The following is a 244,250-nucleotide window of genomic DNA, read 5'->3' on the forward strand; positions in this document are numbered from 1 at the left end:
GGGGCTTTCTCTCGCTCCCTGCTATCTTGATCCCAACAATGGTCATTGTTGCTCCGGGCAACTATTTTTACTGTGGGTGTTAAAGGATCTCCTGGCTAAAGTGCCACTATTCTTCGAAAATCTGAAGATTCCTCCTGCACCTTTTGGCTTATTTTTTTCAGTTAACTTTTATCTCCATTGACTGTGCCATCCCGCGGTTCTCTTATACGAGCTGGGAAACTTCAAAATCTGCCAAAAATCACAAGAGAATTCTCTAGGCAACAGTATGGAAAAAGTTGTAAATATTTATTGAATGTGATTTATTTGAAATAAACATTTCTGCCTCAAAAAGGTACCCAAGTGTTGAGCACCCAAGGAGTATTTTATGTAGACCCTCCACCGTTAAATCGAATTGCTCACACTTAGAGAAAAATAAAGTCCAAAAGCTTCACTTAGAAAAACAGACCCCAACACTGTCTTCTTTGCATCTTTCCGAGCATCTGCTTCGTAAGTGTTTTGTATTCTCTTTTGATTATATTCCATATGACATCTTGGGCGAAACTCACATGTCATCGTTTGTCATTTGAGCAAGCCTCCAAGTTATGACTTAGTTCACAGAGTGGTGTTTAGTTCTTAAGGAAATCAGATTGGATTAAAATGAAGTGAGAAGGCATGTTTAAAAAGAATTTGATATGTGCATTTGATACGCCCTTTCTCATTGGGTTGAGTTTTTCATAGGAATTCATAAGTTGGGATAAGGGTGATTCTAACTGCGTTTTTAGGGTAGTTCCCGGTCTAGTTGCAATGGCACCAAATGTGACCCCATGATGTGGGTATGCTTGTCTGGACAGCAAATCTTCCTTCCTCCCACTTGCCATGTAACCGGCTTAGCTCTTGTGGTTTCATGGCACTGTCCCTGTTCCAGGGGTACAGAGCGACCCAGACCTGATCAGTCAGAGTACCCCATATCTGTCAAATACACAGAATGGTTCAGGGATTCTCACATGACCCAGCCAATCAGAGAGAGTCTTTCCAGGGACATTTATTTGGAGTCATGAGGAAACAGACTCACTGTTCATCTGTGATTATGAGCCATGGAAGCAATCAATGATAAAACCCAAATGAGCAGCAGAATTGAGAGGTGGAAAACACCAGTGTCCTGATGATGTTGTTTGAACCTCCACATACCCCGGAAGTAGTTTGCCCCCCCCCCCTTAGAATTTCCAGTTTCAAAATCCAATACACTCTCCATTTTTGCTGGAGCAGGTTTGAGTTGGGTCTCTGTCACTCGCCAGCATAAAATGAAAACATCCCCCACGACCTCCTCAACCACTTAGGCACTTGATCTCCAAACAGAAGAACTTCTCAAGATTTAGTCTCTAAGACTGTAACATAAAGCTGGGAAGGCCCAGGATGCTCAACTAGAACACAAAGCCCCAGGTTAAGTTCTGCATTTGAAGACGCTGCCTGAGTATCCTTGTCCTTGAGCTGCATGCTTACTCCCTCTTATTTCAGTTCTCCCAGATTTTGTTTAAGAAATGTTTTAATGTTTATTTATTTTTGAGAGAGAGAGAGAGAGAGAGAGAGAGAGAGAGAGAGACAGAGCATGAGCAGGGGAGGGGCAGAGAGGGAGACACAGAATCCGAAGCAGGCTCCAGGCTTCTGAGCTATATCAGCACAGAGCCCCACACAGGGTTGGAACCCACGAACTGGGAGATCATGACCTGAGCTGAAGTCAGGCGCTTTATGGACTGAGCCACCCAGGCACCCCTAGAGTTAGTCTTAATAATCTTTACTGTTCTTGTTAGGACTATTGCCAGATACTTTATTTCTGTCACTGTTGTAAAGGAGACCTTTTTCCATAATGACACCCAATCACTTATCATTGAATCAAAAGGAAGCGGGTTTTTTTTTTTTTTTGAAGATTACCCTGAATACTGCCACTTTGTTGAATTTTCTTACCAAACCAAACAGGTTTTCCACTGAATCTTGTTAGGGCTCTAGTTCGATTATCATCATTCGCAGCCAATATGATTATCTAGAATCTTCTTTCTCATTAGTAATGCTTCTTATTTCTCCTGCATGCTCAGTATTAGAGGTTATAACAATTGCTTGGCTCATTTTTTTAAAGCGCATGACTCTTAATTAGCAAAACAGAATGTCCATACTCAAGCTTTGTGCCAGAGAACATGACTTTGACCTGGTTACTGTTTAACTCTTATCCAAACAATCCAGAGAAATGGTGCTTAGGGTGGGTAGTTTGAAGGACGTGAATCGATTCTCTGGTAGTTTAGATTTTGTTCCTGGATCAAATTAGATTGTCCGAGAGCCTCACATTTGCTCCGCATTGTATCGGCCCCTCAGAATTGTGCTTTGTCTTCCTCCCTTGATTTATATCAGGAATAGTATAAAACCACCTGAAAAATCTACCACGATTATTTTCAAGGGTTTTCTTTAGGTCATTGTCCATGCCATCACGTAGTAACCTAAATATATAGAAAGACGCAGGATAGGGGCGCCTGGCTGGCTCAGTCGGTAGAGTATGCGACTCTTGACCTTGGGGTCGTGACTTTGAGCCCCATGTTGGGTGTACAGACTACTTAAATAAAGAAAACTTTAAAAAAAGATTTTTTTTTAAAGAGACCTATGATTAAAAAAAAAAAAAAATTCAATACTACAGTCCCAGAAATGGCTGTTGGCGTAACTCACTAATGTTAGATTTGGGAGTCCTTGGTCCTCCAAACTACACGGTCTAAAGTGCTGTGGGGCTAAGTTGTACAAATGGGGCTCTGGTAGCAGAGGGATTGGGTTAATTCACAAATGTCTTAGCAGATAAAGTTATATATGGAAAACAGGAACACATCGGAGAGAAATAAGTCAGAGGAAGGTCTCTCTACCAGAGGAAAAGAACAGATACAATGGATCATTAGCAGAAGTCCATTTATATGAAAATCAAAAGCTGCATACTTGTACACCCTGAATCCCAAATCCTCTCATTGGAAAGTGGTTTGTGATCATAGCTTTGGCTTTTAGGAGAGATTAGTACCAGAAATAACTATATGAGAATTGTTTCTGAATTTATGACACAAAATGTTGTCGAGAACGTCATCCAGAAGTTCCCAGACGAAAGTGTTCATGCAAGAATTTCATTATGGGAAATCTTTGACTCCTTTTTCAAGTTCCAATGTTTTCTCCTTCAGGGCGCTGACATCTGGGTATCCCTGAGTTTCCCTTTCCTCACCCCTCCACGTGGCTAAGAGGCTCAGGACAAAATTTCCCACTCAAACAGAACGAGCCTTCAGATGACATCTTACCCATCTTCCTGGTTTTAATTTCCTTACTAATTTGCTTTATCATTAAAGCTTTTTGTAGGTCATCCCAAATGTTTTTGGAAAAAAGGCCAAGTATGCATGGCATTTTGTTTCTATTGTTAGGGGTTTGTTTTTCAGGGCTCAGAGGAGTCTACTAGGTTGAGATACTAAGGGGGAGTGACTGGGGCAGCCCCCTCCTACAGTCAACTTAAGATAGGGATTGCCACCACAACTGCGTAAAGGAAGCCACCCAGGTTCCTCGCCAGAGGACCGGAGAATGCATGCCCCACCTAGGGGAGGTAATGCCACTCAGCCTCTAAGAGGAGGTTGGTTTCTTGAGGTGATGCAAACCCAGATTGCCAGGTTTTACAATTTTTCAGGAAAAGCTAGAATTCAAGATTTTAAAGGGAATTCTGGTTTTTGAAATGTTGACAACTAGTTCAAATTCTTTAAAACACTTTGGACCCGCAGAAGACAGGATAGGATGGTGGCCGATGAGGAATAAGGGGAAAAAAGAGGAGTTGTTCCTTGGTGGGTAGAAGTTTTGGTTATACAGGATGGATAAGTTCTAGAGATTTTCTGTACAACATCGTGCCTACAGTTAACAACACAGTATCGTGCATTTAAAAATGTGTTAAGAGGCTACTGGGGCACCTCGGTGGCTCAGTTGGTTAAGCGTCAGACTTCAGCTCAGGTCACGATCTCACGGTTCGTGGGTTTGAGCCCCGTGTCTGGCTCTGTGCTGACAGCTCAGAGCCTGGAGCCTGCTTCGGATTCTGTGTCTCCCTCTCTCTCTGACCCTCCCCCGTTCATGCTCTGTCTCTCTCTGTCTCAAAAATAAATAAACGTTAAAAAAAATTTTTTTTTAATTTGTTAAGAGGTTAGACCTCATATTATGTGCTCTTACCATCACCACCACCACAACAAAAAAGACGACATACAAGGAAACCTCTGGAGGCGATGGGTATGTTTATTATCTTGATTGTGGTAATATCATAAGTCCATGAATATGTCCAAACTCATCAAATCGTATACATTAAATATTTGCTAGTATAGGTGTGCGTATCCCATACAGATTTTTCTTTTGTAAACACAAAACTCTGGACCAAGCCACCATCTGTGACCCAGACCTGGGCCTTTGGGCTCTGAGACATCTGGGAGCAGGTTTTAGAAACCCAGTTACCAGGAGACAAAGTAAGAAATCTGCCACCGGGGAGCTGATGTCATAATGGCACTGAGGATCACCCTGACTTTGACCTGAGTAATAAAGCGCTCGGTCTGAGAAACCAGAAGCTTTGGGCTCTGTCGAGGTTTTTGTGGGCGCGATTAGTAGTAAAAGGCCTGCACTCGAGATCTGGGAAGCTGGCTTTGAGCTTGGCTGTGCCAGCCACGAATCCCACGCGGGGTGGGTGAAGCCATGGGATTTCCAGAGCCCTCCAGAGCACTCCCTGCACCCAGAGGAGGTTAGGCATGATCTGTGGATCTTTCAAATTCTGTATTTCCCAAAGTCTCCTATCAGAAACCCCAAAAGATATGTGAGCATGAGAAAAGTAGTCTCCACTCACCTTTCAATCATGTACTTGTACCGAAGAACTGTCTAAATTTCCACTGTTGCCCCAAACACCAAATGAGCTGGATTTCCAAGGGTGAGTTCCCAAACAAATCACAATACAAAAATACAAGACAGGTGGACTCCCAATCTCCACCAAAGGAAACTTTACTATCACCCTTTCCTACCAATGAAGACATGGTCACAGTAGGCTTCAGTGCCTTACCACTTTTCGAAAAGGTGGAGTTAATACTTAATAATTTATGAGCAGGGGGCCATTCAGACACACACTTTTGTTACGCCTCACCTTTTTTGGTAAATAAAAAAGCAATCACAAACTATCACGAGCCGACTGTCTACAATGCTTTCAGAATCCACAGTTACTTTAACTCTGCAATGATCGCTTCGAGTTTTTCTGTAACGGCGCCGCAAAATTCGCCCACCTTTTCTTCTTTCTTATAAAACTGAAAGGTTGGGATGCACATGATCTCAAGGTCCTTCACCAGCTCATCACACTCATCAGCATCCACTTCCAGGAACACCACGTCCTCGTACTTGACAGACAAGGAATGGAAAAGGGGCTTGATGGTCCTGCAGGGCCCACACCACGTGGCTGAGAAGTCCACGGCCACCAGCCTCTCCCCAGCCTCCTTGAGCGCCAACTCGAAGTCCTCCTTGCTTAGGATCATCTTCACCAAGTCCACTTCCAGAAGCTCCATTGACCCTGATGCCTTCAGGACGTCTCCTTCTATGGGCGGGATGGCTTCTTTTGAGGACTTGGGGATATCACCTTCCTTAGGCTGGATGCTGTCTTCTGAGCACTTGGTGTCACCCTCTCTGGGCAGGATGTTTTCTTCGGAGGACTTGGGGTTGGGGATGTGTTTGGACAGGGTAGATTTCACTAATAGCTTGGGGCTGTTGATCTGTTTAGACAGGAAAGGTTTTGCTGAGAACTTAGGGGTGTTGGCCTGTTTGGGCAGAATGGATTTTGCTAAGAACTTGAGACTGTTGCCCTGCTTAGGCAGGATGGTTTTGGCCAGGGACATGGGGATGTTATCCTGCTTGGGTGGGATGTTTTTTTCTAAGGAAGTAGACATTCCATCCTCCTGCAGCAGGGTGGTTTTTTCTGAGGAACTGGGGGTGTCACCGTGCTTGGGTGCAATAATTTTTTCTGAAGAATTGGAGCTATCAGCCTGCTTGGGTGGGATCCTTTCTTCTGAGGGATTGGGGGTATCACTCTCCTTGGGTAGAATGACTTTTCCTGAAAAATTTGGGGTGTCAGTCTGCTTGGGTGGGATGGTTTTTGCTGGGGAATTGGGGGTACCAGCCTGTTTGGGTGGGATGCTTTTTGCTGGGGAATTGGGGATATCAGCCTGTTTGGGTTGGGTGATTTTGGTTGGGAAATTGAGGGCATTGCCATGCTTGGGCAGGATCATTTTCGCTGAAGAATTGGGGATACTGCCATGCTTGGGTTGGATGATTTTTGCTGAAAACCTGGGGGTGTCAACCTGCTTGGGTGAGATGGATTTTGCTGAGAAACTTGGGATGTTAGCCTGTTTGGGTGGAATGGGTTTTGCTAAGGGATTGGAGATGCCAGCTTGCTTGAGCGGGATAATTTTTTCTGGAGAATTGGGGGTATCAGCCTGCCTGGGCAGGATCATTTTTGCTAAAGAATTGGGGATACTGCCCCGCTCGCGAGGGATGATTTTTGCTGAAAAACTGGGGGTGCCAGCCTGCTTGGGTTGCATGGTCATTGCTGAGAAATTGAAGATGTTACCGCCCTGTGCTGGTGGGAATATGACCTTGAGCTGTGGACCTTTGGATTGCTTTGCAGGCATGTGTTGTATGTTGTCGGCCTCCGAAGCCGAGGCCTTCTCCTGGATGTGTGCTGTGTCCAAGAATTCTGGGACCAGGGGAGTCACGTGGCTGGACAGGCCCTGTAATAATGGACTTTCTGAACAAAAAAGTAAATAAGTAAAAATGCAAAAGAAGAAACAACAACAAAAATTCTTATCACGTACTCCAGGGAAGACCAATGCCATGGTTAGAGCCCACAAATGTAGTTTTGTGAATGACGCATCACTCTGAAAAATCACATTCAACAGAAGGCCAAGCGGCACGTGATTACGCGTATCGTTTGGTAGAGTTGTTTTTTTTTTTTAAACTACAACTTTTCTCTGCTTTAATACTGCTGTCTGCTCCTTGAGCATGTAGGTCCCTAAGGTGACCTCCCCCCCCGCCCCCGCACCCCTACCTCCCCCTCCCGCCTTACCATTAGCGTCACCTTGATCGGCTTCTTGTTTCTCTGGACTCATGTTCGGATCTTCCGGGGTTCCAGCTCTATCACTTTCCACTTCCTGTTCCTTGTCCATATCCACTCAGACTTCACACGTGCCTCAGAGTGGAGACGAGGCTGTACCCTCCAACTTTCTCCAGCCTCTCCTGCCTGACATCATAATATGAGTAACGACTTGCATTCGGGTGGTACTCACGGCTGGCTTTCCTTCTTTGTACTCAGAGCAGTAGTATTCGAGAGTCTCGTGACAGCCTTGGTTATGGTGGCCGTGCCGTGTGTTAGGCTGTGCCCGGTGCCTGATGTGCATTCATAGGCATTATTTCCTATAACACAACAAACCACTGAGGTAAGTACCATTATGATCCCCGCCTTACAAACAAGAATATTGAGCCCTGGAGAAGTTATGTAACTTGCTCAAGGTCACAAAGCCAGGAGATGGGCGGGTTCCAAGCCTGCTCCCCGAACGCTACGCCGAACTGTGCCGTTTGCCAAATCCCTGCCCAGCATGGTAACTCGAAACCACCTTTCCTACAACCTTCCTCTAGGACTCTCCGGCTCCAGCTGTCCCTTTCTGACTCACCCGCTCTAACCATCTAAGTGTTTCCTCCTAATCACGTTACCCTCCTCTGCAAAGTCCTGCCTGACCGTCAGGTGTTCGATTTGACTATTTGGAAGGGAGTAGATTATGACGCAGAGAAATTCCCTGAGAAGAGGTGAAAACGTCACACCTTCCATCCCAATAGATGGGGAGCCAAGAGAACAGGTACATAGATGTGTTCAGAGGGAAGCTGACAGCAGAGGAATATTTGCCTGGGCTCCGTTGGGGAGGCCAGGAAATACCCACATTCACATGGACTGCTCATCGACATGGCAGCGTGGGTCACTAGCAGAGGGTGTGACTGGATTCTTGGGCCTGGCGCAGGCTCCTGACCCCACAGCCTGCTGTACCCATGCCAGGGATCTGGAAATCCTGCACAGCCAGTGCCGGGGACGCGAGCGTCCCGCGAAGACCGGCAGACCTATAGGGGCCTCGAGGAAGAAGCGAGAAGCCACTATGAAGGGGGATTTGTCATGAGAGGGCAACGACTGGGGTGACAGGTTCAACCAGTGGGTGAGAGCACGGTGCCCCAACCCCTAGATGGGCCCGGTGGTCCTCAGCAGTCCTTAGTCGAGGCAGCAGGCCAGACTAGCCACTTTACAAGCCGAATCGGAGCCAGAGGGCTGGGCCACAACTGGGCTGCACGGCCCTGTGCACCCAGATATTGTGGAGAAAGGGGAGGAATTGGAAAGACTGAGCTGCTACCAGAATGAGAAAGCGTGCATCAGGCTGAAAGTCCACAAGCAGGCAGATTGAATTCCTGCCCCTCCCTCCTCGAATCCCCATCGAGACAAGGCTCATGGAGGAAGGAGATCCACTGCAGGAAATTTTTAAAGCCATAGTATATTTGCACATCTTCATGAAAGTGAGGAGATCTGTGACCATGGTACATTCATACTTGGGGACCTGAGCTGTGTTTTAGGTTTGGCAGAGCTGTTCGAATTATTTCTCCTCTTCAGTCTGAAATTCAGATGGATTCCAAGCAACCGGAAATATCAACGCCTCTGAATCATTTTCATTCAACTTGTCATAAAATGTATCTTTTTCCCTTAAAATGTATTTTCTCCGTTAGCACAAGCTGGCCCCCAAATTGCTCCTGAACCCTTATGTCAGTGGTGGTTCTGTGAGGGAAACAATAAATCAGCTATTCTAGGCATAGAAAGATTTATCTAATTATAACGTAGCTGGAAAGGCTGCCTTTGGGCTAGATATCCTGGAATAATTCCTAGAAAAATGAGCAGGGCTTCAGACCTGGCCTGTCAGGGGGTGCGACCTTCATGATATCAGGAAGGCAGGAATCAGAAAGTTGCCACTAAAATGGCTGACTTCAAGAACTTTCTGTTCCAGCTGCCAACCAAGGGTGAGAGAGCCACCGCTCCAACTCCCTCTCAACTCAAAACTAGGGCTGAACTAGAAAGCTAGGGCAGAGGGAGGACAAAGTTGCAAGATGATGGCTTCCTTCGCATGCGGGTCCATCTACTGGTGGAATCGGTTTTGAATCCAGAACCCTAGGGGAGGCCAAAAAATGTGGTCTTCAGATTTCCAGCCTCTACAGTGCAGGCAGCCACACTAGAAGTTGGAATAAACACTGCATGGAAATTCATTTCTACCCCACGCTCGCAATGACGACACGACAGTCTAGTTTTTACACACTAGGCTGGCACAACTTTTTGGTTTTATAATTACAAAAATAATACATATTCATGATACAAACGTGAGGAAACACACGAATAAAAAAATAAGATTGGCACTCAAAGTGCCAATCTTCAAGGATCACCGTTATCAATACTGTGATGTATATTCTTGTCTTTCTTGGATTTATACTACCGTAATCCTTTTCATGGAAGAATATATTTTGAATCCTCTCTTTTGGATTTTGAACCTCCAGAACAGTGAGACATACATTTCTGTTGTTTAAGCCACCCAGTCAGTGGTATAACAGCCCTAGCAAACTAATATGGCAGCCATAGACATGGGCATGGCTGTGTCATAATAAAACTTTATTTACAAAAACAGGCAGGTGGCCAAAGGACATAGCTGGCCAATCCCCGCCCTATATAATCATTTTTAATGATTGACTAATGTTCTTTTTAAAGGATGAACTACAATTTACTTAAATCATTTCATATTGATGGATATAAAGGTTGTTTTTATTATTTGCCGGTGTAAGCAATACAACAATAAGGATTTATAGATAAACGTGTTCACATATTCTTAATTATTTTCTTAGAATACAATTCTAGAGGGGCACCTGGGTGGCTCAGTCAGTTAAACGTCCGACTTCAGCTCAGGTCATGATCTCATCGTTCATGGGTTCGAGTCCCATACTCGGGGTGGGGATTATGCTCCATCTCCTTGAGGGAGGGGTATCTACATAATTTTATTTGGAATTTCTCTGTTTGGGAGGTTTGTCTCTCCCATCCTCCATTTATTTGTTCCATTCATTTATTTACGTTAGTGTCGACTCATGGACATTTGTTTTATACCTTGGGTTATAATCCACGACTATGAACTTTATTTGTTGCTCACATCCTCTCAGCTTTGACCACTGAGAACTCTTTCAGTTGGCTCCCGTGTCCTTTTGATTTACACACACCTGTAGTTTTGTTTGTTGAGCATGTCCTTGCCTTCTGGAACTACAAGATGCTCCAGGCTCATTCTATAGATTCACTGCCATATCCCTAGAATCGTCCATTTCTTTAATGAGCCCTGCTTCCTTTTATTGCAGAATGGTGTTTAGAAAACAAAATCTGAGCTGGGTGTGCTTGTTGATACTGGGTGCCATTGCCTTTAGACTCAGTGAGCATAACTAGGAACTGGATATAGATGTAACTAACCTGTGCACACACACACCTTTATTGCTATTTCTATGTCAGTATCTGTATTAAGCGAACTATGAGTTCATATTGATGTCCTTGACTTTAATTCAGTACCACATGGTTCATTGTAGCCTTTCCCCCAAGCTTGTCTGTAAACTTCTATTCCAAAAGTGACTTGGTCCCCACTGTCTGCCACTCATTTATTTATTTGTCCAATTCCAGTAGACACATATAATGGTTTCAGAATGGTTAACCTGTCCCTCCATGGTAAACAGCTTCATCACCTAGAACACAGCGCTTTTGTACGGTTCCTTTTGTCTTTATAGGCTTATCGTTTCTAGTCATTTCCAAAGTTACTTAGGTCGGCCTCTTCCCCCCCACCCCCACCCCTTCAATGAAATTATGCCATACATTTGTAGTAGGTATTTTCTTTTGTCACATTCTGCATTTCATTCTGGGATCCCCTACCCTCTGGACTGAATTTTTTTCCAAATTTGCATACATTAAGGTTCACTCTGTGCATTGGAGTCCTCTATGTTTGACAAATGAGTGTTATTATTATTCATCACTACAGGACCATACAAAATAGTTTCCCTGCCCTAAAAAAAAATCTGTGCTTCACCTAGTCAACCCTCACCCTCTTGCAAATTCATGGCAGCCACTGATTTGTCTCTGTAGCCTTGCTTTTTCTAGGATGTCACATAAATGGGATCATATAATTTGTAGCCTTCTCAGATTGACTTCTTTCGCTTAGCAATATGTATTTAAGATCCCCCATGCTGATTTTTGTGTCAATGGTTTGTTTCTTTCGACCACTGAACAGATAATAAAGCATTTTAACTAAACTATAGGAGGCAGATCTAAGACAAGAATTTGAGCACAGGTATTTATTTGGGACATGATCCCAGGAGACATTGGTAGGGCAGTGGGGAGGGAATCAAGCCAGCTGTCACTGTGCGCACTAGGGGTCACTCCCACTGGGGACTGGGGGAGAGTACAAAGCATACCTCAAGCGATCCTTCCTTCCTTCCTTTTGGGTGCTCTTTCCGGGGGCATCAAGTCTGGCATTTGTGCTTGCCCGTGCACTTGCTCTACCTGTTCCCTGCAGGGGCACCTGAGCCACCCGAGAGAGATGCAGGTGTTTGCAGTAAGTAGTCATTTGAGAATAGGGATGAGAGCTAACAGGCTGTGCATGGAGCAGGGCATCCTGTTCAGCTGGAAGGCGACGCTGCACAAAGCAGCTGTAACTGAGGAGTAGACAGAAGGGAGTAGGGAGAGAAGGTTTCCATCTTCGGTGGGGTGCACACTGTCTTCTCTGGGCATCTAGAGCTCCAGAAAATGAGCCCAAAATAGGGTCAAGGGCTGGCACTCAGAAAGAATCAGCTGGATGTCATTGCCATGTGCCTTTGGTGGCAACCGTGATACGAGGCAGTCTTGCAATTGCTTTCTGGAGCCACTGCCACCTTGGCAGAGACCCAAGGGTCTCAGGGGCCTGGGTTCAGATGGCCAGAGGGGGCTAGAGCAGGATGGGGGAGGGAAAGGATGAATAAGCATGTGAAACGGGGAGCACAGTGAAGAGACCCAGAAGCCCCCCATAGAAGAAAGAGCTCCATGGCCAGAGAAATGCTATTGGGACTATTCTGGGGATCCAAGTGCATGCACAGGTGTGCGTGTGTGTGTGTGTACCCACCATAGTGAAAACACCAATTAATACAACTTCATAATATTTTATAATACACTGGCAGATATTATTCAGTTCCACATTTGTTGAGTATTTACGTAGGACGCAAATGAGGCTATCCACCAGGGATAAAGAAACGAGCAGACCCCGGGGGCTACCTCCTTAGGGCATTTGTTGTAATGAGGAAAGCAGACACCACAAAATGGGGTTTCTATTCCAAAACGTAAGCAAGACCATTTATTCAGATATACATGTATATGCATCTGTATGTATTAATATATGTAAATATATAAAATAAAGAGAAAACTTGGCTTTGAAGGCCCTGCCTAACACCCACTATACTAATTGCTTTGAGCAGGTAAAGGGAGAGGAGAAATGGGTTTGAGAAAAAGATCAAAACGGACTTCAGCTTTGTCTATTATATTCAATTTCATTTTGCTTAATTAAATATGTGTGTGCCTGTAAATCACAAATGCTTCGAAATCAAATGTTAATATTTGTTAATTCTATATGGTGGGCACTCATACGTGGGTTTGTTGCATTAATCTTTGAGATGTTCTGTAAGACTTCACGTAAAAGAGGCGGGACACCAGCTGGGAGTTATTGCATGTCCCGATGCGGGGCAGTAAGGGCCACCATGGGCCGTGAGGATGACATCTTTCATGCAGGTGGCTCATGCTGCAGTGACATGTCAGCTCCTTAAGAACAGGCACCTCTGAAGGGATTTAACTAGAAGGTTCAACTACAGTTTTATGTGGTTCTAATCATATAGTTGTTAACTGATAGAGACTATTACTTCAATAGAGGCGTGTTCATTCACAGAGAGTCACTCTGTATTAAGAATTATTTTGTAATCAGATCAAAACAGCATGTTTATTGTATGCCTGGTGCTAAAATAGAAGAATGCTTGGGGAACCTGGGTGGCTCAGTCGGTTGAGCATGTGACTTCGGCTCAGATCACGGTCTCGCAGTTCATGGGTTCGAGCCCCGCATCCAGCTCACTGCCATTAGTGAGCCCGCTTTGGATCCTCTGTCTTCCTCTCCCTCTGCTCCTCCCCCACTCATGCTCTCTCTCTTAAAAATAAATAAACATTAAAGAAAAAATATGTATATATATAAACAAGAATGCTTATCGTCATAAAAGCCTTCATTTCAGTACTGGTTGCTCTAAGCAAAAAGGGATCTACGTCTTACATTTCCATCCTATTTTTTGTCGTCGATGTGACCGCTCTTTAAGTATTTTTCCCTAAAGAGATCAGAAAGCAATCAGTTGGACAAGTCATTACACAGAGCTGGATTCGGTGTCTCTTGAATTTTACCAGGCTCACCCACGATATCCTATTACCTTTAGAACATCCCCCAAATCTGAAAGAAGTTGTTGTGGGCTCATGTAAAATAAATAAAGCCATAAATCCATTTAAACACCTATTAGAAAATTGGTTTTTACCTGGTTTCTCAGTGTCATAATAGCAAACATTGGGAAAACTCCTAAGACATTCTAAGCGTTTGTGTGGATTGGTAAATTGCTTACTATTCCTTCTATTTTTCTAGAGTATCCAAAATTTCAAGAATGGACATTTTTTAATGGGAAAGAACTTAATTTCTTAAAGACCAAGCAAATGCTCTTCTTTTCTACCTCCAAATGACTGGGCATACAGAGGATTTGTCATGAACCATCAGTATTTTACCTAAGGTGGATCTTATGCCTTTGTACCTGGCTCTCTGAGTTCAGTACCCCATTCATTCCCCATCAGTTCTAGACACAATGCTATCTATGTTTTGTTCAAGGAAGAGTGGATTATTGGCTTTACTCAGCCCCTTTGTTCTGGTATTTAACACTCAACACTTTTATGGTTGGAGAGACTTTTTGCATAACGTTGAAAGCTCTCCTGTGTGAGTATTTACTAAAAAACTCTGGAGATGCTTTGGTAAGATTCAGGTTAGTTGTCAGTTTGATGGTGTTTTAATACCCATAGGCTTCTCAGAGACTTTAAACATGCACATGACCCCAGCTCATCACTCCTAGGGCAGGGGCTTTGCTCTGTTATACATGGTTCCTTGGATCTCACGATACCCACCTTCTAAAGGAAGCCAGACAAGCAAGCCAGTGGAATGGCACCCTCAGCAGAGCAGAGCAAAACAATGGCTCCCATTGAACATGTCTCAGCACATTAATTGTGGTTTTGGCGCTCAGGGCCCCGGGAAGGGCCCAAGCTCACTCTCACCATTAAGTGAGTGTGGTATTCCGTGGGCTCTTACTGAATGGATGGAGAAAGACATGAATGGGTTACAAGATGGATAATAAGAAACGATCAAAGGTTTACATTAAAACCGTTAACTTAAAATACACTTTTGCTCAAATTATCTTTATTAGCATCTGGCAGACCACCATCTCTAGCTTGGCTTCTGAAGAGAGTAACAGGAAAGTGGCCAAGGAAATTCTCCCCGTAAGACTTTTCCAACCCATCCATACCAGGAACAAAATCAGAACACTGCAAGTAAGTGAAATGAAAAACTGAAATGTCACCCCCCGACACATCGTCCTGGCCACCCATCCCTTCCTGTCAGCACCACACATTTAGTGAAGTGATGTCACATGGCAGAAATCCATAGATCCCGCCTAATCCAAGTGTAAGATAAGATAAGAGAGATTGCCTTGGCATCTTCGGTTGGTGGCCTGGTTTGCAATGCAGCAGGCACTCAAGAAAAACTTGCCTGTGAGTTTCCCTTCCTTCCCGACCCTCTGAGGTAATACCTGATTAACTTCCTGACCTTCAGCTACAGCACTGAGTGTGGAGAATTAAGATGATAAGTTAATACCAGACTCCATGTTTAGCGCAAAAAGCGTACTACCCCAGGGGCACCTGGGTGGCTCAGCCGGTTGAGCGTCCGACTTCGGCTCAGGTCATGATCTGGGCTATTACTCCCCCGGGGGAAGAGGTGAGAAAGCTCCCTGAAACCAAGTGGTGCACTGCCAGGAGAGAGGAGCAAACAGAGATGGCCTTTTTGGCAGGGAAAGAGGGGCCGTGCCACCATGCGGTGAAGGTGGGCAGGAGAGGGCCCCGGCCCATGCTGGGCAGAGACAGGGGCTGGGCCCAGATGAGAGGGGGTATTTCAGCACGTGTCACGGAGTTGGAATGTTACTGGATCTGCACTAGGGCGTCGCACAAAGGTGTGAGGAAATGCCACGATCTGATCTGTACTTTAGCAGTTTCACGGGCAGCATATGCCGCAGACTTGAGGGCCAAGGACAGAATTCAGAGATCTGTTAAGAAGCCATCGCAAGAGCTGAGAGAGAATATATCAAAAGCCGACACTCGGAGAGGGGAAAGAGAGCTAAAAGGCTCAAGAAATTCCAGAAATAGAATTTCGATGGTTTGGCACATGCCTAGGAGAAGCTGACACGGACTCTCACGTTTGAGGCCTGAGCCACCGAGAGACTGTGGCGCAGGAAGCGGACAGGGGACCAGGTGGAGGAGGCTGTGCGTGCCCAACGGGGCATCAGGACACCACGCGGGCACCCATCGGGCAGCTGGGAATCGAATTCTGCTTGATCTCCGGAAAGAAGCCAGACCAGACTACGACTCAGAAGCCAAACACCTGGACGCAGTAGTTGCAATCCTAAAATTGGATGAAATCATAAAAAAGGGGGACACATGGGGTGGAATCAGGAGGACGAGTTCGCAGAAGGGACCTGCAAGGGAATCTTGGCCAAAGAAGGGGCGAACCGCCGGAGGGGAGGTCAACAGCCTCGAGTTCCTACAGGGATGCAGGGAGAGTGAGGAGACAGAGGTCAGCAGTGGGGCCAGGAGGTAGGTCGTCCCTCCATAACCTTTGAAAGGGCAGAATTCCGAATCCCAAATTCCAAATTCGGGTGAGGAGTGAATAATAGAAGATCGAGATTCTCTTTTTAAGGATTTCATTAATGCAAGGCAAGAGTAGCTTGGGGGGGGGGGGGGCAGAAAGAAAATGGATGACAGCTGATCAACCCTAGAGAAGGTTTATGGGTAGATGTAAGTTGACCAGAGGTGGGAAATCGTGCAGGCGGGCTTTAAGACAGAAGAAGAAAAGAAAAAAAAAAAAAAAAAAAAAGCATGGGACATGCTTTAGAAGTGAGTCGGGATCTTTTTCCAAGGGATGAGGAAAAGAGAGAGAATAGGTACAAATGGAGAGAAAATGCGAGGTGAAGGAGAGCAGAGGAAGCCTGGCCACTCTCGGGTCGTCCAGGCCCCCTTGGGGACACCATTTTGCGCCAGCTTCTCAGGCGCATATTCAGGGCAACATCAGAGTCGCGGGGCCTTGATGCAAAAGTCATTTCAAAAGGCCAGTTAAGAACTTCAGTCAGGGCTGAGCAAATGGTGTCAATATCGAGGTCAGGGATACAGAAAAGATAAATCGAGCTGCCTGAGAGGTGGGGTCAAGGAGAGCCACACCTGCAGTTCGGGATCAGATAATAGTTCCCTGAAACTAGCAAATCTCACTAATGGAGTGTTTCAGCTCTGGTGGCCTGAGCTGGTTAACCCTGAGCTCCCCAGCCTGCACTCCCTCCCGAGGTGCAAGGATGAGAGTGTGGGCCTCCGCAGGGATGGATGTCACCCAGCCTACTGACTAGAAAACTGAGAGCCAGGAAGGGCTCCATGCTCCTTCCATACAGATGAGAATAACTGTGCATGCTTCTCAGATTTGTAAGTTTATTTATTTTTGAGAAGGGGGGGGTCAGGGAGGGAGGAGAGGAAGAGCATGCACCAGCAGGGGAGGGGCAGAGAGAGAGGGGGCGGGGGGGGGGCAGGGGAGAATCCTAAGCAGGCTCCACACTGTCAGCACAGAGCCCGACGCAGGGCTCGATCACACGAACTGTGAGATCACGACCTGAGCAGAAACCCAGAGTCAGACACTCAACGCGCTGAGCCACCCAGGCGCCCCTCAGATTGGTTTTAAGGCTGAAAGGAGATACAACTTGAAAGTATTTCGTTTAGGAGAAGGATTCAATGAGTGTAGATTTCCTTTCCTTCAATCCTTGTTTTTGTGTTTTAATTTTTTAATGTTTTATTTTTATTTTTGAGAGAGAGAGAGAGAGATTGCAAACAGGGGAGGCACAGAGAGAGACGGAGACAAGGAATCTGAAGCAGGCACCTGGCTCTGAGCTGTCAGCACTGAGCCCGACACAGGGCTCGAACCCACAAACCGTGAGATCGTGACCTGAGCCAAAGGTCATCGTGACCTGATACTTAACTGACTGAGCCACCCAGGCGCCCCTTCTTTCAATCTTTTGTATTTATGGTACTTACAATGACAGCAAAGAAAGGAGAAAATAGAAGGTGGCCAAAAGCTCCAGTTATAAAGAATTAAGTCCTGGGCATATGACACGGTAACCATCGTTTATAATACTGTATCATATATTCGAAAGTTGCTAAGCGAATAGATCTTCAAAGTTCTCATTTTTTCTTGTGAAAAACAATTTGTACCATGTGTGGTGATGGCTGTTAAGTAGAGTTATTATGGCGGTCATTCTGCAATGTATACAAACATTGAATCATTACATCCTATCCCAGGAACTAATGCCAGATGTCAATTTTACCTCAAAAAGTATTCTTTTTCATTTTTTTTATTAAAATTTTTTTTTAACGTTTATTTATTTTTGAGACAGAGACAGAGCATGAATGGGGAGGGTCAGAGAGAGAGGGAGACACAGAATCTGAAACAGGCTCCAGGCTCTGAGCTGTCAGCACAGAGCCCGACGCGGGGCTCGAACTCACAGACCGCGAGATCATGACCTGAGCCGAAGTCGGCCGCTTAACCGACTGAGCCACCCAGGCGCCCCTCGTTTTTTAAAATTAAAACACGAGAAAAGACGAACCGTAGCTAACGTTTGACTTCTGTGTCTCTTACTGGTCTATGGTCTTGGGCAATTTAGTTACCCTCCTGTGCCTCAGTTTCCTCATGTGTAGAATGGAGGTGATAACAGAAATGGAAGAACGATAAAGAGGGTTGTAAAAATAAAAAGAGGCAATGGGATGTAAAACGCCGAGGACCATATCTGGCACATGGCAAGTCGCTATATCCATGTTAGCTGTTACTGGTTTTGAGCATTTGGTGCTGGGATGGTAAGAAGTGCTTTCTGTACAATGAAACCCCTGCAGCCCTGCGAGTGGAGACGGCAGCTGCCTGGGAGCTGCCAGATAGGAAGGCCTCTCACACGCGCTCTCACCGAATCCTCGTGACGCACCCAAGAGTCAGGTACGAAGGGCTCTCCGTACCTTACGTGACACCTGTGCCCAGGTGTTGGCAGGATTCCGAATTTTGTTTGGATTTTTTATAAAAATCCTGGGGCGCCTGGGTGGCTCTGTCGGTTGGGCATCCGACTCCGGTTCAGGTCATGATCTCGCGGTCGGTGAGTTCGAGCCCCACGTCGGGCTCTGTGCTGACAGCTCAGAGCCTGGAGCCCGTTTCAGATTCTGTGTCTCCCTCTCTCTCTGACCTTCCCCCATTCATGCTCTGTCTCTCTGTCTCAAAAAAAATGAATAAACGTTTAAAAAAAATTAAAAATCCAGCGGAGTCAGGGATGGAATCCTCTAAGCAACCAGTAGTATTTCTGCAACTAAAGGTGTAGATATGCACCCCTGGTTGGATAAATACTCAACGACAAATGGCATCTCATCAGTTCGGATCTAGTTCTACTCCAGATGAGTCCGTACCAAACTTAGAAAAAAAACCTCTCCGCTCGTGAAGCTCTTTGGACTCCAGAATTGTGGACAAGTGTGCATAGGAATTATTTTCTGCATCTTGCGTACGAGGAAGCCGGGGCTCAGCGACATTAATCTGCTAAACATCCCACTGCCAGCACACAGAGCTGGGGGTCGGACTCGGGGGACTAGACCTCTTGATCTTAATCTCCACACCACATGGCTCCAGGGAAAGGAACAAACATAAGAAAATGGCAACTTCACAAATCCAGGGCAGAGGTCGAAGCCAATGGCAATAATCATGGCTACCAGGCGTCTGGGCTAAGTGCCTTACACAACAATTTCACTTAGTGTTGACACCGAATCCGTGATGTGGACACTATCCCCGTTTTTCAGGTGAAAACTGAGGCTCAGAGAAACCAAGTAACTTGTTCAGGATCTTATGATGAGTAAGGGGTGGGCTGATTCCGAGCCCCGGTTCCTACCCCTGTGGTCACCATGCTTTCCCCAGTCAAGCCTCCCTGTCTGCCTTCAACAGAATGTCTTCTTCTCATTCCTGCCATTCTTGGTTTTCTCGTCCTTTCCTTTATGTCGGTTTCCTCCTTCATAAGCTTGGAAATTGTATACATCTGAATGGACTCATTCAGCACCGGCTCATGGTAGCCCTCAACAAATACTTGTTGGATAAATGGATGGATGGATGGATGGATGGATGACTTTAGCAAGACAGCTGTGATGAGGTACTTACCCAGGAACTCCTGAATTTTCTGTCCCACCTCCCCAACACCCACCTTCCATCTTGCTAGAGGCTGGACCAGAATGACCTTGTGTCCCAATGTGCCTGAGACTATCCAACTTAATCCTGTTGTACCAGCTTGATATTGACAGCATCCCCTTCACTCTCAATAAAGTCTGCAATAAAACAGAGGATTTTGGAACTCAAAAGGGAAAGGCTTGAGAAAGCTAGTGTAAAGTTATGGCCTGCTTCCCCCCACCCCTACACCCCCTGGGCTATGGGAAGGGAGCAGCGGAGAAGCTGAGATAGCTTACATGCAGACACAATCTGGGTGAGGTGGGCCCAGCACCAGCTTCCCACTGGCCTCCCAGAAAGAGGACTGAGAACTGTGCCCCCCACCCAGGCAGTCATCGGGGTCCCCAGCAATAGAGGAGGAATGCTGGCAAAGCCCACCTGACACAGTCCAGGCTGCTGCCCTACCAATCTCTGAGGACCCCAGGGGAGCTCATGCTCTCATCCAAAATCTTCCCAGGACCTTTAAGCGGGGTGCAGAAGCAGACTGGAGGGGGCCAGGTGCACAAGACAAGGGAGACAGAGAAAGACCTCTGTGTTGGCCAGACAGTGAGACCCAGAAACACTACAGCAGCCCCCCGGGAGCTTAGATGCATCCTTACCACACCACGTCACCCACCCTTGGGAGCACGTGAGGGTTAAATCGTGACAGTGCGCTTAAACCCACAGTGACGGAAGCCAGAGTTTACGGGGTAAAACTAGCTGGATGATCATATCCAGCTTTCCACATTAGACAGAACAGGGGCTCAAGGTAGAAATGAAGTTATTATGGAAAAAGCAAGAGTACATTTTCATGCCTCTGACTCTTGTAGCCGGTAACGCTGATTTTTAACACTGTAATTTTTAAGGGTTACGGTATTCTATTTTGTGGTTACAATTTATTCGATTTCCTATCATAGGACATTTGCATCATTCCAAGTTTTCATTATTAATAAACGATACTGGGACAAACACTAGTGAATAAATCTGCACTAACCAGCTAGTACATCGTGAGGTCCCTTGAGCAGTGGATGGAGAGGTCCACCCGGTGAGGAAATGGGGCCTCCTGCCTCCCTCCTATTAGGGAATCGGTGAGGGCTTCAGATGCTGCAGCCCCAGCCAACATCTCAAATTCACCTGTTAAAGACCCTGCACCTAGAACCACCCAGCTAAGCCGTTCCCAAATCCTGCCCACGGAAACTGTAAGAAACAGGTGTTTATAGTTGGGGCACCTGGGCGGCTCAGTTGGTTAAGTGTCCGACTCTTGGTTTTGGCTCAGGTCACCATCTCACAGTTCGTGAGGTCGAGCCCCACGTTGGGCTGCCCACTGACAGCGTGGAGCCTGCTTGGGATTCTCTCTCTCTCCCTCTCTCTCTCTCTGCCTCTCCCCAGTTTGCACTCTCTCTCAAAATAAATAAATAAACTTAAAAAAATAGGTGTTTATTGTTTTAAGACGCTAAGTTTTGGATGAATATGTTATGCATTAATAGGTAACGTATGTGTGTGTTATATATATAATACATACATATACACATATATATGCATATATATATACACACACAAACACAAGTACATGTACTGAAATTAATTCCTACAAATAGAAGAACAGGATTAGTGGGTCATAGGATGTAGTCTTTTCAAATGTCTCAGATACACATTGTCAAAATACTTTGTAGAAGACTTATCGATTTATGCTCTGACCAGCATGAGAGTGCCCGTCTCTAGTACACCTGCCCATGCTTGGTATTATCTGTCTAGTGGTGTCTCAATAAACACCGGAATAGAGAAGGTAGCTTCACATACGTGCAAGAAGCCAGTGGAACGTCATGTTGCTGCACTGTCTTAAAACTTCAGGGAAGACGCTCCTGGAGACAGATGCTCATTAAGTTAGGATGACTCCCTCCTCTTCTAACCAGCAAGCCTTGCTCTTGGGATGATGCTTGTCTGAGCAGGAAATGTTTAAAGACTACTTACAGTAGCCCCAGGCCGTACTCGGCTAAGGATAGCTCTAGACTTTTTGCCCTCGTTCTCCAGAACCCATAAATAACCAGAGTTGTTCTGTAGAAACGTAAAAGGTGCCTCAGTGCACAACTCCTCAGACCGTGCGCTCTATTAAGTAAACCCCGAAGGTGGGACACAGCGAAAGTGAGGGAGCAAGGAGAGAAGGGAATCTCCGTGTAGAATGTTACCGACACAGAAGGCCAAAATTTGGCGGCTAAATCCAGCAATCCATCGGATTGTTCTAAAACGTTTCCCCAAACTGCCATGAATAGGCAACGACTTCCTAGCCAATGCGAAAGAAAGACTCTTCTTCCTGACACAATTGGAACACCAGGTCTCTTGGTGATGGCGGTTTTTGTTTGGTTTCTTGTTTGATGATATTTTGAAGGCAGCTTTCGAAGCACGCGCCTTGGGGAAACTTGAATGCTGAGAAAGCGGGGCACTACTTTCCTCCCTCTTCACACTCCGTTCCAGGTCCATCCACGAATCGAACAAAGCTTTGCCTGGAAGGCACCGGATGTACAGGTGTGCAAAAAAAAAAAGTCCGCGTGTCTGGCGGGCAGGCGGGGGTAGCCGAGACAGTGGAAGGGGGGGCATACGTAAGCCTCAGAAAACGTCCTGAGAACATGAAGTTGGCAAGGACACTTAGGAATTCTTTCCAGCCTGTTTACAAAGTCAACCTAATCCTTCTTTGCTTCTTGGCTCCATAGCCTTTCCCTTTGAAAAAAATTAACACGGCAAAATGCACTGATAAAGCACATACCTTGAAATTACCAGACGCTATCATTTTGTCATATTGGCTTCAGAGTTTTCGATCATGAAGCAGATAAAAATTACTGCTCGTTTATTGCCCATCCGTTCCCTTCCCTGATGCTGTTTGCTTGCCTGCCTCCCCAGAGGTAAGCATGATAGAGAAATCGGTGTTTTTCCTTCCAGTGCCTCCTTTACACACACACACACATTCACAAACAACATATTGTTTTTGTGTCAATTTAGATGCTTGTGTACTTCTTCAGCTTGCTTTATTGACTCATTCAGGCCACAGCTCTGTTGCTCAGGCTGTGCACTGCATAGCTCCTGAAGGTCCTTCATACAGGCCACGGTGAGAGTGTTTCCCTTGGGAGTGTGCAGTACGTAGCCCCACACTCCACATCCTGGGTTTTTTTTTAATTTTTTTTTTTTAATTTTTTTTTTTTCAACGTTTATTTATTTTTGGGACAGAGAGAGACAGAGCATGAACGGGGGAGGGGCAGAGAGAGAGGGAGACACAGAATTGGAAACAGGCTCCAGGCTCTGAGCCGTCAGCCCAGAGCCTGACACGGGGCTCGAACTCCCGGACCGCGAGATCGTGACCTGGCTGAAGTCGGACGCTTAACCGACTGCGCCACCCAGGCGCCCCTTAATTTTTTTTAATGTTTCTATTTTATTTTTGAGAGACAGACATGTTTGTGAGTGGGGGAGGGGCAGAGAGAGAGGGAGACAACAGAATCCGAACCAGGCTCCAGGCTCTGAGCTGTCGGCACAGAGCCCGACGCGGGGCTCGAACTCACGACCCGTGAGATCACGACCTGAGCCGAAGTCAGATGCTTAACCGGCTGAGCCACCCAGGTGCCCCTCCACAATCCTGTTTTGAGATACATATTGATGTGTGAGAGGTCCTGCATTCATTTTCATTACCCTGTAGTTTTCATCGTGTGACCGTGCCACATTTTATTACTGATTTCCTTAGGGGAAGACACTTTGCTGTTGCAAACAGCGCCAGCCAACACCCTTCTACACGTCCTCGTGTGCACAGGTACGCAAATGTCTCCGGGGAATCGCCTTTCTCTATTCCGAGGTGACTGTGGTTTAAAGAAAACTACCCTGCTGGGCATTAGAAGACAAAGACAGAGCCGGTAAAACTTACAATATTTATTAGTATGAATCAGTGTGTGTTAAACTCAAAATAACAGATACAGTTGGGCGATGTTGAGGGCAATGGCTTACTATAGAATACAAGGTGGAGAGACCCTAATCGTCTGCCGCAGTGTCTTCTATATGTGAGAACTGGGTCCAGCCCAGACAGAAGCCCTTTATAAAAACACGAGAAAAAGGAACGGTTTACACGGCAGAGCACTAACACTGGATCACTGGGTCTGCTTTCAACGATGGCGGTTGAAAGAGCGCCCTGGACACCAAATGGGTCTGAATACAGCTCCGAGCCCTTTCGCTTACAAGCTGGCTTGTAATTCAGCCCGCTGTGAGCCCTGCAGAGCAAGGTGGCGTCCCGCCAGAGGGGCTCAGCTTCAGCCACCATACGCTGCACTCCTTGATCTGAAAGGAAAGATTTCTGTCATCCAACCCTCCCTCAGAAAATGAGTTCAGGGCTCATTGGGGGCACAGCCCTTTCGTTGGCTAGAAGTTAGTTTTAGGCCTTCAACCCTCTCTCGTCTGCAAGGTAACGTCCCATTCGGCACCCTGATGTACCATTTCAACCATAAAATGGCAAGTCAATTATGTACCTACATAAAACGTTTGCATGACTCCAGCGCCATCGTGGGGGATCCCATGGGGAAAGAACCCCCGTGAGAACCCGTGCCTACACGGTACAACACATAGGCACGAGCCAGGCCCAGCCGGTGAAATGGATTACGTGTCGGTGGTAACAAATACAAAAATCATATTTACACATATACACGCCCGTGAAAGGAAAGAAAACGGAAGGAGAAAAGCAAAGTTTGGAAAATTATGTGAAGGGTTTCCATCACGTGAAACTTCTTGACGTTTTGGGCCTTTACGTAATATCACGTGGTTATAATTCAACTATCAGAACAGCCAGAACGTGATCGCGAGGCCAAAGAAAGAAAGTCGGAAAGCTTCGTTGTGGACAAAGCGCGAGCGTCTGTCTTCAGAGAAGACTCTGTGTTTGCATGAATGCTTGTGCCCAAGTGCCGTGTACTCTCTTCACCAACCGCTCGGAGTACTGATTATGTATCTATTGCCATCTGACTGGCCTGAATAGTTAAGGCGGTACAGAAAGGTAAAGGAGTGGTTCACACCCTCGATGTGCTTCTGGAAGAAAACCCTGGGCTCATACGTGGGTTGCTCGCTCGCTGCATGTGATTAACATCAGCTATTTTCATGCAAGCTGCAACCGCCGAAGGCCCAGACCAAGGCTGTGAACCCCACCGGGAGGTGTTAGCACCTTAGCTGGGCCACCAGAACAGCTGTCTAGAGACAGACCCAGGTTCTCAGGGACCGCTGGATGAGGAAAGGCTCCACGACAAGCCCGCGTGCCACCTGGAAAGGGGTCGTTCCATCTGCAGCCCCAGTTGTTTAACTTTCAAAAGGGGCGCGACAGTCACTCGGAATTGACGATGTGGAGAAAACTCTAAAAAGCCCAGCAGGGGCCCTGCTGAGACATCCCAGTGCCACTTGCTAGCAGTTTTTGAGGTGCCTGTCTGGGAGAGCTAAGAGGCCCTCTTGAACCAAAAGTAAGTTTCTCCAGCCTGCATATCCTAAGATGGTCACGCTACTTTTTGCCATCGGGGTGTGACAGTTGACGCTATCCGACTGACAGCATATTCTTGAGTTAAAAACAAAACAGAACACCTCAGTCTGCGATTCCCGCCTGTTTTCTTGATTGCAGTCCTCATAAATTAGCGTCAGCTTGGCCGCGGTCTCTCAGCGACTCTCGCTTTTTGTTGGCGGTGATCTCAGCACCTCTAACCTGTCTAGAGCAGGGTGGGCACAGCCATGACAGGACTCGGAAGCAGCAGCTCGCACTGGGTTCCTGGGAGTTTGAGGTCTTCTGTCCGCTCACAATCTCTCTCCTGGCTTTTACATTATAGGTTTTCTACTGAAGTTTGCTGGGTCTTGAATGTTCCTACCAAAAGAGGGAACCAGCCAGCCCTGTCACCAGGCTGCCTGATTACCCCCACGCAAGGCATGGATCCAAACATCCTTTAAGAATTTCCCTCCAATATAAGCCCTAATAGGAAGCCAAGGGCTTCTTGATCCCAGATATTGATGGACGTCCGAATGGTAATAAGATTTGGATTTCCAATGGAAATAGCTTTTCTTCCTTTCCATGCCTTCTCTCCCTTTCCTTCCATCGGATTCAGGCATCTTTAAGTAATTGAGCAGACAGGGCATCTAGAAGGGAAGGTTTTATGAAAGCCTACTGTCAGCTAATTAGCATTCCAGGGTGTGACCTCCGGGTAGCCCTAGCGCCCACCTGCCCAAGCCTGGCGTCTTCTAGAACGCTTTCTCCAATTCTGTAATGGCAGGGGTCTAGAATCTTAAGGTGCTGGTGCTCCCTCTGGCTGGCTTTCCTGTAACCTATTAATTGATATTATTCGGGGTGTGCCCTAAGACCTAGACTCGAACATCCCCTGGTTAATTTGCCCCCTAGATATGACGCCGTGACATACTGTCTTAGTAAAATCATAGTCTGTGCGTTAACCTTCCCTAAGAGGGTAGGCGTTTATTACTGCGGAGACGATCATACCAGACAGTGTCTGGAAAAATATTTATATCCTACATCTGTCACCGCTTACACGGTAACTACTTAAATGATTCTTTCAAACTAGGCCTCCCACTCCCAAAATTGCATGTGATATCTTAGTCAGATTTGGTGTGTTTATATATGACTGAAGGAAAACGGGCACCAAGTAAAAGAGATGTAGACAACAGTTTCTAATGCATCTTTCTCCACTTTCATCATGGCTCAAGTCTGTAGCTTGAGTGATGGGCCAATTACACTCCATTGAAAGGTAAATTAAATTAAATGAAATGAAATTAAATGAACCTTTCAGTGAAGGCTGGTCAGGAAACAGAGGCAATGGCACTGAAGAACTTAATGAAATGGGGCTGGGGAGCACAGGAAATCAGAATGGATCACCACTTTGGACTCTCACACACATTAAGCCGATGTGGCTGCTGTACAAATTTAAGAATATTTTAAGGTTTTTAACAACAACAACAACAACAATACCAAATCAGTTGTACTTGTGACCTAACACCTGTTCCCTCCCGTTTGCATTTCATGCACCAAAGGCCATTTTGTGGCAGTGTGGCAGATTTTTCTAGAAGCCTTTCCCAGGGACAGTTCCTGCCCCACCACTGCAGGTCTTCTAGGATGCCAAGCCAGCATCCCACTTCTGCCTATGTGGGGTGCCAGGCTGCCGAGAATGGGAGGTCGGCTCTGGCTTCTTCAAGTACTGTGGACCATGGCCCACGGGTCAGCAGCACCGCCGGCTGGCTTGCGTGGCTGGCTTCCCAAGTTTGATGGCTCCATTGTTTCCATTTTCATGGGGGTCCAAGGGTGGGATCTGACGACCTGGAACAAAGAGGAGGCCAGGGTTGAGTTTCTTCACTCTAGTCGGTACCACATACGCATTGCGACCCTGCTTCAACACCTCCCCTTAGTGTTTGGGTTGTACAGGGAGTAGAGGGGTCCGGGCTCTTTTCCCTCCCTCCCTCCCTCCCTCCCTCCTTGCCTCCTTGTTCTGCTGCATGAAGTTGGACTCCTGTCTAGGAAGTTGAGGAAAAACAGAAGCAGCCTCCTGAGAATGTGGATTTCCCTGGATCTGGAACCCCGTGCTCACCCAGCCACCTTCTCCACACCAGCAAGGGCCCACTGCTTCCTCTCCAGCCCTCCCACGGGTCTGTCCTACCGGAATGAGCTCCTGCATGGCAGCAAGGCTTCCACAGTAACTGTGAGGGCTCATCTTTTCTGCTTCTTCAAGTAGAACCCGACTGGGAATTGTAATCTTCCTAAGAATATCATCTGTTAACACCTAGCTCCCCATCCTGCATCCTGCCGTGTGCAAATAAGCTTATTCTTACTTAATGTAATTTTAAGAAGTGTCCTAGAGTCTCTGCAAAGAAACACAACGTAAAGATTAAAAAGGCGATCGTGGAGGATGGGGAGGTGGTAGCGAAAGGGTATGTGGTTTCTTTTGGGGATGATAAAGATAGTCTCTTTTTTTAATGTTTAATTATTCTTGAGAGAGAGAGTGTGCACGCTCGCGCGTGAGTGGGGGAGGGGCGGGGGAGGCGGGGACAGAGGATCTGAAGTAGGGCTCCACCCTGACAATGGACAGCCCAACGCAGGGCCCGAAATCAAGAACCAAACCGCGAGATCCTGACCTGAGCAGAAGTCAGCCGCTTAACCGACTGAGCCACTCAGGCCCCCCGAGATGATAAAGATGTGCCAAAACTGACTGTGCTCTTAGATGAACATCTCCGTGAATATGCTAACAGCTACTGAATTGTACACTTCGAACTGATGAAAATGTATAGTATGTGAGTTTTAGGTCAATAAAGCGGCCTCTACAAAAGGCGACAGGATCCGGAAATAAAATTTGTTTAGAACCTCGCAGTTTGCAAAGATGTTCACAGACACTGTCTTCACTTAATCCTGGGAGGTCGGCGTGATGGCTGTTAGTATCATTGTTTTACCAAGCTTCAGACATCTCCGGTTACATGCTGAAAGGCACATCCACAGCAAGCGGCGCGTGTGGCTCTTTAATTATAACCTACATCTTGATTTTCTGATGGGTCCCGAAGCCCGTGTCCTTCTAACTGCCCCGCGTTAGCCCTCCGTGCTACATTCCTAGGCCCCGTAAAAAGTAAAGCTTGTTCAGATGAGCTCATCAGCATATCAGTTCACTAAATAATCAGGGATTAGAAATGGAAGGGAAATCAGTTCCAAAGACAAAGTCCTTCAGTGCCAGTGGATGTTACCTGCGGACTATAAAGAGTCAAACTGCCTGGAAGAGGCAGAAAGAGTCGATGACAAAGATATTGATGTATTGCGCAGATCGGGTGATATGGCCACTCATCAAAGCCCAAGCAGAGAGGTTAAGGTCATTGGCAGTTGGCCCAAATCCGAAATCAATGGTAGAACTCTTCATCTCACTATGAAGCGGATGAGAAGATCCCAATAACTTCTGAAGCTACTACTCCAGTCAGTTCCCGGACAGCCGACCAAACTATGCAGAGCTATTGCACACGGGTCTCCAAACAGCTCAGTCCTGATCCAGAAGCAACTGAGAATGTCAGTACGTACTCTTCTCCTTTGGACACGCTGTGGTGTTTTTTTGTTTTTTTAATTAGTCATAATTAAAAGGAAGTAAACAAAATGCTCCTTCTAGTTTGTCAATCTTAAGCGATAGAGGGGAAAGTTCCCAACGACTACCCATAGCCTGATTTGTTTAGGTCAGATCTTGCCAATCAAGCGTTACTTCCTCCCCAAGAGGAAGCGCTGTGTTTGGGAGGAATGATGGTGCCCAGTTATATCATTATTTAAATGTGTAAGATTTCAGGTGCCTCCTGGATGTGTTCGGTGCTGCAACAGGGGCTTTTGCTTTTGCATCTGGAACGCTTGGGGCCAAGATTATAACTCTGATTGGTGGAAGCCGTTGCCCTAGTTAACTAAGACAAGTACCATTCGCTGATTACTATTTTTGACAATATCAGAATCAACATCCTATGCCAACATCAACTTCAGGGTATTCTTCGGTTGTTACCTCTAAAGTCAGCAAAGTAGAATTACGCTATTAGCCCTCTCATCTTTGACTTTTTCCACATGCCTCATGCTGTAAGTTTGCGTAAGGTTTTTCCTATGAAATGCACCCCAAATACAAAAGAACCTTATGCATACAATACACATTGAAGTCACAAAGGTAGAGTGAAAATCTAGAGACAAAGGGCATATGGAAGGCACAATGGGAACGAATGTCCGGGCAACCCATCCCCATCTGCCTTGCTCTGTCCTTCCTCCTCCCTCTTTCCTGCCTCCCACTTCTCTCCTCCACGGGCAGTAACCACGACAACGTTTAGAATACAAGGTTCAGGAGACCCACATCATGCCTCAAGCAGACTCCTTTGTTTTAAACTGTTAGCAGTGTTTTCGAATCAGTTGTTCAGCCTGGCTTCGTAGAGGCACCGGGTCCCATGTATCTTCAGAATATGCAAAATCTCACTGATTGGAACAAAGTATTTCTCAAAGACAGAGTTAGACTTCATTCTTCTCCTCTGATAAAAAGAGTGCTGAGATCTGAGAGGTGGTGTCGCGGTTACGTGAACTCGGACAAGCTAGTTAGTGTTTTCAAGACTTCCTTTCCTCGCCTATAAAAAGAATGTGAGACAGTAACTTGACAGCTGCTGTCCATATCCCTCCATGGCCACTACCAATGTGGGAGGAACTAACGGCAATAAACGGGGCCTGGGTGCCCCTCGGGTGGAGTCTGCATGGGGAGCAGGGCTCAGGTACTAGGAGCGGGACCCGTCCTGCTCTCCTACAAAACACAACCTGGGACGGGGCCACCCATCCCCGCTTCAAACAGTGAGAAGAAAGGAAATGCTTCCATTTTAGGGCAGAGGTTGAGGAAAGCTGAGTCATAACGACGAGGCAAGCACCTTAAAAAGAGAAGGAAGCCAATAGTGCTGTGAAAACACAAGAGCTCCGATCTTGTGATCTGAGTTATTTGGAACTTACTGAAAGGTGAAATGCACTTAGACAAAGGAATGGCTCTGGAAAACGGCCAAGGCATTTTGTACCAAGGTGATCACACAACTGAATCGGTATTAATTACATGGGCATAGAATAGGACAAATATATTAGAGACACAAACATCTGAAAAGGCCCTGAGCATCATCCTCTGTGGGTTTCCACTCTTATAAAAATGTCCTTTGAGTACACGATCTCCGTAATGGGTCATCCTTGAGCAGAAATCCCAGGCCAGGGTGTTTATTTTAACAAGGTTCAGATTGTGTAAGATTCTGCTTGGGAAAAGTTCAAGGGCCGTTTTTTTTGTTTTGGTTTGGTTTTTGGGTTTTTTTTTTTTTTTTGTCTTTTTTGAAATTCAGTTTTCCCGAAAGTTGACAGCCCAGAGGAAAAACAGGTTTTATAAACGGTTCCTCAGGAATGCGATACGTGAAAAAACAAATTGCAAGCCTATAAATGTGATCATGGCTCTGGACTGGGGACCGTAAACGCTTTCACACACAACAAAAATAAGACAGCGTGCTTGGCTACAGCTGTCCTTCCTTCTTGGGTGCAGGACGGGCCATTCCCTGCACGAGCCTGGAGGCCTCCCCGGTTAATTCTGCTGTTCACATTCTTCTCCCCTTTCATCGCAGTTTAGGATTTACTTGGCTCGGCCATTTTCTGTTGAGTGTGAGAGGTGCTGCCATAATTGCTCTCTAACTTCCATTTCCTGATCCTGATTTTCCGAATCATCCTGATTAGTAAACTGACCAACAGGACTTGAAAGTAGTTAGCCTTGATAATGGCCTTCAAGCCTCTCCATTTAGAGAGGGGCGTCTCTATGGAACACTGCCCTTACAGTGGGGACAGGGGGGACACTCATGCCACTTGAGTCGTTCAAAACTGCCCTTTAACTGCTGTAAAGAAGATAATCTTGGAATTACCAGATGACCTTGAATGTCAGAGTCTAGACCCAAGAAATGAGCTAACATTCTATATAGGATCAGAATGACTCAGGAGACACAGAGTGAGTTTCGCCAGGAGGCTTGCAGGAAGTCCAGGTCAAAGATGAGGACAGCCTTGACCTTGGTGACATTAAGAGAAGTAGAGGAGCACCTGGCTGGCTTAGTTGGAGGCGTGTGGGACTCTCGATCCCAGGGTTGTGAGTTCAAGCCCTACATTGTGGGTAGAGGTTAAAGATTAATAAACAAATAAATATTAGAAAGAGAAGTAGGAAACAAGGATGGACGGGACTGCAGGAAGATACTTGGGAGGATGTGACAATTGACTGGCAGTAGGGTGGCGAGAGGGATAGAGAAAAGCAAAGATGGGGCCCCTGGGTGGTTCAGTAGGTTAAGCTGTGCTTGCAGCTCAGAGCCTGGAGCCTGCTTTGGATTCTGTGTCTCTCTCTCTCTCTGTCTCTCTCCCTCTGCCCCTCTTCTGCTCTGTCTCTCTCTCAAAAAATAAATAAACATTAAAACAAAAAAAAAAAAAAGAGAAAATCAAAGATAAATGTCTAGGCTGCTGAAGGAATGGTGACATTCACAGAGAGGGAAGAGGGGGAGGTCACCACTGGCTGTTAGACCAAGATGCCAGTTATCTTCACAACGGGGAGGCCTAAGTTACTCGAAAATCATTAGGCTTCCTTACCATTCAAGGGCATCTTTCCCTTTTATTTTTCTTTTGAAATTAATAGACTCCATTGATTGAATAGTTTTAGGTTTACAGAAAAAGTTGAGCATATCGTACAGAAAGCTCCTAAGACTCCTCCCCCTCATTCCCAACTTTCCCCCTTTTAACGACTTGTACAACTGGGGAACATTTATTACGAGTGACGAACCACCATTGATTATTACGAACTAAAGTCCACAGGTTACATTAGGGCTCATTTGGGGCTCATTTTATCAACATCCTCTGGGTTTTGATAAATGCATAATGGTAGGCATTCACCGTGACACATAGAATAGTTTCACTGCCCTAAAAATCCTCTGTGCTCCACTATTCATCCCTCCCGCCTTCCCTCCGTGAGCCTGTGGTGACCATTGATCTTTCTACTGTCCCTATAGGTTTGCCTTTTCCAGAATGTCACGTAGTTGGAATCCTATAGTATGTAACCTTTTCTGATTGGCTTCTTATCACTAAGTAAGACGCATTTATTCATGCACATCTTTCTATGGCCTGATAGCTCATTTCTTATTACTGAAGGATTATTCCATTGAATAGGATACGTCCCCTCAATTTTTTTATTTTAACACTTAAAACATGACACAAAAACACAAGCCACAAGGGGTGCCTGGGTGGCCCAGTCAGTTAAACATCCAACTCTTGACTTTGGCTCAGGTTGTGATCTCACAGTTTGTGAGTTTGAGCCCCACATCAGGTTCTGTGCTGACGGGGCAGAGTGTGCTTGGGATTCTCTCTCTCTTTCTCTTTTTCTCTCTCTCTCTACCCTTCCCCTGTGTGCATGCTCTCTCAATCTCAAAATAAATAAGTAAATAAACAAACTTAAAAAAAAAAAACACACCACAAGCCACAAGGGAAAAATCTAACAAATCAGACTTCATCAAAATTAAAAACTTCTGCTCTTCCAAAGACATTCTCAAGAAAATGAAAAGGTAAGCCACAATCTGAGAGACGATATTTGAAAAAACAAATATCTGATAACACGTATCCAAAATATACAAATAATCTTTAAAACTCAACAGTAAGAGGGATGCCTGGGTGACTCAGTCGTTTGAGTGTCTGACTTCAGCTCAGGTCATGATCTTACGGCTTGTGAGTTTGAGCCCCGCGTCGGGCTCTGTGCTGACAGCTCGCAGCCTGGAGCCTGCTTGGGATTCTGTGTCTCATTCTCTCTCTGCCCCTCCCCCACTTGTGCTCTGTCTCTCTCTGTCTCTCAAAAATAAGTAAATGTAAAAAAAAAAAAACCTAAAAAATTAAAAAAAAACCCTCAACAATAAGAAAGCAAACAACTCAATACAAAACAGGCAAAATTTAAACCAACACTTCACCAAAGAAGACACAAGGATTGCAAATAAGCACATAAGAAAGCACTCAATGTTGTTAGTCATTAAGAAGATGGGCATTGAAACCACAAGGAGAGGGGCGCCTGGGTGGCTCAGTTGGTTGAGTGTCTGACTTAGGCTCAGGTCATGATCTCGCAGTTTGTGAGTTCAAGCCCCACATGGGGCTCTGTGCTGACAGCTCAGGGCCTGGAGCCGGCTTCGGATTCTGTGTCTCCCTCTTTCTCTCTGCCCCTCCCCGTGCACATGCATGCATGCTCTCGCTCTCAAAAATAAATAAATAAACTTAAACAAACAACGACAAAAAGAAATTGCATGATTCCCTCATGGAGAGGCAATCTCTTGCGCAAGAGGCTTAAAATACATAGCAACTGATCACTCTGTGTGAAATTTATTTGCATCCTGATCCAGACAAACTGTAAAATGCAAACAAAGAAACCATTTAGGGCAAACATGAGCCATATTTGGCGATATTAATATGATAACGGTATTGTGATTACTAATGTAATAATGAAATTGTTATGTAAAAAAAGTTACATTCTGAAAATATTTACAGGTGAAATCTGGAATTTCCTTCAAAATAATTCAGGTGGAGGAGAGTGAGGGGGAATGTGGGGGTAGAGATGAAATCAGCTTGGTTATGAGTGCATGCTGGTTCACTATGGTATTTGGTTTACTGATGTATATTTAACAAATTTTCCAAAATAAAGCCCGATTTAAAAACAATTTTTTTAACATTTTTATTTATTTTTGAGAGAGAGACAGAGCACGAGTAGGGGAGGGGCAGAGAGAGAGGGAGACACAGAATCCGATGCAGGCTCCAGGCTCTGAGCTGTCAGCACAGAGCCCAACCTCAGGGCTCGAATCCACCAACCATGAGATCATGAGATCACGACCTGAGCCGAAGTCGGACTTACTTAACCAACTGAGCCACCCAGGTGCCCCAAAAGCGAAAGAGAGAGAGAGAGAGAGAGAGGAAGAGCACATGAGCAGGGGAGGGGCAGAAAGGGGGGGGGGGAGGAGAGAGAGAGAGAGAGAGAGAGAGAGAGAGAGAGAGAGAGACAACGCAAAGCAGGCTCCACGCTGCCAGCACAGAGCTGGAACCCACAAACTGGGAGATCATGACCTAAGTGGAAACCAAGAGCCAGCCGCTTAACCAACTGAGCCACCCAGGCGCCCCAAGTCTGATTTTATTTTTGGTTTTGTTCCTGTTCCCTGGAATCTCACCACCATGAAACAACCACTATTCACATTTTAAGCCTACGTATGTATCCCTCCACCTGTTGCCCAGGATACATTGTTTACTTACTATATACACTACATGGTTCAGACTTTATAAAATCAAGATATTATACGAACCAGTCTGTAACTTCTGTTTCACATTCAGCAATTTCTCTTTTCATGTCAGGAATACAGATATACATCATCATCTTACATCACTAGTTTATACTGGTGTATCGTGGTTGGCTTGTTGTTGTTTTTTTTAAACGATTTCCCACCTTTGGGACGGTTAAGTCATTTCTTGTTTTTCACCATTATGAATAATGTTATCCTAAACTGCCATAGGCAATGAGCAGTGAGGCGGACTAGAAGTTGCAGGCATGTTTCCGGAGGCCCTGTCAGCCTTCTAACACCGGCTGCTTGCTTAGTAGCTCTGTGACCTAGAGCAGGTTACAGACCTCTCCAAGCCTTAAGGTCCGCGTGTGTAACACAGGGATGGCAACAGCGGCCTATTCCACAGGACAAATGGTGTACTGATGAGTTAATATACATGTAAGCAATTTCAACAATGGGACAGAATGCGAACTTGCTAGGTGTTAGACATTACTGCTACATTTTGCACCCCTGATCAGTGTCTGCTTCGGAATCATCAGGATAAAAGATAACGCATGTTCAGGGCTTTTGATACCCCCATGTGTCCATATTCTGAAAACGACATTATTTCACAGACATCCCCTATTATTGCGGTCCCTAAATTAACTTTTTGGATGTAAGAAAGTAGACAGGAGATGTAGGTCTTTGTCCTTTCCTGCGACTTAATGGCCAAACTTACCTTCATTGGACAGCTTGCTACAGTACTATGAAATTTGCAAATGCTTTGTTTTGTTTTTAAATTTCTTTCTCCTGCTCCAAACAAAAAGTAACTACTGGAGAATTTCAAAAATCCAGAGCACTTAAAATAGCTAACACTCCGTGCAAAGAATGATCACAGAACAAAACCTGATCACTGCCCACAAGTCTCAACTTCCTGCCTGTCGAATGAACACTCTATTCTGATTTCTCCAAACCAATATGCTTGTACCTCTAATTATATTCACTTGTAAAAATATTTCTCACCTCGTTCTCAATCTGCTAACCAACCAACAAAAAACCTAGTTTGATGTCCACAATGTCTCCAGATGTGATTTTCAGAAGAAAGCCTTGTGTTCTCTTGTCCATTCAAATTAACCAGAACAAAAGCACAGCTGTCTGGCCGAGGTCCCACCCCCAAACAGACCTTCTTCTGGTGAGCCTGCAGCCCCACCTCTTTTTGCCCTCAGGGAGAGTTAAAAACACCACCACCAATAACAAAATGGTATTGGAGTTGAAATGATTAAAATCCACAAACCAAAACTTGTGTTTCTCACACTCCAGAATCCAGTCGGCCAAGCTTGCAACAGATGCAGCCCCAAGAGAACCTGCTCATTGGCTGGCCGTCCTCATTCCAGGATCGGGGACCCAGGGAGCACGGAGCACACGGCTCTCTCCCTCGGCCTCCCAGCCCGGCCTGTTGCCCGTGTTACTGGCTCCACTTCTGAAAAATTTTTGAAATTCGCGTCCACGCCCCTCCCGGTCCCAGCCTCCTCTCTCCAGTGTGACTGCAGCGGCACCCTAATCGGGGAGCCATTTCCAACCTTCCTCCCCCTGTCCACTCCCCAAGGGTGATCGTTCAGCGTGTACTGGGTATGCCACACCCCCCTTAAAATCCTCGAGAGCCTTCCAGAATATCACCTCCTTCTTCCCAATGCAACGCCCGAGCAAGGACCTGGCTCCGTCTCCACCCTCCCCACCCGGGGGTGCCGGAGCTCGCCACCTGCCGTCCTGCGGCCTCCTTTCTGCTAAATGCAGCCCACCGCTTCTGGCCTCAGGAACTCAGCTCACGGTGCTCACTCGACTTGAGGCTCCTCCTGAGCTCTTTGCCCAAGTGGACTCCCCCCATTTTCCAGGTCCTGCTTCAAATCATTTCCCTGGGAAGATCTCCCCCACCGATCTCAAGTCCCCACCTGCCACTATTCCTGCAATCCTTGTTCTTTGGCTTCAAAGCATTTATTACAACGTGTCGTCATATACCCATTTGGCTCTCTGCCGACAGGTGTCATCCAACCTTAAGTCCCCGTAGAAGACTGACTGTGTTTCACTTGATCTGGTGACCACGCTGAATTACTACCTCCGGGAACATCATGAGGCGGGGAGGAAGATCCGAATTCAAAAAACCGAATTTGGCACTATCCTGTCTACGCGCCTTAGCTTCACGGGGAACACGACAGAGCAAGACCTGCTCGCGGAGAACTTGCACGAGGTGCACACCATGTTCTTTTAACGCGCTCACTGAATTTAACCACTTAAAAGTGTTCAAGTGTCAGAACGACGGGGGAAACCGGAGGTAACCTCAGGAGCCACCCACGAGAGTTGGGGCAGGTGAAGACTTTGTGAAGGAAAAAGACATGAACCGGACCTTCGAGGAATTAAGGTTTGCAGGAAGGAGAAGAGAAGCATCGCATTGATGGCCGGAGAAAGCTAGTGGATGGAAGAGGAGATCAAGGCAAGGCCCGGAGCTCTGGATCCTGCCTTTCAGGATTACAGAGTCAGGCAGAGAGTAGTTGGCCAGAAGCGTTGGGTTTTCATTTGTGACACTGTAATGAGTAAACGGCAACAAGAATATTCTTTGTGCTTTCACACACCAACCGGCACACTCAAAGGTGCCACAATTTTCTCGGCCAAGAAGAATTATGTCTTAACTCAAAGAGGAAAACTGATGTTCAAATTAAAGGCATGAGACCTCAAGAAAGGAACAGAAATAGCTCTGGGGAGAAATGCATGGAAGGGAATGAGCCATATGCAGTGGGGCAAAGGAGATCCAAAAACGTCATCGAGGAGAGGGTCCCTGGAGGAATGCCAGTCAGAGCACAGTGTGGGGACAGACTGTGTGCCAATCCCGCCCCCCCCCCCAAATAAAACAGGACAGCACCTTTACAGGCTCCTTTATAGGGTAGCTTTAGCCTTTGAAAACAGATAATATTTCGTGAAACAATTTCCTGTTAGTAAATACATTAACTCCTGCTCAGAAAACACAGTGGTCTCCTTTCTGCTTTATGAACACCCTGGGAACACAGAAGAGGAACGTTGGTCTCTTCGCCCAAGTCGATACGAATTAATTTTGCTTAAACACACCTTCTTAAAGGGCTTTTACTCTCACCACTTTTACCGTATCCTTTCTCCCAGGCACGTTTGTCTCTGGAACACTGCTTTGAGGAGCATACAAGTCAGCAATACCCCATTCTATTTTGAGCACAGGAGGATCACATGTAACACAAGTAGGAGCAGGAGAGAAAACATAAATGCAAAGTCGGCCGCAGTGTATTTAGTTGTACCTGGTACTGCATTTCAAGTCAACCTGTAATTAGGCTACAACACCCTGTTGTGAAGAAATTCACCCGAAGGAGTGAAGACGCCCCAGCGCTTACAGCACCTACCTACGAGGTCTTGCTGTGGGCCGAGTATCTAGAAGCTTCTTTGCTAAGGCAATTTTTTTTTTCTTTTTTGAGAGAGCGGGCGAGCAGGGGAGGGGCAAACGGGGGAGAGAGAGAGTAAGAGAGAGAGAGAGAAAGAATCTCAAACAGGTTCCGCAGCCCTCGTAGAGCCCAACGCAGGGCTTGATCTCACGACCCTGGGATCACAACCCAATCAAGAGTCAAAGGCTTAACTGACTGAGGAACCCAGGTGCTCTGTAAGGCAGTGTTAACCAAAGTATAATGAAACAGAAGCAAGAACTTGTTTCTTTGACCTGGAAGACGAAGTGATACAGCTGTTCTACGGCTTATACAGGAATTAATTATTGGAAGCCATCATTACCCACTGCTTTAAGCAAAACATTTGCTTTTTCTTAAATGAAGCGGACCACCAAGATCTTGGGAATTCCTTACTCAAAGTCCCCATCACCTTGAGCCATAAAGTCCTCCTAGGGGTGAACAGGTGTCTACTGGCTGGACCGCCCAAAAAAATATCTTTCAAGTGGAGATGTTAACACTTTCGGCTTAGGCTTATTTTCTTCCTTGCAGTTCTTATTTTGCTCTTCGTTTTAATAACGATCTGTGTAAGCCTCAGGAAGTCTCCCAGCTCATGAAGAATCCTTAAGCTGACTCTCAGGTATGCAGAGCGCTGTGTTTCCTTCACTGGGCACTGCTGGCCACACCATCTGCCTTCCAGGGCTAAAGCTGGGGGAAGGGCTCTAGAACATATAAGGAGCTGCACAAAGGGAAGGGGTCAATGTCATCGGGAGCTCTCTAGCATCACTAAGCAAAACCTTTAGCCCAAACAAAGTGCTGAATGGTCGCACCACTTGCCTAACACACCAGAAAAGCCAGACGCCGCCAGAAAAGAATGAGTTTGATCCGAGGGAAAATGAGGTTAATGGAATGACTTCAAGCCAAACTCTCTTAAGAGGCCGCCCAGCATTCCACAGCTACAGAGGACAGCTGAGCATTCCATCTATGGCCCATTTTCAGGACGGAGCAGGAGTCTGGGGATCCAGGGTTTCCAACATAAAATTACAGCCTACCACCCTCAAGTTCAACCACTAAGGTCAATGCACTTGGATTGACGCTATTTTGTTGAGAGGGTGAAATAACAGCGGGCGAACGAATCCTTCCGAAGGAGGACGGGAGGGAAGGTGACGTGGACCCCCATGAACACGTGAGGCTGGGCCGTGTAGGCCTTAGCTGTGCGTTCTTGCGCATTTCCGTATCATGTAGGTAACCCCAGTCAGAGTTCCCCATCTCCAGTGAATTCTCCATCAAGCCAAGAGAAACAAACACAATAATCCCTGCTGTGGGTTCTCAGAGCCTAAAGTAAGGAACCAAAACCAGTTAAAAGGAAATCAAATCTGTTCTGGGAAATGAAGGCCCCTCGGACGTTGAGAGCACCGCCAACTATGACCTCAGGCAGAAGAGAGATCAAACCGTCAGTTTCCCCTCTGGAATTCCCTTCTGGAATTGTCTGGGGCCAGATAAGATCTTTGGGAACAACTGCCAACTGTTCAGGGGTTCAACTTTTCATGAGGCGGGGACCCTGGGCCTCTGCACCTCAGTAAACATGGACGCCTCTGCAAAGTCCCCGATTATGCTCTGGAGGCATCTCAGGACAGTTTCTCAAGACAGCTGTCAGCAGGTAGCTCTCTGAGGGGACCCAGCGCAGACATCTTTACCAAAGAAGCTGTGAAGGGGAAATCTGGCCATCAGCTGGGAAACAGCTCTGAAATAAAGCTTACATATGGGGAACCAGCATAAAGGAAGAGAATTATAATGTGACCCTGAACAGGAGACAAAGAAGAGAGCGGACCTTCCACTAACTGATCAGAAATGAGAGAAACCTTTACAAAATCGACTGTCTGCCCAGTCCCCAATTTCTGGTTTTGAGGGGTGGAGACTCAGTTTTTGTTGATGACCCCCAGGCAAAAGAAATCACTAACTTATTTTTGGGTTTTTTGTTTTGTTTATTTTGTTTGCTAGAGTCCTTCCGTTTAATGCACGACGTTAGTCTTCTATACCTTATCGCTACTTATTTTATTTCTCTTCCCCTCAACATACGAACATAAAATGCTATCACATACACAACCTTTTTTAAGTTTATTTATTTTAAGACAGAGAGAGAGAGAGAAGAGAGAACCAGCAGGGGAGGGGCAGAGAGACAGGGAGACAGAAGACCTGAAGGGGGCTCTGCACTGACAGAAGAGAGCCGGATGTGGGGCTCGAACCCACGAACCGCGAGATCACGACCTGAGCCTAAGTTGGACGGCAACTGACGGAGCCACCCAGGTGCCCCATACTCAACCGTTTAATTAAAATGACTTATTTTGCAACAGAGGTACTTCGTTTTGATTCACAAAACACAGAATCAACAGGTCAAAGCACAGAGCTATAGAAATTCAGAATCGGGAGGCACATATAGGTCCAGACTCACGAGTACAGACTGAGACTTTTATGTCCGCGGCGTCAGACAAATTCACACCGAGGGAAAGCCTGAGTGCAGCCCTCTGTGATTTTATGCTTTGACTCCCAGAAGCATACAAATGCAGGCAAAGCTGAAAATGCAATTCAGGTACTTACTGATTCCTTGAAAGAGCTCTTCGATATTAATAGCATTTTTTGCACTTGTTTCAACCACGACAGCACCTATGGATTCGGCATATTCCTTAGCGTCCTTCAGGGGAACTTCCCTGGAAAAGAGGTCACACCCGGACAGAAATGAATGCTCATTTGTAAAATATAAATAACCCAACAGACCAACAAAAAGCTCACGTGGAAACAGCTCCTTTACTGTCCTGCAGGATGACTCGATTGCTCAGCAAGTATCGAAAACCTAGCATGGGGAGAACACTTTAAAATCTGGTCTCTGGCATCCCTGGAGGTTAAGATGTGCATGTATAAAATGCTGTCTCTGGTCACAGAGGGGAAGAATTCTAGATCATTAGAAAAACTCGTTATGAGGATGGCAGCATATATTCCAGCTTTCGGAGTTAGGGCTGATTGCAATTCTTTTCCCGTAAAAATGACTCATTATATATTTTCAAAATTTTGTGCATGCGTGTGCATGGTCCTGCACACACACATGCTTTTGTAGAATTTTTGCATGTTGTCTTTCACAAATCAGAGAGAGTATGTGACATGATTTGAAGGTCTGGTAATGGATGTGGTCATAGCTACAATGCAATATGACATAACCGGACTTTCACCCTTAAGAGGCTGTTCCTGCAAAGGACGTGAACTCTATATTTAAATGAATAATCCAGAAAGACATTTATTGATCTATTTTTAACGTGCAGATGCCGTGGCGGATCTGAAGGTTAAAAAGACACCGGTCCTATTCTCTAGAAGTTTAGTCATTTATTCAACAGGTATTTATTGCGCGGCTATTATATACCAGTCTCTCTGGTAGGTGCTAGAGAAAACAGTAATCCCCATCTTCCAGAACCTACCTGAGAGCAAAGACAAACATCCAGAGTTACTCTAACCCACAACACGGTAACATCTGCAATATGGGGATAATAAGGATGCAATAAAGCACTTCAGCATCATCGGAAGTGTACAGAAATACAGGAAGTACAGGAGTACAGGAAGTGATGCATTTCGATCGATGGAATCTGGGAAGATGAGTGGAGTGCGGCCAAGAAGGGCGTAGAACATGAATAAGAATTTGTGATGCCACCACCTGAAAAAGGCCCCAAGGCAGGGGAGTACCTCATCCCCCGATACTGTTAAAAATCAATTCTGCACCCAGCTCTGCCTTGGATGGAAAGGGTGGATTTGCAAGTGAATGGTCTCAATGGAGAGGAGGCCCTGAGATGGAAGGGGGTGGCCAGGAGGAACCACAGCAGATGGGCTAGAAGACACCCACACCTGGCTCATGCCCAGCTGCCACTGGAGGACAGGAGGGCAACAGGGTCAGCACCACATTCTAGGGGAAAACGGTACACAAAATAGGCTACAGTGGGGAGTGAGGAGAAGAATTTGGAAGCCCCTCTCATACTGTGGCCGAGAGAAAATACAATGCTGGACTAGATGGATGGCTACAGAAAAGAAGAAACGTGGACAGAAAATCAAAACTGGGAGCAGGGTGACGAGACTGTATCCCTCTCCCACCTCCTTCCCGTTGCTTCACCCCTCCAAATGCCTCCTGAATGGTTTTAACTGGCTTATAAAGTTACTGGGGAAATCGTCCTTGGCATTTAAATTCTTTGCGGACCCCAAATCATATGAGAGGAGGGCTTTTCGGGTTCCAGCTGGAGAAGGGCCCAAGGAGTCAGCCGTGGTAAAGGCAGCTGCCCTTGGATTCCAAACCAGAGAAAAAAAGCCTCTTGAGTCATGTCCTTTGGAATCTGTTCTTCCATAATCTTTCTTACCAAAGACCCACTGGGAAAAACCATGCTCCTGAATCTATACTCTCTATTGTTTTCAACATACAAGCCCCAGGCTGCTCACTAAGATTGAAGGGGGAAAAAAAAAGAAACTTGAGTTCTTTGATGGCAATGAATTTGACATTTAAAACATTCCAGAAAAGGGCTCTTCTGCCTTCAGGTTGGCATGTTACCCTAGTTTTCATTTCTTTCTGGCAGTCTTTATCAAACCACAAATAGAAGGGTGGGGCTCATCTCTGCCCAAATGTGGTTTCAGGTAAGACAAGCCATGTCCTGCTAATGTCTACCTGGGGTACGGGTGATTCTGGCCAGCAAGGAAGCTTTGGAGACCCCTTAAGTGAGAGCAGATTACCAATACAGTTAAATGCTTCCTTAGCCCCCCTTTCCTGAGTCCCTTTGCGAGGGAAAGAGGAATAGCATAGTTTTTGCCAGGATTAAGGCAAGTGGCTATAACACACAATCCAAAATATCCGTCCTGAGCATAAGAGTAAAAGCTCACATGGGCTGATTATCTCACAGTCTACAACACCGGACCTTGAAATGGAGAGATAAGAAAAGTGTGTGCTCACATTCTTCCATGTTTAGAAATGGTCTCATGAAATAAATGATTCTTCCAAAGGGACACAGTGAACCAGGGGTGGAGGCAGGGTCTAATCGAAGACCCTCTGGCTCTGCCCACTTGGCTCCCATCAGGCCTTGAGCAACATAACCACCCAACGGGCACCCGTGTTCCTGAGGCCATTCTTTCCATCACTATAGACAAAGAATATGTGAGGTTCAAAAGATCCTCACGCTGTAATACACTGGAGTCAAGGGTGGAAGCAAGGAAAGGGCATAGCCCATCCTAAAGAAGAGGTTCTTACTCTGAGGCTGGAGGGCCAGCGAAAGTCCTTCTAACAATGAACCGAGACCAGAAGGACCAACCACTCTTGGGTCTGTCAAAATATATTTCCTCTACAGTGATATAAAAAGAAATACGTATGTGCTCCTTCTTGCTTCTTGGCACAGAGTTCCCGAAACCAGGAAGTTTCCTATGTGGCAGGCGTGTCTTCTGTTATTCACAAAGGCCCCCCCTTATGCCACACCTGAGTTTCTTATAGGAAGGGGCCCCTAGGGAGCTTCAGATGGGGGCTGGCTGCCAAAAAGATCCAACCCCACGATTAGAGGGTTGAAACTCTCAGCGCCGCTCTCCAACCCTGGGGAGGGGAGAACTGGAGACGGATTCAATCCTGACTAAATAATAAAGCCTCAGGGGAAACTCGCGAACACAGGCTCGGAGAGGTTTGAGTTGGTTGGTGAACACGTTGAGGTGCTGGGATGGTGACAACCCATACCCGGCTCTATTCTTCCCTTCCATTTGCCTGGTCCTGAGTTGTATCCTTTATAGGAACATCGTAATCCTAAGTCTCATGCTCCAGACTGAGAACTCTGTTCTAGTGAGTTATCAAAACCGAGGTGGAGGGGACATGGGAACCTTCAAACTGGTAGTCTGCTGGGCAGAAGTGGGGTTAACTTCTTAACCAAGGCTTGCATCTGGTGTGGGAAGTGGACGGGTGGGGGCAGTCCTGTGGGACTGAGTCCTTCGTTTGCGGGATCTGTGCTAACTCCAGGGGGTTACCGTCAGAAGGGAACTGAATGGCAGGACACCCAGCTGGTGTCGGCAAATGGTGCTTGGAACAAACAGGTATAGCTACGGTCTGAAGAAGAACCTTACAACCGTGAGGATTTCCTTCCTCAGAGACTCTTGCAGGCTCTTAAAAGAGCAACCAACTGGGAACGCCTCCAGCTGCAGTTCAGCAGAGGCCCATTGCACGACCCTCAAGGCTGGAAGGCTGCCATCACTGGCCCGCGATAACGATTACAGGGGACTGTGGCATCTAGTGGCTTTTGTTCATTCTTTGCGGCAACTACTTATCAAGCATCTGCCATATGCTGGGCATCGTGCTAGGCATTGGAACAGGTGAACGGAGACTAATTAATTTGCCCAACCCAAGGTTTCAACAGAGCTAGTCAATTTTGATGGAAAAGACTGTTTTTTCGACTTTCTAGACCAACCCGTGTACAGAATTGCGGACTCCTAGAAATCACCCACGAGAGTTATTGCACAGCAGCCAGGAAGTGTAGACTGGGAGTCCTCCCTGGGTGCCCCTCCCACCGCTGCTCCTTCGCCCTCTTTTCAGAGCTGATGGTTTTCTGCCTACCTTATATGTCAGCATCACATCACCCGGGGTTTCTTTCTTGACCATCTGCGGTCCTACCCCCACTGGAGAGCAGCCACAGGCAGGCCAAGTAGTCAGGATAGAGGTTAGGATGCAAAACCAGGCCTGGTTCCCTCTGGAGCCCGTGGGAGACATGCAGGGCAGAGAAAGTGGGAAAGCTGGCGACCATGGGGGAGGCTACTGTCCAGTTACCAGGAAAACACTAAATTCAAGGCACTGTCAGAAGACACGAGAGTCAGGGTCAGAACCAAGAACTGAGTGATGAGGAGAGACAGCAATACTGGCCAGGCTTAGGGGTAGAAACACACAAAAGGGGAGTCTTTCTCTAACCCATTTTGTATTTGAACGCGGTCCACACCAGCAACCTGTCACGTGTCTCGGGCCACAGCACTCAGAGGCTCTCCGTGGCGGGGGGGGGGGGGGGGGGGGGGTCAGGAAACAGCATTCTTGTGGGCTCCAGAGTTTCAACAGTCTGTGCTGCCCCACCAGGGTCCTTGTTTTGTTGTTCGTGATGTAACCTGGCAACATGGCAGCTGACTCATTTTCATTTCAGAGGTATTTAATTCTCCATGGTCCTCCTCCTTTGACGGCACAGACACAGGAAGGCACGTACCCCCAGGAGTTCCTGCAGCCCTAACCGGAGAGGGAGGGGGATCAAACCAGCAGGCTAAAGGCAGAGTAATGCTCTATCCCCACTAGGGGTTCATTGGGAAGGTTCAGTTCCATGGGTTCCCCCTGAAAGTCAATGGATCCAGGCGACTTCCACTGAGCCTCCACGCCTGTGTCTCCCCCACCCCACACACCTGTGCCTCCCCTGCCCCAGGTCTTATGCCCCTCATTTCACCAGATGGGGCGAATGCTCTATAGCCATTCTACATGTTAAGAAATTTGATCTTGGGGCGCCTGGGTGGCTCGGTCGGTTAAGTGTCCGACTTCGGCTCAGGTCATGATCTCGCGGTCCGTGAGTTTGAGCCCCGCATCGGGCTCTGTGCTGACCGCTCAGAGCCTGCGGCCTGTTTCAGATTCTGTGTCTCCCTGTCTCTCTGCCCCTCCCCTGTTCATGCTCTGTCTCTCTCTGTCTCAAAAATAAATAAACGGGGGTGCCTGGGTGGCTCAGTCTGTTAAGCGGCCGACTCCGGCTCAGGTCACGATCTCACACTCCGTGAGTTTGAGCCCCGCGTCGAGCTCTGTGCTGACCGCTCAGAGCCTGGAACCTGTTTCAGATTCTGTGTCTCCCTCTCTCTCTGACCCTCCCCCATTCATGCTCTGTCTCTCTCTGTCTCAAAAATAAATAAACATTAAAAAAAATAAATTTAAAATAAATAAATAAACGTTGAAAAAAATTTAAAAAAAAAAAGAAATTTGATCTTATAAAGTGCCCAACACAATACCCGGCACATAGTAAGTACTGTATCAACATTTCATTAACAAATCGTGACAAAGCTCCATCAGCAAGGATGGTGACACGGCACCAGTTTCTTAGAGAATGCCACCAAAAGGATCGAGGAAATGATGCAAGTGGAGGAAACAAGTAAACACGAGGCTCTAAGTACTTCAGAGCTTGAAAGTCCTTCATGGGTTTATCTGAGTCAACCCCTGTATTTTACGACACAGGAAGGCCTCCAGGCCCGTCATCACTGTTCCACAGAAGAATGGGTGAATACAGGCTAGATCAGCCAACTCATAAGATACATTAAGTTTGATAAATTACCCCAAGATTAAGTTGTAAACATATTTTGTAAACATAAATCCAACACACTGGAAGCCCTTTCTGCATGAAAAAAATCTGACATTAATTCTAAGGAACCTGTATTCAAAGACAGCGAGCAACTTTTCGTAAGCCATGAATGTTTCTTGTTCTGTGACGTTCTTGTACATGTTTTCCAACCACTTTGGTTTGGATGGTTTGGATTTTTTTATTTATTTATTCATAAGTGCTCTTTGCATATGAAGAAACCTAGCCCTTTGTAATATATTTTCCACATTTCTTCAGCTTATCACTTGTGTTTAGATCTCTGCCACACAGTAGTTTTTATATAGTCAGATTTATTGATCATTTTCCTCTATGGTTTCTGAGTTTTGTATCATGATTAAACAGTTCATTACAATTTCAAGATTATTTTTAACAGTCATCTGCTTTCTCTAACTTTTATGGTTTTGTTATTTTACACTTAAATCCTTGTTCCAGGGGTGCCTGGGTGGCTCAGTCAGTTAAGCGTCTGACTTTGGCCCAGGTCATGATCTCACAGTTTTGTGAGTTCAAGCCTCGCGTCGGGCTCTGTGCTGACAGCTCAGAGCCTAGAGCCTGCTTCGGATTCTGTGTCTCCCTCTCTCTCTGCCCCTCCCCTGCTTGTGCTCTCTCTCTCGCTCTCTCTCAAAAGTAAATAATTATTTTTTAAAAAACCCTTGCTCCATTTTGAATTTATTTTTTTCTCGTTTCCCCTGATGACTAGCTAATTATTCCAAAACCATTAAATGATTTATCTCTTTTTATATTTACTTAAATATCATCTTTGTCACATACTGAATCTATGTATTTCACCCTATTTCTTGATTCTCTACTCTGTTCATTGATTTTCTGTCCAATTCTGTGACAATGTTATATTGTTTTATTATCGAATCATTAAAATAGATATCAACATCTGCTGGGATTAGTCCCTCCAATACTATTTTTACTGTTTATTTTTTCTAGATGAATTTTAGGATCATTTTGTAAAACTTCTTGAATGTTGTTTTGGTAATTTGAGTGGAATCCCAGTAAATTCATGGTTTAATTTAGAGCAAACTGACATTTTTACAGTATGAGTTTTCCTATCCGAGGAAAAAGTACACATTGTCATTTATTTAAATGTTTTATGTCCAACATAGACTGTTAAGTTTTATCTATAGAGTTCTTGTTCAATTTTTTGCTAAATTCATTCCTAGGATTTAAAATACTTCCAAATTTTAAAAACTACACACACACCAGAAAAGTTTATTTCTAGTTATTTGACATTTGTATTGCTAGCATAAAGAGAGTTTTGGGGCGCCTGGGTGGCGCAATTGGTTAAGCGTCCGACTTCAGCCAGGTCACGATCTCGCGGTCCGTGAGTTCGAGCCCCGCGTCAGGCTCTGGGCTGATGGCTCGGAGCCTGGAGCCTGTTTCCGATTCTGTGTCTCCCTCTCTCTCTGCCCCTCCCCCGTTCATGCTCTGTCTCTCTCTGTCCCAAAAATAAATAAACGTTGAAAAAAAAAAAAAATTTAAAAAAAAAAATAAAAAAAAAAGAGAGTTTTAATGTCAAATTGATTTTCTAATTGGTTATTATTTGTACATAGGTGAAGAATAATTATGAGGTAGACAATCATGGTTTTCCTAATCCGGCTAGCAATTCAGAAACTTCCTATGAAAACAAGGATCACATGATTCATATATCAGATTGGCCAAGCTGTAACAGTTTAATATCTGCAGTGTTAGAGCAGAGAGAGAGAGAGAGAGAGAGAATGTGATGCTCATGCACTGTTGGCAGGCTGGCCATGTGATCTCAAAGAGCTCATGGAAGGTTAAATGCAGAAAAACCATATCCTCTAAGAAGTTTCCAGGTAGCTTAGAGCAGGTGCAGAAAACTCCTCATTTTCTTGGAAAATTAAACACATTAAAACAACAACAACAACAACAACACCCTTGATGCTACAAGCAAAGAGACAAAATGAGAATAAACACCCAAGATTCCTATAGTCTGTCACGTGCAATTCGGCCTTCTCTAGATCTCCCCAGAGGACATCTGTGAATCTTTCAGGGCCTTGTTTCTCAGGTGTGTTTTACAGACCGCCCATCTCGGTGATTATTTGGGGATCATTAGAAATGAACACCTCCCTGCCTCGGACCTACTGAACCAGAAGGTCTATTAGGCAAGTCCCAGAAATAAGCATTTGAGCAACTTTCCAACAGCTTCTTATGCATTCTATAGCTTGAGAACAACTCTTTTAGGGGGTGGACTATAAAATACTGAGTTTGGTATTTCTGCTGTCTATCCAATTCATAACCTGACACTCTTAAGTTACACGTTTGGAAATCTGTACTAAGATGACTATACCAGGACATAATCAAATAAAAATGTTCAGACACTATTTTATAGGTGATACAATAAAAGAATAGTGGCCTCGTGAGCTCTTCCCCAAAGAAACTTTCTGGTGGTTCAGGTGGGTTCTAGAGTATATGTTCCATTTCTAAACTATCAGAACAGCCATAACCAAGCGTTTCATATTCTGCCGAATTCCCGGAATAAAGCCATGAACATTTCACTTAAAAAGGTTTGCCCTAGGGGCGCCTGGGTGGCTCAGTCAGTTGAGCGTCTGACTTCGGCTCAGGTCGTGATCTCACAGTCCGTGGGTTCGAGCCCCACGTCGGGCTCTGTGCTGACAGCTCAGAGCCTGGAGCCCATTTCGGATTCTGTGTCTCCCTCTCTCTCTGCCCCTCCCCCACTCTTTGTCTCACTCTGTCTCTCAAAATTAAATTAAAAAAAAAAAAAAAAAGGTTTGCCCCATATTGTTCCTCTCTCCCCCCGCCGCAGCCCCCTTCCAAGGTCAAGCTTAAGAGACCCATGAGTAAGTAGTGGGGCAGCAGTAAGCAGGACACAGTTGTTCAATGTCTGGTGGAATTCTTTTTTGTCAAAGCCATCCCACGTGTTTTAGGTATCCTCGCCAAAAGCAGCGGGAATCATTCACAACATTCCATCAGAATCCAGCAGAGAAGGGCTGCTGTCTGAGAAGGCTGCTGTGTGCCACGAGATGGTCTCAGCCCTCCCCATGCCCTCAAGCAGCCACTGAAATGAATAAACAGGGCATGTTAGGTCACATTAGCACATACTTTCTCTAAATATGCAAGATATCTGTGTCACACGTAGACGAGGCAACCATTTTAGCAATAATCAACGCGGCAATAATTAAAGCAGTTTAAAACGCCAGTTCTTCTAGACAACCAGATTGGTTCCCCTGTGAAGTGCAACTAAAACCAAAATGAACTTGCTTTTAAAAAACGAAGACTAATTGCCACCTTCCCAGTAAATGCCTGACTGGACAGTAACACTTCATAGCGACCTAAGTGCTTACAGTTAAGCACTTGACATGTGTACCCTGGAAAGAATTTCTGTTCCCATGGGGCCTTGCTTCCTTATTAATGTGTATCCATAACTGCTATTCACCTGGGGCCAAATTCCTGGTGTCAAGTTCAAACAAGCAGTGTCAGGTTCTCGTCACAGACTTAAATGGATTGTTTCTCATGGAAAATGTCAGAGTGAGAACTGAATGAGAGCTGAGCAGAAAACATGGGTTTCTCTAGGGAGATCCGGCCATTCCTTTGCTTCTTAACATCCCTTTCTCCAGACAGAAATTTAGGCTAGTCCTGGGAAGCCAAAGAGAACCACAGGAAAAGTCTCTAGCTCCAAACCCTCTGAGCAGAATATGATCAGCTGCCATTTTCCCTCGGTAGTTTGCAAATTATTCTCCCTCACGGATTTCTACTTGAACTTTTTTCAAGAACACTCGTTCTGGAGAGGACTATCAGGTTTAAAGCGGGGCTCTACACCATCTTAGGCACAGGACCCGAGACAAGCACCTTAACCTTTGTGCCTCAGTTTCCTTATTGACAAGGAGGGAGAAGGAGAGTGACTCTTTCACTGGATTATGAAGATTAACACGAATTATTTATAATAGTGTGTGTGGCACAGAGTAAGAATTCAATTCCTGCTAACAATGATGATGGTGATAATGACCCTGTTTTCAGTCCACTGCCTAAGTAAACAGTACATAAACAGAAGTAAATATTGTGCCATTTGAAAGAAGTCATTGAGATGCTATAATTCTTAATGGAAGTGACATTTTGAAACTCTGAAACTTTGCGCAGCATGTAAAGGAAAAAGGAAAAAAAGATTATTGTGTCTTCTTTTTTTTTTTAATTTTTTAAAAGTTTGTTTTTGAGAGGGAGAGAGAGAGACAGAGAGGGTGAGTGGGGGAGGGGCAGAGAGAGAGGGAGACACAGGATCCAAGCAGGCTCTGAGCTGTCAGCACACAGCCAGATGAGGGGCTCGAACACACGAACCGTGAGATCATGACCTGAGCTGAAGTCGGCGCTTAACCAACTAAGACACCCAGGCGCCCCAGATTATTGTATCTTCTAAGAAAATATCCAGGAACAAAAAGCTTACCTCTTTGTTTAATAATATATCTGTTAATAACTTTAGAAAACATCCTTCCCCTGCTCGCTAAAGAAGGTTAGAATCAGCCATGTGGTCCTGAATTAGGGTCCAGAAGCATCAATAGGAACTTATGTTTATCTTACTATAGATGCAGATGGACAGATACAGAAATAATTAGAGTTGACTTTTATACAACATGATTGGAAGTACACGGGTCCACTTATATGTGGATTTTTGGGTAAATACGGTATAGTACTTATGAATGTATTTTCTCTTATGATTTTCTTAATAACATTTTCTCTTCTCTAGCTTGCTTTATTGTAAGAATACATACATAATACATAAATAAAATATGTGTTAATCACCTCTTTATTTGGTTCTTAAGGCTTACGGTTAACATCAGGCTATTAGGAGTTGAATCTTTGGAAAGTCAAAGTTATACGCAGGTTTTCAGGTGAATGGGGGGCTGGTGCCCCTGACCCACACATTGTTCAAGGATCAGATATGTGTGTACACTCAAGTTAGTCTGTATGCATGCATTTCCTAGCTCTGCTCACTGAAAGGTCCTAGAACCAATGACACCCAGTGGCAACAAGCCAAGGCAGCCCAGATCTTGGTTTGCAAATACCATTCTTCGATACAAGGAACCAAAGCTCCTTGGAGAAATGGCTAATTCTAGGGCTGAAGCCTAAAATATGCAAGATGCGCCGATAATATCTTGTTGTGTCAGAAAGTAAGGAAGTGCTCAAAAACCAAAAGGATGAGCGTATGTTAAAGGGACACAGAAGCCAACAGGAAGAGCTCCCAGTGGCCAAAGCTGGAAGAATTTGAGCCACAGATTAAATAACACAGCACTGCATTATAACCTAAAGCATCAAATAAATACCTATGAGTCCGTGCTGATATAAATAAATGATTGAATAAATCAGTTAAGTGGGTAGAGGTGACAAGTTTCACCTGCAGAAGAATTCCAAGCGATGTACGTGGATATTCCTTTCCCAAGGAGTGGGGCGTAATCCCTACCCCTTGCGTGTGAGCTTAGACTTTCTTCCAAAGAGTATAGTAAGGCAAGCGGATGGGTAACTTTACAGTGAAGAAACCTGACAACCAACACCTCAGCTTGGGTGACCAAGGTCAACAACACCAGTAGAAAGTGGTAAGTGGTAAGTAATGAAAATAGCACTTTACCACTGTGGTGTTTCTCCCCCAAGCCCCTAACCCCAGTCTAATCAGGAGAACAGCATCAGACAAACCCCAATGGAGAGATAGTCTCTAAAATACCTGACCAGGACTATTCAAAACTACCAAGGGCATCAAAAACAAAGGAAGTCTGAAAACCCGTCACAGCCCAGAGGAGCCCAAAGACACATGACAATTAAATGTATTATGATATTCTGGATGGAATCCCAGAACCAGAAAAAAGAAAAAAAAAAAAAAGATATTAGGGAAAAGCTAATGAAATCTGAGTAAAGCATGAACTTTAATTAATAATGAAGTATCAATCGCAGTTCCTTAGTTGTGACAAATGCACTGTAGTATAACGATAGGGGCAGCAGGGATGTGGGGCGTATGGGAACTCTCTGTACTACCTTTTTAACTTTTCTATAAATACAAAACTATCCCCAAATTAAAATTTTTTTTAATTAGCCATAAAAACAAACACACACACCCAACACACACCTCACCACATGGAGATTTAGGTCCTACCGCTCCCCTAACTGCCACCAGACTGCCACATATCTCCTTCCAAACCAACCTCATGAGATCCTCTCCGGGGCCAACTATGACTATTGAGTGATTATAGACCATTTATCAAGGCTTATAATAAAGCTGTAAGAATTCAGTCAGCACGGTATTGGCATACAGATGGATAAATAGGCCAACGGAACAGAATAAAGAGCCCCCGAAACAGCCCCATTCAGGCGTGACACATGACCTATGAGTGATATGGCATGCACATCAGTGGGAAAAAGTAGGCACTTTACTTACAACAAATACAGCTAACCAATGAATACAGCTTACAACTAGGAAAACTCCGGCAGCATACACAAAGATCAATTCCAAGTGATTTAAAGACAGGTAGGGACATAAAACTAAGGTTTCTGTTTTTGTTTTTTTTTTTTTTAAAGATCATCAATATAGGAATGTCTTCACGATCTCAGGGGTGGGGAAAGATATCTTAAATAAGACTCTTCCCTCAGGCAAAACACAAAAACAAAACAATAACAAAGGAAAAACATTGATAATTTCTATTACACAGGAATTGAAGCCCTCTGATAATGCAAAGCCAAAATAAAGAGTGGAAAGCTAAAACATAAATTTGAAGAAGCTATTTCAACACATACCTATGTGAAGGGAATAGCATCCTATATATAATATATACACATATGTATATACATGTATATACATATTGTATATGTATATACATATATATGTATATATATATTAAATCCCTTGAATAAACAAGATTAGGATAAAGAACAGAAAACAGAAAAGTGGCAAAGACTTGAATAGGCTCTTCACGTAAGAGGAAACTTGAATGGCCACTAAACATGTAAAAAGACGCCAACTTCTTTATTGGTAACTGGGGAAATGCAAACTGAAATTGCTCTCAGATGTCATTCCATGCCTCAACATCTTATGGCACCAAGACCTGGAAAGGACACAGAGCAACAGGAGGGCTCATGCACCACTAGTCCCCACTTTGGAAGACACTGGCATTACCCAGGAAAACTGAGCATGTGCACACCCTGCGACCAGGCACACTCTTACACAGCAGAATCTAGAGAAGTGCTTAAACATGGCACTATGAGATGTAGACGACTATCCAGGGACTCCTGGGTGGCTCAGTTGGTTAAGTGTCTGACTTTGGCTCAGGTCATGATCTCGTGGTTCACGAATGAGTTTGAGCCCCACATCGGGCTCTGTGCTGACAGCTTGCTCAGAGTCTGGAGCCTGCTTTGGATTCCGTGTCTCCCTCTCTCTCTGCCGCTACCCGGCTCATGCTCTGTCTTTCTCTCTCTCTCTCTCTCAAAAATGAATAAGCATTAAAAAAAAAAAACAAACCAAAGAATATCCAAGAAGTCATATTCACAGTAACACCACCACAGAAATAACACAAATATCCCTCAACTGTAGGATGGATAAATGGTGTCATACTCATAAACTAGAATAGCATACAGTGATGAAAATGTACCAAATCCAGCTAACATTCTTTGGGATGAATCTCCCGGGCATATTCACAGCAAGACGCAAGTCGTCACACAATACATACGGTGAGATTCCAGTTCAAAAACCAGAAAACCCAAATCTGTTACTACATGAGTGGTAAAGCATAGAGAAAACAAAGAAATGATTATCCCAAAAGTCAGGGTTACTTCTAGAGGGAGAGAAGGATATATGGTTGGGGAGGAAAGCTTACTCATAGTTACATGGCTGTTCATTTTATTCTTTAAAATTCCCATTTTCTTTAAATATACATCAATGTTTTACATATTCTTCATTAAGAATATTACTGAAAAAGAGAAAAATCCCAGATGTTCTCACTCAGCTCTCTGGGGAGCTCAGCCTTCAGTTCCTTCCCTCCTGCTTCCAGACCAGCATCAAATGCAGGCCCAGCCACCTGCACAGCATCGGAAAGAGGTACAAACAAGGAAAGGCTCATCTCGGAGCACAAAACACACAATTTAACAGCACAGATTCTGCTCATCTCATGTAAAGAAAACACTGTGTGCATTTTAATGCTGGTCATGATGTTTCCAGACCTTTTGGTGGCTTTTGATGTTCACTGGCTTTTGTGCTTTTAGGATCTGAATAAGCTGGATTTTTATTATCCAGCATCTCAAGTTGTGTTTCTTGGTTAATATAATTTTAAACAAACTCCTATGCTCACTGTGGACCCACTATCAAGACTGGAACGAGTTTTGGAGTCACATATAAGAATTAAAAGCAACGTATATATTCTTAGCAAAACATATTTATTTCCAAATCTATTTTTATCTGCTAAAGAGCTCAAGTTTATCCAAAAATTTGAAACAACCAATGCCTTGGCAATTCCGGAAATGGTTGATGTACTCGTGGGAAAGTCTAAAGGGGTATGAGGCTGGCAAACAGGTTTCATCTCTTTAACTGGTGGTAACCACAGGAAGCATTGTGTTAAGGAGCCCGGGGCCGCAACGGGATCAGGAGAAGATAGTGCCATGACCGACGGGCAACGGTGCCATGGGTACGAGAGATGGGCAAGGAGGAGGCAGAAGCGCCAGCACATCAAGCTCAAACCTCTCACTCTGCATACGTTTACACTGTGCATAAACTGTCCCCTCAGTATCCACCTGCCTTCCACCATTCCCCAGGCTAACGATCAGGTAGGTATTCTTCATGATCTCTCCCCCATAACACGTGCCAAACTCCCTCCCACCTCCACGCCCCTGGCCATTGTCTTCCCTTCCTGGAATTTCCTCCTCCTTGACTGATCCTTAACAGTGCAGTGGCATACTTCGTCGGTAAGCCTTTCCAAATCACTCCAGATGACCACAGACCCTCCTTTTCCTGAATTCTTTTGTCTGTTCTGCACCATAACATTTGGAGCTTTATTGAATGCAGTCTTGGGTGCCTGGGTGGCTCAGTCGGTTGAGCGTCCGACTTCGGCTCAGGTCATGATCTCACAGCTCATGAGTTCGAGCCCCGCGTCGGGCTCTGTGCTGACAGCTCGGATCCCGGAGCCTGCTTCGGATTCCGTGTCTGCCTCTCTCTCTGCCCCAACCCACTCACTCATATTCTGTCTCCGTCTCTCTCAAAAATAAACATTAAAAAAATTAAAAAAAAATAAATGTAGTTTTGTATTGCTTGTTAGGTATTTTCCTCCCATGTGTACTACTCTTGGCTTTCCAAAGAGAAGTTAACAAGGAAAATACTTTCTTCTCCTTTTTTGTACTTCCCATAGAACTTTGCTGCACACAAAAAGCTACCAAAAATTATTTGTTAATCAAATGATTAAAAACTGATAGGACAAATTTCCTTCCTCCTAACACCCCCTAGTTTCACTTCTACTTCAGATGTTCTTTTCTTGGAGCACAACCTCTTCACTTCAGGAAGACTCTTGACTCAATGGGAGCGTCTCCACCAATCTCTCTTGGTGTTGCTCTTACAGATACCAGAGCTCAGAGACTATGGTTCCAAGAAGGGCAAGAGGACACTCAGTCCCTGATTATCTCCTGGGAGGACCTTTGGGTAGAAGAGCCATTCCCAGGTCTTTCAGAGCCCACCACCCTTGAGTAGAAGGTCTCTCCCGATCTCCAACCCCTTGTTTCTATCATCACTTTGGTTGGGTAACTTCCTACTGCTACCATTTGCAAGATAAGATATATTAAGCCTGAAGGGCCCTCTCCTGTCAACACGTCTCCTCCATGATCCCTCCTTCACCCTTTCTGATTTGTTCATAGCCTCAACGTACTGGTGAGGTGTGGGATTCCAAGGTAAAGCCAGTGGGAGACCCCTGAGCTTGAAGGATTGGTCAAATTAGAATCCATCAAAAGAAACCAAATGTCTAAATGATCAAGAAAGGAAAGGAGAGTTCTAATATGTGGCAGTCCAAGGGGGTTCACATACAAGGTCATGAGTTCAAAATCAGGGAAAGAAGACCGAGCAAAAGAAACAGGCCTGGGATCTACTACAAGGTAGGGGTAGGACGGAAGTAATTTCTCACAGGAAAGTACTTATTTTGATGGCTACAGGTCAAGGCTTGGTTATAAAGCTGACAGGGAAACGTGAAGGGGGTAATTCTGGCTTAGGGGTCAGGGGTAGAATAAGATAACCTCTTCTTCCTCTGAAGACTTGGAGGATCTCGCCCCCATTGCCAACTAGGAAGATGGTTCCTGAGATACCTGAAGCCCCTCTTGTGAAAGTGCCATAGTCAGGTGACCCTAATCATTTGCCCAAGCTGAAGTCAACCAACTATAGGCTGGATATGAAGAAGACCCACCATCCAGGAGGCGGCTGGGTACAAGGTGCTGACCTAAGCAGGAGCCTGATGTTAATTAGATGGAGACAAACCCAATCATCTCTCTTCTTCTGGTGACTCTCAGTGTGAGATGCCAAAGAGAGGGGGCCAGAGAACTGGCCGTGCTTCTAAAGGGATGACAGGATGATGGGTCAGGGGTGCTGGATCCTGAAAGGTGAAGAACCACTGTTTCCATTCTCCCTGAGGTCTGGAGAGTGGGAGGGAGGCAGGTGTGGCCTGTACAGGCTGGACATGTGCCCAGCTAGTTCTAGGACTTCCTCATTCCCCCCTGTCATCAACCCTATCACCTAAGGCAATGCTTTTCCAAGGATGGTCCTTGGACCACTTGTAAAAGAACCACTTTACAAAATGCATATATCCCCAGCCTTCTGATTATTGGATCAGAATCTCAGGAGCTGGATTCTGGAATCTGAATTTTTAACAGGTGCCCTCTATGATTCTTACGTTTGTGGAACTTTCAAAACTACTGAAGCAAGGTGACCTCTTTCTCTTTTTCCTTTCAAGACTCGTCTGCTCCAATTCTCTGCCAGGCCCAGGACAGGGCCATGCAGTCTCTTGTGGGCTCCCCAGACTTCCTGAGAAGGTTTCTTTTCTAGCTAGACCCCAGGCCAAATCTGCCCTCCTTCGAGCCACCTGGAATTAGCCCCATGCATCACTTGTTCAAAAACCCAGTGACCCACCACGACGTGGCACTCATGTCAGCGTTTCCTGCCACCCATGTGAGGCAAATTGCACAGCTCACTCTCTCTGCTCTGAGCTGCCCCTGTCCTTCTAGTTCGTGGGCCTCTCAGGTCGTGCATAATCAATTCAGCTGAGGTTCTCTTATTTTCTTGCAATTCTGTATTTCCCTAGAGTGTCCCCAACTTTGCAATCCCTACCTCAGCACGACCAGATGGTAGGGCCCAGGGGGTAAGGAGATGGGGCCTTGTTTCTTGGGCCCCATCAGGAACCGTATACTCTCCTGTGATCAGAGCTGTGATGAGAGCTTTTCTCCAAGGCACATGTTCACTGCAGGAAAGAAAAGTGACAACCAGCACTTACTGCATGGGCGGTCATACATACAGCATGGCCAATTCCAGTTTGCCTCCTTGCCTCAAAGAGGATGCATATGACTCCAATTTCACAGTAACCTGAGCACAAGGACATTTTGTCTAGAATTCATCAAGATATTCAGGAAAATCTCACAAAGGTCAGGAGCCTAATAAAACAAGCTAGAAGGCCTGAATTCACTTGACCAGATGCTTCTGAATGCCTTTCACTCTGGGTAGTGTGGTCAGACCTTTATATCGTCTTCTGGAACACACAAGAATTCAAACCACAGTGACTGGATGGTCGGGTACCTCCTCCGTGAAGCACTTCTGTTCACAAACGTCTCAAGTGGGCTAAGTCAAATTCACAGCGTTAATTCCTTTTAAATTCCACTACGCTCTCAAAACACGCCAGTGTTACCTCTTCTTCTGGACTCACAAGCTTACACAACCAAAGTCTGTTAGAGGACCCCGGCTCCACCTATATACACGCTCATACACGCATGTCAAATCTACGCACGGTCCCTCTCCAACCCCCCAGTGAAAAATAAAATAGAGCCTTCTGGCAATTACAGAAAGGCAAAGTGTTTTAGGATTAGCATAAAAGAAGGTCAAGCTCTAAATAAGGTCTGGAGTATAGAGAATTGGCTAACTCCCCAGAAAAATCATACCAGCAGGCACAATCTGGAGCAGCCAGACGGGCTGACCAAGAACCTGATTCCACTGCCATGGAAAAGTGTCAACAGCAGATGCCCAGTAGGCCCTATCATTTACCAGACTATTCCTGTCCAGTGGGAGGCAGTTTACATTCTGAGCAAGGACTCCCTGCTTTCCTAAATGGGAGTTTTAATACAGTTAATCTGTTTTTCTTTTGCACCCTACGTGTGTTGGGGATGGTTGAATTCATCATTTAACCCAATGTGCTTATGAAACTTCAGTCCACCATATATAATATATACGATATGCATATATGTGGTGTGTGTGTATATATGTACACAAATCTACGTATATACCACTGCTCCAATATTTACTTATTATTTCTAACTAAATCAATCTTTTGTTCATTAATTTTTTTTGAGATAATTATAGATCCACCCTGCAGTTATAAGAAACAGATTCCTTGTACACTTTGTCCAGGTTCAAATTGTAACATTTTGCAAAACTATAGTATAATATCACGAATAGGATACTGATATTAATACACTCTTATTCAGAATTTCCCAGTTTTATTGGTACTCATTTGTGTGCGTTAAGCTCTATACAATTTTTTTTAACTTTTTATGTTTATTTTTGAGACACAGACAGACACAGAGAGAGAGAGAGAGAGAGGGAGCATTAGTGAGGGAAGGGCAGAAAGAGAGGGAGACACAGAATCCAAAGCAGGCTCCAGGCCCCGATGCTGTCAGCACAGAACCCGATGCAGGGCTCGAACCTACGAATCGTGAGATCATGACCTGAGCCGAAGTTGGATGCTTAACCGACTGAGCCACCCAGGAGCCCCATAAGCTCTACACAATTTTAACCCCTGTGTAGGTTCACGTGTCCACCACTGCAGAGAAGAACACTAAATGGTTCCAACATCACAAGGATCTCCCGTGTTGTCCTTTTATAGCCACGCCCACTTTCCTCCCCATCCCCTGCCCACCAAAGCCCCTGGCAACCACTAATATGTCTTCTTTTTTTTTTTTAACTTTATTTATTCATTTTGAGAAAGACAGAGACAGTGCAAGTGGGGGAGGCAGAGGGAAAGGAAGAGAGAGAATCCCAGCAGGTGCCCCACTGTCCGTGCAGAGCTCCAGGCGCAGCTCGAACTCACAAAACTAACTGCAACCAAGAGACAAGATGTTTCACCGACCGAGCCGCCCAGGCGCCCCTGCTAATATGTCCTCTATTTCAAAAATGTTCTCCTCTCAAAATCTCATATAAATGAAGTAATACACTATAAAACCTCTGAGATCAGCTTTATTCACTCAGCATCATTTCTCTGGAGGTTCATCCAAGTTGCCTGTACTTTGTTCCTTTTCACTGCCGCATACGATCCCATGGCACGGAAGTACCACATTGTGCTGAGTCATTCACCTTTCAAAGAATATCTGGGCTGATTCCAGTGTCGGGCCATCATTAAAAAAAAAAAAAAAAAAGCTTCGGTGAATCCTCACGTGTGGGTTTTGTGTGAATGTAAATTTTCATTTGTCTGGAATAAGTGCCCAAAGTATGATTGCTGGGCATATGTAATTGCATATTTAGTCTTAAAGGAAACTGCCAAACTGTTTTTCCAGAACGACTGTGCCATTTTACGGGCACCCCAGCAGCACAGGAGTGCTCCAGTGTTTCCCTGTCCTTGCCAGCATTGGGTCTTATCACTTTTATTCTGCCAATTCCGACAGGTCTGCCGATGATGCCGAGCACCTTTTCAGGCCCGTGCTGACCATCTTGATATTCTCTCGGGTGGGACGGACTCTCCCCATTTTCAAATTAGGGTTTTTAACTGTTAAGTCTCAGTGCTAATCCTTTGTCAGATACAGTTTGCAGATAATTTTTCCCAGTCTGCAGCTTGCTTTTCATCCTCTTCACGGGAGCTTTCGCGGAACAAGTGTTTTTGTTTTGTTTTGTTTTTTTAATGTTTATTTATTTTTGAGACAGAGAGAGAGACAGAGCACGAGCAGAGACAGGGAGACACAGAATCCAAAGCAGACTCCAGGCTCTGAGCTGTCAGCACAAGAGCCCGACGCGGGGCTCGAACTCACAGACCGCGAGATCATGACCTGAGCTGAAGTCGGATGCTCAACCGACTGAGCCACTCAGGCGCCCCCTACGGAACAAATGTTTTTATTTTGATGAGGTCCCATCTACCAACTTTTCCTGACATGGAGGGTACTTTTGCTGTCAAGTCTCACAACTTTTTACCGAGTTCCAGATCCTCAAGATGTTCTCTTGGCAACTTTTCTAAAAGTTTTCTAGTTTGACTTTCTACATGAAACTCTAGGATTCATTTCAGAGTAATTGTTACATATGGTGTGAGGTTGGCTTGCACGTTCCCCTCCACTATGGCTATCCAATTATTCCAGCACTGTTTATTGAAAAAGCTATCCTTCCTCCATTGAATTACTTTCGCATCTTTGTCAACGATCAGTCGAGCATATTTATTTGCTGGGCTCTCTATTCTGTTTCGTTGATCTGTTTGTACATCCTCCTGCCAACACCACACTGTCTTGATTACTGTAGCTATACAGTAAGCCTTAATAGAGAAGACAGTGATTTCTTCCACTATATTCTTCTTTGTCAATGTCATTTTAGCTTTTCTAGTACCTGTGCCTTTCCATATAAGTTTTAGGACAAACTTGTTTCTGTTTACAAAGCAAAACAAAACAAAACAAAAAACCGACCCTTGTTAAAATCTTCATAGGGACTACACTGAACCTATAGGTAGATCAATTTACGGAGAACTGACATCTGTTCTATATTGAGACTTCCAACTCATCAACATGGTATGTCTCTCCATTTATTCAAGTCTTGTTTGGTTTCTTTCGTAAGAATTTTATAATTTTCAGCATACAGATCCCATATGTGTTTTATTAAGTAGATATCGAAGTATTTCATTTTCTTTGTAGCAACCGTCAAGAGTTTGTGTTTTTAACTTCAGTTTCTGCATATTCATTTTTAGATACAGAAATATAATTGATTTTTCTGTGTATATTTTAGTTTTGGAATTTTTTGGTATATCCCTTTGGAGTTTCCATGTAGACAATCATGTCATGTACATACATCAACTTTTTAAACATTTTGCAAAAAAATTTATATCATTATCACAAATGGAACACTAGCATCACTTGTCATAAAAATGTAATTCTAAAAAATAAGTACAATAAAGACAAAATATAATTAAATTCCAGCTAAATACAGTTGCCTGCGGAGGCCCTCAATGTTAAGCCTGAAAGCTTGCTCTTTCTCTTTCTCTCTCTCTCTCTCAAAGGAAGAATAGCAAATATAGGGGCGCCTGGGTGGCGCAGTCGGTTGAGCGTCCGACTTCAGCCAGGTCACGATCTCACGGTCCGTGAGTTCGAGCCCCGCGTCAGGCTCTGGGCTGATGGCTCGGAGCCTGGAGCCTGTTTCCGATTCTGTGTCTCCCTCTCTCTCTGCCCCTCCCCCGTTCATGCTCTGTCTCTCTCTGTCCCAAAATAAATAAAAAACGTTGAAAAAAAAATTAAAAAAAAAAAAAAAGAATAGCAAATATAAAAATAGGTGTTGAAAATTTATTAGCCTCAAACTCATATGGAATATTCTCCAGGATCAACCATACACCAGACCATACAATAATCCTCAATACATTTAAAATAATTAAAATCATACAAAGTATGTTTTAAAATTACAATGGAATTAAATTAGAAACCATCAACAGAAATTTGGGAAACTGGGGCGCCTGGGTGACTCAGTCAGTTAAGCGTCTCACTCTTGATTTTGGCTCAGGTCATGATCTCATGGCTGGTGAGTTTGAGTTCCGCATCTGTGCTGTTAGCACAGAGCCTGCTTGGAACTCTCTCTCTCTCTCTCTCTCTCTCTCTCTCTCTCTCAATCTCTGTACCTCCCCAACTCACGTACACACACTCTCTCACTCAAAATAAATAAATAAACTTTAAAAAAGAAATTTGGGAAATTCACAAATACATGGAAATTAAACACTACACTACCAAATAAAAAAAAAAATGGGTCTGAAAATAAATTAGAAAATACTTTGAATTGTATAAAAACAAAAATACAACATACCAAAACGTATGGGATGCAGCTATGGCAGTGCTTAGAGGGCAATTTATGGCTGTAAATGTCAAAATTAGAAAGGAAGATCTCAAATAAATATGCTAACTTCTACTTTGAAAAACTAGAAAAAAAAGGGAGCAAAGTAAACCCAAAGCAAACAGAAGGAAGGGAATAATGAACAGAGGGAAAATAAATGACATAGAAGAACAATGGAAAGAAATCAGTGAAACTAAATGTCGTTCTTTGAAAAGATCAACAAAACTGACAAACTTTCAGCTAACTGAGCAGGAAATAAAAGGCTAAAATTTCTAAAATCAGGAACAGAGGCGTAGACATTACTACTGACCTTACAGAAATGAAAAGGATTATAAGAGAATACTGCACTACACAAACAAATGAGATAACATAAATAAAATGGATAAATTCCTAAAAACATACAAACTACTCTAACCCACGACATAATAGAAAACCTGAGTATATCTACAGCAAATAAAGAAGCCGAACTGGTAATTAAAATCTTTCCACAAAGAAAAGCCTGGGTCCAGATGGCTTCACTGGTGATTTTATCAAACACTTAAGAATTAAGAAGTAACATCAATCTTTCACAAACTCTTCTAGAAAACAGAAAAGAACACTTTTCCACTCATTCTACAAAATCTACTGCTTTGATATATCAACATCAAACAAAGACTTCACAAAAAACGCAAAAACTACAGACCAATATTCTCATGAATACAGACATAAAAATCCTCAATCAAATATGAGCAAGCTGAACCCAGCAGCGTATAAAAAGTGTCAGGGCTAAGTGGAATCTGTCCCAGGAATGCAGGGGGTTTAACATTCGAAAATCAATTAATGTAATACATTATGTTAACAGAATAAAGGACAAAAACCACATGATCACCTCAGAAGATTCAGAAAGAGCATTTCACAAAAATTCAACATTCATTCATAAGAAAAAAAAACTCAACAAACTAGGAATAAAAGGGAACTTCCCCCACATCGATAAAGAGGACCTACATAACCCATACCACCAATATCCTACTTACTAAGAACAGCTAAATGCTTTGCCCCTACAACCAGGAAGAAGACAATAATGTCCACTCTCACCATCTCTATTCAAATTGTATTGAGGGTCTAGAAAGGGTAATTAGACAAGGAAAAGAAATAAAAGATTTCTTTTACTGGAAAGAAAGAAGTAAGACTGTCTGTATTCACAGACAACATAATCTTGTATACACTAACAATGAACATACCATAAACAAAATTAACAAAACAGTCCCATTCACAGTAACATCAAGAACAATGAAACACTTAGGGACAAGGCTAACAAGGAAATGCAAAACTTGTACACTGGCAACTATGAGATATGGGTAAAGGATATTAAAGAAGACTTTAAATAAAATAGAAAGGCATCTTATAGTCACGGATCAGAAAACTTAATATTATTGAGATGCCAATAATCCCCACACTGTTCTAAAGATTCAACACATTCTCTATTAAAATCTCATTTGCTTTTGAGAAGCAATTGAGAAGAGAATCCTTTTCACATGGAAATAGAAAAGACCCAGAATAGTCAAAACAGTCAAACCATCTTGAAAAAGAAAAACTAAATTGGAGGACTTATAAATATTTCGAACTTAGCAGTCAAAATCACACGGCATTAGCATAAGGAAGTATAGATCAACTAAATAGAATCAAGGGCCCGAAATAAGATTTTACATTTATCATCAACTAATCTTTGACAAAAGTGCCAAAAAAAATTCACTGGGAAAAAAATTGTCTTTTTAACAAATAGTGCTGGGAATTAGATATTCACACAAACGATTAATTTGGACCTCCACCTCATAACACACACAATAATCAACTCAAAATAGATGACTGATATAAATGTAAGCTCTAAAATTACAAAATTCTTAAGAGAAAGCATAAGAAAAAAAAGAAGAAAGCGGAAGAGTAAATCTTTGTGATCTTAATTAGTCAATCACTTGAGCATAAGAGATAAAAGGGAAAAAATCACAAATTGGTTGTTAAAGTTTTGTACTTCAAGAGACACAATAAAGATTGCAAAGATAACTCCCAAAAAGGAAAAGAAAATATTTGCAAATCCTATATCTGATAAGGGACTTGTATTCATAATACATAAAGAACTACAACTCAATAGTAAAAAGACAAATAACTCAATTAAAAATTGGGCAGGGGATTTGAAGAGACATGTCTCCAAAGAAGATATACAAATGGTCAATAAGCAGATGGGAAGATGTTTAACATCATTAGTCATTAGAAAAATACAAACCCAAGCCACATTGACACAACTTCACACCCATTAGGATGGCAATAATGCAAAAGACAGGTTAAAAACAGTGCTGGCTGAGAACATGGAGAAATCGGAACCTCATACATTGCCAGTAGGCATAGAAAATGGTGCAGCCATTGTGGAAAACAGTTTGGCAGTTCTTCAAATTGTTAAATACAAAGTTTCCGTGACACGGAAATTATACTCCTCGGAGTATACCCAAGAGAAATGAAAACATATGTCCACACAAAATTTGTCCATGATCGTTTACAGCAGCACTTTTTAAAGTAGCCAATGAGGCACCTGGGTGGCTTAGTCACTTAGTGACTGATTCTTGATTTCCTCTCGGGTCGTGATCTCACGGTTCGTGGAACCGAACCCCCTGTGTCCGGTTCTGTGCTGATCCGGGCCTGCTTGGGATTCTCCCGGTCTCTCTGCCCCTCCCCTGCTTATGCTTGCTGTCTCACTCTCTCTCTAAAAATAAAGTAAATAAATAAAGTCGCCAAAAAGTGAAAACAACTCAAATCTCAAGTTTCATTCAACCAGTGAATGAAAAAGTACAATATGGTACACCCACACAATGAAATATTATTCAGCCATAAAAATGAATGAAGTGCTAACGCGTGTGACAACACAGACGAATTTCAAAACCATTATGGTAAGTGAAAGAAGCCAGTCACAAAAGACCACATAAGTGCATGACTCGATTTATAACACAAAATGTCCAGAAAAAGCAAATTTATGAAGACAAGAGAGTACATTAGTGGTTGCCAGGGGCTGGAAGGAGCTGGATGTTGGGAGAGACTGTAAATTGGCATGTTCTTTGCAGGGTGATGGAAATGTTCTAAAATTAGATGCGATGATGACTGTACAACCCTATAATTATACAAAAATTTATTGACCTGTACACTAAGAGACAGGTGGATTTTATGGTGTCTAAATGAGTTCAATGAAATATATTTATAAAGAAATTAAAATTTTAAATTACGTATTAATAAATATTTAAAAATCAAAAATTTATTAGATCCATCTAGTCTTCCTCTGTGACTTAATCCAACGAGTCTTTCTCATTGAGGGTTTGAAAGAGAATTGCAAAGGGAGTCATTTCCTTGCTGCATGATTCCAGTGACAAGTAGCATCTAACATAACTTTGCGTGTAACAAAGGATACAATATACTCCATACTTTAAACCACAACTGCAAGAGAAGTCACATTCCAACCTCACTGAGGCCAAACTAGAGGCGAAAGGGTACTTATCCACAAACCGGAACTAGTGGGACAGCAGGCCCATGATGTCACCACAGGATGTAGTACCTGGACGGTCTCCCACTGGGGATGGAGGGGCTGTGAGTGAATTTACAGTTCAAAGTGAGATGGATGGGTTCTGTTAGGTGGGACATTTTGAAAATTATATATATATATATATATATATATATATATACACACACACACACACACGTATATGTATATATATATATACACATATATATGTGTATATATATATATATACATATACGTGTGTGTGTATATATATATATACACATATATATGTGTGTGTATATGTGTATATATATATATATATATATATATATATATATATGCTTATATAGGCTGGCCACAAAGCAGAATGCCTTCTAAGGAGAATACTATACCAGTGCATTTTAAAAAGTGAATTCCTTTTAAAACGAGCGTATGGTACGTCTCCAGGTATGAGTAGCCAAGCCAACATGTCACAGACACGTTTTGTCTGACCAGGCTGTACTTTTCTAGGAGCTGCCCCTCTTCAAGACCACCTACCTCCCTATTCTCATGATTACGGGGGAAAAATCATCTTGTACCTCCCAAATCCCCTCTCTTGGCCACAAATGCCTTGTCATGATATGGGGAGATCCTTCCATTGGCAATTTAAACTAGAAACAGAGAGAGAGTGCCAGAGACTAAATATGGAGCATATCAAATGCCAAAGCTAAAGGCAGCCTTGCTTTTTTTTTTTACCATGGGGATACCAGCACCTTCCAATAAGCTCCCCTTTTCCTGAAAATAATTTCAAGTGGGACTCTGTTTCATGTCACCAAGAATCCTAAATAATCCCAGTCAACTTTAAATAACTGTCTGCTTAACTTCCACTCTATCAGTTCTGCCACAATACACAAAGCTTGGTACCATTACAGCCATGCTTTTGCTATAACTCAATGGTGTCAGATGATAGAACCTTCCCTAGCAAAACACGGTCTCTAGCCACCCGCCCTCCCCCAACCCCATGACAAAAGTTAGTGATTCTGTTGCAATTCTAGACAAGCAAGCTGTTTTAGGGTCACAGTAAAGAATGGAGAGATCTGACCCAAGTCTAGGGAGTTTAGACATTTGTCCAGTCCCCAGAAAAACAAATGATTAAGTGGTGTTTATGGCTGTTATTGTAAACCAACCTGATGCAATGTGATACAAAGTGTCTGAAATCCCAAAGAAACAGAGGGATTTGCCAAAGGCCATGTTAAGAGCTTTTACAAGATCTATTTCCATTGTTTATCAAACGTTGGCTGAATCACCCTTGGATTAGCAAAACCTGAGGCATGATGTCTTTGTCTTCATGAAGATCACCGACTGAATTGCTGAGAGTTGAATTAACCAGGGGAATACAGATAGATGATACAAATTGGCTCTTCCTTTTTTTTTTTTTTTTTTTTAGTAGGCTTCACGCCCAGGTTGGAGCCCAATGTGGAGCTGGAATTTACGACCATGAGACGAAGACTTAAACTGGGATTAAGAGTAGGACGCTTAATTGACTGAGCCACCCAGGTGCCACTCACTATTCCTTTTTATAGCATTTTTATTTAGTAAAAATAGCTAGCTTATCAGGCTCCATAGAGCTATCATCAAATCTCTAGTCCCTACAGACTGGGTCCCTGCAAATCTCATTTCTGGTTAAAAAAAAAAAAAAAAAAAAAAGGTCAACAATTCAGTATCTCTGAGGGAAACCAAAGTGTTTGGTTTGATACATCACCTTAAGATTATACGGAGAACAGCCTTAACAACACAGGTATGACAGCTTTTTACATGCGTACATTCAGAGACGGAGGATGTTAACTATCCAAGAACAGTTTTTAATGTGTCTTACCTAATGTCTGAGAGATCACACTTGTTTCCAGCAATAGCCATTACAATGTTTTCTGGACCATGCTCCTTCAGCTCTTTCACCCATTTCTTCAGGGTATGAAATGAATCCTAAACCCAAAGTGTAAATCAATCATTGGAAAGACCCACCAACACAGTATTGCAACCAAGTAGAAATGTAAACCCAACCCAATTTAATAGACGAAAATATTTTCAGGAAACTCATGTACATTAACACCCCACCCCTGTCCTGGCACAAAACTTATTAGCTAAGTTACACTTAAATAACCTGTAGAACTTTCCTTTTCTAAAATTGAAACTTGATGAACTGAAGAAAGTCATGTTAGTAATTTTCTTCTATAAAGAACATCAATTGAAAATTACAGCCTTGACTCAGCATGAAAAAGACTCAGTCATAGGACTAGACATGTTCGTGCTTATTTCAGGAAAGAAAAAGAATACACACACACGAGAGAGAGAGACACACAGAAATCCTGATTTCCTTTCTGCCCTTACTCCCAACCATCCTCCAGCAAACCAGCCAAGGTAGACAGCACATCTAGGTAGAAGTGGTCAGGAACTCATGGACGGTAACAGTGATGGATCATTAAACCAGCAGTCCTGTGCGCTGAGTCAGCACTCCAGGAGTGGAAAAAGAAAGTCAGCAAACCACTGCAGTTACTTGATGGATAGCCTAGATCCCCGACGTGATAACTAAAAATGTGGTATACTATATATATACAATACATACATAAACATTATCCTTGACATTTTAAGTAGTGTGATGGAAACACTAATAGAAAATAAGTATTCCATAATCACAAAACATGCAGAACTTAACCAAATCATTTTCCTCCACTTAAAAGGCTGACATTCTGGAGAGGGGTACTTGGCAGACATGACCTTGCCTCTACGAGCAGACGGTCAATTTGAAAAATGAATGATCATTGTTGTTTACTTAATTTGGTAGAAAAATTTGAAATGCTTCACTATATACAGGTGAATAAACTCAATAGATGGTGTTGATTATCCCTGGCTACCATGCTATGAAATCTCATTCCAGGCTCCTGGCATGACAAGCAGTCAAGTCTCTGTTTTGGTCTTTTGAAGACAGAGAATCAACACAAATGGGGCCGTTTTGAAGGGGACATTCTTACCTGTTTGGTAATATCATATACTATGACAGCTGCAGCGGATCCACGATAGTACATGGGAGCCAGTGAATGAAACTGTTTAAGAACAATGAATAGTTTTAGGCCAAAGTCAACACATTTCATGCAACTTCAAATTAAAATATAAAAGTTTCATCCTACATTATCCCTATAAGATCCCTGAACTCCCCTTAGAATTCTCCCAGGGTTCGTATTAGGCAATAAATTCTCCTCCTTGACTACCCATGTGCTTGTGGCTTATAGACCATGAAATTCACTTTTGGGAAAAGGCCAAAAATACGTTTTACTTTAAATGTTACTCTTCTATGAATTTTCTTTTCTCCACTGCTCATCACTTATCTGATACGACAGATCCACGGACATCTCATTAGGATGACAGAGTGGTAAGAAAAAGATGCTTGCCAAGGGGAGGACAAGAAGAGACTGGCACAGATCACAAGACCCTCACTGAGCCTTTAATGAGGAACATTGAGCCAGGACACCTCCCCAAGCCACCCTCAGCCTACACGGCTGCCATCCCTCAAATGAACACAGTGACACAGATGAGCTCCATTCCAAAATGTGAGCACATCAAGTCCCATTGGTCACTAGAACCCTTTATCTCTAAACATGATAGATAATTATGCTGAGGATACATACAGAGTCTACGAATATTTTGAAGGATAGATCTTTGGATACGTCTGGATACATCATGGAAAGGTTTTAAAAGCCAGTAAGAAAAAGATAGCTCAGGCGAAAAATGGTCAAAGGATACACGTAGCTAAATCTCCAAGGAAGAGATATAAATTGCCAGTAAATATTTTGAAACATTCAATTATAGTAAAAGAAATGAAAACAAAAGCAATGAAGAGGCATGTAGTAACTTATTACATATTAAAAAGATTTACTATATCCACAGTTGGTATGGATTCGGGCAGGGGAGCACTCTCATATGTTACCTGGGAATGCATTTGAAGACCTTCGTATAAAAAGACATTCAATATCACTAATCCTCAGGGAAACGCAAATCAAAATCACAATGAGATATCACACCTGTTACGATGGCTGTTATCAAAAAGAAAGGGGGGGGTGGTGCTGGGTGGCTCAATCAGTTGAGCGTCCAGCTCCTGGTTTAGGCTCAAGTCATGATCCCAGGGTCGTGGGATTGAGCCCTGTGTCGGGCTCCGTGCTGAGTGCAGAGCTTGCTTAGGATTCTCTCTCTCTTTCCCTCTGTCCCTCCCTGACTCATGTATGCATGCTCTCTCTCTTTAAAAAAAAAAAAAAGATAACAAGCATTGGTGAGGATGTGGAGAAAAGGGAAAAGGGAACCCTGATGCACTGTTGGGAATGTAAACTGGTGCAGCCACTATTGAAAACAGTATGCAGGCAACACAAAAAACACAGAACTATATGATCCAGCAATCCCCCTTTTGGTTATATGCCTAAAGGAAATCTCTTCAATACCTCGAAGAGATATCTGCACTTCCATGTTCACTGAAGCATTATTTGCAATGGACAAGACATGGAAACAACCTAAGTGTCTATCGAGGAATGAAGAAAGGAAGAAAAGATGATGTGTACACACACACACACACACACACACACACACACACACACAGTGGAATATTACCCAGCCTTAAAAAAGGAAATCCTGCCATTTGCAACAACATGGATGAATCTAAAAGATGTTATGCCAAATGAAATAAGCCAGATGCAGAACCAAAACAACCTGCATGATCTCACTTATACATGGGATCTAAAAAAGTCAAATAAATACATAGAAGCAGAGAGTAGAAAGGCGGTTACCAGGAACAGGGAGGGGAGGGGCTGGGGTGATGTTGGTGAAAGGTTACAAAGTTGCAGTTACATGGGACGAATAAGTTGCAGAGATACAAGGCACAGCCTGATGCCTATGGTAAATTATAGTGTATTGAATCTGGAAATTTGCCAAGAGAGAAAATTTCAGGTGTTATCATCGTTTAACAAAGGGAAAAGGTAACTATGTGAGAAGATATATTAATTACTTTGACTGTCATAACAATTTCACTATGTGTATGTACATCAAATCATGTTGTACACCTTAAATATATAATTTTTATTTAAAAAACAGAGAGATACTCTCTTTAAAAGCCGCTGTTGGTAATATATGCCAAAAGTTGAAATGTGCCTATTGTTCCGCCCACCAACGCCACTTAAAGGAGCTCATCACACACCCAATGGCCCTCATCCCTGTGTTACACATGGGAGCAAATATTTGAAAACGACCTAACGGTTCATCATAGAGAATCCACTAATGGTGTCCGTATATAACAGAATATTCTGCAACAATTAAAATGATGGTGAGGGTTTTTATTTTTAGGAAACGATTACATACAGTTAAAGGGGGAAAGAAACAGTCTCGAAGCTGCTTATGAAGCATACTATGATTTAGAATAGAATGTGAGGTGGTCTATGTCTACGGCTACAACAATGTTTCTTCAAATGTTCACAGTGGGATTTCTAGTGACTTGTACATTCTTCTCATGAGAGCCTGTAGAGCATAAATGTTTGCAATGATTTTCTTACATAGGTTTTTAAGTTGAAAAGAAAAAGCAACCATTTTTATTAGAGAGTAGGATAAGGAGCAGGGAGGGAAGGAAGAAGGATAGATCCTGAAGCTTTTCCAACAAAACCATCTCACTCATTCGTGTTGGTTTCCCACATAATACTTATCGCTGAATAAAGCCTTGCCAAATTGAAATGATCCTACTTGGAGATTTGAAGTACGTTAGTTCCCGAGGCATCCCTCGTAATGCGCTGTAGGGGGCTAGGGCAGCACTCTCCAGAGTGTGGAAGGAAACAGGCTCTTTCTCAACCCTCCCGCCCTGGTGCAAGCCTCCACCTTGAACAGAAATAGCCATGGGGCCTCTGTGGTTTTTCAGAAAAGGGAACGGGTTGAATGGAGCTCAGGATGAACCCAGGAGTTCCCAGCTGATGGGCCCTGGCCACTTGCCAGGACCCCCTGGAGGACAGCAGGCCATTTACCATGTGTGCCTTTCATATTCAGTGCCCAACACTGGGTGTCTGTTGTAATTGTTAGACATCACTAAATCTATTTTTAATCTGTCCTTTAGCAGTCCAATCCACATGTAGAGAATAAAGTCAGAATTCCTGCCCAAAGGGAGGATACAAGGAACGTATTTCTGAAACACTCCTGCTTTGCTAAGGGTTAAGAATGCATATAAAGTGTCCTTTTAGCCCAATTATATAAAACGCCCATTTTTTTTTCAATATAGCCTCCATAATAAGAAAGGTCCATATAAACACACCACGTAGGAACACAATCTGTATCTCAAAAATCAAGATACTTGTGGACTCAAGCACAAAGAGGAGCAAATCGTGGATATCTTCTTAAGACAGAGTTCATTTTCAGCTACAATACTATGAACTGAATCTAAAATGGTCACTGGTGTGCAGGTCTCATGAATTATTGAATAGATCTTTGTATATAATGCATTACTTGTTCTTTCCTTCCCCCAAATGGAATCATTTTGAAATAAATCTGTTGGTGAAGCCACTTAAATGACTTTATTGCCGGGGACTTGGGAGTTTTAATGAGTTAAAGGTTCAAGTCTCAGTTCTAAAACCCAATAATGCATTGACCAACGGATAATATTTGTGGAGGACAAAACGATAAATCACTTCTAGCCTACAATGTGTATACTCTTTCCCATACAAATATAAAAACAAAAGCACCACAATTAGCTTCAATACTCGACATGACATAACTCAATTTCCGTAGAGTCTGAATTAAGACTGATAAAAACACTTACATAAAAAGGTTCTTCCAGAAACAGTTTCCCGATCACATGAGGTTGATATAATTTTTAAATCTCACCTTGAGAGGTTCTTTGAAAATGAGCATGACAGAAGCCAATTCAAAATCCCTTCTTTCCTAACTATCCAACAAAATATCTAGAATGCCAAATTAAAGGGCTCAGATAACTCTTTAATTATTTAGAAGCAGCACGGGGAATTATGAAAAGCCAATCTGACTCTCAAAAGAAATGGCTGTGTATGTCCTTCGTGTGTGTGACTGTGTGTTTTTTAACTGTTGTATGTCCACAGAATAAGAGGGAGGGGAATGGTCTTCTTCAAGCTGCTCAGACTTAGCTTTTACAGATGTATGCTAACCTTGCCCCCACTTCCAGCAACTGGGAGAAGGATAAAGTGGGCATAATCTTTCTATAAAACAACCAGACAAGGAATATCAAGAGTCTTGAAAATGTTCATACACTGATTCAACAATGGCACTTCTGAAGGGAATGATCAGAGATGGGCACAGAGTAACCAAAATTCACTCCAGAATCATCAGTAATGCTGTCAAATCGGAACCGATGTCAACGTCTAACGATCAGGGACCAGAAACGTAAATTTGGCTTAGCCATACAATGGACTTCCAGGCAGCAGTGAAATTTACATTTCTGAAAAAACAGAAGATGACACAAGAGGCAAGATAGAGCAGTCTGGTACTTCCCTAGGGTCTTCTGCAGAACCCTGGGCCCATGAGGTGCTTTTTGGAAAAAAGGTTTCTTGGCCAAGTAAGTTTGACCAACGTTGTACATGATAACGCTTCCTCGGAGATTTACAACGTATTATTAGTGAGTGAGAAGCTCTGAAAGTTAGTATAGTCAAGAAACCTATTTGTTTTGGTTTTAACTCAGAATTCTCAATTTTCTTTACCTTTTTCCAAGTAGCATTTTTTAACATCTCGAGACCAGGTATGCTCAGAACCCACCTTAAGGGCAAAGTACAAAAAGATCTAGACTCAAAGGGAGTCGAGACATCCATGCCTGGCTGCCTGACTCTGTTCTGGTTTCTTTATTCTGTAAACTGTGGGTAGCTGTGGGGGTTGGGGTGGTGGTGGTGATAACTAAGGTTTTTCCAGCTCTGTGATGACACTCACGGCCAAGGCAGGACAGAGTCTGGATGAAACCTCTTCCCTTTGCCCTGCTCTTGATTCTTCCGAGTGTTTTACCTATAACACAAATGTCCTTTCTTCCCATCCCACACCACCCTGTACGTGTGTACATTCACACACTACTCAGCACACAGTGGAAATTATTATTCCAGGAAATATCCAAATCCTCCAGACCACCCAGTCTGCTTCAGGCAAAATTCCTTAAATGCAGGTTTGTGGCATCATAAATTCCACAGCAGCAAAAAATCGTGCATGTCAAGAATGAGCAGTAGTGGAAAACACATCAAGTTTCCAAACAAGGACAAGTTCCAGCTGGGCTCTGCCTCCCCAGATGAGAATTATCCAAGCCAGAGCGCTCTGGCATCAGGTCCAGGAACTTGTAGGGATTGGTTATGTGTTACGATGTTCAGAGAACAGTGTCCTTGGTGAGTCGCTTCAATGCAGCCCGGGAGTCAATGCTGTTCTGCCTCTGGTGCCAGCACAGGATCAGAAATTCTCACCATCCCACAGAACCCTGAGGCCAGGGACAGTCGAGGGCAGAAGCCAAAACATATCCCGTGGTTCATTAGGATTCAAACAAAGAGGGAAGTGGTAGAGGAAAATTCTTGACATTCCCAACATTCCCAGCTGGCAAAAGCTGAATGGAAAAACCATCGCTGAATGTTCTTTATGTGCCATTCAGAAGAATGTTTCTGATTTTTACACAGACCCTCTCTCTCCACAGAAAAGCAGAGGCCTATTTAATATGCCCACTCAGATGTCCTAAAACCCGTTAGCAGGTAAAGTTGAAAAGAAAAAGGGCTGGGAAATTATACAGCAGACTATTAACGATATGATTTCTGAAAACTGCCATTATAGGCAGCCCGTCACTTGTTTTGATGCGTCCAGATTTTTTTTTTAATTTTAATAGGTTACATTATTTTTACAATGAGAAGGGATTTTTTTTTCCCTCCCCTTCCTTCTTCTTTCTTTCATTTTGCCAATTAAAGTCAAACAGCGTCCTCAGCATTAGGGGATCAAAGTACTGAAGCCAAAGTATCAAAAGGAAGCTGGATTTTAGAGGTAACCTGACCTCCATGTGGCTCCTTTTTGACAAGGTACAGTGCAAACCTTCTCTAGTAGACAATGAAACAACCCAAATCCAAACCTCTTTCCACAAAAAAAACGGTGTTGGTGGGGAGGGCATGGATTCGTGTTTTGTAAAAGACAAGGCAATGAACTAGGCTATTCTGATCCTTAGAAGAATGTAGGAGACAGAAGTCAAGGTCTTGAAATGATGCAGAAATACATTTTTCCCCACCCATGTAATACCCAACTGCAGAGAACCTCAGCTCTAATTCCTGTCTGTTAGCAAGCCAATGGAATTTCCTCAAAGTCCAGAACTCTGCCCCACCCTGTCCCTAAGTTATCTGTGTTTCTCATCACACACAGTCACCATTCATTTGAAGGAAATGCCACAAAGGTTGGTCATGGCTCTCCCTCTCTCTACTCTGCTCAGGTTGCTTTGGTCTCTCCCACCTGTGTGTAGCCTCCTGTTCACAGAAAACATCCCATCTTCGAGAGGCCTCCCTGCAGGATGGGACAGCAAGCCAACATCACCTGGGATTACGCCCAGAGCAGAAGACACTTTGCTCTGTGGGCCCCACAGTGGGGCCTAACCCAGTGCCCCCCGGCTGCGGCACCTGTCCCGAAGCCCTGCCACCACGGTGCCCGCAGGAAAGCCTGCCTTGCTGGGCACCCTTGAGGAGCTTCCCGAGTCTATGACAGCACCTTGCTAGAAAGGGATTAGAATCACACACTTGCAGGCGTGTGGTTTCATTCATCCCCAAAGCACCGGGCACCCAGGACTGTGTGCTGTGTTCACTGAGTGCAGCCTGAGTGCATCGTTCCTGGACTATCTGGAAGTTTCCATTACGGCATGTAAATACTGCAGTGGCCTCCATACTGGCCACACAGCACCCAGAGGGATCCTTTTTTTAACTTCCGAGTTGTGTTATTTACACATACCATCGAATCTATTTTTAACTTTTTAATTGTGGAAATTTTCAAACATACGCACCAGAAGAGAGCATGGTACAATGCGCTTCCAGATTCTCATCCCCTAGCCTCAAGATCACCCCGAATACATGGCCATGGGCATGTTTCCACCTCCCTTCCCACCCCGCCGCTAAAGCCTTCTGAAGCAAATACCTGACATCATATTATTTTAACTGTAAAGCAACTGACGTTTTTCTTCCAACTGTGTCACTTTTCAAAACCCTTCCAAAGTACTAAGCATAAAATCCAAACTGTGTCCTATGGTGTCACGAGGGCACTAGGCTCGTCTCCCCCGCCCTCTCTCTCCAGCCCCTGGCCTCCTCCCTGCTCCCTGAACATGCAGCCACGTGGAGCCCTCAAGCTTATGTCACATGCCTTCCCCAGCCTGGACCACCCTCCACTAGATATCCTCACTCCCTCACTTCATTCACACCTTTTTCAAGGGTCACCTCCCGTGCGACCCTTCCCCGACCCCCTATCTGGGCCATAGCAGGGACTCAACAAATATGTAACGATGGAACACCTGTGATGAGTCCCTAATCCTGTGAAGGCAAGTTCACTGGGTAAGACTGTTTCCATTTTACAGATGAGACAATAGGCTCAGAATGGTTACATCAACTGCCCACGGACACACAGCTCTTCAATGGTGTGACTAGACCTTGAACACAGTCTTCTGACTCCAAATTCCATGCGTCTTTCCATTTCTCAGTTGCTTCTCTGCAACGAAATGTTGCTTAAGTTGACGTAATGCAGATACGGGCTTACACATGTATTCACTCATTCAACAAGTATCTGCTGAACACGTGGTACACGACAGGTACTAAGCGATGGGGAAGCAGGAGTTGGCAGGTGGAATTACAGCCCCCAAAGATGTCCACATCCTAATCCCTGGGACCAGGAAATATGTTATGGTACATGGCAAGGGGGCGGTTAAGACTGCTAATGGAATTAAGGTTGCTGACCAGCTGACCTTGAGCTGGGAAGATTATCCTCCATTATACAGTGTCCAGTGTCATCCTAAGCGTCCTTACAATTGGCAGAGGGAGGCAAGAGAGTCAGAGCATGGAAGAGCTTCTGCTGCCGGCCTTGAAGATGGAGGGAGGGACCACAAACCAAGGAATGCGGGCAGCCTCTGAAAAAGGCCAGGAATGGATTCTTCCCCAAAGCCTCCAGAAAGGAACACGGCCCTGCCTATGCCTTGGTTATGAGCCCGGTGACACTCTTCTCAGACTTGTGACTTTCTGAACTGTGAGCAAGTAAACTTGTGCTGTTTCGAGCTACCAAATGCGTGGTAATCTGTTACAGCAGCCATAGGAAACAAACAGAGAAGGGGAAGGACAGGGTGGAGTCAGGCCCACCTTCAAAGAGGCTGCTCTGGATTTCAATATCTCCAAACAGGGAGCTCTGTGTTCTAAGCACACTCCAGCTATTCCTGCTTAGACACGTCCTTCTGGCCTTCAGGAGCACCCTCTTTTGTTATTAAATGAAGTCCATGTGCCTCATTTCCTTGTCAAGAATGGCATTCGCTGGCTTCATACACCCTTTGGTTTGTATCTTGACCAGACTTGGGAAATTAGGTGCATAAAGAAGTGAATAGGGACGGGGAGGGGCAGGAAGGCGAGGGTGAGGAGGGAATGGGGGAGTGGGGGGGAGGAAAGAGGAGAAAAACACAACCAGATACAGTGCTTCTTAGATTCTTAACAAGCGCAACCCCAGCCCCGGGGACGCCTGTCTCCGGCGCGCTGCCTGCAGTCCTGGCCCTCTGAGCGTCGGAGAACGGAAACTGGCCTCAACCCAGGAGGCAGAGACAATGCTTCATAATTAGAAGCTACTTAGGGCGTCCCAGACTAAAACACACTCCAGTAAAATGTCGTTGCCCGATTTGTGAAGCATCTTCATTTAGCGGCGTCACGGTCCCTCCCAGACCCTGTCCCCACGGAGGGGGCAGGGCAGGCGGCCCTGGAGGCCCAGAGAGGAGGGGGAGACACCCACCGGGGAACAAAGAACAACAGTGAGGTCTCTTGTGACAGAGAGGGTGTAGAAGGGGCAAGGGGCAGGGGCTACTTGCAGGCAGGGGCGGCCCAGCCTTCCTTTTTAAGATCAACGTAGGCTTGAGCCTCTACTCTCCACGCTTCCTGTCTGTTCACTTCCCGCTTCCGGTCCCTCACTTCCGGCTTTCCCAGCGCACTGGCTGAGGGCAGAAGTGCTTGGAGAGTTTCCCTCAGGGCTTACTACATTTATTTTAATATATGGACATGTCCTTCCTCGTTCCCTCCTGCCAGTGGCATTCTGCACCGAAACTCCTAATTTCCTAAATGACCCAACACCCCCAAATGGGAACCAGATATGCCGTTAAAGGCGGCTCTCTGGCTGCCCACACCTCTGCCGTCCGATGCCCCTCTTCGAATGCCACAGTCACACTTCCTTGGGCAGTTTCTGTCACCAACTTTTATTTATTTTCTAAAGTTTATTTATTCTGAGAAAGACCAAGGGAGCGAGTGGGGGAGGGGCAGAGAGAAGGAGAGAGAGAATCCCGAGCAGGATCCACACTGACAGTGAAGAGCCCCCGCCCCGTGGGGCTTGAACCCACAAACCGCGAGATCATGACCTGAGCAGAAACCAAGAGAGGGATGCTCAACTGACTGGGCCACCCAGGCGCCCCTCTGTCACCAATTTTTAAATACCGCTGGACCTCTTCAGCCGTACCACTTTTAAATACGGTGATTCCTGAGGCTTCTTCTCAAAGCAGATGTGGTGGCACCGCCCTATCAGGAGCTGTTGACTTCATTTTTAACAGCATATGCCAGATTTGCAAGCTTCTGATGTTTCTCCTTGCCGCATAATCTTCATCTGGTTTTCCCTTCCCGGGAGTGTTAGGGGAGCAAAGGGTGGAGAGAAGGAATATTTCCCTTCTCAGGATCTCAATTTGCACTAATTAAAACACTGTTCTCTTGTGATGGGGAGAGGAAAGCAAAACCGGGTACTGACCCTCTTCCACTGCAGGTGAATTCCTACAAAAATCGTTCTCTAGTGAGTGGGTACAGGAAAAGGTGCAATAGAGTGAAGCAGTTTCCCTCCGGCAGTGGGTGAGGAGCAGATTCTGTGTGTTGTCGAATCAGATTCTGTGTTCTGTCGGCTCCTAGCCGGCGCCACTTGGAGCTGGGCCTGTATTTCCAGTGGCTGCAGGGCAAGCAGAGGAGAAACAAAGAGCAGCACATTCTGAGCTTCTGAGAGGCCCCATTCTTCAAGGACTTCCAAAGGTCAAAATTTCCTCTGACTTTAGCTGCAGTCTGTGAAAAGTGAACCATTTCCTTAACCACAGAGTCCGGGACCAAGGAAAGAATGAAAGATGGCAAAAAGCGTCTTTGGGTGTTTGTCCAGGCTGAACCCGACCTCCTCTATCTGCCGCCTTCATTCTGTTTTTCTGTCTCAGGGACCCACTGAGACCCAGCATTTCGGCCACGGCCCTGCCTGGCTGTGTCTCAGCTGTCTCTGCTCACATCGTCCAATCACCTAACCTTTCCAATTTGGTAGGTGCCGCAAAGGTCAAGCCAAAGGAGGTGAATAAGCATAATGTCTCAACAGAGCAGCTAAACCGTCAGCTCCTAGAGGGCATCAGCGTCACTTTGCCTTCTTCAGGTACCCAAGCTTCCGGGAAAACTTCGGACAGAAGGAACAAGGGAAGATTAAACAAATCGGGGTGGTGTAAATATATTTATTATATTATTTCCCGGAGTGCTTGAACTATCTCAAAATTGGAGGGAAAAAAATGTTTGTACACTCACTAGGAGAGTCACTGTAAGCCTTTGAATCAATGGGTGTCAGCATATCACTTTATCTTGAGTCAGTATGTATTAAGGAATAATGTCTGGTCCTGGGTTAGATAATAGCGCTGATAAAAGCTAAACCAGCTGCAAATAATAATATTTTGAAGACAGATTCCTTCTTTTAAAAAAATAATTTAGTCAAGTAAAATACATTTCGAATGTAATGATAAGCTTGGTAAGTTGCAAGTGATAACTTCACAAATATAACCTTATGTACAGTTTTATGTGAACTTGTTATGCATTTTAACATTTCAAAGATTTAATATTTTATTCAGAATTTTTTCTTTAGGTACCATTCAGAGGTCAAGGCTGCATTTCCAGTCCACAATTAGAAATGAACAACAGCTTGTAACTTGCTTATCGCTTAGGACTTAAAGGTTTAAGGAGTAGGTAACCCTCAAATTCATCTACAGATTCAACACGATCCCTATCAAAATACAGCTGGGGGTTTTGCAAAAATGCACAAGCCGGTCCTAAAATTCCTATGGAAATGCAAGGGATGTGGAATAGACAAAATAATCTTGAAAAAGAAGGACTAAGTTGAAGGACTCATACTTCCTAATTTCAAAACTTGCCCCAAAGCTACAGCAATCAGGGAAATGTGGTACTGGCAGAAGGGTAAAAATTAGATCAAAGAAACAGAATTGCATCCGGAATTAAACCCTCACATTTGTGGTCAACTGATTATCAACAAAGGTGCTGAGAAAACCAACTGGGCCAAGAATGGTCTTTTCAACAAATCGTGTCGGGACAGCTGATTTTGTATGATATCAATGTACAGAGTGAGGTGGAAAACCCTTCCTTGTAAGATATGCAAAAAGTAACAACAGATGGATCATAGAGCTGAAGGTAAGAGCTAAAACTATAGAACTCTTAGAAGAACATACGGGAGTAAATCCTTGTAGCCTTGAATTCGGCAAAGACAAGTGGTGCGAATGTGGAGAAACTAGAACCTCATACATTGCTGGTAGGAACAGAAAATGGTGCAGCCACTTTGGAGAATAGTTTGGTAGACCCTCAAAATGCTAAATATAGGGTTACCACATGACCCATCAATTTCACTCCTAGATATGTTCCTAAGAGATTTTGTTTCGATTCGTAAACACAACTATCTATGCAAAAACTTATTTACTCACGAATGCTTGTAGCAGGCTTATTCATAATAGCCAAAAAGTGAAAATAACCTAAATGTCCGTCACTTGATGGAGGGATATACAAAATGTAGTGCATCCATACGATGGAGTATTAATCAGCCATGAAAAAGAAAGAAGCACTGATTCAAGTTACAATGTCGATGGACATCGATAACATTGTCCTAAGTGAAAGAAACCAGTCACAAACAAAACAAAACAAAACAAAACAGGCTGTATGATTCCATTTATATGAAATGTCCAGAGTAGGCAAATCTATAGGCAGAAAGCAGCCAAGGGCTGGGGGACTCAGGAAGAAGTGGGGAATGACTGTTAATGGGTTCGGGGTTTCTTTTGCGGATGATGAAAATGTTGTAAAATTAATTGCAGCAACACTTGCACAGTCAACATACTAGAGCCCACTGAACTGTACACGTTAAATGGGTGTATTTATGGTCTGTGAATTACATCTCAATAAAACTGTATTTAAAAAAGGGAGGTAAGGGGCACCTGGGTGGTTCAGTCGGTTAAGTGTCCAACTCTTGATTTCGGCTCAGGTCCTGATCTCACACAGGATCTAGCCTCTCGCCAGGCTCTGCACTAACAGCACAGAGCCTGCTTGAGATTCTTTCTCTCCCTCTCTCTCTCTGCCCCTCCCCCACTCACACTCTTGCTCTCCAAAATCAACAAAATAAACTAAAAATTTTTTCTCAAAAAAAAAAAACCAAAAACACTAGAGGTAGTACTCTACATGCTGATAATCCACACAGAAACAAATATAGACAAAAGCGTTTATCAGCTAATTTTATTTCTAACCACTAGAACTCCAGGATGGATTATCCAAAAAAAGATGAAAGCATGGCTCAACGGCTTCCGAGGTGAACTGGGCAATGAAAACAAGAAGCTTATGAGACTGAAGCACTGAGTGAGTCTAGAACAGGTGAGGGAGTGAACAGGAAAAGAGTTCCAGAGGAACAGGTAAACAGAGAATTTCACACCACAGCTATCTTCATTGGGCTGTTTTCAGAAACACAGAGAAGGGACCACCTCAGGCACCAGGAAGTAATGAATATACAGCTCACCCCTGAACAACACGGGTCTGAACTACACAAGTCCGCTTAAATGCAGATGTTTTTGCAGTACAGAACTATGCACGCATTTTCTCCTACGATTTTCTTTTTTTAATTTTTTTAATGTTTTTATTTATTTTTGAGACAGAGAGAGACAGCATGAGCAGGGGAGGGGCAGAGAGAGAGGGAGACACAGAATCCGAAGCAGGCTCCAGGCTCTGAGCTATCAGCACAGAGCCGGACGCGGGGCTCGAACTCACGGAGTGTGAGATCATGATCTGAGCTAAAGTCAGATGCTTAGCCGACTGGGCCACCCAGGCGCCCCTTCTCCTATGATTTTCTAATACATTTTCTTTTCTCTAGCTTACTTTATTGTAAGAATACAGTATATTACATGTAACATACAAAATACGTGTTCATTGACTGTTTATGTTATCAGTAAGGCTTCCAGTCAACAGTAGGCTATTAGTAGTTAAGTTTTAGGGGAGTCCAAAGCTATACATAGATTTTCAACGGCGAGGGGTCAACCCCCCTAACGCCCACATTGCTCAAGGATCAACTGTATTTTAAAAGCCACAGGGGGGCAAACGTTATTTCTATAATTTCAGATTTCTTAACAGGAAATTCATTTGGGGTAAAATACCATAGTGTGTGTAAAAGTAAAGTTCAGTGGGAAAAGATGGAGGTAGATGTCTGAAAAGAAGTTCCAGGCTGGGAGAAGTTGAGCCTCCAAGGTACACAGAGCAAGAGAACCAGATGCCTACGGAAGACAAAATTACGACCACCAATTCTTCACTTCTCCATGAATTCATGCCCTGTTTATGCCAATGTAGTATTTGCACTTCCCCTAAAGGCCATGTTTCTATCTTTTGACTTTGGGCTCTGCCATGTGACTTGCCTTGGTCAATGGGATGTAGGCCATGTGACATGTGCCCATTCTAACCCTAGCATGAAGAGGCCTCACGTCTGCCCTTTGTCCCTCATGCTTCTGTATTGCCTGAGAAGAGCTTCCTCGGGGAGCTGTTGTCTCTCTAACCCCAGAATGAACAAGCAAGCGAAGTCCCCCTGCCAGCGCACAGACCCACACCTCGAAACAGAGCCACCTCAGCAAGAGAGCTCTTGTAATATTTTTGTAACTTTTCTGCAAGTACAAGAATATTTTCAAATACGGAGATAAAAAAGAATTCACACACAACAAACGTGTCATTTTCAGTTAATAATCGTATTCTAAAGTCTACATAAAGTTGTATTTAAGATCATATTTAGAATTCTACAATAGCTCAATCTTTCATTAGATGATACTCTCTTACTCAGTCCCGTATAGTGTTCAATTTGTTCTTACTTGGCATTTCTTTCATTTCCAATGTTTTGTCAATTTTCTTAAATACCCAAAAGAGGGGCACCTGGGTGGCTCCATCAGTTGAGTGTCCGACTCTTGATTTTGACTCAGGTCATGATACCAGGGATTGTGGGATTGAGCCCCTCATCAGGCTCTATGCTGATCGTGGAGCCTGCTGGAGGTTTCTCTCTCTCTCTCTCTCTCTCTCTCTCTCACTCTGCCCCTCTCCCCTGTTCGCTGTCTCCCTAAAATAAATAAATAACCCCCAAAAGACAGTAGTAATAAATTATATAATTTCCTACACATATCTTTGCATCATGTCATTTTTACCGTTAAGTTCAAAGCTCCATAATTCCTGGTAAATATGGGGGGGGGTGCTATTTTTTAGTCTGTATGTGTGTTCTCCAATTTCATCTTAAAAAATATATAACGATGAGCTTGATTTCAGAAGTCAATCTATTTAACTTAAGATGTGTTAAGTAGAGTAAGGGGAGAGTTTTCATGCTCCCAAAAGAACTACCAATTCACCTTTGTGGAATTTGACCATGGTGCATTTGAAGCCCAAATTTTATACATGCAACCATTACGACTGAGGCACTAGGGCGGACAGACAGCCAACCCAAGCGAAACAAGAGAATAAGATGATGTTAATATCTGTTCATGTTAGGTTCTTAGAGTAATATTGCTCTGATGGATCAGATCAAGAAAATGAAGCCTGAAATTATTCCAAGACACCAACATTTTAAGGGAGTTATCTTATGGATTGTGATAGTGTTTTAAAGCAAAAACAGAATGACTTGGAAGCAGACAACTAGAACATGAAGGTTGCATTTCCTACTGATGAGGCATTTTTAATAACAATGAGGATATTCCAGTTTATGTGGAAAAACAAAGAAGGGAGTCAAAAGGAAACCCAACGGGAAAGATGGATGTGCTGCCACATTGGGACAGAATCCCAAACCCAGACTAGTGGGAGATAGGAGGACGAAGCTGGGCAGATAAATTCCTTTCTCTCCCCTGGGACCACTTCCGCTCCTGTGTACATCCTTCCAGAGGCATCTGCTAACCTACTGTTGAGTCCTTGTCACAGCTTGGCACAAAGCAGAAGCCAGAACCACTCATTCCAGGAAGAAAGGATGAAAACCCCCAAAAGCCCGCACTGATACTACAACGCGGGCACGGCAGTGGCACTCTCGCCCCCGGACACCCCTCTTGGTTGCAACAAACTGGAAGCACAAATCTTCCAAACGTTACGTTTCTAACAAATTGGACTCAGCAATCATCTGGTTAATTGAAAATGATTAAATTTTCAAACACTTTCTTACAGAGGCAGTCTATGGATTAGCATTTGCCATTGAAAGAATCCTAAGATGGCCGTCATATATGGTTGAATGAAAAGCATTATCAGGAATGAACACTCCCTTCTACGAAGAGAGGGAGGAGGAGAGTGATCCTTTTACATTTCCAGTGCTCTGACGGAAAAGTAATTTTTCAAGAGTATGAATTTGTGCCAAAATATAGTCCAGAGTTAATATTATGTACGCGAGGCAGAACTTGGTTGAATCGTCCCGCAAGTAAACAAATACTGATGCAAAGCACTGCCCTGAGCATTATCCCCCTTTGAGGACACAGAAGTCTATGTCTTTATATTATGAAACCATAAATCCAAAGAGATTTTGTTTATTTAAAATTACACAGACTTAGTAGAAGAGCAGCAGATTTCTACACAGATAAGGAGGGATAATAAAGTGCACTGGACTCCAACAATTAATGAGACAGAACAAATAGCGTGAGGCACAAGCAGCAGCAGGGCATGTATTTTTAGCTCCAACATTAGGTAACGTCATTACAAGCACGATTAAATCCAGCAACAAGCTGCCAAAATGATTGAAAAATTGCCATCACTGGAGAGATGCGAGACCGCACGGAGGGACACCAGACAAGGACAGTCTGAGGATAACTAAATCAGGCCTTTGAGGGTTAGAGGGATCGATGACCACAAAGGCTGAACGGACATTTTTCACCCGCTCTCCACAAATCTACATTCTAAAAAGCATCCACCTGAAGTTATCATCCAAAACTCAGTCCCTCTTCCCTGAAGCACTACTATGGAATCAAACCTTGCACCTATAATACTAACCGTTATAATAATAGATAACACTCCGAATACATATAGCACTAACACAATAATACTACATATAATATGTAACAAGTATAATATAATAATCTATACAATACTATGCTTTTAAAATTACAGACATAGCAATATAGTCACAGATGCCTATAACCTCTAACAAATTTTAGGAAAAGCAATTAGAATAATTAGAAATATGGTCATACGAAAAATTTTCTATTGCTATTTTGCTTTGAGATGGTCAGTGAGTCAAGCTACAAACTACAGTTGTCACTTTCGAGTATCAGATTTCATCAAAAGCAAACACTTGAATATTATATTAGAATAGGTAAGGAGGGGCGCCTGGGTGGCTCAGTCAGTTACACATCTGACTTTGGTTCAGGTCATGATCTCACAGCTTGTGGGTTCGAGCCCCACGTCAGGCTCTGTGCTGACAGCTCAGAGCCTGGAGCCTGCTTTGGATTCTGTGTCTCCCTCTCTCTCTCTGCCCCTCCCCGACTCACACTCTGTGTGTGTGTGTGTGTGTGTGTGTGTGTGTGTGTGTGTCTCTCTCTCTCTCTCAAAAAGTAAATAAACATTAAAAAAATTTTAAAAAAAGAATAGGTAAGGAAATGTCAAATACTCTGTTTAGATCATACAGAAATCTCTCTTCAGGAATACCGTTGTTATCAAGTGGAAACAGCAGGTTATAAAGAACCATGACCCCTTTAATATGAAGTTATCAACACATACAGTGAGATATCTGAAGAATGATCATCTAATGTCAATAGTGGAAATTAGACTTCTTGTAGGGATCATTTCATAATGTATACAAATATCAAATCGCTACGATGTACACCTGAAATGAACAGAATATTGTACGTCAAATATACCTCAACTAAAAAAATAAATTAAAAAAACGGTGCAAATATCTGGGTGGTGGGATTCTGGCCAACTTCACTTTCAGCCGCATGGCTTTTGGGTGATTTTTCTAGCGGAACAGAACTACAAAGCTCGGGACCCAGACTGCCGGATTCCTATTTCGGCTTTACGCCTAATTGGCTGTGTGATCTTGAACGAGTTACTTAACTTCTCCGCCCCTCAGTGACTTCACCTATAAATAGGGATGAAAGTAGTCCCCACGTCAGAGTGCCGTGAGAGGGCTAAGTGCGTTATTAGTACACGGAAAACATTCGGAACAGGGCATGAAACATAGCAAGCCCTTAGGAATGACCCACCAATTGTAGAAACAGTAATACTTCTAATACAAAGCCAGCTATTTGTAAAAGTGAGTTGTTATGCACATTAAAAGCAACTATTTCATGGCCAAAAGTACAAATGGGAGCAAGAAAGCCTCTGCTTCAGTTTAAATAACAACCAAAAAACCAAACCCCTCCCCCCCCAACCAAAAACCTAGCAGATCTACGTACTACAAGTATGCATACATAGTATGTAAAGAGGTAGATACGTAAAGAAGAGATCCCTGAGCAGACATTTCTTCCTCGGATTCGTCACCTCATTTCGGGAGTCAGCATGCACAGCTGACCCACAGAGTTAAAGAGGTGCTCGTGGCAGCAGCTTCTTGTGTGCAAGTTGGTGCTCTCAATTTAGCAGCAAAATAGAAGATGTTCTAATGAGGTTAGCATTTGTAGGCCACAAGATTCGTCCTAATTAAGAAGAAAGAAATCTTGAACACCTGAGTAGCCTTAATCGACAAATGCTGGGACAGGGATTTATAGGAAGTGAAAATTATAGAAACGCACACTTGATTTGTTAGGAGCAGATAATGAAAATGCTGCATTATCCCGAACCCCGGATTCTCTTCCTTTGAGAGAGAGACAATCAACAGAATCAGTAAGTGAATTAAATAGCATATTAGCAGGTGGTAAGGGCTGCGGAGAAAAATGGAGTGGAGCAGGGAGTGAAAAGGGGGAAGTGATATTATTTAAACAGGGTAGGTAGAGAAGGTGACACGTGAGCTTGGACCATTTTACTATTTTACTCCGTGATCATTAGCTCCGATGAAAGTTTTGAGCAGCCTGAAAAGCTCCCAGTGAAGGCAGGCTATTGGTAATCCCTGTGTGTCACTTACCCTGACCACCCTTTTCGACTTTGATAATATACACCCTAGTTATTATATGAATAATCCTATTATAGACAGTCTGTGCTGGTATTACCTCACTTTTTAAAATCTAAAAACACAAGGGGAACCTAGGTGGCTCAGCGGGTTAAGGGTCCGACTTGGGCTCAGGTCTTGATCTCGAGGTTGGGCTCTGTGTGAACAGCTCAGAGCCTGGAGCCTGCTTTAGATTCTGTGTGTGTGTGTGTGTGTGTGTGTGTGTGTGTCTCTCTCTCTGCCCCCCAGCCCCTGCTCATTCTCTCTCTCTCTCTCTCTCTCTCTCTCTCTCTCTCTCTCAAAAATAAACATTAAAATCTAAAAATATAAGCTTTTTAAATAATCTTCCCCATAAATATTTTCAGCACGTAAAAGGAATTAAGAATAAGAGAGCAATAGCACTGCTAGGAATTTACCCAAGAGATACAGGAGTGCTGATGCATAGGGGCACTTGTCCCCCAATGTTTATAGCAGCACTTTCAACAATTGCCCAATTATGGAAAGAGCCTAAATGTCCATCAACTGACGAATGGATAAAGAAACTGTGGTTTATATATACAATGGAATACTACTTGGCAATGAGAAAGAAAGAAATCTGGCCATTTGCAGCAACGTGGATGGAACTGGAGAGTGTTATGCTAAGTGAACTAAGTCATACAGAGAAAGACAGATACCATATGTTTTCACTCTTATGTGGATCCTGAGAAACTTAACAGAAGACCATGGGGGAGGGGAAGGGGGGGAAAAAGTTACAGAGAGGGAAGGAGGCAAACCATAAGAGACTCCTAAAAACTGAGAATAAACTGAGGGTTGATGGGGGGGAGGGGGGAGGGGAAAGGGGGTGATGGGCATTGAGGAGGGCACCTGTTGGGATGAGTACTGGGTGTTGTATGGAAACCAATTTGACAATAAATGTCATATTAAAAAAAAAAGAATAAGAAACAAGTCATTGGCTGTTTCTAGTAAACCGATGTCCATTGGCCCGTTGTGCAGTAAAGGAACCCAGATTTTCCTTGGGTAACTAAGCCTAGTAGACTTCCAACCAGTGTGGCTCAGGTGGGGCTGATGGCAGCCCTACCTCTAGGGGTAAGTGTATTACCTGGCTCTACAAATAGGAGCGCCAAATATCCCTTAAATGCTGCTACACAGCGTCAAGTTCAAGAGTGGAACACGTGACCCAAACCCGGCCCATGAGAACCCACAGGCACTGAAACATGGGGTGCAACTCGCGGAAAAGAGGTACTGTCCTTTGTGGGACTGCTCAGGTGGCAGAATACAGGCATGGAGTCACCGACGGAGCCATCCTGGCCACCCTTGGGGAAGGGAAGGAGGTGAGTCTGCCTCAAAATGAAGCCAGTCTAGAGGTAAGCAAGCAAAGAAATATGAATGGAGTTGGGTGCCTCCGACAATACATTTGGAGGACTTGAACTCAGCCCTACCTCAAGAGAGCCACCCCCATACATCTTTTTCACAGTGGAAAAGCACATTTCCTTTTTGCTTAAATCACAGAAGCTGGGTTCCTGGTCGCTTGCAACCAAGAATCTTGCCAAATACAAATAAACCTTCAGGAACCAGGCTCAGTATTTTCCCTAGAAAGCCAACAACCACGTACACTTACCCGTTCCTGCCCAGCAGTGTCCCAGATGAGGAACTTATGAAGCTCATTTCCACAAGGCACAGTTTTGGTCATAAAAGATGCCCTGAAAAAGAGAATCAACATCTCCACGTTACCAGGTGCCCTTACAATCTTCACAGAGGCTCCTGGTTCAGACAAGTTAATCTTGCCTCAGCAAGACGTCATAAGCTCCCTCCTGGGGCCACCAAGAGGAAAGAAGGGCTGTTAGAGTCTTATCACCCACCCCCGCCCCCAAATTCTACATTTTCTGTTAGTCCAACTGAACGTTTAGGTTAGGGAAGGAAAACTTCTTTAAAAAAGCAAAGAATGCATTCAAATCACTGTGTTTCCAAAAACATTGTCTTAAGATAATATGTCCAATTGTTCTAAGATAATATGCCCCCAATCTCAGGAAAAAAAATAAAACCTCAGATTTTAAAAACTTATTATCACAACAATGAAGAGTGACAAGGGCATCTAATATTTGGGCAAGTCACACTTTGGGCCTTGCAATGGCGCAAACAGAAAATCGCCTTATATATTCACCTATGCTATGCATCCAACACTAGCTACAACTAATAAAATACGGTATCTCATTCCCACCCTGCTTCTATACACACAGGGATAAAGGCTGGTGGCTTACCAAATATATATGTTTTCTCCATTAAAAGAAAGAAAAAGGAAGGATTTGAAACTCTCAGTAGATAATGAAACACTTGATACTTTCTTTTGCGTACTTCTTGTTAATAAACTTTTCCTTCATGTTCATGAAAGATGTAAAGATACAATACGTGGAAAGTTTACGCCCTTGACTTTTTTTCTGTGAGATAAAGTTCCCCCTTCATCAAAAACTAACGAGTATCCCCAACAGTGGGGCAACCAGACGTGATAACCTCCTGACGTGATGAACACCTCACCTGTGCAGCATTCTGGCCCAAACCATTTAACCCGAATTTAATCAGGAAGAAACAAATCAGGCAAATCCAGAATGCGGAGCACTGTACAAGCATTCTACAACCGGCCTGAATGCTTCAATAAGTCATGAAAAGCAAACAGAAGAAAAGGCAGGGAGATTGTTCTACCATCTAGATTCAGAGAACACAAAGAGATAAAGCAACCAAATGCCTCTTGGCTGGATCTGGAATTAGGAGGGAAATAGCTTTGAAAGACATTTTTAGGACAATTGGAAACATTTGTATTTAGACTATCTGTCATATGTTATCATTAAATCAAAATTAATTGATTTATCACACCAGGTGTGATACTGGTGTCCTCATTATGTTCTTATTCCCAGGAGAGGCACAGTAGAGTTTTTAGGGTTAAGGTGTTAGGCTGTTTTTCTCTTGCGTCCCATGGCCCAGCCGACCACCGTTTCCAGTACGTAGTTCAGCCCTGCACCACTCAGCCCCCCTGCCAGTAAGGTTTCCTCAACTTCTCCGACTTTTCCCCAGGACTACGAGGCAAACTACACATGTCCCAGGCAGAAAAGCATATGTCCCTGCAATTCCCACACGACCCCCACAATACACACACACACACACACACACACACACACACACACACACACACACCAGAAGTTAACAGTTCTATTTATCAACCTACGATCGCACTAAATGGAAATTCTAAGTATTTTTCTAAGTGATGTGCCCCAATCTTACCAAAACCACAACTGTCCCATGAGGTCTTCTCTTATAAAGTGCTTAAAATATGCAAGGACTACTGATAGGAGTAAACATATTTAAAAAATGGAAATACCTTTGTTACTTTTCCTATTATAAAAGCAGTATATGTACATCACAAAAATGAAACTCAAAAAATGAAAGCAAAGGAGGAAATAGAAATCAACTGCCATGTCAGCACCTAGCCACCATCAGCTAGTAAGTTGGTACACATCCAAATTGTTTTTATACAATGTTTACTCCATAACTGATCATACTCTGTATACATTTTATTTGCCCTCCACTCTATGTATCATGGACCCCTTTCCATTTCTGTGAATATGGATCAACATCATTATCTAAAATGACAAAATATTCTTCTTTTTTTTTTTAAAATATTTATTTTTTGAGACAGCGAACAGGAGAGGTGCAGAGAGGGAGGGGACCGAGGATCCAAAGCAGTCTCTGAGATGACAGCGGAGAGCCCGGTTGTGGGGCTCAACCTCACAAACTGTGAGATCATGACCTGAGTTCAAGTCGAAGGCTCAACCAAATTGAGCCACCCAGGCACCCCTAAAATGACTAAATATTTTACACCATGTTATGGCTTTATCCACTACCCCCGCTGAAGATAATTTTCATCACCTATTTTCCACGATATGGCAATGATTAAATAAATACCTTTACTTACATCTTTGTGTCCTTATACAACTCTTTCCTTAGATTTAATCTCAGAAACAGACATGACACCCTGTGGGTGAGACCAGCCTACACACCCATGACCACGTAGAAGATGACCTTCTCCCCAGCCAATCCTCATCTTTCAAGTCTTTCCCAGCATGATTGGGAGAAAATGATACATTATTCCCATTTTTATACGCTTATTATAAGTTTGAACGTCATTTTAGTGTTTATTGCTCATTTGTATTTTTCTTTTGTAAATATTTAGTTCGTGACCTTTCCCCACTTCTCAGTTGGGATGTTCACCCTTTTCTTATTCACTTTTTGAGTACTTTATGCTTACCTCTTGTAATAGTATATTTTAAATAATATTTTTTTCTGGCTTAACCTTCACCCTTTAACTTTGTTTAGAAATTCTTTCCATAAACACCCTTGGTTTTGTTTTAGCTCTGATGTAAGCCAGATTTTCATTCATTCCTCAATATATTCTAGGCACTAGGATAAATAATACATCAACCCTGCCCTTAAAAAGTTTTCAGGCTTACAGGTCACGATCTCGCGGTCCGTGAGTTCGAGCCCCGCGTCAGGCTCTGGGCTGATGGCTCAGAGCCTGGAGCCTGTTTCTGATTCTGTGTCTCCCTCTCTCTCTGCCCCTCCCCCGTTCATGCTCTGTCCCAAAAATAAATAAACGTTGAAAAAAAAAAATTTTTTTTTTTAAGTTTTCAGGCTTAGAAAACTAAGTTCATGCCTTTAAAATCTTAGAAACAGGGGCACCTGGGTGGCTCAGTCGGTTAAGCGTCTGACTTGGGCTCAGGTCATGATCTCACCATTTGTGGGTTCAAGCCCCGTGTCGGGCTCTGTGCTGACAGCTCAGAGCCTGGAGCCTGGATTCTGTCTCCCTTTCTCTCTGCCCCTCTCAAAAATAAATATTAAAAAAAAATTTTTTAATAAATAAAATAAAATAAAATCTTAGAAACAGAGGAGCACCCAGGGGGCTCAGTCTGTTGAGTGTCCAACTTCGGCTCCGGTCACAATCTTGTGCTTGTGGGTTTGGGCCCTGTGTTGGGCCTCTGTGCTGATAGCTCAGAGCCTGGAGCCTGCTTTGGATTCTGTTTGGGCCCTGTGTTGGGCTCTGTGCTGACAGCTCAGAGCCTGGAGCCTGCTTTGGATTCTGTGCCTCCCTTTCTCTCTGCCCTCCTCCTGTTCAAGCTCTCTGTAAAATGGATAAATGTTACTAAAGAAATTTTTTTAATAAAATCTTAGAATCAGAGACTTTTAGAAATGGAAAAAACATGAAATATCCAGGCTGACCCTTTCATTCTACAGATAAGAGGGGGGGGTGGAATCTGAGCCCCAAAAGACTGCCTTGTCCATGGTCAAGAGTCTATCAGCACAGTCAGGAACAGAATGCAGAGGACTAGGTGGAATGAGCACTTAGAAAGCCCCTCAGTTTCCTCATCTGAGAAACAGAACCAATATCTACTTTGCATGATCTGGAAGGCTGTTGTAGGATCAAATGTGGGAATGACATCTGTGAAATTCCCCCTTGATGTTCAGTAAGTCTGTGCAGAACAGCTTTAGTAGAGTCGTAACGCCTACCACATATATACATAAACACACACACATACACACAAATGCACAGGTATACACCCCTCTCTGCTCCTCATTTCCTGCCACGAGAACAGTCTTCCAAGATTTGAAATTACAGCTCACGATCCTTGCTCCTTGGGTTATTCAGGGTCTTTCTTAACAGCTTCTTTGCTAGCATTCAATCTTACGAACCCCAAGCATCTTTTCGTCTCTACAGATTTATCTTTCAGAGTGGTCGAGGGGGGAGCGTTGGCAATGCTGAACTGACTTCGTTATCTGTGGGAACCGAAATCTGGCAGAGAATTCACACAATTACCTTGTAAAAGTCGAAACAGAAAGGGAGATACACACACACACACACACACACACACACATATATATGTTCAAGATGTCAACACAATCTGCTTGAATAGCAAAGCCAAGATTTTTCATTGTGAGTCACAAGAGACCATAAGAATGAGTGCTTTCCATTGCTGACACAATGGCATTTTGTAGCCTTTCCCCAGCGGTAGTTTGACCACAGCGGGAAGAACAAGAGTGGACTTTGAAAGTGGACTCACTGGGTCTGAGTCCTATGTCCGCTATTCGCTGGCTGTATGTGCCCAAACAAGTCACTGCGTTGCTCTGATTCTTAGGGCCAGCGACATTACTGTGAAAAATCAGGCCCTGGGCCGGGCATGAACTCAAGCGTCTACGGGACCAGGGAGCAACCATATAAATGAGCCACTCGGGCTAGGTGTAAACGTAATACTGATAAAAATAATAGTGACGATAAACAGGGGCAGCGACACGGAAAGGAGAGAGCCCGCCCACTCACACGGAGCGCCTGCGGCTCGGGTCCAGCTGGCTCCTGCCACGTGAGCATGTCTATGCCAAGTCTACAGATTTTTTTAAGAGAAGCCAGAAATGCAAGTTTATTATGTAAAAATCTCCCAAGTCTTCGCTATTGGCTTAAAAATTTTAAAGCACTGTGCAGCTAAACAAAACGCATCTAAAAGCCAGGTTCTCAGCACACCAAACCCACCAGCTGCAGGCTAAGCACCATGACCTATATAGAACATCTTCCAAGAAATGTGTATGTCCTTTGCTAACTTTATTTGTCTGAAGCTGGAGTTTGGGAACATTTTCTCAAAATCCCAGAGGAGAGGATACATTTTGAGTGGGTTTTGAAACTGGGGAATTGAACGGCATCAGGTAAGCACAACAGATTAATACTGGAAGAGCCCATCTCAATCTTGACTCCAGAGGAAAAGTGAAGGATGAAGTAGAAAGAAAGCAGATCAGCACATAATTGAATGCTAAAAGCACTTACCACTACATTTATGGAGAAATTTTAAGGTATGAGAAAATGCGTAAGCTTTAAGTTTAGAGGAAAATAATGGAATTCAGGATGATATCTATCTCTATCTCTATCTCTAGATAGATATAGATATCTCTAGAGATAGAGATAGAGATAGAGATAGCTATCTTTTAGGTAAGACCTAAAGCTGGTAAGTATACAGAAAAATAAGGACAACCTTTCTGAAAAACAATTTGGCAATATCCATCAGGAGCCTTCAATATGTTCTTATTCTTTGACTAAATTATTCCACTGCTATGAATGTAACCTAATGAAATAATCAGAGGTGCATGCAAGTATTTACGCCCCAGGACGTACATCATACATTATCTAAAAGGTAAAACAAAATTATAAATAACCTAAATGGCTTTAATGGAAAATACAGCCATTATAAATCCTTGCTTTGTTATACAATGATGTATGTCAATTCCATATTCCTAACACCGAGGCGGGGGAAATCCTTGTTTTTAAAGACCATTTAATAACATGGAATTCACAATATAATGTTGAATTAAAAAAAAGATTTTATATACACATAGCAAAAAGACTGGAAGAAAATATACCAGCTGATTATGGGTGGTTTTTAAACTTTTTTAATGTTTATTTATTTTTGAGAGAGACAGAGTGCGAGCAGAGAGACAGGGAGACACAGAATCCGAAACAGGCTCCAGGCTCTGTGCTGACAGAGGGGCTTGAACCCACGAACCGTGAGATCATGATCTGGGCCGAAGTTGGACACTTAATCGACTGAGCCACCCAGGTGCCCCTCTGGGTGGTTTTTATATTTTCTTCACAGTTTTCTTCATTTTCTGTTTTTTAAGATGAGTATATGATACTTTTCTAATCAGAGAAAATAGTATTTACATCGTATTTCTGAAGATTATTTGGTATTATAAGAAAATGTTCAAAATATATTAAGTAGAAAACTGGATTAAAACCATATGTATACTATGATTCCAATTTTTATAAATTCTGGGCATTTTCTTAGAATGAACATAAACTTTTATAAATTGAAAAATTAGGCTTTAATCTTGACTTTGTCAAGGAAATGCACAGACAGCATGCAAAGTGTTCCATTTATGGTCTTTCAAGAAATCTGTGCTCATGAAAGAAAAATAAGGCAGACTTAGAGGATAAAAAAATGTATGCTGTGGTGTGTCAGGTAGAATGCGTTGGCATTTTTGGTTTTAGAAATTATGTATTTGTATACCTGCATATACACAGAAAATACAGGAAGTATGTTTAACATGCACTTTGGACTCTAATGATAATGTTAATGAAGAAAATGGGACCAGAGAGCTAGTAAAATCCTCTAGTGTCACTTTCTGTTTTCCATATTTATGGATGGTCTGAATTTTTCATAATGAGCATTATAATTTGAGGAATGAAGGCATGATTTTTTAGTTAATGGACTATTTGTTTTAGAGAAGTATTAGGTTTACAGAAAAAAAATGACCATTAAGTACAGAATTTCCACACAATACATACTTTTTTAAAAACCCCAAACCACCACAATATATTTATTAGACAAAGCAGAGTTAACAGGGTTTGACTGGTTATCTCCACAACGGCTACCAATGATCCATACCGCTCTCTCTCTGAATGCCGCCCCTCCCACCAGGCGGTGGAATTTATTTCCTGTCCCTTGAATCTGGGCTGGCGTTATGACTTGCTTTGACCAAGATGCTATGACCAAAATGATATGCCTACTAGAGGCACAAGGATGCTTACACCTACGTGTAAAAGTCATGCTGAACACTTGTGTATTTACCATAATTTATGGTAAGAACATGCATTGCCTTTTTATTTAGAAAAATCATTACAAAAGGAATACAGATTGGTTATTAAAAATGACTTTTTTTAAGTTTAAAAAGTAAAAGGTGAGAGTCTCCTCCATCTTCGAAAACCACGCTCAGAGTCAATCACTCTCAGGGGTTTGGCTTTTATTAAACACACAAAGGTGGAAAATTAAGAAGAATAAAAGTATATCACAGGGCACCTGGGTGGCTCAGTCGGTTAACTGTCCGACTTCAGCTCAGGTCACGATCTTGTGGTTTGTGAGTTCGGAGCCCCACGTCAGGTTCTATGCTCACAGCTCAGAGCCTGGAGCCTGCTTCAGACTCTGTGTCTCCCTGTCTCTCTGCCCCTCCCCTGCTCTCTCAAAAATAAATAAACATTAAAAAAAATTTTTTTAAAGTACATCACAGAGAAGAATAAAAAGAATTTCCTCTATAAAACTGTCCCCGATCTATGGAAGTGCCTATGTCGGGAGACAACTCCCACGGATCTCTACCGTTGTCCACATTGTGCAAGCAGAGGCACAGTCTTTTTTCCAGACTGTGTTTTCAAGGATGTTTGTATAGCAAATAGCCTTGGAGGGGAGAAATAAGGTCTCCCTCTGGAGCGAAGCACAGACATATTTACCGCCTATTATGAAAGATCCTATTATGGATCTGTACACTTGGGGGTCCTCTCTTGTGACTCAACCTACTGCATGTAGGGCGTCATCTGACCCTCTTCGCGTTACACTACGGGACTAGTGCTCGGAGAACCAACAAATTGATAATATTCCAACAACTGCTACTTTCCCCGTGTCTGATCCGGGAGTCGTGTGTCCTCTACCAGCATCCATAAACCAGGCACAGCTAACTTCTTAGCTTGCCGTCACAGGTCTTGACGCATATATTTGTGAACGTGTTTCTTTAAGCCATTTTTAAATTGCAAAAGGCAGTGGATTTTCTCACCTACCCCACTCCAACCACTGGCCTATCAACCAACCGCTGGAGCTTCTCCACTTACAAGTGATAGAGACAATCGCTCCTGTCCTCGTCAATCCTTGCTAAAATATAGAAACACACATTTCCCTTGAAGACAAAATAAAACCTTTGCTCTCCGCAAAGAGCATGATATGTTCAGGGAGAAAAATCAGCGAGGCCAAGTTCTAAGAGAACGAAAAACCAAGCACCTGCAAAACGGCCCAGCCAAGCACATCTGGCAAAAGCGTCTGTATGGAAGGGGAAAATGGAATAGGAAAATGCTCCCATAGTCCAAGGTTGGGGTCTCAGAAGTGAATAATCCACCTCCCCTCCCCAAGCATAAGAATGACATCTGATTAATCCAGAAAAGAAAATCAATCTGCCCCACGGACTGCATGGACAGCTGTGCTGTGTGAGCAGACAGTGTTTCCAGGTTTATTGGCAGGGTACCTAGAGCAGGACCTCTGGGGATTTGTCCATCTCAAAATAAAGCTGGCACGATTTGCAGAATAATGCTCTTGGAGATGAAGTAGATGGTTTTAGGCTGCAGCCTAAGAGGACGGTTGGCTAGGAAAAAAGAATTACTGACAGGGACAGCGAGGCAGGACACATTGCCTAAAAGTCCCCGCATTTCCTTCAAAGTCTTTACAGCTGGGATTGATTCTCACTGGCTGGGATGCAAACTGCTTTCAGATTCTGCAGATCTGGATACTTGGAAACTCCCTGCCCCAGATAAAAGCCATGTTGCACCAGCTTGCAGGCTCAGGCACAAAGTGACCTCTCCAAGTGCTTTTGAAGGGAAGAAATGTGAAAGAGAAGAACATACGGGAACTTACCCAATGGTCGGGCTGATGTTGTGGTCAAAGTGATCCTGTACAAATCGACACACAATGCTTGATTTCCCAACCCCGGTGTCCTGGAAAAGAATGAAGACAGAGCCATGAAGACCAAGGGTATCAGTTCTAACCTAGTATAATACACCTAGAACCAGAGGGCAGGAAAGGCTATTTCTGGTTGGTGGGAGTAGGGGAGGAGGATACTCTCCTCTGTTTCTACCAGTATTCTCCATAATGAACCTGTATTGCTTTCATAGAAAGAAAAGAAGTATGGTAAAAATAAGCTTTAGAAACACGTCCCCTAGGTTAATAATTAACCTAGAATTGGCATGGTTACAATATACGTATTTCCAGAAATTTGAACATGTTTGAAAGGGCCTGGAGAAGTATGGTAAACACAACGCATTGTTTTGGTAGAGATAGAACTGATTTTATTCGAAACCTTAACACTCGAAAACTATGTAATCTATTTTTCTGGGTATCACCCTGTAAGACCTATGAATGCTAATTTCTGCATTTCTAGCACTTTTTCTTCAGAATCTGATGGCTGCATAGTAACCTCCAATTTTGCTTAATTATATAAAGGTCTCATCTCAGTGCTTTCCCTGTTAAATAATTCTTTAAAGCTGATTAGGATAGAGGTCTATCATTTACTGAAAATGGAACACATGCATTCATATCCACTCCCTCCAAAACCCTTGTCAAATGGTTTAAGGAATAAAAGGTACAAATTCACAAGGTCAAACAAATCTGGAGACAACACCAGACAAGTGACGTCAACCAAAAGCACGTGGCCAAGTGGTCACTGCGAAAGAAGCAGCTGGAGCCCTCAGGGCCGCCGGGGAGGAGAGCCACTGAGAAGCAAGACAATTCATGCCACAGAATCCCTGAAGGAATCAGGAACTGGAGGACAAGGCTGAAATCAGCATCAGCTGAAAGGCTGCACAAAAACATACCCTTGGTGCCCCTGGCCACAAAACCAGAGGCCAAACCCTCCTGAACCCCAGGAGGAGGTGGGAGCTGGGTCTCCAGGAAATCTGTATCAGACAGGGCTGGGCTTGGGAGCTTGCGACCCCCGTTGCCCTTTGTGAGCCCAGACAGAAGAGGTGAGGAGTCCCCTCCGGGTAAGAGGAAAATCCTACAGATCCTGATACTTGGAGCCACCCAACTAAAAGCCATGTTGCACCAGTCTACAAACCCCAGTGCAAAGAGACCTTTCAGCGCACATTTTAATCTTTTAAAAATAAACGTTCAGCTAAGAAAGACCAGATGTTTAAACCCACACAAAAAAAGAGTAGGATACTATTTCAGAAGATTATTCAGAGAGTAAGACTGACCTTAGAAATTAACAATACAATGGTAGAAGTGGAAATTTCAAAGGAAGAGGTATAAGGTAAAATCCGAGATTGCCCAGAAAGTAGAACATACTAGAACAAAGCAACTGGCCTCAGCTGCAGGTCACTGCTCTTCTGAGAGGGGTGGCAAGGCACAAAGACGCCAGATTCACAGACTACTGACACAGAGAAGGCCTCCTCAACACATTGCTTATCTGAAAGATCATGGGGACATTTTGAGGTCTATAAGTGAACGGGCAACCAGACATAGCCCAAGAAGAACAAATAGCGGTATGGTTCTCCTCTATTAAAGGTGTAGATCTGAAAGCCTAAAGATCCAGGAGGAAATGCTGAAACTTGGGAAAACGTGCTTTTCCTTACACTGTGATGTGAAGTGAGATCTGAAATACCAGCTGGAAAGCTGAGTTATTTTTATTCCTCACCCCCCGTGCTTAGGGGACAATTCCAGCCAACACAGAGCAAGAGGGGCCCCAGCCTGTGACACTCATCAGAAGATCACTGTCCCAAGGGTGTCCTATCCCAGTGAGAGTGGCCTTCACTGGTTATGAGCCATACTGAAAAAAAGCCCCAAAGCCGCTTATCGGCAGCATGCACAGCGATGCGCAGAGTTCAGAGAGGTGGCGACAGAATTAAAACATCAGCTCCTCGGATTCCAGATCAATATGCCGCTGCTATTTCTGAGCTGAGCCTTCCGCATGGATTCCGGCTAACATGCCTCACAGTTCCCCAAAACCCACAACTCCACTCAGTTGTTTCCATCTCCGTTGCTTTTAACCACCCTCTGCCCCACCCCCCTGCCCCGTGGAGGAGGGGATCTTGCAGTCCCTTCGGCCCATGCAACCCCAGAGACACTGAAAAGCCAGGGGCGGTGCTGCCCTGCCCTTGAAGTCTCACGAGGCGAACTGCTCTCTGCAAACCGCCGGGTAGATGGCTACCGCTGACCACGCTGATCTGTATTTTTACATATTTTATGTCCCCAAGCTCACGGTCAGAACTCCTCCACCCCGCAGAGACAGGTCTCGGGTTTATTATCTCACAAGGAATGCCAAAGGATTCATCTCTGCCGTCTGTGCACCCCACCCATGGTAGGGAGGCAGACTGATGCGAGCGCCTCTCCCCTCCCTCTCTAGCATCTCTCGAGCACAGCGTAGGAATCCTCTTTCTCCGGCTCTTCGCTGGTCCTCCCGCAGCCGGGAGAGGTGCCTGGCGGAGGGGGTACGCGCACACCCAGGTGCGCAGGACTGCTCTGCCCCGGGCTCAGGAGACAAATCCGCCCCTCCCGACTTTTGCCCCGATCAGGACTTCTTTGATGTCCTTTTGGCTTACCCCCAAGCTCACCCTGCTTCCAAGCTGAGAAAAACCACCCCTCTGGAATACCTCCAGTTTTCGCGGGCCCCCAGAGGCCCTACCCCCTGTAACCACCGTGGCACTTACTCTCTGTGACTGGCCCTCGGCCTAGAGGGCTTTGGCGAGACTGTGCATGTCACGGTGAGGACTCTGCTCTAGAAAGCCCGTTTTGGGTGTCCACCCTTTCACTTTACCCAGGGGCCCTGCTCAAAACAACCAGCTCCAGATCCCCAACAGCCCCCATGATCCTGCAAGGCGAACCCTCAAAATGCCCTTGAGGAAGAAAAATCTCAACAGCCATCTGGAAATGATTCCTTTCAACTCATCCTCTTCTACTGATAACTCGGGCTTAAAATACCAGCTTTTCTGAAGAGTTAAAGCAGCAAGCCTGCTCAAATTCAGATTGAATAGTTCATTTTCCAGCCAAACACACTCAGTGTTTCTTTTCTTTTTACAAACTCACTCTCAAAATTTCCCTCGACAGGAAAAGAAATAAAAGGACAAAAGGATAGGCAAGGTTTTAGTCGGTCTCAGAAAAGGCGGTGTTCTTACAAAGAGCTGCTTCAAGTAATCTTCTGTGGCCAGTGGCTTTGTGACGCTCCAGAAGTGGCCAGCTGTTCCCCAGCTGGCCACCAGGGGAAGGCCCTGCTCCAGGTTTGCTGAGGGAGCCTGCCGCCGGGAGACAGGGCCGTGTCATGAATCACTGGGCTTTGGGAGTTCCTTTTCCTGCAGGAACCTCGCGGGCACGGTGACACACAACCGCAAGAGGAAAACGCCAGTGAGTCATGACTGTCGCATGGGATAACATAAAGGTTTAAAGCAGGAAAAGCGGAAAGCATACCAGGGGAAGAAGGGCATCTGAAGAAGAGAGAGGATGAGAGAGGGGGACCACGGCTGCCCACCATTCTCCAAAGGCTACTTTATTTTTAGTGGACTGACACGGACGGAAGGAAACTCATCTCTGCCGATATTTTTCCATTTCGTAAGACTATGAGACTAGCATAGTCCATCTTGTCCAGTCTCTTAGGTTTGCAAAAGAGGAAGCTGTGTGACTTCCTCAGAGTCACACAGCGGGCTGGTCGAGTCAGAACCTAATTTTCTGAGCTCCAGTGAAATCCCCCTGAGGCTCTTACCAGGTTCAAATCAACCTCCCTGGCAAATGTAAGTTTCTTGCCCACAAAGTCCATTTTCTAGAACTCGCAAGGAGGACTTGCATTACTGCCTTTCACTGTAGCATCGTGTGTCCTCCAAATAAACCTGCTGGGGTTTTTACTTGTAATAAAAGGCGGACATACCACCAGCTACTGAAGAAGCACTGGAATAAAACCAGTCCTGATTCCACAAACCAGGAATAAGGTTTAGTAGAATCCTCCCTTGGGGGTAATCAGTGTTTTGTTGTACTCTCATTTGTGTGGTTGATATCAGACACAGGCTGAGGCCTAGCGATGGGTTCCATCTTCTTAAAAGGGAAATGCATCCCTTAAAAGATATTTTCTGGGGCTAATCATGCAATCCCCTGAGAACCACCACTTACTCTAACATGACAGTCTCTGCTGTTCGAACTGTCACATTTATTAATCACACGTAAATCTGTAGTTATGAAATCACCAACCACAAACTTGCAGCTGCTATCACGTAAAACACGAGGCATCCATTTGCTTCACTCCCGGACTATTGCAACAGGCTTCAAGGAAGCATTCCTACGTCTCCAGAAAAAGAAGGGAAGGTCCGAGGCAACGTTAGCACCACCGCTAATCCTGCTCTAATGGAAGACATCACTAATCAGTTGAGGACATGTTATTTTATTGAACCTGAAAAAGGCCTCCAAATCTCTTCAGCCCAGCTCTGCAGGCAGTCCGTAGGACTCAAACAAGGTGTGTTTCCAGAACAAATGGCCATCCCCTACCATTGCCCTTCTCTTCCCAACAGTCAACATGCTCCTACGTTCTCCTCCTCTCCAAACTCACTAAGCACTGTCCTGTGGGTGTTTTGGATGTCTTTACGAGTTGGAAGGGTTTTTTTTTTTTTTTTTGGAAATTAAGAAGGAACGCACATTGGTGACAGCATTATAAGCCAACATGCCTTCTATGGAAAGGAAATGAGAGACAATACCAAGAATCACAGACCCAGGAATTCGATTCCTAAGAAGATAGTTAAAAGAAGAAAAAAATAAATAAACACAAAAATTTCACTGAAGTATTATTTATAAAAATCAGAAATGGCCCAAAAAACACACTCTAAGTTAAATAACTTGTGGTATAGACAGTAATCTCTTAAGCTTTAATTTCACACCTACCAAAATGTCAAAGGGGCAGAATATGATTTGCCTATAATGTGAACTCTGGAAATGATCCTTTCAGCACCTGTCTCTAGGGTTTAGAGAGAACCCACATGGCAAGGGTTTTTTTTTTTTTTTTTTGCATTTATTTATTTGTTTTATTCAGTCATCCATTTATTTAAGTGTTCGGCCTTTGAGCCTTGCACACTTCTAAAAAATCCTGAGTGTCTTACACGTTGATAGGGAGCTAAGTTAGGATTTTAGGAGGACCGTGGAGGCCAGCCAGATTTGATGCATGGAGAGAAACAAAATAAAGAGAGAGGCACAGGGAGAACCGTGGGATGGTAAATGGCTTGACCTTTTGACCCCAAAGGTAAGCGAAGTCAAAAGCTTCGCAGAGACCGACCCAGGGGAGCAAAGGTCTCTTCAGGGACACTGGACACACCTCCCTGAGCGCCTGAGATGGCCTTGTGGAGACAAACCACAGGAAGATGCAGAGAGTAGCCACTAGTGATTTGGGGTAGTGTTACGTGCTTATTACTTCCACTTTGGGGCAGATGGGGGAGGAAGCGTGTGTTGCCGACACTGAAGAGAGGAGGTCATGGAGGAGAGAACGTCCATTTCCTGCGACTATAGGGCGCCCGGCCCACGGCCTCACCAGCACGCCCCGTGTCAGCTATCCCGGCCAGGGCTCCCCGATGGCACCACCTGTCCTTCCCATGGCCCGAAACGCCAGATCCACCCAGAACAGAGAACAGGAGCTGACACAAAGGAATACACCCCTGTCAAGCATATCCCAACCCGCGCAACTCCACAGTCTGCACCTAATTCCAAAGAAACCCCACGGAAAGGCCGTACAAATTCCATACGAACCCACCAAGTTTTGTTTTTTTTTTTTTAAAGCTTTGGCTAAGGCGGAAAGGATACACACCCCCATTCCACTCCTCTGCGTGTCAGAAGTTTATGTCAGAGCAACCTGCAGAAGAACCCAATCACACACACCCCTTACAACAGAGGTCACTGCTTCTGTGGAACCTGAATTGGCCAGCCTAAGGACTCAAGCCCAAACACTGCACATCACCCCCGGAGCATCCTGTAAGCTCCCTGGAGATCTCCCGTGCATCCCTTCAGTTCTCTCCCTACAACGCCAGTTCTGTCCCTACAACACTCTTTCCACGGGAGAACTGAAGTACTTTGTTCCTGGATGACATTTAAAGCTTTATCGGAATTACAGATTTAATGGGCCTGTTTGCCCCGGAGCCCTAAATCTCTTTGGCACCGAAAAGAAAAGGGTTCAATATTTGTAAATCACAGTAATCACTACCAAAAAAAAAAAAAAAAAGTGCCATAAAAGCAAAAACAAACAAATAAATAAAATAAAAATCATTAAACTCAAGTCTATAATATGCTTGTTTTATTATCACACATTCTACAAGATGTCCTTTGGTGGTGTGAGACCTCTGTCCAAGCAGAGTAAATCTCAGCCTTTACGCTACGTTCTAGGAAACAAGTGAATTAGCAATGCAAGAAAATTCAACTACAGGCATTCCACTGTATTTAGGAAAGAATACCATACAATTATTTGATGAAAATACAATACAAATTAAAAGCCCCTAAGCATTCCCACAAATAACTTTGCCATACCTTCGGCCACAGTTATTTTGAAACATGTCAGTGATTTGTGTTACAACAAACATCTCGAAATCCATTTACAAAGAGAACCTAATTACATGTATGACAAAAGGAAATCTTTCATATTGAAAGAGGTCGGTTCTGTCCTGAGTCTGAGAGTCACTAAACTATCTTCTCTACCTACCTCATGGGGACAAAAATGCTTATGGACATAATGTTAAGCATGTAAATAGCGCTAAGTGAATTTATGCATTTAGATCAATGCCCCGTGGGCACTAATGAACCTAGCTTGGACATGTCCACAGTTTTCTAGATGTATACGAGAATAATGGAAAGTATACATACAGAGAATAAGATGTCATGGCTTGGGATACAAAAAGTGACCAGAAGAGATGTTAAAAACATCCTCTTAGATAACAGAAAGAAATAAGCAGGAATGAGGAGCATGAAACCCACAAGGAGATAATGAGATGGTTCAATAGGGAACAGACACGCATATTCACTTACTCTATCTCCCCGGGTCCTCACAACAGCCCTTTGTAAAGCAGAGGACAGATGGCATTGTCCACACTTCTCATGTAAGGAAACCATGGTCTAAAAGGTTAGGGGTGGGGCACCTGGGTGGCTCAGCTGGTTAAGTGTCCGACTCTTGGTTTTGGTTCAGGTCATGATCTCAGAGTTTGTGAGCTCCAGCCCCAAGTCGGGCTCTGCGCCAACAGTGTGGAGTCTGCTTGGGATTCTCTCTCTCTCCCTCTGTCTCTCCCCCTCCCCTGCTCGTGCTCTCGTATCTCTCAAAATAAATAAATAAATTTTTAAAAAATAGAATACTAGGGGCGCCTGGGTGGCTCAGTCAGTTGGGCATCCGACTTCAGCTCAGGTCACGATCTCGCGGTCCATGAGTTCGAGCCCCGCGTCAGGCTCTGGGCTGATGGCTCAGAGCCTGGAGCCTGCTTCCGATTCTGTGTCTCCCTCTCTCTCTGCCCCTCCCCCCTTCATGCTCTGTCTCTCTCTGTCTCAAAAATAAATAAACGTTAAAAAAAATTTTTTTTCTTTTAAATAGAATACTAAAAGGTTAGGGGAATTGCCTGCAGTCCTACGACTAGTAAAAGCATCATCAAGGTTCAGACACCCCTTCCCCACTTCCAGGGCTGTATTCGCTGACCAAACCATGTCTCTCCAGAAGCCGTGCGTCCATCAGTCTATTCACTGCTTGTATGGTCAGCAATATGCCAGGATGGGAGATGGAAAGATCAAGCCCAACTCCTACAGCCAGGACACTCACATTCAGGCTTAAACTTTACAACGGAATCAAAGACAGGAAGTCAGAGTGACCAGACCAAGGTCATTGTCCAGGCCACCCCCAATACATGACTGATGACTGATGGCTACGTTCCAAGACTGTATTTGCTGGCTAATCATTTGGAAGTCAGACAGCATTCTTCCGTCGAAGTAATGCTGGAAATAAATAAAGATTACTTCCCAAACTCGCCACTGAACTCTACACAGCGGAAGAAACCGTTGTCTGTTTATATCTATAGGATAACTTATTGTTTCCACAGGAAAACTTACTCTAATTTCAAGCTGGGGATTTCAGACAGTGGCAAGTAGACACCCAGGCTTTCAGTGCAAGCAGAACGCCCTGGGAGACTAAGGAGATCTTGTTGAACAAATGGTCTAGTGGATTTGGACGCCAGCAATACTCCCTAGAGCACAAATCTTTCATAGGAGCAGGAGTGAGCAAAATAGTAATATGGGCAATAAGAAAAGCTGACATTTACTGAGCACATAGAGAGTTCCAGGCACCAAGCTAGGCATTTCATATGGAAGGTATCAGCTCAAGTATTGCTTCCACTCTACTATATCTCTGCTATCCTTCTGGGATTCCAGTTGTGCCTATACTGAACTTTTTCACCTTATCATACATATCTCTTACATTCTTTTCTTTTCCTTCCCATCTTTTTGTCGGAGTATCAGTTTAGAGATCTTCTGATCTAATTTCTAGTTCTTTCTACAGATGCAGCTAACATGGTGGTGATCCCATTAATCGCTTTCCCAACATCGATTACTGTATTTTTTTTTAAGTAGTCTTCACACCCAGGAGCCCAGCATGAGGCTTGAATTCACGACCCTGAGCTCAAGACCCGAGCTGAGGTCAAGAGTCAGACACTTAACTGACTGAGCCACCAAGGAGCCCCAATTTATTATATTTTTTTCTTTCGTAAAATTTTCCTTTTTATAAAGTTTTCAATTCCTTGCTCGAAATCATGACTTTTATTTCCTTGAACATATGAAACATATTTATATTTTACATATTTTAAAGTCCATGTCTGACAATTCTATAATCTACATCCTCTGTGGGTCGGTTTCTACTGTCTGTGGAAAGGTTAAACTGCCTTGTCTCTTCATATCTCTGGTCACGTTTGATTAAGTCTTAGCATCCTCATTTCAGAGGAGGAAATCACAGCAATTTGTCCAAGGACATGGGTGTCGAGGCTAAGACTCCATCCCAGATCTTCTGTGACTCTTAGATAACTGTCTAAATAGAAGAGATGGCCATGTTTCTGGGACATCATACACTCCAAAGAAACTAATGCTAGTGTGAAACTATTTATAATATTTAAAAATATTGTCCTCTTTCCACTTTTTTTTAAAGTTTATTTATTTACTTAGAAAGAGAGAGAGAGAATGGGGGAGGGGCAGAGAGAGAGAGAGAGAGAGAGAGAGAGAGAGAATCCCAAGCAGGCTCCATGCTATCAGCACAGAACCCAACTCTGGGCTCAGGCTCACTACTATGAGATCATGACCCAAGCCAAAAATCAAGCGTCAGACACTTTAACCGGCTGAGCCAACCAAATGATTCGAGAGGTGGCAGATCCGGTGGGCTCTGAAGTTTAGAAATCGGTCAGGCATGGGTGCTCTGGCCCCCACAGTAGAGTGCCTTCTCGGCCCTGCTGGTGGCAGAGGAATGTTCTAGAAATTCCAGGGAAGACAGAGTCAGTGACGCACTGGGAGTGAGGAAAGATGAGCACCAGAGGCTCCATCCCTCTCCTCCCCTGGCTCTTAAAGAAGTCCTCTCAGGGGCGCCTGGGCAGCTCAGTCGGTTGAGCGTCCGACTTCGGCTCAGGTCACGATCTCACGGTCCGTGAGTTCGAGCCCCGTGTCGGGCTCTGGGCTGATGGCTCAGAGCCTGGAGCCTGCTTCCGATTCTGTGTCTCCCTCTCTCTCTGCCCCTCCCTCGTTCATGCTCTGTCTCTCTCTGTCCCCAAAATAAATAAACGTTAAAAAAAAATTTTTTTTAAATGAAAAAAATAAAAAAAAAGAAATCCTCTCAGATCACCACCTCTCCTCTCGCCTTACTTTACAGATAAGTGAATGAGCGAAAAGAAGAAGGAAGACAATTTTTAAAAGGGGAAGGGCAAGTTCCATAGCTCCTTCACTTCCGTTATTCTTACAACAGCCCCCGCTGCTTCTTGGCATTTTTGAGAGAGCAGTTTGTCCCAATGTACAAACTCTGTGCAGCTAAGCAGAAATTTCAGTTTATCTAATGAGTCTTAGAAGGTGTGATCTTAACTGTTTAAAAAAAAAAATTAACACTTTTTTTTTTTTTTTTTTTTTTTTTACTTATATCATACTTCCTGCCAAAGGAACTAACTGTCCTCTGGCCACCTTTCCTTCCTCACAAGCAACATATGTGTGGGCTCTCAGTTGGGCAAGATGGGTCACTCAACAAATGACAGAGACATAGGCTTCCCTCCTCCCAGGGAGAAAATCCACTCATTTCATAAAATATCTAGCCTTGCATCCCGCCAGAAACCAGCGAGGGAGCCCGGAGGACCCGTAGAACTGTGCCCAGATCCCTGACCCACAAAACCGTGAGACAATTAAGTGCGTGTTGTCTTAAGCTGTCAGATTCTGGTGCAACTTGTTACACAGCAATGGATAACCCATAGGGATGTAGCAGACAATGTGTATTAAGCACTGACTCTGAACAAATTTTATTTAACCCATGCAGCAACCCTAATGAAGTAGAGTTAAGCCTACTTTGCAGAGCAGGAAATGAAAGTTAAGGGCAGATCAGGAGTATGAGAAGTTGGCCCCCAAGGGATGATGACGGCAGAGCTGTGTGGGACTCACGAGGCTCTGCCCCAAGAGCAGTGATTCTGAGTACTCCTCCAGGAACCTGCTCTCAGGGCCACGAGAAAGGAAAAATATTACATTGCTTAAACTGACAAAACCTGTTTTAGAGTGATTTAAGCACTGAGGATAACCCCAAAGTCAGCCAATGAAGTTATGGTGGACACAGGGCTACAATGTAAAGCAATAATTCAATCTCAAGGGTAAACCTCTGGGGGAAAGATCACAGCATGCAAGATCAGAGAGCAGAGAACTGGGGACTTCAGAATTTGCTTTTAAGATCTCATTAGAGACGTTTCACAGTTGTTTGGAGTAACCACTCACACAGCTCCCTGTGAAGGGTTGCCTCATTTTATTAAGCATCTTTTCATCTCATTAGAAACCTTCTCCTTCATTTGGTATCACTTCCACCTAGTGAGTCAACAGGGAATCCAACACCAGTGGGAGGAGGCAGAGACTGTTTCAGTTCCTCTCCTCCTCGTCCTCCATCCACACACCCTTACTTGGTCCTTAGGAGCCATGACAAGACATTGCGGGGTAAGCACAGGAATGTTCTCCCACCCAGCAGATGGACCATGGCCTGGATGGTTCATGCTCTGTGGGAAGCCCGAGGGAGGAAGGACACATCCGGGAGCTCACTTCCTCACCTCTGTGCTTTAGATAATCCGCACCTTAGGTTGATGCTTCCCCTTTCTAACCACCGCCTCCCCCCTCTAGCCAGGGGGCCTCAGACGCAGACACAATCCTAATAACAGACACGTCAACACATCAAAGCCACAACACGCAAAGACCATCATCTCCACTCCTGTCACCCTTCTATAGGATGATTCATGGGTGTCAGCCACCTGGCATCCCCAAAATCACACGTTACCTTTGTGGGTAGGTAAGGTTCTCTGGTGAGAAGGTCCCTCATCAGAGTCTCACTGTCACTTATGACCTAAATATTTGTAAGATCTGCTGAATCCATACGCCCTCTGACTCCCTTCCCTTCTGAATACTGAGCAACAGGCTAGCCACCAACCCCCCCTCAATCTCTGAACGTCTGTGTTTAAGGCAACACTGAGGCCAACCCCTAGAAAGGACAAAGTTACCACTGCCGGTTTATCTCTAATCCGCACACTGCTTGACCTCAAAGATTATGAGTTCTGCTTAATCTTCTCCTGCCCCACTTCCTGTCCCCATCTACCAAGGCTATCTGGCAAACTCTGAAGATGTTAGAAGTTACACGACCTGAGGTCCTGCCCCCTGTACTGCACTTTCAGAGTGAGGGCCTAGTAGCAGGGGTCATCTGGCCACACCCACAGGGGGACGGGTGAATCATCAATACCCCCACATGCTCACATGCATAATGCTTGCACGCACAGCTCAGAACTTGGAATCGGGAAGGCCAGCCACTTATCCCCGTATGACACTGGGAAGGAAGAAATGGTGACTGCTGATCAGTCCCAGCAAGGTCATATGTCCCAACCCCCACGGAACTCCTGTACCAGTGAAGAACAGACAAATAAACTGGACAGTGTCATATACCGTGATAAGTGCCATGATGAGGAAACAAAAGGACATCGAACCCACATTTGAGAGATCAGGGAAGGCTTTGTGGAGGCAGGGACATTAAATCTGAAACCAAAAGGAGGCATTAGCCAGGCAAGGTAGGGAATAGGACCGGAAAACAGAGGAAGGGAGGTGGGGGAGCTGGATTCTAGCAACAGGAACAGAGCATGGGGAGAAAACAGTCTGTCCAAGAATTCAATTTAGTGGACGTTTGAGGTTTTTTTCTTCCGGGAGGCAAAGATCCAACAGCCCCCCAAGAATATACGGATGGAGGGCCTCGGGACTGGCAGATGCCCTTTCTGCCCCTTCTCTGGCCTCTCCTGTTGATCCACTGGCCTAAAGAAGCTCTCAAATCCAGGGGCTCTATCTCCCTATTTCTGCTATTCTCACACATTTCCCTGTAGCGGATGCGAAGCACATGTGTGCGTGTAACACGCGCACCATACACCCGCAGGTGTGCACGCATACAGATGCATGACACACACGCACAGCTGCCTACATGCACACCCATGCACGCGTGTGTACACACCCCCACAGGCTCGGCGACCCTGGCTTGCCGTGCACCATCCTGGATTACCCTAATGTCAACCTGGCTTAAAGCAGGGACGACATCTCCCAGGATCCCTTTCTCCCTAAGGTTCTGGGTTAGAAATGACCAAAAAGGGAATTTGCAGGAAGTCAAGATTGCTGTTATACACTCCCGAAGGTTTCAGCACACAGGTAGAAAGAGGTTCCCGGCAGAGCCCCCTTCGGTACCCGCCTTTTCTCCCAACCACAGCCTCAGCAGCTGTCCACAGACAGCTGCCACCCCACCCCGCTGCGGGCCACTTGCTGTTGGCTATGTCGGCTTCTCAGAGCTTCCGCGAGAGCCCCCATGCAACCACCACGCTGGCGATTCTCTGGCTCGAGGGGTTTCCTCTGATTTTCAAGCTCCTTCTTCCAGACCTCCCCTCACCGCACTGCCCACATTCATATCAAGGGCAACAAAGTGCAATAAATCCTGTCCCATGACGTAGTAGCTCCCCTTTCCTGAAGGAATGCTGATACACTCACCAGGAAGAAGCACCTGCAAACAAAGGAGCAGGAGAATGCAAAGGAATGTTCTGCAGGCTAGAGAGAGAGGTAAGCCCGGCAGGAGTCAGGTCAGGATGATTTAACGACCAGAGCATCACTCACTCTAGACAGAGTCCAGAACATCCACAGGCCAAGGGCGCGGTCTTAACCCTGTTAAGGAGTCTGGAAGTTGGCCGAGGAAAGTGGGAACCAATGAAATCCACCCTGTTGTGGCACTTTAAGAGGATCAGAAGGAAACCAAAGGAAGAAAGGCCATTTAGGAGGCTGCTCTTTCACTGGCTGCATTTTTATTGAGCACCTACCGTGTGCCAGTATAATCCACAAGTGACGGTGGCCAAAGTCGATCATGTCAGTGCTAAGACTCTCCAGGAGCTCAGCCTGTACTCTCTGCTCGATTCTGCAGGGCAGACAAAAGGAACAGTTCCTACATCCCAACTGTAATAAATGTGAAAAGTTAGCATCCTCAGACAACTCACTCACGTGAACTAACACTCAAGGCCCCGCAGGTCACCAAGCCGAAACCCGGGGTAATATAACTACCCGTAGCAAGCCCTTAATCAAGATACTCGCTGACAGCGACTTCGATTTCGTCAAACAGGGCACACGCACACTTGCAGGCTGCAGAAAGAGCAAGCCGGGGACGCGACAGTCTGCTCACAACTTCCCCATCCTCCTCACCCTAGCACGGTTCCAATTAAATAACGGTGTTGACCTATGATGTATTAGGAATCTTTCCACACTTAGGAAGACCAGCTAGATCAAGGGCTAGACTCATGATCACAAGAGCATCAGGAAAGGCATTTGCAAGAAAGGAAGGGAATGTGTCCGAGGAAGGGGAGTTGGCCTCCAGAATGTGAACAGAAACATCCCCCCGTCACCATCATGCTAGCCTGACTTCCTCATGATTTAGAATTCTGGCTTAATGTCCACCGGTGCTTCCACAAGTGATTAAAAGACTACAAAATACAAATAAAAGCAATGAATTACTACCACCCTCACTTTCAATCTATGCACCTTGGAAATAAATGCTAAAATATTATACTTATTAGCTTAACAATGTGTCCAGGAGGGGCGCTGGGGTGGCTTGGTCGGTTAAACATCCGGTTCTTGATTTCGGCCGAGGTCATGATTTCAGGGTTCGTGAGATCGAGCCCCGTGTCAGGCTCTGCACTGATAGCACAAAGCCTGGTTAGGATTCTCTCCTCTCTCTCTGCCCCTCCCCTCCTCACACGCTGTCTCTCTAAATAAATAAATAAATATACAAACATTTTTTTTTAAATGTGACCAGGAAACACAAAATTGCCTACATCACAGCTCCCTGAAGAATCCTGTCCACACTGCAGCCTCCAGGCAGAGGTCAGCAGAAACCCCCACCCCGCCACCGCTGCCGAAAATTCCAAGGTCAAAGATGAGACACTTTTGCTCTTTCATCCTCCAAAGGAGAGAAAACAAGTGTGTCTGCAGATAAAAACAGACTCAGATGTGGACAAATTTCCCAGGAACAACCTGAACAGGTGTTGTGTTGACAGTAAACAGTAAAGCCATGGAAATATACTCTCTGAATGAAACACGCTCTCCTATATAGCATCCTCAACTGCTCCTCACTCAAAGACCAGCTGAAGGTCAAGAAGAAAGCAAGTGACTGCAGGTCTGCTCTTCACTGCCGCGCTGGGTATTAACTTGTGGAGTCAACCTCACGCCCTCAATGCTCTGGTGCGACCCTTGTCTGAACAAACACCTGCGACCCCTCCAGCACGGAAAAGTAACCTAAAACCTTGCCAGAGAATAACTTCCCACAGACAGAGGTCAAGATCAAGGGCACTGCACTGAACCTGCCCTAAAAAGCAACTGCACGTGTCCAGGTAAGTTGAAACTGCAACACAAAGGATGACCAAGGGAAAACTGAATGGAAGACAGTTAAATACATCAAGGCGAAAACGGAGCTTCTGAGTGTCCAAGTTCCAAATCACAACACCGATGAGCTCTTAATCATACTAATCATGTTATTCATCACGACGGTGATGACAGTTGACATTTTGTTAAGCTAGACTCTGTGTTGTTACCCTGCATCACCTCATTTAATCTTCAACCCAGATCTATGAGAGACTATTATCATGCTTCACAGTTGGGAAAACAGACTTAGGGAGGTTCAGCAATTGAATGGGTCTGTGCTCAGAGGCCCGAGCTCTTGATCTCCATCCCATACCCTACTACCCGGTGACGAACACCGTCTGGGCTCCCAATTCTGTGACAAGTCCTGGAGATGCAAACAAGTTTGATGATGCACTTCTCTCCCACCTGCTAAGCACACCCTGCGTGTCTAAGCCATACGTGCCACTGTGTTAGGCACTGGAGATTCAATAGAATACCTCTTGTCTCAGAAGTACACGGGTTACAAACCTGGGAACAAGGAATGGATCCGGACTTCAAGGTCTTAACGGCCCAGAGAGGTGGACTTTTGTCTTGAATTCACCCTCATGACACAGAGAGGCAACTAGCCACGCACCATACTCGCAAACAATCTCTCGCCCACCCTGGGGTGTGACTGCTCAGATCCAGTGGTGAGTTCCTTGGCACCCCACAAGTCCCCTCAAGCGTGTTGTATGAGAATATGCCCTTCCTGAAAAGTCCATGAGAAACGAACACAATGGCCCATCTTTACCTTAACCTATGTTCTAAAAGCTCTGTGGCTTATAGAGCAGACAGACTCACATTATTGTGTCTGACCTTCATAGTGACTCTGAGGTATCATTATTCCCATTTTATGGATGGAGAACTTGAGGCCCAGTGCAATTCACAGTCACACGGGAATGGGGTAAGGCCAATCCCAGGCCTCCATCTCCTGGTTCTTTCTTTCCCCATCACTAAACCATCTTCAGGCCACATTTGAGTCCTAAGACCTTATAGAATCTCAGTATGTGGGACCTTCAAACACTGAGGAGGAAAACGTCCAGAGCTACGAAATCTCAAAGTGAAGTAACAGGCAGTTTGTAACTTGTAAATGAACACCTTTGGTTAACTTCGGTATTAAAAAAATAATTGAATGCAAATAAGAACAGACAACTTGGTAATCCCACACGCTGGCCAACTTTCCACTCAACGAAGATGTACAGGTATCAGTGCACATTTGAACTTCATGTACCGACACTGAAATTCCACTTGTGGGTGCCTCGAGATCTGTGGAGACAGATCTCTTTAAGAAGTCCATTTTTGAGAGGAAAGAAAATGTGTAGTTTATACTTCTCAAGATAGAAACGGTCCCTTGTATGAATCACTGAATATTCCCAGAGATATTGTGGGGGAAAAAACCCAATATGTAGTATCACCATTCCATAAAGTAAGAGTCTCCAAACTGCTCTGATTGCACATCCCTAGCCACAAAAGACTGCGTACATCCTCTAATATGTGTATATTTACTTACAACCTGTATACATGTGCTCCTGTACTAAGATAGTATACAACATATAAAACATATGCAGAAACTGCAGTTTTAAAAGAACGGCGTATCAGTCAGTTCTCAAAACCCAGAAATCTACTGGATGCTCAAGCTGGTGAGCTGCCCCCTCCACATCACCAGATTCCACATTTCTGTTCATCAAAAAAGGCTCGCTGGTGCCACAAAGAGACTTCTACTACAAGCAAGCACTTGGGAAGGGACCCTCGGCGTGTCCTTCCACACAGAGACGAAGCTCCCAGGAGCTAGACCTGTGTCACGTGAGCTGGAAGCTGAGGGCAGCCATCTTTACACTCCCTCTGACGGAAGAAGGAAGGAAGCAGCCCAAAGACACAAGCCCCAGGGCTGCTAGTGACCCAGGACGTTCCGTTCCCTATCATCTTGAGGCCCCGCTGCATTCCTGCCTTTAGGTTCCATGAGACACCCTGTATCTTTTTTAAGTTGGACCTTCGTATAAACTGTCCCATGTGAAGCTTGACATGCCCCCCCCCCCACCCCCTAAAGGAAACATCTCTAAGGACTTTCTAGATAAGCCCTGGTCACATTACACCATCACCACTCTCCTCTCCATTCGACCCTTTCACTGCCCTGTCACAGCATCACACAATTGCTTTTTTATACGCATTAGCTGAAGTCAGTTTCTGACATAAGTATTATTTTATCACGTCCAAACCATAGCTTAATAATGTGCTGCTCTACCACTGTGGTTGGAGAACAATACATCAGAATAACGAGTTCTCCCACCTAGAAAAAGTCGACGTGCAGCGCCTGGAAAAGATCTCCACAGCCTGATGTCCAGGCCTTGCCAACAGCAAAGTCCGTCTGCCTCTGGCCAAAGCATCAGGAGCCCTCACTTGGCCACATGTTACACTCAAGCATATTTCATCCACGCTGCGGGCCACAGGCATGACTGCTACGCATGCACGAAGAATCTAAGTTACAGAAAGCTATGTGCATCCTCTAATTTGCCAGCGAATGTTTGCTTCTGTATTCTAGCTTTACAACAATACAACTGATTGACTTTATTTTGACAAGGAAAGGGAAGGGAGGGGAGGGGAGGGGAAGGGAGGGGAGGGGAGGGGAGGGGAGGGGAGGGGAGGGGAGGGAAGGGAAGGGAAGGGAAGGGAAGGGAAGGGAAGGGAAGGGAAGGGAAGGGAAGGGATAGGAAAGGAAAGAAGGATGCCTAGCTGGCTCAGTTGGAAGACTGTGTGACTCTTGATTTCAGGGTCATGACTTCAAGCCCCACAATGGGTGCAGAGATTACTTAAATGATTAAAAAAGAGAAAAGAAACTTGAAAGAAAAGTAAATGTGCAAGGAAAGACAATGAGGTAGGAAAGACAGGAGTAAAATCATTATTCTGGTGTCAACTTGGACCCTTTGTTCATGTTTTGAGTCTGGGGACCAACGATACTCTGTCCCCACTTCCCGTACCGGATTCTATCTCAACCAGGCAGGAAGATTACAGCTCGACTGAGGCAACCAGACCAAAAGTTTACAGATAGTAATTTGGTCAGATGAGCCAAAGGAAGTATGTTTCTGCACTTAGTGGTTTGGACCACTTTGGAGATCGAGAAAGATATTACAGACCTTCTCTGAACTCTGCGCACAAACTTCTGCTCCTCCACGACTTAACCATACGATCACAGCAGCTAATTTGAAACTCTGGCTTCCTACCCATAAATCTGGTGCCTCGCCCACAGTGGCACAAAACAGACCCTCCCAAGTGTCTGATGCATATGAAAACATGCGGACAAATCTGCTTAGAGTCCCTATTTCGTGTGCCTGCCCTCTCCGAGAAAAGACCAGTACATTGCAGAACGAGTCCCCAGAGCCCTGGCGTATGCCAAGCCTGCATTTTCACCACACGACAGGATCCCTTCCTGTTAAATGGATCGAAACAGCAAACTGTATCTGCAGCAGCCAGGAACACAGGGTCAGCCGGGACACACGGACGGCAGGAGCATCCTGCCATTTTGCTGACCGAAGGAAAACCGTTTAGGAGCCTTGAGTTTTCTGTTACCTTCTTTCTTGATTCTTGACACGCACTGGCTGGCTGCTTGGGCTCCTGCAACGCTGTACCAACAGGCTGGCGGACATCACCACGCTATCTGTTTTATTCTTTCTCCACGAAAGCCAAAACCTAAATCCCCAGTACACAATTGCTCTTGCCGACGCGTATCTCCGAAATAGCCCTCATCTGTTAATATGCCGCAAATTCACAAAGCATCCCAACCCCCACCCTCTGACCTGTTCCAAGTCACGCCTGTTTGTTAGCTGAGCCGGAGCTCGGTTTGGGGAGACGCAATGACCTCATACAAAGGAAAAAGAAGAAAGAAGCGGCCAACAGCCCACTAGCCCAAGGGTCAAAGGACCCAGTCAAGGTGCTGCAGGTGAGGCAGAGACCAAATACATTGTGTTTCCATACGGCATCCCAAAAGAACAACTAGGCCCCTACAGGTGAGAATAATGGTCACCAAAGATTTCTTTTCGGGGGCACCTGAGCGGTTCAGTCAGTTGAGCATCCGACTTCGGCTCAGGTCATGATCTCATGGTTCATAGGTTCGAGCCCCGCATCGGGCTCTGTGCTGACAGCTCAGAGCCTGGGAGCTGCTTTGGAGTCTGTGTCTCCCTCTCTCTCTGCCCCTCCCCTGCTCTCTCTCTCTCTCTCTCTCTCTCTCTCTCTCTCAAAAATAAATAAACATTAAAAAAAATTTCAAAGATTTCTTTTTGTATGCACACCAAGCTATAAAAATTAGAGACACTCTCTTTTCTGGGCCAAGAAATCAAGGGCTGGTAGCCATTCTGCGGAAAAAGTTTGCAAATCTTAATGATAATTGTTTTACTCTCCTTGGTTTTTCGCTAGATCTCTTAAGAGGAGAAAAACAACAATAAAACACAGACCCCAAGAGGTCACGGGCTGGAGCGTGAGATGCACCGCACACGTTTTAGGGAACAAACACTTTGGCAAAATGAAAACAGAAAACAACAATCAAGGAGAAGAATGTATGGATGCTGTACATAATGGTAAACCCCAGCTCCCCCATGCGCTGTGAAGGGAAGCCGACTGTTGTCATGGTCAGAGCAGGGGTTTGGGATCAGACATGAGGAATTTAAATCTCTTGCTGGGTCTCTCCAGGCTTCAGCTCCCCCGTCTGTAAAATCAGTAGTAAGGCCTCTCTCTCAGAGGATTTTTGTGAAGATTCAATGAGGTGATATATCTACAGCACTTAGAACAGCGCTGGCACATTGCAAATGTTCAATAAATGCTAATCATTATCATGATGATTAGGCAGCCATTTAGAAGAATGACGTATATCAGTAGTGCTTGTATGTATGAAAAGAGCTCCAAGATACGCTGTTTGAAAAAAAAAAAAAAAAAAAGCCGGAACAGATTGTTGGCTGGATCGAAGGTGGGGAAAGTAAGGGAAGGTGGTCAAAAGGTAGAAAAATAAATAAATCCTGGAGATGTAATGCACAGCATGGTGACTAAAGTTACCAATACTTTACTGTATATTTGTAAATTGTGAATAGAGTGGATCTTAGAAGTTCAAACCACAAGAAAAAAAATTGTAACTATGTACGGCGATGGATGTTAACTACCCTTACTGTGGTGGTCATTTTGCAATATAGACATATATCGAATCACTATGTTATACTCCTAAAATTAATACGTTGTTAGATATGAATTATATCTCAGAAGAATAGAAAAAAAGTCATATGTGAGTCTGCAATGACTTCTTTCTTTCTTTCCTTCTTGAGAGAGAGAGAGAGCATGAGCAGGGTAGGGGCACAGGGAGGGAGAGAGAGAGAGAGAGAGAGAGAGAGAGAGAGAGAATCTCAAGCAGGCGTCACACTCAGCCTGGAGCCCAATGCGGGGCTCGATCCCAAGACCCTGGTATCATGACCTGAGCCGAAATCAAGAGTCGGGTCACTCAACTGACAGAGCCACCCAGGCACCCTTTTCTTTATTTCTATTTAAATCTATGTGTGTAAGCACAAACACACAAGCATGAAACATTGCTTTAAAAAAAAAAAATCACAAGAACATATTAACAGTGATTGTCCAAGGTAGAGAAGCCTTCCCTTTTCATTCTGTAACTTCCTGTATCACTTGAATTTTGTAATCCTACAGAAAGTATTCCTTGTATTTCTTTCGCACAGGAACAGATGTGACCTGGGTGGAGGGATTAGGGTGTATAGTTTGTATTCTTCCTTAAATCTCTCTAAACAAATATAACATTTTACACTAACATTTCTCCCGACACTTGTGGTTCCCTTCCCACCACCTTCACATGATCAAAAGTTTAAATGAATCATCACCTAAATCACAGATCCTTAACTCTGTGAGATATGTCATGAGTAATGTGTAACAAAGCTGGGAGGTGGAATTATAGGAAACTCACTGCAAATTGCACATAACCTTGGAAACCCCTGGGAGTGTGCTTCCTGTATCAATGCCATTGGCCATAGGTGTTCTATGTGGTTTTGGTGGGAAAACACTAATACTGCTGATCTAAACTTAAACCCTCTTCCTCCTAGGAACTAACGCCTCGCATTTAAATGATATCGAATGTGTAAATCATCTAAACCTGGGTTTTTTTGTGGTAGTTGTTGTTGTTGAGGTGCAATCTGCATAACACATAATTAGCTATTTTAAAGTCAACAACTCAGGGGCGCCTGGGTGGCTCAGCTGGTTGAGCATCTGACTTCGACTCAGGTCATGATCTCGCAGTTCGTGGGTTCGAGTGCGGAGCTGTGTGCTGACAGCTCAGAGCCTGGAGCCTGCTTCAGATTCTGTGTCTCCCTCTCTCTCTCTCTCTGCCCCTCCCCCTCTCCCACTCTGTCTCTCTCTCTCTCAAAAATAAATAAACATAAAAAAATAAAATAAAGTCAACAACTCAGAGGCGCTTAGGACATTCTTAATGTTGTGCAATCACCTCTATCCAGTTCCAAAACATTTTCTTCATCCCCAAATAACGCCATGCTCATTAAGCAATTTACTCTCCATTCTCCCCTCCCCCACAGCTCCTGGCAATCACAAATCTACACTGTCTCCGGGTTTATCTCTTCTGGATATTTCATACACAGCTAAATGCAATCATACAATATGTGACCTTTTGTGACTGGCTTCTTCCAATTAGCATAGTGTTTTCAAGGTTCATCTACATGGTATCAGTACGTGATTCCTTTTCAAGGCTAGTATTTCACCCTTGTATATAATATATTGCATATACCACGGTGTGTTTATCCATTCATCTATCCAGACAACCTGGGTCGTTTCCACCTTTTGGCTACTATGAATAGTGTTGCTAGGAACATTCGTGTACAAGCATTTGTTTGAGTACCTGTTTTTCAACTGTTTGTGTAGATAGATACCTCAGGGTGAACGTGCTGGGTCATATGGTAATTCTATGTTTAACTTTTTGAGGAATGGCCAAACTTCTGTTTTCCACAGTAGCTGTACCATCTTATTTACATTTCCACCAGCTACCTATGAAAATTCTAACAACACTTATTATTTCCCTTTTTTATTTTTTTTATTTAAAAAAAATTTTTTTTAACCTTCATTTATTTTTGAGACAGAGAGAGACACAGCATGAACGGGGGAGGGGCAGAGAGAGAGGGAGACACAGAATCGGAAGCAGGCTCCAGGCTCTGAGCCATCAGCCCAGAGCCTGATGCGGAGCTCGAACCCACGGACCGCGAGATCGTGACCTGAGCTGAAGTCGGACGCTCAACCGACTGAGCCACCCAGGCGCCCCTATTTTCCTTTTTAAAAAAAAATTACAGTCATCCTAGTGGGTGTGAAGTGGGTATTTCACTGTGGTCTTAATTTGCATTTCTCTAAACTGATGACGTCAAGCATCTTTTCATGTACTCTTGGCCATTTATATACCTTCTTTGGAGAAACGTGTATTAAGATCCTTTGTGTATTTTTAAATTGGTTTTTGTTGTTGTTGAGCTGTAAGTCTGTTTCACATATCCGGATGCTAGATCCCCACCAGACATTTGATTTGTAAATAGTTCCTCTCGATTCTGTAAGTTGTCTTTCTACTTTCTTAATATTGTCCTTGGATGAGCATAATTTTTTCAATTTAAATGAAGTCCAACTTCTGCATTTTTTTTGTTGTTGCTCATGCTGTCGTTGTCATATCTAAGAATCTATTGGCAAATCCAAGGTCATGAAGATTTAACCCTGTTTTCCATTAGGAATTTAATAGATTCAGGTCCTATATTTAGGTCATGGATCCATTTTGAGTTAATTCTTATATAGGGTATGAAGTAAGGTTTCCATTAAAGCATGTGGCTATCCAGTTGTCCCAGCACATGTGTTGAAGAGACTACTGCTCTCTCCTTAAATGATCTCAGGACTCTTGTCAAAAATCAACTGCCCCTGGATGTATAGGTTTATTTTAGGAACCTCAATTCTATTCCTTGATCTACATGTGTCTTCTTATGCCAGTACCACACTGTTTAGATTTACTGCAGATTTGTAGTGGGTTTTGAAATCAGAAAGTGTGAGTCCTCCAACTTTGTTCTTCTTTTTCAAGATGATTTTGGCTACTTGGAGGCTCTTGAATTCTATATGAATCTGAAGATTGGCTTTTCCATTTCTGCAGAAAAAAGCCTTTGGAATTTTGATAGGAATTGCACTGACTCTGTGGATCACTTCGGGAATTATTGCCATCTCAACAATAAAAAGTCTCCCCCAGACTCTTCAACAAATGGTGTTGGGAAAACTGCTCAGCAACATACAAAAGAATGAAACTGGACTACTTTCTTACACCACGCAGAAAAATAAATTCAAAATGGATTAAAGACCTAAATGTGAGACATAAAACCATAAAAATCCTAGAAGGGAACATAGGCAATAACTTCGTTGACATCAGCCACAGCAATTTCTTTCTAGACACGCCTCCTGAGGAAAGGGAAACAGAAGCGAAAATAAACTATTGGGGCTACATCAAAATAGAAAGCTTCTGCACAGTGAAGGAAACAATCAACAAAACTGAAAGGCAACCTACAGAATGGGAGAAGATATCTGCAAATGACATATCCACTAAAGTATCCAAAATATATAAAGAACTTATACAACTCAACACCCAAAAAAACCCAAATAATCCCATTTAAATGGGATTTTAAAAATCCCACTTAAAAATCCCAGACATTTCTCCAAAAAAGACATACAAATGGCCGACAGATGTTCAATATCACTCATCATCAGGAAAATGCAACTCAACACTACAATGAGATACCATCTCATACCTGTCAGAATGGCGAAAATCAACAACGCAAGAAACAACAACGTGTTGGCAAGGATATGTGAGTGTAGTCACACACTGTTGGTGGGAATGCAAACTGGTGCAGCCACTGTGGAAAGCAGTATGGAAGTTCCCCCAAAAAGTCATAAGTAGAACTACCCTACAATCCAGTAATCACACTACTGGGTATTTAGCCAAAGAATACAAAAACACTAATTCGAAGGAATATATGCACCCCTGTGTTTATAGCAGGATTATTTACAATAGCCAAAATATAGAAGCAGCCCAAGTGTCCATCAATTGATGAATATATTAAGAAGATGTGGTATATACGGACAGCGGAAGACTATTCAACCATAAAAAATGAAATCTTGCCATAGGCAATGACATGGATGGCGATACAGAGTATTATGTTAAGTGAAATAAGTCAGAGAAAGACAAATACCATATGATTTCACTCATGTGTGGAATTTAAGAAAGAAAACAAACAAAAGGGAAAAAAATAGAGAGGGAGAGGAACCAAGAAAAAGACTCTTAACTATAGAGAACAAACTGATGATCACCAAAGAGGAGGGTGTGGGGGGATGGGGGATGGAGATGAAGGAGTACATTTGTTGTGATGAGCGTAGGGTGTTGTATGGAAATGTTGAATTACTATACTGTACTATACACCTGAAAGTAATATAACACTGTGTGTTGACTAATGCAATTTTTTTTAACTTCAAAGAAAAAATACAAAATTCTGAGTAAAGGCCAAAATTCTGAAAATTTGATTTTAAAATTTTATACCTTATTAGATGGATTTTTAGAGATTTAGTTAAAAGTGCTGCTGACTTGGGACACCTGGATGGCTCAGTTGGTTGAGTGTCCCACTCTTGATTTCAGCTTAGGTCATGATCTCAGGGTTGTGGGATCAAGCCCCACACTGGGCTCCACGCCAGGCACGGAGCCTGCTTGAGATTCTCTTTCTCCTTCTCCCTGTGCCCCAACCCCCTTCTCAAAAAAAAAAAAAAAAAGCATTTACTTTATTAAACTTTTCTCTTTATGAAATAAATAAATAAAAATTAAAACACATATACCTTAAAAAATAATAAGTCTCAAGACACCTGGTGGCTCAGTCAGTTAAGTGTCCAACTTCAGCTCAGGTCACGATCTCATGGTTTGTGAGTTTGAGCCCCGCGTCCAGTTCTGTGCTGACAGCTCAGAGCTTGGAGCCCGCTTCGGATTCTGTGTTTCTCTCTTTGTCCCTCCTCTGCTCGCACTCTCTCTCTCTCTCTCTCTCTCTCAAAAATAAGTAAACATTAAAAAATGATAATAATAGTAAGTTCTTCCAGTCGATAAACATGATATATATTTCCATTTACTTAGGTCTTTGATTTCTTTCAGCAATGTTTTTAGTTCTCAGTGTACAAGTCTTTCACCTCTTTGTTTCAATTTATTTCTATGGATTGCATTCTTTTGGATCCTACTATAAATGAAAGCATTTTGTTAGTTTCCTTTTCAGATTGTTCATTGCTGGTATACAGAAACACTACTGATATCTGTGTTTATTTTGAACCCTGTGAATTCCTGTGAATTGAACTTTCCTGAATGCATTTTTTTAGCGCTAGTAGTCATTGTATCTGTGTGCATGTGTATGCATTCTTTCACATTTTTTATATCTATGATCATGTCGTCTGCAAAAAGAGATAGTTTTACTTTTCCCTTTCCAATTTGGATGCCTTTTTCTTGCCTAATTGCTCTGACTAGAACTTCCAGCACAGGAGCAAAAGTGCTTCTTCACCTTATTCCTTGTCCTAGAAGGAAAGCTTTCAGTCTTTCGCCACTGACGATGGTGGGTTTTTCATAAATACCTTTTATCATGTGGAGGTAGTTCCCTTCTGTTTCTTGCTTTTTTCGTGTTTTATTATGAAAAGGTGTTGGAATTTGTCAAATGCTTTTTCTGATTGAGACGATCATGTGGGTTTTACTCCTTCATTCCATTAACATGGTGTATTACACTGATTGAACTCATGTTGAACCACTCTTGCACTCCTGGGATAAATCCCTCTTGGTCTTGGTATACAATCCTTTTAATATGCTGCGGAATTCCATTTGCTAATACTTTGCTGAGTATTTTTGCATCAATATCGTAAGGAATCTTGTTCTGTAGTTTTCATATCTTGACCTTGGTATCAGGGCAATGCTAGTCTCATAAAATAAGATAGGAAGTGTTCCCTTCTCTTCTAGTTTCTGGAAGACTTTGAGAGAGATTGATGCTATGCTTTGAATGTTTGGTAGAATTCACCAACATATGGTCCTAAACCATTCGTTGTTGGGAGGCTTTTAATAACTGATTCAATCTCTTGTTATAGGTCTCTTCAGATTTCCTATTTCTTTCTGGGACAGTTTTGGCAGTGGGTTGTTTCCAGGAATCTATCCATTTAATCTAGATTATCTAATTTCTTGGCATACAACCGTTCATGGCATTCTCCCATAATTCTTTTCATTTCTGCAAAGTCAGCAGTGATATCCTCACTGTCATTTTTTTTAAATTTAGTTATTTGCTTCTTTTTTCTTAGCAATCTAGCTAAAAGTTCATCGATTTTGTTGATCTTCAAAGAACCAAATTTTGGGTTCAGTAATTCTCTCTATGGTTTTTCTATTTCCTGTTTCATTAAAGTTAGGTTATTGATTTAAAACCTTTTTAAAGGGGGGCTGGGTGGCTCAGTTAAGTGTCCGACTCTTGGTTTCAACTCAGGTCATGATCTCACAGTTTTGTGGGTTTGAGCCCCACATCGGGCTCTGTGCTGGCAGTGTGGAGCTGTCCATCCCCTACCCGTGCTGTCTCTGTCTCTCTCAAAATACATAAATAAACTCTTTAAAACTATCTTTTTCATAGGCACCTACAGCTATAAATTTCCCACTGAGCACTGCTTTTATAACATCCCCTAAGTTTGAGGATGTTGTGTTTTCATTTTTTTTAAGTACTTTTTTTCTAGTTTATTTATTTATTTTTGAGGGGGAGAGGCAGAGAGAGAGAATCCCAAGCAGGCTCTGCATTTTCAGTGCAGAGCCCAACCTGGGGCTCAAACCCACGAACTGTGACATCATGACCTGAGCTGAAATCAAGTCAGAAGCTCAACCAACTAAGCCGCCCAGGCACCCCCCGCTGCTGTGTTTTCATTTGAATTCATCTCAAATTATTTCCTAAATTCCATTGTTAATTTCATCTGTAACGACATTGGTTGTTTTTGAGTCTATACTGACTTTTACAATTATTAAGAGAAAACCTGCCAATGTCCTGAACCCCTTAGGATTAGTTAGTTCTTCTGCTTTTTGGATCCAAGTTCCTCTTACGAGGGTCCATTCCTGTCACTGGTTAAAAGAAGCACAGCACCTTTGTTATTTTTAATCGGGACCATAAAACGTTATGTTAAAGAATAATTACCGAAGGTAGAACCATGACCCTCCTAAGATATAAAATACACATATTAAAGACTTTATTGACCTCATTATTAATGAGGGTGTTAGTAAGATGTTACAACAGTTCAAAAGAGAAGTTAGAGAAGCACGAATTTCCGAGGATTAAAGGAATGATCAAATTAAAGGTTGAAACACATTTACAGATAGACCAGAAACTGGATATTTTTTCATAAGGGCGGGGGGGAATAATCATTTTAATCACACAAAGAGCTTTTCTCCATGTCTCTGGACAGTAACTGTTTTGCCTTGCTACCAGTTACCTACGACTTAAAGAGCTGTAAAACATACCAAAGGCAAGAAAAAGGCTAGAGTCGGATACTCTTGAAGGGTGCGCTCTCTCCACACAAAGGACAGTTTTCCACTGGAGGAAACACCCAGGAATCCCCTGCTTATTCCAAATCTCGTCACAATATGACATAGAAAAGAAAAAGAAAAATGAAAGGTGTGGATGAGGAAAGGAACAAGCAGGGGCAACTCTGCCATGAAACAAAAATGAGAACTGAAATGAAAAACGATTAGCAGGCCCAGGTGCCCCGTGACGCCCCACCACCCGCGGTGTAGCTGGGCGCTGGGGGTTGTGGGGGGGAGCCCTGGGCGTTGAAAGGGAAGTGAGTCTGCAGCCCCGAAGGCACCGATCACCCCAGGCCACGCGAGTCCTAGGTGGAGGAATCTGTGGGCCAACATCCAGATCTCTCTGCACCCTAAGACCCAGGCCTCAAAGGCAGGGGCCCCCAAGGCACTGGGCACAGGACACAAAACACAATTTATACTGCAAGATGGCAAAACGTGATGCTGGTTGTCGCCAGCGAGACCCCAAGACTTGCCCTTTACTGCCCGCCTGCTTGTACTCGCTAACTTATGTCTCACAGCTTTGCCTTAAGCTCCTCTTTCTGGCTTACCTCTTAGCTCAGCAAATGGGAACCAAAACCACCCCTCAAGTGATAGTGACCGCCCTGAAGAGAACTCCAGCAGGCCCAGACCACCCAGACTGCTTGGGCTAAACCCCAGATTCGCACCTGGGCAGATGGACCATGGAGTGACCCCTGGGACAACTGGCAACTGCTTTTACCTCGTTATACTACTAAAATCTAGGCCCAGGGAGGCGCGCCAGCCTCATTTACATAACCTACCACGGGTGTGTGGGCATGTTTCCTTAGGGCGCATGCGTGGCCTTACGGCCCGCCTCTACATACAGCAACAAGGTTTCCCTATCTAAACATTCATCCTGACCCTAAATAAAAGACATCCATCTCCCCCTTCCCCATGATCTCCTTATTTGCTGCAAATAAGTTTTCTTTGTGCGACAGCTCAACCTGGTACAGTTTCTGGGTCGCACTCTGGTTACACGGTGGCTGTCACTAAAGTCTCATCACTGCTTCCGGGAGGAGGGCGGGGAGGGGTTGTGGGGACTCAGAGTGTATCAGGGATGACTAACAGAACTGGTTTTGCACGTGGGCTGGGAAGGGAGGTTCCCTGGAGCCCAGAGGCAGGACGCACACGTGGGCAGTGAAGTCCCTGGCAGTTTCCCACCCGGAGCCCAACTCGACATCCATCTGGGAGTTGGGATAAAGATCAGATGGGCTTCAGTCTTCAAACCAATCAGACCCGGCGTGAACCAGTCCTGCTAGAAATCAAGAAAATAATAATTAACTTTCAAACACTTTTCAGACGGGCAAGGTATAAACATTCAGGTTTTATTATGTGACTGAAGGCGACACACTTCATTTTCAAGTCATTGTGATATATACTTCAGATATTACGTATATCCTGCTTATTTTCATGAATGAACACCGGTTTATAACTTTCAAGCACATTTTCAAACATATAGGCTATCTGTACATCTGTCAGTCGTTCTCCTCATATGCCAGTAATGCCTGTATAGGGAAAGTTACCACACAGAACTGGAAAAAAAAAAAATCACGAAATTCAAGGAAAACAAATGATTTCAGACAAAACTGTATCAAAAATAGGTCTAGGGGGGCGCCTGGGGGGGCGCAGTCGGTTAAGCGTCCGACTTCAGCCAGGTCACGATCTCGCGGTCCGGGAGTTCGAGCCCCGCGTCAGGCTCTGGGCTGATGGCTCGGAGCCTGGAGCCTGTTTCCGATTCTGTGTCTCCCTCTCTCTCTGCTCCTCCCCCGTTCATGCTCTGTCTCTCTCTGTCCCAAAAATAAATACATGTTGAAAAAAAAAATTAAAAAAAAAAAAAATAGGTCTAGGGGCTACCGTCACAGGTCCTCATTGCACTGGTAAGCATGTCAGGGCCTGTTTGCAGCTGCTTTATAAATGGTCATGTGCCCCATCTACATTTATGAATAAAAACATATCTTTTATCAGAAGACAAAAGCCATGAAGAAAAAACACTGAGAGTGAATGTCCTCACCACGCACCCTTGCCCCCCTCCGGGCTACTTCAACAGGACTTGGCTGTTGCTCTGTCACATTAGCATTTCTTTACCCTTCCTGCCTGGACGAATGGGATGATTGTTCCGACAGGAACTTCCCAGAAGGCCCAGGGACTCTTCAATGGGACGCATCAACAGACAGTTCGCACCCTAGGATTCTTTGAACCCCTCAAAAACTTCATCTTGCCGTGTCCTCTTTCGGAAAGACCGCCTTAAATCGCACTTGTCATTCCCAACAGTCAGCCCGGGCCTCCCGGCAGGGAGAAGCTGTCAAGACTTGGGTTTCGCTGGGTGCTCAGCAGTGATGAGGTCAACTCTATGTGACCAACAGGCTGTCGGTGAGATCCAAGGTCAGCTCTGGACAGGAGAGAGGGCAGTGACCCGGAGCTCCCCATGACACCACAGGCCCGGAAGCCGCCTTGAGAGGCTGCTGACTCACTTTCCCTGCCTGCCCCAGGGACCCCTGTAGCATCAGGAGGCCTGTGTGCCCTGAGTGAGGGATAGGCTCAGTTCATAAGAGACGAAGGAGCCATGTGGAAAAACCAGGTGAGAGTTTCCAAATGAAATCCCCCCCGAAAAATGGCAATCTCAGGGTTCATATGAAAAGTCACCACACCCGAGGGAGCTACCAGGCTCCTGCCACTTCCCAAGGCTGGAGCAGCAGCAGGGGCTGCCAATGGGCCATAAGGCAGACGGGGAAGCTACTCGCGGCAGGTGCAGGACACTCTGGTCAGGGCGCCATGACGCCCACTGCCCCTCACAGCCAGCTAGAAGCCAGCAAAGCCCACTGGAGAACTGGCTGTGTGCACAGGCGTGCCCCCTGCTTGGGGAGGGGGGAGGGCACGCACACAGGACAGCAGTGAAGAGGAAGACTGTGGCTTCCCTGTGGCCTGCCCAAGGGGGCATGAATCCCTGCGGGGCCACGGGGCATGGAAAGGAAGACCCTCTGGACAAAATGGCAGGCCATTCTCAGCGCTAAAAACAAACAACCCAACTAAGTACATTTTAATACATTTTAAAGATCTTCCTGGCTTTATTCAACCACTCGTGAACGGGACAGCGTCCCATCGAGCAGATAGAAAGGAGTTCCAAAGAGCCGTACAAAATACGAGGATTTTATGGGCAGAAGAGGGCAGGAAAAGGAAGTTTCTAGCATAGAGTGGGTTGTTTCAGACAAGGTCACCTACGTATTCGGGACGAAAGGGATCTATCAGGTGGGTTACCTCACCAGTGCTGGCAGGTAACTCCAGATTGTCCGGGTGAAGGTTACATACAGTCCTGGCAGAGACTGAAACTGTAATTAGGGAAGCTATGAGGTCTTAGTTGGCTGACCTAGGCCTAACACAGGTGACTCCATTGTGGGCCTGTTGTCTCTTTTCTAACCCAAGGAAAGCCTCATAAGTTCCACAGCTTCAGCTCTCATGATGGTCTTTGTCCCTTAGCACTGGGCACCTGATTCTGGAGCCACCTCCCTAGGGACCTCGTTTGCCACATCCCATGGGTGCCATTAACCACCTCTCATGCATCACAGCACACAGTGCTCCAGCAGAGTGTCACCTCCTCAAAACAGCACCTGCCAGGGGCCCACCTGGGACCACAGGCTGCAGGCCGCAAAGAGCACATGTGCCCTTTGGTGTGGGCTGCACCTCATGATGGCCTGGAAGCTTCCACGTGCCGCCCCTCGGATCCCTGTGAGGCAGTGTCACACATCATTTCCCAGAGAAACCTGCTTTTCTATTTCCCTCTCTCAGGCTATGTATTTATCCATGTACAGCATCGGTATGACAGAGCCTAAAGATGTGTCACGACATTATGAGTTGCCTCTGGGTGAGCATTACTAGCCCATCAACAGAATTTTAAAATTTGCATTTGGAAAAGCAAAAATATCTTTACTGTAAAGTTATGCAATCCTTGCGCACTAATGCAAATTAAGTCAAGTTTGTGAGCAAATCAACTTGTGAGGTAGACATTGTCAGCAAAATTTTACAAGTGACAGATCTGAGTCTCAGAGAGGCTCGACAGCACAACCGAAGGCCACACAAATAGCAAGTGACACAGTCAGGACTCGATCAGGTGGGTCTCACTAGAGTCATCTGCTCTTCCACGGGCCCATCTTGCTTCTCTCCCCTTCGAGTCCAGAATCTGAGAGAAGAACCAAGTCAAAGTTCCAGTCAAGGCATAAACTCATATTCTTTGAACTCATATCCTGGCAGTGACCTGGTGGGAACATAAAAGGTGCTGATGGAGGAAACTGTCGGGGGTCCGTGATACCCACTCTCTCTTCATCTGTTAGAAACAGAACCCTGAGGTTTAGCTGGGCACTCAGTCACTCTTGCTGGTACAGGCGACCACGGGACTAAGCTCCGGCAAACAGGACAGAAGCAGAGACGATGCGTTGACCCCATAAGCCACCAAACCCACTCTGAACCAGCTACCAGGACTAACAGAGAAGAAAGAAATGATTGCCATCCTGCTTAAGTCACTACACTTTGGAGTCTCTTGCTTCAGCAACATGCCCAGATCCTAATCACTGCTGCTCATCCAAGAAACTTAAAAACCTGTATACTCCTTTAAATAGGCGAAGAATTATCCTCACAGCTTGTTGAACCTATTCACTTGCCTAGCGCCCCACTTCTTCCTAAGGGGTGCAAGGTAAATGCATCCTGTGCCCTGTGTCTGAATTCTCACAAATTCCAAATCCGAATTTATGAGGTTGCACTGTATACTATGACACTATACCAGTATCACAATCCAATTCTTTAAACCCATATTCTTCCCAATGTCCTTATTTGGAAAATGCCACCCACCCATAGTTAGCTACCGGGCAGGTGGCCACCATGGTTTCCCCAGGCAGGCATGACATCGTTCGAACCGGGGCCTTGCTCACTGCCCTGCCGGGCCACACTTCTTCTTCAGCAGCCGCATCTATTGCACACTCGGAAGGCCCAGCGAGGTTGCCATGGCAGCAAGCATCATTGAAATGCTGGCAAACTGGCTGCCTGCCAGGACCAAGTTGTTGGTAATCCTGTCTTGTTGGTTAAGCATTCGGACAGACAAAACTCTTTTTATGACCATTCAGTAATAAGAGCTTTTAAAGGAAGCAGAAGGGGGTGGGGTAGCTGTTGGAACCCTCTGACCTATTTAGAGACCCCGGCCTGGATGCCTTGTGCAATGTGGTATTTCAGCCCCTCCGAGCAGAACCGACCGTCATTACTTGAGATTATATAATAAGTATGGGTCCATTTGTTCTAGCCTGCCATTTTCTGCCTTCGTGATCACCTATTACCAATCCGAGATTGATTTGCTGTGACACCTGCTACTATCCCATGACTGGAATAATAAACACAAGCAATGCACGTTGGCCATTACATTTTTGGTGAAGAGCTACAGTAGAGAATGACATATGTCTGCTCATTGGAAGGAACACGTAATTAAAAAATTTTTTTTCAACGTTTATTTATTTTTGGGACAGAGAGAGACAGAGCATGAACGGGGGAGGGGCAGAGAGAGAGGGAGACACGGAATCGGAAACAGGCTCCAGGTTCTGAGCCATCAGCCCAGAGCCTGACACAGGGCTCGAACTCACCGACCGCGAGATCGTGACCTGGCTGAAGTCGGACGCTTAACCGACTGCGCCACCCAGGCACCCCGGGAACACGTAATTAACAGCATTATTTATCCACCCAACACCAAGCAGTATACAGAAAACAAGTTGTTTCACAGAAGGAAAGCAGAGCGTCCTCCATATATGGGGTTACAGACACTCTGCTCTACCAGCCACTCAAGCCTTTCCTACAACCTAAAAAAATATACTTTTATATCTATATTGCATACAAAACCTACTTACATTATATGTGCTGTGTATTCGTAGTATATTATATAAGGAATTCTGTTGCATTAGGTGTTATCACCTGCTGCAGAAGCATGACCGAGGCCAGTCTCCAATTGAAACAGGACTCACCAGCTATGCTGCCCTAAAAACTACTACGGAATTAAGCTGACATACGGAACTGTGCTTTCTATGGCATTTGATTGGGATTTTTACGTGCTTGACCTTGTCACAGTAGCAGAATCCATCATCTACGGAAAGTCATAAAACCGAGGGTGTCACCTTGGCACACCATTCAAAACCAATTAACAGAACCTCTGTTAGACACATAAATCCATTGATCCGTTCTTACAACTGGCACAGAAAACATTTAAAAGGCAAATAAGGTAGTAAATTTCGACAGATATTTGAAAGAGCAAGCCAGAGAGAGCACAGATTTAAAAACAAAAATAATGAGCCCTTGCCCCATCTCATCCAACAATAATTCAAAACACTGCCACCAAAGCCTTCCTAGCACAAGGCTAAAACTTGGAAATTCACACACAAAAAAAGAGTGCTGTGCTTTCAAAATAAATTATTGTGTTCTAACACAGATTATACACAGTTTGAAAGCAAATTAATTATCACCATGGTCTGAAGGCTTTTTAGAAACTGAAAGCGTAACCCACTTGGGACTCCCCTTGCCTTTGGCAAATCTGATTATTAACAAACATCTACCGAATTGGCTTTGGATACGTGCTATCATTTTAACACAAACTACAAATATTTCCAAAAAAAATTCCCAGGACGAATGCCACTCTTTTGACGTTTTGAGCCATCAAGGAATTTATAAATAAACAAGTACGAGCTCACGAACAGGGGGAAATGTCGGCTCTACTGGCCAGCAGATGAACAGGAGGAAAGCAGAAGAGTAGGATGCCCAAGAAGGCCCCTCCACACAGCCTCCAGTGTCACTGAGGGCCACCTACAAGGACGCCCTGGGCCAGCTCTGGTCCTGTACCATCCCCCCGGGAGAAAGGACCCGTGTTAAACGATCAGTAACAACAGTGGATGGCATGCTTCTAGAGCATAAGTTCTAGGTTGACCATCTAGATACTAGCATGAAAATTAAATGTTTTAATAATGACAATGAAGACATTACTTTCTACATCAAGAGGGTCAAGAATGAGACAAAAAGGGATGCCTGGGTGGCTCAGTCGGTTGGGCGGCCGACTACAGCTCAGGTCATGATCTCGCGGTCCGTGAGTTCCAGCCCCACATCAGGCTCTGGGCTGACGGCTCAGAGCCTGGAGCCTGCTTCCGATTCTGTGTCTCCCTCTCTCTCTGCTCCTCCCCCACTCACTGATCTCGCAGTTCGTGGGTTCGAGTGCGGAGCTGTGTGCTGACAGCTCAGAGCCTGGAGCCTGCTTCGGATTCTGTACCTCCCTCTCTCTCTCCCCCTTCCCTGCTTGCTCTCTGTCTCTCTCTCTCTCTCTCTCTCTCTCTCTCTCAAAAATAATAAACATTAAGAAAATTTTTTTTAATTAAAAAAAAGAATGAGACAAAAAACACTCTTTTTAAAAAGAAGACATCAATTTTGAGAGAATAAAATCACACACAACGCATCTGGCACACGCTGCTGAGGCAAAAGAGACGGGCTTGTGATCACTTGGTGAGTCCTTCCCTGCAATGAGGCCCATGGTCATGGTGGTTTGGTCTTAGAGCAAATGGTGGCCACCCCTGGAAGCTTTCATGGCCAAAGCCAAGGACTGCCTCCCAGCGCCCCTTCTGACTTAAGACTCTGTCATCCCCTGGCTGTGTTCACTGTTTCTTCTGCATCGGTCACTGAAACCAGCTCTTCAGAGGCCGTGCAGCCTCTAGGCCCTGAGCCGTGTACGTCTTACCTTGCCAGGCCCTTATCCCTACGTGGGCTGGTCGGGACACTGGGGGCTGACTAGAGGCCAAGAGCAGGTTGAGGGGCCATGTGGTCAGGACATGCACAATTGCTTCTTCCATGGGGATGATTCTCTGGACCTCCTGGGTGACTCTTATCCTCTTTCCATCCCCGCCCCACCTCTCCGACTTCAGCCAGGTCACCATCTCGCGGTCCGTGAGTTCGAGCCCCGCGTCAGGCTCTGGGCTGATGGCTCGGAGCCTGGAGCCTGTTTCCGATTCTGTGTCTCCCTCTCTCTCTGCCCCTCCCCCGTTCATGCTCTGTCTCTCTCTGTCCCAAAAATAAATAAAAACGTGGAAAAAAAAATTAAAAAAAAAAAATACTGGCACAGAAACAAAAAGACACAATGAACACACTGGACTGGTCAGAGCCGGGTAGAGGGACTGGAGTGAAGAAATAACAAATTAATTAGAGCTGAAAAAAAAATAATAAAGGCTGTACGGGGACCTAGGCTAATAACTACAGCATGAACGGCGGAGTATGGTTCATTGAACCCTCCACATGTGAAGGACACGAACATGGGGTGGGGTTAGGGCTATAACTCGGGTTAACTCATGGGGTTTTCAGGAAAGTGGAGAGCGCAGCTGGAGAAACTGCTTTTGGTGCCAGCCAAAACCACACCACGATGTCAGCCCGGCAAGGTTAAGTCTGCCAGACACAGTTCCCCATGGCCTGCCCGCAAAGGTCACTGCCGTTCCCAGACAATGCATCCTCCTCCATCCCAGCTCCTCTGCGCCTGGTTCCCAGGCAGATTCCAGGACACGTGCCTCCAACTGGTCGTGCCCATAACTGAGCTGCCGAAGAGGCATCTGGCCTCCCTAGCCTCCATTCAGAAGGCAGGATCTGCTTCCCTCAACACTAAAAGGAATTTCCTAAAGTAAAAGGCCAACGTCTAGCACATTCCTTTCGTCTAATTTTGTGGTTTGTAAAACTCAGACCTGGTCCGGCACTCACCTCCAGAAAACACTCAGTTTAGTTCACAGGGACAAGCAGCAGGACACCTGGGCGGCTCAGTGGGTTGAGCATCCGACTTCAGCTCTGGTCATGATCTCACACACAGCTTGTGAGTTCCGGTCACATATGGGGTGAGCATGAGCCCTGCTTCTCTTTCTCTCTCTCTCTCTCTCTGCCCCTTGCCTACTTGCACCCTCTGTCTCTCAAAACAAAAAACAAAACAAAAAAAAACCCAAAAAACAACAACAACAACAAAAAAACACTGGGGGTTGGGGGAGAAGCAGCTCCTTGCTTGGACACCTTTCAGGCTGAGAGGCGTTCTCTACGTGTGAGCTGGAAACTGATCCAACCAAGTCTCCCATCCCATGCTACTGGAGGATTACAGGCGACCAAAGCATGAACGTCGCGGCTAAGATAAGGCCTCTCAGTGCAGACAGCAGTGAGCACGTGTCCTATGTGTGAGCTGTCACCATTCACGGGCAGGAATTTCATGTGTGAATGGGAAATTGAATGGGAAAGTGTTGGGTTCCACCTTAGAGCGAAGTAATACACGTCCGAGCTCACAGTGACTCCATTTCCCCACCATTTCACAGAAGAGAGTTCCACGGCAAAAAAAATAACAATACTAACTCGGTTACTCTTGAGTAGCCAGAGCCGAAAGAAGAGACCCCGACGCCAATCCGTAGCTGCAGCAGGCGCGAGCCTGAGGAATCGCCGTAAAAGAGTGTTTAGGTCAGACCCTTCCCGATAAGTCTTTCCACTCTCGCACACTTACGCTGAAATTGGCTCTCATAAAAGATCCGGCTATTTTGGACTATTCTTCTCAACAAACTTGAACAAGTTTTAAAAAGAATGTTGCAAAAGACCCTCAACGTCTCGTTTCAAAACCCAGCGTCTTAATCCCTCTAGGAGGCCAGCATGGGAAAGGCAGAGCAACGACTTCCTGTTAGCACCCAAAGGCTGCATGAGGGCCAGGGCCACTACTAGAAGGTTCCGGGCAGACATCTCCCAGCCCAGAACCACGGTCTTCCTTCTCCTTCCGCCAGTGACCAGAAATCTGCCTGTGCAAAATGCTACCCTGAGCTTAAGAAAATAGCTAGTGAGCATGCCCACGCTCCCCCAGCGTGGTCACCCAGCTCTGTTTCAACATCTCCCGTAACAAAGAATTCCAAGGTCACCTTCAAAATCCCTTCAGCCATTCTTCAAATGTCACCACTGAAGTCACCTTCATCCAGATAGTCTCCATCCTGCATGGCACGTTAGCCTTGGGAGCAGACACGACAGGCATACGGGTTTCCCCCTCCCTCACTGAGGACGGGCACGCCAGTAACCAAACCTGGCAGGGAATCAACCCTGGCCGCTACCATTTTTGAGGCTTCTCCTGAGCTTACACACAACTTACGTACAAAACCCTGACCACACTCCCTGGCGAGATGGGTCACCTCATCCTGCCCCTTTACAGGAGGCGGTCGGCATGGTGGCTTAACAGCAGTCATTGGAGTCCCCGGGCCTGGAGGTAAACATCAGTCCTGCCGTTAACTGACCACAGGGCCCTAAGCAAGTTTTTAACGTCTACAGGCTTCCATTTCAACTGGACGACCATGATGATAATAGTTGCACCTTACTGGTTTGGGGTAAGATGAACAGGCAGAGTATGCCCAGTGCCCAGCATGTGCAGTTTGATAGATACGATTACAGCTGACCCTTGAACAATGCCAAGCCCCTGCACACAACTTTTGACTCCCCCCAAATCTTAACTAATAGCTTGCTATGGACTGGAAGCCTTACTGATAACATACACCATGGATTAACCCACATTTTGTATGTTCTGTGTATGACACGCTGTATTTTTACAATACAGTAAAAGAGAAAGGAAAACGTTAAGAAAACATATGGAAAATACAGCTACAGTACTGTACTGTATTTACTGAAAAAAAATCCACACATAAGTGAATGCGTGCAGTCTAAACCCGTGTTGTTCAAGGGTCAGCTGTATTTACTTTCTACAATGGGTTTGAGAGGCCCGAGGTCTTCACCTTGTCTTATCTCTCCCCCCTTCCTCCCCTCCTTCAGTCCCATTAACAGGTGCAGGTACCCTGCTACATAGCAATCCTCTCCTATAAAACAGAACACATTCCTTCCCCTCTTCATTTTTATATACTCCTCTCTTCTCAGTTAGGGAGAATTAGACACATATCAGCAACATCCACCTATTTTTTGTGTGTGCATAAGTATAAGAAACAGAAATTTGTTTTTAAGTAATTCATATATTTTTATATTTTTTTTAATGTTTATTTTTGTGAGAGAGAGAGAGACAGAGCATGAGTGGGGGAGGGGCAGAGAGCGAGGGAGACACAGAATCTGAAGCAGGCTCCAGGCTCTGAGCTGTCAGACGCCCAACTGACTGAGCCACCCGGGTGCCCCAGTAATTTATATATTTTTTTTTTAATTTTTTTTTCAACGTTTTTTATTTATTTTGGGGACAGAGAGAAACAGAGCATGAACGGGGGAGGGGCAGAGAGAGAGGGAGACACAGCATCGGAAACAGGCTCCAGGCTCCGAGCCATCAGCCCAGAGCCTGATGCGGGGCTCGAACTCCCGGACCGCGAGATCGTGACCTGGCTGAAGTCGGATGCTTAACCAACTGCGCCACCCAGGCGCCCCTATATTTTTAAAAATAATACCTTCACTTTATCAGCCACTCTTCCCCACCCCCACTCCTAAAAAAAAAAAAAAAAATGTTTCTCTAGTTGCTTCTTTCTGATTGCTACCACCTCCAACCTCAGAGGCCTAGTTACCTAGTAGAACACCAGGAGACTGTGTTCTGAGGCTCTCTCAGTCTAGGAGGGAGGGTGGGCCAGAGTCTAAAGACTAATGGAGAGGCCAGCTGTGGAAGGTGCCAGAAGGCACATGGATCTGACCAATCGAGCAGCAAACAGAGGCAGGGAGTTGGGAGGCCCACCAGGGTGCACGGTCCCAGGAGTTCTGGCCGCACCCACTTTGGGCTGACTCCTGGAGGTAATGACAGCCCAGGAAGATGGGATGGGACTTGGGGTTCAGTTGGAACTCCCAGGCAGAGAGTGGGAGTCAGAATTCTAGGCTAACAAAGTAATCAGAATAAAGGGGTGCCTCTAGAATGGCTATTGATACTGAAGAGTGGGGCAGCTCCGAGCACAGAAAGTGCCATCTTCCTGGAAGCAGCCTATCCCTGGTGTGACTGGCAACAAGCAGCGTGGGACCCGATGGAGTGTGGGGCCATCGTTTCATTCACCAGAGCACGCGCCCTACAGTCCGTACACGACAAGCCTCGGAAACCTGGTGCCAAGATGACCGCGGCACTGCTCACTATCTGGGGGACATAAAGAAGCTAGGATCTTGTACCATCTTAAATGGACCGTGTTGCACGTGAAGCTCAATTTATCCCTAACTCTTAGACTCACAATTCCCACTGACACAGCAATTTCTGGACTAGCTCCAGTGGAAGCGATCCTGCTCACACTGAAGTGGAAAAAAATAAAGATTTACAGCATGGAAAATACCCAAGTGCTGTAGATGGTGGAAAGTGCACATCATCACTCCACTTGCCTATTTTTCTACCACCGATCCAAACGCTCGAGCCACCACACTTCAGAGCCAGGTCCCACCCCAGCTAAGACTCCGCTCCCAACACCACTCTTTCCATTTAGCTACCCTAAAATTTTCACTCATTGAAGTGTCTTCCAGTAACCACCAAATTAATTCAATATATGCAGTGTTCCAGGTTATTATTCTCAGTGAGATGAGCATTGTCATAGGTAATCAAAACTCACCATCCACTCAGCACCTAGCAAAACTCTTGCATGTTAATAGTAGCTAATAGTGTTAATAGTGGCTCCATAAATATTTGTTGAATGAGCAAATCAATTAACGAGTTCCTGTTTGCCGCCCTGGGTGTTTAAGGCGCCCTATGCTGTTCAGCACCACGAACTGACTCCTTTACACAATTTGTAAGTTTGCCTGAATATGATTGATTCAAAAATCAATGGAGGGGCGCCTGGGTGGCTCAGTCGGTTAAGCGGCCGACTTCGGCTCAGGTCACCATCTCGCGGTCTGTGAGTTCGAGCCCCGTGTCGGGCTCTGTGCTGACAGCTCAGAGCCTGGAGCCTCTTTCGGATTCTGTGCCTCCCTCTCTCTCTGCTCCTCCCCTGTTCATACTCTGTCTCTCTCTGTCTCAAAAATAAATAAACGTTAAAAAAAAAAATCAATGGATTTTTTAATAGAACAATATAGAATGCAGAAATAGACGCATTTACACATGGTGGTTTCATTTACGACACAAACAGCATATTAGATCAGTAAATAAAGATGAATTACTCAATAAACTCAGACACTTGAAATTTAAAAAAAAAAAAACACGTAAATCCCAACCTGTCTCTTTGTACCAAAATAAATTCCATTTGATCAAAAAATTTTTAATTAAAGCAAAAACGCACTATTAAAGAAGCAGAGCAAAACAAAAATATAGGTAACAAATTTTATAATATGAGAGTGTGGAAGGACTTTCTAAGCAAGACATAAAATACCAAAACCACAAAGGAAAAGACTGACATATTTGACTAAATATTTTTAAATATCTGGTATGGTTTTTAAAATACAGTAAACAGGGGTGCCTGGGTGGCTCAGTCGGTTAAGAGTCCGACTTCAGCTCAGGTCATGGTCTCACAGTTGGTGAGTTCAAGCCCCTTATCGGGCTCCGAGCCTGGGGCCTGCTTTGGATTCTGTGTCTCTCTCTCTCTGCCCACCCCCCCAACTCATGCTCTGTCTCTCTCTGTCTCGCAAAAATAAATAAACATTTAAAAAATTAAAAATAAAATAAAATACAGTAAACAAAGTAAAATATAAACCAACGAACTGAGGAAAATAAGTGTAATATAAATGTCAAAGGGTTTGGTTTCTTTGTTTTTTAATTAAAAAAAAATTTTTAATGCTTATTTATTCTAGAGAGAGAGGGAGAGAAAGCGTGCGCATGAGTGGGGGAGGGGCAGAGAGAGAGGGGAAACAGAATCTGAAGCAGGCTCCAGGCTCTGAGCTGTCAGCACACAGCCCCGAACTCACAAGCCTTGAGATCATGATTGAGTAAAAGCCCAACCGACTGAGCCACCCAGGAGCCCCAGGTTTGGTTTCTTAATTTCCAAAGAGTTATCACAAATCAATAAGAAAAACAATCCAAATAAAAATGGATAAATGATGTGAATAGGAAAAAAACCAGTCAATAAACTTATGAAAAGATATGCATTACTAAGTAGAAATCAGAACAGGTTATTATTTTTAACTCATAATATTAGCAAAGATAAAAAAAAACCCTGATGATATTCAGTGTTAAAAAGGTGTGAAAAGTCATATTCTAAACACTAAAGGGAATGTAAATTGGTACAATATTTTGGAGGTTACTTTTACAGTATCTTTTTAAAGATATAAAGTTCACATATCTCTGATTCAACATTCCATTTTTCAGGTAATTATCCTACAAATAAATTTCACACATGTATATTAAAATTTCGATACAAAGACTTTACTGCAAAATATTTGTAAAAAACAAAATGAAACTATCCAAACGTCTGTCATTAGGGCATGAATTAAGTAAATCATGATATACTGTTGTGAGAGAATTCTATGTAACTCTTAAAATAAATGAGGTAGATCAATACATACCGACAGAAAAGATGGTCAACGTTTAGCTCTAGGTGAAAAAGGCAGGAAAATAACATTTGCATATGCATAGACCATATCTAGAGAACTACATAAGAAACATAAGGCATTTCCGGAGAAATGTAGTCTTTTCACTTTTCCTTTTGTATCTTTCTGTACCATTTTTATTCTTTACAAGTATGTATTAAGGTTAGTCATTAAAAAGAACTTTAACGAAGAAGGGTCTTTAAAAAGTTTTCTTCATAGAAGGTTTTCTTCATTAAAAACAGGAACGATATTTTGAAAATTTGCCAGAACTGCTTTCAAACACCCTTGAGCACCTTATTTATCTACAACTAACAATGCTTCCTATTTAATTAATTGATTAAAATGGGCCTCCGTGGGGGCTCCTGGGTGGCTCAGTCCGTTAAGCGTCTGACTTCGGCCCAGGTCATCATCTCACAGTTCGTGAGTTCGAGCCTCGAGTCGGGCTCTGTGCTGACAGCTCAGAGTCTGGAGCCTGCTTCGGATTCTGTGTCTCCCTCTCTGCCTCATCCTCGCTCACTCTCTCCCTCAAAAATGAATAAACATTAAAATTTTTTTTAAATAGGCTTCCAACCTCTTTCATATCCCAACAAACACAGAAGATGATATTAGTTGTCTAGCATTGGACAAATGGGCACAGGTGGCTGCAGCCTGCCCAGCCCCACCTGCCAAGGCCAGCCTCCGAGTCCCTGCAGCCCTGTGACCCGATGGCAGCCCCTGCCCACCAACTGGGAGACCCCTGTCCTAGGAGCATAGGAAGTTTTATTAAATACCACTTTAAGATAATTACTTTAAAATAATGCAGGTCCTTCGGTTAGTATGTTATGATAAAAACAAGCAAAAATACAGTTGACCTTTGAACAACACAGGTTTGAACTGTGCAGGTCCATTCACACACAGATTCTCTTCAGTAAATACACTACAGTACTGTAAATGCATTTTCTCTCTTTATAAGTTTCTTAATAACATTTTCTTTTGTCTAAAGCTAGAGAAACTTTAGTACTATTATTGTAACAATTCAGTATATAATACACACAGAACGTGTTCATCGACTATGTTCTTGGTAAAGTTTTTGGTCAACAGTGGGCTATTAGTAATTCAGTCTCGAGGGAGTCAAAAATTAAGCACAGATTTTTGACTGCAGGGGGTCGGCACCCCTAACCTCCACATCGTTCTCGAGCCAACTATAACATCATGGTATTAGAAGTCAGGCGAACAGGTTAGTTTTCTTTCTTTCTTTTTTTCTTTTCTTTTTTCTTTTCTTCTTTCTTGTCTCTTTGACAGCTAATGTCAGGAAGGAGGAACAGGGTGGGCTTCTGGAGGACTGGCCCACACTCTGTTTCTGGATCTGCCTGTCTGCATGGGTCTATTCAATTTGTGAGAATCCATTCGTTCACCACATGGAAGATCTGTGCACCTTTTTTGTATGAATATTATACCTTGATATAAAAATTTAAAGAGTATATTATAAACTTCATCAAGTTAGTAAAAATAATGCAATATTTTTCTACAATATCATATACTAAGTCAAAAGCCATTACTTAGCACTTATGCCTTGCAGATCGCATAACAGAGAAGATTAAAGAAAACTTCCAAATTGGAATCCTCTCACGGAAACCATTTAAACTCCCCTAAGCCTTGAGGTTATCAGGATGTCAAATGGTTCACTGTGGAAGAGGTAAAAGAATTTTCTGAATCTGATATGCCAGGCGGGATTGATTCCCTGTCAGAAGGGTTACGTATGCAAGGCGTCAGCATTTTCCAACGGAGGAAACTGAGCCCTGGAAGTTACGTGATTTGCTACCATCATCGAGTTAGTTAAGTGGCAAAGCCAGGAAAGGTACTCCCGTCTGCCTACTCAGAGGCTTATGCACGCTCAGCAGTGCCGCCTGGCAGGAGGCCGGCACAGCTGTGATGACAGTTGTACTGGCAGACCTAGAAACTTCTAACATCTAACAGGCCCCACCAATCTAGCAGGTTGGCCTTCCTGATCGACTGATCTCTGCAAACTGACATTCCTGACAGAGCGCTTACTATGCATCCAAAGGGAGAGTTAAAGGAATAAAAGGAGCAAAGTAAAACGCTGCTTCCTGGACAGGTGAGCTGGGAAACGCAGAAAAGGTCAGAAAGCCTGGGCTCAGGGCCACTCCCCACACACAGCCAGCCTCTGGACCCTGAGCATTCAACACCCTACGCCTCAGTCTCTCACACCTGCAAATCAGGGACAGGAGGCATACTGCATTCACAGACCGCACACTACAACCACACCAGGTGCTGTTGCTGTGCTGTCGATGTCGCTGTGCGTTAGAGCTGCTGGGGACGCATTAGGACCTCCCTGCCGTCATCAAGATCCTGACACCGCACTTCGCCTTTTCGTGTTAATACATTCCCGGAAGTGAGAATCAGTCCTCCCAAACACCTGGCCAGGACCTTGACATGGCGGTCTGCCTCCTTTTCTTCCACGGAAGTACTTCAAACCTGGTTCAATTATTATTAGTGTTTAAACACAATACTTTTAAAAAATATTTTCTGAAGTTTATTTATTCTGAGAGAGAAGAGAGAGAGCATGCACAAGTGGAGAAGGGGCAGAGAGAGAGAGAGGGAGAAACAGAGAATCCAAGCAGGCTCCACACTGTCAGGACAGAACTGGACACAGGGCTCAGTCCCACGAGTCATGAGATCATGACCTGAGCTGAGATCAAGAGTCGGTGGCTTAACAGACTGGGCCACCCAGGCGCCCCCAAAACACCTTGTATTTTCTAATAATTCCATTCTATCGAACCAGTGGTGCTCTGCTGTAAAGAAGTAATTTGTGACTAATAACAACTAAGGTTTGTGGCACAGCAAAGTAGTTAAACGCACCGAGTTCTGGGGTCACACAAAGCTAGTTCTAATCCATGGAGCCTCACTTATTAGCAGAGAGTGTTTGTTCATGTTACTAATCCCTGAGCTTTCGTCTCCTCATCAGCAAGGTGGGGATAATAATACAACTCACCCTTACAAGTCCCAAAGTACCATAATGTATATAGAGTACTTACTCAGTGGGGGAGACTAAAGATGGCCACAGATTCTTGCCATTACTCCCATTAAGAGGTAGCGTGCAAATCTCCTCCCTTTGCTTCTAGGCGGGCCTTAGTGACTTGCTCCATCAATTACATATGGCAGAAATGACATTCTGGGATCGGTGAGGCTAGGTCACAAGAAGCTTCTGCCCAAAGCTCATGGAACACTCCCTCTGGAGACAGCCAGCCCTCAGGCTGCCTACCCTGAGACTCTAGGTTATGAAGAAGCCCAAGGTAACTGCATGGAGAGGCCACATGGAAGGAGACATTTGGGTAGCCCCAGCTAGTCCAGCCATCCCAGCCCAGGCACCAGACACGTGACTGACCCAGCCTGCAGATGGCTCCAGCCCCGGCCAGCATCCGACTGAAACAGCAAGGAAACCCCAGGCAAGGGCTGCCCTCTGACCCCAATCAAACCACAGAACTGTGAAAAAATAACGCACTGTTCTTTTAAGCTACAAAGTGTGGGGTAGTTTGTTATACGGGAACGGATAACTGAGACACTCAGATGGTGTGTGGCACATGAGTTACACTCAGTACGTGGCAGCTGTTGGGATTACAGAGATACTCATACACCAGACTCAGGCTCAACCGTATAGCAACATCCTTCTTAATCGAAGGCATTCTGAAGTGCTTTCTTGACTGGGGACGAATGGATTGTGTTTTGGTTTCAGCTCCAGGACTGTGTACCAATCTTGCTCAACTATTACTGACCCTGCAGGGATTGGAGCAGGGGCAATTATAAATTCTTTTAGTGCCTGTAAGGAGGAAGCCAAGCACGTACGAAGACGCAGGCAGAGTGTAGCTACCCTGCTCAAAAGCGAGGACGAGGATGTGCACATGTGGTTAGCTGTGACACAACAGTGGTGATTCACAAGCCACAAGTGCAGGGCTGACGGAAGTGAAATGTCCAATAACGCAATACACATTAACAGCAGCAACATACTCAAATCAGTAAATCATACAATCAAAAGGTTAGCAACCATATTTTATTTTATTTTTTATTTTTTTAGCAACCATATTTTAAAAATATGTCTATTTTTATTGTACATTAGGTTACATTACTAAGATTAAGTCATGAGGTGGCAATCTACAAATAATACAATTCATCTTTTTAAATAAGTATCTTTCTTCTGAAAACGTATAGACTGTATTTATTACTAGTTCCTTTTAAACCAAATTATTCTGGAAGGTCTTTATTTTATTTTATCTTATTTTGAATTTTTTTATTAACATTCATTTAGTTTTTGAGAGTCGGAGAGAGACAGAGCACAGGCAGGGGAGGTGCAGAGAGAGGGAGACACAGAATCGGAAGCAGGCTCCAGGCTCTGAGCTGACAGCACAGAGCCCGGTGCAGGACTCGAACCCACGAACCGTGAGATCATGACCCGAGCCGAGGCCGGTCGCTTAACCGACTGAGCCACCCAGGCACCCCTATTTTTTTTTTTTGAAGATCTTTAAATGACTGAGTTCATGACTCCCATGTCTATATAAATAATGCTTTTATGAGAAGAACGTTCTTTAAAAAGCCTAATGCATTCTTTGCTTTATTTAGCCACATACCCTCTGAGGCTTCAACAGAATCCAGGTATCCCTGGGAAGGTCTAGGATTATCAAGGCTGTCCGTGGCCTGCGTCACATCAAAAAAAGGAGCAAGACAGTTGAGGCCTTACTCCCCTAGGAATAGCACCCTAGGCCAGCACTGGGCACAGCTCAACACACACACCTCCACGTCGCAACAGGCATGCCCAGGGACCCTGATTCCTGGAAATACAGCCTCCTTTTCCACAGTCCTGCCAACATACTTCATGAAGGACAACAGCTTCCATTAGCCCCCAGCCAACCTCAGCGGTCAGAGTAGTTTTTCTCAGGCCCTTTGAAGACTCCATAGGCTTTTTTAAGGGGAAAAGCAATCCCATGGATCCTAAGGTAAACATTAACGACGGAGTAAATACATACAAATAATAAACGTACACACAAACTGCTTATGCTATTCTGAAACCACAAAATAAAGGTAAACATATTAATTAAATACAAATTAAACTCCAAAGCCAACAACATTCAGATGAGTATCCATCTCCTGTGATGGATAATGCTGCTCTGTTTAACGGAAACAGCTCAGGGCTGGGGAGCACCCTGAGGTCAGCGTGCTGTCACCATGTGATGGTGTAATTCTCTCCTACCCCACACATAATCTGTCAGCAAAGGGTTCGCTTCTACCTTCAAACAGCCCACGCAGGACCCCGTGCACCGCTGAGGCTGCCGCGCCCTGGTAGAAATCACCACGACCTGGTCTTCTGCCAGTTTCCTGCCTGCGGACCACCCTCCACGCAGCAGCTGCGACCATCCACATAAAAGGGAGGTCAGACCTTGGCTACTGCTCTGCCCAAGACCTTCAACAGCACCCCCTGCCCACCAGAGGCCCAGGAAATGCCACAGTTCCCAACCTGCCCACCAGACGCCATGGGCTCAGGCCCCAAACCGCCTCCTGCTTCCTTCCCAGTGATCACTGTGCTCTCGCCCCACTGTGTGTGCCCACCCGCCGGCACACAAACTCACCAGGCGTGCCCCTCCCACCCCAGCCCTGGGGTCCCCTCTGCCAGCTCAGGAATACTGCCTCTGTGTCTTTACTCAAGGGCCTTCCTCAAGCCCCTACTTAACCACCCCCTAACCAGCCCTCCCAATGCGCCCACCTGCCTTCTCTCCATAGCACCTATCACCATCTGCCGTACTAGGTATTTACAAGCAGTAGCCACTCCTGCTGGATGTCCGCTCCACAAGGTCAGGACCGTGGGTCTGATTTGTTATCTCTGTACTCTGCCTCCCTTCTTATCTCATTAGCCAGCTTTTACGGGCACCGAAGCTGTGACACAGTTTTGCCACACGGTAATCACCCTGAAGATCCACGATGTACTTTTATCTATTTTTTTTTAAAGAACAGCATTGAAATGAACGGGCACAGAAAACTACAGACCCCACGGGACAGAATGACAGACCCGCTACTTTCCGAAACCCCATCTTGAGAAACCCTAGATTCGGGAACGGTGGGGAAGGCAGAGTTGTTGCGACTGAAGTGGTCACCACGAGGCTATATAATGACCCGCACAGATAAGAGCACAGCGTGACCTGAGAAGCCACTCGAGTATCTGTCCTGTTGATGACAGAGCTGGCATGCCACAGCTTACAGGCACAACCTTCACGTTTCAACGACCTCTCACAGTCTGACCCGCATTACTATCCGGTTTTATTACCAATTTGTCAGTTATTTCCAGTAACAACCAAACGGATCTCTACCCGTCAAACATCTCCTTGGCCCTGCAAGAAGTTTTTATAGGTTTTAAATTAATTACACAAGCAATGCGTGCTCATTAAATAAACCAATGAAGAGAAAGAAGTTATTTATAAGTGCAAATTAGTCCCTGCCCCACGGGGATAACCACTTGACAAATGAGTCTCTTTAGAACCTTTTCCTGTCCGTGGATGTGTATGGTAAGCATCGCCTCTCCCACTCACTCCCCAACACTTCCCTCCTCTGCGCTGGGCCAACGTGGCTCAGCAGCGGGCACCCACATGCCCTCCCTGGCCTCTCCCAAACTCCTTGGCCCTTCCTTGGAAACATCAGGCAACGAAGCATCATGTGACATCCCGCAGGGTCGCCTGGGGTTGTTTCCCATGTGCGCCCTATCACACCAAGTACATTGCTGGAGCGTAAACCTCAAGGACATCGTCCCTTCCTCTCTGGGAAACTGTTCTATGCGCCTACAGCCTCCCAGCCATGCAGCAAGCTCCATTTATCTCTCAAGGCACACGGCTCTCAGTTAAACCCTCATTTACTATGAAAAATAAACCCACTGCCCCAAACAAAGGAGGGTCGTGGAGACTCAGAGCACAGTGAAGGGAGGCTTTAATCAACATTCTTGGAAGAGCGGATGTCTGATGGACAGGCACACTCGGGGCAGTTACAGCAGGCAATTTACCTCCTAGTGTGCAAGCCCCTCCCCTGATTCCTCATTGGCTGAGTACTACAGACATTACAGCCTTACCCGGAAGTCGCCTATGCCCATGTAAGGCAAAACGTAGTCTGATGGGAACAACTGTACATTCCTTGAAGTGCCACAGACTTCAGTTCTTTGGGGCATGCTCACTGCGGAGCACATGAAAAACAAGCCCACGGAATGGAGAAGGGAAGAAGAACCAGGAAGTGAAGGGTCTAAGGGTTTGGGACTCCACTGGGCGGAGGTGGGGGGAGTCATACCTATTTCCAATAGGTTTTAAACCTACTGTTAACTAGACAGCACAGCTTTTATTTGGTATTTCTGAAAATGAATCATCTCACTTCTCGCATTTACTTTATACAGATCCCTGTTTGCCAGCATTACTCTCCAAAGGGTAAAGCTGGCCGGGTTTTCTGGTCTATCCTGGCAGCAGAAGGGAAGGTCACCGGGATTGGCTCAGCATACACTCCCCACTCAGCAGTGGGGGAGCAAGTGAAGAGCAGGCTAGAAACATTCCCTCTGTGAGCTAAGCCCTAGATGCCTCTTTCAAGAAGAACAGTCTGATGATTCATCGATGAGAAGTGGGGAGAATAAGAAAACAAATTAAGACGATGGGAGAAAATGATCCTGCAGGGCAGGAAAGAACAGAGACAACGGAAAAAACACAGAGCAGGACAGTGAGCTTGATGGTCGACCATAAAATTACAAGTGGTCATCTGAACATAACACCAGAGACAAGGAAAGAACAGGAGTTGCAAGATGGGGAACAGGAGGTGAAGGAGGGCAGGTAGGACGATTTCCTCATACCCACAGGATTTCCAGCTAACGACAGGAAACAAGACTGTGGCAAGTTTGTACAATTATATGTCATTATAAAGAAATGAGGCTCAAGGCGTCATCCTGGATCCCTCATCTTTGTGATCACAAATGAACATTTATCACTTCACTAATCAATCATTGTCCCACCTCATAGTTAGATTCAAAATTTAATTAAGATGAGCATGTGTTGGGGCGCCTGGGTGGCTCAGTCGGTTAAGCGTCTGACTTCGGCTCAGGTCATGATCTCGCGGTCCGTGAGTTCAAGCCCCGCGTCGGGCTCTGTGCTGACAGCTCAGAGCCTGGAGCCTGTTTCGGATTCTGTGTCTCCCTCTCTCTCTGCCCCTCCCCCGTTCATGCTCTGTCTCTGTCTCAAAAATAAATAAACATTAAAAAAAAATTAAAAAAAAAAAGATGAGCATGTGTTACTTTATAATGAAGAAAACAGCTCTTCAGAAGATTATTATGGAAAAGATTAGAAAGTTTTTCGCTTCTGAAATGAGAGGTAAGGCCATGAAATATGTAGGATTGATGCTATGCTTTTTTTTTTCTTAAAAAAAAAGACTTTTTAAAAATCATTATTAGAGACAGAGAGAGAGCACGAGCAGGAAAGAGAGGGGGGAAAAGGAGGAAAGAATCTCAGGCAGCCTCCATGCTCAGCATGGAGCCCAATGCAGGGCTTGATCCCAGGACTCTGGGATCATGACCTGAGCTGAAATCAAGAACCAGATGCTCAACAGACTGAGGTATCCAGGCACCCCCCAAAAAGACTTTCTTAATTAAGCTTGCCATAAATCTAAATGCCCTGGCTGATAGTCTGACCAGAAAAAAACAAAAAACAAAACTTGCCCTTTGCCATCAGAGGGCAAGTGGGCAAGTTCTAAGTGATACTCTTCATGCACAGGTGTGTGCATGGGTGTCCCTCTCCCCCGCCCATCTCCCCCCACCTTCCCTACTCTTGTCTTTCTTTCTCTGTCCCTGAACCAGCTCTCCCTCTCTCTCCCTTCGTTTCAGGGGAATCTTTGATAGAGGCACCTTTTAGGACTAGGCATTCTATCTGCAGATCCCAGTTAGAATACTGACTCCACGAGAGAAGAAAGGAAGTGATACTGGATAGTGCAGGTATCTTTTTCTTCTAGAAAAGCAAATACTGTTGATAAAAAGGGATCCAGCTCTCTGCTACCCTTTGCAAAGCAGAGAAAATAGGAGGGAACCGATTTCCCCTATATTCTGTTGGCTCTCCAACAGGGCTCATTCAAATTCCGGTAATCCAGCTCTTCCAGGAGCCTCCCAGGGAACTGAAAGCAGCCTAGGCTACCTTCTGGGTTAAATCCTGAGCGAGCAGAAGGTTCATGACCTCCAGAGAAGTCAGAGCAGGTCTGAGGTATTCGAAGCAAGGAAATAGATCAGAAAAAGATTCGTCGAAACAGAAGATTCCACAGTGAGAAACCCATCCAGTGACCCCGATGCTCAGTCCCTCTTTTCTTTTCCTTATTTCAGCTGACAAAGAGTTAGACATCAAGAAAGACAACTCTGGGGGCGCCTGGGTGGCGCAGTCGGTTAAGCGTCCGACTTCAGCCAGGTCACGATCTCGCGGTCCGTGAGTTCGAGCCCCGCGTCGGGCTCTGGGCTGATGGCTCGGAGCCTGGAGCCTGTTTCCGATGCTGTGTCTCCCTCTCTCTCTGCCCCTCCCCCGTTCATGCTCTGTTTCTCTCTGTCCCAAAAATAAATAAAAAACGTTGAAAAAAAAAAATTTTTAAAAAAAAAAAGAAAGACAACTCTGGTTCCTCAGGACCTACTCAACTCTCAGCAGCTCAGGGGTCACACCATGCGACTCAAGTCACAAAACCGAAGTCAAACCCCAGGTAAAGCAGAAGCCCCATGTGGTCTCTGACAGAGACAGAGCATCCTCACCACCACCCTATCGACCTGCTCCTCCCCTCCTGGAGCTCCTGTGCCCCTCCCCCAACTCCGGGCCATATCTGCTGTTCCATATAACACTTACCGCCTTCTAACCAGCCAGAGAATCTGTTTTCCCACCTTTCTGCTAAAACGTAAGCTCCATAAGGTCAAAGCCCTTTGTCTCAGACATACCACTGCGTGGCACTTGTAGGAGCTAAGAGATAATTTGTTGAATGAGTGCCATAAAGGTAAGTGGGAAAGAAAACTGTAATATACACGAGCACATATAAGACCGTTCAACATCAAGTATGTTGTCTGCTCACCAACATGCATAACCCAGAAGAAGCAACGAGGTGGCAACTAGAAAAATTGAGACCTTGGGACTTTCTACAAGACAAGTGGCCTGGATTCGTGGCAGAAAAAAGGAGGGGAACTGTTTTATCAACGTTTATTTATTTTTGGGACAGAGAGAGACAGAGCATGAACGGGGGAGGGGCAGAGAGAGAGGGAGACACAGAATCAGAAACAGGCTCCAGGCTCTGAGCCATCAGCCCAGAGCCTGACGCGGGGCTCGAACTCCCAGACCGCGAGATCGTGACCTGGCTGAAGTCGGACGCTTAACCGACTGCGCCACCCAGGGGCCCCGGAGGGGAACTGTTTTAGATGAGGGACATGATAAGCAAATGTAGTACATGGTCTCTGTGTATTTCTTAAACAGCTATCAAGGTCATTTGGGGACAACTGGAAACTCCGAGTATGAACTACATACACGATACCATTATATCTGTGTTCAGTTCTGGGCATTACAGTTGTGAAGGAGAACGTCCTTTCTTCTAAAAGATACATAATTATATAGGAGTCAAGTGTCATAATGTCTGCAATTTACTTTCAGAGGATTCAGGGAAAAAATACATTAGAGAGAGAAAGAGATAAAAAGCAAGAGATTGGCAAGATGTTATTCCACTGAATCTAGGGGAGAGACTTACAGGCATTCGTTGCTCTGCTCTGTCAAATGTTTTGAGTTTGAGACGTTTCAAAATAAAAGAAGGGAAAGAGGGAGTTAAAAATAAAAGACCCCATTCTAGGGAGGTAGTGGGGTCAACAGGACAGTGGTCAGCCCAGGAGTGGAAGGGCTGTGCTCCCTGCCTCCCTCACCTTCCAGTCACCTCAGCCCTCCAGAAAATACCATGAGAACCAGAGTCCCACCTGCTCTCCCCAAGGCCTGAAGTCCACACCCACTTTCCATTCTTGTCAAAGCCCTGGGTGTTCTTTGAGGCACTCTTCAAATCCTTCCTTCTTGGAGATACCTTCCCAGATTCCTGCTTTCCCAGCCCCCCTGTATTCAATTTAACTTCCTTGTCTCCCGCTGTACCATGTGACAGGATCCCACTCATCGCCATGGCCATGAATGTTAGTTCCTGTGCACGTGCCTGTCTTCCCTGCCCGACCAGGAACCTCTCCATCACCAGCAGGGACCAGAACCCCGTCTTCCCTGTCTTCTGTCTCCAGCAGAGTTAGCCCAGCAGGCAGTCAAAACAGACATGGTGCAAAAACTTTCTACCCCTCACCTGTCCTCACGTCTAATAATATGGATGGCGGTCAGTATGTATCATAATCTTACTCTATTCCTTCTGCTGTGCTTGGCTCTGTGGTAAGTGCCGTCACAGGAGTACAAGTGATGTCATTTAGGTCACTGCTTTTGTGCCCACATCCCAGGAAAGGTAGAGGGCTTCAAAGACAAGGCTCATGGCTGTCCTACCTACCTGCAGCCACCCACAGCAGCTCCTGGCATGAAAGAATCACTAGATAGATGGTGAGCGGTTGAACAGATGAATGCCTATTCCATTTTCAAGCACGTATTGGAAATTGTAAAAATAAAGATAAACCAAAGTGTAGTATCTGCAGAGACAGGCAAGCCCTAAAAGTAATCTAACTTGTTGGACACAACTAAATGTGAAGACCTTTTGTAACTCACGAGCTCAAAATCTTTTTGTGCCCTAGCATCTTAGAAAGTAAAGTTTTATATTTTCCAATGGCAATGGCCTTGGAGCAGTCCCGAGGGATACGACAGACACATTCATGAGAACAGTGACACCGGGCCAGGGGAAAGGGTGGGGGCCACATGCCTCACAAGGGATGGGGAGGGACCACAAGAAGTTTGAAAGTGCCTGCAAGTGACTCTGACGCATATCCCAGGGAGCACTGAGCTCAGAAGGCTGAGAGAGAGATGTAGCCATTGTTGACCCTGAAGAAAAAAGGAACAAAGAGACCCTGGCGGAGTCCATCAGACCCTGGCGGAGTCCATCGACCCTGGCGGGTGCTCGGTGTTATCATAGTTCGGGCGCTCCCAGAAGACATCCCACGATGTCATTCATATTTATTTTCAACCCAGTACCACGCTTTCCACAAAGGGTTCAATTTAATACAGGAATCAGGTTTGGTAAGAAACAGATTAGATTTCTAGCCTCTCTACATCCTCCCCCACCAACCCCCCACACCCCAAGAAATGGGGTTTCTGGGAAAAAATGAAAATGATTTATGTTAGAATCTCTTGGAAAGCAATTCAGATGAGTGCCTGGCCCAATCCTCCCCGTCCTATGCATTCCATCCTTCCACGATGACCCAACCAGATGCACCTAGTCTTATGAATGCTTTCAGTGACGGAGTGCTCACTATCACTCAAAGTAGCCCATTTGAGGGTCCATAGCTCTGACTGATCTGCTTATCTGTCCCACCCTTGGGTCCTAGAGCCTCTGGGGATCACACAGTCCCCTCACGGGAAGGCCCTGCACACAGCTGAGGTCTCTGCAGCCCAGATGCCACACCAATCCCAGGTGTTTGCTCTGTGATGAACCATCACCCGGATCCTAGCAGAAAGATGAGAACCAAGCTCCTTACCAGAAGCAGGGACACCCTCAGCTGTGTTTTAACCATGCCACTCAAGCTGTTGAGGAAGTGGCAGAAATCTCTAAACTGTCGTCAAGACAACCAAAGCCCAAATATAAATCTCTTTGGGATTCCATCCGGAAGCAGTTTTTAAGCATACACACCCAGAGGAAATAATAGAAGAAAAGGAAGATCCTCTCCGCCCCCTCCTCCTCCTCCTCTTCTCCCTTCTCTCCCTCTCTCTCCCCCTCCCCTTGCTTTCTGCCACGTGGTGATGTGTGTTAAAAATGCACACTGGGAAGCTTTCCACCTTTGGGGTTGGAACAGCTGCTGCCTCGATATTGTTTTTGTTAGTTTTTTTTTTTTTTAACATACTTCGCTCTTTTTAAGGGCATTGTTTTCAAGCTACATGTTTCATAATACTAATTCAGATTACAAAGTGGGATGACTGGCACTTTATTGACAAGAACGGGACCCACGGGTCCTGGGTGTCTAATAAGGACCCCTTTTCACCGTGTGCCCCTGGCAAGCACACCGTCCTGCGTGGCTAGCTGGTTTATCCCAGGAAAGGGCATTCACAAAGGCTTAGGATAAACACGAGAAAAGCCACCCGTGACAGCAACGAGAGCCAAGAATTTATAACAGGTAGCCTAAATAAACCCAATGCTCTTGAGTCCTTGGTTTGAATGCACAAAGCATTCAGGGAATGCTCCCCAGACTGCTGTTGACTCCATCTGGGAGCACTGACCAAAAGAAGCAAGACAGACATGCTGAACTGCATGGTCGTGAAAGGCACAGGTACAGGTGGAGAAGACCTGTCATCTGGCTTATTCCACCTGTCGTGAATGACCCTCCCGCTGGGAACCTCCGACCCCGCAGAGGCCGCAGACCACAGCTAAGAGGGATAAAAGTCTGCACTGCCCACACTTTGTGCCTTAAATGGGAAGTGCATCCTCGAATAGCCACGGAACACTCAAGGCCGATGGCCGGGCACAAAAAGACTAGCCCCTCAGCCTCCCCAATGAGACAGCCAGACTTCAGTTAGGAGCTCTGCATTCTCCATCACCTTCTCAAGGGGGCACAAAAGAAAGTGACATGACAGAGGGCATGGCTTCTAAGGTCTCAGTCCGACTGAGACTTCAGGAAGATGTCGTGGCTGAAAAACAGGAAGCTGAGTGCTAGCCATGTGTAAGACTGCCTCTAGAAAAGAGACTTCCCGACAAAGAGAACCCAAAAGAGCCCAAGGCTCCTGCTAAAATTTTGAGGACTTTTGGCCTTGTTCTTGATTCCTTCTTTTAGTCACCGACCTGCAAGGTTCTCTCTCAAATTAAGAGAGTGAACCCAAGGTGGTTAAAATGGCTTTGAACTCACCCAAATGCTATCTCACCCAGAGAACCCCCCTATAGGAATGAGCAGCTAAGAATACAGCCTATCACACACATCTTACCCAGGACAGGCCCAGGCAAATCACAGGACCTAACAAATTTCACTCAGTGTGGGGGATAAGGCCACTGGCCCTCTGACCTAAACAAGACTAAAACCTAGAGCCACTCTCACAAAAAAGAAGGCCGCTGGGGTGCCTGGGTGGCTTAGTTGGTTAAGGGTCCGACTTGGGCTCAGGTCATGATCTCACGGTTCTCGTGGGTTCGAGCCCCGCATCGGGCTCTGTGCTGACAGCCTGGAGGCTGCTTCCGATTCTGGTCTCCCTCTCTCTCTGCCCCTCCCCCACTTGTGCTCTGTCTGTCTCTGTCTCTCAAAAATAAATGTAAAAATATAAATAAATAAATAAATAAATAAATAAATAAATAAATAAAAGAAGGCCGCTGACATGGTGTTACGGGAATGATGCTTCAAAGCTTCCATCCGCCCAGAAAAACCTTCTTGCTCTGCTCTGGCAGGGCTGTGTCCTCACAAGCCAAACTCCTACCAACAGAGCCACTGCAAAGAACCAGGGTGAGGCACGGTCTCCAGGAAGCCAACTAAAAGGATATGTTTCATTCGCAGAGATAAAAGAAAAGAAGTAAAGGGACTTCCTCCAGCTCTCTCATACACCAGGCTTACTAATTGTCACCCTGGAATCACAGGTTCGCAGGACATGGTACCCTGTATCTTAGCAGATCATCTGGTATAGTCCTCTGCCTTAAAAGGGAAGATGTTATGACGTCCATTTTATAGATGAGGCGACTGAAGTACTTGCCCAGAATTGCACGGCCAGTGATCCATTTCCTTGTAGAAGGATACAGAGACTCATCCCTGAACAGTGAAAATAATTCCTATTGATGAGTAGCACTTGTGCCTCCTAAGCAGATGACAAAGGAGAAAGCGTGGGGTGGGGGGACTTGGGGGCAGCCAAAACATCTCCTACTTCATTTACTCCCGAGGCCCATCCTGGCACACACAATACACATCAAAGTTGCTCTTGATTCCTTGGGACACATGAGGCTGGAATGACCCCTCGCAAGGAAAACACGAGATTCCCGGAATTTATGTCGAAACCATGTTGGAGAGCCCCGCAGAGGGTAAAACCCACACTGCAACACAAATAAAGGTCAGCGGAGGAAGACCGGGGCAGGATCCTTTTCCAGATCCCAGCTGGGGCTGAGCAAGGCAGGAGGGCAGGAACACTGGGTAGTCTGTGCCCAGGGTGACAGAGAAGGGAGGGCCTTTGCCAGGTCCCCTGGAATTCTAGGCGAACCGGACAATCTGGTGTGAATGACAGTGATGGAAGACAGTCGAGAACGTTGTCCAGCCAGAAGTGCCAAAGAAGCCTAGATGGGGCCTAGACACCTGGCTGGTCTGGTCCAATTCAGTCCTAACCTGGGACCATTTCCTCAGTATAGGCTTCCCGTACATCCAGGACATCCGTCTCCCATCTCGACAGACCAGTGAGCCTTTCTTCTAAATAACGACGGGTCTACCCCTCTGCTGTTCTTTTTGTAGGAAACGGTTTTCTTGGGAGACCAGCCTTGCCAGGGGCAGTACCCCAGGCATCGATGCCGAAGGCTGCTGAAAACACGGCTTAAAACCATCTCTTTCAAAAGAAGAAATTCTGGAATTTGGTGTGGGCACCCCCGAAAGGAAATGACCCTGACTATCATCTGAGCTCTCTGCCGCGGGTCTTCCAGGGCCTGCCCTGTGTCACCCGGCAGGTCTGCCCAGAGCAAAGGGCTTGGGTATTTCTGTCTTTGTTTCTGGCTTCTTCCACATTTCCTCAGACTCCTCAGAAAGACCCACTCGGGGAGGGGAAGCGGCGATAGGGGAGAACTTTCTCATCCTGCACAGAAGTTTTCGGGCGCAGTGCTCTCCAGCACTTTTCTCTTCACCTTCCAGCCGGGGCATCCCCTCGCATTTTCTCGCGTCTGGCTGGGCTTTCTCTCCCACCTACCCCCCCCCCCCCGCCCTCCCCCTCCCCCTCCCGCTCCCCCCAAAAAGTGAATAAACCAATTGCTCCCGAGACGCAAAAAGGATCTGGAGCCTTGGCTGAGTAACTTAAAGTTTCCGCCGGAAGGAAATTATCAAAGGCGAAGGAGAAAGCCCTCGGAGGCCGGAGGGACCGCGGCGGCGGCGAGGAGCGGCGGCCGCTCTGCGTGTCCCAGCGGAGGGTCCCGCGGCGCGGCGCGGCCCGGCCCGGCCCGAGCGCGGCGGGGCCCCAGCGGCTCCCGGGCGACGGGCCGGCCGCGGTGAACGAGCGCGAAGCTCCGGGGCAGGCTCGGACCCGACCCCCGCCGGTCTGGGAAAAGAGGGCGCAGTGGACTGGGGGCGCAGGGGCCGGGGGAAGGGGGGGGGGGGCGCACGGACGTGGGTGTCCCCGGCGGAGGGCGGCGCAGGACTCACCCCGAGAAGACACACTTTGAGCTCCCGTATCGCCATCATGTGCTCGGGGCCGGACCGGGCAGGGGCTCAGCATCCTCCGGGGCCGGGGCCGCGCCGCGCCCGCGCCCAGCCTGCGTCCTCCAGTCCCCGCCTTTCGCTCGCGGCAGCCCGCGGGCGGGACCGCCGCCGCTGCTATTTCTGGGCCGTCGGCCCCGCCGCGGTCGGTCACGTGGCCGCCGGCCGGCTCCTCCCGGGACTTCGGGTCTAACCTTGGCGGCCCCCAGCTCCCAGGAACGCCCCCAGACGGCGTCAGCCACCAGGGGGCCGCCCCCGGGACCTGCGGAGTCCTTGGCGGAGTGCCTCCCCGGTCAGACCTGCTCAGCAGCCAGACCCCGCTCTGCACAGCCCCTCCGCCGTCTGCCCCTCCAGCCTCGCCCGGCTGCAGTGCCCCGTGGGGTGGAAGGAGGACAGGGTCCGCCGTGGGGAGACCCCACGGCTGGCTGCGTCCCTGAGGATTTCATTCCTCGTCTCGAAGGGGATGCTGCCAGCCGACGTCCTTTATATGGGAACACTTCGAGATCGGCCTGCAGTCCCGTCGTTAACGGACACTCTAGGATCCCAGCAGAAATGAAGCCCCAGAACAGTTAACTTTGCAACCCACCTGCTCCTGCAGTTCTTCATGCCGGGGCTTCAACGTACTCCCATGCACTTCTTAACTGTCAGCCCTGAGTTCATTTTTCTATATGTAGTTGAAAATGGTTCCCGAAGCAATGATCTCTTCCTCCCTCCAGAACAGATGTGTCCCTGTCTGAAAAAGGAAACATGCATTGCAGAGAGGAAGCTGCCTTGCTCAGTATAGAAAATGCCTGGGCAGACACCCAAGCCTCAGAAGTATAGCTAGAAATATGTAGCTGCTGGCCGATCTTCTGCAACTTTCCTTAACCAGCAAATAAAAAGAGGCTCTGGCTTGAGACAGTCAAGGAAATCTTGTGGAAACTGTCCTCTTTTCTCCATCCGTAGCCCAGAGAACCACACCCACTCAGACAGACTCACTTGTTGCTACTATATACATGTCAGCTTTTTGGACATATCCATCTGAATAATCCATTGGTATTTCAGATTGGAAGTAACATTTCTTACACTTCATCCCCTGTCCCAAACTCTCAAGCCTCTCTCCTGACTTGCTAATTTTTTTTTTTTTTTTTTTTTTGAGAGAGAGAGAGAGAGAGAGCACAAGCAGGGGAGGGGCAGAGAGAGAGAGGAGAACAGAGGCTCTGAAGCAGGCTCCGTGCTGACAGCAGTGAGCCCATGTGGAACTCAAGCTCATGAACCATGAGATCATGACCTAAGCCGAAGTCGGGCAGTCAACTGACTGAGCCACCCAGGCACCCCTGACTTGCTAATTTTGATCAGTGACCCTTTCATTCCCCCAGCAGACCACCCACTTTCATTATCTGGTTTTGTTCCTCCTGCAGCCATGTTGAAGCGACCTAGAACCCACATGACCCCCTACAGTGGGGGCTTCTGAATCGATACCTCCAGAGAAAAAAAATCCTACATCTCTAGAGTCAAAACAGGCCCCAAGCTGACAATTGGCAATTAAATTCCCCAGCGCAGCAGGGTCTTTCCTGGCCAAGTGCAGGCTTGTGGGGGGTTATTCACACAAATCTAGACTACGTGGTTCAAAAAGTAGCCGTGGACAAGATACGCGTCTTATTTAACATGAAGATTGTTGTATCAGCCCCTGTCCTTGGTTTAGTATCCAAAGTAAGGGTAGTCTTTCATGTGGGCAGCAGGAAAAGAGGTCCACCCAGTATTACCCAGCCCTGGTCATAATACCTCACTGTCTTCAGATTTGCTGAGCAGAGACAATGGCAACACAGTTGCAGAGAAACGTCCTGGTAAAGCAGTTCCATGGCCAAGGTCCACAGCAGCCCTTCCCTAACACCGGCGCTGTCCCTGACAGTATGGCTTGAGTCTCCATGTTACAGTCACTTGCCTTTGGCCTTTCTTCTCACTTCCCAAAAGCCGACTGGACCAGAATGCAAGCCTTTCCATAAGTGGGAATTCATACACTTCAATAAGTCACAGAGGGCAGGACCACTCCCAGACAAAAATGAGCTGACAAAATTTCTCTTCGATTCCCTTACCCTCTTTCATGATCCCTCCCCTTCTATGCCACTCTCCACTAGCCTAGGCATCTGGGATGCCCGTGTGATGTCTAGGCTCTCCCAAAACAATCCCTTATCCAGGCCTCCTCTCCTGCACCCCCAGAATTACTCCCATCTGTTTATCTTTTTCCCCACTCCCAGCTCCATTAAAAATCACCTTGTGTGTGTCACGTTCTGTGCTCTGCCTTACAAAGTGGCAGTCCTCGTCTGTCAACCGGACTGCCTTCATGGGTATATTCCCCTTCTCAGCCAGGTCACCCCGAGGAGCTTAAAATTGGCCTCATGGGACACCTGGGTGGCTCAGTCGGTTGGTGGCCGACGTCAGCTAAGGTCATGATCTCACCGCTCATGAGTTGGAGCCCTGCATCGGGCCCTGTGCTGACAGCCCAGAGCCTGGAGCCTGCTTCAGATTCTGTGTTTCCTTGTCTCTCTGCCCTTCCCCAGCTCACACTCCGTCTCTCTCTGTCTCTCAAAAGTAAATAAATATATTTTTTAAAAATTGGCCTCATGAAAAACCTGCTCCCCACAATCACCCCAAGGTGATGCATAAGGCTCTCACCCAGAAGGGAGGACGATGGCCACTACAACGCATATTTTGGGAGTGACAAGGTCCTGGATAGCTCTCAACTTTTTAAAGATATAATGTTCTCTATGAATGCTATTATTATACTCTTTGATTACTGTGCTAAGGGCCTGTCCTAACTCTTCTGGTATTTTCTGCATATGAAGTGGTTCTGATATAACCTAAGCAGGGGTAAAAATTCAGTGATGCATAACTGAGAATTTATTAAATAAAATAAAATAGGACGTGAAGGTTTTCTTGAGACCTTTGTAAAATAAAAGGTCATTGGACTAATTCAGAGTTCCGCCCTTCTGCTGCATTAAAGTCTTCAATGGCACCAAACAAGATGAAATCCAAGCTTTTCAGCACATCTTGCCCAAACCAGCCTCTCTCCTCTGCCCACCTGGTGAAACCCTGTCATCCTTCAGAGAGCTGCTCAAATTTCACCTCCTCAGTAAAGTCTGCCCTGAGCTTGTACACACTTGTTCACGCGTCTCGTAGCGTTTACTCAACATAAATAAAGGAATTAACAGCTAAATCCCTTTTATAAGAAGTCAGGGTTGGGGCGCCTGGGTGGCGCAGTCGGTTAAGCGTCCGACTTCAGCCAGGTCATGATCTCGCGGTCCGTGAGTTCGAGCCCCGCGTCAGGCTCTGGGCTGGTGGCTCGGAGCCTGGAGCCTGTTTCCGATTCTGTGTCTCCCTCTCTCTCTGCCCCTCCCCCGTTCATGCTCTGTCTCTCTCTGTCCCAAAAATAAATAAATGTTGAAAAAAAAGAAGTCAGGGTCTAAACGGATACACAGGTGGAATTACCCATCTATATGAAAGGTACCCTTATATTATGTGAAGGATCCTTTCTGTTTTACCAGGGTTAAAAAAGTAACTAGTAATGCTCTAAAAAGAAAAGTGACTAGCAATGATTTTTTTTTTTTAATGTCCATCTACCTAGGACTTTTCTCCAGCAGGATCTTTGACCTCTTACACTATGCAAACTGTTTTGAATATTGTTTTGTGGATGTCCGGGTCATGCACAATATGGCCCTAGGACCCAGGGGCTTTGCATAATGGATGGTTGAGCCTGAAATGCTCATCCTTAGACTTCATCTCAGATGGTTCTGCATGGGGATTTTTTTTTTTTAAAGAGTAATTCACAGAGACGCCTGGGTGGCTCAGTCGGTTAAGCGTCCAACTCTTCATTTCAGCTCAGGTCGTGATTTGTGAGTTCGAGCCCCACGTCTGGCTCTGTACTGACAGTGCAGAACCTGCTTGGGATTCTCTCTCTCTCTCTCTCTCTCTCTCTCTCTCTCCCCCCCCCAATCTCTGCCCCTCCCCCTACCCCGGAAGTAAGTAAACTTAAAAAAAAAAAGGGGTAATTCACCAACGAGTATTTTGCAAAAGTCTACCAGATGACTGGAAAATGCCTGGGGAAACCACCGCATCCTTTCCTTAAAGATTAGCAAAAGCCAGTAAGGGCCAGAAGCTTGGTCATGTTTTTTGAACCAACAAATCCCTTCTTGGACCATAACATAGAAATAAGTACAAAAAGGGAACCAACACAAAGCCTGCCTGTTTGTACCCAAACAGGCACACAAAGAAACAAAGACAGGGGCGCCTGGGTGGCGCAGTCGGTTAAGCGTCCGACTTCAGCCAGGTCAGGATCTCGCGGTCCGTGAGTTCGAGCCCCGCGTCGGGCTCTGGGCTGATGGCTCAGAGCCTGGAGCCTGTTTCCGACTCTGTGTCTCCCTCTCTCTCTGCCCCTCCCCCGTTCATGCTCTGTCTCTCTCTGTCCCAAAAATAAATAAACGTTGAAAAAAAAATTTAAAAAAAAAAAAAAGAAAGACATATGCGAAAGGAACAAAAAATCATCTCGGCTGAGATAAAGGGAGGACAGCTGTACTCACTGCAACGTTGAATGGATGAAACAACTGAAATCCCTTCACAGTTGGGGAATGATCACGGCATTGAAAATTACGGCGTTTCGCTAGGGTATGTTTAATGGTGCACATCTCGCTTAGGTAGTAGATAAAATGTGTATACCGATGCGGGGAAACAAAGGCAAAAGAAAAAATTAAATTTCCTTACAACTTACAGCCCATTGACAAGCCCTCAAGACAGGCAAAGTGACATTCCTCTAGGAGCTCAGCTGCCTAAGGGCAAAAGGCAATCTTAGCCCAACCACCTCCCCACCCTCCAGAATCCTGTAAATCTACTTTAACATACAAAAATTCCGTCGGAAACTTCCTTTACCTCTACCCCCCCCCCCCATATATGTTAGCAATCATCCTCCAAGCATATGGCCCACTGATAACGTATGTGAAGGGTCTCAAGCCTGAGGTTGTACTAGACAGTAGTAAATGACCTTTTCCTAACAATAGCTAGCCCCCTCAGGATCCTGGAAACATTGCTTCCAAAATTCTTTGGAGACTTACACTATCCCCAACCCCTTCCCAACTTGAAAGTGTGTAATCAGTCACCCATCACAAGCCCAGTGCAGCTCTTTCTACCCACGGGTGGTGTCCCCATGCTTTAATAAAACCACCCTTTTGCATCAAAGATGCCTCAAGAATTCTTTCTTGGCCGTGGGCTCTGAGCCCTAATATTCTCGACATCATATGCTGTGTAGACTTCTCGGGAAGTTTGTAGCAAATAAGTTTCTGTGGGAATAACATGATACAAAATTGGGGCTGCATGTGAAAAAGGATAAGCCATTCAAATGTGTTGCAGCTCATCAGAAAGGGGCTCACAGTGCACCCACAGACTTGGAGAAGGAGAAAGCAGCCTAAAAGCGATTCTGAGTTTCGGGGAATGCCTGAAAACAGAAGGAGCCTCCATGTGTAGGGAGGAGAACGGTCAGTCCCCAGGCACCGGGAATGGGCCAGCTTGGTAGGTAAGAGGATACACTTCCTCTCTGAGTGACTGTTCTCTCTTCGCAACTCTTGTCTTCATCTTGGTGGGGAAAGATGGCAGCATCTCTCAGAAGTTCAGGAGCAGCAGCTGGAGAAGTCAGTGAGTTGTCAGCTCTTCAGACAAATGGATGAAGGAGGGTCAAGACCCGCTTTCTACGTTTTCTCCTTTACCAACAGAATGGGAGTACTCCAGAGTGCTCAAGAACAAGCAGACCACCCTAACTTAAAACGAGGGAGGCCTCTGTTGGGCTCTCCCAAAGGATTGGTGTTGACTGGTAGTTTTTAGATTTTCCAGATACACCATCCTGGTTATATCAACACTGAGCACCTCCTCCCCTAACCAGCCACTTCACAGACACTCCTGCCTATTGGCCTCTAAAGTCTTTCCAATCCCTGAATGAGCTGAAAGGGTTGGGTTAAAAGAAGATACAAGATATATATTAACGCCGTCAACAAAAATAAATGAGTGGATTCAATGGGGAGACCACCTCCCGAAAGCCATAAATAGTATATAACCCAATCAGTCCTGTTCGCTCTCATTGCTTACTTGTAAACTGGGAAGTAATTACAGTGATGCAGACCACAGTCAACCCAACCCAGTTTCATTTCTTTTTTTTTTTTTTTTTAAGTTTATTTCTTTATTTTGAGAGAGACAGAGACGGCGTGAGGGAGGGAGAGGAAGAGAGAGAAGGAGACACAGAATCCGAAACAAGCTCCAGGCTCTGAGCTGTCAGCACAGAGAGAGCCTGATGCGGGGCTCAAACTCACAAACCTGTGAGCTCATGACCCGAGCTGAACACTCAACCGACTGAGCCACCCAGGCACCCAACCCAGTTTCATTTCTTAGGCCATCAGTGGATTGTTTTTTCCCATCATTCACGTAAGTTTTGCTGCCATTGCTGAGAGTAATACCGTAGAGTTTAGGATATACTTTTTCTTAAAAGAGACTGTGTTCGACCTTTTTTTTGCGGGGGTGGGGGGAGACTTTAACATTATTTGTTATCAAACTAGAAAACTGATTTTAGATGTTGGAAGCAACTCTTACATCTTCAGGAATTTCTATCTTTAATTGCTTACATACCCATTCAGCAAATGGTAGATGCTGGTTATGTGCTAGACATTGGGCGTGGAACCAAGTAAGGTAGAGAACGTCCACGGGCATAGAGCCCACCATGGAAATGGGCAAACAAATAAGCAGGCTGTTTATAGTACGCTGTTAAATGCCTGAAGTTTAGTACATCTGTTTTATTTTTCTTGCTCTTCTGATTAAGAAAATGAGTGTAATTTCCAGAGTCGGCAAACCTGGAACACAGTGAAACCTAGTCCTCAAGTAAGGGGGAAGGTGATCAAGATGGCTAGAGTTTGAACCTAGTCAACCAGGAGGGGGGTGTGTGTGTGAGAGAGAGAGACAGACAGACAGACAGACAGAGACACAGAGATCTTTGTTCTGTCTGAATTCCCAACACTGCCTTGGACTAGGAAGAGCCTAATGCCAACAATCCCCTAACTCCAAGTGCCTCTCAGAAGATCTGAGTACCTGGTCTAACGGTTAACCGAGCTGCCTTAAGGGTCCAATCACATTGGAACTCTTGCAAATTGTGTTTCTATTATTGTGGTTATTGTTGTTGAACTCATTGTTATTCACTGATTTCCTTGATTTGCCCATGTGACAGAAGCCGTCATAAACCAACATCTGAAGATGTTTAAATGAGTAGATGAGAGAGTGAGTGATAGCATAGGAAGGGCACTGGAGCAGACAGCACAAGGTTTAAATGGAGGTTCCTTCATCCCCTGCCTGTGTGAATTTAAGGAAGTTCCTGAATCTCTTAGACCTGCAGTTTCATACTCTGTCAAAGGTGGTTATAGAAAAGGCTGTTGCATTATTTGGGGGGAGGGTTACATCAGATGTGGGAGGGGAGGGGAGTTCCTAGCAGATCTGGGCAACTAACCGTCCCAGCTTGCGTGGGAGCGTCCAAGTTTTAATCCTGAAAGTCTCGAATCCTGGGAAACCCTCAGTCCCAGGTAAAATGTGCAGGTTGGCCACCCTAGTCCCTTCCCCAAGCCTGTGAAGCTGTTTCTGGGTTGCTGTTATCCTTAAAAAGGAAGTGTTAACTTCCAACCAGCCTCACTTCCTTCCTCCGTTTTTCAGCTCTGAATATAGAAAGGACCCTAGGTTAAAAAGCAGCACCAACACTTTACACAGAGCCATAAACATCTAAATTACCTATAAGCTCTCACCAATTTGCACTCTGCTTACATGGAAGACTTAAATATGCAAATTATAACTTCAGCTAAATAACGGCGAAATGAACGACATACTAGGTTTTTAAAAACGGGAAATGGGAAAAGATTGCTTTGTTTCCAGCCCCCTAGTAAGGCCCCTTTCCCCCTTTTGGTGGTTTATAATTTACTCTTGTCTCTCATTTCTGATGCCCACTCCATACCTTCCCGCACACATGTCTCAAATGTTGTTTTCTTCTACTGAACTAAAACTTCCCTTCAGAACCAACCCATCGTAGCTCTGCTGGAAGGGATTTTTGAGGCCAAAAAGGCCTTTCTCAGGTAAACGTTCTGGGAAGTGGACCAAACAATTATTCCCTTTGCCCACATGTGGCCACCTGAATTTCAGGCTATGGCAGCTCTCTTGGGTCTGCCGTCAGCAGTTGTTCAAAAACAGTGTGTCAAAATTATCTGATGGTATGCTGTGGAGAGGCTGAGGTGGGAGGGCTCTGGCTCTATTTCTCCTAAATGGAGAGAGGAAAATGCAGATTTACTTTCAGAAGTCACAAGAAGAAAAGCTGATAGATTTGAACACATAAAAGTTAACTCCTTCTGGGGCACCTGGGTCCCTCAGTCGGTTTAGCATCTGACTCTTAATTTCGGCTCAGGTCATGGGATCAATCCCCATGTCAGGCTCCACGCTCAGTGTGGAACCTGCTTAGGGTTCTCTCTCACTCTCTCTCTCTCCCTTTGCACTTCTCCTTTACTTTCGCTCACTCACTCTCTTTCTCTCTCTCAAAATAAAAATGTTTAATGTTTTTTAAAAAGTTAACTCCTTCTTTATGCAGGAAATATTATAAATATAATTTGTAACTGCAGTTGAAAGGGTGTCTGGGTGGCTCAGGGGCTTAAGCATCCGACTTGGCTCAGATCATGATCTCACAGTTTGTAGGTTCAGGCCCCACATCACGCTCTCTGCTGTCAGTGCAGAGCCTGCTTTAGATCCTCTGTCTCCCTCTCTCTCATCCCCTCCCCCTGCCTGCCTCTCTCTCTCTCTCTCGAAAATAAATAAACATTTAAAAAAGAAATTAAAAAATAAACTTCAGGGGCACCAGGGTGGCTCAGTTGGTTAAGCGTCCAACTGCAGCTCAGGTCATGATCTCACGGTGCGTGGGTTCAAGCCCTGCATCGGGCTCGGTGCTGACAGCTCAGAGCCTGGAGCCTGCTTCGGATTCTATGTCTTCCTCTCTCTCTGTCCTTCCCCCCCACAGGTTTTGTCTCTCTGTCTCTGTCTCAAAAATAAACATTAAAAAAATTTTTTTAAACTGCAACTTAAAAGAATATTTGGCACATACATGATTCAGTTAATGATCTTAATATGAAAAGAATCAGTATATTAAAAAGAAAGAAAGAAACTAAGACCCCATTAGAAAAAATGAACAGACACAAAGATTAGGTATGAAGCAAAGATACTCCCTCTCACCACTCCTTGTCAATACCAAACTGGAAGGTCGTGCTAATGCAATAAAAGAAGAAAAGGAAATTAAAATATACAGATTGGAAACAAAGACATAAAACAATTTTTCCTGTCAGATGACATTATTGTTTATGTAGAAAATCTGGAAGAATTGACCCAATAAATAAATAAATAAATAAATAAATAAAATCAAACCTGAAACTAACAAGCAATTATACCAAGGTTGCAGGATACAAGGCTGATATACAAAAGTCAGTCACATTCTTTTATGCTAGCAGTGAACAAGTGGAATTTGAAATTAGTAACACAATATCATTGGGGCACCTGGGTGGCTCAGCTGGTTAAGCATCTGACTCTTGATCTCAGCTCAGGTCTTGATTTCAAGGTTGTGAGTTAGAGTCCTGCATTGGGCTCCACTCCAGGCATGGAGCTTGCTAAAAAACAAACAAACAAACAAACAAACAAACATAACAAACAAAAAAACACAATGCCATTTATATTATTACCTCAAAAGATGAAATACTTAGATATAAACCTAGCAAAATAGGCATAAGATCTATATGAAACTATAAAGCTCTGTTGAATGAAATCAAAGAAAAATTAAATAAATGGAGACATATTCCATGTTCATAGATAGGAACACTCAATCTTGTCAAGATGTCATTTCTTCCCGAATTGATCTATAGATTCAACACAATGGATGCGACAAACATTCTAAAGTTTATATGGAGAGGCAAAAGACCCAGAATAGCCAACGTGATATTAAAGGAAAACAATTTAAAAAAAATTTTTTTAATAAATAAATAAATAAAAAGGGGGCACCTGGATGGCTCAGTTGGTTGAGTGTCTGACTTCGGCTCAGGTTGTGATCCCACAGCCCGTGAGTTTGAGCCCCGCGTCAGGCTCTATGCTGACAGCTCAGAGCCTGGAGCCTGCTTTGGATTCTGTGTCTCCCTCTCTCTGACCCTAACCCACTCGCATTCTGTCTGTCTCTCTCAAATATAAATAAATACTAAAAAAATTTTTTTTTATTAATAAATAAAGAAGAAGAATTAATTTGGAGGACTGACACTACTCAACTTTAAGGCTTACTGTAAAGCTATAGTAATCAAAACAGTATGGTACTGATGAAACAGTAGACAAATAGATCAATGGAACAGAATAAAGAACCCAGAAATAAACCCCCATAAATATAGTCACTAATCTTTGTTTGACAAAGGAGCACAGGTAATAAAATGAAGCGAAGATAGTCTTTTCAACAGATGGTGCTAGAACAACAAATTAATGGATTGTATGGTACTACTACTCTACCTATGAGAATTACAAAAATCCAGAACACTGACAACACCAAAAGCTCTTGAAGATGTGGAGCGACAGGAACTCTCAGTCGTTGCTGGTGGGAATTCAAAATGGTACAACCACTTTGGAAGACAGTATGGTAGTTTCTTATAAAACTAAACATATTCTCACCATACAACCCAAAATCATGCAGCTTTATTCATAATTGCCAAAAGGTGGAAGCAATCAAGATGTCCTTCAGTAGGTGAGTGGATAAACTGCGGTACATCCAGACAACGGGATGATATTCACTGCTAAACAGAAATGGGCTATCAAGGCATAAAAGACACGGTGAAACATTAAATGCGTATTACTAGGTGAAAGAAGTCAGTCTGAAAAGGCTACACGCTGCATGATTCCAACTATATGACATCCTGGAAATGCAAAACTATGGAGGGTATAAAAAGATCAGTGGTTCCTAAGGGTTAGGGGTTGGGAGAAGAGATGACTGAATGGAGCGCAGGGATTTTTAAGAGTGAAAATACTTTGTATGATAATGTAATGAGGGATACGTGTCATTATACATTTGTCCAAACCCATAGAGTATACAACAGTAAGAGTGAACCCTAATGTAAACTATGGTCTCTGGGTGATTATGATGGTTATCTAGGTTATTAATTTTAACAATCGTACTCTCTGGTGAGAGATTTTTATAATAGGAGAAGCTATGCCTGTGTAGGTATATGGGAAATCTCTGAACAGCAGTCCCCCCCCACCCTTACTCATGGTTTTGTTCTCTGAGGTTCCAGTAACCTATGATCACCTGTGGTCCAGAAGCAGATGATCCTCCTTCTGATGTATCATCCAAAGATCAGTAGTGGCCTAAAGCTATGTCACAATGACTAAGTCATTCACCTCACTTCATCTCATCACATAGGCATTTTATCATCTCACATAATGAAGGGGGAGTACAGTGCAATAAGATGTTGAGAGAGAGACAGACCATATTCACACTTTTATTACAGTATATTATCATAATTGTTCTATTTCATTATTAGTCATTGTTGTTAATCTCTTACTCTGCCTAATTTATAAATCAAACTCTACAATAGGTATGTGTATGTAGGAGAAAACATAATAAAGACAGGATTCAGTTCTATCTGTGGTTTCAGGCATCCACTGGGAGTCTTGGAATGTATCCCCCCTGGGTAAGGAGATGCTACTGTACCTTTCGCATAACTTGGCTGTGAACCTAAAACTGGTCTAGAAAACTCTTCTTAAAAAAAAAATGAGAAGACACAAGTAGGAAGCAAATAGACAAACCAAATGTTCAATTTCACAAGTAAAGATTAACCATTGAGAAACTATTTTCTACTTATCAAGTTAGCATAGTCATAAAACCTAAAACTCCATGCTGCTGTGAGTGGGGTAGAAAGCCAAATGGTCATTTCGGACTGTAAGCTGGCTTGACCTTTTTGGAATCATGCATTTTTTCTTCCTTTTTTATTTTTAATTGAGGTATAGTTGATAAACAATATTACATTAGTTTCAGGTGTGCAATGTAGTGATTTGACATTTATATCCTCCCGGCCATTCTGTCAGGTGGGTGCCTTCGCACATCTTTTCTCTGGTGCAATATCTGTGTATTTTCTCCTCTACTCTCCATGAGAAGATTTATAGTTGTATGAAGCTTACTTTTAGGTTCTGGTGAGAAGGGGGATCCAGAATCTGAACATTCTCTGCTCTTTGCCAAATATACGACACTGGCAGATAGAAGATAAGGAGTGGTGGAAAGGACCTAGGAGGTTTAGGTCAGAATAACTGGGAATTCTCTCCTCTTTTGAATATGACAACCTCGAAGGGAAGAGGACTCTTAACAACAAGAGCGAACACTAATCGAGTGTTCATTGCTAGCTACGTGCCAGGTACCACCTTGCCAAGTATCTTTTATCAATTATGTCACTGTCCCCTTGCCTAGAGGAAGGTGCAGTTGTTCTGGAAACTGAGGCAAAGAGGTCTCTGTAAAGGTCTGCCTTTATGGTCACATCCAGGATTCAAGCCCAGACATCATTACTATTTAGGGAGCCCTTTACTTGGTTTCTAGTTTGAGCCATTGACAGAGATATGCAGGTAAAATGATGAGCGGAATAGAAAGCAAAATATCTAAGCTAGATACAGAGAATACAGAATTTGCTGCAAAGATGAGAGAGTCAGTGCTGGCTGGCATTTTCACACACACACACACACACACACACACACGCACACACACTGCTGTCTGAACAGATCCCATTCCTCCCTGTTGTCTGGAAGCTCCTAGAGGTCCAGGATAGTATTCTGAACATTTTGGTAATCTCTTCAGGGCTAAGGAGTTTCTCCCAGAGAGTAAAAATAATAAATATTTGTTGAACACGTGAGATCCTATCTACAAAACACAGCATTTTCCACTCACAGTATTATTCTTGACGCCCTAGAGTTCTTACCTAAAGAGCAAACAATAAACCCAACAATATTTATAATGGTGAACTTCACGTGTTAACTTGGCTAGCTCGTAGTACCCAGATATTTGGTCAAACATTATTCTAGATGTTTCTGTGGAAGTATTTTTAGATGAGATTAACATTTAAATGAGTGGACTTTGAGTAAGGCAGATTACCCTCCATAATGTGGGTAGGACTCATCCAATCAGTTGAAGGCCGTTACAGAAAAAGACCGACCTCCCCAGAGGACAAGGGAATTCTGCTAACAGATAGCCTTCAGACTTGAACTGTTTTGACTGTTCCCTGAGTCTTCAGCCAGCTGGCCTACCCTACAGATTTTGGACTCACCAGCCCCCAGAATCACATGAGTCAATTCCTTAAAATAAATCTCTTCATATATATATATGTGTGTGTGTGTGTGTGTGTGTGTGTGTGTATAATACACATCCTATCAGTTTGGTTTTGTTTCTCTAGTGAACCCTAATACCCTAACACTATACTTAACTGATTTTTTCTACATACTGGTCCTGATTATGTTCCCCCAAATATTAACTAGCACCCACTGTGTGGCCAGGAGCTAGAGTTGCAAAAGGTCAATGAGGAGACATCAAGAACCCCACAGTCTGAACTTGCCTCTGACCATGACCCTTTGAAGAAATAGACTACTTCTCAAAGCTCTATGGCTGTGGCCACAGCGTGGGAATTTGTGAACATAAATGTAGGTTTGGCCCACACCAATGCTGTGAGGAGAGGGCCATGATAATTTAAAACTAAAAATAAAAGGGACGCATGGGTGGCTCAGTCAGTTAAGCATCCGACTGTTGGTTTCAGCTCAGGTCATGATCTCACAGTTTGTGAGTTCAAGCCCCGCGTCAGGCTCTGCACTGTTAGTGCTTGGGATTCTGTCTCCCTCTCTCTCTGCCCCTCCTTTCCTCTCTCTCCCTCTCTCTCTCTCTCAAGAATAAATAAAATAAACATTTAAAAAATTGGGGTGCCTGGGTGGCGCAGTCGGTTAAGCGTCCGACTTCAGCCAGGTCACGATCTCGCGGTCCGTGAGTTCGAGCCCCGCGTCAGGCTCTGGGCTGATGGCTCAGAGCCTGGAGCCTGTTTCCGATTCTGTGTCTCCCTCTCTCTCTGCCCCTCCCCTGTTCATGCTCTGTCTCTCTCTGTCCCAAAAATAAATAAACGTTGAAAAAAAAAATTTTTTTAATAAAAAAATAAAAATAAATTAAAATTAAAAGTGGAGATAATAGATCCAGGTCTAACACAGAAAAGGTATGGCTTTTAAGGCTATAAGGTTTAAACTAGTGACCAAGAAGTGGCAAAAGTAGAGAGAAGCTTGTGGAGAAGCAGAGATGAGTCAGAGCTAAATACGCCAACTCAGAATAAAGTAGCAGGGCTCTTCCGTGGGAGTGTTGGACTCAAGGAGGAGAAGGCACCACTTGGGGAAGATTTTACTGACCATGCCATCAGGATGTCCAGAACCTCGTCTGGATTGCAATAGCCAGCCTGAGTCAAGGGCACGATCTGAGAAGTGGAACAGAAAAGGCATTACTTCCTCACTATCCAGGGGAATTGAGAGAGAGGGTTGCACCCAGGACCAGGAATAGAGAACAGTTTGGTTGGGGCGCCTGGGTGGCGCAGTCGGTTAAGCGTCCGACTTCAGCCAGGTCACGATCTCGCGGTCCGTGCGTTCGGGCCCCGCGTCGGGCTCTGGGCTGATGGCTCAGAGCCTGGAGCCTGTTTCCGATTCTGTGTCTCCCTCTGTCTCTGCCCCTCCCCCGTTCGTGCTCTGTCTCTCTCTGTCCCAAAAATAAATAAACGTTGAAAAAAAAAACTTTAAAAAGAAAACAGTTTGGTTTAGAAAATGAAAGAGAAAAACAATATAAAACTCTGCAGTGTTAAAGAAGACCCCACTGGCCAGTATAACAAGACAGTGCTTGCAAAAAAAAAAAAAGGACTGAGTGCTCACAACTTAACTACGTGGATAATGTATTAGAGGCACACAGTAGATGCTTAACAAACATTTGTTGAGAAAAATGAATGAATGAACAGGAATGGATGAGACATGCTGACAGCTGAACGAAGGAAGAAAACCAAAGAGAAGTAGGGGAAAAAGACTGAATGCCAAGGAGGAGGCCTCTACAGAAACCTCAATGCTCTCTGGTGCGTGGTGGACAGTTACCACTTCTGCCTGGGACGGCTTATTTCTTCATTCTGGTGCCCTCCCAGCGTCTGGGACACACATCTGTCCCAAAGCTCACGCTCAATCGTGCCTTTGCCGATAACGCTCAGATATTCTTAGCGAAGTTATCCTAGAGCTGGTACCTTCCTTTTCCTCCCCTTCTAAAACATTTTTCTAATTAGATAATTAATATCTGGTTATTTATTGAAAATTAAGAAATGCTCTGACAAGGGAGAAATCACACATTATTTTCACCATCCAAAACACACACACATACACCCAGTTAATGGTGAGTTATTTCTGATCTTTTTTCTATTTCTGATCCTTATTTCTAATGTTGCATCTTGAAATGGTTGCAACCATTCTACATACACAGTTTTGTGCTGTTCTACCTATTAGCATTACATCCGTAATAGTTTTGTAAGAAATATGACGCTGGGGGGTATTTCATTGTAAAGTGAAATACACAGAACATAAAATTTACCATCAGTGACATTTAGTGCCTTCACAATGTTGTGCAACTATCACCACTATCCAGTTCCAGAACATTTTCATCACCTCAGAAAGAAACCTTATACCCATCAAGCAGCCATGGTCCACAGCCCCCTCTCCACAGCCCCTGGCACTCACTGATCTATTTTCTGTCTCTATGGATGTGCCGACTCTGGATATTTCACATAAATGGTATCATACAATACGTGGTCCTTTGTGACCAGCTTCCTTCCCTTAGCATAAAGTCTTCAAGGTCCATCCGTGTTGGACCGTGGGTCAGCACTTCATTCCTGTTTATGTGATTCTGTTTTAAATTTGACACTTTGGGGACGCCTGGGTGGCCCAGTCGATTGAGCATCCAACTCTTGGTTTCAGCTCCGGTCATGCTCTCGTGGGTCATGATTCAAGCCTCGTATCAGGCCCCACGCTGGCAGTGCAGAGCCTGCTTGGGATTCTCTCTCTCTCTCCCTCTCTCTCTCTCTCTCTCTCTGCCTCTCTCTCAAAGTAAATAAATACACTTTATTTTTATAAATAAATAAATAAATACATACATAAATAAGACTCTTTGGCTCAAAATTCTGATATGGCTCCCCATTGCCTAACCAAATAAAATCTGAGCTTCCTCACATGGCATTCACTTTTCTACAAAATCCTGTCTGCCCCTCTTACCTGTACCAGCCCACACCACTTATTGGCCTCTGTGCCTCTGCCTAAGCCCCAGTCTCTGTATCTCTGAGTCCACGGTTCTCAAAGCATGGAGCCCTGCCCTGCCCTGGAGCAGGGCATTACCCGGGAAACTTTCGTACTAACTCAGAGCCCCAATTCTGTGTTTCAACAAGCCCTCCAGGTGATTCAGATGCACCTAAAATTTAAGAACCATTGGTCTACATCACACCAGTCCTCAAGTCTAGTTCATATGCTGTGGCCTTGAAATTTTAGCTTTCTCTCCTCTCTTACTTCCCATTGGAACTTATCATACCTCCTTGAGAGGACTTCTCACTTTTTATACTATGTTGTGGTCATCCCTCCATTACCAGACCTCGCTGTGCCATTTATTTTATGGAAACACTGAGAAGGAGGTTGGAGAAGATGATTTTGAAGGTTGTCTCTGGCTGAGATTCCAGGCATGAGCTCCCAAGGACAGGCCTGGCAATTTCCTATACTTTTCATTGTACATTGTAGCTGGAAGGGTGGGTCCCAAGTTATATATGACAGACTTCCACCAATCTGCAGCAGAGTGAAAGCCCTAAGATTTGTCTTTAAAAAAATCCTACTCCATGGCCCATATCAGCAGAGACTGGCACATTATACCACAGCAGACATTAGGCAAGCAGGAGAAAAGTTCAAGATAAACAGGACGAGACGGGACAGATCTCATTCTCCCAACCGTGACCGGCGAGAGAATAATAGATTATTTACGCTATTTGTGTTTGAGTTAACTGATGGCAAACTCAACACAGCTCGTTCAGAAAGGAGTTTAGTTTTCCTCGCTCATTCCTACTGCTATGTTTACAAAAAATCTTAACTAAATTAAAGGAGCCCACAGCAGATGCTTTTTTAGAAATTCCACCCAGTTTAGAAAGACACTTTCCTCTGAGGAATGTTCCTTCCACCAGAAATCAGTGGGGAATTGGGAGGATGGGAGGGCCAGGCAGCTATGGTTTTACTACCCACCCAACTTCTGGCCACTGATCTGACCCCAGGTAGGCACGGGTGGATATCTGATTGAAAACAGGCCAATGAAATTCTTCTCACCAGAATTTGGAACTGATGCTCTGAGGTTCTATTCAGTGTCTGCGTGCAGCTGGAATAAAGGTGATATAAACCCAGGTGCGATAACACGAGCCACATGCATGAAGTTGAAGAGGGCGTGAGGCCAATTTGTAGAGAGACAAATGGGCTTTGACCATGTTTCAAGGGGGAGAGAGAGTCTACGAAAAAGCTGTTCCACTCAGCCCTCCAGGTTGGGCTTGAATGAGGCTATCCACATTCACTGCCTTGGATTTCTGAAATACCCATGAAACCTAGTATATTCCCCTTCCTCACTCAAGTGAGTGGGAAATGAGGTTCCGTTTCTCATACCCCAAAGAAATTCAGTTAAGACAGATCCTTCCAGGCAAAGCCAACCCTGAATGACAATCCCAGTCAAGACTCTGGTGTCCCAGGAGGGCAACCCAGGCGCCCATTACTAGTCTAGGAAGGAGACTCGCAGGACCCCAGACACACGGGCACGACACCAGTCCTACCAACCAGTGGAAGCTCAAGAAATAGTGAAATATCAAGTAACCAACCTATTGCTTAAGAAGGATATCTGAAAGACTGGTGCGTTACAACTAGAGATGAATTAAGACAAGACAGCCACCTCCAAATATCACAAGCGTATTCAAAAAGAGGGGGACAGATGGGTGCCCAGTTTATTTCTTTTGGGATTTATACCTTACCTCATTTGAGGGTAAAAACTGAGCTGGCTAAATCCTGACATCCTCCAGATGGCAAAGTAGCAGTCAAAGAGTAGAAACCACAGAGTGACCCATTTCAGTTGGTCCATAGGAGAGACAACTCTCAGAGAGGTGTCTGAGTATGTTCTGAGCAAAGATTTGACAGTCTTCTCGTCTCTCTCAGAGGCTCCAAGCAAAGCCAGCTGGCAGGTGCGACTCCCTCCTGGGAGGGTGGTGGGACTCCATAATGGTCCCCAGTGACTACCTAGCAACTTACAACAAGCATCTTGGCTTGTCCACTGTGAACAAGAACACTGTGTGCGTTCACACGGCCAAACGCAGCCGGTTTTTAAAAAATTTTCACCCTGAACTCATAGACTGCCTTTTTCCTTGAGGTCATTATTTCACTAAAATTGCTTGTGTAATGACACAAGTATGATAACAGATGGAATAATGGATGAGTTTTTAATTTTTTATGTCACTCTTCATAGACAAAATACGGAGCTAGCGACATTACATCAGTTCCCCCATTTTTTTGTTTTGTTCTTCTGTGTGTGTGTGTGTGTGTGTGTGTGTGTATTTCTTCATGGAATCCAAGAGCCTGGAACTACTCTGTCTTCTTTCTCACCTCCGCCATGACTTATTCATATATGAACTGTATGACCTTAAGCCCCCTTCCAACCACGGATTCTAGACTCTAGGGTTACACTTTATTTCCAACTAACCTTGCAATCTGTCTTAACACCTAATGTAGGCAAACAGAGGATAGCATCAGGGTCTCCCTCTAGAACCTCTCTTGCCTTGCCTGAACGTTCTAGCCAAGCAGCTGCTGCCAAATGGAGAAATTTATAGTGTTACACTGGAAGAGGCATTGGAGCTTTGCCTCAAACTTTCCATTTTGAAAATTTTCAGACCTACCAAAATGTTAAACAAATTATTCAGATACCCTTCACTTAGTTTCACAAACTGATAACATTTGCCACATTTACTTGCTCTCTCTCTCTCTCTCTTTTACTGTATTATATAAAAAAACTTTTTTTTTCTGGCTGACTATTCGTAAGTAAATTAGGGTAATCGTGACATTTCACCTCTAAGCACTTTCGCAGGTATCTCCCAAGAACAAAAACATTCTCATATAAAACTACAATAACATTATCATTCTCAAGATATTTAACTTCGATAAGCAATTTATTAATATGTTGTTGGGCGCCTGGGTGGCTCAGTCGATTAAGCGTCCGACTTCAGCTCAGGTCATGATCTCACAGTTGGTGAGTTCGAGCCCCGCATTGGGCTCTGTGCTGACCGTGCGGAGCCTGCTTCAGATTCTGTCTCCTCTCTCTCTCTGCCCCTCTCCCACTCACACTCTCTCTCTCAAATATAAGTAAACATAAAAAAATTTAATGAAACTAATACTGTTACACTAATAGATTGTTACAATAATTTGTCACTGTAATTAACTAATATAGAATATACAAACCACAGTTTCATGCCTTGTTCCACCTTTCGAGATTTTTGACATTTTTGAAAAGCGAGTTGTCTTGTAAAATGTCTTCTACGTTGTGGACTCATCTGATTGTTTTCCCTTAATTAGATGCGGGTTAAACATTTTGGCGAGAATACTACACAGAAGGTGCTGCATTCTTCCCATTGCCTCAGAGCAGGGGGCTCAGTTGTAAATGTGTCCCATTACTAAGGATCTTAATTCCGTTAAGATAGTATCCACCACTTTCTCCATTGTAAATGTAGCTTTTCCCTCTGTATTTAATAAGTAATCTGACACCGTGAGGGTTTCAGATTCACCTTTCGCTTTTCCTGCCTCAGCCCCGCAGTCGGCTATTTCTCTAATGATCCCCGATCTTTTAAACACCAAGATTTTGGTGCTAAATGTTTAAGTGATATTGAAAAGAGCATATGGGCCCTTTCAATGAATTAGGTTAAACGAACAAACAAACCTGAGTTCATCCTATTACAACTACAGCCCTTCTTTCTCACCCCGCCCCCATGACTTAGGTTTCCTCTTCCCTTCAGGGAGAACCCTGGTTCCCAATAATACAAAACATGTCTATCCTACAATGTAGAGAAAATAGTTCCACCATCGCTAAACCAATACCATTAACTACAACAGACCTACAAAGCCTATTCATGTTTTCTCTGCAGATCTTTTTGTCCTCAAATCCACTAAGATTATACAGCGCACATAGTTGAAGTTAATGGCATCCGTTGCTTTCTCTGTGTGGTCGTGTAATTTGATGTACAGTTAGGTTTGGTTGTTTCTGTTTATATTCAGTTTGGGGTTAATTTTGTTTTGTGCTATGGACTGAATTTTGTCCAACCCGCCCCCCCTCCAAATTTGTGTGTTGAAGCCCTACCCCCAGTGAGACTGTATTCAGAGATAGGGCTGATAGAAAGGATAATGATGGTTAAATAAAGTCATAAAGATAGGGCCCTGATCTGATAGGATGATTGTCGTTCCAAGAAGAGACATCAGAGAGGATGCTCAGGCTCTCTCTCTCTGTCTGTCTCTCTCTGTCTCTCTGCCAGAATGCTTTGAAGGATATGGGAGGATGCAGCAGGCAGGGGGTTGTCTGCAAGCCAGGATGAGAGCCCTCACCAGAAATTGAATTGACCAAACGCTGGTATCATTTCCAGCCTCCAGGACTGTGAAAAAAATAAATTTCTGTTGTTTGAACCAGGACCTACTCTGTGATATTTTGTGGTGGCAGCCTGTGCTTTGTTCTTTTACATATTGTTGGTTTTTTATGGGAGTTTGGGACATCTGCTTCTTTGGAAGAGTAAGGTTGTGGCCAGAATGAACATATAAATAAAAAACAACAATAATTAGCAAGCATATACTCATCAGATGTCTGTATGTAAATTGTGTGTAATAATACCCCATAGCACTGTTGGAGTGAATCAGACAGTATATGAGATAATTCTTTAGTGAAACCAAACCTAAATGAGAGGTTAACCTGAAATATCAGCTGGTCAGTGATGAAACCAGGACTGAAGTCACATTTTCCCTAGACTCCAAGCTTGCTTTTGAATATCATAATACACTACAAGGAAAAATAGGGGTTAATAAAGATAAACAAGAGTTTCAGGGATTTTGATGAGCCCATGGAAAAAGTATTCAATATGCATTTATAAATAATAGGTAAATATATACACATGTATATATATTTTTTTCCCGTATGCATAAAGAAAAATGAACAGGTTGACTTGTATTTATCTGCAGAAGGGTGAGAACATGACTAAATGCCTTGGGATTGATGGCCAATCTCCAATACCAAGTGTACCCCTTATCTTAGTCTCTCAGCAATGCATCTTTTGAAAAAGAACTCACTGTTAGGTGACAAAGAATTGCTAAATCCAGGTCAGTCCAAGAAAGCTCAAGGTTGTTTCAATTTCTCTCATTTCAGAGAGCTGGGAAAGAGCTGTGATGGCCATGCCAACACCTGCAGTGGAAGAAAAGAGAGGTGGCACAAGGTCACAAATTTTACTTTTGCAAAGCATGGTCAGGGGGCCACGAAAATTCTCAAAGGAGACAGCATGTATAATTAAGATTTTAAGCCAGGATTGGGTCCCTTTCTTGGTATCTGTTTTAGAAGTATTAGAAGTGCCAATATTGATCCAAGAGACAGAGGGACTTAAAGTGTCTAAGTCCAAGACTGCAGTCATCCCCAAGACCAGATCACCTCTGCTTTGACTGACCTCGGCAACAAGAGCCAATAAATCCTCTCTGGTTTGGGTGAGGTGTGGTTGAGTTTCACTTGCAAACAAAGACCCCTGATTAGTACATACATCAACATTAACCCTCACAGTAGCTGGTGAGAAAACTAGTAACAATTTGCTGTTTTGTGATGAAAAAACTAAGTTTCAGATACTGTAAGTAACTTACTTAAGGTGATATTCAAGGTGATATTTAGCAAATGGCAGGCAAGATTTGAACCAAGATCCTGTGAGGCTGAAGCACTTTTCATCAGATTACATAATGGAATACATTATATATTCAACAGCTCTGTTAACACAAAGTTTGTTTCCTGAAAAAAATATGACTATAACATGTGTTTTTTCCTCACTTCTCAGTTATCATGAAAGAAACAAGGGTGCCATTGAGTTGAGCACCCATCACATGCTACATGCTTTCGAATATGAGGTCATTATCCCTCCTAGCAAGCCGATGAATCGTCCCCATGGATAGTTGAGAACACTGAGCTGTAGAAAGTATAATTAGTAAATATCCATAGTCACTCAGTAAGTAGCAAGACTAAGGTACAATGTCTTCTGAACAGCATTCTGGTGTTGTCTTAACGCTACCAAATTCCTTCTTTCTGGTGTAAAGTTTGATTGTTTTACCCCAATTCCACAATTCCAGGTGCTGACAATCACTGAGTGACCTCTATCCAGGGCATAAGTGAGGGCTCATGAGAAACTAACAAACTCTATGGACAACTTTCCATGTTCAACTCTGTTTCAGTGGTAGAAACCATCACAGCATTTCTGAGCAATTACCACAAGCTCAGCTGAGAGCAACTCATGACTTCAATATGCATCAACAACAAGAAATTTATAAAAACCAGAGTTAAGTGTCCAGGAAAATAAATTATTTCATTTATGCGTTATTGTCCTGGCTGACAAAATTTACGTTGATGAGAACCAACAGTAGAACACAGTTTGGAGGCCCAAGTGTTTTCACTCATGACCCGATAAATATCCTAGACCATTTCTGAAATATTTTTATCATTCCATGACCATCAATTAAGTTTTCTCCTCACAACAGTATTATGTTCCGAGTTAAAACATCAACATTTTAAATGTCTGACAAGTTTTTTATTAGTAGTTTCCTTTGCTCCTATAATGCCTCAGAGACTCACACTCTTTGGGGCACTGAAGAGATGGAAAAAGAGCTTTACTACTTCCTTTTGGAAGACTCCAAACAGATTTATCTTTTTCTTTCTAAATACATTTTTTAATTTATTAGGGCAAAAACATGCATACAGAAAAAGCTCACAGTCTATGAAGTGAACACTCTTATGAATCACCACACATTGAGCACATTCATATAACCAACACCCTGTTCAGGAAATACCAGAACCTTAGAATCATCTCCACTTTGATCCCCCTCCAAATAACTACCTCTCTCCAAAGGTAATGACCTACTGGCTTTTAATGCAATAGGTTTGTTTTGCCGGTTTTTGAATTTTATATAAATAGAATCATAAAGTCCAACGTATCAGCCTGTTGGATACACACCAAACAATGTTTCGAAATGCTAGGTCATAAAATATGAATACATTCAACTTTGGTTGGTGTCACCAGTTTCCCAAGTTGATTGTATGAATTCACATTCCCCCAAGTGGAGTAAGAGCATTCTTGTTGTCCAAGTCGGTTGTTTGAATTTACAGTTGCCCTAGAAGCATTCCAGTTGCTCTACGTCCCTACCAATACTTGATATTTCTAGCCCTTTCAAGATTTTTAACCATGATGATGAATATGTGGTAGTATTTCATGGTGGCTTTAATCTGCATTTCTCCAATAACTAATGATGTTGAGCCCCTTTCCTTATGATCTATGGTCATTTGATTAGTCTCTTCTATCCAGACATTAAATTAGTGAAATCCTCAAAATCTTGGTCCTAGATAGTCTCTTCTCATTTCATTCTTATACTGTCTATTTCAATAATTAATCTCTATTCACAACTTGGATTACCTGCCATTTTGCTTTTACTTCTTCATTCAGTTCATGTACGTTTACTCAACTCTTACTAAGTATAATCCTAGGCACTGGGTATACAATGGTGAGCAAAATAGAACAAAAAAGAACCCATAACACTCAACAGAAAATGAACAACCTAATTTATAAATGGGTAAAAGACCTGAACATAATCCTTACCAAAGAAGATATACACAGGGCAAAGAGGCATACGAAAGGATTCTCAACATCGTACATTATCAGGAATTGCAAATTAAATCAACAATTAGATACCACTAAAAATACCAGCTAAAATTTGAAATACTGTCAACATCAAATGTGGGCAGTCATGTAGAGCACGAGGAACTCTCATTCATTGCTGGTGAAAATTCAAAATGGTACAGCCACTTTGGAAGACAGTCGGTGGTTTCTTATAAAACGAAGCATACTCTTACCATATGATCCAACAATTGTGCTCCTTAGCATTTGCCCAAAGGCGTTGAAAACACGCCCACACAAAAATCTGCACATGGGTATTATAGCAGCCTTATTCATAATTGCCAAAATTTGGAAGCAACCAAGATGTCCTCCAGTAGGTGAATAGGTAAATGAACTTTGATACATCCAGACGATGGAATATTATTCAGCACTAAAAAGAAATGATCTCTCAAGCCATAAAGAGACATGGAGGAATCTTAAATGCATGTTGCTAAAAGTGAAAGAAGCCAATCTGAAGAGCCTCACACACTATATGCTTCCAACTATATGACATTCTGCTAACGCTAAAACTATGAAGACAGAAAAAATACCAGTGGTTGCCAGGAGTTGGGTAGAGGGAAGGATGAATAGGGCAGGTAGAACACACAGGGTTTTTAGGGCAGTGAAACTACTCTGTGTGATACTGTGATGGTGGATACATGTCATTAGACATTTGTCAAAGCCCCCAAAATATACAATGCCAAGAGTGAATCCTAATACAAAGTATATACTTGGGTGATAATGATGTATCTGTTGATTCAGTGGTTATAACAAAGGTACCACTCAAATTCAGGAAGTTGATAGTGGGAAGGCTGTGTGTGTTGAGGGGGTCGGGTATGTACAGGAAGTCTCTGTCCTTTCTGTTCAATTTTTTTCATGAACCTAAAGCTGCTCTAAGTAACAAATAATGTTTAATAAAAAGGAAAGAAAGAAAAGACTCAGTTCTGTTTTTACATTCTAGTGACAGAAACCATGTAGACCAAAGAATGGAGTATGCACAGATGATTTCAAAATCATCTTCAGTGTTAACCTTTCTTCTGAGCTCTAGACTCTTATATCTAACCAGCTACCTGACATTTTCACCTTGCTTGTCTCTTGGACCCCTAAACTCTACATGATCCTCTCTCAGAGGCTGGTCTCCTTTATGCTCATCTTGGTGCAATGTTTGGAAGCTTCCCCTAATCCCCTCTACAAAGATCTGTCTTTTACCTACCTGACATATCTCTGCATTTCGATTGCCACTCCTGGGATGTGTGACCCCGTGGTCTCCTGTTGGGATTCCTGCACTAGCATCCTGTGTGGTCTCCCCAAAGGCACCTTTTTGCCATCCTCAGGGCACTTTCCACACTATAATTGGAATGACTCCTCAAAACCGGAATCTGATTACATCATGTCCCTTGCTTAAAATCCAGCAATGATTTCTCATTGCTCTTAGGATAAAGGCAAAAAAATGTAACCTGGTCTAACACAACATGTATGATCTGGCCCTTGCCCACCTCTCTGCCCCACACTGCACCACCCTCACCACCCCACACTTCAGGCCTGGAGGTGTTCTCTCAGTCCCCAGAATGTGCCAGGCTCCTGCAGCCTTTGCACCTGTACTCTCTTCTCCTGGGATTGTTCCCTCTCCTCGTGGTCTGTAAGCACCTATACGCCTTTCAGATCTCAGCCCAAACGTCTTTGCCCCAAGGAAGGTTTCCCCAACTCCAGCCTAGATCAAGTCAAAGGATCTGCTGTCATCACTCTGACTTCCTTTCCTCCATAACATTTATGTCTGCATGATTCTGACAAGTGCTTCTCTCCCTCAAGAGACAGTAATGTCCATCAACCTGGAAAATGTTGCCGGTTTTATAACTTCAGGTCTTAGCATAGTCGTAGATAATAGAAATGCAATTGATAATTTTCCAGCCAATAATGAGTACTCTTCTGTCTATCCAGAAGTTTTGGAAGGCTCCTCTCATTAGAGAGCCCACCTTATGAAGGAGTAGAGGTATCTTCCTTTGCACTATGGTATCATAAGAAGATTACCCTTGGGCCCCACTTCCCTTGAAACAGTGTCTATCAGTTCACTATGGCATTTTAGATTCTCACTGTTAAAGTCATTCCTGTTTGGGAAAGCCACCAGAACCATCCAATAGCCACTAACGACGTGTGGCTGTTGTGCATGTGAAATACAGCTGGTCCAAACTGAGATGTGCTGTATGAGTGAAATACCCAAAAAAAAACTTTTTAAATATCAAATTTATCATCAAATTGGTTACCATACAACACCCAGTGCTCATCCCAATAGGTGCCCTCCTCAATGCCCATCACCCACCCACCCCTCCCTCCCACTCCCCATCAACCCTCAGTTTATTCTCAGTTTTTAAGAGTCTCTTATGATCTGGCTCTCTCCCTCTCTAACTTTTTTTTTCCTTCCCCTCCCCCATGGTCTTCTGTTAAGTTTCTCAGGATCCACATACAGTGAAAACATATGGTATCTGTCTTTCTCTGTATGATTTATTTCACTTAGCATAACACTCTCCAGTTCCATCAACGTTGCTACAAAAGGCCATATTTCATTCTTTCTCATTGCCAAGTAGAAATACCCAAAATTTTGAAGAGTTTGTATGAAAAAAGGAATTCGAAATATCTCATTAACTTTTTTTATTGATTGCATATTGAAATGATAATATCTTGGATATTGTGGGTTAAATAAAATATATTATAATATTAATTTAACCCTGTTTCTTTTTACTTTTTGAAATTTAGCTACTAGATAACTTAAAATTACATATACGGTTCACATTATATAGCTATTGGACAACACTTCTCTAGCATATAACTTTCAAAATATAAAAATTAATACATAAAAAAACAAAAATAAACAAAAATTTAAAAATAAAAATTACTGCATCATTCACATCCCCCCAGGAATTAACATAATTTATTTTTTAATAATCCATTAAAGTGAAACATTTCTGGGAGCAATTTTGTGTCATGTAATAGGAACCAGTTTGGGAGCTCACTTAGTCTTGAAAAGACTAGTAATTAGAGGGAGATACTGATTGAACAGCTTCAAGGATAGCTCATGGAAAACACACGTAAGACGCAGTAAGGCACTGAGCTTGGAAGAACGAAGTCATCTGGACCTTCCTTTTTGCTTCTGTCAGCATTCTGATTTCTTCTTTCAGTCTACAGCCTGCTGGGTGTCTCTGCCTGTCCCATCTACGTGGCAGGTCTTGACCTGAGCTCCACCCACTAAAGTGACAGCCACACACAAACCAAGAGGCTGGACCTCAACCTCCCTTGCACCGCAGGCTGGCTGTGCTGGAACAAGGCATCAGCCTCTAGAATGGGGCACTTACAGCAGAGAGCACCCAGAACTGGGAACAATGGGAGAAGAGTCCCAAAATACAACACAGAGGGAACAGTTTGTCCACTTAATAGTCTCTGTCTCAGCTTGAATTGGGTCATCATGGAAAGAACCTAGGAGACCCAATTTTTTTCTGGACATAGTTGGGAAGGGATTAGGAGCCAGAGGAAGGTCTCCAGAAAATCAGGCAGACCAATGAGAACCTAGACGTACAATCAGAGCAGAGGTGGGAAGAGAACTGACATTGTGACCTTCGTGACCTCTGAAGAAGAAGAGAAACAGACTGAGAACAAATGAACAAAGACATGAAGTAGTTAAATGTGACTCCTAAGCCCTTCTTTTCCAGGAACTGACCTAAATTCTGTTTGTCTGCCTACATGGAGTTGTGGTTAGGAACACATTTCTGAGGGATTGGTGTGGTTTCAATGTTTTCCAGTGTCTGGTGAAAACAGAACTATGAAAGTTGAATGTTCAGAGACTTTTGTTTGGGTTTGGAAACAGGAACATTTTGAAATACTGAATATGTTATTCTTTCATATTATTGTTTTACTTAAAGAAGTACTCTTTATGTAAAGCCAAATTTTCAGCTACTAACATAAACACTTTAACTAGTTCCCCTTTTTGCTCTAAAGCCAGTTCCAGATATTACAATTTTGGTGGGAGGGAAAGGGGGAAGAAAGGATAGAGAGGAAGAGAGAGACAGAGAACACAAGTGAAAAGATAATTTGTGACAGTTATGTGAGTTCTTCCTGAATGTTCTAGCTGATCACTATATCCCTTTCTTCCTTTGGTTGTGCAGGTCTTTCCCTGGAGTGCAACCTACTAGGAGAGGTTAGAATTTATCTGGAGCAGCTCTTTGCACTTGATTTTTAATGTCTTTAAATAACATGTGTGACCACATGCTTTTCCCACTTATACATAAAGGAACCTCACTGTGTATGCTTTCTTATTTTCTTATTGGAATGTAGATCTAATATTGCTTCATTTACTATATTCAGAAAGAAATATAGAAATTTTAAAAGGGGTTCTAGACTTCTGTTCCTTGCCAAAATGGAGTAACAGGAACCTGATTTATGTTCCTGCCTGTAATAACCTCTTCCCCATCCCCGCCCCCTCAAAAAAACTAGATCAAAAAAAGTTTCAAGACCCTGGATTTAGGCAACAAATGATACCAGCTAGGCAAGAAGTTTCTAAAATGCAGTTTCCTGGGCTCCAATCCAAAGATTTTGTCTCTATAGCTCCGTAGTGTAACTTGAACATGTGTGTTTTATTTTCATAATTTTGCTTACTTGTTTTAATGTATAACATACACATGCTAGAAAACATAAATGGTAGCAAAATGTTAGTAGTCATTGAAACTGGGTAGTAGATACATGGAGGTTCACTATACTGTTCTCTCTATTTTTGTATACTCTTGAATTTTTCATAACAATTTTTTTTAATTTTAGAGAAAGAAAGCATGAGTGAGGGAGAGGGGCAGAGGGAGAGAGAGAGAGAAAGAGAGAGATTCTCAAGCCCTGATGCAGGGCTTGACCCCATGGCCCTGGGATCATGACCTGAGCCGAAATCAAGAGTTGGCAAAACCAAGAGTTGGACACTCAATTGACTGAGCCACCCAGGTGCCCCCATAATAAAAAATTTTAAGGTAAAAAAAAAACTGATGCCAGCTAGAAATTTGGATCTACACAAGGGAATGAAGAACACCAGATATGGTTTCTTATATGAGTAAATATGTAGCATATTCTTACTATTTAAATATATTTTAAAGATAATTGGCTACATAAAAATGAGACTGATGTAGTACAGAGAATATAACATATATAAAAGCAAAATGTATGACAATAGCAAAAAGGTTGAGAGGGGAGAAATAGAAGTACACGACTGTAATACTATAGATGCAGTGATATAATATCACTTGAAGGTAGATTGTGATAAGGTGAAGATGTATCCTATAAACCCTAAGGCAATTACCTCAATAATACAAGAGTTATAGGTAATAAGTCAACAAGGGTATAAAATGGAATCATAAAATATACTCAGTTAATCCAAAAGAAAACAGAAGAGAAAGTGGAAAAGCAACAAAGAAAAATGAGTCAAATAGAAAACAAATAGCAAGACAACCTATCTAGCCAAATCATTTCAAGAATCACATTAAATGTGAATGGTTTAAACACTCTAATTCAAAGGCAGAGATTTTCAGGCTTGATTAAAAAAAAAAACAAGATTCAACTGTATCATGACTATAACAAATACACTTTAAATATAAAAACAAGGGGTTAAAAGTAAAATAATGGAAAAAGATATGCCATGCTAGTCAAAGGAAAAATGGAGTGGCTGTATCAATATCAAAGTAGATTTTAGAGCAATGAGTATTACTGGGGATAAAGAAGGTCATTTCATGATAAAGGACCAATTCATAAAAAAGACAGAATAATCATAAATGTTTAGGCTCATAACAACTGAGCTGAAAGATACATGAAATAAAAACTGAAAGAATTGCAAGGAGAAATAGACAAATCTACAATTATGGTCAGAGATTCCAACAACCTTCAATAATTGGTAGAACAAGTAAACAGAAAATCAGTAAGGATATGGAAAACCTGAAAAACACAGTCTACTAACTTGACATATTTATCTCATCACAGTTCACATTCAAGTAATAATATATCATATTTCTTCCTAATAAAAATTATTGGTTAACTACTAATAGAAGGAAATGTTTTCAACTTACAAAACATCTACAGCTACAAAAACCTACAGCTAACATCATACTTGATGGTGGAAGACTGAAGTTTTTCTTCCCTAAGATTAGGGACAAAACAAGGATTTGTGCTTTTACAACTTTTATTCAACAAGTATATTGAGCTTCAAGACAATGTGATAAAAGCAAAATATAAAATAAAAATAAGCAGCGGTGCCTGGGTGACTCAGTTAAGTGTCTGAATCTTGAGTTTTGGCTCAGGACATGATCTCATGGTTCATGAGTTTGAGCCCCACATCGGGCTCTGCAGTGTTAATGCAGAGACTGCTTGACTGTCCCTCGCTGTCCCTCCCCTGCTTGTATGCTATCTCTCTCTCAAAATAAATAAACTTTTTAAAAAATCTAATAAATAAATAAATTAATTAATTAATTAAATAGCCAGATTGGAAAGGAACAAATACAACCCTTTCTTTATTGGTCATCTGTGTAGAAATTAAAAGAAATCTGCTAGAACTAATAAATAAGTTTAGCAGGTTGCAAGATACAAGATCAATATTAGGAAATCAATTGCATTTCTCTGTAATAACAACAAGAAAGTGAAATTTTTAAATGCCGTTTACAGTAAGATAAAAAATCATGAAATTCTTAAGGATAAATCTAACAAGGGGTGCCTGGGTGGCTCAGTAGGTTGAGTGTCCAACCCTTAATTTCGGCTCAAGTCATGATCTCACGTTTTGTGAGTTTGAGTCCCATGTTGGGCTATGTGCTGACAGCGTGGAGCCTGCTTGGGATTCTCTCTCCCTCTCTTTTCTCACCCCCCCCCTCAAAATAAATACACATTTAAAAAAGGGATAAATCTGACCAAAAAAATGGGCAAGACCTATACACAAAACTATAAAACATTGCTGAGGGAAATTAAATAAGACCTAAATAAATGGAGAGGTATACTTTGTTCATTAACTTAAAGACTTGATATTGTCAAGATGTCAATCCTCCGCAAATTGCTTTATAGATTTAACATAATCCCAATCAAAATCTCAGTAGACCTTTTTGTAGAAATTGAGGAAAGGATTCTAAAATTCATATGGAAATACAGAGAACCCATGTAGACAAAACAACTTTGAAAAAGAAAAAGAAAGTTGGACGCCTAATACTACTTGACTTGAAGACTTCTTTTATAACTACAGCAATCAAAACAGCATAGTATTGGCACATAGACAAATAGCTCAGTAGAACAAAATAGAAAGTCTGGAAAGACCCACACATATATGAACACATGGTTTTTGACAAAGATACCAAGGCAATTCATAGAAGAAAAAAATCTTTTCAACAAATGGTATTGAAACAGTTGGATATTCATGTGTAGAAAAGAAAGAACTTTGTTTCATACTTCACACTACATATAAAACTTTACCCAAAATAGGTCATAGACCTAAGTGTAAAAGCTAAAATCATTGAACATCTAGGAACAAACAGAAGAAAACTTTTGTGACTTTGGGTTATTTAAAGGTTTTTTGATCCCACACCAGAAGCATCACCTACTAAAGAAAAACTGATAAATTATATTTTTTTCAAAATTAAAAGCTTCTGCTCTTCAAAAGACACTATTAAGCTAATCAATAAAGACAAGCTACAGCATAGGAGAAAATATGCAAATTGTGTATCTGATAAACAACTTGTATGTAGCATATATAAAGAACTCTGAAAACCCAATAATAAGAAAGAAAACAATTTTAGGGACACCTGGGTGGCTCAGGTGGTTAAGTGTCCAACTCTGGATTTCGGCTCAGGCCATGATCTCACGGTTTGTGGGATCGAGCCCACGTGGGGCTCTGTGCTGATCGTGGAGACTGCTTGCGGTTCTCTCTCTCCTTCACTTTTCCTTTGTCCCTTCCCTGCTTGTGCTCTCTTCTCCCTCTCTCTCTCTCTCTCTCTCTCTCTCAAAATAAATAAATAAACTTTAACAACAACAAAAAGAGAAGAAAACAAAAACAATTTTAGAATGGGCAAACGATCTGAATAAACATTCACCGAAGATTTGAATAGGAAATTTAAAAAGCACGTTAAAAGATATTCGACATCATTACGCATCAGGGAAACACAAATTAAAACTCACCTATTAAAATGACCAAAATTAAAAAGAGATTATTTCAAGGGGTGGTGTAGAGGTGGAATGATTGGAACCCTCATACGCTACTGGTGAGAATGCAAAATGTTACAGCTCTTTTGGAAAACAGTTTTGCCATTTCTTAAAAACTTAAATATTTATCTATCATGTGAAACAGAAATTTTACTCTTAAACACCAAAAGGAATGAAAATATATGTTTATAGCACTTTATTTATAATTGCCCCAAACTGGAAATAGCCCAAAGTCCATCAACAGGTGAATGGATAAACAAAAGTTTTGTTGTGATGTGTGATATATAACAAGAAATATATATTTGATCTTTGTCCCCATTCCTGGCACAGAGCTTTTAAAACTCTTCAAATTTCCTAAATAATAAGAGCTGTAGGGGCAACTGGGTGGCTCAGTCAGTTAAGCCTCCAACTCTTGATTTTGGCTCAGGTCCTGATCTCACAGTTTCTTTCATGAGTTCAAACCCTGCATCAAGCTCTGCACTGACCACGAAGAGCCTTCTTGAGATTCTCTCTCCCCCTCTCTCTCTGCCTCTCCCCTGACTCTCACTCTCTCTGTTTCTCTCAAAATAAATAACTAAACTTAAAAAAAAAAAAAAAAAAAAGCTGTGAAGGTTAAGTCTTCTGTTGGACCTTTCCGGTTGACCCTTTCAACCACATTTGGGCTTACATTAGTGAGGCGAATTTTGGAAAGCCCTTAGATCACCAACCACAGGATGGGGCTAGTTGTCAAGGTAACCAACCATGGGATTAGTGAGGGTGGAACTTTCAGGAGCTAGAGGTTGTCTTACTCATTAGCGGTCAATTATTTAATCAAGCTTGTCTATGTAATGCAACCTCCATAAAACCCCCAAAGGCCAGGGTTCCTCAGAGTTGGGCTGAGGTCGTGTGCCTGAAAAGGGCATGAAAGCTCTGGGCCTCTTCCCCCATACAGTGCCCTCCACATTTCTTCCATCTTGATGTTCATGTGTATCCTTTGAGTTATTCTTCGTAATAAATCGGCAATAGTAAAATGTTTCCGGGAGTTTTGTGAGCCTTTCTAGCACATGATGGAACCCAAGGAGGTGGTCATAGGAACCTCTGACATACAGCTGCGAGCCAGAAGCACAGGTAACAACCTGGACTTCGAATGGGCATCTGAAGTGGCATCTGAAGTCTTGTAGGACTGAGCCCTTCCTCTGTGGGATCGGATATTACCTCCAGGAAGATGGTGTCAGGATTGAGTTAAATTGTAGGACACCCAGGTGGTGTTAGAGAATTCCCTGGTGTGAGAACCGCCCCCCCCCCCCCCCCCCCGCGCATTTCATGACCGGAAGTGTCCAAAATGAGGAAGCATTCTGAGACGAGAATGTCAAGGAGACACAGTAGAGCTCTTCCCAGTCGGTGGTACAGTAGCCAAATCCACTGCCACTGCCCCTTCCTCCTGCCAAGGATAGGAGAAGTCAAGATGGATTCCCCATCCGATGTAAACAGAAGGCACAGGCAAGTGTCCAGTTGGGCCATAAATGAGTTGCAGACTCTTGGAGTTTCATCCCTGTGAAAGAAGATACTCAAACGGTATCGGGTAAGCATGCTGGGTAACAAGTTTTGAGGAGAAGTGGGTAGTCGAAGGCAATTTGAAGTCCCCCTGGGCCAGTCTCCCACTTCTTATCATTTCCCGATAGGACTTGTCTCCCTTTCCGGTATCTAAAATTCCCTTTTTCAGCTGGAATTTATTTGTCCCCACATATTTTCAATAGACCTTGGCCTTATCTATTATTTTTGAAGAGGAGTACTCCCGGGGACCAGAAAATTCCACTGACCCTTGATCCAGTCAGGGCTTTCAAATGCTGTCTGTCCAGTGAATACCAAACGGTCAGCAGTAGATGCCCCAAGGTAAAAACCCTGTCACTTGGTATTGAAATTCTCTTGGTGACCTAATGCTGGAGCACGCGGAGGAACATAGGAAATAAAAATAACGGACCAGGACTTCGGTTAAAAATAAGTTTGCTGCTTTGAACTGTCTCCAGAGAAATCACGAAGATGATGTTCAGCGGTGGAAGCAAACAGTTGCACAGGGAGGGCATTAAGTCCCCTAGAATCTTCCTAGCATCTTCCTGCAGACAACCCACAAAATGATATTTCTTGTATGGAAAATTGACCTTTGTTTCCATGTTATTTGAAGGGAGTAAAATCTTTGCCATCGTGAACGATGTGCAAGTAGATATGATATGTAAGTAAAAAGTGGGGGTTTACTATGAAATACTGCCCTAATTTCACCTAAACATTTCTCCGATGGCAATGCCAGCCCATTAGTGTCATGAGATAAGTTAAAAGTACCTAAAGTTCTGGGGCGCCTGGGTGGCTCAGTCGGTTAAGCCAGGTCATGATCTCACAGTCCGTGAGTTCGAGCCCCGCGTCGGGCTCTGGGCTGACCGCTCAGAGCCTGGAGCCCGTTTCAGATTCTGTGTCTCCCTCTCTCTCTGACCCTCCCCTGCTCATGCTCTCTCTCTCTCTGTCTCAAAAATAAATGAACGTTAAAAAAAAAATTAAAAAAAAAAGTACCTAAAGTTCTGTAATCCAAGACTGCTCTATTTTCTTTACCATCTAATTCTAGGAAACCAGGGACACCATGACCGTTGAAGCATTGCAGATCCCAGGTATTCAGGTGTCCGCGAAAGTTGTAAAAATTTAAGCCTGCACTTATTGAATGTGATACCCCTGTCACTGCACTCAGTACTTTATATGTGTCACCCTGTTTATTACAATAATAGCATCACCCAATGCTATGATTGCCCTGCTTTTACAGAGGAGGATATGACACCTTCTGAGGAAGCTCTGAGAAGAGCAGAGCCTGGGAGATTCAGAACTGGAACCACCCTCTTCCTCAAATTCCCCAAGTCCCTGGGCAGTTCAGGGGGGTTAGACCCACCTCTGTGTGGTTTCTAACCTCTAACATTAGATGGCAGTGACTCTAAGCTAACAGACCCATGCAGGTTCACTATCTCCTATTAAGCAATAAGAAGGAAACATCTGCGTCACAGAAACTCTGAGATGAAAGGAATATCTTTTACTGCCTTATGAACGGCTCCAGTAGGAAAGTTTATTTCTGGTTGACATCCATTTGCTACACATACGAGAAATTATTAAATTGCTTGAGGAAATATGTACGAAGACAGCATGGCACTTACACAGAGGCAAGTGAGTACCATTTGGATGAGATGTTTGTATTTGTTGGTATCTAACTACCTTTCATTGGTAGCCAGAGAACCATATGACTTATGATTACCTTCTCTCCTCACAAGGGTATGGTTCAGAGGTGATGCAGGTCTGGAGACACCAGTGTGAGAGAGCCATGACTAAGGCATCTCAGAACAATCCCTGTGAATTATTAACTCCAGCTCTAAGAACTCTGTTATTCCATTAAAGACAGGGAGGTCATAACTAAGGAAGCCATCCAGGTGATTATGAACAGAGCCAGAGAGAAGACAGGGCCTGCCAATTCAGGTTTAGAATTTCCAGAAAAGCATTCTTGTGAATCTGATAGTATTTCTATGCTGGACTATTTCTATTTCATTATAAAAAAAGGATATTTTAATTTCCCTCTTGTCTAGCATCTAATTCAAGACGTTAAATATGATTCAGTGAATGAGTGAAAAAAAACACTTCTTTAAATTGCAAACATATATTTCTTATACACAAGCACTTTTTCTTCTAATTCTTTTGTCTCTAAGGAGAACAAAGGAAGGGAATTTTGCAGTCGAAAGCAAAGATGAATAAATTGGAAAACATAAAGCTATACATTTGTTTTTTTTGTTTTTTTTGGTTTTTTTTTTCAACGTTTATTTATTTTGGGGACAGAGAGAGACAGAGCATGAACGGGGGAGGGGCAGAGAGAGAGGGAGACACCGAATCGGAAACAGGCTCCAGGCTCTGAGCCATCAGCCCAGAGCCTGACGTGGGGCTCGAACTCACGGACCGCGAGATCGTGACCTGGCTGAAGACGCTTAACCGACTGCGCCACCCAGGTGCCCCTTCATTTGATAGACAAATATAAGAACCCTGAAAAAAACAATTTGTGGACAGATGTAAATAAGAAAACAAGTGACACCATTTCAAGACAGAGTAAGGGAATATAACCAGAGTTAATATGTGAGATTTCTTTTTTTTTTAAGTTTATTTATTTATCTGAGGGACAGAGCACTCATGTGGAGGAAAGGCAGAGAGAGAAGAGAGAGAATCCCGAGCAGGCTCCACGCTATTTGCACAGACATGGGACTCGATCCCATGAACCATGAGATCATGACCTGAGCCAAAAATCAACAGTCAGACACTTACCTGACTGAGCTACCTAGAGGCCCCAATATGTGAGACTTCTGTGAAAAGAAATTCTGTGTATGGAATAATTTTCTAAAAATATATAATCATCAAAATTTATATAAGCAATAAAAATAGTAATAGGGTTACCTAAAAGTAAACTATTGTTTTCTAAATTTCACAAGAAAGGCAAACAAATGATAATACCCGGGCAAATCTGAAAAATTAAAAAAAATATATTGAGAGGAGGGTGTTCCTATTAGATATTACAATATATTAAAAAGCTACAGCGATCAAAATTGTGTGATACTGACACTTGAATAGAGAGATCAACGGACTGGAGCATCATGAGGTCCAGACTAGGCTCAAATAAATATGAAACTTTTGTATAGGAAACTAGTAGCACTTTAAATCATGGAGGAAAGATGTTTTATTGAATACATAATGTTGGAGACAAAAAGAATCATAAAGAAACCTTAAAATGGCTGTCAATAGCAATAATGTTACCATTGTTTTTAAATTATAGTAGGATATACACACATGCATGTTTATACGTGTATATAGACATATACATGTACATATACGTATATGTATAGCTACATATGTACGATGTGTGTATGTATGCACCATCAGGAATCAATCACAAAAGCAGAACCACTAGAAATGATGTAGCATAAAGAATTCATGTATAAGAATTGGGCCTTACACAAGTGTGGGATCTGGTTAACCAATCTCAATTCAGCTTTTTATTCTGAACCTCGTATTAAGCCTGACGTCATGGGGCTGTGGTCAGGCAAGAAGGACGCACGCGGAATGGGGGAGAACAAGGACTTACCTCTGACCCTCTTCCCCTCACACCTGGCACCCAGACGGATTCCCTAGGTGCTGGAGGACCCTGCCCATGACAGGCGAGGTGGCAGATTCACATAAATTTGCTTGAGCTCCAACAGGGCCTAGTCTACACGGACTGTCTGAGACTAAGCATGGCAACTTCGAAATGTCTTGCAAATTTCTCCTGTGTCCAACTCTGAGCAGAGATCTACTGGAAAGGGAATTCTGGAAAATGAAGTTCTGTTTAGCCAAGTTGGCATATTATTAAGCCAACACTATACACACACACACACACACACACACACACGTACCACACACACACACATATGTATGCCTGCATAGTATGTATTTATATATATACCTAAGTATATATAAAGTAATTATATTAGTTCAGAACCAAGCTATTTAATATAAGGATACAAACATAAAAATCAAGAAGTGAAGCCCATGAGGTATTTAATTTGAGTTGAAAGATAAGTATGAACTCATGACGCATTTCTCTTTTTGAGAACAATTAATATGCATTTCCTAGCTCTAAAGTGAAAAAGCCTTGAAGCAATGACAACAGTAACAATGAGTTAACCCGGCATCCGTTCTCTGGTCTCCAAAGACCATTTCTCACTGAAAGGAACCAGGGTTTCTTTTTTTTCAACGTTTATTTATTTTTTTTTGGGGGGGGGGAACAGAGAAAGACAGAGCATGAACAGGGGAGGGGCAGAGAGAGAGGGAGACACAGAATCGGAAACAGGCTCCAGGCTCCGAGCCATCAGCCCAGAGCCTGACGCGGGGCTCGAACTCACGGACCGCGAGATCGTGACCTGGCTGAAGTCGGACGCTTAACCAACTGCGCCACCCAGGCGCCCTGGAACCAGGGTTTCTTAAACAGCTGTTAACAGGCCCGGGGCAGGAGAAGTATGAGATGAGCCTCAAACGTCTTATATCAGAAAACAAGGAAACTGCGAGAGACTGCGAGGTTAATGTCAAAGACACAGGAACCAACTTGAAGGGAAGATCGAAACACATTGGATATATACAAATTCATTAGCTCATCACGATCCTGACAGAAAAAAGAAAAACACACACGCACACACTCAACAACTCGCTGGATACCCCTGGGAAAAAATAAACGAGTTTCTGGAGAACTATCTCCAAAATAGGTACTTTCATCCCAAGTCGGAAAAGAGGGGAAACGTCACAGTTCATTTTAACGTATCCTAAACCTAATATGAAAAGCTGACAAGGCAGCACAGAAAAGTCAACTATCATCAAACATCCTTTATGAGAGAAGCAAAGCATTAATAAAACATTAACAAATGCAATGCAGTCACATCAAAAGGCTAGTAGAAACCTATCATTCTTAGAAAATCCTGCCACGTTTTTGATGTTACAAAAGAATCCTCCCATGGTTTCTTCCAGCGCTTTTCGGTTTCCGTTCTTACAGTTAAGAGTTATTTATTCCCAGGTAGGATGTGAGGTATGTTACCCGGTTTCCCCAAAATAATTTGTAATGTCAAAATACAAAACATGCAAAAGCTGTCTGCACGTGCAGAACAGAACGACTTCCTGTCATCCAGCTTTAACGATCGTAACTATTCCACGATTTCTGTTTTAGCTACACCCCTCTCACCTTTCTCCTCTGACTCAGCTATTTTATAGCCATGAAGTCTGGACTTTGTGATATTTCAGTCCACTGATCTCTCTATTCGGGTGCTAGTATCACGTAATTTTCACCACTGTCGCTTTTCAATACATTTTAATGTTGTGTAAAAACCATAACAGTCCCTCTGAAATACTTTGGGATGTACTCTAAGAGATGAACATTCTTTTTTTTTTCAAACATAACCACAACATTATCTTCTCAAAAAATTGCTTTAATATCATCAAACACAGAGTCCATGTTAAAAGTTTCCCAACTGTCTTACAAATGTCTTTCCACGGTCAGGGTGTTCAAAACAGGGTTCAAACTAGGTCCAGACAATGCATTTGATAGGTCTCAAAGCTCCTTGAGACTTTAATAATAATTTAACCTCTCCTCTCCATTTTATTCCTACCACGTATTTGTTAAAGACGTTGGGACACTTTTCCCGTAGAATTTCTCACAATCTGATTTTGGTTGATCGAATCCTTGTTGGCCATTTAACATTTAATGTACCCCACATTGCCTGTAACCTGATGGTTAGATCCAAAAATTTGTTGACAATCAGATTCAATTTGGTCAAGGCAAAAATACGTCAAAGGTGGGGCTGTATGTTTCCTACCACATCTCATGAGGAAGCGCCCTCAGTTCTGGTTATCTGACTGCTAGTCACACCAAGACTGGTCAGTGATTCAGGTGTGCTCAGCCTGACCATCCAGTAGAACATTCCCCATCAACTGTTCACCAACTGGCTTTAGAGACCATTCTTCAGTGCCTACATCTATATTTCATTAGAGGAGACATGCAGTGATTTTCCCACTCTCTCTCCCTGCAATCATTAATGTTGATTCTTCTATAAAGAAGAACTTGTTGGGGCGCCTGGGTGGCGCAGTCGGTTAAGCGTCCGACTTCAGCTCAGGTCACGATCTTGCAGTCCATGAGTTTGAGCCCCGCGTCGGGTCTGCGCTGATGGCTCAGAGCCTGGAGCCTGCTTCCGAATCTGTGTCTCCTTCTCTCTCTGCCCCTCCCCCGTTCATGCTCTGCCTCTCTCTGTCTCAAAAATAAATAAACGTTAAAAAAAAAACTTAAAAAATAAATAAATAAAAGCTTTATAAAAAAAAGAAAAAAAGAAGAAGAACTTGTCCCATCATCTATTGTCTACTGTGAAACAACCCATCAGGGAGGCAGGATAAATGCTTGACCTTTTCCCTCACTGTCCCAAATTTTTGAAATAGCAGATCAGTGTCATATCAAACTTAGGTCTGTCTCACTTTTTGTTCTTCTGTCCTGTCCCGTCTTCACCTAAGTCAGCTTTTATCTATCCTTTAGAGGCATTCCTTGGAGACGTCCGTGGTCAAATCCCCCACCATATGCTTTTGTAACACTCCCTACCTCTTCTAGAGCAGTTAAGAATTCTTTTGGTTACAAATAACAGAGCCCAATTTGGAAAAGCTTAAGAAAAAACATGTAATTTATTGGAAAGATACTAGCTATTGCAGAACCATAGAAAGAACGAGCCCAGAAGGAAAGAGTCAGCTCTGAGCATCTCAGCAGCAGGCATTTGTGGACCTTGTCCTCAGAGAGTCACCACTTACGTGATTCAGCAACATGGACTCCCAGAACCTGTGGGCAGGAATTTACTCCGCAACCCAGTTAGAGAGAACAGTTCCCACAAGAGAATGTCTTTCCTTCTGACATCAATTATAAGCTGGAGACATTCCCAAAACCACCTTCAGTTTTTATAATACTGATAGTCCTAGTAAATTACAGGAAAAAAAAACCAGATTGGGGTGCCGGGTGGCTCAGTCACTTAAGCGCCCGACTTCGGCTCAGATCATGATCTCGCGGTTCATGCGTTCGAGACCTGTGTCATGCTCTGTGCTGACAGCTCAGAGCCTGGAGTCTGCTTCAGATTCTGTGTCTCCCTCTCTCTCTCTCTCTGCCCCTCCCCCATTCATGCTGTCTCTGTCTCTGTCTCTCTTTCTCTCTCTCTTTCTCTCTCTCTCAAAAATAAATAAACATTTTTTAAAAATTTAAAAAGAAAAAGAAAAACATTAAAATCAGCCAGGGGCCGGGACACATGGGGCAGAGTCCAGGAGGGTCCAGACACAGAGTTTCTGTATGGACATCTTCTCCAGATTTGCTACGGATCGTGTTAACTCCTCCCAGCCACGATATGACAATATGCCTGGACTACTGCCAACCAGGAAAACTGACCAGAGACTTTGGTGTCCAAGGTTTTTATTGGGGCTCCATCACCCACTGCCTACATGCCTGGCCTCTAGTCTCCAGCCCCTGCAGGTCTGTTTGATACCCTTCATTGCCAGTTCCTTCCAGAGGCAGGGCTGATACCACGTAGCCCAAAGTCCCCATCATAAATCACATTGTAAGACTGTACAGTGGCCCAATCTCTTAGGCAAACAAAGACACTCCCATCAGGCACAACATTCCAGGGCCAGGAGATCACCTCCCAGTAGCTGAGGGCAAAGGCCAGACTTCCTTTGGGGTTAGATTAATTCTTCACCGCACATTGGGTCTCTCCATTGCAAATTTAAAATTACACAAGAAGCAGAAACCTATTAGTCTAGTTTATGCAAAATCACCTAGTTCAGACATGGCCACTGGAAAAAGACCTTGAGAGGCAGCCTTCTCTATTTTCTGTATACACTGCTTCCTTTGTCCGGTTAGAGATGGCCCTGTCTAATACAACTGAGCTAATCTCCTATGCACCCCTCTCTCCCCAAGAGGACATAACCCAAGTTAAATTCAGCAGCTGCCTACAAAAGTCATTTCATGGAGCCACATTCCCCAAGGCCAGGATCGCAGGCCAGGCCCATGCTTCTCTAGTTCTGCTGAGATTCTGTTTCAGTGTTCTGTTCCTTAAAGTCATTGGCTCATTCAAGCAACAATATCACATTCACCATGATGTAGAAGACAGAGGGGAAAAAAACAAGTTATAATAACTTCTTTTAAAAAGGGAAAAGGGTAGTAATTAGTTCACTGGCAATAAGCAATAAAATACAGATGGAAGGACTTTATTTATGTTTCTGAAGCTGGCTATGAGATTGGGCTGGTATCATGAGTTGAATTGTGTCCCCTCAAAAAGATATATTGAAGTCCTAGGCCCTGGTACCTCAAAATGTGACTGGATTTCGAAATAGGGTCTTTACAAAGGTAATCGAGTTAAAATGGGGTTGTTAGGGTGGGCTCTAATCTAATAGGGCTGGTGTCCTACTAAAAATGGGAAATTTGGGCACAGAGATAGCCCCTTACAGAGGGAAGATGATGTGAAGGGACACAGAAAAAAGACAGTCATCTTACAAGTCAAGGAAATAGACCTGGGACAGATCCTTCCCCAACACCCACAGAGAAAGCATGACTTGGGGGACATCTTGATTTCAGACTCTGGCCTCCAGAACTGCAAGACAATAAATTTCTGCTGTTCTAAGCCATCCAGTTATAGTAACCTTAGTGAACTAACCCAGTTGGTATTTATGACTTCCCTCTGTCTATCCCATGTAGACTGACTATCTGTCTATCCCATGGTTGTGGCCCACCCTTCCCGACTGTGTTGCTTTCTGGGCGAGAAGGCCCAAATCTTACTTAGGATCTAGCTCTTCAGCCCAAACCATGATAACCTTGGGCAGAAAGAGCCTGAAAAAGCCCTGTGGCCGTTTCATCTTCTAATTCAAAGGACCCAGCATCGTGCCTTGCTGCAAATTCCACTTTGACTCTTTGGATGCATTACAATTAAGGACTTACTGCCTAACTTCAGAACTAACCGAATTCCAGAGCAGTCTTCTTTGAAAGTTGGAACCTCCCTCACAGCCTGGACTTCAGATTTCAGAGCATATGTTCAGAATAACCTGTCTTTGATGTTCCTGGTCTCTTGAGATCCAGAGGGGGAAAAAGGGGAAAGAAAGCCCATGAGTGGAGTTTAGAGTCACAGTATCTCTCCCTTTAGGCAGGTTCATTCCAATAGCTGAAGGTCCCCAAGTCCGTACCATATGTCCGTGACTGGCTCTGAGCAGGTGTAATAAAAGCAGCCCCAGGTGAGTCATTTGCTGTCACTCAGGCTTTCCTAAAGAGAGGGCCATTGTGGGGGCCTCCTCTTTACAGATTGGTTGAGTCTAGCTATGACTCTTCTCAGGAGGGGGCAAGAGTTCAGAAGCCTGGATTGATCAGGCCAAAAATCTCACATATATTTGTTTTAAATATATTTTAAACATAGGGTCAAAGCCTAATATTATACTACAATTAGGCTATGCCAGCCAGTTTTACATCTAACACCTTCAGGAGTCTTGTCTTCAGAGAACAGTCTAGGGACCAAAGAAAGAAAGATGAGGTGAGCATCTGAGCAGGCTTCTACAAACACACAAACTTTCTGGAGAGATGCATGATTGAGTACTAAACAGGACGTACTGTGATGAATGCCAACAGTAAAGAGGAGCAGAAGACTTTGGCTTTTTTATTTTATGCTTTTCTCAACTGTTTGCATTTCTAAACGTAAACATGTATTAGTTTTACAATATTACAAAATGGTTTCCCCATTGGTGGATGAATGAATGAATGAATGAACCAGATGTGGTCTACACATACAGTGGAATATTTTTCAGCTTTAAAAAGAAGGGATATTCTGACACATGCCACAACATGGATGAACCTTGAGGATGAGCGAAATAAGCCAGTCGAAAGAAATACCATATGACTCCACTTACATGAGGGAGCAAGAGCAGTCAAATTCATAGAGACAGAAAGGAGAATCGTGGCTTCCAGGGGCTGGAGGGAGTCAGTTATCGCTTAATAGATGCAGAGTTTCAGTTTTACAAGATGAAAAGGGTTCTGGAGATGGACGGTGGTCATGGTTGCACAGCAATGTGGATGTACTTGATGCCATTGAACCGTATACTTAGATATGGTTGAAATGGGGGCATGTCGGTGGCTCAGTTGGTTAAGCATCTAACTCTGGATTTTGGTTCAGGTCATGAGCTCAAGATTCGTGGGATCAAGCCCTATGTCAGGCTTTGTGCTAACTGGTGGAGCCTGCTTGGGATTCTCTGTCTCCCTCTGTCTCTGCCCCTTTCCTGCTTGCAGTCTCTCTCTCTCTCTCTCTCTCTCTCTCTCTTAAAATAAATAAATAAACATTTTTTTAAAAATGGGGGCACCTGGGTAGCTCAGTTGGTTAAGTGTCCAACTTCAGCTCAGGTCATGATCTTGCAGTTTGTGAATTTGAGCCCTGCATAAGGCTCGGGGCTGACAGCTCGGAGCCCGGAGCCTGTTTCAGATTCTGTGTCTCCCTCTCTCTCTGCCCCTCCCTCACTCACACTCTGTCTCTCAAAAATGAATAAATGTTTAAAAATGTTTAAATATAAAAAAGGAAATGGTTAAAATGGTAAACTTTATATTATATAGCTTATGTATTATACGTTCTATGACAATTTACAAAATTAGTTTCTTCTTGCGTTCTATTATGAATTATCTCTTGTCTTTTACCATTAGTTCATTTATTTGCATGAACTCTTTATACATTAGAAGATATTAACCTTGTTTCTTTTGTATTTACTTAAAGTCTATCTCAAAATTTGTCATCTATTTCTTTTTCTATTTGGAAAATGGGATTTAAAAAGTTTTTTATGTTTTATTTTATGTTTGAGAGAAAGAGAGAGAGGGAGAGAGAGAGCATGAGCAGGGGAGGGGCAGAGAAGCTGAGACAGAATCTGAGCTGTCAGCACAGAGCCCAATGCAAGGCTCAAACCCTCAAGCCATGAGATCAGGATCTGAGACGAAGTTGGACGCTTAACCGACTGAACCACCCAGGCACCCCAAAATGGGATTTTTTCTTAACTTAGAAGTCTATTGTAACTATTTAGTCATTTAAAAATCTCTTCTTTTGGGATTTCTCTTACAACTTTAAGCTTCTGAAGTGCCCCACCCGTCTCAGTGCTTTGATATTTTTTCAGCTTTTTCTTTTTTTACATTTAATTCTTTAATTCTTTAGTTATTGTGGGACGCCTGGGTGGCTCAGTTGGTTGAGCATCCGACTTCGGCTCATGTCATGATCTCATGGTTCCTGGGTTCGAGCCCCGCGACGGGCTCTGTGCTGACAGCTCAGAGGCTGAAGCCTGCCTCAGATTCTGTCTCTGCCCCTCCCCTGCTCGCACTCTCTCTCTCTCAAAAATAAATAAACATTAAAAAAAAAAGTCATCGATTATTGCAACATAAGCAATTGAATAATTTTTCATTCCCACTGAGTTTAGATGATTATTTAATCATACATTAAAATTTAAATAGAACAAATCCGGTTGTTTGACTTTCTGTTTTGTGACATCGATAAGAATGTTTTATTTTACATTGCTATAAACCTACTGAACTATTGCAGTTTTGTGTGGCAGATTGCATTTTGCAAAAAAATGGCTGAAATAATACTTCCCATCTCACATGGTCTTCTAGCACCTTAGCGTTCCTCCATTCGGAGGTGTAAGCTCTGTGACCTCTTCTTGAAACTGGGTGGACCCTTGTAACTGCCTCAAGGAATATTATGCGATGAAAATGGCCCTGGGTGACACTGGCTTTGAGAGTCCTTAGCCATATCCAAGAAGTGTTGCCACTGCAAACCCACCATGTTGAAAAGGGCACGTGGAAGAGAGAGATGACCAGGAGCCCCATCGTTCCAGCCTCAGCAGTTTGAGTTTTCCCAGCCCAAGTACCTACCAGGTCTGGCTGTGAGCAATTCTTTAGACATTGCATCCCCCGCCACCATCTGACTATAACGCCATGTGGATTCCCAAGTAAGAACCACCCAGCTGAGCCCGGTCAAGGCCCAGATTCATGAGAGATGATAATAAAATGATTATTGTTCTTCAAGCTACTGAGTCTGGGGTGGTTTATTATATAGCAATAAATCACTAGAACACTTCATAAATGTTTTAGAGTAGTGCCGCCGACTTTTCAAAATTGCCATTGCTATTTACATCTATTTATTCTTCCCTTGAATTTTAACTTTCTTTGGTTACTCTCCTACTTCCTCCTAGTTTGTTTTTTTAGAATCTGTTATAGTTGCGGGGCGCCTGGGTGGCTCAGTCGATTAAGCATCTGACTCTTGATTTCGAATCAGGTCGTGATCTCACAATCCTGAAAAGCCTGCCTGAGTTTCTCTCTCTCCCTCTCCCTCTACCCCTCCCCTGCTCATGCACACAGGCCCACACTTTCTATCTCTCGAAAAAAAAAAAAACACAAAAAAAGTCCGTTATAGTTGTAACCATGTCTATATAGAATTCCACTATCTGTTAAAATAACGTGTTTAAAGCCTTTTCTCTATAGCTACGTAGCTTCATAATTATATTTACTTAAAATTTTTTCTCTGTCATTGAACGTTTAAGTTATATAATTTTCTCCACATTTATAGGTACTGCTGTAACAAATATCTTCATGCGTATAGTCTTTTCAAATAATGAAAAAACTTTTCTCTCTAAGGTAATTTTTTTTGAGGTGGAAATTGTTGGGTCAAAGAAGTAGGGGCATTTTTAGGGATTGGTATAGAATGTCAAACTGCTTTCCAAAAGGGGTGTAACAATTTATCTTCCACATCAGTAATGTACGCGGATAACGCTGCCGTTCCTCTGGAACTGGCTATTGTATTTTGTATATTTTAATTGGCAAAAATTACGTTTTATTATTTTTGACTTGTGTTTCTTTGATTACTAGTGATGTTGGACATTTTCCCATTCATGAATTGGGGATTGTCTAGTCATGTCCTTTGTTAATTTATGTATTGGAATCATTGTGTCTCCCATTATCGCTGTGAGTTTTTACAGTGTTTGGCTCTTTATAGTGAATGTGATGGGTGTGTTAACCTTAAAAATAAAACTGCCAGTCATTTTGCCAGCCAAAAATGGGTTTATGCAAGAATAGCAGAGAACTGCGGCTCAGAACTCGTAAGGCACAGTGAGACCACAGGCAAGTCCAGAGAACAAAGGAAAGGAATGCTCTTTTATAGAGGAAAGAGAGGCAATGGGAGCGGTCGTTAAAAGCAAAAATCCATTGGACTAAACTAGGAATTCAAAGTGTAGTAGATTTTCCAAGGCTGAGCTGTGACCGTCTCTCATTGGCTGGGCTGTTGTGAGGAGGAGGGGAAAACCCTTCTCCCGGCAGCTGGGGTAGTAAAGCAGTATTGACCTGCAAGGTACATCACTTCCGGTTTGGGTCTGCAATTGACAAGGAGTGGTAGGGCACGAGAGCTCCCCCTTCTGGCCTCCAGATTCCATTTTAAATGAGATTTCCTTTTATTTAACTTTCACAGTTGCCGCTTAGAAACCCTTAGAAGGTGGGGGCTCCCATTGCCCCATTGCCAGGCAGTCTAGCTGTGGACATTTCAAAACTGCTTCCCTCCCTGGTAATTGTCTTCGGGGAAGGGAACGCCTTTGCTGAAGGTTAAGCCCCCTTCTCTGGGGGCACCCATAGAGGAGTCCAGTGGAGACCAGCCCCCTTGACTCAGTCTGAGACAATTCTGCAGGGTCATCTGAAGCTTTAGCTGCTGCTACATCACTGCTCAGCTTCTCCCTCCCTCCGCCCAGCCCTGCTGCCCTCCCTCCCTCAAGGGCATTCTTTCTGGAACCCTCTCCAATAAACCTTTTGTTCTTTCAGCTTTACTGAAGTATAATTGACAAATAAAATTGTAAGATATTTAAAGTATGAATGTGATGATCTGATATATGTATACATTGTGAAAAGATTCTCCCCCCTTTTTTTTTTTTTTTTGGTAAGAACATTTAAGTTCTGTTCTGTCAGCAAATTTCAATCATATGGTACAGTGTTATCAGCTATAGTCACCAAGTCATATAGTAGATTTTCAGATCTCATTCTGCTTATATCTGGAAGTTTGTAACCTTTTACCAGCCTCTCCCTATTTCTTCCACCCCCAGCCCCTGGCAGTCACCATTCTGCTGTCTGTTTCTATGAGTTTGACATTTTTTAAAGATTCACATGTAAGTGATACAATACAATACCTGTGTTTCTCTGTCTGGTTTATTTTACTTTGCATAATGCCCTCTGGGTTCATCCACGTTGTCACAAATGACAGGACTTTCTTCATTTTTAAGGCTGAGTAATAAACATTCTGCTGTATAAATCTATCACATTTTCTTGATCTGTTCATCCATTGACAGACCTGTAGAGCCAAGAATACTTGTAGACCAAAGCTTTATCTGAGCCAGTTGCCAGGAAACCTGATCTAAGGCAACAATTAATCACTTGTTTCTCATTGACCTGTGATATTTTCCAATCTTTTCTTTTTTCACCTTTTTTATTATTTGCAGATATTGAATTTCAAAATATGCACGCATATCTATCTTTTTTGCTGTGTGATTTCTTCTAAACTTAAAGGACTTCCTCATATCCACACACCTGAGATTTGATTAGTATTCAGTGATATTTTCTTCCAGTTTTCCTATGGTTGCATTTTATTATTAGCTGCTTCTTCTAATGAAGTTAATGTTAGTAAAGGATTTGAAGCAAACAAGTGAATGCCATTGCCTCTCTCCCTTCATTTGTGATGCCCCTGTTACATCTTAGATGGAGGCTGTGTTCTTGCCATATTTTTCGGCTGTGAGAATAGTGCTAATAAAATGCTGTTTGGAAATGATTGGCGATGCTATCAACAATTTCCTCCCTGTACATGGATTTTTCAAGGGTTCTTGTCCTGTTGATGAAGCGTCCGGGCCAATTCCCCCTCTCTGCCTCGCTTCAGCACGGCCAAGCACGTTACCATGTTTAAGAAAAAGGTTGGATCCCGGGGTACCTGGGTGCCTCAACTGAGCATCTGACTCTTGATTTCACCTCAGATCTAATCCCAGGGTCATAGGGTAGAGCCCCATGTCGAGCCCCAAGTTGGGCTCCACGCTGAGTGTAGAGCCTGCTTGGGATTCTCTCTCTTTCTCTCTCTCTCTGCCCCTCTCCGGCCCCTGCGCTCTCTCTAAAAATTTTTTTTTAAAGGAGAAAGGCAACAACAACAACAACAAAAACAAGGAAAAGGTTGGATCCCAACACTGACCCTCTTTTACTTTCCAAGAAACTTACCCATACATGAGGGAACTGGTAACTTTGCCCCCAAACACCAAATGGAATGTTACGTTCGATACAAATGTTTACTGCCAAATTGCCACGAAAACGTTCACAGTTTCGCTTCTTAATTAAACCAAATACTGCAAATGAGGGGAAAAAAGAGTACTAAGTTACGGTCAGAATTTTATTGTCCCGTAAACACACTTTTTGTGTGTATTGCCGAGTGAGGATAATATGCTCTTTTCATACAGTCAGCACATTCACGTTTTGCCAAGCAGGCATGAGGCTTCTTTCAAAAGATCCTAGTGTCTCTTGTGCCAACCAAGAAGTTTTTATTCAGATCTGTCGGCAGAGCCCCAGCCAATGGGGTGTTTTCACTTGTGTGTTTTTTTCCTCCTAAGTGTTCATGAGAAACCTACTTATAATGTTTCCCAAACTAGAACTTTGGAACAAACCTGAATGGAATTCACACGTTCAAAACTTAGGTACAGTCTAAACAACCCCTGTAACCAAATGATGTTCGGAGAGCTGGATTTTCCACAAAGCCCCCTTGATGAACTGTGCACACCTGTGCAACCCACAGACGTGTCCTGAGTGCTCCTGGGCTGTGGGGAGTGGGGGGGTGGGGAGGAAGGTGGATGTCCGGGGCATTCGTATACATCACACCGGACTCAAGCAAACTCAGGGTCTCCAGCATTAATACCCACATGGTACAGAGTTTGTGGGTAGAGTTTAGGGAGAGGATGATAAAGACAGCAGTTCAGACTTTCTATTCTTACTAACACATCCCTTTGTGTCATACTAGAGAGCCCCGACTCACTGCCCAAACTTCCCTTCATAGAAGAAATTCTTTGGGTAAACACACTTTCTTCCCAATGCTGTTTGCCTTTTTAGTTTCTTTTCTTCCCCCCAAATCCCTACCCCCCCCCCTTCTTGGTGGCACCATATTCCTCCTCCTTTGCCCCCAGATGTCAGTAGATCCCAAACCTTCTGTAGCATTGTAGAGATTTTCCCAGCCCCTTCCTTGAGTTGTAAATCAAAACTAGTCTCATCTCTGCCTATGTCTGCTAAATAGAGGGGAGGTACAAACATAGGAGCCCAAGACTGCGCCCAGTGGGGAGAAGGGGGCTTGGGGTGAGTCTCCACTTCCCAGATGTAGTTTGGCTTTTTGCTTTTCTTTGGTTGTTTCCAAGTAGATATGTTTTAAATTACATATGGTTCACACTGCAAGATCTAATCTCTTTATCATTGCCCTCTTTGGGTTTTCTTGTGGACTCAAAGCTCCATCCCAACCCCTGCTGGCGTGTGTGAGGTTACTATGAAAAAAGAGTATTGGGTTCAATGCTGGCCTTCAGTTACATGGCAAAGCCTCTTCCATCAACTTGGCATTGGTAGAATCCAGGCCAACGTACACTTCCCGAAGTCCTGAGCAAGGCAACCACGTGGTTTTGCTGCCATCTGTGCATTTCCACTCAGAGACGTGTTCTCACTTCTTCCCACCTCACCATTTGCCCTCCTCCGTAACTGCCATTTAAGTGCATGGCGCAGGGAATCGGGACAGCTGATTCTGAGGCCCACAGATGTCTTTGGGTAGCCACTGTACCCAATCTGAGAAGTAGGTAACCACATTCATGGATGACCCAAGAGGGTTTGGTCAGGACACTGTGACAACTTCCTGGAAAGGTTTCAACACATTTTTGAAATGCTGTTGAAGAGTGAAGGGTCACGCACGGTATTTCACAAAGGCATGACTTAGGCCATCGTGTACCAACCCTGTCAGCAATTCTTCCCCAAGACCTGAATAAAACTGTCCTACTCACCCTTGGGTCATGCAGGTACTTACTGACACATCTCAAATGTCATGTCTTATGTAGAGAGAACCCCGTAGACTTAGTCAATCCACACATTTGCCTGAGGGGCAAATTCAGCATGAGAGCCTGAAACCGGTGCCCGACTTCCCTGGGAGACACTGCCCCAGGCCCTGGGAATATGTTGCCAAAAGTCAGGACAGGGTAAGTGGGTGATTCAACAGTTCCTCGCCCTAGGTGGAGGTTCATTTATGCCGCTGTGAAAATCTGCCCCACCAAAAAATCACCGGGATAGTCAATAGCATCTTGCGGTGGAGACTGCTAGCAATCCATCACCCTGTCCTCTGTATTAATAGAGTGTAGCCTGAGCACAGGGCTGCCCGGCTAGAGACTACATTTCCCAGATGCGCCGGGAGGCTAGGTGTGGCCAAGTGACTAAGTTAGTAAGTGACTAAGCAACGAGCAACTTCCTCGTTGCTTGAAAGGAAATTGCTCATCCTGAACTTCTGCTTTCGGTCCTTCCCTAGAGTTGGAAAACCAAAGTGCCCAGTTTTGACCAGGCATTTGACCAGGTCATAGCTGGACCATGACTGTGACCTAATACAGGGTTCTTAGGACCTTTTGTGCAATGCACACCTTAGAGTCTGGTGACACCTAGGGATGCCTCCTCAGAAGATTAAGTGCATAAAATAAAATACACCACAAAACACCCACGGGAGTGGCTGAAGTTTAGAAGACAGAAAACCCCTTATATCTGTGAGAATGTGGGGCAACTGGAACTCTTATACGTTGCTTGCTAGGAGGAGTATAATTTCATCCAACCACTTTGAAAAATAGTTTGGCAGTATCCACTAAAGCTAAACATAGGTTTATCCATGACCCAGCAACCCCACCCGTACGTGTATATCCAAGAGAAATGAGCACACATATATACTAAAGACATAGATGTTCATGGTGGCCTTATTTATGTCAAAAACAGGAAGTGACTCATGTCCATCAACAGAAGAATATGTAAATCGATTGTTTCTATTCATAAAATGAAATACCACACAAAATAAAGAGAATGGATTAACAATATGCACAAAAACTGGGATGAATCTCAAGACATTAGGTTGAATGAAAGAAGCCAACACAAAAGTGTACATACATTTGCTAGACTTTGTGGTTATCATTTTGCAATATATACAAGTATGAAATCACGATGTTGTATACCCTGAAATTAATGTAATGTTATATGCCAATTATATCGCGATACGAAAGGGCTCTGGGGTCACAGGGGAAGACGAAGAGGCATAGAATAGATTTTGAGAGCAGTGAAAATATTTTGCATGATATTATAATGATAGATCTACATCATTAAGCATTTGTCCAAATCTATAGACTGCACAACACCAAAAGTGAACTCTGAAGTAAACTATGGACTTCGAGGGATTGTGATGTGTCAACATAGGTTCCTTCTTGGCAAAAAATGTACCATCCTGGAGAGCCGTTAATGGGGGAGACCGTGCATGTGTGGGAACAGGGTAGCTATGGGAAATCTCTGTACCTCCGTCTTAATTTTGTTGTAAACCTAAAACTGTTCCAAAAATATATATATATTAAGTCTTTTAAAAAAGTATACATACTACATGGTTTCACTTATATGAATGTAAAGAACAGATAACACTAATTAATGATACAGGGGTCCGAATAATTTGCAAGAGAGGTGCCACAAAAGGACACAGGACATACCTGAAATAATGAAAAAGTTCTATATTTTGATACCATTAAAACATATAATTTCACTTACACACTTAAGATCTGTGTTTATTTTATTCACCTTACTATATATATATAAAGCAGTGAAAAGGTAGAATATAAAATAAATAAATAGAATATATCATTCTTGGGGCACCTGGCTGGCTCAGTTGGTGAAGCATGCAACTGTTAATCTTGGGGTTGTGAGTTCAAGTCCCATGTTGGGGGTAGAGTTTACCCCCCCCCAAAATTCTTGAAAATTATAAAGAAATTATATTGGAATTCACTATTAAAATATCATAAACGTTTTAAAAAACTGTTTCTTGGGGCGCCCAGGTGGCTCAGTTGGTTAAGTGGCTGACTTCGGCTCAGGTTATGATCTCGCAGTTCGTGGGTTCAAGTCCCACGTCAGACTCTGTGCTGATGGTTCAGAACCTGGAGCCTGCTTTGGATTCTGTGTCTCCCTCTCTCTCTGCCCCTCCCCCACTCGTGCTCTGTCTCTCTTTCTCTGTGAAAATTAAATATGCAATAAAAAAAATTTTTTTAAATACCATACGTTTCTTTAGTGATGTATCAACTAAGTAGCAACAGGTCTGATAATTACCATAATTTCAAGACAATGATGAATACAAGTGATATTTCAAGATGATTGAAACTGATATGAAATATCTACTATTTGTATTGGTGATAAATTCATAATCATGAATTCATTATAAATTCATAATCATAGTACTTTTAGCAGAATAGCACTGCTAATGGTACTATGGTTCACTGCCTATACTTGGAATTGAAGAAAATGCTACATATAAAGCAGAGACGTAATTTTTTTCTTATTCCAACTTACGGAGCTTCTGAACTCTATCCATGGACTCTCTGGAGGTCCAAGAACCCCAGTGTAAGTAGTCTTGAGGGGTGGTAGAGCATTTGGGTACCTGGGTCACACAGTGGTCACGTGGGACAGAGGCTCTTGGGTCAATCTGGCCCATTTTCCATAGGGCTCTTAAGTGAAAGTCAAATAAAGCCCTATTTTTGATAGGGGGCTCTTTGTCATAGCAGCTTAGCCTTTACCCTCACTGATACAGACCACTCTTCGTTGAATTCACCAACTTATGACCCTCTTTCACCAAATCCAGATGGAGAACTACTTCTCAGACCCTGGTTATTTGGGAATCCGCTGCCTATTGTCCTTAAGGGGATATCCATTATGATTACCCTCTCCTAGAAGGCACATTTACCAGGTGAGAGTCCTAGCATCCGGCCCCTCCTCCCATCTCAATCCCCAGGTCTTCAGATGGAAGAGCTCTGACTTAAAATGACAGTATCACTTCCATATGTCTTAAACTATTAAAAAAAAAAAGAAAAGATAAATATATATATAATTTTGAAAAAGTATAACCCCACATACTCACTACCCTGTGGTGCCTAGATCCGTTGGCTGGGACACACAGCCCCATTGGTGGAGGCCATGGGCTCCAAGTCTCCATGTTACCACCGCGGCAGTGGTGACCACTGGCCCCACGAGGGCTGTCGCCCAGGATCTCTAGAAAAAAAAAAAAACTCTAAACCCTAATATATATATAGTGACTAAAATGCATCTTCAGCAGACCCCATCCGCTGCTGTTGCTTCCCCAATCTCGGACTGACAAGCAAGGAGGACATTTTCTCCCCGAGAGGAGTTAGAATTGTCTAGAAATGTTTAAGAAAATCAAGTCTAATAGAGGCATTTTTGTGTTGTGGAATTTGTGAATTCGAATTTTATATGCTTGCAAAGTGTTCTTGTTTGCTTTGTTTATTTGCATTTAGTTCATGTCTTTCGTTACCCCACATACAATTACGTGTCTTCCGGTTTGTTGAAGCATTGGTCAGACAACGTTTGCCACAATAACGTCTGTCAAAGTGGCCAGCCATAAAAACTCCAGCACCACGTTCATCTGAAGGGCGCTCCCAACAACGACGACCAATTTGGCCATACTTATCCAACCTTATAGTATTTCAGGCCAGCCAGCTTAGCCTTCTTTCTCTCATGCTTATTCTTCTCGGGAGTGGTATAAGACTTCTTCCTTTTCTCAGCACCACCACGAAGTCTCAACACGCGATGAAGAATGGACTCCTTTTGAATGTCGTAGTCAGTCAAAGGATGTCCATCTTCCAATTGCCGGCCAGCGAGGATCAGTCTCTGCTGAACAGGAGGAATTTCTTCCTTATCCTGAATCTTGGCCTTTAACATTTCCTATTGTATCCGAGGGTTCCACCTCGAGAGTGATGGTCTTCACCCTAAGAGTTTCCACGGAAATCTACATCTTGGTGGCAGGTCCACCACAGACGGTGGATCAGAAAGGAGGTCTACTTGCCAAGTGTTTAACGATTGGGTGGTCAGAGTCAGAGAAATTAGCACAGTGATTCAAATTTAAAATGTGTAGCTATTTGATCTGTGACGATTTTGGTGAAATCTCACGGTGCTTTTGTACTGTTAGAATACTGAAGACAATCGAAGTTCAAATTTCAAGTTAAATTTAAGAATTTGAGAAAGTTTGAAAGTTTGAGGTCCTTAAAAAAATCAAGTAGCTTATAATTAAACAAATAGTTGGAAATATCTAAGGGAATTTAAATTGTAAAAATCCCTCTGAAAGTGATGGCTAGGGGCACCTGGGTGGCTCAGTCGATCAAGCATCTGATTCTTGATTTTGGCTCAGTTCATGATCTCACGGTTTGGGAGATCAGGCTGGACATTGGGCTCTGCGCTGACAGTGCAGAGCCTACTTGGAATTCTCTCTGCCTCTCTCTCTCTCTCTCTGCCCCTCCCCTGCCCATACTCACTCTCTCTCTCTCTCTCAAAATAAATACATAAATGAACATTTCTTTTTAAAGCGATGGCTAAAATGTGTCCAATTACTAAATAGAGTAAGATAAGTGAATTGAGTATAAACACTTAGGAAAGAACTACCTTTTTACAAATTGTAATCTATTGTGATTCATTTTCAATATGAAGATACATCTCTAGGGTCGCCTGGGTGGCTCAGTCAGTTGAGCATCAGATTCTCAATTTCAGCTCACGTCATGATCCCACGGTTGTATGGTAGAGCCCCGTGTTGGACTCCGTGCTATATGGAGCCTGCTTGAGATTCTCTCTCTCTCTCTCTCTCTCTGTGCCCCTCTCCCTGGCTCACACCCTCTCTCTCTCTCTCTCAAATAGAAAATTAATAAAAATTAATAAAATAATAAAAATAAAAGAGCAGGAAAAACTCTTATTGAACCAAAACCAAACTGAGACACCATTTCTGATGACTACCTACCCAGACCCTTGTTTGCGAGATTCTCACATTGGCCTGGCTCTTCGCAGCGCCTGAGAAGCTTGTGTAAAACATGAATTGCTTAGCCTCTACTCCAAACTCAATCAGGACCGGGGGGGGGGGGGGGGGGGGGGAGTCCAGAAGCCATGGGTTTCCCCTTCCTGTACCAGAGATGAGGGCACTTCTAGGGCATTGAAATTCATTTGATACGAAGGTCATGCTTCCAGTGAGAAACTTAAAATGCTTTCGCATCATATCCAATCCACGCGAATACCTGAATGTGTGGTATTCATAACTCCAGGCAGAGTGGACTTAAAACTGTTTCCATGGTAACAGTTCGCGCTCTGGTCTCCATGGTGAGACTTATAAAGATCCTCCAATTTACTTTATTTAAAATTCTAGATTTATTTGCTGTTGATCAGATGCACATAAAGAGCTGTGCTTTTAAAAATAACTCTAGCCCTATTTCAGGAGTACTATAAAGAAGGAAATAGGAAGAAAAGTAATAGCAATAAATTGGTCTCTCTCATGAAAGCTCATTTCATGTGACAATGAATCAGAATATCAAGGTCAAATGATGTGAAACTGAATTAAGTAGCCCACGTATTTTTTTTAATCTGACGCCTATTTGTCAGAAATCGTTTTGTATAATTTAATACCTAAAAGGATTCATTGTTCAACTAGATGTCATTTTTCTGCATTAAAAACGTATAAATCATCTCAATAGCCTTCATGCAGGAAATATATTTCTCTTTCTAAAACACAGCTGACACAGATGTCTATCATGGGAGACCCCCCTGACAAACTACTCTTGAATCAAACTGCCAGTCCCTGATAGGGAGAACACCCCACAATTAAATCTACCATGTAACACGAGTTGTCCCTTCAAAACTGTCACCGAGAGTACCATGTTTTCCGTCTTTGTTCAGGTCTGGGTTCATTTAAAAAGTGGAAGTGTCGGGGCGCCTGGGGGGCTCAGTCTGGTTAAGCGTCCGACTTCAGCTCAGGTCACGATCTCGCGGTCCGTGAGTTCGAGCCTCGCATCGGACTCTGGGCTGACAACTCCGAGCCTGGAGCCTGCTTCCGATTCTGTGTCTCCCTCTCTCTCTGCCCCTCCCCCATTCATGCTCTGTCTCTCTCTGTCTCAAAAATAAATAAACGTTAAAAAAAACCTTTTTTTTAATGGAAGTGTCAAATAAGGAAGCACTCTGCACCTCCTGATCTCAGGGCCCCAGTGAGCAATTAACATATATTTACTGATTGCTGGCCTGAGGATAGAATCTACTCACTGGAAGGGCTGAAATGGACAGATTACGAGACATCCATTGAGTTATGACAATGCTTTCCGGGGGAGGGGGAAAGAGTGCCAAGCAGCAGACACACAGACTTTACTCTTCAGAAAAGAGAGGCGCCTCTGAGCTGGTCTATAGGATGCAGCCCCTCTCAGGGCACCCGCCTGAGTGCCTTTTTTCTGGACTCACCCTGGGGAGGTCCTTCTGCACACTCGAACATTTCTAGCTGCGGTACTTCTCAGAGTGTGCTCGCCTCAGTTGGATGAAAGTTTCATACTGCCACAACTCAACGGGACAGGAGGCTCCGTGAAGTCAACGCCCGCAGGCGTGTTCATGACCTCATTGTCTCCGGTCGCCCCTGCTCGGACGCTCAGTGCAGGTGCTTATTACAGACTTGTGGCCTGAGAATGAATGAATGGGTGGATGCATGATTGACTACAGTAGGCCTGAGCAAGGCCTGGGGAGAAGTCCGTAGTCTGGGTGGCACTGTTGCCTTGGGCCAGCAGGCTGAGCTCACTCGGTGCGGGGGTGCAGCTGGCCTCATGAATCCCCCGCCTCGCGGTGGGATCGGGGCAGTGACACGTGTCCCTCTCTGGCCCCACTTCGCAGCTTCTTCTGAATACAGGCTTCACCGTTATCTTCACTGTGTTACTTTTCCTTCACTTCATTTCACCGCGTCTTATGTCCTTTATGCTTTTGGAACAAAGGCGTTTCGTTCTGTTATCATGAGACTCTAGTCTTGGAACATTACGTGACATCGAGCTTCTTGTTAAAAGCAAGCTTTCTTCCATGTTTTAATTTTTTTAATGTTTATTTTTGAGAGAGAGAGAGAGAGAGAGAGACAGAATGCAAGCAGGGAAGGAGCAGACAGAGATAGGGAGACACAGAATTCGAAGCAGGCTCCAGGCTCTGAGCTGTCAGCACAGAGCCTGACATGGGGCCTGAACTCATGAACCGTGAGATCATGACCTGGCCCGAAGTCAGATGCTTAACCGACTGAGCCACCCAGGTGCCCCAAAAGCAAGTTTTCTTCTAAAAGAATTATAGATGTCACCTGTGGTGATTTGCAGGCTGAAAATAGGAGGTTCTGTTTGGCCCCTCAAAGGTCTGCTTCCAGCTCTGGTCTCTGACACTACCAAATGTCTTTTTAAAGTCACTTAGAGTCCTGGGGCCTCGTTTTCTCCATCCATAAGATAAGCTGGAAGGGAAAAAAAAAAAACCAAAAAAACAAAAAACAGACAATCTCTCGGTTCCCTTCTAGGTCAGGATTCTCTACCCTGCCTGTGGATCTCCTGTACCTGTGACAGGGCCAGGCATGTTGGACACGGAGGTCATGTCCCTGGAACACACACCCTCATCTCATGCAGCACGGCTGATGCCCTGGGGCTGAGCAGAGAACAAGTCCAGGGTTGTCCCGGGCCAACAACAGTAAATGACACACGAATGCCATTCATTCTGTTATCCTAAAGTCAGCGTCATAGGATCAGAAGTGCACTCAAAATCACCAAGTGCCCTTTTTGGAACTCTGGAGCCTATGGGAAAGCTGAATTAGAAACCAATGGCGTTGGGAGCATGCGTTAGCAGTTTGGGAGCAATTAGCAGTTTGTTTAGATAAACTTAACAGTATCTTGGTCATCTGCGTGGTTTTTGTTAAACTAACCGCTTCATTCTTGGGATAACTTTTGCCCTGGATTTCCTTAAAGTGACATTCAATCTCTAATATGGCATGGGGGTAGGCAGAATAATGCCCCCTCCAAAGATGTCCACACTCTAAAGCCTGGAACCTTTAGGGGTGCCTGGGTGGCTCAGTCGGTTAAGCCTCCGACTTCAGCTCAGGTCACGATCTCGCGGTCCGTGAGTTCGAGCCCCGTGTCGGGCTCTGGGCTGATGGCTCAGAGCCTGGAGCCTGCTTCCGATTCTGTGTCTCCCTCTCTCTCTGCCCCTCCCCCATTCATGCTCTGTCTCTCTCTGTCTCAAAAATAAATAAACATTAAAAAAAAAAATTTAAAGCCTGGAACCTTTGTATGTGTTTAGGTTCCATGGCAAGGGGGAATTAAGATTACAGATGGAATTAAGATGGCTCGTTAGCTGGTTTTAAAGAGACTCTTCTGGATCATCCAGGTGGACCCACTATAATCACAAATTTTTTTAAGTTTATTTATTTATTTTGATAGAGAGAGAGCGAGAGAGGAGCAGAGAGAGAGGGAGGAGAGAATCCCAAGTAGGATTCGCGCTGTCGGTGCTGAGCCCAATGTGGGTCTCAATCCCACAAACCGAACTGCGAGACCATGACCTGAGTCAAAATAAAGAGTCTCATGTTTAACTGAGCCACCCTGGCGCCCCTAATCACAGTGTTTTAAAGTAGAAGAGGAAGGCAGGAGGGGTCAGAGTCAAGGAGGGATACTTGAGGATTCCACACTGTTGGCTTCGAAGATGGAGAAGGAAGATGAGAACCAATAAATGCAGGAAGCCGGCCAGAAGCTAGAAAATGCAAGGAAACAGGTTCTCCCCTAGAGCCTCCGGACAAACACCTTGGTTTTAACTCAGACCCATTTCAGACTTCTGACCTCCAGAAGTTTAAGAGAATAAGTATTGTCTTAAGTCATTAATTATGTGGACATTTGAACCAGCAGCAAGAGGAAACTGGTAGAGGGTATGTATTACAATAATTTAGAAATTTACTATAATGATTTCATTAAGATAGCTGAAAATCGATCAGTTTAAAGCAAAAGAAATAGTCAATTAAAAATTCCAGACTGGGGGCACCTAGGTGGCCCAGTCAGTTAAGCATCTGACTCTTCATTTCGGCTCAGGTCATGATCTCGTGGTTGGTGACCCCGAGCCCCACGTCGGGCCCTGTGCTGACAGCTCAGAGCCTGGAGCCTGCTTCGGATTCTGTGTCTTTCTCTCTCTGCCCCTCCCCTGCTCGCACTCTGTCTCAAAAATAAATGAATGTTAAAAAAAATTTTTTTTAATTAAAAAAGAGAAGGAATCATGACAGGAGCACCTGGGTAGCTGGGTTGGTTAAGTATCTCTTTTTTTTTTTTTTCTTTAATTTTTTTTTCAACGTTTTATTTATTTTGGGGACAGAGAGAGAGAGAGCATGAACGGGGGAGGGGCAGAGAGAGAGGGAGACACAGAATCAGAAACAGGCTCCAGGCTCTGAGCCATCAGCCCAGAGCCTGACGCGGGGCTCGAACTCGATCGAACTTGATCGTGACCTGGCTGAAGTCGGACACTTAACCGACTGCGCCACCCAGGCGCCCCAAGTATCTGACTCTTAATTTTGGCCCAGGTCATGATCTCACGGTTCATGGGGTCGAGCCGAGCATTGGGCTCTGCGCTGACAGTGTGGAGCCTGCTTGGGGTTCTCTCTCTGCCCCTTCTGTGTGCACGCATGCTCTCTCTCAAACTAAATAAATACATTTAAAAGCAAACAAACAAAAAAAGGAATCATGACCTTTATTTTTGTCTGCTCCTCAGTAGTGAGCCCTGGGGTTTACACGGAGTAGGAGCTTAGTAAATATTGCTCAGCTGAATGATAAACCTTCAGACAGAGGTACTTTAGAGCATGTAGAATGACACCAATGAAACATAAATAGGTCCTGATGTATCAAGCATTCATTCACTCTCCAGAGACACGAGCTACCAGGGACCTGAATCAATCAGCAAAAGCGACAGTATCTGTTCTATTTCAACGCCTCCTCTGCTCCCAGCTCTGGAACAAAGTTGCCCTGCAACGCCTTGAACTGCAGCGAATAAGAGAGTAACGTCTTTAACTTTCAAAATGAAATTGAAAGGGAAAAAAAGGAAATAAAATCCGATATCGAAAAACTAAAATAAAAAAAAAAAAAAAGCCCTTATTTTCCCTAATACACTTATCTGGGTTTGGAAACTTTTCACGCAGAGAATTGGTACTTTCCTTGTGGGAAATGGGTACTCTGAGTTTTTATCCCCACAGGCAAGGTGGGGAGTTGGCAGAATTCATTTCCTTTTCTTGCCTTGGTAACCATCTGAACCGGGCACAGGGAGTTCTGTTCCTTGCCCGAGGCCTCTCCTACGTCGGTTTGAACAAGGGACAGGTGTGGTTCAAGGGTAGTTATAAGGTGAAGATAAGGGCCCCACAGGGTTCCTGCCCACAGGGTGGAGTCACTTGGTCTCTAAGCTGTCACCAGAACCTTTGTTTTGTTTTAAAGTGGTCTGAGATGAAATGGCACTTGTTAAAGAAGAGAAATTCCTTACATTTTTAAGAACAAGATCAGAGCTAGATAAACAACTGCCCAGCTCACTGTTGTATTATACAGTAATCCGGGATTACCGTGAGTCACCCACGGGACAGTCTCTATGAAGTCGAATCAGAACAAGCAACACCGAATTGGGGCCACAGAGAAAGTGCACGCACGTGGCTTGGCCACATCAGAGCAAGGCTTTGGTGATGACAGGCCCAGAAGGCTCGAGTGGGTAGCTCAAGTTCTGTTCTTGCCAGAGAGGAATGAAGGAAACTAGAGGGGGGGGGGGGGGGGGGGAGGGGGGGCAAAGGCAAGACGATGGCGGAGGAATTGGAGCGCCGTCTGCGCTCTGTCCATCTGAGGTCTTCGGCTCTTTCCACTTCCCTAGTCTTGCTCCTCGCGATTAAAGGTGTTAAAGGTTCATAATCAGGCACTTTCTGTTAAGAATCTTACTTGCCACTTTTGCTAAGTCTGCAACCTCGGGCAAGCTACTTGCACTTGCTACTTGAACCTTAGGTTCAACTCCCTCGTCACTGTCCAATCATTGGAGAGGGCGCTTCCTCGCAGTATCACGGTAAACACTCACTGCAACGGGCGTGGAGTCCGAGCTACCCCAGACACTTCGCAATCGACCCTCCTGTCCCTCCGTGCCCATACTCCAGACGGGGCTGGCACATCTGAGAGCATCCAGCTTTGTATATTTCTTACAGAGTCCCTAGCCTGGAAAGAGCTATGGATCTAGGGTCTCAAGAAGTGGTGGCCCAGCCCCAGAAGCCCTTCTCCCTTTGCATGTGTTCAACTTGCCAGCTGCCAGGAGCCAGGAGGAGACTGGAAACAAGCTGAGGTGACTTCCCCCTTCATTTCCAGCAGCCCCTTCAGTTCCTCCAGCCCACTTACGGCTCATTGTCAATGCTGAGCTGCCTTGTTTGACTTTCTGATAAGAGATGGGGAGGCAGTAATGTTGCTTATTCATATTATTTGCCCTAGACTTTGAGACTTCACGGCAACCCATGGCGCAGCCTAATGGTCTTCGACAGAAGCCTGGAATTTCCTGGAGCACACTTAGTGCCAAGCATTTACGTTCTCACTGGAAGGGAGCAAATGAGGCACAAGAGACAGCCAACAACTTAATTGTCCTTGGTGCCCAAGCCTGGCGGACTTCTGCAGCCTTCAGTTATTAATGTAATTGGAGCAGAAAAAACTGATACAATTGTGCAAACAACCATTATCAACCGGGTTTAAAAGAGACAAGGATGCGTAAGCGAGGGCAATAGGTCAAAGAAAAAATTTAATACAGACGGCAAAGCAGCAAAGATAGTTGAGAATGCCAAACAGTATCACACATTTTCAAGGGACAAGAGTCACTATTCTTTTATGCATGACACAAATGGCTTGTTTCTGCCGTCCCAAATGACAGCATGTTGGTGCCCGTCTCTCATCTGCGACAGTGCCTAGGTTTTATTTTACAGAAACTGAGACAGTGGCATCTCGCCTAATCTTTCTTATCTGTTATTTGAGAGAATCTCACATTAGCAACTTGCATTTTGCAACATTCTGAAAGATGGGTATCTTGAAATTACCTAGGTAACTACCCGCAAGCACAATTCTGACATCGTTGGGCCTGAATTCTGGATGCAGAGGCTGGGGGCTGGTCAGCGAGGAACAATGGTCATTTGTGAAGGAGAGGACACTTGAGAGCTCGGTGTCTCTATAACAGGAGGCAAAACCATGTTCACCAATAAGGTTTCAACCCTTTATTTAGTGAAATGAAGTGTTAGGGAACACAGAGGGGGTTTTTAAGAGCTTACACGTCCATCAGAACCAGAGCCACGGTGTGAGAAGAGAACCACAAGACATTTCCTCAAATACCTGTGGCTTTGTGTAAGTATGAATATATAACAAGGAACTCTGGTACTTTGCTCTAAAATTGTCTTACATTTTTAAAGAAAATCTGGTTGACTTACGATGGCTACATAAACCTGTGATTTATTAGACTTCTCAAATAGATCATTTCTCAAAACAGCTGAATACCAGTTAAGAGGAGGAAACAGTTGTATTTTTGCCTAGCAAACAACGTTGGTCATGCTGAGTATAGGCACATTTGCTTTCTAGATGTGCCCTTGAACATGTAGCATGTAATCTGTTCTTTATCTTAACAAAAGGGCGGCAATACATACACAGTCTTAACACTACAAGGAACTTGTACTTTCTTAGAAGAGGTTGGCCTTCTTAGAAGAGGGAGGGAAAAGGGGCGCCTGAGTGGTTCAGCTGGTTGAGTGTCCAGCTTTGGCTCACAGGTCATGATCTCGAAGCCCTGGAGTTCAAGGCCCATGTCAAGCTCTGTGCTGACAGCTTGGAGCCTGGAGCCTGCTTCTGATGTGTGTCTCCCTCTCTCTCTGCCCCTCCCCCACTCACATTCTGTGTGTGTGTGTGTGTGTGTGTGTGTGTGTGTGTCTCAAAAATAAACATTAAAAGAAAAAAAGAAGAGGGAGGGAAATGTTTTCAGTCCTATCACACACAACATTTTAACAGATTTGATCTGATTTAAAATAGAAACACAGGAAAACTGCCTGACCTGTGATAGAATTGTGCCTGATTCATAAAAATTCCCATCTATCTCATCATTCTCCTTTTCCAATCTTTCATACACAAATGTAAAAATCCCTCAGGATAAGCAAGGGAAACTAATACTGGGAGAGTGTCTAAAATATGCCAGGCATTTTGTTGGGAACTTTGATACTTTGTTGCATTTAATTTCCACTGCAGCCCTGGGAGATGTGTGGTTAAGAGCTGCCCCAGAGACGGCTTTATTATTCTGCTTCTGGTTGTATCAAAGATAAGGCACTCACGGCAATCCATTCATTTCCAATGTCTCTGTTACCAAAAGAAATAGAATTAAGGCATGGAAATTTTTTTCTCAGAGAATACGACTTTATCACTGATAATCCATTTGTATCTTGAGTGACCTTAAAACTAATATACTATTGTAAAATTGTAACTGAGAAAAAGAACTAAACAGTTTTTCTAGTCAAAATGCAAGTTCTTGTGTATCATAACTTCAATGCCAGGTATTTGGAAGTAGATACATTCATGACAGACGGTAACAGACAATTGGGGAGCCTTAAACTCTTCCAACAGGTCTGGGTCTTTTTTTTTTTTTTTAATTACATTTTCTCGTATAATTGTATCATTTGAGCAAATCTTCTATCAGAATCCAACATTACGACTGTGAATTGCTGTAGACCTTTCGCGGTCATATTTTCTGTTAAATATGTGGTTTTGACTTGGGAAGAACGGATGAAAGAAGAATCTAGTAGGCTTGTGAAAATGATCACCGAATCCCTGAAGTATTTGTATTCCTTCCTCATTTCTTAGGTCATTTTTATATAAGTGTATAAACATATGGGTGAGTACCCTAGCAACCACAAAGACCACGTCAGCAGGAAGATCCAACAGCATTCCACAGTTGTTACTCTTCCCTTTCATGAATGTGGAAACAATAAGATTATTTCTAATGTAAATCTAACTCCATGTATGGGGGAGGGGAGCGGAAAACCCTAAGTAAAAACTCTATGGCTTTCAGGGGATTTGATTCCTCTACAATTATCAGGGCAGAACTGGTTATGGGTATTTCTCAATTGTCAAAACTGGAAAAAGCCCTCACCAAGGAAAAGAAACATGGGACATCTCCCAGTTGATGAGTTGACTGATAGATTTAGTCGATCTTCGGCAAAGCACTAAAAGAACAGCTTTAACAGATCCTTTGTGAGGTATTTGTGTGGGTGGAGAATACTGGAAGTTAAAAGTCCCTCAAGATTCAAAGGAATACACCCCAGTTTGAGGCACTTCAGGTATTTTATGCCCTGAGATAACAGGGAGATATTCGGGGAAAGGCCATCCTGCTCCCCAGACAGCTGCCCACGCGTAAGCCCGAAGGCTGGCTCCACTGAGGATTCTCACTAGAAAAAGTTAAATCATTTCACTGTTCAGTATGTAATTCCATCTATACGAAAGATTCCATAGACACTACATTTGCACATGGTCTTCATATTTTATTACAATTGCTACTTCAATAAACCTGATCTCCAAATGTCCAGGCAAGGAGTAAATTGTGTCAAACTAAACTGAATCGGAGTTTCTTCTCCATATGTGGACTGATGCTAAATTTTATCATAGACTACACGCATGCGATATCCCAATCACGCTTCACTAATTGTACTTTCGATATCTGTTCAGTTCCATCGTCACAGATTCATTCGTGAATATTTCCTGAATGCCCTACCTCGGCCAGGCACTGCCCTACTCACCAAGGCTACAGCAGTAAAGGGATAGAAAGGCCTAGATTCTCATGCGTCTTACATTCCTGTTGTGGAAAATGGCGGCTTTACTATACTTTGGTTGAGGGCAAATTTTACATAGGAAGTTATAGGAAAGACACCAATTATATTTGGGCGCATTTTTTTTTTTAAAACCCTAAATATTTCTTGCTAGTTGGAAAGCTGTGACTTCGAATGACTCAGAACGGCACCAACAACACATTGCTTTTCTGTAATTGCACAGAATTCTAGATATCTCTCTCATTAATCACTTCTTTATTAAACACTGTAATGGTTGGAGCACTTGGGTGGCTCAGTCAGTTAAGTGTCAGACTTTGGCTCAGGTCGTGATCCCTGCATCCAGCTCTGTGCTGACAGCTCAGAACCTGGAGCCTGCATCGGATTCTGTGTTTCCCTCTCTCTCTGCCCCTCCCCTGCTCGCACTCTGTCTCACTCTGTCTCTCAAAAAGAAATTAGAGAAAAAAATGTTTTAAATACTGTGATGATTAATTTTATGTGTCAACCTCGTTAGGCCAGAGTCCCCCGATATTTGGTCAAACATTCTAGATGTTGCTGTGAAGGGATTTTTTTAAAGGTGAGATTTAACATTTAAATCATTAGACTGAGTAAAGCAGATTGCCTTCCAAAACGTGGGTGGGCCTCATTCAATCAGATGAAGGTCTTAATAGAACAAAGACCCAGGTTCCATGGAGAAGAGGGCATTCTACCAGCAGACTCCCTTCAAACTCAGACTGCAGCATTATCCCTTCCCTGGGTCTCCAGGCTGCCAGCCTTACAGATTTTGGACTTGCCAGCCTCCACAATCACCAATTCCTTAAATGTTCCTCTTTCTGTCAATGTCTGTCTCTGTCTCTCAATACATCCTACTGGTTCTGGAGAACCCGGATTAATACAAGCACCTACATCACTTTGAGAGATGATGAACTGCCATGCAATCCGGGGTTCAAGTCTTTAAAAAGCCAGGCGTATAAACAAGAAGGAACAAAATGCGGGCGCCGTGCCCATTTAGGAAGTACGTCCACATGCATATTCAATTTCGTGCAACCTCATTGTTATCGCCAGTTTACAAATAAGGAAATTTCAAAATTTCAAGATAAAAAAAGTACAGAGAAGAATGTAGTATCATCTACCCAATAACTAGATTTAACAGTAAATATCCAACATATTTGCTTCATCTTTTCCTGAAAAGTTTTCTATTATAGACATGTCATTTCATCTTTGAACACTTAGAATGTTCCTCTGAAAAATAAGGATATTTTTCCTACATAACTGTAGCAGTATTATCTCCAAACCTAATTCCCCTCTCATCAAATACCCAGCCAATATTCAAATTTTCCCAACCGCATCAAAATTGTCTTTGACAGCTGACTTATTCAAACCAAATTCTATTTGAGATTACGCTTTCCATTTGGTTGCTTAAAAAGAAATTAACCTTGTCTTTTAATCTGGAACAGTACTCCTCTGCTACTTTTAATCTTTTTTTCTTTTAAGGTAATTTTTATTTATTTTGAGTGAGAGAGAGAGGGAGAGAGAAAACAAGCAGGGGAGGGGCAGAGAGAGAGAGAGACAGAATCCCAAACCGGTTCTGCTCTGCCAGCACAGAGCCCAATGTGGGGCTCGAACTCACAAACTGTGATGAGATCATGACCTGGGCTGAAGTCGAGAGTCGGATGCTTGACCGATTGAGCCACCCAGGCGCCCCTGCTGCTCTGAATCTTGACATTGACTTGTTGAAGTGACCTGCTGTCCTATTTCATCGCCCACTTTCTAGAATTCTGTTTTCTCAAGATGCTGTTTCACCGGCTCTTCTCTCTTGTATTTCCAGTAACCTGGAAATTAGATGTTAAAACATGGTTATATCCAGGTTAAATGTGTCCTCGCTCCACTCTATCACCCTGATTTCTCTGCACAGAAATGTTGCCCATAATAATTATCCACTTAGGACTTTTTTGTTTGGGGAGTTAAGGAAGCAGGAAATACCTTGTTAATGGGGACTTCGGGCACGCTCGAGCCGGTTTCAGTGCTCACATAGGTTCACATCAGAAGGGGCTTTCTATCTCTTTGCTGCACTATCTCCAAGGCTGGTCAACCTATTGGCTAGTGGAAGATACTCACGTCCTCATCAGCTTATTAAATAAAGGAGAATGAAGAGTGCTGTGGATCTACCAGGAGAAGGAACTTGGGTCCTTTTCCCAAACATTCACAGCGGTCTACTCAGTTGCGGGCTCAAGTTTGGCCCAGCCCCTTCAGTGGCCAACAGCTGCTTGGGGCAAGGAAGCATCTGTGGCTACTGCGTAGTGTGGAGCCTGTATAGGGATTAAACTTGCAATCTGGCATATTACAGCTACTCTCCAATCAGCTGAGTTGACCACGATCACAAAAGAATTTCCTGAAAAGATACGATTTCTGGAATTTAAGGACTAGCCTTCCACATCTTTCTTTTCAGTTGTGCCTCTACCAATGTTCTCTTTTCCGTGGAGGTAAATTGTAATTGAGCCTCTAAAGGTGGCGGCAGCATGAGATGAAAGATGTCTGTTCCAGGCTTAACTCAAGAGATTTTTGTTGTTGTTTTCAGATATGGGGGGTGGGGGCAGGGAAAGAAAATGATTGAGTACTTTTTTTTTTTTTTAATGTTTATTTTTGACAGAGAGAGACAGAGCATGAGCGGGGGAGGGACAGAGAGAGAGGGAGGCACAGAATCCAAAGCAGGCTCCAGGCTCCAAGCTGTCAGCACAGAGCCCCACGCAGGGCCCGAACTCACGGACCGCGGGATCATGACCTGAGCCGAAGTCAGGCGCTCAACCGACTGAGCCACCCAGGCGCCCCGAGTGGGTACTTCTTAAGAACAGTTGCAAATTCCTTTTGACAATAACTGCTTAAAAGCATTCGATTTGAGGGTGCTGAGTTGACTGCAGTAAACAGCTGAGCTCCCGCTAAGCATAAGGCACTTTGTTAGGGGCTTTGTGGGGACTGCAAAAAATAATGCCAAGCTGCTTCATTGCACGAAGCACGTGTGAAGGTGGACCAAGCGGGTGTATGTATCGTGCCTACCACTGCCTGTGGCGTGCTCTAGGTGCGTGAGGTTCTTTACAGTGGCCTCACGTGTGTGGTGTCTTAGAGCGGAGAAAGCGGCTGCCGGGCCCTTCTCTTCGCGTTTCGTCTGGCCCTCAAAACAGAAGTTTGGAAAGTCACACCGAGGGAGGCCGCACTCACCGGACAACGCATCAGCCGGGAGTGGCTCTGGTGGGGTGGTTCGCCGTGAGGAGACAGAGAGAAGACACCTCATAGATCCAGAGTCCCCAGGGGTTCTGGGGGTGTGGTTCCCCTCCCCCCCCCCACCAACAGGGAGGTGGGTTAGCATGATCCCTATTTTACAACAGAAACAAAGTCCTTTGTATAAGCTATGTACCTGGCAGATAAAGAGCTTTTGGTAATGGTATGTATTCTAAATAAGTGAGTAAAAGATCACACAGCTGATAGATAGCAGAGATGAAGTTAGGTCCCAGCTATCCTTTCAACCCTACATTTCATATTTTCTGCATCTATTACATACAGGCAGAAGGGTAGGTTGCTCATTTGGTTTCAACAGCAGATAGCCCAGCCCCATTCCCCGATTTATAGGACTCCCAGGGAAACAACAAAACAAAACAAAACAAAAACCTTTAATTAAAGGCAAGACAAGCAACCTTGGGGACCTTCCAGGGAGTTTTCTCCTCCCTTGACTCAAGAACATACGCCACAAATGATTGATTCAATTCAGGTACAGCGAGTCTTGCCCTTGAACCTTTACCAAAAAGAGCAATATCATTGTTCTTGAATTTTGTAAAAATGGAGAGTTTTACAAAACCATATCTTCGATGTCACCCCAGTATTCCCAAAGATATAGATGCTTTTGAGAAGTGTAATTCAGTCTTTTCATTGCTGTCTTTTTAATCTCCTTTGCGTTCTTCGTGGATTGCTGTAAACATGGCTGCCAGTTAGGGAAGGAGAAGGAGCTGGTCACATGACCCTGACCTGCTCTTGCGGCCAGTCCACGGGCTTCTCAGCAGGGTCTTCAGGGATTGAGAACACAGGCCTTGGTTTGTCGCCCCCTTTCCTTTCAATACAAAGGTGTCTTCTATGGAAACAATCATACATTCTTACACATGAAGTTTTGAAAATCTCTCTCAAGGTGCAGCCCTTTGATCTTTTAAAACTTTTTCATGGCTGTGTGATACATATTCTATTTGAGAAGAGGAAATTTGAAAATCTGAAAGAACCAATTGTTATTTAATGCAAATTTGTGAGATTAGCACATGCCTTCCCCATAAGCTTTAGGTGTGTCAGTGGCCTTCAAAGTGAGGCGTCTAGGAGAGCAGCATTGATCAGGATGCTACGTCAGAAATGGGAATTCTCAGGCTGACCCTAGACCTGCTAAATTGAGGTAGGGTACAGGAATCTGCTTTGAAAGGCCTTCTCATGTATTCCCAAGCAAATTACAGTTTGAGAACCACTGTTATAAGGATGATGCAACTTGCTCAGCAGACAGCTAAACTACCTAACCCAAGGGGGTCGACTGAATTCATGGTCATCTAGGGCACCTGGATGGATCGTTGGGTTGGGCGTCTGGCTTCAGCTCAGGTCATGATCTCGCAGCTCGTGAGTTCGAGCCCTGCGTTGGGCTCTGTGCTGACAGCTCGGAGCCTGGAATCTGCTTCAGATTCTGTGCCTCCCTCTCTCTCTGCCCCTCTCCCACTTGTTCTCTGTCTCTCTCTCTCTCTCTCTCTCTCTCTCTCAAAAATAAACACTAAAAATTTTGAATTCATGGTCAACTAAAGCATGTCAGTTACATAATTTTCTCAATCTCATGCTTGTTGGAATCCGTTAGGTTCTGAAATAAACATCTCTTTAGTCAACAAATACAATTTAAGTGAATATGCTCCAAAAGTTGGTCACGCATTCTTGTGCGAGTCCTCTGGACTAAGGCAGATGTGATAGCACGTTGGTGGCAATCACGCTAAAATAGTATATGCGTAAATGGGGCCATGTGCACTGTTTAAATAGAGATTGAAAATTGGAAGTGACAATTATTTGGGGTGCCTCAGTGGCTCAGCTGAACGTTGGACTTTTGACTTTGGCTCAGGTCATAATCCCAGGGTCGTGGAGATTGAGCCCCGTGTCAGGCTTCATGCTGAACATGGAGACTATATAAGATTTCTCTCTCCCTCGGCCCCTCTCTCTAGCTTGTGCTCTCTCTCTCGCTCTCTAAAAAAATTTTAAAAAGCTTTAATAAAAAGAAATGACAATTATTAAAAATTCAACATTACGAGGTTCCTTGTTTCTTCAGCGTTGCCTGTGTACCTACTTTATAATGTTTAAGCCTACTCTAAAATAAAGTACCTCATTTGACAAGAAATTTTACTAAAAAAATAAAATAAAGCACCTCTTTTAAATTAATTAATTAGCTTCAGGCCCGTCCTCCATAATTTGGCAGATCACCTGGCCTTTGATCTCACAGGACTGTTTCGATTAACAAGTGAGATAGCTTATAAAGGGGTTTTGTAAGCCGCAAAAGGCAAGGAAAAAGGCTTCTTTTATTGGGCACTTGGCGGTTCTGCACTCAGGCAGGCATAGTTATTAAATGTCCTTTAGGGGCGCCCGGATGGCTCAGTCCGTTAAAGTGTCCGACTTCGGCTCAGGTCATGATCTCACGGTTCATGAGTTCGAGCCCTGCGTCGGGCTCTGTGCTGACAGCTCGGAGCCTGGAGCCTGCTTCGGATTCTGTGTCTCCCTCTCTCTCTCTGCCCCTCCCCCGTTCATGCTCTGTCTCTCTCTGTCCCAAAAATAAATAAACGTTGAAAAAAAAAAATTAAAAAAAAAAAAAGCCATGGACACTAACCAGCAGGTCATCCGTCCAGAGGGAAGTCGGGAAGGAAGACTCCAGTGACAAGCCGAGGGGATGAAGACCGGGAACAGGGGAGACTGGGCCTTTCCCAGGCTCCGCTTTCATGCAGTGGGATCCATACAGCCTCCAGGGCAGCCCTGCTCCCTAAACACGCTAAGTACATGTAACAGTCATGCACTAGCAGCTGTTAGGTGCTCCACATGCTTTTCCAGTTGGATCAATGATCAGCCACTCTATCCATCACTAAGACGAATGGCATCCGAATATAGGACTATAGGTAATAAGAAACAACCTGTCTGACATGCCTAACCATTTGAATGCTTGATGAGGTCCTTTTTACTCACAGCACCCCAGCTGCCTTCCAAGGATTGACGGCGGTATCTTCCGCATTTCTAGGATGATGAAAAAAGTCAAGTAATACGTCGACCTATACCACAGATGTGGTCGGCTTGTTACCTCTCGTTTTGCCGTTTCCCATCCAGTTCCGGGTTTAATTCGCTCTCCCCTTGACCCAATCGAGGCCCATGGGAACTTGGCATGTGCCCAGTTTTTCACCCTGGGACTTGAAAGCTCTAGAGTGTATCCTCCCAAGACCTCCTGATCCTGGACCACGTAAAGTAGTGTATTTGTCCCAGCTTGGCTCCCAATCCTGGGCCCTGGCCCACTGGCTGGGGCGGAGGGGGGAGGACATTAGATCTTTCAAAGAAATGCCTCTTTCCACTTCCTACTGGTGCACTAGGAAAATGCTTTATCTGCAAAGTCAAAGCACCTTGATCAATATTCTTTTCCCCCTTTACTTCTTCTGGAGAAACTTGTCCTCGCCCTGCCCATTGTAGTCAAATAAGTGTGTATAACGTGTACATTTTTAAATACAAAATACTTTTTACTTCAGTGCAATATACGTCACATGAAATATACCATTTTAAAGTATGTAACTCACTGGCGTTAAGCAGATTCACATTGTTGTGCAACCATCACTACTATCCATCTCCAGAACTTTCTCATCTTCCCGAACTGAAAGTCTCTACCATGAAATACTAACTCCCCACTTCCCTCTCCCCCCCCAGGCCCTGGCACCACCATTCTATTTTCTGACTCTGCTTCTAGGTCCCTCATATAAGTGGAATCGTACAGCGTTTGTTCTTCTGTGATTGGTTTATTTCACCTCGAACAGTGTCCTCAAGTTTCATCATGTTGTAGCCTGTGTCAGAATGTCCTTCCTTTTTTTTTTTTTTAATTTTTTTAAAACATTTTTGTTTGTTTTTGAGAGACAGAGAGAGAGCACAAGAAGGGGAGAGGTAGAGAGACAGGGAGACACAGAATCCAGAAGCAGGCTCCAGGCTCCGAGCTGTCAGCACACAGCCCGACGTGGGGCTCGAACCCACGAGCCATGAGATCATGACCTGAACGGAAGTCGGATGCTTAACTGCCTGAGCCACCCAGATTGTGTGTGGGGCCAGGATATGAGGGTGTGTGTGTGTGTGTGTGTGTGTGTGTACCACATTTTGTTTGGCTATTCCTCCATCAGGGGACACTTGGGCTGCTTCTACTTTTTGGCTATTGTGAGTAATGCTACTATGAAAATAGGTGTGCAAATATCTGTTTGAGTCTCTGCTTTCAATGCTTTTGGGTACTGCCAGATTGTATGGTAATTCTATGTTGAATTTGTTGAACCACCATACTTTTTTCCACAGCAGCTGCACCCTTTTAATTCTCGCCAACGACGCCCGAGGGTTCCAGTTTCTCCACATCTTTGCCAATGCTTGTTCTTTTTTCTTTTTTTTAAATAATAACAATTCTAATGGGTATGAAGTGATATATCATGAGGTTTTGGCTTGTACTTCCTTAATACTTAGTGATAATGAGCATCTCTTCATAGGCTTGTTGGCCATTTGTATCTTTTGGGGGGAAAGTTCTATTCAAGTCCTTTGCCCATTAAAAAGATAAAATAATTTTTACTGTAATTCGGGGGAACTCATTTCTTAGAGTTCTTAAATACATATAGAAAATATTTTCATCTTGTTATAGGCTAGTGTCCCTTATCAACCCATATTGATTTGGGACATAGTGAGGAAAAATCAAAAGAAACTGTAGGCAAGTCAAATTACATGCATGGAAATATGCATATTTCTTCATTGTCTACATTTGGCCACCACGGTGAATACATATCATGGCAAAACACCAAATAACCCAATCTTAAAAACCATATTCAGCCAAAGCGGGGAGAGCTCCAAACTCACTCAAAGCTGAAACAGAAGCTGAATATCACCATCACAGATTAAACTTCTGAAGTATAAAAATCAGTGACATGTTATCAAAATTTAATTAAGATTATAATTTTACCCTTCAATATTTTAGTAACCAATATTTTAAAGTTTGACACTTTAGCGTAGGAACGAAATTAGTCAATGTTGTCATCTGTGACAACTTTTGTAGTCATTTCATTGCATATTCCTGAGACTAGACTGTCACCAGCACATTGAACACATGGCATCAATCGTTTATGCATGGCAGAACAGAATTCAGTTTTCAGTCCCGACTTTTCTCAAAGGAGTGGTGTACCCAGGAAAATGTCATAAATACATTATATCTTCAATTACCAAAAAATGGTTGTCACACCGCAGCATACATTTGGCAAGCTTTATATTTTAATGTTTAGTTTCTATGGGCTCAAATCTCTAAAGAATTGTTTTCTTCTAAATGTTCTTACAGCATCTATTTTTAAGTTTATTAGAAGGAACAAAATGTATTTGGGATACCTGGTTTTTCTCTAATTCTTCTTTTCGACTGTTGACACATTTTAGTGTATCTATTTGGATCAAGGATAGTTTGTCATGAAGTTATTGTATGTTGTTTTGGAATTTTTTTTTTCCTTGTGGAAATGAGGTGGCAAAGTTGACATTATGATTTTTATATCACTCTCAGAAGATACAAGGGATTTTCACACAGAACTTTTTTTTTTTTTAAAGACTCTGGGCTTGGGGCACCTGGGTGGCTCAGTCGGTTAAGCGTCCGACTTCAGCTCAGGTCATAATCTCACAGTCCGTGAGTTCAAGCCCCGCATCGGGCTCTGTGCTGACCGCTCAGAGCCTGGAGCCTGTTTCGGATTCTGTGTCTTCCTCTCTCTCTGACCCTCCCCCATTCATGCTCTGTCTCTCTCTGTCTCAAAAATAAATAAATGTTAAAAAAAAAATTTTTTAAAAAAGACTCTGGGCTTAAGGAGAAGTTTTTAAAACCTAAATCAAATGCAGTTGTTACAGATTATTTTGATTAGTGATAGAATCGAGACAAACAATTCTGAAAATATTGGAATCATGATATAATCATTCTTCTATTACCTTATGTTAGTAATTAAATTTTTATAAAAAATTTTGGCTCCATAATATATAACGTTCTTTCTAAAATTAACTCTCTAGGGGCTCCTGGGTGGCTCAGTTGGTTAAGTGTCCAACTTTGGCTCAGGTCACGATGTCACGGCTTGTGGGTTCCAGCTCTGCGTTGGGCTCTGTGCTGATAGCTCAGAAGCCTGGAGCTTACTTCAGATTCTGTGTCTCCCTCTCTCTCTGCCCCTCCCCCGCTCGCACTCTGTCTCTCTCTCTCTCTCTCTCTCTCGCTCTCCCTCAAAAATAAAATAAACATTAAAATTTTTTTTAAATAAAATAAACTCTCTCAAACACTGTCTTTATTTATTTTTAAAACACTTTCTTTTAGGGGCGCCTGGGTGGCGCAGTCGGTTGAGCGTCCGACTTCGGCCAGGTCACGATCTCACGGTCCGGGAGTTCGAGCCCCGCGTCGGGCTCTGGGCAGATGGCTCAGAGCCTGGAGCCTGTTTCCGATTCTGTGTCTCCCTCTCTCTCTGCCCCTCCCCCGTTCATGCTCTGACTCTCTCTGTCCCAAAAATAAATAAACGTTGAAAAAAAATTATTTAAAAAAAAAAAAAAAAAAAAAACACTTTCTTCTAGAGAAAAGATTTCACAATATTAATGAATATTGCAGCATTTACTCTGGCAATTATAAGTTTATGTAGCACTTTTGATTGGCAGAATTCGAACGTGGGAAGTCCGTAAGGAGATTTTTCTTCAAGTTATATTTAGAAAGCTTAATTATATTTGAAAGAGTATCTTCAGATAATAACAACACATCCATACCACAGTAATTCCGATTATCGACACTGTCACACTGATTAGATGCTTTGGGAAGCTGTGCGTGTACTTGATCATTGAGCAGCAGCCTCTCAGGGATTCTAGAAATGTCGCTCCGGAATCACTGGGTTGTTTGGCCTTCCAAAGGGTGAAAGCAAAGCTGAAGTTAAATAGCAGAGTTGGGCCGAGCACCAAGGCTCAAGCCAAGGGCCATTACATCCCTAATATATGCATTATTTATTTCTAAAACAGCTGAAAGATAGAAATGAGAGCTCTGTGAGCATGGGGATCTTAGTCCATCCTAAGTATCATTACTTTGGGGGGCTGTCGTTTCCAGGCTCTGAAGCAGTGACAGCTGAAAATAGAAAGCAATCAGAGGCCAAGTTTATTGGAATTCAGCTAGATCTACTAACGTTACTCCTTAGTCAGTAATTTTGGATGCTCAGAATGGATGATTCTTTAATAAGTTCTCTGTTAGGTTTACTTACTGAGTGCTTACCATCTGCCAGCCACTGTCTCTGCATTTTACAGGCACTAACTCCTCCAGTCCTCACAACGGCCCATGAGAACGGCACTTCTGTTTTATCATGGCCATTTCACAGACACGGAACCCAAATCAGGAGGAGGTGAGGCAATTGTTAAAAATCCACAGACGTGGAGTGGCAGAGCCAGGATCCTGGAGCCTGGGCCCTACTGACCACCACGCTGCCTGGGTGTGTGCGAGTCACTGTGGGGATGGAGGGACCGTCCCGTGATTGGCTTCAGATGTCCTGTTCTCTCAAGTTCAGGCCTGGGGACTTTCACCAGTGCTTTAGGCACCAGGGGCTCAGAGGTGCAGGAAGGAGACTGAGAACCACAAACTGCAGCCTAGGAAAGCAGGGTCGAAGACTTAACAGGGGAGGGAAGAAATGGAAGGATGAGAGAGAAAAGATAGGTGGGACTAAAGCAAAGGGTATATACTGGCTTCTTTAATTTGCCTGGGGAGAGGCAAAGCTTACCTTGCTCATAGAAGGATGCTTTGCTTGATAAAGCAAAATAATTACCACATAATCAAATTGACTTAGGTAAACATTTCCTCCTCCTCCTCTGCCTCCTCTTCCTCCTCCTCCTCTCCCTGCCATTCCCCACCCCATCCCCCTTCTCCTCCCCTTCATTTCTCCCTAAAGATGATAAAGAAGAATTCAGTGTTTGAAATTCTTTGAGTGCTGGATTAGATTTTGTCACACAGATTTTCTGGAAGATGATCATTTATTTCCTTAGTAATTATTTTTTTTTAAATTTTTTTTTTCAATGTTTATTTATTTTTGGGACAGAGAGAGACAGAACATGAACGGGGGAGGGGCAGAGAGAGAGGGAGACACAGAATCGGAAACAGGCTCCAGGCTCTGAGCCATCAGCCCAGAGCCTGACGCGGGGCTCGAACTCCCGGACCGCAAGATCGTGACCTGGCTGAAGTCGGACGCTTAACTGACTGCGCCACCCAGGCGCCCCAGTAATTATTTTTTTAAGATTTTTTTTCTAAGCAATCTCTACACCCAGCATGGGGCTCGAACTTACAACCCCAAGATCAAGGGTCGTATGCTCTACTGAGCCAACCAGCAGCCCCTAAATTTATCATCTTAACCATTTTGAAATGTACAACTTAGTAATATATTAGTTAAGTATATTCATACATATTAAGTATATTGAGTATATATTTAGTTAAGTATATTCACTTTGCATGCTTAATAAAACTTTGTAAAATAAAAGTAAAACATGCAATCAGAAAAAAAATGCTCAGATCATAAGATACAGCATGAAAAATTATCGCAGAGTTCACACATGTGCAACCTTCACTCAAGTTAAGAGATGGAAGGCTTCTAACTCCCAGAAGCCCTGCTCAAGTCCTCTTTCTATCATATCCACCCATCCCCTCCCCCTCAACACCCCCCGCATTAACCTCTAAACTGACTTCTGACACCAAAGATTAGTTTTGCCTGTTTTTAAATTTCAAACAGATGGAATCATACAGAATGTATTCTTCAGCATCTGGCTTCTATCAGTTAATGCTACACCCGTGAGAGTCATTCATTTTGCAATATGTGACAGTTGCTCATTTATTTTTGCTGCTATATAATATTCCACGATATGAATAGACCACAATTTTAAGTATCCATCCTGAATGTTAAAGGACACTTGGATTTTTTTTTCTAGTTTGGAAGTTTTTACAAATAATGGTGTGCATAATGTGTACCTACCTTTTGGAGTGGAATTGCTGGATCATAGGTTTTGCCTGTGTTTGGCTTTAGTAAATATTGCCAAATTTTTTCTAAAGTGGTTGAACTCATTTACATTCCCAAGGGCATCGTATGAAAGTTGTGTTGCTCTATGTGGTAGACAGAATAATGCTCCGCCTGCAAAGAGGTCCACATCCTGCTTCCCAGAACCTGTGAATACGTTACCTTACGTGGCAAAAGGGACTTTGCAGTTGTGATTAAATTAAAAATCTTGACAGAGAGGGATTATCCTGGATTATACAGGTGGGCCCAATGTCATCCGATGAGTCCTTAAATGTGGGAGAGAGAGGAAGAAGAGAGTCAGAGGGGATGTGACCATGGAGGGATGGTCAAAGCACAGTAATGTTGCTGGCTGTGAAGGTGAAGGGACAAGAGCCAAGAAACACGGAAGTTTCCAGAAGCTAAAAAAGGCAAGGAAACGAATTTGCCTCTAGAGCCTCTAGAAAGGAATGCAGCCCTGTTAAATGAAACCTTGATATAGCTCAGTGAGACTTGTGTCAGACCTCAGACCCACGGAACTGTAAGATAATAAATTCGAAATGCTTTAAGTCACTGCATTTACGGTAGTTGGTTAAAGCATCAATAGAAAATTAACAGACTCCACATCCTCAACAATATTTGGTATTACCTTTCAAGCTTTTCATTATTCTGGTGGGTGGTTTTAATTTATATTTCCCTGACAAAAAAACTATATTAAGCGCTTTTTCATATGTTTCTTAGCCATGTGGATATACTCTTTTATGATGTCCATATCTATTGCCCATTTCCCCATTGATTGTCCTTTCCTTATTGATTTGTGTAGTTCTTTGTAAATCTTTCTTTGTTTATCTTACTTTCTTTGTATATCTTTGTATTTACACTATCTTCTACTTTATAGCATGTGTTTTCCCTCTCCTAATAGTGTCTTTGGATAAGAGAACGTCTTTTTTTTTTTTTAAGTTTATTTATTTTGAGGGAGAGAGTGCTGAAGGGGCAGGGGTGGGGACAGAGAGAGAGAGAGAGAGAGAGAGAGAGAGAGTCACAAGGCAGGCTCTGCACCATCAGCGAAGAGCCCAATACAAGGTACTCGTGAACCGTGAGATCATGACCTGGGCAGAAATCAAGAGTTGGAAGCTTAACCAACTGAGCCACCCAGGCACCCCCGCCCCCTCCTTTATTTTAAATGGATAACAGAACTTCTAAGAGAATCCAATTTATCTTTTTCTCTCATGGTCAATGTGATTGGGCCTGTTTAAGTAATCATCCCCTATCCCAAGGCCAAAAAGATACATTTTCGAGATCTTTTCTAGCTTTATTGTTTTACCTTTCATATTTGTATCTCAGTCCCTCTGGAATTGGTTTTTGTGTATATAGTGAGGTAGGGGTCAAGCTTCATTTTTTTTTTTTGCCCCCACATGACCCTCCCATTGACTCTGCATCAGCTTTCCATTACAACCCCACTGTGTTACTTTTGTCTTTCTCTTACTACTCGACATCGCTGCTGCTGTCGTAAATCAGGCATCCAGACATGCGTGGGGCTGTGTTTGGGCTCTTTATTTTATTGGTCTATTTGTTATGTCCACCCAACACTACACATGCTTCATTTTTGTAGCTTTAATATACGTCTGGATATACAGTAAAGGAGGCTTCTCTCCTTTCATTGTTATCCTTCAAAATTATTGGCTATTCTCATCTTGGCCCTTTGCATTTCCACGTAGACATTATAAATCAGACTGTTGATACACATGCGCGCGCACACACACACACACACACACGCACACACACACTACTCAGATTTTGACTGGGAATGAATTTAATCTAATGCAATTGACATCTTTACAAAATTGAGTTTTCTAATTCATGGTGTTAATGTAGCCTTACATTTTACTTAATAACTTAATAGATTCCCCTTAATAATGTTTTTCTAGTTTTGTATGTAATAGTCCTGCATCTCTTTCATTAGATTCATTTCTAAGATTTGACTTTTTTTTTTTTTTTTGACAGAGAGAGAGCAAGCCTGCGTGAGCTGGGGAGGGACAGAGGGAGAAGGAGGGAATCCCAAGCAGGTTCTGCGCTGGGTATGCAGCCTGATCTCACAACCTTTAGATCATTACCTGAACCGAAATCAAGTGAGGGACACTTAACTGACTGAGCCACCCAGGTGTCCCTAAGATTTGACTTTTTATTTTTTTTTATTTTTTATTTATTTTTTTTTAATTTTTTTTTTCAACGTTTATTTATTTTTGCGACAGAGAGAGACAGAGCATGAACGGGGGAGGGGCAGAGAGAGAGGGAGACACAGAATCGGAAACAGGCTCCAGGCTCTGAGCCATCAGCCCAGAGCCTGACGCGGGGCTCGAACTCTCGGACCGCGAGATCGTGACCTGGCTGAAGTCGGACGCTTAACCGACTGCGCCACGCAGGCGCCCCAAGATTTGACTTTTTAAATGCTGTTGTAAATGGCACTAAAATTTTAAATTCTATATATAATTATTGGGCACTGACACATGTAGAATAGACCTTGTGCTCAGTGACTTTGCTAAATTTACTTCTTAATAGTTTATTTGTGGATTCTTATATTTTCCACACATACAATCACATCATTTATCAATAATGACAGTTTTACTTTGGAAGAGGCACATTTTATGTAGGAGAACGTGGAGAAATTGGAACTCTCATACATTACTGATGAGAATATAAAATGGTGTGGCTGCTTTGGACAGCAGTTGGCAATTCAAGATACTAAAGAGAGAGTTATCATGTGATCCAGCAATTCCAATCCTAGGTATATATCCAAATGAACTGGAATCATAAATCTACACAAAAACTTGTACATAAATGTTTATAGCAGCATTACTCATAATAGCTAAAAGGTAGAAATAACCCAATGTCCATCAACTAATGAGTGGACAAATAAAATTGTATATCTCTATAATAAGGTATGATTCATTCATAAAAAAGGATGGAATACTGATATATGCTACAACATAGATGAAACTTGAAAACATTATGCTCAGTGAAAGAAGCCAGTCACAAAAGACAACATATATCTTATGAATCCATTTATATAGAACGTCCAGAACAGGTAAATCCATCCAGACAGAAATAGATTAGTGCTTTCCTAGGGCAGGGTAGGTGGGGGGAGTAATAGAGAGTGACTATTAATGGGTATGTTTCTTTTGAGGGTGACAAGTTCTCAAACTAGATGTGGTGATGGTAGTACAACTCTATGAATATTCTCAAAACAATTGAACTGTATGCTTTCATGGGTCAATTTTATAGTATGTAATTTATACCTTGATAAAGGTGTTTAAAATTTTTTATGTAGGATCTTGAAAGCTTAAAAAAGGAGGTAAAAGGGGATACCTGGGTGGCTCAGTTGGTTGAGTGTCCAACTTCGGCTCAGGTCATGATCTCATGGTTCACGGGTTCGAGCCCTGCGTCAGGCTCTATGCTGACAGCTCAGAACCTGGAGCCTGCTTCAGATTCTGTGTCTCCCTTTCTCTCTGCCCCTCCCCGCTCATGCTCTCTCTCTCTCTCTCTCTCAAAAATAAATAAACATTAACAAAAAATTTTTTTTAAAGTAGTAAACATATACTAATGTTCTGTAGTGTAATATCTGAATTGGGAGATTTTCGGCAATTCTCATTTTTTCTTTCTATTGTTTTGGATTTTTATACATGTATTTTTATAAGTGGAAAAATCAAAAAGAAGAAATGTCACAAAGAGATTTAATCTCTCCCTCCCCCTCTCTTCCCAGCAGCAACAACAAAAACAAACAAAAAACAAACAAACAAGAACATAGTTCGAAGGAGAAATGACTTGGCACCTGAGTTCAAGACTGTCTTAACCCAGGTTAACTTGGCTTAAAACAGTAGAGTTAAATGGTGGTAAATGGTAGCTAATGAAGCAAAGGGCATTTGGTATAAAGACTATATTTTTTTTAATTTTTTTTAACGTTTTATTTATTTTTGAGACAGGGAGAGACAGAGCATGAACAGGGGAGGGTCAGAGAGAGGGAGACACAGAATCCGAAACAGGCTCCAGGCTCTGAGCGGTCAGCACAGAGCCCGATGCGGGGCTCGAACTCACGGGCAGCGAGATCATGACCAGAGCCGAAGTCGGCCGCTTAACCGACCGAGCCACCCAGGCGCCCCTATATAGTTTTTTTAATTGAGGTAATTGATATACAATATTATATCAGTTTCAGGTGTACAACACAGTGATCAGACATTTGTACACATTGCAAACTGATCGCCACAACAAGTCTAGTTACTGGGAAGATGCTGCGAGATATTAGAAAGAAAATTTTTGCATCCTTGGTCAGAGTAAATTGAAAAAGCCTAGTTAGAAAGTTGCTAATATGGTTGTGAAGCGGTTAATACTTTGGTCAGGATGTTATGTGAGAAAAGAGTGAAAAGGTGATCTTAGTTTCAGTGCTTAAACCAGCAGGGAATGGTGATGGCCCAGTTGGCAAGACTGTACACGGAAAAGGACGGAGGCTTCCCTGATGCCAGAGAAATTGGCTGAGGAACAGTTTTGATGGAAAAGTCATGAGCATGATGATATATAGAAAATGCTGTTAGAATGGATATTCCAATGTTTGAATTCTAGCTCCATTTGTGATCTGACTTTTGACAAATTACCTAACCTCTTTGAGCTTTGGTTTCTATTACTTTAAAAATGGTAATATCAATACCTACTTCATTAGATTGTTTTAAAGATTAAATCAGGAAGTACATAAAAACACTCAGCATCAGGGCGCCGGGGTGGCTCAGTCGGTTAAGCGACTGACTCTTGATCTCAGCTCAGGTCACGATCTCATGGTTCGTGAGATAGAGGCCTGAGTTGGGCTTTATGCTGGCACCAAGCCTGCTTGGGATTCTCCCTCTCTCTCTGCCTCTCACTTACAAAATAAATAAATAAACTTCAAGAAAAAAAAAAAAGCACTCAGTATAATGCCTGACACGTATATCTCAAAAATGTTTCCAAATGTACTATATTACCACTGGGGGAAGTGGGGGGAAGGTACATAGTACCTCCCTGTACGTTCTTTGCCACTTCCTGTAAATCTGTAATTATTTCAAAATCAAAAGTTAAAAAATGTATTAGCTATCGTGTGCATAAATTGTATTGTGTCATTGTGCTAATTTTTTAATTTATTTTTTATCAGATGAAGGAATCAAAGACCAGGAACACAAGCAATTTGGTTACAAAGAATTACACAGAAGTGAAATGAGAACGGAAGCAATTTCTTCTGAACCCTAGAACCACGGGGCAGCATTACCATGAAGTGACCTTAGAATCAGGGTATGGTTTAATCGCTGAGTTCATCTGGGTTTCAATATGTGGTTTACCTATGTTCTCTTCCCGGTTCCACTTGACTCATCCATCCAGATTTAAAATAATAAACATTTCGTCAGCACCCCATACTGTATGGGGGTAGGCTCTTCCCCCTTGCTTTGAATTGCAACTAACGTTTTCTGCGTTTTAAGAGAAAGGCACAGAGAAAATTAACACTGCTGTTTTAATGGATTTATTGCTTGTCACTTTCACCTCTTAGTTTTGACACTAAAGTTAAACTTTGTGAAACAAACCATAGAGGGTGCCATACCATACCGCAGCTGGAATAACTACAACACTGTCAGTGGAGAATCTTTTTGGATCTGCTAATGTGGAAAACAGCAGAGCACCTCACGTGGTGGATAAGAAACAGGGGGTTTGTTTTCCTTTATACTTGGTTTACAGTGGTGGCTCTAACAGGATGCTCTATTCTGCTCAGAACAAGCCGATTGTAAGAAACTTGCAGCAGACGCTGACTGTGGGACAGAGCTTACGTTCTGCTGCATTCTACAGGCAGCCTTCAACTCTTATAAACAGAGAAAGAATGGCCTGAACAGGGATGACTTGGATGGGGCTCAGTTCTGTAGCTATTTTCCCCTCTATTCTTTCTTTCTTTTTTAGGATGGTCTGAGAAAACATCTTTAGCTGGTGTGAGTAAAAAGACAGCCAATGTCTTTGAAAGACAGAACCAAACTATGAAAGATCTAGGAAAGGCTAAGATTTCACCTTTTGGAATGTCACCTTGACACGGAGCTTTAAAGGGGGCCAGGAGAGGCAAGGAAAAAAAAGGAAAATTTTACACAAATATTCACCTTCATACAATTTACCAAAAATATGGAAAGAAGGCTTTTGGTAGGAGACTGGCAATTATTTTTTTTGAAAGTGGAAAATGTAATTTTTACTTGGGAATGGCAGTCTGTAGAGGGACATCTCACCAACCTGGCTCCAAAAAACACAGAGATGAATAAAAATGAATGTTAAAAATCTGTTTAAAAAGCACATTCTCGTATTTTTCCACTTTCAAACAGATTTTTTATTATTCAAAACAATAACTGATAGATCTGCCTTTTCTCTATTTTCAGCTTCAAGAATGACCACAGAAATGATAATTCCAAAGAAAAAAGTAAACAGTTAGATTACCAATACAAAAATTAATAAATGGAATAGCATTAAGCAATGCCAGGTAGGTTTTTTTTTAATGTTTTTTAGATGTTTATTTATTTTTGAGAGAGAGAGAGAGAGTATGAGTGGGGGAGGGACAGAGAGAGAGGGAGACACAGAATCCAAAGCAGGCTCCAGGCCCTGAGTGTCAGCACAGAGCCTGATGCGGGGCTCGAATTCACCAACTGCTAGATAATGACCTGAGCCAAAGTCGGACGCTTAACAGACTGAGCCACTCGGGCGCCCCAGGTAGGGTTTTTTTATTGGCAATCTTTTCCCCATGAAATTTATTGTTTGGTTTTGAAGAGCCAAATACATCGATTTCCAAGGCTTCTTGGCAACTCATGGAAGTCTTCACTAGCATTTGAAAGGAGACTTACTCTGAAAAATTCAGGCCTTCGTAGCCACATAGTTGGAGAATACTTTTTAACAAATTGACTTGTGGGGTGCCTGGCTGGCTCAGTCAGGGGAACACACGGCTCTTGACCTCGGGGTTGTGAGTTCTAGCCCCATGTTGGGTATAGAGATTACATAAAATAAATAAATAAAATTGACTTGTGACAATTCCCTCTATTTTACAGATTTCAGTGGCGAAACAGATTCAGAATGTATACACTGTGTTGTGCTCTGACCACTAAACAACATACAGCTTCCAGAAACCACAGACTGCATTATAGGTGACATCGGGGTAAGGGTATAGAGAAAAATAAGTGCTATTCTTTGTTTAAATATCATCTTTTTATAAGGAGGGAACAGAGTGAATTTTATAAATGCCGGTTTAAAAACCACTGATCTTTAAGAAAGGAGAGAAAAATCGAATGTAAAAAAACATGTACTTGTGCTGAACCGTGAATAAGAAAACCTTCACTGAAATGTCTAAAGACGATAGTGCCTGAAAGGACCTGTAGTAACATGTAAAGCAGGCAGGATTATAAATGCGTAGTTCTTGAAGAACACCAACGTTACACAGACCCTCCTCCTTTGCTGCCTTCCCAGAGGATAGTGAGATAAAGCTTACGGAGGCCTAGCCACCAAAGGCAGAGTTTGTCTTTTCACATCCCAGGCTAGCAATTGGTACACAATCCCTATCTTATCACCATCACTGAGAATTATAAATCTAACTTCCGGGTAGATTGTCCAGATAGCTTTCTTCATCTTTGTATACCCAGTGGCTTAAGTATAGCTGGCACTCTGTAGATTTTGTGGTGTTACAAGAGCACCAGTTAGTGCAAAGAGCAAAATCCTCTCCTCCTCCTTTCTATCCAGAAATTGCTAAAATGGTAAGTGTCAACAAGAGAAATATCCATAAGCAGGGCAGGTGTCATGGACTGAGTCAATTGGGACTGGTTTCTGTCGATAGTTTGTGAATTTCTGTCATTTGGAGAATTAGTGTCAGCTGAACTCACATAAGGGCATTCTGCAAGGGAAAGAAAGAAATAGGTTATGAGTTTGGCCTTCAGTTTTAATGATTCTATACATGAGAAAATTAGATTGTCTGATTTTTGTTGCTTTTAGAAATGTAATACATACCACACGATGTGTTCCATCTTGTAATACCTGAAAGGCAAGTTTTTGGAATAGCTCTGTAGAACCCAGTTTATAGGGGCGCCTGGGTGGCTCAGTCAGTTAAGCGTCCGACTTCAGCTCAGGTCACGATCTCACGGTCCGTGGGTTCGAGCCCCGCGTCGGGCTCTGGGCTGATGGCTCAGAGCCTGGAGCCTGCTTCCGATTCTGTGTCTCCCGCCCTCTCTGCCCCTCCCCCATTCATGCTCTGTCTCTCTCTGTCTCAAAAATAAAAAAATAAAAGGTTAAAAAAAAATTAAAAAAAAAAAAAGAACCCAGTTTATTACACAGAATTACAGATTTCAGAGAATCGATCTGATCCTTAGTCTGATTCTCAGTGGCATTACATACCAATACAATGGGATAGGATGCCCACGGGCCTGCATTGAAAAGTCTCCATAAGACTGTTGACTCCTCCAAACTTATTTATAGCTTACTGTTGATTGGAAGCCTTACCCATAACATAGTTTACTTGTATATAATATGCATTATATACTGCATGCTTACAATAGTATCTTTTTCTTTTTCTGGTATTTCTAGGCTATGCTGTTTGAGTTTTCTCAAATCGTTGCAAATCTCCAGAAATTTTTCCAATATAATTTTTTAAAAAATTCTACATACAGCTCAAATCTGTGGAGTTTAAGCGTCAACTGCATAGTGTCCTTGGTTAAGACCACGTTGTGGAAAGGCACAAGCTGACAAGAGGAATTTCTTCTCCTCTCCAAGAAACCAGACCTGCCAGTGTGGTATCAATTAAACAATTGGGTGTTTTGCTCTCCACTTCTGGAGCTTACCAGTTTCGAGGTCGTAGGTGGGGTAGCAGATAGATTTAGAGTCTTGAAGATAGGGCAGTGTGAAACGGAGTCAGAAAACCTGGATTCAGCCTCCACTTTGCACTTGAGCTAATCAATTAACACACGTTAAAAAAAAATTGGGAATAATAAAATTTGTAATAGTGATTTCAGGCATACACCTCAAGTGCTAGCAAGATT

The 244,250-nt window shown here is 43.8% G+C and overlaps 2 protein-coding genes, 1 long non-coding RNA gene and 1 pseudogene across 3 annotated transcripts; 1 reads left to right on the forward strand and 3 right to left on the reverse strand.

The window, feature by feature from the left end:
• Positions 1 to 4,366: 4,366 nt before the first annotated feature.
• TXNDC2 (thioredoxin domain containing 2) lies at positions 4,367 to 14,426 on the reverse strand. Its single transcript, XM_047827383.1, has 3 exons — positions 14,312 to 14,426; positions 7,112 to 7,458; positions 4,367 to 6,793 (listed from the first exon to the last, which is right to left on the reverse strand). Exons 2-3 carry the CDS (start codon positions 7,209 to 7,211, stop codon positions 5,220 to 5,222), a joined length of 1,674 nt encoding a protein of 557 aa, XP_047683339.1. The 5' UTR covers positions 7,212 to 7,458; positions 14,312 to 14,426; the 3' UTR covers positions 4,367 to 5,219.
• A 9,174-nt stretch (positions 14,427 to 23,600) lies between these two features.
• RAB31 (RAB31, member RAS oncogene family) lies at positions 23,601 to 157,310 on the reverse strand. The gene is made up of 7 exons (XM_047827913.1): positions 157,072 to 157,310; positions 98,195 to 98,274; positions 89,338 to 89,419; positions 69,134 to 69,205; positions 67,981 to 68,087; positions 40,568 to 40,677; positions 23,601 to 27,024 (listed from the first exon to the last, which is right to left on the reverse strand). Exons 1-7 carry the CDS (start codon positions 157,108 to 157,110, stop codon positions 26,927 to 26,929), a joined length of 588 nt encoding a protein of 195 aa, XP_047683869.1. The 5' UTR covers positions 157,111 to 157,310; the 3' UTR covers positions 23,601 to 26,926.
• A 54,283-nt stretch (positions 157,311 to 211,593) lies between these two features.
• On the reverse strand, positions 211,594 to 212,062 carry LOC125148642 (ubiquitin-40S ribosomal protein S27a-like; annotated as a pseudogene).
• Positions 212,063 to 220,235: 8,173 nt separating this feature from the next.
• LOC125149654 (uncharacterized) lies at positions 220,236 to 242,360 on the forward strand. The gene is made up of 4 exons (XR_007145995.1): positions 220,236 to 220,454; positions 240,365 to 240,501; positions 241,617 to 241,717; positions 242,277 to 242,360. It is a non-coding gene; the product is annotated as an uncharacterized LOC125149654 (long non-coding RNA).
• Positions 242,361 to 244,250: the final 1,890 nt, after the last annotated feature.

Source organism: Prionailurus viverrinus, chromosome D3 (assembly GCF_022837055.1).
Source record: "Prionailurus viverrinus isolate Anna chromosome D3, UM_Priviv_1.0, whole genome shotgun sequence".
Classification (NCBI taxonomy): Eukaryota; Metazoa; Chordata; class Mammalia; order Carnivora; family Felidae; genus Prionailurus; species Prionailurus viverrinus.

Excerpts from the sequence above, each read along its gene's own strand:
- RAB31 (XM_047827913.1), bottom strand. The coding sequence starts at position 157,110 with ATGATGGCGATACGGGAGCTCAAAGTGTGTCTTCTCGGG. Across the intron at positions 89,420-98,194 it reads AACATCAGCCCGACCATTGG|GGCATCTTTTATGACCAAAA; the intron begins GTAAGTTCCCGT and ends TCTCTTTTTCAG. Across the intron at positions 27,025-40,567 it reads AGAGCTCTTTCAAGGAATCA|GTCGTCAGATCCCACCCTTG; the intron begins GTAAGTACCTGA and ends TCTTTGTTCCAG.
- TXNDC2 (XM_047827383.1), bottom strand. The coding sequence starts at position 7,211 with ATGGACAAGGAACAGGAAGTGGAAAGTGATAGAGCTGGAACCCCGGAA. Across the intron at positions 6,794-7,111 it reads CGATCAAGGTGACGCTAATG|AAAGTCCATTATTACAGGGC; the intron begins GTAAGGCGGGAG and ends TTTTTTGTTCAG.